The sequence below is a fragment of the Diplotaxodon limnothrissa genome, linkage group LG13 (assembly GCF_057381915.1).
Source record: "Diplotaxodon limnothrissa isolate DT_005_m linkage group LG13, D_limnothrissa_male_GT1.1, whole genome shotgun sequence".
In the NCBI taxonomy this organism is placed as follows: Eukaryota; Metazoa; Chordata; class Actinopteri; order Cichliformes; family Cichlidae; genus Diplotaxodon; species Diplotaxodon limnothrissa.
In genome coordinates, this window is record NC_140608.1 from 6,811,232 (window position 1) to 7,026,782 (window position 215,551).

A 215,551-nucleotide genomic window follows, 5' to 3' on the forward strand; every position below is an offset into this window, starting at 1 on the left:
ACGCGGCTAAAAAAATGAGCGTTTTGTTGACACTGATGACAAAATCCTGGTCAGATACAGACAGACACATGCATACAACACACACTACTGCTCAAAAGTTTGTGGTCAGACTGAAACAGTCGTCTTTTAATTAATAACTTACATTTACTTTAACATAATATTACACAAAGCTTACCAGTAATGTTTTCACACATGTGTGTTTAATGAATCATTTAAGTTAAATCACCCATGATGCATTAGGAAATGTCTACACACTTATACATGGGCCCATTTTTAGTAACCATCACTGCTGTGTGGACCGATCACATGGTTATAAACCAGGTGAAAATTGACTTCAAACTTTTGAGCTGTAGTGTAGATTGCAATGATAGTGTATAGTTATCTATTACAGAAGAATATATAGAAGTATGAGGACAGGGACACACTGTAAAAAAGTTATGAGCTGTCTTGCTGCAGAGAAAGTGGAGTCTGTCATCCTTGAAAAGCTCCCAAGATTGGCAGCTGGCAGGTTGAATGATGCTCTGCCTCTGTGGTCAAGTACAGACATAGGCCTTAAGCAACCATGAGCCACTGATAAGCGTGACAGATTAGGAAACATGCATACAGTTCATTAGTTAGACTCCTATGAGCCACTAATAGGAGAAAATGAGCACGCAATAAAGTGGACTTGTTAGGGAGAGATTGCCATCAGAGTTAAACACTCCAACTCAATTTTTGATCACAAACGCGGCTAAAAAATTGAGCGTTTTGTTGACACTGATGACAAAATCCTGGTCAGATACAGACAGACACATGCATACAACACACACTACTGCTCAAAAGTTTGTGGTCAGACTGAAACAGTCGTCTTTTAATTAATAACTTACATTTACTTTAACATAATATTACACAAAGCTTACCAGTAATGTTTTCACAGATGTGTGTTTAATGAATCATTTAAGTTAAATCACCCATGATGCATTAGGAAATGTCTACACACTTATACATGGGCCCATTTTTAGTAACCATCACTGCTGTGTGGACCGATCACATGGTTATAAACCAGGTGAAAATTGCCTTCAAACTTTTGAGCTGTAGTGTAGATTGCAATGATAGTGTATAGTTATCTATTACAGAAGAATATATAGAAGTATGAGGACAGGGAGACACTGCAAAAAAGTTATGAGCTGTCTTGCTGCAGAGAAAGTGGAGTCTGTCATCCTTGAAAAGCTCCCAAGATAGGCAGCTGGCAGGTTGAATGATGCTCTGCCTCTGTGGTCAAGTACAGACATAGGCCTTAAGCAACCATGAGCCACTGATAAGCGTGACAGATTAGGAAACATGCATACAGTTCATTAGTTAGACTCCTATGAGCCACTAATAGGAGAAAATGAGCACGCAATAAAGTGGACTTGTTAGGGAGAGATTGCCATCAGAGCTAAACACTCCAACTCAATTTTTGATCACAAACGCGGCTAAAAAAATGAGCGTTTTGTTGACACTGATGACAAAATCCTGGTCAGATACAGACAGACACATGCATACAACACACACTACTGCTCAAAAGTTTGTGGTCAGACTGAAACAGTCGTCTTTTAATTAATAACTTACATTTACTTTAACATAATATTACAGGAAAATGATCAGAAATGTTTTCACAGATGTGTGTTTAGAGAATCATTTAAGTTAAATCACCCATGATGCATTAGGAAATGTCTACACACTTATACATGGGCCCATTTTTAGTAACCATCACTGCTGTGTGGACTGATCACATGGTTATAAACCAGGTGAAAATTGACTTCAAACTTTTGAGCTGTAGTGTAGATTGCAATGATAGTGTATAGTTATCTATTACAGAAGAATATATAGAAGTATGAGGACAGGGAGACACTGTAAAAAAGTTATGAGCTGTCTTGCTGCAGAGAAAGTGGAGTCTGTCATCCTTGAAAAGCTCCCAAGATAGGCAGCTGGCAGGTTGAATGATGCTCTGCCTCTGTGGTCAAGTACAGACATAGGCCTTAAGCAACCATGAGCCACTGATAAGCGTGACAGATTAGGAAACATGCATACAGTTCATTAGTTAGACTCCTATGAGCCACTAATAGGAGAAAATGAGCACGCAATAAAGTGGACTTGTTAGGGAGAGATTGCCATCAGAGCTAAACACTCCAACTCAATTTTTGATCACAAACGCGGCTAAAAAAATGAGCGTTTTGTTGACACTGATGACAAAATCCTGGTCAGATACAGACAGACACATGCATACAACACACACTACTGCTCAAAAGTTTGTGGTCAGACTGAAACAGTCGTCTTTTAATTAATAACTTACATTTACTTTAACATAATATTACACAAAGCTTACCAGTAATGTTTTCACAGATGTGTGTTCAATGAATCATTTAAGTTAAATCACCCATGATGCATTAGGAAATGTCTACACACTTATACATGGGCCCATTTTTAGTAACCATCACTGCTGTGTGGACTGATCACATGGTTATAAACCAGGTGAAAATTGACTTCAAACTTTTGAGCTGTAGTGTAGATTGCAATGATAGTGTATAGTTATCTATTACAGAAGAATATATAGAAGTATGAGGACAGGGAGACACTGTAAAAAAGTTATGAGCTGTCTTGCTGCAGAGAAAGTGGAGTCTGTCATCCTTGAAAAGCTCCCAAGATAGGCAGCTGGCAGGTTGAATGATGCTCTGCCTCTGTGGTCAAGTACAGACATAGGCCTTAAGCAACCATGAGCCACTGATAAGCGTGACAGATTAGGAAACATGCATACAGTTCATTAGTTAGACTCCTATGAGCCACTAATAGGAGAAAATGAGCACGCAATAAAGTGGACTTGTTAGGGAGAGATTGCCATCAGAGTTAAACACTCCAACTCAATTTTTGATCACAAACGCGGCTAAAAAAATGAGCGTTTTGTTGACACTGATGACAAAATCCTGGTCAGATACAGACAGACACATGCATACAACACACACTACTGCTCAAAAGTTTGTGGTCAGACTGAAACAGTCGTCTTTTAATTAATAACTTACATTTACTTTAACATAATATTACACAAAGCTTACCAGTAATGTTTTCACAGATGTGTGTTCAATGAATCATTTAAGTTAAATCACCCATGATGCATTAGGAAATGTCTACACACTTATACATGGGCCCATTTTTAGTAACCATCACTGCTGTGTGGACTGATCACATGGTTATAAACCAGGTGAAAATTGCCTTCAAACTTTTGAGCTGTAGTGTAGATTGCAATGATAAAGTATAGTTATCTATTACAGAAAAATTATTTAGAAGTATGAGGACAGGGAGACACTGTAAAAAAGTTATGAGCTGTCTTGCTGCAGAGAAAGTGGAGTCTGTCATCCTTGAAAAGCTCCCAAGATAGGCAGCTGGCAGGTTGAATGATGCTCTGCCTCTGTGGTCAAGTACAGACATAGGCCTTAAGCAACCATGAGCCACTGATAAGCGTGACAGATTAGGAAACATGCATACAGTTCATTAGTTAGACTCCTATGAGCAACTAATAGGAGAAAATGAGCACGCAATAAAGTGGACTTGTTAGGGAGAGATTGCCATCAGAGTTAAACACTCCAACTCAATTTTTGATCACAAACGCGGCTAAAAAATTGAGCGTTTTGTTGACACTGATGACAAAATCCTGGTCAGATACAGACAGACACATGCATACAACACACACTACTGCTCAAAAGTTTGTGGTCAGACTGAAACAGTCGTCTTTTAATTAATAACTTACATTTACTTTAACATAATATTACACAAAGCTTACCAGTAATGTTTTCACAGATGTGTGTTCAATGAATCATTTAAGTTAAATCACCCATGATGCATTAGGAAATGTCTACACACTTATACATGGGCCCATTTTTAGTAACCATCACTGCTGTGTGGACCGATCACATGGTTATAAACCAGGTGAAAATTGACTTCAAACTTTTGAGCTGTAGTGTAGATTGCAATGATAGTGTATAGTTATCTATTACAGAAGAATATATAGAAGTATGAGGACAGGGACACACTGTAAAAAAGTTATGAGCTGTCTTGCTGCAGAGAAAGTGGAGTCTGTCATCCTTGAAAAGCTCCCAAGATTGGCAGCTGGCAGGTTGAATGATGCTCTGCCTCTGTGGTCAAGTACAGACATAGGCCTTAAGCAACCATGAGCCACTGATAAGCGTGACAGATTAGGAAACATGCATACAGTTCATTAGTTAGACTCCTATGAGCCACTAATAGGAGAAAATGAGCACGCAATAAAGTGGACTTGTTAGGGAGAGATTGCCATCAGAGTTAAACACTCCAACTCAATTTTTGATCACAAACGCGGCTAAAAAAATGAGCGTTTTGTTGACACTGATGACAAAATCCTGGTCAGATACAGACAGACACATGCATATAACACACACTACTGCTCAAAAGTTTGTGGTCAGACTGAAACAGTCGTCTTTTAATTAATAACTTACATTTACTTTAACATAATATTACACAAAGCTTACCAGTAATGTTTTCACACATGTGTGTTTAATGAATCATTTAAGTTAAATCACCCATGATGCATTAGGAAATGTCTACACACTTATACATGGGCCCATTTTTAGTAACCATCACTGCTGTGTGGACCGATCACATGGTTATAAACCAGGTGAAAATTGCCTTCAAACTTTTGAGCTGTAGTGTAGATTGCAATGATAGTGTATAGTTATCTATTACAGAAGAATATATAGAAGTATGAGGACAGGGACACACTGTAAAAAAGTTATGAGCTGTCTTGCTGCAGAGAAAGTGGAGTCTGTCATCCTTGAAAAGCTCCCAAGATAGGCAGCTGGCAGGTTGAATGATGCTCTGCCTCTGTGGTCAAGTACAGACATAGGCCTTAAGCAACCATGAGCCACTGATAAGCGTGACAGATTAGGAAACATGCATACAGTTCATTAGTTAGACTCCTATGAGCCACTAATAGGAGAAAATGAGCACGCAATAAAGTGGACTTGTTAGGGAGAGATTGCCATCAGAGCTAAACACTCCAACTCAATTTTTGATCACAAACGCGGCTAAAAAATTGAGCGTTTTGTTGACACTGATGACAAAATCCTGGTCAGATACAGACAGACACATGCATACAACACACACTACTGCTCAAAAGTTTGTGGTCAGACTGAAACAGTCGTCTTTTAATTAATAACTTACATTTACTTTAACATAATATTACACAAAGCTTACCAGTAATGTTTTCACAGATGTGTGTTCAATGAATCATTTAAGTTAAATCACCCATGATGCATTAGGAAATGTCTACACACTTATACATGGGCCCATTTTTAGTAACCATCACTGCTGTGTGGACCGATCACATGGTTATAAACCAGGTGAAAATTGCCTTCAAACTTTTGAGCTGTAGTGTAGATTGCAATGATAGTGTATAGTTATCTATTACAGAAGAATATATAGAAGTATGAGGACAGGGACACACTGTAAAAAGTTATGAGCTGTCTTGCTGCAGAGAAAGTGGAGTCTGTCATCCTTGAAAAGCTCCCAAGATAGGCAGCTGGCAGGTTGAATGATGCTCTGCCTCTGTGGTCAAGTACAGACATAGGCCTTAAGCAACCATGAGCCACTGATAAGCGTGACAGATTAGGAAACATGCATACAGTTCATTAGTTAGACTCCTATGAGCCACTAATAGGAGAAAATGAGCACGCAATAAAGTGGACTTGTTAGGGAGAGATTGCCATCAGAGTTAAACACTCCAACTCAATTTTTGATCACAAACGCGGCTAAAAAAATGAGCGTTTTGTTGACACTGATGACAAAATCCTGGTCAGATACAGACAGACACATGCATACAACACACACTTCTGCTCAAAAGTTTGTGGTCAGACTGAAACAGTCGTCTTTTAATTAATAACTTACATTTACTTTAACATAATATTACACAAAGCTTACCAGTAATGTTTTCACACATGTGTGTTTAATGAATCATTTAAGTTAAATCACCCATGATGCATTAGGAAATGTCTACACACTTATACATGGGCCCATTTTTAGTAACCATCACTGCTGTGTGGACCGATCACATGGTTATAAACCAGGTGAAAATTGACTTCAAACTTTTGAGCTGTAGTGTAGATTGCAATGATAAAGTATAGTTATCTATTGCAGAAGAATATATAGAAGTATGAGGACAGGGAGACACTGCAAAAAAGTTATGAGCTGTCTTGCTGCAGAGAAAGTGGAGTCTGTCATCCTTGAAAAGCTCCCAAAATAGGCAGCTGGCAGGTTGAATGATGCTCTGCCTCTGTGGTCAAGTACAGACATAGGCCTTAAGCAACCATGAGCCACTGATAAGCGTGACAGATTAGGAAACATGCATACAGTTCATTAGTTAGACTCCTATGAGCCACTAATAGGAGAAAATGAGCACGCAATAAAGTGGACTTGTTAGGGAGAGATTGCCATCAGAGTTAAACACTCCAACTCAATTTTTGATCACAAACGCGGCTAAAAAATTGAGCGTTTTGTTGACACTGATGACAAAATCCTGGTCAGATACAGACAGACACATGCATACAACACACACTACTGCTCAAAAGTTTGTGGTCAGACTGAAACAGTCGTCTTTTAATTAATAACTTACATTTACTTTAACATAATATTACACAAAGCTTACCAGTAATGTTTTCACAGATGTGTGTTTAATGAATCATTTAAGTTAAATCACCCATGATGCATTAGGAAATGTCTACACACTTATACATGGGCCCATTTTTAGTAACCATCACTGCTGTGTGGACTGATCACATGGTTATAAACCAGGTGAAAATTGCCTTCAAACTTTTGAGCTGTAGTGTAGATTGCAATGATAAAGTATAGTTATCTATTGCAGAAGAATATATAGAAGTATGAGGACAGGGAGACACTGCAAAAAAGTTATGAGCTGTCTTGCTGCAGAGAAAGTGGAGTCTGTCATCCTTGAAAAGCTCCCAAAATAGGCAGCTGGCAGGTTGAATGATGCTCTGCCTCTGTGGTCAAGTACAGACATAGGCCTTAAGCAACCATGAGCCACTGATAAGCGTGACAGATTAGGAAACATGCATACAGTTCATTAGTTAGACTCCTATGAGCCACTAATAGGAGAAAATGAGCACGCAATAAAGTGGACTTGTTAGGAGAGATTGCCATCAGAGTTAAACACTCCAACTCAATTTTGACGACAAACGCAGCTAAAAAAATGAGCGTTTTGTTGACACTGATGACAAAATCCTGGTCAGATACAGACAGACACATGCATACAACACACACTACTGCTCAAAAGTTTGTGGTCAGACTGAAACAGTCGTCTTTTAATTAATAACTTACATTTACTTTAACATAACGTTACAGGAAAATGATCAGAAATGTTTTCACAGATGTGTGTTCAATGAATCATTTAAGTTAAATCACCCATGATGCATTAGGAAATGTCTACACACTTATACATGGGCCCATTTTTAGTAACCATCACTGCTGTGTGGACCGATCACATGGTTATAAACCAGGTGAAAATTGACTTCAAACTTTTGAGCTGTAGTGTAGATTGCAATGATAGTGTATAGTTATCTATTACAGAAGAATATATAGAAGTATGAGGACAGGGAGACACTGTAAAAAAGTTATGAGCTGTCTTGCTGCAGAGAAAGTGGAGTCTGTCATCCTTGAAAAGCTCCCAAAATTGGCAGCTGGCAGGTTGAATGATGCTCTGCCTCTGTGGTCAAGTACAGACATAGGCCTTAAGCAACCATGAGCCACTGATAAGCGTGACAGATTAGGAAACATGCATACAGTTCATTAGTTAGACTCCTATGAGCCACTAATAGGAGAAAATGAGCACGCAATAAAGTGGACTTGTTAGGAGAGATTGCCATCAGAGTTAAACACTCCAACTCAATTTTTGATCACAAACGCGGCTAAAAAAATGAGCGTTTTGTTGACACTGATGACAAAATCCTGGTCAGATACAGACAGACACATGCATACAACACACACTACTGCTCAAAAGTTTGTGGTCAGACTGAAACAGTCGTCTTTTAATTAATAACTTACATTTACTTTAACATAATATTACACAAAGCTTACCAGTAATATTTTCACACATGTGTGTTTAATGAATCATTTAAGTTAAATCACCCATGATGCATTAGGAAATGTCTACACACTTATACATGGGCCCATTTTTAGTAACCATCACTGCTGTGTGGACCGATCACATGGTTATAAACCAGGTGAAAATTGCCTTCAGACTTTTGAGCTGTAGTGTAGATTGCAATGATAGTGTATAGTTATCTATTACAGAAGAATATATAGAAGTATGAGGACAGGGAGACACTGCAAAAAAGTTATGGGCTGTCTTGCTGCAGAGAAAGTGGAGTCTGTCATCCTTGAAAAGCTCCCAAAATAGGCAGCTGGCAGGTTGAATGATGCTCTGCCTCTGTGGTCAAGTACAGACATAGGCCTTAAGCAACCATGAGCCACTGATAAGCGTGACAGATTAGGAAACATGCATACAGTTCATTAGTTAGACTCCTATGAGCCACTAATAGGAGAAAATGAGCACGCAATAAAGTGGACTTGTTAGGGAGAGATTGCCATCAGAGTTAAACACTCCAACTCAATTTTTGATCACAAACGCGGCTAAAAAATTGAGCGTTTTGTTGACACTGATGACAAAATCCTGGTCAGATACAGACAGACACATGCATACAACACACACTACTGCTCAAAAGTTTGTGGTCAGACTGAAACAGTCGTCTTTTAATTAATAACTTACATTTACTTTAACATAATATTACACAAAGCTTACCAGTAATGTTTTCACAGATGTGTGTTTAATGAATCATTTAAGTTAAATCACCCATGATGCATTAGGAAATGTCTACACACTTATACATGGGCCCATTTTTAGTAACCATCACTGCTGTGTGGACTGATCACATGGTTATAAACCAGGTGAAAATTGCCTTCAAACTTTTGAGCTGTAGTGTAGATTGCAATGACAGAGTTTAGTTATCTATTACAGAAGAATATATAGAAGTATGAGGACAGGGAGACACTGCAAAAAAGTTATGAGCTGTCTTGCTGCAGAGAAAGTGGAGTCTGTCATCCTTGAAAAGCTCCCAAGATAGGCAGCTGGCAGGTTGAATGATGCTCTGCCTCTGTGGTCAAGTACAGACATAGGCCTTAAGCAACCATGAGCCACTGATAAGCGTGACAGATTAGGAAACATGCATACAGTTCATTAGTTAGACTCCTATGAGCCACTAATAGGAGAAAATGAGCACGCAATAAAGTGGACTTGTTAGGGAGAGATTGCCATCAGAGTTAAACACTCCAACTCAATTTTTGATCACAAACGCGGCTAAAAAAATGAGCGTTTTGTTGACACTGATGACAAAATCCTGGTCAGATACAGACAGACACATGCATACAACACACACTACTGCTCAAAAGTTTGTGGTCAGACTGAAACAGTCGTCTTTTAATTAATAACTTACATTTACTTTAACATAATATTACAGGAAAATGATCAGAAATGTTTTCACAGATGTGTGTTTAGAGAATCATTTAAGTTAAATCACCCATGATGCATTAGGAAATGTCTACACACTTATACATGGGCCCATTTTTAGTAACCATCACTGCTGTGTGGACTGATCACATGGTTATAAACCAGGTGAAAATTGACTTCAAACTTTTGAGCTGTAGTGTAGATTGCAATGATAGTGTATAGTTATCTATTACAGAAGAATATATAGAAGTATGAGGACAGGGAGACACTGTAAAAAAGTTATGAGCTGTCTTGCTGCAGAGAAAGTGGAGTCTGTCATCCTTGAAAAGCTCCCAAGATAGGCAGCTGGCAGGTTGAATGATGCTCTGCCTCTGTGGTCAAGTACAGACATAGGCCTTAAGCAACCATGAGCCACTGATAAGCGTGACAGATTAGGAAACATGCATACAGTTCATTAGTTAGACTCCTATGAGCCACTAATAGGAGAAAATGAGCACGCAATAAAGTGGACTTGTTAGGGAGAGATTGCCATCAGAGTTAAACACTCCAACTCAATTTTTGATCACAAACGCGGCTAAAAAAATGAGCGTTTTGTTGACACTGATGACAAAATCCTGGTCAGATACAGACAGACACATGCATACAACACACACTACTGCTCAAAAGTTTGTGGTCAGACTGAAACAGTCGTCTTTTAATTAATAACTTACATTTACTTTAACATAATATTACACAAAGCTTACCAGTAATGTTTTCACAGATGTGTGTTCAATGAATCATTTAAGTTAAATCACCCATGATGCATTAGGAAATGTCTACACACTTATACATGGGCCCATTTTTAGTAACCATCACTGCTGTGTGGACTGATCACATGGTTATAAACCAGGTGAAAATTGCCTTCAAACTTTTGAGCTGTAGTGTAGATTGCAATGATAAAGTATAGTTATCTATTACAGAAAAATTATTTAGAAGTATGAGGACAGGGAGACACTGTAAAAAAGTTATGAGCTGTCTTGCTGCAGAGAAAGTGGAGTCTGTCATCCTTGAAAAGCTCCCAAGATAGGCAGCTGGCAGGTTGAATGATGCTCTGCCTCTGTGGTCAAGTACAGACATAGGCCTTAAGCAACCATGAGCCACTGATAAGCGTGACAGATTAGGAAACATGCATACAGTTCATTAGTTAGACTCCTATGAGCAACTAATAGGAGAAAATGAGCACGCAATAAAGTGGACTTGTTAGGGAGAGATTGCCATCAGAGTTAAACACTCCAACTCAATTTTTGATCACAAACGCGGCTAAAAAATTGAGCGTTTTGTTGACACTGATGACAAAATCCTGGTCAGATACAGACAGACACATGCATACAACACACACTACTGCTCAAAAGTTTGTGGTCAGACTGAAACAGTCGTCTTTTAATTAATAACTTACATTTACTTTAACATAATATTACACAAAGCTTACCAGTAATGTTTTCACAGATGTGTGTTCAATGAATCATTTAAGTTAAATCACCCATGATGCATTAGGAAATGTCTACACACTTATACATGGGCCCATTTTTAGTAACCATCACTGCTGTGTGGACCGATCACATGGTTATAAACCAGGTGAAAATTGACTTCAAACTTTTGAGCTGTAGTGTAGATTGCAATGATAGTGTATAGTTATCTATTACAGAAGAATATATAGAAGTATGAGGACAGGGACACACTGTAAAAAAGTTATGAGCTGTCTTGCTGCAGAGAAAGTGGAGTCTGTCATCCTTGAAAAGCTCCCAAGATTGGCAGCTGGCAGGTTGAATGATGCTCTGCCTCTGTGGTCAAGTACAGACATAGGCCTTAAGCAACCATGAGCCACTGATAAGCGTGACAGATTAGGAAACATGCATACAGTTCATTAGTTAGACTCCTATGAGCCACTAATAGGAGAAAATGAGCACGCAATAAAGTGGACTTGTTAGGGAGAGATTGCCATCAGAGTTAAACACTCCAACTCAATTTTTGATCACAAACGCGGCTAAAAAAATGAGCGTTTTGTTGACACTGATGACAAAATCCTGGTCAGATACAGACAGACACATGCATATAACACACACTACTGCTCAAAAGTTTGTGGTCAGACTGAAACAGTCGTCTTTTAATTAATAACTTACATTTACTTTAACATAATATTACACAAAGCTTACCAGTAATGTTTTCACACATGTGTGTTTAATGAATCATTTAAGTTAAATCACCCATGATGCATTAGGAAATGTCTACACACTTATACATGGGCCCATTTTTAGTAACCATCACTGCTGTGTGGACCGATCACATGGTTATAAACCAGGTGAAAATTGCCTTCAAACTTTTGAGCTGTAGTGTAGATTGCAATGATAGTGTATAGTTATCTATTACAGAAGAATATATAGAAGTATGAGGACAGGGACACACTGTAAAAAAGTTATGAGCTGTCTTGCTGCAGAGAAAGTGGAGTCTGTCATCCTTGAAAAGCTCCCAAGATAGGCAGCTGGCAGGTTGAATGATGCTCTGCCTCTGTGGTCAAGTACAGACATAGGCCTTAAGCAACCATGAGCCACTGATAAGCGTGACAGATTAGGAAACATGCATACAGTTCATTAGTTAGACTCCTATGAGCCACTAATAGGAGAAAATGAGCACGCAATAAAGTGGACTTGTTAGGGAGAGATTGCCATCAGAGCTAAACACTCCAACTCAATTTTTGATCACAAACGCGGCTAAAAAATTGAGCGTTTTGTTGACACTGATGACAAAATCCTGGTCAGATACAGACAGACACATGCATACAACACACACTACTGCTCAAAAGTTTGTGGTCAGACTGAAACAGTCGTCTTTTAATTAATAACTTACATTTACTTTAACATAATATTACACAAAGCTTACCAGTAATGTTTTCACAGATGTGTGTTCAATGAATCATTTAAGTTAAATCACCCATGATGCATTAGGAAATGTCTACACACTTATACATGGGCCCATTTTTAGTAACCATCACTGCTGTGTGGACCGATCACATGGTTATAAACCAGGTGAAAATTGCCTTCAAACTTTTGAGCTGTAGTGTAGATTGCAATGATAGTGTATAGTTATCTATTACAGAAGAATATATAGAAGTATGAGGACAGGGACACACTGTAAAAAGTTATGAGCTGTCTTGCTGCAGAGAAAGTGGAGTCTGTCATCCTTGAAAAGCTCCCAAGATAGGCAGCTGGCAGGTTGAATGATGCTCTGCCTCTGTGGTCAAGTACAGACATAGGCCTTAAGCAACCATGAGCCACTGATAAGCGTGACAGATTAGGAAACATGCATACAGTTCATTAGTTAGACTCCTATGAGCCACTAATAGGAGAAAATGAGCACGCAATAAAGTGGACTTGTTAGGGAGAGATTGCCATCAGAGCTAAACACTCCAACTCAATTTTTGATCACAAACGCGGCTAAAAAAATGAGCGTTTTGTTGACACTGATGACAAAATCCTGGTCAGATACAGACAGACACATGCATACAACACACACTACTGCTCAAAAGTTTGTGGTCAGACTGAAACAGTCGTCTTTTAATTAATAACTTACATTTACTTTAACATAATATTACACAAAGCTTACCAGTAATGTTTTCACACATGTGTGTTTAATGAATCATTTAAGTTAAATCACCCATGATGCATTAGGAAATGTCTACACACTTATACATGGGCCCATTTTTAGTAACCATCACTGCTGTGTGGACCGATCACATGGTTATAAACCAGGTGAAAATTGACTTCAAACTTTTGAGCTGTAGTGTAGATTGCAATGATAAAGTATAGTTATCTATTGCAGAAGAATATATAGAAGTATGAGGACAGGGAGACACTGCAAAAAAGTTATGAGCTGTCTTGCTGCAGAGAAAGTGGAGTCTGTCATCCTTGAAAAGCTCCCAAAATAGGCAGCTGGCAGGTTGAATGATGCTCTGCCTCTGTGGTCAAGTACAGACATAGGCCTTAAGCAACCATGAGCCACTGATAAGCGTGACAGATTAGGAAACATGCATACAGTTCATTAGTTAGACTCCTATGAGCCACTAATAGGAGAAAATGAGCACGCAATAAAGTGGACTTGTTAGGGAGAGATTGCCATCAGAGTTAAACACTCCAACTCAATTTTTGATCACAAACGCGGCTAAAAAATTGAGCGTTTTGTTGACACTGATGACAAAATCCTGGTCAGATACAGACAGACACATGCATACAACACACACTACTGCTCAAAAGTTTGTGGTCAGACTGAAACAGTCGTCTTTTAATTAATAACTTACATTTACTTTAACATAATATTACACAAAGCTTACCAGTAATGTTTTCACAGATGTGTGTTTAATGAATCATTTAAGTTAAATCACCCATGATGCATTAGGAAATGTCTACACACTTATACATGGGCCCATTTTTAGTAACCATCACTGCTGTGTGGACTGATCACATGGTTATAAACCAGGTGAAAATTGCCTTCAAACTTTTGAGCTGTAGTGTAGATTGCAATGATAAAGTATAGTTATCTATTGCAGAAGAATATATAGAAGTATGAGGACAGGGAGACACTGCAAAAAAGTTATGAGCTGTCTTGCTGCAGAGAAAGTGGAGTCTGTCATCCTTGAAAAGCTCCCAAAATAGGCAGCTGGCAGGTTGAATGATGCTCTGCCTCTGTGGTCAAGTACAGACATAGGCCTTAAGCAACCATGAGCCACTGATAAGCGTGACAGATTAGGAAACATGCATACAGTTCATTAGTTAGACTCCTATGAGCCACTAATAGGAGAAAATGAGCACGCAATAAAGTGGACTTGTTAGGAGAGATTGCCATCAGAGTTAAACACTCCAACTCAATTTTGACGACAAACGCAGCTAAAAAAATGAGCGTTTTGTTGACACTGATGACAAAATCCTGGTCAGATACAGACAGACACATGCATACAACACACACTACTGCTCAAAAGTTTGTGGTCAGACTGAAACAGTCGTCTTTTAATTAATAACTTACATTTACTTTAACATAACGTTACAGGAAAATGATCAGAAATGTTTTCACAGATGTGTGTTCAATGAATCATTTAAGTTAAATCACCCATGATGCATTAGGAAATGTCTACACACTTATACATGGGCCCATTTTTAGTAACCATCACTGCTGTGTGGACCGATCACATGGTTATAAACCAGGTGAAAATTGACTTCAAACTTTTGAGCTGTAGTGTAGATTGCAATGATAGTGTATAGTTATCTATTACAGAAGAATATATAGAAGTATGAGGACAGGGAGACACTGTAAAAAAGTTATGAGCTGTCTTGCTGCAGAGAAAGTGGAGTCTGTCATCCTTGAAAAGCTCCCAAGATAGGCAGCTGGCAGGTTGAATGATGCTCTGCCTCTGTGGTCAAGTACAGACATAGGCCTTAAGCAACCATGAGCCACTGATAAGCGTGACAGATTAGGAAACATGCATACAGTTCATTAGTTAGACTCCTATGAGCCACTAATAGGAGAAAATGAGCACGCAATAAAGTGGACTTGTTAGGGAGAGATTGCCATCAGAGTTAAACACTCCAACTCAATTTTTGATCACAAACGCGGCTAAAAAAATGAGCGTTTTGTTGACACTGATGACAAAATCCTGGTCAGATACAGACAGACACATGCATACAACACACACTACTGCTCAAAAGTTTGTGGTCAGACTGAAACAGTCGTCTTTTAATTAATAACTTACATTTACTTTAACATAATATTACACAAAGCTTACCAGTAATGTTTTCACAGATGTGTGTTCAATGAATCATTTAAGTTAAATCACCCATGATGCATTAGGAAATGTCTACACACTTATACATGGGCCCATTTTTAGTAACCATCACTGCTGTGTGGACTGATCACATGGTTATAAACCAGGTGAAAATTGCCTTCAAACTTTTGAGCTGTAGTGTAGATTGCAATGATAAAGTATAGTTATCTATTACAGAAGAATATATAGAAGTATGAGGACAGGGAGACACTGTAAAAAAGTTATGAGCTGTCTTGCTGCAGAGAAAGTGGAGTCTGTCATCCTTGAAAAGCTCCCAAGATAGGCAGCTGGCAGGTTGAATGATGCTCTGCCTCTGTGGTCAAGTACAGACATAGGCCTTAAGCAACCATGAGCCACTGATAAGCGTGACAGATTAGGAAACATGCATACAGTTCATTAGTTAGACTCCTATGAGCCACTAATAGGAGAAAATGAGCACGCAATAAAGTGGACTTGTTAGGGAGAGATTGCCATCAGAGCTAAACACTCCAACTCAATTTTTGATCACAAACGCGGCTAAAAAAATGAGCGTTTTGTTGACACTGATGACAAAATCCTGGTCAGATACAGACAGACACATGCATACAACACACACTACTGCTCAAAAGTTTGTGGTCAGACTGAAACAGTCGTCTTTTAATTAATAACTTACATTTACTTTAACATAATATTACAGGAAAATGATCAGAAATGTTTTCACACATGTGTGTTTAATGAATCATTTAAGTTAAATCACCCATGATGCATTAGGAAATGTCTACACACTTATACATGGGCCCATTTTTAGTAACCATCACTGCTGTGTGGACCGATCACATGGTTATAAACCAGGTGAAAATTGACTTCAAACTTTTGAGCTGTAGTGTAGATTGCAATGATAGTGTATAGTTATCTATTACAGAAGAATATATAGAAGTATGAGGACAGGGAGACACTGTAAAAAAGTTATGAGCTGTCTTGCTGCAGAGAAAGTGGAGTCTGTCATCCTTGAAAAGCTCCCAAGATAGGCAGCTGGCAGGTTGAATGATGCTCTGCCTCTGTGGTCAAGTACAGACATAGGCCTTAAGCAACCATGAGCCACTGATAAGCGTGACAGATTAGGAAACATGCATACAGTTCATTAGTTAGACTCCTATGAGCCACTAATAGGAGAAAATGAGCACGCAATAAAGTGGACTTGTTAGGGAGAGATTGCCATCAGAGTTAAACACTCCAACTCAATTTTGACGACAAACGCGGCTAAAAAAATGAGCGTTTTGTTGACACTGATGACAAAATCCTGGTCAGATACAGACAGACACATGCATACAACACACACTACTGCTCAAAAGTTTGTGGTCAGACTGAAACAGTCGTCTTTTAATTAATAACTTACATTTACTTTAACATAACGTTACAAGAAAATGATCAGAAATGTTTTCACACATGTGTGTTTAATGAATCATTTAAGTTAAATCACCCATGATGCATTAGGAAATGTCTACACACTTATACATGGGCCCATTTTTAGTAACCATCACTGCTGTGTGGACTGATCACATGGTTATAAACCAGGTGAAAATTGACTTCAAACTTTTGAGCTGTAGTGTAGATTGCAATGATAGTGTATAGTTATCTATTACAGAAGAATATATAGAAGTATGAGGACAGGGAGACACTGTAAAAAAGTTATGAGCTGCCTTGCTGCAGAGAAAGTGGAGTCTGTCATCCTTGAAAAGCTCCCAAGATAGGCAGCTGGCAGGTTGAATGATGCTCTGCCTCTGTGGTCAAGTACAGACATAGGCCTTAAGCAACCATGAGCCACTGATAAGCGTGACAGATTAGGAAACATGCATACAGTTCATTAGTTAGACTCCTATGAGCCACTAATAGGAGAAAATGAGCACGCAATAAAGTGGACTTGTTAGGGAGAGATTGCCATCAGAGTTAAACACTCCAACTCAATTTTTGATCACAAACGCGGCTAAAAAATTGAGCGTTTTGTTGACACTGATGACAAAATCCTGGTCAGATACAGACAGACACATGCATACAACACACACTACTGCTCAAAAGTTTGTGGTCAGACTGAAACAGTCGTCTTTTAATTAATAACTTACATTTACTTTAACATAATATTACACAAAGCTTACCAGTAATGTTTTCACACATGTGTGTTTAATGAATCATTTAAGTTAAATCACCCATGATGCATTAGGAAATGTCTACACACTTATACATGGGCCCATTTTTAGTAACCATCACTGCTGTGTGGACCGATCACATGGTTATAAACCAGGTGAAAATTGACTTCAAACTTTTGAGCTGTAGTGTAGATTGCAATGATAAAGTATAGTTATCTATTACAGAAGAATATATAGAAGTATGAGGACAGGGAGACACTGTAAAAAAGTTATGAGCTGTCTTGCTGCAGAGAAAGTGGAGTCTGTCATCCTTGAAAAGCTCCCAAGATAGGCAGCTGGCAGGTTGAATGATGCTCTGCCTCTGTGGTCAAGTACAGACATAGGCCTTAAGCAACCATGAGCCACTGATAAGCGTGACAGATTAGGAAACATGCATACAGTTCATTAGTTAGACTCCTATGAGCCACTAATAGGAGAAAATGAGCACGCAATAAAGTGGACTTGTTAGGAGAGATTGCCATCAGAGTTAAACACTCCAACTCAATTTTGACGACAAACGCGGCTAAAAAAATGAGCGTTTTGTTGACACTGATGACAAAATCCTGACAGCTCGTACATTTGCTTCTTCCACACATATATAAGCATTGAGCCAAATTTAGTAATGCCAACATATTAAAAGAACAATCTTTGTCTGTTATATATAATACATCTATATATACACTGTCACAGATACTTGTCTTTAAGTGAAGATTTAAGGTGATAGAAAATAGAAATAGATGCAACTTGAATCTTTACTGAAGCTCAGTGTTTGGCACAGAGTTCATTTTCACTGCTGTAATAACTAATAATGAATAATATAATATTGGCCATATTATATTTACATTACCAAAGTGAGATGACTTTAGTCTCATGAACAACATTAGCTAATTTTTATTTTATAGCTAATCTTAAATGACTGTTCAGTACAGAAATGAAGCCCAAAAATCATGTTTTACAGTTCTCAGCCTCAGATACTTATCAAATCACACAAAGCTCATGTAGAAACAAATGTACAAAATATGTTCTCCTTCATTTCTGTCAAACAAAGATGTATGAAACGTTTCCAGCTGTTAGTATCATGGTTGCTAGGCAACCTGGGCAGCGCGAGGCTAGACCGTCCCATCTCACAAGCCTACAAGCCTCACACTTCCGGCCTCAGCGGTCTTTGAGTGCGGCCCTTGAGGACCGTTAAGGCTGCGTACTTTAAGGCTGCAGACTCTGAATTGAGAAACAGGCTGTATCCCAATCCAGGGTCTAGCCTCCGCTGCCCAGGTTGCCTAGCAACCATGATACTAACAGCTGGAAACGTGTCATACAATTTTGTTTGACAGAAATGAAGGAGAACATATTTTGTTCATTTGTTTGTTTGTTTCTACATGAGCTTTGATCATTCTCTGTAAGATTAAGCTCAGCTATTGAACGGCGTATATTTTAAAGTAAAGGCTTTAAAACCAAGTTAGTACAAACGTCACTAATGTCACATAACTTTGCCGACATGTGGCCAACAGTAATGTTTTAATGGTCTTCGTTATTAAACATTTGCACATAAATAAGTGACATAATATTCAGTACTTACTTAAAGTTTACTCTTCGGGCGCCCCTCGCTATGGAACGCCAGGACTGCCATAATGAATTAATTAAATACACCATTAAATAATTAATTAAATGTGTCAATAATTAATTAAAATGTGAAATACATAAATAATTAATTAAATATGTCAATAATTAATTAATTAAATGTGTCAACAATTAATTAAAATGTGAAATACATAAATAATTAATTAAATGTGTCAATAATTAATTAATTACATGTGTCATAACTATTTATTTAATTAATTAATTCCAATTTTAATTAATTATTGCCACATTTAATTAATTATTTAATGGTGTATTTAATTAATTCATTATGGCAGTCCTGGCGCTCCATACTCATCCGCCGTTTTTTTCGGCAAAATTATCCACACCCACCGCCGCGCTATGCATTCTGGGATATGTTGGGCCACGAAGTCTACACTGCCACAGCCTTAAAATTCAGGGAAATTAAGGACGCATTTCAGGGCCGCATTTCGAGCAGCCTTTGAATTGGGACAGCCTTCGGCGCGCCGCTGTGACGTAATCGGCCTTGAAATGCGTACTTTAAGGCTGCAGACCCTGAATTGGGATACAGCCACAGTCCCTGAATTGGGATACAACCATACATACATGTTTTGGTTCGTGCAACTGGTCCGTCCGGTTATTGTCTCCCCAGAAACATTTCCGTTGTCTTTTTTCCTATTTCCGTTGTGCTTTATGTGCTTTTGTAGCGTTTTTCTTTTTGCAGCATTTTTCTTTTTGCAAGCGTTTTTCTTTTTGCAGCATTTTTCTTTTTGCAAGTGTTTTCTGAAGTTGCAGTCCGTTTGGCCTCTCAGGGCCACCGTAGGGGTAGTACTTAATGGATTGAAAAGAAAAAAGATGACACCCTTGTAGTTCACACAAGTGGTGATGAGTTATAATTTGTAAGGTTTGAGTAATCATAAATTTTAAAACAGGAAAGTATACTATTTAACATATATTAAGTCAAAGCTAATACAGCTGCTCATATATAGGTAATTTGAAGAACTACCTACACCAATGAGTAGACTTCCCAGAATGGAAACAGCACTCTTTGTGTGGTTGGAGAAAACAGTCAAGTTGTTAAGAACAATGACTGAGAAGAATCCGCCTGTGTACAGCAGCAGGCTGCCTTCCTAGAATTTGGATATCCCCCGTGCGCTAGTCTCTGTATTATGTGCATTACCTCTCTTGGAAAATTAAAACCACAGCAGCTTTTTATAGCTTTTTTCATTCACTATCATCTTACACCAAAAGTCTACTCTGAAGAAGATTATTCTAAACATGCAACACAGTCACCAATCCCAGCAAATTCACCCCTAAGTCAGACTGTACAATACAGAAAATAAAAGAGCTACATCTCAGACTCTACAGGCTTCAGTTGGCATGTTAAATGTGAAAGTTCAGTTAGAAAAAGACTGAACAAAAACGGCCTGAGTTGAGCGATTAACCAAAGTGACAAACATTGCTCTAAATAATACTCCCCTAATCCAAGTAGTCACCTAAACCTGGACGTGGATTTAGAGGCCTGAGGGCCATCTCACACATTTATTCAGAAAAAAAAAACAAAACAAGTTTCAATTAAAATTAAACAAATCAAAATCTTGTGGACGTATGCCTTTTACATGTTGGTAAAATGTTTAGAATGAGATGGAGATATAACACTCATGCACCCTGAAAATTATGAAGGTCTAAATATGTATCAAAGGGACTCACTGAACATCAGTGGATTTCTATGGGGCAAACGTACTTAAACTAGCCACTGTGACCATTGAGGCAGAGAATGAATGTTACTGATGGGAACTATGAGGGTTTGTAGTTAAATTCCTGCTCTTACAGGATCAGTGAGTGTCTGTTTAAAGATTATTAATTCCAGTAAGATAACACATCCTGTCATAAAACTCACACCAGTTTCTTGATCATGAAAATGGGTTCACAATGAGTTCAAATCTCTGAGAATTGTTTCCAGCACCTTGTTTTGAAGGCAAAAGTGCAGTACTAGCAAGGTGTACCTAATGTAGTGAGTGGTGAGTGTTTTTTTTCACTGCCTAGTCAAATGAAATTGGACAGACAAGTGTATGGCTCTTTTTTATTAACAGTAAGAACCAATGCAGATAACTGAACAAATATAAAATGCATGAAACATCCACAACATATTAAAACAAAAAATAAAATAAAATAAATAAAATGTTTTTTTTTCTTTACAAAAATAACAAGAAAAAAAAAATACAAAGACCACTGAGCAGATGACACATGTAGAGTTTTAAAAAATAAGCCTGTACCTAGCATTCACAGTCCCCCAATTTATATTTTTTCTGATAAAATGGGAGAAAATAAAAAATAAAAACACAATTAGAGGCTTCTTCTTCTTCTTCTTTTTTTTTTGTACAGGCAGAATAGTTCCAGAGAGGCAAGGCAGTCACGTCTGATATCAGGCTAAATGATATCGCTCATCTGATGCAGCCTTTGACTACTTCTGCATGAAAACACACCACAATCTGATGTGCAAAACCAGATAAATCTTCCTTAGACGACTACGTCTTTTTTTCTTCTTGTAATCAATGCCCCCCCAGCTTCAAAACGGGCACTTTGAGGCATTGAAAAACATTGTACAGTACGGTATAGAGAAGGAAATGAACATGTATTGTGGTACCTAATTCACTATTCCATGAGCATCTAAGTACTAATACACTTGCCTTTAAGTTGTCTTACTCTAGTACACAGACTATAAGCTGGAGAGAGATTCAGAAAATGGTTAGTCCCCATAAAATAACTACAAAAGCAGCAATGTCAATGAGTAAGAGGTTAATTATACTGAAATTCCACAGTATCAGTAAGATAACAATGCACCTTCTGTATATACACAAGCAAAATTCATTAAATCTTCACAGACGGGGAGCTTATTTTGTAATTATCTAATCAATTCAACGACTTGATATTTTAAACCATAAAAAGGCTTCTTGTGAGGTGCCTATATTCTTTTGACAGCACATTAATTGAAACTAACCCAGCAGCTTTTTTCAAGTTCAGATTTTGTATGCACAAAGAAAACGAACAAGTCAAATCATAAAAAGTGTCTAAATATAAAACAGTGGTTTAAACAGTGACCTTCTTTGTTGCTACTTGAAACAGAAGTCAATCTGTGACTTGGAAAGAAAAAAAAAAAAAGCAGAGAAAAAGCCAATTGGAAATCATAAAGACACTTAGGCATAGATTCTCACAGGGGCCAGAAATATCTGTTTGCAATTATTAAAATAATGATTCGTTATAATAAATAATCTTCTTGAATTCTTGATTTGCTAACAGAGACTGGGTTTTGACATTCAGAGAGGTGGGTGAACTGCAGACCAGATCACGTTAAGATGAACTGCAATATCAGTTGATGACTTTTTAGTGTTTGGAAACATACTCGCTTTGGTAAGTGATTATCATTGGTTTCCCTTAGGCTGTTACTACTGAGTAAAACCACTATTCAGTATTGTTGACAGCAACCCAGGCGCTAGCTTGCAGGGAGAAAACACTCTGCTCTCTCATGCATGTGCTACTGCTCTGACAAACATGTTTCCAGCTACAAGGAGGAAAAAATGGGGAGGACAGAGGGGAACATAACAGGCGAACAAGAAATAGGTGAACCGACAGATGGGGAGGCACTGCAAATCAGTTTGAGAGACGGCTCGATGGACGGTTACAATTCGGAAATATATAAAACATCTGCAATTTGGCAGTTCCTGGCATAAAGCATGTCTATTTATGACTGTGGTTTGTCGGGGTGGTTATTTAAGGCTGCTGAAATATTCTTTGCACTGGCGTGGAGCTAATAAATTATTGCAGTGTGTTGTATTTTGTTCTAGTGTAAATAGAACATGTTTTGCAAGTGTTATGTTACAATGCAGTCTGTCATGAAAGTGTTAAAAGTCTTTGAAGTAGAAGGGATACGGGGTCATGCTGCTACTATGGAGGATATGTTTTAAGGCATGTCCTTAGTGTAGAAGGGGTCCAGACACACGGAGAAGGCAAGAGGACTGGAGGAGACTGTACGCCCACAGAAATCTGTCCACTGAGAGAGCACCCGACCGGTACCGCCATGTCAGCCGGCCAGCTTGAACAGTTCAAAGTTGAAATGTCAGTCTTTCATTCATGGGTCAATTTCTGTTCATGGTTAACTCATGATGTATCAGCTGAGGGTCAGAGAGGGGAGTCTAAACGTCAGATGAAGCACTTCAATTCTGGTGAGGAGATCTTTTTTTTTTATATTATGCTATAATCTTAGACTGGTATAGTCTCAGAATGGCCATTGTTCTGTCATAAACAAATAAACAAACAAAACAGTTTGAATGTTTCTACATGGATCACCAGCCGCTAGCACTCCAATCCATTTGTTTATTCACATAAACCAAACTTTATTTCTGGGCGATGGCCTCCTCTCCGCTCGGCCGGATCCGGCTGAAGCCAAGACCTCCGACTGCCGATTTACCCAAACCAATGCTGGTGTCGCGTGCTTTCTCCTCCGTGCTGGCAGAAGAAGTCTGAACCCTGGCGGAGGCTGCTGCTGAACCTCCAGACCCTGGAAGTATCTCCGGCAGTGATTCTTTGGCTGGGGGTGCCGACCCAGGGCTGGTAGCAGAGGGGGGAGTTGTTTTGGCGGCTTGGGGCTTTGTAGGGGTTGTGGGGCTGGTCAGGCTGAGGCTGGCCAAGGCATCCAGAGTCCCATCTGGGTCTACCATCACATTGATCACTATCACAGAAATAGACAGAGGGTCAGTGTGTGAAAGGCTTCATGTAAAAGCCAGTGTATATTTTCTATTGTAAAATATAGTTTTTGATCTGGTCTTGCTTTAAAAGCCACATGCACAAGTGTAGAAGAAGAAAAACATTTCAGATTTGCAGAGAATCTTTCTGACACCTCCATTTCCTACATATGTGTCCGTCCCATTTTGCAGGGTGATGAATTTTCAGCATTTGAAAGAAATCCATCATTTTTATTTCTTTTCCCTTAGTATTAAGGTGCTTCTCAACTTTTAAATACAAATAAACAGAGTTGAGATGCAGGAAAATGTCTACGACTCTGAGCGAGTTCACATTTATAATTTACCTTGAAGCTGCTTTTCGACTCTCTTCAGTTCAAGCAGAATACCAGAAATTTCCTGTGAATGGAGGGTGGAAATAAAATGATTAGGAAGTAAAACGATTGGGTTCACTTAACACTGGGAATTGTTTGTCACTCGATATGATTCAGACAGATGAATTTACGCACCTTGTTGGAAGTTTTAAGGAGTGGTACTTCACTCTCTGATCTTAGTTTACTCTCAATTTCATCCCAGTTTCTGTCCTTATCCTTAAACAAAATCCTGGAAGCAAACATTGTACAACAGGTCACATTTGTATTCAGGATCAATGGGTTAGAGTTAGGCACTGTAGATATGTTGTTAAATGCTAATGGTACTTATATCAACAAGTATACTCACCTTATTTTTCCTGCTGTTTTGTCAATGGAGTGCCTGATCTTGGTGGACAGCTGGGAAACTGAATGGAGCAGCAGGCTGTCTAACACGGCCTGCATGCACACAGAAGAAGAAACTGACTGTTAAGCTGACTGCTGAATGCAATGCAGCTTCCAGAAATTTGGTGTCATATGTTCTTGTTTGCCTCTCACCTCCTCTCTATTCCAGGTGCGTCTTCTTAAAGCTCGAGGCTCCAAGTTGTCAGGAGCACGGGGCCGGAGCTCTGCTGGTTTACCGTTTATCTCTGGTGGCTTACTAGTTGAAATCACAGGTGGGATCTTCCTGAAGTTGAGGCTCTCATCAAACACCCGATCAACCAACTAGGCAAAGAGGGGGAGAGATGGAGCAGGGAGAGAAGAAGGATGTCAAAGTTTTGAACCGAAAGTAGAACTTCGGTGTTGTTCTACTTTAGTTTAACATAGTATGTGAGAATTCATGGGAAATGAAAGAAAAACTCTATCAGTAAAAGCTAAGCAGCTCTGAAGCTTTTTAACTGTTTAGCCAAAGAAAGTCGGTTTTTAGTCTTATAGTAGAAAAATAATAAAAAAAATACTCTCTTGGTCAAAATAAGGATAAACAAATGAAAGTGGAGTGCATGGGACTGTAATACGTGAATACCACACAGCAGGTGAGATCAAGAAGCAGCAGAGAGGCATTTTTTTTAAATGAAAGCAAAACATTAAGATGGAAGAGTGCAATGGAAACACACGCAATAAGGCAATAAGAAGAAGAAAAATGGGCACCTTTTTCATGCTGTCCTGTATATCCGGCTGCGTAGGACGTGCAGGGCCTACCTCTTCCCGAGTGTCAATGGCCGATCCTGGAGTGGTGGCAGCAGTGCTGACTGTGGTGCTGGGTGCTGTGCCGGATGAGCTGACTGAGTCAATCTCGCCGGCAACATCGTGGATTTCACGAGCCAAGATGGCCAAGTCCTTAGCCAGGTCCTGGCTGATCCTGCGCACACAGGGGAATAACCTGTTAACCATCAGACGGGGTTCTTTAGGACTCGGGATAAACAGCCACATGAACACATGAAACCTGCATACACAGAACAGCATATACAAAACCGTTAAACCATTAAAGCTCAGTTTCACTCAGTTCAGTGTGGATCAGTACCTGGCTATCTCCTCGCTGTGTGCTGTCCAGTCCCTGATGTACTCCTCTTGCTCTTTCATGCGGTGTTTGATCCCCACTCCACCTGGGCCCGTCACCCCAACTGGGCTCACAGTGGCGGCGAGTCTGGAGTTGCGGTGTGGGACGATGTGATGAGGCCGCACGTGGGGCCGTTTCGGAGAATTGCGATTGGAGCCGAACTCTTCCTCCGAGGTGGAACCGTACTCTGGTGGCAGACGTCTCCACCTGCTGCTGCTGGACACTATGATAGAAGTGCATGAGAAATGTCATCTTTCAGTCAAAAATATCAGTTATTCATAAAACAGATAAATGTGCTTGTAAAGTTGAGATGCTTTGTTTCTGAGGAAGCCAGCAGCCGATTCTGCTCTGATCTGACAAAATATGAATGTTAAGCAGAGGAGAATGGATGCTTCCTTGTTTGTTGACAAACACAGATATTTCTCAAAGGCAACGACGATAAGCTTGATTACTGAACTGCCTTGCTGGGCTTGAATAAAAAACGATGGGAGAATAAGAAGCGTTAGTGGTGCCAAGTATTTCAGGAATACTATCATTATTGCAACTTTGCTTAGTTGTTGTATGGACTGATGCAGCAATGTTTGGAGTTTAAAAAACATAATTAAAAACAACAACAAAAAAAGAAACACTAGTTGAGTTTATTGAAAAGCTCTTGGCCCATGCTGCCAACAAAAGCATCCAACAAGTTAACAAATCTTGTTAGAACCATGTTAGTGTATGTTAACCTGCTTCAAAATGCTCACACACCAGAGCCATTAATGTACTGTAACTGTGCCATGATGAGATGACACAGAGTGCTCTTCCAGTCTTCTCAGAGCGGAAGTGTCTAGATCAGGGGTGTCAAACATAAGGCCAGAGGGCTAGAATCAGCCCAGCAAAGACTCTAATTCAGGACCAAGTAAAGGAAGGCATAAACAACACCAAAGTAATTAGGTATTCGCTCAACAGTTAAATGAAAGAAAATTTCCATGTTTTTCACTATCAACTATAAAACCTTCAGGGTTTTTTACAATAGGACTAAAATAAATGGTCAAATAATGGTCAAAAAACCTTTTGCTTTAAAATTAAGAGACAGCCTGAGCAAAGACCTACCAGAACTTCTTCTGTAATTCTGCACGTCTTATAACTTAAACGCAAAGAGTCGTGCTGACAGATTTCTTTTTTTGCCACAAAGTGGACTGTACGTGGTCCGACACCCCTGCTCTACATGTAAATTCTCCACAAGGTGGAGCCAGGACCACATAATCACAGAGTTGGAGATCAAATATCAGATCTTTGGATAGAAGTGAAGCTTAATCTTTAATACATCGCTGTTAGCATTTATACCTGCTATAAAAAATTTTTGTATACTTTACAGAGCTGATACGACTGTATTGATTTGCTATCAGGAGTGACACTCGGCTGATCATATTGGAATTGAATATGATTGAATTCACTGAATCTATAAAAGCATTTAAAAAACATGGTAAACTTGTAAAAATCTAGCTACTGCATCAGCACAGTAACCAATCTAGATACAAACAAATCCTGTTACCATTTGCATCACGGCAGTTTTAACCTTGTGCTAATTAATAATTACATATAATACAACATACTACTACAAAAACAGAACTAGGAAACCTCTGAAAAGGTGCACTTCAGGCTGCATGTAGCATGGGATATAGGGCCAAACTACAGATTTGACGCAGTAAGAGTATGGGTAGAGCATTCGAGTCCTCATCACAGCAGATTTTAGGTAGGAGACGTTAACAATACAAATATGCTAGAGCTGGGTCATTGTAGTTTACGTTGACATTTACTGGTGATTTACTAAGCCTTTGCATTTTTGTATGTGGCAATTTTTGCCAAAGAAGCTACTCAACGTACATACATTGTTTTCATTTAACTTTTAAATGCAAGCAGCGCCATTTTTAAAACTGAGTTGCTGCAGTAACACAGTTCAGATCCTGTGGAGCTCAACCTTCTATTCCTGTGACCCAGGTCTGACACACACTTGTACACACTAGACACACACACATACACAGTCTAGTTAGGCTCTATAGTCCTGGTACAGTACCCATTAGCTCCTCCTCTGTATCACCACCTGGAGGTTCGGGTTGAAAGCTCTCTGGATAATGAAAACCAATGCACCAAATCATCACAACACGGTGGAAATGTTTGGACACAGATGTTTACACACTGACATGTGAGGTATGCAATGATGTAGATGTAATTAGACTTTGTCATACTTTTTTATAAAGAAACTGATAATTAGGTCAAAACAAAAATAAAATGAACAGCTAAAACTAGAATTCTACTTTTTCCTTTCTCTGTGCAACTAAAAAATCTGAATCAATCAGACAACAGTGCTGGAGTAGATGTATTCACCTGTTGGTGAGCAGTACCCCGCTGTAGTGGTCTTGCTTTTGGCTTCATTCAGTTTGGACACGCTGTTGGCTCTCATTCTGGGTGTCAGCTTGTTCTCCGTGGGTGTTGATGAGCGCAAGCCCAGACGCAGAGCAGTCTCTGATGATAGCCGGGGTGAAGAGGTGGAGCTTCGGGTCACTGTACACTCAGAGTCACTGCGGGCTGAGATGGAGCCCAGACGGTTTCTTCGTGGCTGCGCCAGCAGATCCAGCCGTGACATCCCTTTCCGGCCCGATGGCGGTTTTGAGGTGGAGCTGGTGGTGGACACCTCAGAAGCCACAGACACCCTGTCTGCATCAGCTAGATCCGTGTCAGATGTGTCTCCCAGTCGAGCACGACGGAGAAGAGAAGCTCTTGTGGGTCGTGGCTGAGGCAGTGAGGCTTGCTTGCTCAAGGAGGAGGCTGTGGCTGCATGAAGAGTCCGGCTGGTTTTGGAAGAACCACTGGCAGATGTCTTTGCAGACCTATCAAGTTTGGATTGCAAGACATCATCTGAGCCGCGTCCGTGTGTTGAGTGCCCCAGAGGTCCAGAGTAGGTCTCCTGGTCTGAGGAGAGGATGTCGGAGATGGGAAAGGATGAAGTCTGGTCGTCATCAGTGAGATCTGCCGAGGGCTGCCGTGCTCTGGAGGAGGCAGAAGATGGCTGAACAGAGCGACGTGCATCAGTCCGGGTCGTTGCTTCGACTGGCCTGCTTTTAGTCTTTCTCTCCAACCGTTCACGAGCACTGGGATTTGTGATGCTGGTTTTGGAAGCTGTGCTCATATTGCTTTTCTCCCGGTGCATACTGCTGAGGGAACGCCGTTTTTGTACACTGGCTGCTGCTTTCTTATCTGCCGATTCAGCCACATGACTAGCTGTGCTGGCTGTGTCCACATCTGATTCAGGAGAGATAGAGTCAGTCCGAGCGAGGAGGGCTGAACTTGAACCCTGAGCAGTGATGCCAGCTTTACTACTTTTCTGATCTAGTTTGTTTTCATCTCTTAGTTTGGCCTCTAGGAAAGCCATGACAGCTTCAGTGTCCTTCAGGAGAGTTGCAGTATCCATGCTGCCTACAGAATCACTGCGTTCACGTCCATTGCAGCCTCTGTTTATACGTGGGATGAGCTCGGCAGGGACGCTGGCACTGGGCTTCTCAATTGTGAAACTGCCCTGGCGGACTAGAGGCTTTCCAGACTTCTCGCTTCCTTCTCCTGCTCCTGCTCCTCCTCCTTTCCTCTCCTCTGACTTCTTCCTCCTCTCAGTGCTTCCAGAGGTCCGGAGAGAAGCCTTAGATGGAGAGGAGGTGGAACTTTGTTTCCGTTTACTAGTCATTTCGCTGTTCTCCATGGGAGTCGGGGACTCCCCGTCTCCCTTGTTCTCTTTCTCCTGAGGTTCAGTATCCTGCTTTTCCCCAATCTCTGACCTCAGAGTCTGGGTAGCGGATTTAGCCCGGGAGTCATCCACAGGGAGCTGAGGGAGGGTCCTACGCTTACGGTCAGTCAGACTGGAGGAGGATTCGCCTCTGCTGAGGGAGGCACCAGACTCAACAGTATTAGCACCTATAAGAAAAAACAACTTAATTGTGATTCTTTTTTTTTTCTTTTGTTTGCATGAAATTAAAAAAAAAGATTTTCAGTCCTAGTTCTACTTTGAAATAATTAGCATATCAAGGTTTTAAAAATGAAAACATATTGTGTTTAAAAACTGAGTTTCCAATAGTATCTACCTCTCTCTTTGTGCAGGAAGCTGCCTGTTTCTGCTCCTGAACCCTCTGGGTCTGTTCTTGTGTGATTGGCTGCTATGCTGGCCCACTGAGAGACCCAGCTAGAATCACCAGGGAGAGCCTGGGAGGACACAACAGGGAAGAAAACAGGATTGAGAAAATTACAATAGAGCTCACTTAACTTAATGGTGGCACAAAAAATACCCAGGAGATCACAACAATTGCTATATCTAAAAGCCATTAAAGTATATAAATGATGAGAGAACTGAGTTAGACTGTAAGGATGAAGATATTTCACTACATTTTTATTTGATATTAAAAAAAATAACAGTTTGCTATATGCTCTGTGTGTTATTTAAATACATATAAATCACCCAGACAGGGGGGCATAAAAGACAGAAGAACAGACAGAAAGGCTGTCATTGCACACACACGCTGTCCCCTCCCTCTTGTAAAACTGCCTAAAGGGCCGAGCATGTCTCTCCTCATCTTAGTATGATCTAGGTCACTCGTAGGGAGGACTTGCCTACTCCCACGAACAGGCTTAGGGAGTAAGTGCCATCAGAGTTATTCTGACACACAATATGAAGCTTAGTCATGAATCTTAAGTCTGTTATATGACACTGGACTAAGAGGCTATTGTCAGTACTTTAACATGCTAATCTATAGGTGAACATAAAAAAGCTAATCAAAGACAGAAAAAGGAAGAAAAATACTATAAGGGGCATAAAAAAGTAACAAAGCAAAAACAAATAACCAGTTCAAGTTCTGTTTTCTACCTCTTTTCCACTCTGTCCTGCCTCCTTTCCTTTTCCTTCTCCTTTCAGGTCTGACAGAATTGATGAGTCTTTGTTCTGCTGCACACCAAACACCTAAAAATGTGTAAAAAAAGAAGAATACAAAAACGTTTTGCTCAAGTACAGTTAATCTTTAGACAATATGCACATTTTGTATGCAACAGAATAATGGTAGTCTTTGGAATGAAAATGAAATACCGCCATAATATATTTTATAAACATATCATTCAACAGTTCTCCTACTGAACAAAAGTGAACTAAACAGAAGTAAGTGCTGTTGAAATAAAGCATTAATTGGGTCTGGTTATTTGAGTACCATGGCGACATAAAAAAATATCAGTCACACATCACACAGACACACACACACAGACACACATGCACTATTTACAAAAGAAAAGAGAGCGAAAGGCGGACAGACTGTGAGCAGTGTGCCAATTAGCGTGTCAGCTAATTACAGGAATTAGCATAACAACACTTCCAGTTTTGAATGTAATGTGCCCAGACTACCACTACCTCGAAATACACCCCACTAATTATATCACAGCTCCTCCTAAGATAACACCTGCATGCAACACTTGAAGGGACAAGTGCCACACTAAGATGTCATTTAGTAAAGTTAAAATCAGGCCTGTGTGATAACCTTGTAATTTAATAACCCACAGCAACAACCTGACTTCCTAAAAAAGGTTTATGTGCAGCCAATCCCAACTTCTGAATCGGTTAGGTGACAAATAAAAATACTGGCCATTGTTAGAGTTGCAAACTTTCCTTTCTACAACTTTCTAACCTTAGCAAGTAAAATTGTCTCTGTAAATTTAACTCACAGTCATCTCTCTAAGTGCATTTCTTGCCTATTTCCAGTATGTTTTCAGTGACCATGAAAAAGCTCTATGGCATAAGACCAGTGGCAGCAGTAGGAAATTGATGATGGTGGCGCAGCCTCCCTGGAGCATTGTTTAATAAAGCAGGACAGTCCTTGATGGAGTAAGTCTCTCCAGGCAACTACAGAAGCATTAGCTTTACCAATGGGACAGAGAAGATGGGTGGTGGTCAAAAAAGGCAACAGAAAGGGGATAGCTTTGTTTTAATGTCAACAACGCCAAGTACTCTCATAGGACTCACTACCCCTAAAACTGCCAATGAAGCAGGTAATAAACAGACTATTAACCTTGCTCTGGCCTGTTTATGTTGGCTCAGTTACTTTCTGCAGTTACTGCAGAGACCTTAAATGATGCTTGTCATTCTAACTGCTACTTTTATGGTCAACGTTTGGAAACGAAAAGCAACAACACACATAATTTTTGTTTTCTTGTGACTTTGGAGGGATCAGAACATAAAACATTAAGACTCAAACAACAAAATGCAACAAATGTCCTTTAAATAACCCACATTTAAATTTACTATTGTAATTTATCGTATACTATTTACACAGCACATCTCAGGTGAAAAAAAGATTTCAATCTAGGTATTTAAGGCTTTACAGACTTACAGATTGTTTCAGTTTGTTATGTAGAGTTTAGGATTTCGTTTCTGGAAAATATGTTTTTAATCACAAACTAGTGGTGATGTTTATGGCCCAAAAATGTGGGATCCTAAATACATCTCATTTCAAGTACTGTGAAAGCTGGGGCAGAATAACAGACATGTTTCCACGCTACCTTGTCTATCATTCGCCTGGCCTCCTCTTCCTCCGGGTTCTTGTTTTCCAGTTCGATGGTGTAGGTACCTTTATCACTGTGGTCGTCTTCTGCCTCCACACCAGCTGTACTTGCACCTCTGCCCACAATTGATGTGTCCTCACTGGGGGTGGTGGGGCTACCTGTCGCCAGCCCGGTACTGGCCGAGCTCCGACCAATACTTGGGTCCTCTGACCTCTGTTTAAGAAGCACTCGGGCAGCTGTAGGGGCACCTACAGTCACTGTAGCTGGTATTGGGGCTGGGACCTTACCTGAAAGGTACACACACAGAGCACAGAAATACAGCTGTTAAAAAAAATAATGGTCACACATACATAAAATGCTTTTCAGAGGATAAATAGTGCCTTTGTGTCATTCCTTTACTTAAATAGCTAAACTCCTAGTATGTCTTATTATATTTAATGGGTATAGTTTTAAACATTTACTTTGGAAAAGACAAACAAAATCTGGTCATAGAAAGAGTGTAAAAATACATTAAATCTGAGTTTTATTACCTGAGTCTGAGGCTGTTGTGGCCGAGGTGGAAATGCTAAACACCTTGGGGTGAGAAGGAGGCTGAGGACAGAGTCCCTCTCCACCAACTCCTGCTCCCAGCAGGGGTGCGGTCTGGGAAAATGAATATGACCGGCGCTTGCGAGGATTTTCCTCATCATAGAACTCGATCATAAAAGCAGTACGAGTCCCAGTTGTTCTGGTCCCACTGACTGTTATGTTGCCCCCTCCTGTTTCTCCAGATCCTCCTGCTCCCACGTGGCTGTGTGACGCTTTTAGGCGTTCCTCTAAAGCATGGCGTCTGTTGGCAAAACGCAGCCCCAGCCCATTCTCTGAGTCGCTCTGGGTGCCATCCTCATGTTTGCTGCCTAAAGGGACAAAAAAAAAAAAAGAATTATTTTAATTGACTATATTGACCGTCCACATATTCTCAAGCGAAAGATCTTACATTTACATCACAACATATATGCAGAATAATTCCACAGCAACAGGCCACAGCTTATGTAAAAAGATGCAATATAGCAATGCTGTGCATACAGCAGCATGTGCGGCATGTTCTGACAACAAGCAGTTAACACAAGAGCCAGGCACACAGAACCACATCCACCTAAAACCACATTCGTAGTCTAAATGAACTATGAACTTTCAGTTGTGACACACACATTTAACAGATAAAACAGACACTAAATTCACAACCTACCGCATTACTCGAGTTATTCTACATTTGTATCAGTCTGGGTCAAGTCATCACGTCCACGCTAATCCAGACATGCCACCCACACCCACCACTATCCCTGCCTACTTCACTGACAGCAAGAGAGGCGAGGGGGAGGGGAGGAGGAAAGCATGGAGAGGGAAGCGAAGTAGAAGAAGGCTGGACTAGAGTGTGTGCGTATGTGTGTATGTGTGTAGAGGGGGTTCAGGCTGAACAGAGAGGAAGATTGGGGGATGTGGAAAATGAGGAGGGTGGAGGGGCAAGGAATGAAAACAGATTAAGTGTGACAAAAAGGAAAAAACAGAGACTGAAGAATGCTCAGGATACGGAATGTATTGTCATTAGAGCTAAGAGAATGTCACACAATCAAAGACCTAACCAGTCACTGGCATTTAACTAGCTGGCAGTCAGTCCATCAGGATATGGGAGAAGCGAAGGGAAGGAAACACCACAGGACTGGTGCTGCACATGATCACACACATTGTATAAACCCAAAGCTCTGTGATATAGTTAATACTTTCTCCAAAATAATACAGGCCCCAAAAGCTTGTTTTTAGGCTGTTTTTCACTTCAGACACAATGTGCAAGTAGTGCTACTGAACTGCCCTCTGTGAGAAAAGAGGACAAAGAGCCTAAAAGATGCATACATGCTGAGTGGTCTTGAATGGCTTGGCAGGTTCACTGTGCACAGACTGCTCCTTTGAATCTGTTAACTTTCTAGATTAATTTCATTGTAATCAGGACTGAGAGTCAAGTTATGGACAGTACTGAATTAAAACTGGAAAGCCGGTAAACATTAGTGGCATATCAGGATGACACATTATTTATGTTAACAGTGACATGTGTACTTACAGAAGCTCCACATATGACACACTTTAGTTTTCTAATTACTTCTCCTACTTGAATCTATTACTTTTGTTTGTTTTGTCAAGTCTAAGAAAGTCTGTTTAAAAAATGTGAGAGCTGGAGATCTAAACAGCAATACACCTTTTGAGATAACCTCTATGCCATCCCAACACTAGGTGTCTCTGTTTTGCTTTGGTCTTGTTGTGCTTTGGTGGATAGCTGGATGAGCTACACCTGGGCCCAGTATGCCCAGCTTTAACAGCTCCCTCCTTCCTGCAGACTGACTGGCTATGCTACAGTGAACTCTTTTAATTTAATCATTTTACTTTTCATGCATGCTGCCAGCCACGCATGCATGCATTATAATGCTGACTGTCTGATATATGCAAGTTCTTTTAAGTTGATCATATTGTTTTCTACGTTTCTACATCTAGTTGTGTCTTATTCTTTGCTATACTTTTTTTTTTTTTTTTTTTTTTTTAAATCTGCCTTTTACAGGGCGCCAACCTTCATTCAAGTACAATATTAAATTGCAGAGCACCCCTGTAAGTACTTTTTCCACACTGGGATATCACAATGATTCTGCTGCCTAGGGCATAATTCAGAGTCTGTGGCTCATTTGTCACATTCCACCGGCCACCTCCTCAAAATGTTCCATCTTTCCAAACTGTAGTTTATTAAAGCATTTATTAAAGCATCTATTTCATTAACAAGAAGAAAAAAAAGAAAACAGTAGCTTGAAGAGATCAGCAGATAAGCAGACAACGAGAGGCAGGTCTTTCATGCTGTGTGTCCGAGACAAAGAAGCCCTTGGTAGGGCCAGAAGAGAACAGAGATGTCTGTGAGAGTCCAGTGCTCTGTCCCACTCGCCCCACTATGACTCACAGTGGAGCTGGCCTCTGCCCGCACACGCACACACGCACACACGCACACACACACACACAAGTAAACAGACACACAGACATACAAAGCTCAGCAAGAAAGTACTTACTTTACATGTAGACACACTCACACAAGCAGGCAAGCAAACACACAACCTCAAACATACACAGAATTGTACTGTATGTAAGGATACACTGCAAGTACAACACATACAATTGAATTTAAAGTCCTGAGTATGTGATAGGCTTTAACTATTAGGGCAAATTAATTACATTTCACATGAAACACTCATCATTAATAAGAAAATGAATTTTGTGTTCTTAATAACATCTCAAATCACACATATTTGGCAATATGCTGATAAGCGTGCAACAAAATACTTACATTTTCATGCATACACATGGCAGTTCATATTCTAAATAACCAACAGTATAAAGATATATCATGTAGACTATTTCCTACAGTGAGAAAAGAAAGACTTACCTTGATGGTTAGAAATCAAAACCTCAGTTGCTTCTTCTCAATTTTCTTGCTGAACCTCTGCTACCCTCTCTGCCTAGAACCTCTATGACACACCCTGAGCACATCTCACAAGCCTCCTCTCACACATGCCGCACTGCTTGTCTGCAGATCAGTGCAGAGCATGATTCCAGCACACACATGCAGCAGACGCAGACCTGGCGAATTTCAGCAACACAAATGAACATGTAAGCAGCGCATGCTTCGCACACGCACTCATCAGCACTGAAACGCATGTCTCACACATGCCACTGCAGCCTTCACACACAGACACACAGACAGATGTTCAGCACTAGTGCTTGCTATATATGTCTGAACGCTCGCCTTCCCTGCCATCATTTGCATCACTGTTACTATAACAACTAACTAAAAAAAAAAGCTCCCTTCCTTTGCTGCCTCCCTTTCCGCTTCTACTGCAGTGTACACAAGTCTCTCTGTCTCTCTCTCTCTGTCTTGCTTCTCTTTGTTTAGTCACCTTGGCTGCAGTTACTGCAAATACTGCTCTCTCTCATCCTGCTTCTTCCTACCTTCCCTCTGTACCTGTCTGCAGATAGCTTTTCATCCAGCTGTCCACTTACCCTCTATCTCCTTGCTCTTCAGCCACATTTTGAAAAGACTGCAGCATCCAGCAACCCAAAACTCGTATTAAAATAATAGTCCCATAGCTGAGCCATTCTGACAGCCCATTAACATGTGTGTTGTACTAACTCCATCTAATGAATTACCTTCTCTCCCTTTCACTTCTGCTAATAGATTTCCATTTTCATCAGCTCGCATCTGCTGGTCCCTTCCCTTACACATGCCAGCACTATCATAAATTGGCCTTCATTTAATTGACTCAAGACATGTGCATGGCCTAGCCTAGCATCAAACCTAAACTCTCTTTAGAGGGAGAGAGCACAAGGCTTAACCTTGCTTGGTTTAATCAATTCTCATAAAAACCCATAGCAGCAGGAGCCAACTCAGCAGCTGGCTGCTTGCAGGTAATGGGGACAAAGAAACACAGAGAACCAAGAAATCTACAGCAATAGTATTTTTAAACCTTATCCCACACATAATACAAAAGAAGAAAAACATTTTTCTGATCATGCAATCAGGCTTTAAATGGCAGGATGTATTCTATGCATGCATGTGAGTATGAGTACTCTTTTCTGCAAACAGGAAAAAGGGGCTGAGCTATACAGCAGCAGAGGAATAGGCATGGTATTCTCTGCTAGCTGCTAATCTCCCCTGCTTGGCTACCACTGCCAACAACCTCTGGCAAAGAATCAACTCCAACTTCACATAGTATGGCAAATGACAGTGTGTTAAATATTGTACTATTACACTAAGAAAGTGAAATTAGAATGACTTTGCTGGTGAACTAACTGATAACTCACAAATAAGGATTATTGTAGGGACTAAATGGGATTCTTTTGTTAGAGGAAGGAGAAATAATCAGGGAAACCAAAAAGAGGCACAACAAAACACACAAACTACAGACATACAAATAGTAAACGCAATCTACCTTTCAGTCTTTTCAGATGAACTGGCACATCGCTCTTGATGCTCTTGCTGCTCTTGCTGTCATCCTCTGTCGACTCGCTGCGCACAAGAGTGGGGTCATTCTGGGCTAGCCAATCAGCTACTTTGCTCTCAGATGCCATCATAGCAGCCTGTAGGGTACTCAAGTCCCTTCCTCCTGCGCCTCCACTTCCTGCTCCACTCTTCTTGGAGCGAGATCTGTGGTGATCGGGTGTGAACTTTGACACGTGGTCTTTAATGGTGACTTTCCCTGGAGACGTGTTGTCAAACTCTATGGTAAAGGAGGCGTGACCTTGAGCTGTGGAGCAGACATACTACTGTGTCAGTCAGTACTAAATATAAGTTTGCTAACTGAAGCACTTTTCTAAAAGAAAAAATGCATATAACCAGATTGTGTAATTATACAGTAGTGCATGGACATTTGCTAAAATGTACTCAAATAAGCCAGTGTCACTAGCAGAATAACTGCTACTTTGTCTGCACTAGATACACATTGATCTCTTATTTGTGCCATAAAAGATTTCTCAAAAGTTCAACATGAATAACATGAAGAATACAAAACATAAATACACCTGCTTTTATCAAGACATATCAAAAAGAATTAAACATATACTTCACTTTACCTGTAGTGATGTGACTGGCTGTGCCCTCAGTGTCCTTGGTAGGAATCTCATGGATGCCGTTACTGGCCATGTGACCCTCCTTGGTGGGGATCTCAAAGTAACTGGAATCATGGGCAGTGGGCGCATGAAGACCACCCTCTTTAGCTTTCTCCCCTCGATGTGCCTCTTTGCTTTCTAAGTTCAGAAAATACCAAAAGATGCATTCGAAAATAGATCAAATTTGGGTAGGCAATAAATATTTGACATCAGTGGATTAAAATAAAACCACCCAACCAACCTGTGAAAATCTTAGCCAAAATTAGATGGTGAGATTTTATTTTGGGGTTGTGTTGTGTTACCAGCTTGTGGACACAGCACAACACTGTTCCAGCTAATGTGCTTTTGCGCTGCACACATCCTTTTTAAAAGAAAAACACAAAGCTTCCGGTACCAAAAATTTTGTACGTTGCCTAAAGACTCCATATTCTCAGCTTCTATGTGGAGCACAGGAATACATTACTTAGTCGACACAGATGAATACTAGATTTAATTTTCAAAGGATATGAAAGCGAAAATATTGAAAATCAAGCCATTCAAGACACAGATCAATCCACTCAAGGTTTGTTCTTCACATCAACTTTCTGTTTCTCATTTTCACTTTCTGTCACTATAAAAAAAGAAGTAGTGCTGGCATAGCTCTTTAAAACCTGATTTCGGGGGACTTTTTTTCTCATTTGTCCGTATTAGCAAACAGACCCTCTGTGAGATCTGAATATGACAAATGATACTTGCAGAAATTAGAAGGGCCATCTGCTTCATGTTGGGGAGCAAACGTAGGAACATATGGCAATTGACAAAAAGAAACAAGAAACAGAAACTGTCTGCACAATACAAGAGTGAGCAACAGTGAACACATTTCTAATAAAATATTTATTTTAAATATATCACAGAGCTGCTTAAAGACTTAGGACAGAAAACAGGACATTCCAAAAGGTACAATCTCTTAGTTAAAAGCTGCACTTTCCACTTCACTTTACTTCCCTCAGCTCAGTTTAGTTGATTTTTTTTAAATCTTTTTGAAACTATCAGTGGCTGCCAGTGTAAGCGGCTCAGCAGTTTTGGAAAGATTTACAACACAGATTAAGACTGAGAGCAAATATGATGTACTTTAGATCAAATATGTGCAGTGATGCTTAAGATTCAATGACTATGAGAACACTGTAATACCATTGAACTAAGACAGAACACATGGTTCAACTTTCAAACAGCAGTACTACTACACTGTTCACATTTCTTCTCTGTGATCTCTTACCTTTCAGGGCCTTCTGGTGTTAAAACAAACAGTTTTAAAAAGAGACAAAACAATATAAACAGCAACAGTTATTCCTTTAAAATTCTGATGAACTCAGAAAACTTCCTCTATCCCACTCATGTAAGGAGTGAGTTAGTGTGAACATAAGTCATCTGAGAATCACTTACATTAGTCACTTCTGCAAAGTAAAGAACTCCAATAATAATTTTATTTAACCGCTAGGTTCAAACTAACTGCTGAATGTGTTCCAGGATTTCTGTTGGCCTAACAGTACAACACCAAACCCTTTCTCATTTCACAGACTTGAGAGTTGAAGAGATTTCACTGACTGGACAGCTCTTCAATGAGCTGCTGGCAATCAAGTGCAAGGTAAAATATTAGATAAATACAAAGCTGACTCAAACTGAAAGCATTTCACCAGCTCCATTGCTCAAAGTGTATGGATGAGAAAGTGATACTTACAAAAGAATTAGAGCGTGGTTGGCTAATGATTGCTGCAGTGTACACTTAGTGTGGTCTGTTTGGACACTCTGTGTGTGTGTGTGTGTGTGTGTGTGTGTGTGTGTGTGTGTGTGTGTGTGTGTGTGTGTGTGTGTGTGTGTGTGTGTGCTGGGAGGAAAGGGGGGAGCTGGTGCAATGGTGTAACCCAATCAGCTTGAGCAACAATACATGAGGAGGGGAGGGTAGGGGACTCTGACAGCACAGCCTATTCAGAGGGAAACATAAAAAGACACACACTAAATTTAACTGAAGTACACATACATGCTACAAAGCACACAACCAAACAGAATCGCTTCCTATCCCCAAACCTCTCTTTCTCGCTTTCACTTCCTCCTAACTGTCATATCTGAATAAAATGACCTATTAGGGGAAATACACATGGAGGTAAAGCCACACCATTTAAAATTAAATGTCCACTGATAACATACTGATAAATATGCACGCCGCTTCACAATCCAACGTTTCAACATTCATCTTTTAAAAGCCGATGCTGGGGAGGGTAAATGCCTTTTACTCACCCGCTTCCATAACTGAAGTAGCCAATCCCATTTGGCTGATCTTCTGGAAACGTTTTTTTTCCGTTTGGTTTCAAATCAACCCTTCACACTTTTGCAGATTTACTCCAAACTGACAAGCTTTTCTAATCTCACTTCACCACAAAAATACGACACTAAAATCCACAGAGTGATGAGAATCGTAGAGAACGGAAAGCACCTATAACTGACTGTTAAAAGAGGTAAAACAAAAAAAACAAACAAACAAAAAAAAACCCCCAAAAACCCAGTCTTCTTTTACCGACTGGCAAAGATGCTGCCAGACTATCCATCCAGATGTAACGAGAGATTTGAGGATGCTTCAGTCTGCTCCAGTGTTTTTTTGTGTTTGGTTAACCTCCCCCCACTCCTTCTGGTCCACACTAAACCAGCCTGGCACAGACTGATTTTTTTGTATCACTGAGCTGTTCCACTATTCCTCTAATCCTGTTACTCTGACTATCGGCTTCTAGTTAACGTTATTCCCTCCTCAGTCCAATGGTCACTGTCTAATCGCATAGTGCAGGCAAACAGACATACATGCATACATGCTATGAAAAAGGCCTTTGTGTGCACTTGGACTGTCACAAATACAAAAACACAGGCTAGTTGGACATCACCCCTTCAACACAAAGAAAGCAAATAAATGGAGCTGGAGGACATTAGGATGACTTAAGCTACTGATTCAACTTAACATAGCATCTTTAATGTGTTAGCTATTTAACAGCAACATTTCACAGTACATTGTAACTATACACTGTAAACAGTAAAACACTTTGATTTTAAATTTTTTGCTTGAACTAAAGCAAATAGAAGCTTCATTTAAATTACTGAAAGTGCATCCTATTATAGAGTATGAAATTGAACTTCTACGTCATGTCTATTTGTAAAGCAGTTACCAAGTGCTAACAGTAAAAACACCTTTTACAAACCAATCACAACTACACAAACTTTATTATAATATGTGGAAATCATTTGGCATTCTTACAACTATGTTTTGAAAATGTAACACTGTCATTGTACATGTACATTGTACCTGCTTGCTGTGTATAAACCCAAGAAAGCACATGTTTGCATTTGATCTCTGAAAGTGTAAAATAATTCAAAATCTCACAGCCTCCTACCTGAGGTGGAGCTGTCATGCTTTTTTGTGGATGTCCTGTTTTCCTGTTTGAAAGAATTCTCATCATCTGCGTCCCCATCCCCCCACCAAGACGGCTGGCCATACAGGGGGGTCCCACGAGGCAGTGCTGTAATATCCCCTGGGGCAAATGTTCACACAAAAACATTTTAACAAAGCCTTGCAGTGAGTCTACGTGTTACTCTGTGAAGGCGAGTGTTTATTACTGACTTTACATACTCAGGTCATATCTAGATAAACAGTTCACTGAATCACGTTGCACCAAAATTAACCCAGCTGCTCCTTGCGTATGTCTGTGTTCGTGCTTTAATTCCCCCTAGTCGGGTCTTGCAACACTGACCTATTTTCAAAACTTTAGCCAGCTTGGTCGAACACGCATGTGAACATTCAATGTTTTGGGTTCTTTCTCTTTCAGAAATAAATGGTGGATATGAAAGACAAGCTTTCCATTTGCCTCCCTGTTCCTATCAGACTATAAGAAAAGGTACTATGCTCCAGTGGTAACTCTTAAACTGAGTAAGGAAGTGAGAGGAAACATCACTGAGTGCTGTATCAGAGGACATCTCGTCAAGTTCTTTGCATTCTTTCCTCATCTTATGCCTTTTCCCCTCATTTTAGTACCCTTCACCTTGCGATGTGTTAGTTTAAACACAGTATATCCAGATAATTATAGATCCTCAGTGCCAAATTGTTTACAGTGAGTAGGGCTGATCTATATAAAAACTACTGAACGTATGTTTACTGTAAATTATAATATGTGGGTGAGGTCTGGGACTGAAGCAATAACACTGAGATTGCATCCTCATGAAAAACAGCATGAGTGTTATTTAAAAACTGAGTGGAAGATCAGGCAACATGCAAAGCTGAGTGTATATCGTTGCCTGTTTAGGTCCAAATTTATTTCTGTGTCTGTGTATCTTACTGCATTTTATAGACAGCAGAGCTGGGATGTTGGTTTGCATTATTCATTCAATCTGACCCTATTACAGCTTAAGCTGTCTGTAAACCCAAGCCCTCTATGGCCTTGTTTTAACATCTGGAGATTAACCAGAAACACTGCTAGCACCCCAACATGCCCACTGATGTCACTTATTAGGGACACCCTCAAATGTAAGCCGTCTTCATGATAATGCTCAGCGCCGGGCAGCAATTTTTCCTGTGACCATGTCCACCCCCTACTGGCCTAACCCTACCACACTTAAATTACACAATATTCTTATTTTAAAAAAGGTTTCCTTATTTGGGAAAAAACATCAACAAAAAACAACAACAACAACAACAACAAAAAAAGACACAAACACTAAACCAGGGGTGGGGAACTCCAGGCCTCAAGGGCTGCTGTCCTGCAGGTTTTAGATATCACCCTGGGTCAACACACCTGAATCAAATGATTATTTCATTACAAGTCCTCTGGAGAACTTCAAGACATGTTGAGGAGGTAATTCAGCTGTTTAGATCAGCTGTTTTGGATCAAGGACACACCTAAAACCTGCAGGACACTGGCCCTTGAGGCCTGGAGCTCCCCCACCCCTGCACTAAATGATGACATGAATGTGAAGCCTGAATGCGAATATAAAGCCTGCTCTCTCAGGGTTGTAGAAAGTGAAAAATTCAGTGAACTGCTTTTGAAACTGTGGTATTACATCTAGAGGTTTTAGAGAGTATTTGCAGAACTATATATCAGAACATACATTTTCTACTTGTTAATATCAGCATAAAGCCATTACTAAACATTTGTATTGCTTTTGTTGTTATTTCAGTCCCAGGGCTACTTTTGGATCACCACAAAATTAAAATTCCACTGAAGATATCTTTATTCATAAGAGAAATTTGTAAATTTAAGGAAACAGCAGACTAATTTACTTTTCCACATTTACTTCTGTTTTGTCTCTTACCTCCTATCCTCTCTTCAGCTTTGTGAGTGTCCACAGGTTTGGCAGATGACTCTTTGGAGGAAGTGACCCCATCTGTGACTTTGCTCTCCCCTGATTTAGTGTGGCTGGGGGATCTATGTGCCTTTGTTGGGGTCTTACTGGGAGATTTGGTTGTGGCTGTGGTGCTAGCGGTTTCACCAGTCGATGGTTTCTTGCTGAGTTGGAGGCCAATGGTGAACTTTTCATGCTAAAGGGAGAAGAAGAAATGGACACATAAAATGAATAGCCATATATGTAGTACAATGCAACTGTGAAACATGATCATGTTAGGACAAAGGTCCTCACCTTTAGAGCTTCCTCAGGCACAGTGAGTTCTCCTCTCACCACCGTAAACAGATTGGTATGTGAAACAGAAAGGTTAAGGAAATACGGGTCACCATACAACTATGACATGATTACAGACACTAATGCAAGCCCACAGGTGGGGAAGCACAAATGAGGTAAGGACCTGCACAACCAGGTTTAAAAAAATACAAAGTAAAACTAATTTAAATGATTCTAATATTTTCCCTATTTTAATTAGAAAATAATAATAATCTAAAAATGCTAATCTATTGAAAGAAATTATTCATAATTCCCTATGTATTGTTATAGATTGATAAAAGTTATGGGGTGTCAGGCATGAGCTGTTTTGGCTTCTGTGATGGGGCATGACACAAACTGTTTAAGAACTGATACACTACTGCAAGTTGTGAACTCAACTATGTTTCTAGGTCACAACACAAGTTTGGCACCTTGGTGAGAATAAAAAAATTTTCCTCAGCATGTTCTCTAAATGGTGAACATATTGCTGGTTGTGTGAGGGGTGAACAGATTAGTGAAGGATATCATATCCAAACCTCAGCTTGTCCTCTAACTTTAGAGTGATGTACATCTGCTCCTGAATGCGGACATCGTTTACAAAGGTCTGCAGAGAGAGGGTACAGAAAGGCGGTTATTTAAAGAAATAGTCACAGTAAAATTCCAAAAATAACATGTGCTTTAGTACTTTAAGTACTATGGTTGACATCTTTCTTTCTTTATATTTATTTCCTTTTCATCAACAATTAACATCCTAATGTTTAATGTTTTTTTTTTAATATACAGCCATTATAAATCACAAAAGCTCACAGCAGGGACAGTAAGTAAAGTAAGTAAAGTTTATTTATTAAGCGCTTTTCATAGACAGGTAGTCACAAAGCGCTGCACACAGAGATTAAAATAAACAGTACGATAAATAGCAAAATGCACAATATACACAATATAGAGTTTACAGCTTGCTTGGTCTAACCAACAGTTCAACATGTAAAGATATTCAGGTTAATAACATTCAATACAGGACATGACAAAGCTTCAGATTCATAAAGTAAGCTAAAAACAGATGATGTTCAGCATTTTTGCAAAAACAAATACATCACTCAGCCATCTATGTCTCTAGCTTGTTAAGAGGTTAAACTAATGGATGGATAAAATGATTAACCGATTAGCAAAATAGCAACAGATTAATTTTCTAGTGATAAAATAATCAACTTAAGATTACAGCTCTAGTCTAAACAGCCTAAACAGTTTACAGTTTTAGGATTATGAAGCTAGGATAAACCAATCCGACAGATTTAAACACCAATAATAAACTTTCATATAGTCAACGGGGCTTCTTATATAGGAACCACGACTGGTCTGGATAGCGTGGATCAAATGCCAAAGCAAATGAAATCCTGTATTTCTTTGTTTTGTTTGGAGTTTTGCTTTCCATTTCTCTCCTTCTCATATCCCCACACAACCCTTTCACCCTTTTTTCTACTGTACAGCTCTGGGAAAGATCAGGTTTCACTGGATAGCCAATGAAAATCTATCACACTTGCACTGCTGTTGTAATAAAACATTCCTGTCTTCTCTCCAGTGAGATGAAATCCAAATATTTCAACAACACAGCTATGAAATGACTTCAGAAAGACAGTAAATGGTGACACTGTCCAAACATAGCTTTTCAGACCGTGGCAAACCTCAGTATATCCACTGACTCAGCAGGAGAAAACTTCCTCTAAATCCCGTCAAAGAAGCTGGACGGTTAATGACACAGCAGGAAGCGGCTCTGACTCTGGCTTCCTGTCTGAGAGCTAGAGAGGATGTGAGGGGCATTGTGCATATGTGTCTAATCTGGTGGGCTGTGACTGAGTACGAATCATTACACATGACTAACGCCATGTGGTAGCTGCGTGTAACCAAGTTTTACTGAGTCAAAGAGACAGAGAAACCAAGAATTACAAAAACGAATATAAATGTGTTCCCCATAATTCTCACATGCATCATGCTAACATCAATTATGGTGTTTGTTATGTGGTATTTTGGGATGAATGTACTGCTCGAATTTTGGTATGAACCAATTTAATCTATTCCAACTTGGGTATCACTATCCATTACCCTAAATATGCAAATAATTATGCTTTTCTCCACACATCTTTTATCTTATACCCAAAAACATTACGCATCTACAACAAACTTATTAAAAATTCACAAAACTTCGTGCAATAACAAAAATTTATAATGCTTATTCTTTATTTCATCTTCCACAATAGCATTCTTTCTGCCAGCTCACATGTTTACAATGTGTATTTCAAGTAGCATCAGAAAACACTGACAGCTTTTTTCTTCCATTGTCTTCTCATAAACCCTTTAGGGAGAGTTATTTAAATCAATCAAGGTACGAAAACAGGTCCTAAAGATGTGTTTAATTGGCAAATTGACTCCTTAATTCATGTTCACATCACAGAGTTTGCCCTTAAGCAGCAATTTGCATAATTGGGTTTAGATTCAAATTGATCCAAGCCTTGATATGAATCTTGATTGACAAGGTGATTGATTAGCAGCAGAAAAGAAGTTCCCAATGACTTCCAGAAATAAACAAATCTCTGACCTCATCTCCATCTCTCCTACTTTTAACTTGACTATATTGAATGTTTTGTTTCTTTGTATCTATTGGTCTCTCTCTATTTCTCTCTATCCTTTTATTATCTTACTCCTCCCCATCTGTCATCCATCCTCTCCCCCTTTTCCCTTTGCTTTTTGACTCTGTATCCTCTTCTAGTCTTTTTATCTTGATGCTTACTTCTGTCCTTAGCATATTTTGGTGTTTGTACTCACCCCATTCAGACTGCCCAGATCCTTAACCTTGTGTTCATCAGTCCCAGGCTCGTAGTTGATGACAGCATGCTGCTTATCCACACTGCGCGACTTCAAACAAAAGGAAACAAACACGAAACATTAGCAAGTGGTAACAGCTGTTAATGTGATTATTGACATCTGGACCTCAAAATAATGTGTGATTGTTGGCTTTACTCTTCATGTTTGCTGTTGCACTCCAGCACAGATTCACAGGTTATTCACACTAAACATCAGGACAGTAACTGTTTCTTACATAAACGATTAGAATACTGTATGTCACTGAACCGGAGCCTTTGTGGAATTATCAGAATCCATGACAATGTCAAGAATGTAACTCTGAAGGTAAATATCAGGGTTACTGCATATGATATCTACTATCATATCAACTCTAAGCATATCAGCAGGTATTTCAATGTCTGTGTCAGGGCTCTTTGTAATCACTTGCATTTGTACACAGCTGTACACACACTTTGCGCACACACACACACACACACACACACACACACACACACACACACACAAAGTAGACAAAGAGGAGCAGTGGAATAGTAACTGGAGATTGGAGGTAAAATATTGATTTTAAGCAGGCTGTTTGGAGGATAAACAATTTCCAGTAGAAACACTGCAACCTTCTGCATAGCTAAAAAAAAAAAAAAAAAAAAAAAGATGGCAAGAGCCTCGGAGAGAAATATGCTGTGGAATTTGGTAAATATGTCTCATGTACCAGTGCCACACAAATGTTTCATGTATCTGAAGAATTGCAATGACACTGACTGGTTAGCAAATTTGCTGCAGTCAGATATCTACTGCAAAACCCTAAATCTATAAAAATGCAAATAAAGCAGGACAACCTGGAATTATTTTGTGTGGAAATGTCAATGTTTCCATTTTAATTTTACTGTTTGAGATTGAAAAGTCTGCTGGATCTGGGGTTGATAGTAGGCAAGTCATTTCTCAATGATTAGCTCATCTGGGAGTGACCACATTTCTGTTGCCAGCCTTAAACCTCTCCAACGCTGACAAATACAGATGTTATATCCGGTAAATATGTGCACAAGCATAAACTCAGGCTCGTCTAAGGGCTTTAGGGTTGTGGAACCACAGAACCTCTTTCACTAACCTGTTGAATGCAAAATTTTAACAATGCAGATGTCACTGAAAAGAGGGCCCAAGGGCAGTGTTCAAAGAATCCATAACAATACACAAAGACACAGATGTCAACAGGACTGTATATACTCACAGAGGCGATTGGTGACGAAACACAGGTAACAACGAGATGCAAGTGGAAACAATCAAGCATAGGTGAAACAAATGATGGCAGGGCAGACAAATACAAAGGATGGAAACTATAAAAGTAACAGATACATTGGGCAACATTACAAATAGAACTAATAATGACTAAAAATAATCAAAGACTAAGTCATTTCTGCAATGAAGCAAGGCAGACAATAGTGAATTTATTCCACTGAAATCAGCCAGTGCTGATTATGGGAGCTGAATCTGATATTCAGTTCTCATATGACTTTCCTATAAGCCATTCACTCCTTGTTTAAACAAAGAAACATGCTCGTGGTGAAGAAAAAATGTTAAGATAAAGCTGCAAGGCTTAGTAAAACCAAGGGAAGCAACTCCAGAGGGCCAACTGTGAAAGCGATTACTTTAGTGAGATTAGGCTAGATCAAACAGGATAGAGACCAGCTGAGCTGCTCATTGTACAGGAGAGAGGACTCATGCTGCTATACTCAGACGCACTGACAACCAACAGAACATATGCAGAGCCAAGCCACGTCCTCAAAATGTTTAATTCAGGAAAAATCATTTGTAGAGGTTAAATTAATATCATAGTTTGGTGTTCCTCTATTCACTAAACACCTTCTCTGTTCAATAAGAAAATAAGAGCTAGGCGCTTCGGATCATTATCCTTAGTTTGCAAATACCATGACTGTCAAAAGCAATGTAGCACAAACAGTATGACTGATGGGAAAAACAAGCCAATTCTTCAAGCTGACAACACAACATCTACAAAACACTTACGCAGACCACTCAAGCAACTGTGTGATAAATTCTGTCATATATTCACTTGTATTTTGATATTCTATCTGTGAGTGTGCATTCCAGTTTTATTTGGTGCATGACACAAGCAGCCTTAAACCATGTGATGATGCCTTGGCTTGTTAAAACAGTCACATGGAGGGTAACTGTAAGCCGCTTCTCATGTGCTGTCCAAGTACACAAAACCAATGTCTGTAACTTGGAATAGTTCCCTTATCTTTCTCTGGTTCCAAACACATCAGAGGGATAGAATTACAAGAAGACACACAGAAAGAAAAATCCACATCCAATCCACATACAGAACCCGAAGACATGCAGGTCATCAAAAACACATTAAGAAACCACTTGAAGAAAAGAAAGAGATCTTTTACAACTCAAAGCAAAGCAAACAACCTGTATTACTTAAGCACTGAAGGCTGTGAGAAACCAGATTGTAAAGGCGTAATACGATACCATCTGAACAGCAAGTAGTTTCCAAGTTTTATGGATGCAAAGACATTAGTAAGATATCACCGAGTTTGTTTTATAACATATCATTTTTAAATATTTTTCCATAAAAGTTGTACACACATACATATGTATCTCAACTTTAGTCTCTGCTTCATATGCATTTCACTCAACGCATGACATCTAAATTATTTTAGCCACATAACGCTTAGAGTCCTTTGTGTTTTAGCATTAGCTAATCTACACTATTAAACTATGAAAATTAGATTTGATTATCTGAACATTTATCATTTAACTAATACAAATTACACACAGAAAATCTAATTTTCAGTGTTGTATAGAGGTTTTGTACTGAAAACAGAAACTAAAAGCAGACAGAAGCGTATGTGTGATGCATAATGTAAACAGTGAACAGAAAATGTCTGCTGACTCAGGATCAGTGAGTCCTAAACAAATGTGTTTTTGACAATCATACTTTCTGACAGGCACTGGTGGCAGTGAAAAGTTCTCTAAAAATGTAATGTCATAACTGGAGTCCTGTAGCCATGGATGAATACTCTATCCACAACAACACACATCAGAAAAGATCTAACTCAAGAGGTATCTGCCCCACTTTCTATTATTAGTGCAGTGACCAGAGGTACACATGAGCATGCACGTGGTCTCTCTGGATGCATGCACAGCTGCAGCGACATCAGCATACAGACATATAAATCAACCTCTGCTACTTTAAGAGCAGCAGCATGAGCATTGTGTGCTATTGTTGTTCAATCCTTGGTACAGTTATTGCACTGTCCAATGAAACAGGTCAATGTGAACTCCGCAGCTTACTTCTAAGGCTGAGAAAAATCTATGTGTACAGCAGTTTTAATGATCTCTAAACAGTAAAATCAAACACGATTGTTTTATTGGGGCTTTTTTCAGTGAAAAAAAAGAGGCATATCAAATGTCTTTACCTGTAGCATGAGCTCACAGTCATCCCGGCCGACAAAGATCATTTCCCGTGGGAGTCGGTGGCGAGTCCCACCGCTGCTAACCAGAAACCAGGAGGTCACGCTCATCTTTGTACCCTGCAGCAGCCTCTCATGCAAACCTCCTGGAAAGAAACATGCAGAAGTGTAAGTAAACTGTTATTCGGTGACCACATTTTAGATGTGGTTGAATCCACACCAAATTACCCACTCAGCAAAAAATATTTGTATAGAATTCAAATTCATAGGTTACAGCTGTAATCCTGGCATTTTTCCTCATAATCCAGAGCCAGTCCCCCCCCCAAGAAAACACCTCTTCTTAGAATCAACCTAAGTCTTACCGTCTAAATAAATGTTGATACATCATATTTCAGAAATGAAATCTACGAATATGTGTGGATAATTTTTATAAAAACAGTATATAAACAACAGTGGGAGGAATTGTTTTGTACCAACAGTATTATTTAAAATAACAGATTGTAATAAAAAAGAATGAAAAATGTGTTTGTTACCATACCCTGTGGAGATCACTGATCAAGGTTTAACTTATCAGTGCACCACAGTATTCAAAAACAGAACTCTTTATTAACGTACATGTAATCTGAATGTATGCAAAAGTAAGTCATAATTTGAATGAAATATGCTGGTGAACTCTACTACACACCTCTGCTCCAGGTAGCTCACTGCAGATTGACCACTGACAGCAAAACACAGCTACGCCATCCTGAAAAAGATGAAGAACCAACATTTTTGTTTTCTTCTTTTTCATTTATTCTCACAGATTCAGGCAATCATAGATTTTCTATCATCATGGAAAATTGGTAACCTCATATGACAGAAAAGATCATGACGACATCAGAGAAGATGAGAAAAAGTCTTTCACAACTCTTTCCATCTTCATTTTGTTTTGCTCCAAGGGGGAATGAGATCGAGTGGGCGGTCTTGCAATGTGATGCCTCTGTCTACGCCTGGAAATGAACACTGGGCCAGCCAGTAAGATACATCCTCTCTCTCTCTTTCTCTCTCTCTGTGCCTGCCTTGATCACTGCCAGATGTTAGAGGAGGAAGTGATGTAGATTTGTTGGCTGGCCGGCCCATCAGGACATTCATTTTCCCTCCTGCCTCCCTCCTCCCCTTGCTCTCCTTCAGATGAGCTGAAAACGAGGTCAAAGCCAGCCACTCTTACTTTCTAACTGCCTAGACCTGAAACTACAGCATTAAGGAGATCTAACTGATGGGCTGTTGACCTCTATACCTATTTTTAAACTGATTGAGCATGCTAGAAGTTTGTTTTGAGCAACAGACTGAGTGACTGTTCCTGTCTGAATAAGCAACAGGGTGTAAAATATGAGACTAAAGGGACATTTTAAACTCAATTTTAGCTGTAACTAATGTTGTACCAGCTATGAAATTCATTTTAACATACTGTTGTTCATGTGGGGTTTGGACGGTTCTAAAACATTTCCTAAGTAATTATTTCAAATTAAAAATAAGTTTCCAAGCTTTTGACATTAATTTGAAGTGGCACTCAAATAACCAGAGCTCTCTGTCGTGTGTAGAAAGTGCCAAGAAAAGCCCATCAGAGTGGGAATTAAAGATTATTGAGCTAAGCTCTTGCTCACTTGACCTTTTAAGTACTTAGTATACCAACTCAATAATCTCTTGGGTAAAGTTTTAATCAACTGCACACCTCAGTTCTTGCATGACACTGTAGGAAATATGGGTTGGGAATAGGACTGTATCAGCAGCTGTCTCTGATGTAAAACAGATCAGCTTTCATTCCAGTGACCACTCTGAATATCTGACAGCTTTACATGCTGAGTGAAAGATTTAATAGGAAAATTTAGAAACTTGGTAGGTACTCAAATACAAGTAATGTGCTGCAACAAGCTGCTATAGAGAGAAGCACTTTTGAAGATGTCACATTTTGACAACAGTGATTACATTCTCAAATCACTAAATCTGACTTATGATTTCTCTGCATTTTCACATGCAATTATCAGGAGCAAACATAAGTATTAAGCACCAACCAAATATAAAGTGATTTGCACAGCTTGTATTGGTCACTTCTGCGGAGAGGTGTTTTAGTCCTTTTGCAACTTTTAGCTCACCTCAAAGTTGAAAAGGTTTCACTTGAGACCCATCCAAGTCATGTTGCTAAGTGTTATTTTTTAACATAACTTCTCTTCCTTTTATTTTAGTATAGTAAACTCATGTTAACTGTGAAGTTAAAATAAAAGTAAACTAATTTAAAATGTTTTCATCTGCAAAATAAATAAGATTATTATCATATATTAAATCCAGCACCAGGGCTAATGATCAGATTCCAACTAATGATGTTCTGCTTACATTGCATGCTCCACCTGTTTGGCTAACAGGTGGCACAATTTGTATTGACAAACCTGCAGGTACATGTGAACATTATGTGGCAGATATTACAGATAATGGTGTTTGGATACACCACTAGTGCAACCAAACCTAGCAACAGAACTATAATTGTTTTTGGTTTCCTACTCGACTGTAACTAAAGCATCACAGAGCTGCCTGTCTCAGTAACCACTGCAAACTGTTATCAGAATGCAAGCCTAATGAGAATGTGGTTAAATAGTCTGGATGCAATCCATACCAGTCTCCTTTATGGTGCCATTAAAAAGAAAAAAATCTTCTCACTATTACACATGAAAGACGTAGCACAGATGGAGGAATGCAGTGGTAGGTCTGAAGAAGGACACACAGCTGAGAGGGAAATATTATCAGTTCTGCATGTAGTCTTTTCCTTCTCTATAACAAAAACGGTGAGTGCGAGTGCATCCAAATAACAATATTAGAAATATTAGAAAAGTCCTTGTGTTTTGGACAGCTAGTCTGACATATCATGCAATATAAGGCACTGCATGGGCAATTCACAAAGCACTAATGTGTAACGCGTAGCCAAAAGAAGGACAAAAATATTTCATTGTTTACATATTTAAACAAACTTGTGGGGATAGGTTAATTGGATAATCCAAATTGCCACTAGGTGTGAATGTGAGTGTGAATGTGGGTGTGAATGGTTGTCTGTCCCTATGTGTTAGCCCTGCGACAGACTGGCGACCTGTCCAGGGTGTACCCTGCCTCTCGCCCTATGACAGCTGGGATAGGCTCCAGCACCCCCCGCGACCCTGAAAAGGATAAGCGGAAGTGAATGGATGGATACATATTTAAACACATTGTTTATATATGTAAACACTGGAGTGGCGATGTAGCACGTTTTCAGCAGCATTTTCTACTAGGGCTAATAAGGAGGAATAGTGACTCATGGGTTTTGAAAGGAATTTCCCAACCCCCGACCTGCACTTATACTATCTCCAACGCACTCAATCTCACACACACACACATCCGCAAGGACTGAAACAGGAGGATTATTCTAAGATGACTGTGAATTCTTTGTATAGAGGAGATGGCAGAGGAGATACAGGAAGCATGTGCAGCGCCCCTCGCTGCAGACACTCATCTTTGCATCCACAGAGCACAATTAGGTGATTTTTGATAGGCTGAAATGAATTAAAAAACATTTGTTATCTATAGCGAGGCTGCTCGCTGACTTTTGGAAAATCCAATTTAACTGCACTTGTATTTCGTATGTATTTCGGACCAGAAAAAGTTATACAAATAGCCTTTTATCCTTTCAACAATTCAAACCTCCTCCTTTGACATGAATTACCCAATCATAAACGCTGGCTGAAGGGCGGCAGGAAGTGATGTCAGTGAGCACTAGTTTATTTACTGGCATCACCTAATATGATTTTTTTTTTTTGGTACTGGCCTGCTACTCTCCACGTAGCATCTGGCTGGAGTGTGCGTTCCAGGATGATGCAACAGCTGGGTAACCATTAGAAAACACTCATCTGCTTTTCCTCTCTAACTTTCCAGATGTCACATCAACTGGCACAACCATGACAGCTGACTCGCACCACATCACACACAGAGACATCACACACACATATGTCCTACGCAAACGAAGCGACAGACAGTAAGAGGGAGAGGACGAAGGGGAAAGAGATGGGATGAGCACAGAGAGACAACTCATTCTTTCGTCACACTCATTTCCACATGGTCTTATGATAAGAGCCAAACTTAGTACTTCTAAGGGCGTGGTTGCATGCCTGCATTTATAGCCTGTATCTGACAACAGTTAAATAAAATACGAAAATAATAATAATAATAATAATAATAGTCACATTTGCTGCTTATTCACTGGGATCAATCAAAGTAATTACATTTAAAAAAACCTTTCAGGCACTCGTTGCTTTGATTTTTTATGTCTGGTTGGTATTTGTCTGGCAGACATGAGACAATGCATCTAATGTTTACAACAGCCGAGGCTGATTGTCCAAATATAAACAGCACTCAGTAGTTACAGTAGCTTCAGCACTTACAGGCCCTTAGGCTAAACAGACAAAGAACAGAGCAATAGCTGTACTAAATTAAACTCTGGTCACTCTGACTGATAGTATAACCAATATTGTAGCTTCACAAAGAAAGCAAAGATGGTATGTGATGTTCTGGAGTACCTTGAAGGTATAAAACCAATAAAAGAAAGTATACTGGCAGACAAAACAAACAGCAAAGAAGCCTATTCTTTCAATAACACCAATGGAAGATCTGTGAGGGCTTTCAGATCAATGTCAATAAATAATAGGTCAGAGACGCTGAATCAGTCTCGCAAGCTTAGTTATGTTTTTGTGCAAAGAGTGCAAAGGACCCTGAGGGGTGCAAATCAGGTGAACGAACTCAAGACAAGATGGTAACCTTTGGACAAACAGACAAAGGCTTTTCTATCCCCCAATGGCTTAGTCGACTACATACATACAGACATGAAAGCATGTAGTGGAGAACTACAATCTATTGTTCTTCTAAAAACGAGACAAAAGGAGTATCCCAGCTCTTGTTGTGATATAATAATATACCAGACAATTTCCACAAGAAAAAAGATTCTGTCCATAATATGAGATAGGTTTTGTTGCTTATGGGAAAAAAAAATTTTATGTTTTTATTTCCTTTTAAAGTTTTCCAATGGTGACCACTTGTTTTTAATAGAATTTACATTCAATAATTTTTAAAACATGATAATTGAAATAAAATAACTGTGGAGCATTTTGTTTCACGATAATGCTCTTATTTTGTTTTTCAGCAAAATCTCCTCCTTTCAAATTCCTTCCCCGCCAGGCAATGACAGATTTAGTGCACATTTATTTATGTTTTCAATTTAGATTTATTTAATTCTAATAAAAGTACCAAGAAATCCTATTTTAGAAAGACTATTTTTTCCCAAACTCTAGGCAAAATTGGATGAATTAGTTGTGATCTCAACACTGACAAAAATAATAAACATTACAGCTCTAGAAACTAAGTTTTATTGTGTTGCACAGAATATAATGCACCATTCTAATACATGAGTATGACACCGTTGTCAAACATGTTTACAGTCTAATGTCTAATGTAAGAGAAATAAGTCTATCGGTATCGGTCCAAAGCACTAAGTTACAACACTTTGAATAACAAAGGCAACCAGTCAATAAATTAGATTTTATTTAAGAATAATTCAATGATATGGTACATCAAAAATGTTCTTAAGAGAACACAAAAGAAGAAGCTATGGCTGATTCAGACATACCATTCTGTGATATTTTATTGTTTGTGACATGACATTGGCCTGCTTTAACTTCTTCTAATATAGGAAGAATAGCCAGTAAAATCAAAACACTGCCTTTCCAAATTATGTTAAAAGGTACCTCATCACAGTCTGATATAAAGCCGGATTCTACAGAGTATATTTTGACATCCATAATAAACACTTTGGGTTTATCATCATAAAAAGGCTGAATGCAGTCTGACAGTGTGTATTTCAGCCAAGGATGCTCTTCCAACATCCAAACCCTGCTTAAACACCAGGAGCAAAAAAAAAAAAAAAAAACAAGAACTAAGCCAAATGAGAATCTTTTAGACACACATGCACACGCGCACGCGCACACACACACATGTACATCTAAAGTAAACAAGTGTTTAATATTCCATTTAATCTCAAACTGAATTATATATATCGAACAAAATCATAAGTATGTATTGGCATGTAAGACCTTTCTAAACATTTTTTAAGGCTATACTCATGCTTTCTTAAATATAAATGTAAATATTAGTATAAATACTTTGTGACAATAAATAACTCAAGAATAATCAACTGCCTCTCCAGTGACTTTATCGTCCTATGGATCACCCTGCCCTGCTGTTTGTGTTCTTTATCTGCAGTTTTAGTGAGCTCAGTAACGATGCACATAAACCAGCATTCTACTAGCTGGTTGTGGTTAAAAGTGGTCAGCTTACAGCATATCTCCAAAGTAGAAGGAGGACTACCATCATGGTGAAGTTAACACTGAATCTAACTGAGAGATAAAAGACTGACTGGAGAGACAGTAACTAATCAGTCTGCTAGCAGGAAAGCACAAGGTACTGCTGACTGTCAAAATCAGATCAAGGTGATTGCTCACTAGCTCTGTTACATGGATATATAATTTTTAAAAACACATTGAACTGCCATATATAACTGGCTGGCCTTTAATATCAAGCAGCAACATGCCAGTGTGGTAAAGTTCACCCAAAAAGTTTGGTGAGAGAAATCCTAATATTCTGCTCTAATTGGTAGCATTAGCTGATAACCTTGAACTGCCAGAATAACTGCCATATTTTACCACTGTGGTTAATAAAGTAATGTAAATGTGTATGTAAAAACCGGACTTCATTCTTACATATCTTACCTGGTTCAAAAATAGACTATATACCCACATTAATCTAATGTGACAGAGTCATAGCACCATGGAAGGACATAATAAATCATTATGGGCAGTGTAAGTCAGCAGAAACTTGGGTGCGCGTGTGCAGCTATGGCTATGTGTAGTTGATGTGGCTTTTACATGCAGCATGTGGGTGAAAAAGAAACAGTCCAATGCAGCAGAAAAGACCATATGGTGTAGAAAAGCAGCCACACACACACACACCACATGAGCCATCGGCAAGAGGAACAAACAAGCAAACACCATCATTTAGCCAGCATCCATCCTGACTGTTTCAGTGTTGTTACCAAACACAACCCAGCACACCCTGGCCATAAGACATAAACCCACCACATGCTTAGTGACCCTTGTGTTCAAAATGAACTATAGCCCTACTGATGGAAATTTAACCTTTATAGAACATGAAGAACAGGATTAATGGGAAAAACAACAGTATTATTCATGTTGAGTGGAAGGAGGAACATCAGCACCCTGGGCAATCCTTACAGTAATATAGATATGCTGAAAAAGAGATTATTAATAATCCAAGAGAGTTAATGATGCACATGCCCTGAAGCATAGTCATTTTCATGTGACTCATTCTCTGGAGCATGGGTACACTACATTTTTCAGAAACAAGGTCTGGAGGCAGCTTTCTAATAGGGAATAAGAAAAATAAATTGTAAATGAAAAAAAACAACACAAATTACCTATTAAACTTCCAGAAATAAATATTTAATTACAAAAACCTGAAACTTTTAACTAACTAATTATTCATGTAGATAGTTTTACCTATTTTAGCATCAAGAGGGCACAACATATAAACTCCATTTACATAAAAAACATATTGCAGTCATTTCAAATATACCTTCGGTCTGATGACTGCTCTAATGGCCCCGCATAGCCCCTGCTAAGCAGATAATGACTAACCCATGGCCCTTTAACAGGAACATTAGTATTTGGCCAACCCTGCCACTTTGATTATGGTGCCAACATTTATCCTGGCTGTAGCAATAGCTTCAGTAGCAGATAAAAATAGTGAACTCTCTCACTCTTGCACTTAGAAGGGAAAAAAACATAAACATTAGCATAACAGGACAATCAGGAGTTGGCAGAGGGAAAGATGAGAATAGAACATGTTCAAATATAAGATTGATATCTAGTGGAAAGAAGTATCAAATGAAGGAAACTCAGAGGGGAGTATGTTACACCCCAAAACAGATGTGTAATTTCTCTTTCTGTGAGAGGTTAAATGGCTTTTTTTTTTTTTTTTTTTTTTTTTTTAAATCAGACACACCCTTGATGTTCCATAACAAGGGAGAGGCTGATGATTGTATATATAAAATGCTCCAAGCTTGTTTTGGGGTATTTTGTCTGGTATACTGTGCTGTCTCTCCCAATTTGTAACCACAGACTTCGCTATTCACCTCTCTTGTTTTTCCCTCTGACACCACACGCCAGCATGAGCGTTACCAGGCAAGGCTATGTGAATGTCATAACCCTTTTAACGTTTCTACTCTGGCAGATTACAAAACTGAGATTCACTTCTATTTTTAGCTACAGGCTCCCAAATACAAAACTTTTAACAACATCTTAAATACAACTGAATACAATCAGATACTAAGTTCAAGACTGGCTTTTTTTCTGTCACACATAACACTCCTGGGCCACTGAAGTAAAATGAACTCACTTCCTAAACTTCCTACTATACACAATGGCCGTGGGCAGGCTGAGTAAGAGTCTCCAAAAATGTCCCCAACTTGAAACTAGAATTGAAAATATTACTGAAGGATATACTATATGCATACAAATTACTCTTTGAACAGCAGATTGAGTTAAGATGCTGAGAAAGAATATCAGGGCGAAAAAGCGGGATTTCAATGAGTATGGTAATTTACAGCAGTGCACATTAAATGTGAGTTGATCAAACAGCACTGATAGTCGAATTACTGCAAGAAGCTTCTAGATTTTCTTTCTAAAGAAAAATAAAACTCAAAAAAGCTATGTTTTAAGTGTAATAGATAAGTCTGTAGTCAGGCTCGGCTGTAGTTTAGCTTCAGTCAGTTTGCTGCTTCCTCTCCGAAAGTGCAGCAACCGTCCTGTGACACTGACACAGTTTTTAAAAATGCAACCGCCAGTGGAGCCAACAACCCTGCTGGCAGCCACATTTGTGGGGAGAACACAGGAAGAAGGCGGAAAAAGGGGAGAAAAGGGAAAAGGAGCAAAACTGGATTGGATGGTATTATCTGCACATTCTTTTGGCTCGAACCCAAGAAATTTGAATTCTTACAGCTGAGGGAGGAGACTAGCAAGATACACTGATGTGAAACACGTAGCTGTCAAAGAACATCTAATCGGGTTATAAACTCAGACCAGAGCTGCAAGTGACTTTCACCAGCACCTTTGAGTCTACTGGATGAAATTAAAGGGCATAATATAGCTGATTACATAAAATAAAACAGCTTCTAATGCTGTGAATATAAATATTAATTTTAAATGTTTTGAACAGTTGTGAGGCTTTGATTGATATGCATCTGCCTCTGGCATTTGTGCTAAATTGGTAACAGTAATTAAACAATAATTACAATATTTTTGCATTGATTTCTAGCGTCAAGTACCGTTTGCTTATGAACAGCCTGTCAAGAGTTATCAAATTACCATATGGCATTTAAACTAAAGCATTTGCTTCTATTTTCAAAAGTTTTACAGCTAATGTGATGATGACAGCAAAAAAAAATCAAACTCAACACAAAGAGAGCGGATGCATGCAGGCCAGCTACATCTGCCCCACGAAAACAAAGCCTCCACACAGAAGAAGAGGAGGGGGGTCCGTTATCGGAAAACACTCGGCAGTTGTCTTACTTAGAGCAAAACCTGCCCATAAAATCTACCTCTTAGACAATACAGACTAAAAGAAGACCCGAGGGGTAGCATGTTTCCACTAAGATAAACAAAGCGTTCAGTGTGACCGATCTTCATTGATGTGCATCTTGTCTCGATTAGCCTCTGTCTGGCTACAAAAGGATGCAACTACTGGATAAAATCAGGTCAGTAGTAAACAATAGTATTGATCTGGAGTGAAGCAGTATGTGGCCGGTGTTTTTACAAGGGCAGCAAAGTGGCTATAGTCTGTGCGGCTTACAAAGGTGGAGCAGGGTGGGCTTGTCATGCCGCTGCTGACAATAGTAGCCATCCCGTTAGCCAAGAGGGAGTCAGACCAGTCTGCTTAGTCGTTACAAGAGCCGGAGTGTTTTTTGTTTCCTAAATTTTACTCAGATTTAATGCAGGTTTAATGGTTTGAAAATTTGGGAGAATTTTCTATGAGCTCACTGAAAGAGGAAACTGACATCAGTGGACTGCAGAAGGAAAGAAAAAGCGACTCTTTATATTTTTTGTCTGCCGCAAACTTCACGTGAGTAACGGTCAACCACCTAGCTAAAACCATACTACGGACTGTCCACTGTATACTGTTCGCTAAGAAAAAAAATCAAGTACACTCCACACTTACCCTTTCCTTAAAGATGTTTTTTGCTCTGTGACTGCGTGTGGAGCCCAGCCCTGTCGTTGCTGCAGTTCAGTCTGGCTCTATGCGGTGGCCTTCTCTTCCTCCGTTGCTCAGCAATAAGCTACTGACTCCCTGCAAAACAGCGGCGAGCGGACCAGCATCCTGAAAGAGGCGTCGAAGTGGCAAATAGGCCAATCGCTGCCTCCGGTCAGACGTTTCAAAATAAATGTCAAAGAGACAACAGGATACTCAGATTTGCGAGTTGAGGCGTCGATCATTATTTAAGTGGTGTTTTAAGTTGTATTCATACGCTGTCACGGTATAGAAATCTGCTTCCGCTAAAAGGAAGTTGAGGTAGTTTTTAAAATTTTTTATTGCTATTCTTAGTCATCATTTCAGGGTGTTTTCCCCCCTCAAAATTAACTGGAAATTTTACGTTATTTTCTCGATTTATGTCATTTTGGAGTTATTTTCTCTGACTTTTTTCAGATAAAAACCTGCCATTTTGATATATGGATGGCAAATAATGTTGGGTTTTTTAGTGGTGGAAACGGGCTTCCATAGTAGATAGCAATTTTTCAGTTTTGTTTTTTGTGATGTGATGTGATTGTGATGTTTTTAGTTTGCAAAAAGAATAGGTTGAAAAGAATGTACAGAATGTATGGTAATAAAAAATGGTAAATGATAAAGTTCATGAAACATCCTTCTTATTAGAGAAATTAGGATTAAAAGACAGCATTCATTCAACATTCAGACAGCAGTTCACCCCGAGTGATTGTGTCACTGCCAAACAAGCCTGTCAAGTATGGCCTAAAGATCTTCTAGGTTTGTGATACGCATCCCCTATGCAATCTGAAATGGTTAACATAGGGAAACGAAAATGGAAATAAAGGATAGAAGTTGATAAGAATCTGGGTGAAACCATTGTCCAGCAGTTGTGTAGTAGATTCAGAAAGACAAGAAGCAACACTGGCACAGATAATTTTTTTTCCTCCAGTGTACTCTTTCACCATGCCTCCTGGAGACACTTTTGTGGGGACTCTACATACATCCTTTATCTGATGAAGGCTTCTGAGTCCAGGGAGGCTTACAGCACACAGTTTGCATTCAGTGGCAGCTTTACCATAGTCAGCTATGTCAGCAGAAAGAAATGGCTGTTGTACTCCTGAGCACGATGTATCACAACAAAATGGGGGATGAAAATACCAGAAAAGGGAAAAAACACTAATTAATCACATTTTATAACTAGACCAAAGGAGGTATAGATACTATGGACAAGATGGTTGGCACCTTAACCTGCAAGTGTAAAACATAGAGATGGCCCATGGTGCTGTGTTACAACTTCACATTGAATTCAACAATGGTATTATCTGTGCTTGACAGGTCTTTCTCATTGAGCTCTCAAAGCAGCTTGCGACAACACATATGAAAAAATGAGTAGAAAGTTGCCCTCCGACTGCAAGGTGTGCAGTTTAAGTTCCCCAGAAAGCTTTTAAATTACTTATTTATTTATTTGTGTATTTGATACTGAAATAAACTTAATATTCAGAACCACGCGCACAACTATAATCTCACGATCACCTGAGTTACACCAGAGGTTCAACCAAAGTCCTTCTCTCATGAGTTTCAACTAAAAAGTTCAATATGTTGTTCTAACTTATAAAGCCATATTGTGTGCATTGTGTACCTATCGATCCTTTTATATTTTGGGATATGTGAAACCATTCTTCGGCAAAATATGCATGTAATAACCTGTGTGTATTTTGAATAATTTATTATGTGGGGAAAGTAAAAAAAAGAAAAAGAAAAAAAAAGAAACTTGTATTTACAGTAATACCATATTTATGGAATTACTGTACTCTAGATTCAATGCTACTAAAAGCATTATAGAGATAAAGACTGATATCATAGATTAAATTATTAAAAATATAAGTAAGAAAGACATGACGAGTCATTTTAAAGCCATAAACCACTATAGCACTTTCCCAATAAAATTCCAAGCTCTTGCATCCTGTTAGGAATGAATGCATTTCAGGCACATGCCTGTATGTTAACACGTTTTCCACTTATAGATAGGTCAGCTGCTGGTGCAGTTGCAGACTAGTTCGTGATTCAAGTACTACAGTGTGAAATAAAACGTTACAGCCTATGAATACACACACATATGGATTATTGTAGGACAGTCGCTCAGACTAACAATGCTCTCCAGATGGTAAAGTAGCTGACTGTGTACTGAGTGACTCAGAGGATTACACTGCATGTGAACCTCGTCTGAAATTCAAAATCCTGTGTTTTATTTTTAAAAGCGGATGTAATTTCCTGTTTTAGTGGAATTTCTCTGCCCAGCTTGACGGAGTTCATCTCCAGGAGCGCCTGCGTCCACAACTGCAACCGTGGATGCTTCCAACTCAACCAGAAGCGATGTCAGCCAGAACCGGGTGGGCGGGTTTCCTGGACTCGCACTGGTTGCGTTCCGGGGTCTTTTGTTACAGTACCACTACATGGACTGTGCAGAGGTCATGCTGATAATGAAGGCTGTACCTGCTGCATGATAACCGGGAACCAAACTACTAGAGATTATCAAACTAATTAGGGATGTAGCACTACAAGAAAAACATCCACCGCTTTTAAAAAATATAAATTAAGGAGATCGATTAAATGGCAGTAACATATAAAAGATTCATATTTGTTCTGCTTCAAAAATGTGAGCTCAAAATGGAAATGCTCATTGCATAAACGTGAAAATTATACTTTTAAATTAGCATCACAGCCTCTTAGTTAATTGCACGTTTGTATGTATTATATTATAATATTTAAAATAAATTTTCTGATGAATTTAAAATAAAATAAAATAATAATATATGTAATAAAATGTATGTTATCTGATACCGTCTATGATTTTATACCGTCTAAAAATTCAAACTCGAAAACGGTTCAGCCCTGTTTTGTCTGACACACTGACGCAATGACGCCCCCTCCCTGTTGGCGTAAAGGCACTCGTTTTTATGTATGGCAGTGCCGCCGGGAAAAGCGGAACGTTTTTCATGTTTATTTTTGAACTGTACCCTTTTATGTATTATTGTTAAAATATTCTTTTTTCTTTATTTAATGGTTGTTATTTAATGATTTCGATTGCATAGGACATTTGTAAGTTAGAGTTTAATTTTGTTTTAATTTTAAGGTTTGATGGTGACTACAACATTTTATTAAGTCGTAGCTTTATGTATTGGTTACATTTTATACTCTAATTCTTATTTATTTGATATGATATTAAATGTGCTGAGAGAACAACACACTTTTAAGCTTTTTAATGGGTGTACTTTATGTTAACACGACGGGAGATTTCGTTTACGGGGGGTACGATAACATAAATCGAGCCGCCCCCGGCCGTTTGAAGCAGGAGCAGTAATACGCAGCTGTTGTTAGCGAATGGACATGCAACATGGACGATCCGCGGGACGTTCAAACTTCCAAGAAAAATGGGGGCTCCAGGTCATTGTTTTTGGCCGGCTCCGCGGTGGATATGGAGATTAAACGAAAGAAAATACGACAGAGTACTTTATTCCTACAAACAGAGGTATGGGCGGTACGACAGTGATTGTTTCGTATGATTTACCCAATGGAGTGGTCCGAGTGGGTGTAAAGTGCACGTCAAACACGGGAATGCTGATCTTTTTAATTCACATGGCTTTAATAACATAGTTTCATGTGCTGCGACTTGACTTGCTAACGCCCTTCTCAAGCTGGATTTCAACCCTCCAGGGCAAAGCTAGTTCGGGGCAGTGCCCCTTTTGTCAATATTCACTTCCCTGAAACCATATCCGTGTACGCTGCATCATCATTGTATGTTTGCTTCCTTCTAATACTGCTCCAACTAATCTCCCTGCAGGCAAAGAGCATGCAGCCGTGCCCTAGTCTTCTGAAAGACACTCTCCAGATAGTAGAGGATATGAATTTGTTGTACATACGACAGATTTCTAAGAAGCTACAGGTGCATATTGTTGATTGTGATATGGAGAATGATGATGTTTGTGTTATATTAGATGTGATTATAACAGACATCATCAAACTTCATTTAGTTAGAATATGTCTGCTGCATGCCTGCCAGTTTTCACTTGTTTTGTGCTTTTCGAAATGCCAATCGTACATTTCCAAACTCCATCTTTGCCATTACAACTGCTACCCGAGACAACTTATTAATCTCATTCAGCTGGCATTACCATCTAACCCCTTCATGCATGCATCATTACGTCACCGAAAGGTTGGTCTTGAGTTTGTGATTTCAAGCTTATCAAGTAATTTGAAACATCACCAGTGTATCATCTTAACTAGTGGGGCTAATGTGTCAAATGATTGCAAGTCCACCAAAGGGTCCAAAACTTGTAGGGAAATCAGTTTTTCACAAAAAATGCTTAATATTGAGATTCCAGCATTCCTACAAAGGAATGTAAATGTATGAAAAGTTTATTATTTGAGGTCCGAATCAGTTTTTATTGCAATACATGAGCAGATTTTTCCTAAATCTTTCATCTGACATATGCTCTCATTCAAACAATAAATAAAAAGACTAAAACTAAATAAACAATAAACACTAAACTGAAAAAATAAAACTGAAAGTAAACTAAAAGAATAACACCCAAAAGGTTGAGTCTGTTCATCTGGACGTAGCATTAAAGAATAACAAAAAATTCAGTAATTTAAAAATAAAAAATAACTAGAAAATACCATGAAATATTGACTGGTATGGCCCACTTGTGATCAGATGTGTTTGGACACCCTTGGGCAAGAAGATTTCCCAACCGCCATGCTGTTTAAGATCTGTCTTTTGTATTAAACCCAGAAAATGTTAGTTCTGTTGGTGCCAGAGTGACCTTGGATTTTGTTTAACAACTGCTTTTCTTTAAAAATACCATATAAGGTAAAAACATGGAAAAAAATGTAGGTCTGCTGTGTCTGAAGGCGATAAAAACAATAAAATAAAACTTTTCAACGAAACAAAATACAAGTTATCATATACACAAACAGTTGTGCGCGCACAAAGAGCTGTTAAGTTTAAGCCTATGAGAATAAAGGTTTTAAGTTTGTTTTTGAATGTAGACCAAGTTCCAATTGTCCTCAGGTCAGCAGGCTGCTTGTTCCAAAAACATTACCACAGTAACTGAAAGCACCCTCAGCACGCTTCTGTCCAATTCTGGGAACAGTTAAAAGATCTGCACCTGATGACCTGAAAGGTCTAATTGGGCTATAAACTCTGAGGAAGTCAGAGGGGGTAAACCAATGAGTGCTTTATAAGCTACACAATGTGAAGTGGACTAAAAGACTGAAAGAAAATTCTGGTAATCTAAAAAGCAATTTCCTATGAAAAAAGTTTGCATAACTAATGAAAACCTTTGCTGTGATGCCGCTCATGTCCAAGCTTTTGTTGTCTGATGCACTAACACAATAGAAAACGTCATAGAAAAGTTGGCAGTCTGTTCTTTTTTTGACACTTGTTCATTCTTGTCTGTTTGTCCACAAAGACAACTAACATACAGGAGAAACTTGACTTTGAGATGCGAATGCGAGAGGGAGCCTACAAGCTGCTGCTCGCTTGCAGTAAGAGAGAACAGGTACTAAATGCTTCCAAGAACATGTTTACCTGCAATGCCCGGATAAAGGCATATCTCTCTCAGCTGCAGAAGAAAAAAGAGGAAGAGGACATGATGGGGGGAATCGGCAGGTGGGGAGATTGATGCTTATGGCTCAGTTTGAGTCCACATCACTGTTGTGTGTGTGTGTGTGTGTGTGTATCCAATTGATATATGTTAACTTTGATGGGGAGGGTGAAACAATTGTCCTGTCACTAATGAAAGAACTGAGCGGGTTTTGGACAGAGGTTTTTAAAATGTATTTTTAAAATAACAAAATCCAGGAAGTCTTGTTAGATGTGTCTAAAATCTTAATCATGCAGCGATTCCATCCTTTTTTGTAAATGTACATACAGTTTATTTGTTTTGTTAAATTAAATACATTACACACATTTTGATCTATTGTAATGGTAAATTCCAAATTTTATTCCAGACCTTCAGATCTAATTTCAGGTGACCGTTTGCCCTGTAATGGAACAATTGCTTTGTCAGGTAAGATTGCTCATCTTTTATTCAGAATAAATCAGCACCGCACATCTAAAACTATGCAACGATTACATTTAGTTGCAACATTTTGCTCCCTGAGTTAATTTTTAAGAGCCTTTCTTTTTAATTAACTTTCTGCAAACGTAGGGCTGCGCATACCTTTGATGTGGAGGGACTCAGACCACTTTAACAACAGAGGGAGTAAGTTTGCTCTTTGTTATCTTTCATGCCTCATGTTCAGCTTTGCCTCCTGTAATTTTTGTACATACTGGCTGTACTAATGCATACTGTACATCCATGACATTTGTTAGGTTCTCGCAGGGTGGCTGTGTTCTGTCTGATGCAGATTGGCTCAGAAGTGTTTGACACTGAAATGGTGGTGGTGGATAGATCAGTCACTGACATCTGCTTTGAGGGAATTACCATCTTGTAAGTGTTTTTGTGCTTACGTAATATGCAAAGTAGTACTCTCTGAACTGCTGCACTCCACCCTTTAGGTGGATGTATGTCTATTTTATAGATTTATATATAAGGGAAATTTTAAAAGTATTTAATGAAATTTTGATCTAGTATATGTATAATGTATATTGTGTCACTTCAGCCCTGGTTTGTTAATATGTTTTAATGGTTATGTTCTTATTAAAATCCCCACCCTTAGTAAAGAAGCAGTTCCTCAGTTTGAGCTGAAGGTGGAGTTGTGGAGCTGCGCCCTAGAGGAGGAGCTCACACTGGTAAACACGCCAAAGAAACTGGCTAAGAAGCTCCGCAACTCCTTTGGAAAAAGCTCTGGGAGGAAGCTCTGCTCTCTGCTGGACACTCCAGACCCTGACACCTTCCTACAGCACAACCCAATACCGTCGTATGTATTGTGCTGTCATTAAATACTTTATAGGCTCTTGGCTCAAGATTTTTTACAATAACTCTACAATGACTGGTTAGTGGAAGCAGGACTGTTGGGCCAGAGCTTGTTAGGGTTTTGAAAACAAACCCTGTTCCCGTGTTTAGCTTTTAGGTAATCATGATTTATTTTTTTGTCATAATAAAAATAAGAATTTTATTAAAATGAGCAGAAAAGCATAGTTTAAACCATTTAGAATATTAATTTGGTTTTTTTTGTTTTTTTTGTTTTTTCAACAAAAAAACAAACAAACAAAAAAAAAAAAATAGAATATTAATTTGGACTTCTCAGCTCAAAGTATCTCAAGTATCACCTGTTCACTGGGATATAATTTACAAAATATAGGTTATGTGTACATTTTAGAAGTTGAATTGTCTTCATTATCTTTACTGTTATTGCTAAATTTAAACTTGGCAATATTTCTCCTGAAAAGTCAGCGTGCTCTACTTGAAGACTGCTAAAATGTTCATATGTGTCTTGTACTTGTAACAGTGGAGCCAAATACAGCCTGTTGGCCTACACAGCGCTGTGTCTGCCCGAGGCTGAAGGCAGCTTTCAGTCTCACTCCCTTATTGTCCTCCAAGATGGTAAGAAGCAAAACACACCATTTTATATCTGGGGATATGAAATGCTTATGCTTTTTAACTCCTGATTTCATTTTGGAATAGTAATGATAGATATTTTTTAACATCACTTAAATCTAAACCTCCATTTAAACAAAATGAAGAGTGATGAAATGGAAAGTTAGGGCTTGGGCAGGTTTCTGCCCCTCCTGCATTGCTGCCCCACCTTGATCCTGGTTGTCTTCCTGTTAAAAAGAAGTTCTTCCTCCTCACTATGTGACATGTGCTTGCTCATAGGGGATCATCTAATCACTGGGATTCTCTGTATATATTTTAGGAATTTTACCTCAAGCTTTTGGTACAAGTTTGCACAGTTTACATTATGGGGTTTTTACCCTTCATTTATAAAAGGCTGATAGGGCATGGACGCCCAAGTTTGTGAGTGCAATAATATGAGAACGAGGCGATGTAAGAGTTTGACCTCAAGGTTGAGGTCAGAGGCTAAGTTTTCTGAAGCGCTTATGAGCACAATAAATCGAGAATGTTGTCACCGAGGAGTTTCAAAATAATACCGTAGTTGCATCTGCTAGGAGGCTGAGGGGAAACACTGGGGCTTTTGTTACAGGAGAATGTATGAGTTGTAATAACATATATGTCCTTTTTAGAACTGAATTATTTTTAAATTAACTTTATTTTTTCCATATAGTACAAGGTAACTTATTACAGTTTTCTGGTTGCTTTTCATCGTCCTTACAGCTGAGTGGTCCTCTTGGCTTCCACTTTATGGTAACCTCTGCTGCCGGTTAGTGGCTCAGCCTGCCTGTATGACACAGACCATGATGGCCGGTTACCTGAGCCAGAAGGTGTGTTCACTGTTATTTTGTAATGATAGCAATAAGCTCCATCATTGATTCTCTAGTGTCTTAGTATTTATTTGTATTTTGCTGATTTACAGCAAAGTGTGGAAGGCATGAGCCGCTGCTGCAGTCTTTACTGCGTGCTGAGTGCCGGCTTTTTGTCTTGTTTCTTCACTCCAGAAGAAATTGATGCTAAAATACAACCCATTCTCAAAGTACCCATTAATAAGGTAAGAGACACTAAGAAAAATGTTGAATTACTTGATAAACATTAATGTTAGCAATTTCTTGTTCTGTTGCATCATTTTATAACACAAAACTGGAAGAACAAACTTTTCTAAAACTCTGCATAAGATGAGGCTTTGTGGTTACCCCTGTTAAACTTCATTATCTGTTTCAATTGTGCTGTCTGGAAAGAGAAGTTAAACATCAGATTCATTGTTATTGATTTAAATCTCAGTTCACCTTTTCCCTAACATTTGCAGAGTAACCAAAATACAAGATACCAAATTACTCACTGCGATACGGCTTGGAGCTTTGGCATTTTGCTGTGGAATTAATTTTCTTCTGCAATATCAGCGATGTAATTTTTAATGCACTAACTCGCACAGAGGTGTGATTTGTATTCCGTTAGTGATTTTCAGCTTGTAATAGGTTACTTTTGCTTTTTTTGTGCAGGACACCCGGATCCGAGTGTTGGAGAAGGAATCAGCAGGCCACAAATCTAGGAGTCTGTCCATCATTAACCCTTCACCAGAGGGATCACAGTCCATCGTCTTCACCACAGACACCAGGGAAGCGCTGGAGGACTGGGTGGAAGCCCTCCACCAGCACCATTATGATCAGAGTGAGTGTTATGTGACCATGCACCACAAGCATTTGTATATGAAAACACGTGTTTATGTAAAGGGTTTCGTGTGTGTTTGCCATTATAAAAGAGAAACTGGGGTGTGTGGGCTAGTCTGCGCAGGAAAAGTGGTTGCACATACACTTAGCTAAATTTTAAGAACAGATGGTATAGGTCTTATCATCTCATGCCTATCCTTGTTTATGACCAGGCCAGTGGATGCACTGCTGTGACCAGCTAATGAAGATCGAAGTCGCGTCTCCACGGAAACCATCACTTTTTCTCTCTAAGCAAGCAGACTCTGTTTACAACGACCTGAGTGAGTAGATTAATTGGAAAGAGTCACTGAAGCGAGTTAGACGGAGGTTAATATTTTGCCGACTGTTTGATGATGTGGATTTAACAGGATTTATATTTACACATATTCATTTTAAGAAGGTGTAATGCGAGTGCTCACAGCAAATAAGACACTCACTGAAAAAGAATACACATAATACATTAATTTTCAGTGGTGATGCATGTTAATAAGATGCTTTTTCAAGCAAAATATAATGCTGCAATCTGAGCCTTTGTGATGCTTTATTATATTTTAATAGTACATCAGGGAAAACACTTGATTTTGGTGTTTATTTATTTCCCTTATAGGTATAAATTCACCAGGCAAGTTTGAGAGCATCACTGATATTATCCACAATAAAATTGAGGAGACAGATGGGCACTTCCTTATTGGCCATGAAGAGGAGAAAGAGGCACCTAACTGGTCCAGTCTGTTTGATGGTTCCCATTCAGTGGTAGTGCAGAAGGGTATTCTGTCCCAGAGCAAAACCTCCACCCCTTGTTCGAGCCCCAATCCCAGCAACAGCAGCTGTACTACCAACAGCAGCAAGAAGCGACGCGCTCCACCTCCTCCCCCTGACAGAGAGCCTTATGTTGCTCCCACCTGCCCAGCCAGACCTCCTCTCCCTGCCTCTCTTCATCAGCACCCTCCTCCCTCATACCAGGAGAAAGAGAATTCTAGCACTAGCACTTCACGTCCAATCACAAGGTCCAAAACAGGCAGACCATCTTTGGATGCCAAGTTTTCTGCCATCATCCAGCAGCTCCAGCGGAATAATGCTGGAGGAGCCACCGCCTCAAGTCGAAAAAATGCTCCTCTGGGCGTGCTCAATGTACACCCACAAGGTCAGCACCAGCCCCCCCTCCAACAGCTGGACTACCAAAACCACCACACCCAAACCCCTGAGGCCACAGCTGATCATGGCTTTGTGAGAGCCACTGATGGTCCTGGTCCTGTTCCCGCACCACGGAGCAAACTGAGGAAGTCTTTCAGAGAGAGGATGAACCTTAAAGCGTTGTAACCCCAACCTTAGATCAGATCTAGAGTGAGGTAACCTTACTACTAATACAGATACCTGTCACACTTTATCAACTGAGCTGGGTAACGCTGCTAAAATCAAATATAGCACTATAGAACTAACTGAGGAGTGATGATAATTCGTCATGATCGGTGATGATATTTGGGCTTGACTGTTGGTGTGGTCCTTAATAGAATACTTCATCATTTGGGAAATGTGATTTGCTGACAGTTTGGTGGGAAAAATTCAATACTACTCTCATATATACAGGAAGGAGCTTGAGCCAGGACATTTATTTTAGATTAAGAAGGTTATAAAGTTGAAAATGCAAAGACGAATTTTCTCGATAGGTAATAAATGTGTTTACCTGCACATTTCTCTCAATCAAATATTTTAAATAAAACAATAAGGTTAAAAGGAGAGTAATGTCAGAAGCAGTGACTCACTGGAATGGGCATGACACAGCTCAGAGAAGTCACGCCAGCGCAAAACGAGTGTTAGTTAATATTTTAGCTTTAGATGTGAGTGTAGGTAGTTTTTACCTTTGGACAGTCTTCAGCCCGAGCTCCAGCTTCATACTGACTGCACAAATCTTACTCAACAATGAAACACATAAGCATAGTTCCAAAAATGTGTAACGGTTGTTTGCCATAAAGGGTGGGTAGGTGATGACGCCACGTTTGAGTTTACACCTTAGTTTGCAATATCAGGACTATGTGTATAAATTTCCTGCTCCTCTTTCCCTTTCTAAACCTTCCATGTGCAGCTAACCCACAGATGAAATTAAAAGCTGAATGCTGGCTTATACACCACTACCACCATCATCAATCGCACTAAAATGGAAAGGCTTATTTCTTTGCTCTGCCACTGGAACATGGATTGAAGAAAGAGCTTTTGAAAAGGCGCCCAAATTGGAATTGATCCATTGGCCGACTGAGGACGAGTCATTCCTTTTGGAACTATTGACTTATTCTACTTACTGTGATGACTTTATGACCACTATAGCTGAATTTAAGGAACATAATTTTAAGAGCAATTGCAGGCACTAATGTGACATTCCCTGAGGTCTTAATAATAGTGTGACCTTGGTTTTCAGTGGCTACACAGTATGTCCAACATAATTTAACACTACAGCCAATATATGCTATGAACATTATTGAATGAATGAGTCTTTTGAGTAGCTGAAATAATGAATGCCCTTGTGTGTGTGTTTTGAACATATCCAGTACTGCCAGCCACTAAATATCTCAGCCACTTAGTGATATTGTGTTGAAGAATGGTCGTCATAATTACACACAGTGTGCAAAACATTAGACTTTGCTCCCTTCACAATCTAGATGAAGCATTATAGTGAAAGCTGCAGTCCCTGTTTTCTTAAATCTCACCCTCCATACTGTTTAATTTAGAGGGGAGGATGTAGATTTAGGAGGAGGTGGATTACAGACGGGTTTAGTTTAAGCCTTGAAAGGGAAAAAGGGAGAGAAGAGTACAGAAAGCGCTGCAGCTTGATTTTTAGCAGTGTGTCAAATGCTTTTTGTTTGATGTGTATTACTGATGCATTAGTCACTTTGATCTTGTACTGTATACACTTGGAAACATAAGAGAGGGTTTGAGGCTAGAACAGCACACCATCACTTTTCGCTGATGAGAACAGTGGTTACGTCTCAGACCCCATGATTATCAAAATAATTACATTGCACATCCTACATCCCCCCCCAACATCTTGGCCATTTTCAGGTACACTAGGTATGCTTGAGAAATGCATAGAAGTACCACTAGCAGGTACTCTGAAAGCTGTGTTATTTTGGACAACTGACTGTGTAGCCCTGATGAAACTAATTGCATGAAAAGATATCATCTTATAACGGAGCCAAATTTCCTTTCATTTTATGAATTTATAATCAGTTTATATAAATAAAAACAGCATCTTGAATTTGTAGTTGTTGTTTGTTTGTTTTACTGTTTTTGATCAAAATATTTTGTAGTTTTTTACATTAGTATTGTCCTCTGATCTCAATGGTTGTTGTTTAGCATGTTCATTATTTAGACTTTTACTGGCACTTAATTTTATGTATTGCAACATAGCTATTCATTAATCATGTCCCACTGCAGTGTAATTTGCGTATAGTGCAATGTTAAAAAATATAGTAGTTAATGTTTCTCAAAAGGTGCAATTTTCTTCTCACTCTGTCTTGGAAGCTCACCGTGTTTTTTATGATTGCTGATCTGCAATAAAACGGCCTACATTCCACCCTGGTGAGGCTGCTTTATTTTTGCTGAGCTTGGAAGTATTACTGAATATTTTTCATGTTAAAGGTTTACCAGGGGGTGGCAATAAAAGTCAAAGCATAGCTTTTATTGCCACCTAGTACACATCCCATAGAGATACATGCACTGGCACATTTCTCTACTGCAGCAAATACTGAAGAGGCTTCTCTGGCATTGAGCCCAGAGGTAGCCTGTTGTGAAGATTAAGGCGGTTGGAATCTCATAGCCAGATAATGGTATTACAATAATAAAACCCCATTCACACTGCATTTACTGAGGGAGGGAAAAAAAAGCATTGCTTTGATGTTAGCACACTGACATTAAATACCAGTTTATCCAACCCTTGCTATTTATCTGCAGTTCAGTTAAAGAACACCACTGAAGAAACATATAGATAGTAAAATACTTTAATTAAATATACAGGAGGTCATATAATACAAAATGTGTATTTTTTTTGTCTTGCCTGCCAGCTGGGTGATTGGTAAACAGATGGCTGCTGTATCAAAAACACTTTCAGGATGCACATTAATGGAAACGACATGGAAAAAAAAAGTGAAACGACAACAAATAAACAATATCCTAATTCTTAAATTGTAGTGTTTGAATTTAACGTGATCACGGTGACCTTGAAACAGAGCAAACAAGGACACGGCTAGATTGTGTAACCAACTTTTATACTGTTTTTATACTATATACAGATTATAACAGTTTATATGATAACAACCACGCAGTCCTATCTACAGTGCTATTTACACAAAATAAGACGAGAAGGAGGGGTTGCCATGAATTGATCCCGTATGAATGTTCTGTACAGGAGCCAGCACTAATGCCAGTTTTACCTACACACAGCAATGTACAGTACTTAATCAGAAATGAATGTCTTTATCTAAGTATTCGGTAAAACTTTACAGACGTTTTACAGATTTTTTTTTCTTCTTTTGAAACACCAGACATGTTCACTGTGTATTTTGACTATCCTGGATTGCAATTATATAGTGGTTGTAAAAGCCGGCGCAGGTGTTGTCTTTCCACCTCAGGCTATGGAGCATGGTAGGCATATTTTATGGAGTCTGGTACCTTTTCATCACTGCTTGAAAACACATAGAGCACACACGCCCTGCGGGTGACAGACACCAGACCTGTGTCAGGATCAGTAAATCTCGCAGGTTCTTGTATAATCGACTGGCTGACAGAGTTAAGCTAGGTCAACAGATTTACTTAAGTTAAAGCGTAAGTGTTTAAAATTTAAACTTCTTAAAGTGCCCCTATGTGTTTCACCTTATTTATTTATCTGTTATATAGCTTTTCTTTTGTATATTTAAAATTATTCTCTCACACAGAAAACACTGCTGCTGAACTGCCTTGCTAGTCCAGGCTTTACTTACTTGCCTACATAATAATGTAACACTGTGACATATTGCCTTCTTAGCAGCTAGTTTGGTGCACACTCAGACAAAGAATAATGAGCAGTGGCATGAATTAAATCCAGAGTCAACCAGCTGCAACTTCTTTAAAATGCTGCATATCTCAGTTACACCTAAAGAACTGAATACCAGTAGATTCATCTTTTATTCGTTAGTTTTTTTAAGTATTTTGGGGGGATGGACTTTTTTGCCTTCGGAGTTGAACCCAGGGCCACTGTGGAATATGGCCGCTTGTGAGCTAAACCAGAACCCAAATTACTTTTATTTTTGACAGCTATATCATAGAATAATTGGGAAATTCTTGTGTTTACTGTTGGTACAGAGCACGGGTAGTGTGGCTAACATTATCATCCTTTGCTTCTGTCTGCACTCTGCAATTACACATACTGTATTTTTACAGCAAAATTCCCGATAAAGCTGCTCACATTTACATATTTTTCTATTTCTGCTGTCAGACAACAGAAAGAGCACAAACCCACTGAGACTAATTTAAAATAGCTGTAACTTTCAAGCTATTAAACCATTGCTTAGAACTGCTAGAATTATAACAGCGACTTTGTCTAACAATATCACTGTTTATATAAGTAGGGGGACCATTTCAGAGGTTGGGAAGAGTATAGAAAAAAGGTTTTCATCAATAAAGTGTGTAAACTTACTCAAATAGGTCCCCAAAATATGTTATGAACCTGTAAATGAGCACAATAGGGGCACTTTATAATTTAAGCACAGATACTAACCATTAGGTTTACAGCATAACTGTTTACATTTTAAAAACATCCCATTCTGTGCCTCACACATTAAGTCTGGTGTCTGATAGCCAAGTGTGCCATACTGTTTTTGCATGGGTGTCTGTGCGCTTCGTTTCAGACAAGAGTGACAGTAATATTGACATTCCTACCCTGCTACAGAAGATAAACCTTAACAACTGTAGTGCTAACTCTAATCCAACACTGCGAAAGGCACAGATATTTGCAAAGCAGTAATATCCTAAGTGACAACATTCCTATCAAATCATACAGGGAGTCTTTTCAGCGTACTGAAGAAAAGAATATGTTCACCAACAAAAAAGCTTTTCAAGTCAAGAACAAAAAGATGAAATGCTGATTTTTTTTTGTGGTGAGCATTCCACAGCAGACAGCTGCTTCATTATGCTGGTCCTGCAGACAAAAACAAGCCGCTACAGTCTACCCATCACAAAAGGTTTAGGGGGTCATATCACTTTTAGTTTAGAAAGTAAAAAAAATTTAATGACTTTTTAATCAATGCTTAACAAAAAAAAGTAATTTGTCAACAGACTGAACATGAAAACTGCTTATTTTGTATTTGAACTGAAATACATGATTATTAATAAAAGAAAAAACCTGAACTGAGGAACAAGTGAGTCTACAGTACATCTGTCATACACAGCACCTCTAAATGTTTTGTTATGATTAAACTATTCGTGTTATGCAGCACCACAGTGAGTGTTAATGTCTATTCTAAAGAGTCCATGTGGATTTACTGTGGCACAAACAGGCAACAGAGCTCAGCGTGGAGACATGTAAACAGATACAACACCACTGGCTGCCTAAAGAGTAATTATGCGCTAAACAGCTGCTGAACATGGTTTGCAATTGTGAACGCACCTCTAGTTATATAAAGAATTTGATTTACGTTGTCATGTTACTTGTAGTGTTCTTAAGCAACAAAGTTTAGCCCTCAGATGTAGTAAACAAATGGCTTTTCTCTGTTGCCCTCAACATTTCACACATCCAGAGCAACAACCTGACTCATGGTTACTGAGAGCGGCAAACTGATTTGTGAGCACATACACATGAGCATTGTGCAAATAAGAATACGACGACAACAACAAAAAAGATACAGTAAGTGGTGATACAAATAAAGAACAGTGCAAAGTATATAAACAAAGGCATAAACAATTTAAAAAAAAATAAAGAAAATGGAATTTTCAGTCCACCTGACTGATGCATTTATCAGTCAGTTATCAGCCAAAGTTACATAATCAGTGTTTTGTTTTGACTGAGCCACAATCCCCGAGATAGAGAAACAAAGACAAAGAAAAGCTGAGACAGTTTCTGAGGATGAAGAAAGAGAGTGGGAAATAAATGTCTCCTCTTTCTCACAGTCTGGTGCTGGGGTGTACCGAGGACAGCTGAGGTGGTGGGAGGGTTGAGAGAGGGTATAGATGGTGCAACAGGTCCCCATACAGTGCTGCCCCACCAGGGTGCCTGTAGAAGTGGTGTGGGCTAGGACTAGAGGCCAGAAGCTGCCTGTGGAGCATCATGGAGTGGAATAAAGGGGGAACAAGAGGAGATACTGCTGACTGGCTTTTTAGGTACTGGAGACCCGGATGCTGTTGGAGCCCGTCCTGGGCCCCTGGTGAAACCAGGCTGCCAGGCGGGTATATGCCAGCATAGAGGGGTGCGGCATGAGGTGGGGGAAAAGTGGTTGTAGGGTGTCCCTCAGGAAGATGGTTGTTGAGGTGAACAGCATGGGCCGGCTCAGCTGGTTTCAGCTCTTCTGGATCGCTACGTCGGATTGTGCCAGCAGGGTGGATTGGTGTAACCACACGAACTTTCCTTTCAGGGACATCTTCGCTCTCGGGCTCTGCTAGACTTCTTTTACTGGGTCGATTGGGGCTGGTGAGGGAGGATTCACCTGAAGCTTTGGGGCTGGGAAATGACTGTGATGCCTCTGCTGGGTTCTGCTTGGGGGGGGAGATTGTCATAGGAGGAACTCTGCATGCTTTAGGGTGAGAATCCAAACCCTGGTGCATGATGGAATATGAGAGACTACAGAAGGGAGGCTTAGAGAAAGAGGAAACCCTCTGAGAGCGTTGTTTAGAAACTGTGAAGTCTCTTGGCTCATCTTCGGCCTCTCTGCTCTCGCCGTGTGTTTGAGTCCTGTCACTGAAGTGAGATCTGTAGGCCAAGCCCTCTTGCTCCAGGGTGCCACAAACAAAACCCTGGCTGCCTTCACGGTCCCTTGTGTAGTGCTCTCGCCGCTCTGCACTAACAAAGCCAGGAATCCTCTCTTGACTCAGACAGTTCTCAGTTTGCCTATACAGATTGTGGAGGTGAGGGGAAGAGTAGCAGTCACTTGCGTAATTCCGGGGCTGAGAAGCCGGGCCCTGGAGTAGCTTCTCCCCACAGTTTTCCAAGGCATCCTGAGCTCGGGGGAGATAGGGCTGCCATGGTGCGCTTACTTGAGGCTGGGGATGATGGCTTGTCCGGCAATTGTAACTCTCTGAAAGCTCCCCAGCAGTGCTCCTCTCTGATGGGCCACCTGTGGCTTGTTGGTGAGGCTTGCTGCTCTGGGCATGCTGGATGACTGATGGCCTGAATATAGGAGCTACCTCTGGGATACTGTGCCTTTGTCCTAGTCCCTCCTCTTCACTCTTTCTCTTCTCCTTTTCCCCTTCAGACACTGATATGACAGGAACTGAGGATGTAGCTGTGGGAGGTGGAGGCTGAAGAGAAAGAGGTGTAAAGGAGAAAGGGTTGGACTCACACACTTGAGAGAGGAGCTTCTTTTTGGCCAAAGGAGACATGACCCCCTGGCTTGCTTTGCAGTAGGCAGCCGTCTGTCCGGAGCCCTGGGTAGACTCCTTCTTAATAACCCCATAGTCTTCTTTCTCTGGGAAGGAATCTGTGCTTAAGTCTATACACTGTTTGTCTGCCTGTTTACACATCGGCAACACCTTCCCCACTCTCCCACCATGACCTTCAATGGGGTCTTTGACCCTGGAGAAGGGCTCAGGCAAGGCTACATGTCCAGCAGGTTTGTCTATATCCCATCGATGAGACAGGTAAGGGTTTTTAGGAATGAAATGACCTTCATTTTGCTGTTCACAGGTGAGTTTTGACTGCAGGGCCTCACTGATTTGCCTCCATTCGGGCTGGGAACCAGAACCAGTACAAAGGGGTAGACCAGCATGTGGGCCTCTGCAGTCTGGCTCTTTGGGGCAGAATGAAAATGGCTGCTCCACCGCCAGGGACTCCTCTTTCTTCAGGGTAAGGTGTAACTCTTCCTCCTCTATTACAATTGGTTCATCTTGCAGAGGTACCTCCTGTTTTATGGCTGAGGGAGGGTCATGATCCTCTTCTTTCACCGTATCATCCTGCAATTTGGAAAAATGATAGTTATTTCAGTTTTTCAAAGAAGAAAAGAAACTCATACTTTCTTATTTGGCAAATTCAACACAGGGGATGAGGGACTGATGAGAAAGCATAGCAACATAAAAATTAAATTGAATTGAGAGTGAGATGGAATCCTGATGAGCCAGCAGCTGGATAGGTTTGCTACTAACCTGTGACTGTTCTTGGCCTTTCAGTGTATCCCCTCTATCCTTTTTACTCCCCAGCTTGGGATTGCTCAGGCTTTTTAATTTCTTGGCCCCTAGTCCTTTGGCTTTGGCTCCTGACGCCTTCTCCTGGCTGGTCTCCTGCTTCCTGGGTTTGGCCAAGGGGAGGGGTTTGTCGGGCTCTCCTTTAATATGCCTCTCGTAAGGGAGGAGGAGCCTGAGGAAGAATGTGGGCAAAGCAGATATGATCAAGTTATGTCCTGTCAACTTTGCAAGGCTTGGTTACTGATATATTGTGGATCATTGCACATAAACAAAAAGCTTTTTTTCCTGCTAAACAGGAAAAAGGTGGAAGCTTTTTTTTTTCTTTTAAAAAGCAAAACACCTTGGTTGTTTAGCGTAAAATACAATACACCACATTGTTTGGCAACTGAGCTGCAGCTTCGCCCCTGGCATGCAGTGTATCAAATAGCTTGCTTTAAAACCTCCTTGTTTTAATACCTGGCAAGCATTAACGATCCTATTGTAATTAAACTAGGTTAGGGGAAATCCAGGCTCAAATGGGTGCCAGAACATGTGTGTGTGTGTGTGTGTGTGTGAGAGAGAGAGACAGAGAGAATTTGAATAACCAGTTATCTCCTGCTGAGACAGATCACATTTGGTATTACTTTAACCTTAACAGAAAATAATATGTGTGTGTCTGTGTATGTGTGTGTGTGAGGGGATTCTAAAGTTAATGTAATTTGGAATGAAAAAAAAGGAAAATATCTTGGAGAAATGACATCAAATTCTTTAACTTCACCGCACATAATCTCTAATTTAATATACTAATGTTATTAATGATAGAAGCCCTTAAATTGGTTATAATAATGAAATATTTCAGCTGGTATAAGCATGCTTTAGCTGTTACATGTTATGAAATCCTGAATAGCTGCGTATGCTTCAACTTCATTAAGTCCATACTAAGTAACAAGGAAAAATCTGTAGAATAAACATTAGACTATTTTTGACTTCTGGTAATCCTCCTCTGAATACGTCGCAAGTCACTTTTCCATATCTGATGTCATAACTAATGGGAACATTAGGATCTGGATAACATAACAACACCCATGTGTAAAATAATAGCATGAAGAAACCAGTGAGGGAAACTTTTAGGCTTTTATTGCTAGGAAAAGAAAATGGAAATTGGCACTAGACCAGAAATAAGAAACGCTGTGGAACAGGAAACCAAGACAACTGAAAAACTACGACACTAAGAACTTCAATAAGTTCTTCTGAAAATCTTTCCAGCTCCTCTGTCAGTTTCTTTAAAACAATAAAAATCCATGAAAGCCAGACAGAAACATGACTTTCTAAGTCATGAGAAGAAAAAAGGTCTTCTCGTGTAACGACAAGAGACGGTTGCACTATTCCTTTTAAGGAACATGGCGGTAAAACAAACAATGAATCAAGAGCTGTTTCGCCTCCTCTTCAAAAGGAAGAAAAAAAAGCCTCAGAGAGTTCAAGAGGCTCTGTGGGATTTTTTGTTATTTTTCCTCTGAACAAAAGTGCTGCCAGGGAAAGCGGTGAAACTACATTTCATACAGCTGGTCTGGCACCAGGCCCCAGGCCAAGAAAGGAAATGTACTATTAAATGTGACTTATTGGAGAGATGGAGAGCAAAGAGGTTGTGAAAGAGAAGAGAGGAGGGAAAGGGCCAAAAGGAAAAAGAAACAGAAGGATAGAAAGAGCGGCATAATGACATGTTAATGAACAGGAAAAATGATTTTGAATAAAGGAATGAAAAATCCTAGAAAACATAACTTTAAAGTAGAAGCTGTGGATTTTCCCCTGTTAAACAGGGAAGTGCTTCTCAGTCTTTCTATAATTAGGCCTTATTGCACAAAAAAGGAGGGTGAGGTAAATCTTCCACTGTTATAAACAAAAGGTCTTGAAAATTGTTATCGACATACCGACATGTAAAAATATCTAGAGGCTATTAGAGATCAAGGGCTAGAAAAGTGACATGTTTGCTGCATATACAAGGGTCTACTGTTGACTATCAGCAGGATCTGTGGGAAAGAGATGGCTGCCTGGGCCTGGGTCAACTTTATGGAATGTCAATAAGGGCTAGGGGGATGGTGGTGTTGCTGGTTAATGTAAGAGCTGAACCAGGGAAATTACTGGAGCTGAAAATAGTTACACATGGAAAGCTTAAGATGTTATGTTGGTCCGGGAAACCAAAAAAAAAAAAAAAAAAATCAGCCTCAGGAAGTTCTATTCATTGTTAGAAAGACTTGTTTTGTAACACTTAACTACTGACCAAAAATTTCAGTCTATCAAAATATGATTGTACATTTTATACACCCATTACAGTATCTTTGACTGCCAGGAAACAAGTATTAAAACTGCAGGAGTCCATTTTTAATTCTGTAAAAAACAAACAAACAAACAAGGCAAAGCAAGTAAAAATTAAAAATAAAATCCTAATAGACCCCTGTGTGTGAAAGCAATTTCAAACACTGCACCTATAACTTAATCATGATTGTGTAGTATGATATAATAAGCACTTATAATACAATACTGCTATAAGTAGCAATTTCCTTCAAAGCAGGGGAGGGGCTAAGCTTGGCAGCCACTGAAATAGTTGAGAGAAAGCCAGATGTAGTTATTAATTTGAGCCACTTGGGGGCGTATTCTGCACTGGAAGACTCCAACAAGGAATTTCATCAAGGCAGGAGAGGCAACATTTTTATGAGGTCAATAAATACTTAACTTCCTCTCATGCCAATTTATCACCTGGCTTTTGTTTAAGCGGCCGTTTTCCATGTTCCTTAACAAGGAATCCAAATACGCAGTGAAGATGAAATATTTATATTGATAGACAGAAACTATCTCATGTAATTAATCAGAAAAAAATATTTCTTCATATACACGATGGATTATATGTGACTGATTTTGGAATCTGGGATCAACAACACTGTGATTCAACAGAACAAAACTGTCAACTAAGCAGGTCTGTGCCTTTGAAATAATGGCTTACACACAAAGCACTTCTACTGAAAACAACAAAAAAAAAAGACAACTTGGCAAAAACAAGGTGACTTTACCAGCAATGTGCTGCTGTTGTCCGAGTCTTGTGTTACAGGAACAAGCACTGTGCTCAAATCCAAGAAATGTCTAAGTCACCAAATAAGTGGAAAAAGCCCACAGGCTGTTCCATTTCAACAATTTCCCTCTCATCCGTCTTGAAATTAATTTTTGCTGGTGTTGTGTTAAGATCACAAGAGCTGCTTCATGCGTTAAAAGGAAAGAAAAAAAAGGCTGGTGGACAAGCCCCTGGGGCTGTAGAAAGATTTGGAGGAAAGAAAAATAACGTACTTTTACAAGGCTGTGAGGAAAAGAGAATAAAATAGAAAAGGATAAAATCAAATCTTTATCATATGTAAGTGGAATGATTAAGCACCATCACAGCGATGAGAAAACAATAACTGCTGTAGAGAAAGAGCCAAGATGCCGGCAGAGGGATAAACAGACATTGTAGCTGGTCCCTTTGCTTTGGATTTATGCCTCAAAGCCTCTCTTTTGTCTCGAAGCCAAACCACTTGAGGTGACCCTCATTCATGCAGTTAAAACAGGAGGGCAGCGCAGGAATGTATGAAAAACTTAAGTCCTTTGTCAAGTCTGAAAATACCAGATTTAAAATGACCTCTACTGTTCCCCCGGGGTTTGCTCTCATTAGCTGCTGCTGCTGCAGCTTGCAGTAAATATTCACCATACAAGGTGTGAGCCAAGAGTGCTACATGTAAGTGTTTAAAATAAATGTGTACTATTCTGCATAAAGGACCACTCAAGTCTTTCAGTCACTAAAGTATTAATACGCCGTAATATCCACAATATGTTCCCTCTTGCTGCCCTGAAGTGGACTGAAATCTCAGCAAGAATATCATTAATTTAATTTGCAACACTGAAGCACTTATTAATTTCAGTAGACTTGAATAGATTCTCATACAGTCGATTGCCTGTCACACATCAGTGCCATAATTTGTGATTTCTCACTGCCACTGGGGGGAAAAACCCCTCAGACCTTTTGATTAAATTTGACACATAAAGAAATGATCCGATATTGTGATTTGTTAGATGGCTGCAAAAAAGAAAGAAGAAGAGATTTTTATCACTGAATGCTCAATAAAGCATTTGTCTTGGGGAAACCATCTCGCTCTCAGATGTTAAAATAGCTGCCTGCTATTTTAGTGTAAAGAACATGCAGCTCTTTGGCTGCCTTCCCACTCTAGCTCAAGTCCACATTCTGTGGAAGTGTTCATGGATATACAAAGACTTTGGCCATCCTTCTGATACAGACAACATGTTGAGACATTATTATAGTCTTAAGGAATGCTGAGAGTAAATACTATGTTATCATATTGCAACTGTCCTATCTCTCTCCTGTTTTTTTACTTTCTTTCTTTTTTTTAAAAACTAAAATAGTCAACCATTTTTACTTCTTTATTAAATTCTATCAACGTCTCATCCTGCTTCTTTCAGGTTTACAAGGTGATACTCTTTCCACACCACTTCTTACTGCAATCTAATGATACCCTCTGCTGCAGGACAACAGACCAACTTAAATCTGTGTTTCAGTGTAAAAATATAATGCGCTACATCTGATGTATTGCAACACAGCAAGGACAATGCGGAGCGAGACGCTGACGAGTTCAGAATAAAATTTACAAAACAATCCTGTCTCTTTCTCTCTTGCCCAAATTTGAAACCCGTGGTATTATACGGTAATTCTCAGAGCAAGGACTGACTCAAGGTTTCCTAATAATGTATTTTTATATCTGGAAAGCAGCTTTAGTGAATGCAAAAGAACATCGATACCAGGAGGAATGAATAAAGGCTGAATCAATAAAACATCTAGTCGACTAAAATTGGAACAGTCGTGCATCTGTCTTAAAAGAAACACATATCTGCATGATCTGAGCCAGAGAATATTTCACAGGCTCCGCGTACAGTACATCTGGCAAACATCCATTACTTTATAGACAAAATGATTTAATCCAAAAACCCCTCATCTGCGTTTTCTGCTATTACCCAAAACCTCAGAGTTTTTAAATAGCAAATTATTCTAAATTGCTTCGCTGTTGCCATGGATACCCCCCACCTCCCCCTCCAAACACCCCCCCCCCCCCCCACCCCCCACCCCACACCAATACCAACCCCGTGGTGCAATTACATTAGAGTGCCAAGGCATGGTGAGGTATTAAAAATCCGTAACAGGCAGAAATGAACAGAGATGGTGGAATGTGATGTTTCTGTTACAAGAGATCACGTAGGAAACCTGGAAGATTAAATATGTAGGAGCTGTTAAAAGGCGCTGACCTGTATAATGAAAGAAACAGCATGAAGTGCAAGGCAGGGAGTGGAAGAGAGAGAGACGGGGAGAGGGAGAGTGAAAGAGAGAGAGAGGAGGGAGAAAATGGCACAGCACAGAAGCAAAAGGCAGTCTATTTCAAGGTTATTGATGCCATCTTTTTCATGACCTCATTTTTAATTCAGAGCGCTGGGCCCTGACAGCTAATCTCGGGAAACGGTTTAAATAAATATCATTAAAGCTTCCCCGTAGCTGCAGCGGCAGACCTTGGCTTGGACATTTCTACATTGATTTTTCCCTGCGCACTAATGAAGGGCGCTCTGTGCCTAAACAACAGTAACTTTGAAAATGACAATTAGCTGAGGTTATCTCCTGTTCAATTCCAGCTATGTAACTCTATTTCTACCAGTGATTACCGCCCGCTCCTGGACAGCATAAATATAGTGATTATGCCCCTGGCTCCATCTTTCACAATAACATCTCCTAGGAAACCATTTCATATGATTTTACCATTAGGGCTGTAAAGGGATAATGTGTATAATTTAAAACGAGCACTGAATGCTTGTGGATATTCACAGTCTTTAACCCAAATAACACCAAGACAGCCAAGAATATCCACTTAATTGAAAGCAATTATGTCCTGAAATATTGTTTCCTTTTTTCCTACTAGCTGGAGACTTATTTCCTGCTCTACTCTACTTTGGCCCACTGAGACAAATCAAAGTGATCCTTCTGAGAGATGAGGAAAACATAGGTGTTGTTCCAGTTTGTTCACTGTACATTCTTCCCTGTGAAATATATTTCTGTAGCACGTTGACTAATGATTAAAGGTGGAAACAAAGACGCCTCTGGGGAACAAACACATACTTCAGCGAGCCCACAAACAGCCTCATTCATCATGCAGAGAGAATGGCCGTGTTTGCTGAGTTAATACAATGAAGCTAATTGCCCTCCAAGCAGTCCAAACACCAAGGCTCAGCTAAAATTATTCCCCTGAATGGAAACTTGCTCAGCTTCAGCTGATATCTCTCTCTCTCTCTCACACACACACACACACACACACACACACACACACACACACACACACACACACACACACACACACAGTCACCCCCATCCCCTCCTTCTTACACCTTCTCTCTGTCAGACTGATATTCACTGCAGTGTGTGGATATTATTGCTTTGTATTGATTCAGCATTATTTTCTCTCAGCTGCTTCTCGGTGGCTGGAGAGGGAAAGGCCAGCGCAGCAGCAGTCACACCTCAGCGCTTCCCACAAATTCGTCCTACACCCCTATTTTATGCCTTACAGACAAATGAACAATATAGCGTTTTACTTCAAAGTAATTGCTGCACTCCACAAAATAAGGATGAAACACGTCTTGGATTCTGAGTTTTGCAACAACAACAAAAAAAAGCAAAGACTTCTTTTTTCCCCAGTATCATATTTGAAGCCATGAATTGATAGTCACGTCTATTATTAGTAGAAATAAGAGCATCCAGTTTGCAGCAGGTTCTTATTTGAAGTTCGGAGAAACAACTGGGAATGCAGCATAAACACTGGAGGCACTTGCAGCTGAACATTTAGAGGCGCATTGTCAGCTTGTCAACAAATTCAACACCTAAAATAATATACTCTCACAAATATGGTGTTGCAAATTTCCTGGAAAAACTGCCCTGGCCGCCAATGCTTGTGCTCGTGAATTCGCTTACAGCATGCAATCTTGACACAATATGAAGGTGCCTGGCTCCCTCATATGGCACTGCTGGCATATTGCTGTATTACGGATAGGTGTGTGTGTGTGTGCCTGAACTGTGCTGATGCATAAACCTGCAGCAGCCGGAGGGATGTGGAGAGGGTCACAGGCCCGGAGGAATGACCTGCTTCATGAGCGACTGGTTATCTCTTGCTGGGAAGATCGTATTTGGCATTTGTTTAACCTTGGGAAAGTGGCTGTGTGTGTATGTTTGCATGTGTGTGTGTGTTTGTGTGTGTTTGTGAGTGTGTGCTAGCAGCCCTGCATTAATAACCACACAGCTCCCTTAGGATCATATCCATATGCTTGCTTAGGTTTTGTAATACCATCTGAGTGATTATAATGTGGAGGTTGAAAATGCTGCAGTATCAGGCTGAACGATTAAATGAATATATTAAACTGGTGTTTTCATTTTATCCCGCAGCTTTCTGTGCTTGTAATGCATATATAGTGGAAAATGGAGAGACTGCATGCGTATTCATATAGGTCAGCTAATAATTAAAAACTTTGCTGTTATTTTGAACTCCTTAATCCTCTTTGGTTTGTTTGTAGAGCGGAATTGGAACAGATTACAGCACAATTGGTTTCACTGTGCCACACAACTGATCAATTGAGGCAAGGAAAATAACCAAATCTCATGTCATTATGAATTGATTTAGGTCCATAGGATAAGGAAGACATTTCTAAATACAATTACAGCTACATGCTAAAACAGTCGGCATCCCACTGTTGCTCTTCATGTGTACATTGACTTTCCGTAAATAAGATCAATATGTGTCCTGCTGTGTCCTGATGTTACAAATAAAGCATTGTGAAAGTACATTTGATGTAGCTGTGAAGGAGTTTACCCACTTCAGGCGATGCAGACTGTTCACATGTGCATGCATAACAGTGTGTCATATATAACTACCCGACATAATAACTCACCTCTCGTAGTGTCTCCGTGTACATGTGGCGGCACTTGTGCTGCTGGGGTTGCCGCCCAATTCATCATATACATGTTTCCACTGTCTGCGGACTGTGATCTGGAGCGATGGGTGAGAATACAGAGTGATCAGACAAAAAGACAAAAGAAATAGAGACAAAAAAAGAGATAAAAATAAGACCAAGAGAAAGAAAAACACCAAAAAATAATAAAAGACATAAGTAGTTGACATCATTTCAAGGTCTTGGGGAGCTGATGAGTCATCATGTTCCAGTTATTGAATCCTCAACACTCAATTCTCTAACATAATAAGCTCTGTTAACATCATGCAGTCAGTTGTTCCTGCTACGACTCCTTATTCCACAACAGATGGGAATAAAGGACGAGCTACAACACAAAACACAAAAGAATGACGGCTGCCACAGAGCCAACAAAGCCACAACATGAAACGTGAGATAATCAGCTGCAGATATGAGCGTTTTAAAAGGATATGAGCCCCAATTATATGAGCTGTATCCTGTTTACGGCCTAGTTTAGTTGTCTGTTTGGACGACACAGCTAGCATATTTAGAAACAGGCATAAGCAATCGACTTGAAGACTTAATATCAAACATTGACTTCACTTTGAAAATACGTCGCACATGAATAGTGAGTGAATAAAAGGCAGGTAAGGCTGCCAAGTTAAATGCCTCATACACCCTCATTTCTGACTCACTCTGGCTGTGTGTGAACTCGCATATAGTACTTGCTCACACGTGGGTATGTATGTGCATTTCACTTCATCTCCAAATGGGAAAAAATGAGTGATTTAACCAATTTCCTTTTGACCAGTTTAGAACAGAGGAACATGTGTTTTCCACTCCAAGGGGGTTTTGAAACAACAGCATCATTTCTGCTAAAAGTGGCTCTGAGCGAAACTTTCTTCTTGGGAAAACAGTGACTGAGCTCAAGGGGTAAAAGGAGGGCAGAGAAATAAAAGGCAGGGAGGAAAGAAGGAAGACAGGTTGGAGGACAGCATTAGTGGAAGAGACAATTTAGAAGAAAAAAAAAAGAGCAAGTGTGGATTTTTGGAGGAGAAACAGAAAGAGGGTGGGGAGGGAACTTCATGGAAAAGCAGGACTATATTGCCACATGTGTGAATACTTACCAACTCATATCCTCCGAGTTTCTGAGCAGCTTGAAACATAGTCCAAAGGTTGACTGTGGGAGAGACAGAAGACAAACAAGGGAGTTAGGAACTCTGGGAAAGGACCTGAGCTGAAACACATAACGTCATGTGCAGTCATTACACAAGAGAGAAGGCGATGAATATCAAACTTTTATTTAAAAGCTGCCATAACAAAACAAGTGTTATGACTAAAAGGTATGTTTACACGCTGAAGTCATTTGTTTAGATTAAAAGTAGTTCTGGGCGCTATAATTGTATTTATTACATAAATGGATTGTTAGCACTGACAAATCAACATGTTTAAAAGCTGATGACATTTTATTTTAGGTAAAGTCTAAAAGCCTACAGAAAGCATCAGTACGGGCAAATACATGTTTAGCTTTAAACCATATAATGCACATATAAATGAGCGAATGCACGGATTAAACTATAAACTAATGAGACACACTGAAGAGAGTAGTAATTACATATTCTTTGCCTGTAAAAGTGAAAACAGCTTTTCATCATAATTTCACACAAAACAATTCTGCACTTCAGCTAAAAGGATGCAAATGAATACTGAGCACTTATACAATCATGACTATGTGATAGAATACAGCATATGCTTTATCCTGACAAAGAGATGTGTTAACCCTCAGCTGCCGCCTGCAGGTATGAATGAAACACCATTAAAAGCATCAAACACTTGGCAATATGCTCAAACTTCTGTTTGAACTAATGCAAATTCCTTTGCATTGATTTTCCCGTGCAAATACCCCATGACAGCCCATATCAAAATAAAAGTCTTGTGTAACATTTTCCTAAAAATAGCCGTGTAAGCTTTCAGAAAGGCTTCAAATGGCTGTCTGTCTTTGAAAGAAAATATTTCCCACAAACAAAGAACCACGAGTTCATTGGGAGACTTTTGTGCCAATGACATTTGTATTTGCTTTCTGTAACATCATTGTTTAACATTTTTATATGAAGGCCTATAAATAAGAAAAGGAGGCCTCGCCTGGGGAGAAATCCATCAAAATTCAATCTGTGCGTACACAAAGCCTTGCATTTGTCAAAATGACATTTTCCTATCTCCGCATTTGACAGCATTGATTTTTTCCTTCCCTCCTCTCTGTGACCGTTGTCAATGCACGGGTGGAATAACAAAGGGAGCTGGGTAGGTTTTTCTGTTTGAACTGAGCACGCTGGCGTATTGTGCTTTCTGACTGTAGAAACAGAAAGACGGTCTATTTAACTAGCTTGTTATGCATCGACTGTAATTATTACAATAGCACACGGGACTGGGAGGGAACAGGACACATAAAGGAAATGAGAGAACATGCCTTTTCTTAGATGTCTTGTCATTAGCAATTTCTTTTCTTAATTCCCCTCTATTTGGCAGGGGCAATTATCACTGAGATAAGGATGACAAAACAGGAACACAATGCAGCCTCAATGACACACCGATGGCATGGCAATTAGACAACAAGGCTGGAAGAAGGAGACAAATTGGAACTGATGTTCACAATCACATGCTGATGCCCGAGCACTGAAGCACACACAAAAAAATTTCACACAGAGGCACACACTCACACTTAACAGTTAATCTTGGAGATCAAGGGCATTCACAACATACAGTGTAACTACTTCTACGCTTGTTTTATTCCTCCTACATCCACTATCACAATCTCAAAATTATCTTTCTACAATCTCTACTGCAGCCATGCAACTTAAATGGCAGCAACTGTACAGCAAAGTCAACAAAAAAAAAAATCCCAAAACAAAAATAGAAGGACGACAACTCACTGGAATAAACTGCAGCCACACTTGGTAGCTGTTTTCTGCAATTCAAATGCTAGTGCTCTCGTAGCTTTTAAAATGACTGAGCAATGCAAATTAGGAATAAAAAGAGCGCATACTACAGCTGGAACATTAAGTTTAGGGACAGCAATAATCAGTGGGTAGTTTCACAAACAATCATTTTAAAAATTCAAAAATTGTATTATTTGGGTACTCTGGCTTCCTCCCACAGGCCAAAAATATGCATATTAGGTTAACTGGTGATTCTAAATTGGCTGCATCAGCCCTGTGATAGACTGGTTCTCTGTCCAGGGTGTACACTGATGTTCACCCTATGACAGCTGGGATAGGTGTTTAAGAAAATGGACCGATGGATGAAATTATCTGGCTCCAACTCTTGAAATGTTGATCTCTAGATTAAACAGAGAAATTGTTCATTTCCACCTTCCAGCAAAGATAAGAATATCTTGAGCCTCTAAAATGTAAAGACATCTTGTGCTTATCTTGACAGAAAACTGAATATGAGGCCGGCTGGTCTCAGATGAGCACTTGAGCTCTAAGATGTTTAATTCATACAAACCTTGAAGTGAAACATGAATTCCGCATGAGAGTGAGGCAGGAAAACAAGTGGGTGCTGAGCTAAACCAGCAATATTAGCATTTCTCTGTTTAAAATAGATTATGAGTCATTCGAGGTAAAGGCAGACCGACTGAATTTCAGTGGTTAGCGGTCTTATCTCTCAGCCAGACTGTAAAGCTTCACTATTATGGTGTTAAAGGTAAGACTCCAAGGCTAGAAGATGAGGTGGAATACGCAGAAATAGTCTTCGTTCAGGCTCAGATAGGGTTTTTTTGGAGGTGAGTCAAATGGATATTTTAGTGATCCAGCCAACAAAGCATGGGTAAGTCTGGTAAATCAATCAACCATCTGTTGCTTTGTTAAACTCTGGAGAACTTCATAAAAGATTATTACTCAAATGAAACTGAAATAACATAATTTGGATTTCCATTTCAGGAAAGTGAGCTCTGATCTTTTAATGCATTTGTAGCAAGTTTAAAGAGAAGACTATGAAAACGGCGTCTGATTACATCTAAGGGTTTGTTGTATTAATTATGATGTGTTTTCCTTTTTTCCTCCTCTTTACATGTGCTGATGTGCGCTCGCTGCCAAGGACGAAGTTTAAACAGCATGATTTCACCATTTAATGAGGGCCTTGCTTATGATGTGTCTGGTTTTGAGATTCAAAGCATGTACTGTATGTAAAACAGTTGGCGCGTGGACCTCGACTTTATTCTGAGCTCAAACTGAGAAATGCCAGCTAAAAGTAAAGCGAGTTGGGTATGCAATTCTCCCTCCGACTCTCTACGTATTCCTCGCTCCCTCTTTATATCTCCCGCAACCACAATGACCTATTTAAGCAACAACATGTCGGCAGTCAAGATGACAGGACTGTCAAAATACCGCAGTGAGGTTAGCGCAGTCGAGTCGACCACAGCTTACCTTCGTGTAATAGTTTAGAGTAATGAGTTTTACTACGCTATAAACTGTCACTGTTACATTCAATAGGCATGTCTCCCCTCTCCCTGTCTCTCGTTAATTTGCTGGAGTTGTCGTGCTACATTCTGATCTGAATGGCTAAATTCTCCTTGGTTCCTCTGACATGAATGCAAATGTTATGTCCCTCCTTGAATAAAGACTGAGCATGAACTAAATCTGAAAACCACAGTTTGTGAAGAGAGCCCGCATTCTCATGCGTCTTGCCTCGACATCAAACACATAAAGCAAACACACTTTTTCACTTTCCAGAGACCACAGTGTGCCCTTTTTGATGCTTAGGTGCGCGTTTTTTCTTCTTCTTCTCTGTCCTGTTCACACCAAATGCAAGCTAAGCATCCGACCTATATTAGAAATCTTTCATCTTGGGCCGACGTGTTTCCCATACATGTGATGTTCTTTTAACACTGGTAGAGGACGTTCTTGGCCTTCACAGGAAACCCCTTTGACAAGTGAGAGAAGATATTCTCTCTTTATATAAAAGCCAGGCAAAATGTGCTCTGACAGGAAGTCTCCTGAGTCTTTTACTAACTGCTAGATGGGATTTTTCTCAACATAGAATATTAATCCTTTAGTTTATTATTACTACACACTGAGTTAGTTTTTTAACATTGTGGCTGCAGTTTAAATTCTGGGGCCTTAAACATAACGCCCATCACATATGGGAGCACATGAAACTCTCACACTCTAGATGAATAGGAGAAAGTCCACCATTGACTAAAAACCAGCTACTTGTTTCTCCTTTGATCACAACAGGGGCTCTGCATATATAACATGTGGTTAGAGATGCCGATTAGAGTCCACGCAAGGTTTTCCCCTGCCCGTTACACCGACATGTGTGACTTACAGAGTGCACTTTCACTCTGATACATATACTTGTGTTTCTTTTCTCCAAGCACACGATATTTTAGGGTTCAAATAATAATGTGCTTTCTTTTTTCTGTGCAGGGAAATTCTGAGGAGGTTTGGGGGCTTTTTTTTTTTATTGCTTGTTCCTACAGGTGTCTTTTACTCCAAATTTGTTTTAATCTCCTCTCAGCCTCAGTCGATGTTACGACCTAAATTTTCAAAATAACTCCTGTAAAAATGTATCCACACAAATTTTTTACTATCGATTCGAGCGCTCCATTGCTTCAACAACGGCAGTGAGGGAATAAGAGAAAAAGTTGCCCTACTCACTCTGTTTGAAGCCGAGGAAGGGGATCCTCTCTATGGGCGTGTCTCTTTCTTTCATGTACTTGTAGAGGTCTACTAAGAAAGCCTGCTCCTCCGCTCGGCTCTCCTCTGATGTATCCTCCTCTTTATTGTCCTCTTTCTCGCTTCTCTCCTCCCTCTCCTTTTCCTTTCCTCTGTCCTTCTCCTCGGATAAAGATTTCTTACTGAGGCCAATGGCCTTTTGTTTGGCCGGTGCGGTTATTTTTCCGTTGGGTACCGTTTTACAGTTGGGTTTGACCTGCAAAGAGAGAGCATACAGACTCAGCGGATGTATTTAGCGGAAAATTAAACCCTTAACAGAGTGTTATTCAAATGATGTCAGACAGTTTGTATGACTTTTGTTAGAGTTTAAGCACAAGTAAATATTCCTAATGGCCACAGAGGAAAACTCCCATTGATTATCAATGAAGCAGCTCTTCTGGTCATAACAGATTAGGCACAGATAGGTTTGACTCCAGCTTTGAGAAAGAATTGCTTATATTGATTTAACTGTCCAAGGTCATAGGAATGACTGTGGAAGAGCTTTTACCAAAGATATTTCCCTCACAGGAATATTACGACTAATGTCAGACAATAAACGAGGACAGAGGTACAAAATCAAAATATCAATAGAAAGTGATACCACTAAACCGATGTTTTAAATAAAGAAAACATGACAAGACCTAGTAATGGGGCTTGATGATTATTTCTTGTTTCCAGTTTCCTCCATCGACTAACATGATTTCAGAATGAGTTGAGTGCTTCTCATTGGTGGAAACTGTTCTTAGATTAAAATATGAAATAACCCATTAATAACCCAATTTAAGATTACACTGTACCTGGTAAGAGGCTATTATGAGGAAAGTGACACAGACAAAAAAGTACCTCTCAACAAAAGATCCTATCATAATATCATAATCTATCAGTGATAAGTTAATCAGGTGAAATCACATTAGATTTAGGAAGAAGTCAATTATAGAAGTATAATCAGCAAATGCTGTCATAATAAAAATAATAATTTTTAAACAGTCTTCATTCCCCAGTCGTCCTTGCTTCATTTGTGTTGATTTGTGACATCCCTTTTTGTAGCACGTGGCCTTCGCAATCGTGTTGCTTTTTACACGTCCCGAATAGACTACACTGTTGCTGTGTTGGTCATTGTGTAGGAAAGTAAAGGTTATTCTGTAACTTAAGATTCAAGGACAACGTGGAAAGCAGCTGGTTGGCAACAAAAGCTGTGATCTTAACATAAAGCTAGTGGACTTTAAAGTTACTATTTGTTGTATAATATCCTTATAATATGTCTTTTACAAATATTTATGTAAGTGTAACCTTGTAGACTAGCTTACATGGCTATATGTTCTAAGGAAATGTAATATATGGTGTATGTATACCGTACAGGCAATGCGTGTAATAGACCTGCTGACTGGAGGATACCATGTCAGTGTCAATTTTTTGCTTTGCGTTGGCATGAAAAAGGTGTTTTTTCTCCAATAAAGTGCAGGAATGTGAAGTGGCAGAGCAGTTCCTCTCAGAGCACCGAGTCCGCTCAGAGTCATGTGAAGGACGCTCTGCAGGCAACAGCAAACAGCTTCCCCACAATTTTAACTAAAACTGATAAATTACTGTCTTACTAAGCCTAACCATAACAGTGTGCAAGACTGCTTCCTCCAGGCCAATTTGAAGAATCCAGGGATCAAACCCTGAACCCCGTAATTATAGGACAACATAACTCAGAATCTGAGCCAAAGCTGCCAAAACAGTTCTAGTCTGTGTTTTTTTTTGTTTTTTTTTTAATCTATAGGGTTATCTCTGGAGCATTCACGCATGCATGTACAGTGACACTGATGAGGCATCCTCTAGTGGACGCTTGTTACCGTGATATCGCAGCTGTTTTTATGGCAACACTTCTCCATTTTATTTTAAGAAATATTTGCTTTTAGCCCATGTCCCAGTTTTAACATGTAAATACTCCCTGAGGGAATGTAACTCATCTTACCTTGGTTGTAATTTTGCCCTCTGGACTAGAGGGTTCCTGTGCTGTCACTGCTGTCGAACCCTGGTTTGACCCTGATGACCCCTGACCCTGAGCCTGACTCTGGGAGTCTCTCCTCTGAGAGAAGGACAGCTTCTTCTTCCGAGGTCGCCCCTTCAGGTTGGGAGCTGACGGAAAGGGAACAATGACAATTAGATTTATCCATTTAGATGGAAATTTGCTTTTTAAAATCACTGAATACTTTCAGCTCTTTGTTGCCAACATCTAATTCTTTCATAATAATATACTTTGTTTTACAGGAAGAATAAAAAAAAAAGACTTAAAAAGAAAACGCCTTTTAAACCCAAATATGTATTTCTTGCCTGGGAACTTAGAGGGAGGGTATGACAGGAACATTTACAATCAGGGGAAAGGAATTTCACAGGCCTGCTAGCCTGTAGCTAATTATTTTTAAACTGGATTAGTGCAACATTGTGCTGAATGGGGTTGCAGCCTGCCAAATTGCTCCAATGTGCTAGTAAACACGATCCTCAAGTTCACTCCCAGCCTAAAAGAGAAACTCCATTTTAAATTCAGACAGATGTATTTTTAAGATTACAGATGAGGGCATCATAACAGTCAGGCAGTTAGAATAATAATGAAAATGACAGATGCTGGTTAACCGAGAAACCCACAAAAGGGAAGAAATTTGAAACAGTCAGTTTGTGCTAAAAGAAATATTTCACACAGATGCTAGACAAACATAGCTTGTATTTTTTTCTAACCGCAACATATATAACATAAAAATGCTTTGTCTTGCCCCCCCGATTCTAAGCAACATAAATAATTACACTGTACTACAGCACATCAGATGAACTCATAATCATGACTCTATTTTTGGTTTCCCTCTGGTTAGTCTTCTCATGTCTTAAAGCTCAACGCTGTTAATTAAAAACACATGAACCTGCATGATAGGAGCTCTTTGTTTGAAAGGCTGGCAGATATAATTGCTCAGTTCACATTACACACACAATAAAGTATCTAAGCCCTCCAAGTCCTTTGTACACCCACGTTTATGTCAACCCGCAATTGTAATGTAACTTTTTGGCAGAGTGACTTGCCTCCTCGCAGCAACACAAACAGAGATAAGCTCAAAGGAGAGGGAAAGAAAAACTTCAAATAATCTAAGTTCAGTCATGTATTTCTCAGCGTCGACATTCTTTCTTTCCATCTGCAATGACAATTAAATCACATCCAAGGTTGTTCTCTGCCAAAAGGACTCTGTGATTATTTTTGTCGGATCAAATTCCCATCAAGAGAATGTTACAATAACACCAGAGCTGAGTAAAACTAAGAGGCAGTCATTAAAAGGGTAAAATGATCACGACTCAGCAACCCATCACTTCATGTTGTTATTTTCACAACCGCTACGCTGCGGAGAAACAGCACAGGGAAAATTCCAAGGACATTTGTTGTGCATTTGTCATCTCTTTGGCACTAAAAAAACAAGTTTTCAATGCTGTAATCTTTACTTAGAAAGCGCTGGGTGTGTTCCTCCCTCCACTGTTTATCCACTTTGGTGCTTATCCGGCTCCTTTTATTCAGCCAATTACTCATTAATACTGAAAAATAACACATCTTATTGTATTTACTTATGTTTAATTTTGAAGGGTCATAGACATAAGCCATAAAATATCACAGTATGTTTCGTCTCAGCCAAATTGTGATGCTTAGGCTTTATGTAAGTAACACAAGCCATAAATATAAAGTAAAAAAGAAAATGAAAGCTTGAGATGACTAAGAAAACATATCTCATAGAGAACAAATATAAGAGGAGTTATTATGACTGCTTGCAGGTTTGAATCCAGATTTATCCTCCAACATGTGACATTAGATTTAAACAAACATCGCAGGTCCGAGTAAGGTCACACACTCAGTGTGGTTCTGTTTTTAGTCCAATCACTAACCTCGCTGACACCATACACTGAGTTACATAACCTGCCTGTCTGTTTACATTTTTCATCAAGTCAAATACTGCTGCGTAAGAAAAAGCTGCAATTACTGCAAAACGCTGCTGCATAACACTCTGCAACAGGGCAGGGAGTGAATCTGAATTCAGTGACTTATTGACAGAGGCCAAACAGAACACATTTAAACCAGCCAGGCAGATGCTGCAGATAGGGGTTAAATGGTGCATTCATGTACTTTTGTAAATATACAGAAACAAGCACACAAGGTCAAGTAAAGGCAATTTTTCTGTGCTGCAGAAGAAGCGCTGATCTGCTCTCCTCGTGGCAGAGTTGCGTAAGGGAGGAGTCATCAGCTTTAGAATAACACAAAGAAAATAAGACGTGGACTGACTCTGTGCAGATCGATTTTGTCGAATGGAAACACAGACATTTATAGTCTGTAGAAAAACAAAGCCAACATCACAAGACGATGATTTTACAGCACCCTGGGAGACGTGGTATTTTTAACACTCTGTGGGCATTAAGTGTTTTTGTCAATGTACTAGAAAAGAACGAGATCATTTAAGCACACTTGATACTTCCCCTCTGCAAGCCAAATATGGACCTTATAATCATACACCAAAAATGGATGCTGACCAAGCTTCCCCTTAAGTTAATAATTTCTTACTTTGTGGCTTTCTGCTTATTTGGGAGACATGCACTGAAGTGACCAGAGGACTCTTTCCTAGTCCCCCATAAAGCCCTAAGGCATACTGCTAACACATGCAGACACACACATACACCATCACCAGACACTGGTGTTATAGTAAAACAAAAAATAGTGACTAAATTCATATATATGGATAAGGGTTATTCCCATCATGAGCCACGAAAGTCACAATGACTTCAGCACAGAGAAGCACAGGATGAACACTTGATCTCAGGATGCAGCTGAATGCTTTTAACAGCTTTAAAACATTGCTTTGTCTAATAATTTCTACCCCCTCAGATTCAATTAGACACAGCCCTGGCACCTCTGTTTCATTGCTATTCAGCTGATGTCAATGATAATGAAAAACTCATTAGAGACAGCTCAGGAAGGGTTCTGACGGTTCTATGCATCAACAGAGGCGAGCCACAGGGAACCACAACAAAATGGACTGATTGATTGAGAGGCTGCTGTGAGTAGAGAGACATATCAAGCCAACTGGAGAATTCAAGTGATGGATGTCTCAGTTGATAAAGCTCACAAAGCTGACTGAAAAAGTGCAATATCTGCATGCTCACTTAATGAACAGGAGGGTGGCTTCACAGATCCTCTTTAAAGTAGTTGGACAAATGATCACGCTGATGGGCTGCATGGGCCAAATAATTGTGCTGTGCCTGTTTTTGTATTTGTTTGGCAAACTGAAATTAAAGGCTTAGAGGATAGAAAAACACTTTGATGTGCTTTACAGGATTAGTGGCCAACTCATCCTTTCATTTGGCACTTTGGAGTAACACTTATGACAGAAATAATCACTCACAACTACAGATGTGTGCAGTGGTTTCCTAATTTTAGCCACACCAGCAATATCGGTTAAAAGAATGGCAATTTTGGTCAGCTGAAAGATCAGTTCACCACTTTGGCACAGATGAAACAAGACAAAACAGCTAAACAGAGGAAATTTTTAAAGATGTTGTTAAAGGTTCACATGGATAACAATAATTTTGACTGAAAGTCCTCGACAACTGCAAAAAGTTTGGTACAGACTAGATTTTTAACTTGCTATTATCATGGTAAAAAATACAATAAAGTTTGATTAGGCTAGAAAAGTACACAAAGGTGGCAGAAAGCATCTAATCCCATAAATTAAGGTTATTCTTTAATGGGAATCTTGATTGTATTACCATAAATGTGCAGTCATACAGAAAGAGTGGGAGTTACTCACGCCTTTGTTTTCTAACACTAGTACATTTCCATGTTATTGTATTGTTTAGCCTGTTACATTATTCCATTGTTAGGTGGTTGCTAGGCAAGATGACGACATAATAGATCCTGCATTATGAAAGTTTTTGTGGGAATAATTGAGATGTTACCGTCATGAAAAAAGAATGACAGACTGCTTTTCTGAGGTGTTACAGTTGCATAAAGCTTCAAATGGGTCATTTTAGCCCATTTGTAGGTAGTTGCTAGGCAACATGATGACATGATATAGATCTGATATAGATAAGAACCTCCAGGGGCCGAAGATGTTCCTGTGTGCCAATTTTGGTTGCTCAACTCCTCATTGTACGCGAGGCAAACAAACAAACAGATTTCATGTATTATAGTAAGAAGATTATAACATGCATACTGACACAATGTCACCACTTCATTTTTTCAATATTAAAGCTACATTTCTCATGACACCCCTTGCATTTTTTCTCTGAAGCTATTTTCAAGTCAAAAGTTGAATCTACTGTTTTTCTTAATGACCAAAAACTCCTTATACAACATGTTGTTAGCACCACTGTAACTGCCTCGGGGAACTACACAGTGTGGTAGACTTACGTTAATTTACAATCATCCTTGTAATCTTATTATGCAAATATACAACGAGGATGCTATAAATGTTGATCATTCATTTTATTGACATTTACAAAGGTCAAGCTGAAATAAATCATTAGTAAAAACTGTTCAGAAATGCTACAAAGTTTCAAATGACAAACTAAACACTTATCTGTGGATTTTCTTGTTCAGTTCACTTTTAAGTGCTATAAATGCTTGATTTTTTGCTTTAGTGTTAATCCTTTTAATTATTACAATGCAGGGATTTGTTAGAGGAGCATTCATGACCAACAGTCACCTATTGTTTCTTTTTATTTCAGTGTATTTTACACCCAGTTTCAGGTTAACTATGATAACCTTATTCAGCTCGATAAATAACATTTTTTTTCAACTGTAGACAAGTTAAATGATAATTTCCCTCCTGAAGTGATGACTGTTCTGACTCATCACATTTGAAAGAGGAACATATGAGAGTTTTTATCCCCCAGACAAACTGCAATTGGGGAAGAATGCCCCATCTACGCTTTCATGAAACCAGACTCCCACTCATGCCTCTGCGCACATCCTTAATTCTACAGTTGAACTTCAACTACATCTAACTTCAGCTAATGGGGTTCAAGTTCAAACAAAGAGGAGAGCGAGGATGAGTGTGGTATTTCAAGAACAAGCACCAGAAGAACATGTTTTGACATATTTTGTTGTCTTACTTGGTTGCAAATTCACTAAAGGCCTGACACCCACTCAGCAATTATCAGAATAGCCCGCAGCCAAAGGTAACATTCATGTTGCAATACAAGGCCTTGCCTGTACAGTACAGTATGTCCCCCTGGATAGAATATGGCAAAATGTAATTTTGAAATTATAATTAACGACATTTATGGACAGAATTCTTGATAAAAAAAACCCAAAGAAAACAAACAAACAAAACCACAGAAGCACAGCAAACCAAAATAAAATTATGTAACATCCTGTTGATGAACCTCTAAGCACATGCGGATCTTTAGAGCAAATATAGCATAACCACTCAAGTCAGTTCAGCAGCGCAGAGATATTGACGAGTGGAGTTATGTTCCAGAGCTTACAATCAATGGGAATTCTCCAAAGAGAGATCCTCTAGGTCAATTAGTTCAATAAGTAACTCCCTGATGAGTTACATGCTGAAGTTTCAGTAAATGTAAGGGCTTTTTTTTTAACTAAACACACTGTAAAGTTGTGAGAGAGAAGAGCTCTATCTGTGCAGGTGAGAAGCAGTCCTCAGGGAAGGATTTGTAAATGAAACTAAACTTGTGAATACGCCCACACTCAGACAAAGGAGGTCACTCAGGTCTGCTATACAAGCTTACAGTGGCGCATCGGAAATTTACCGCAAGTTATACAACATAAAGCACCGGGACAGACTCTTTGAGGACCGAGCAGCTGTATTTCCATGTATGCATAAAAAGATGCCACTGGAAAAAGGGGAAGTTTTTCAAACGGAAAACAGAAGCAGACTTAGAGAATTAAACAAAAAAAAAAAAATAGAATAAAACTAAATATGACTCATAAGGAACAATAATAGCGGCTGTCACAATGCAAACAAAACAACCAAAGGTTAAAAAAAACCTGACAAGTAATGAATAACACATGACAAATCATGATACAAAGTGCCCTCTGATACAACGCTTAAGACACAGACTTTAATCTGTAGAGCAGTGGAGCATTAAATGTGCGATCAGCGAAGTGATATTGCACTTTGGTGAAACATTTCAACTCCACCGGAGGCACAATGAAGTGACAAGGGAGGCTCTTAAGCAACAAACCAACAGTACCAGACTGATTCCTCAGCCAGCGATGACGGGCAACCATGTGTCTTCACTATATGTACGTCAAAGAGCTCAGAGTTTGGAGGAATTTCAAGTACTTGTTCTCAAGGACTGGATGTTTCTGACCACACTTTCATGGAAAAAGCACGTCTGGGCTAATGTTTCTTCCTCAGGCTCATCTCTGAGTCAATACCTTGTCTATTGCTCTTTTGGTATTTATGACACATATTGCCAGCAATTTTAATCAAAAGGTTCTCAAGGGGAATGCAATACACAACACCTAAGCACATTTGTACTACAACCTACTGCACAGGTCGCCGCTGCTTACCACAAATTAAAACAACAGTTATTTGCCTTTCAAGCTGGCAGTAAATCAGGATGTGATAGATTTGTTTTTTACCGAATACCACTGGATATTTAAAAAACACACATTCTCCACCCACACTCACTGTTTTGGTTTAAAAGACTCGCTTAAATCTCTCTCAACAGTGCCCTTCATCAGAGCTGGCTTTAATTATACCCACACACTCCTATTAGAAAAAAAAGGAAATTCTGATTCCTATCTTTAATTCCTAATTGTGACCGCTTTGCCCGTGTGTATGGACTGTAAGTGACTTTGCACTTGCAGTCTGCAGAGATTCCGAAAACACAAGCAGTCCTACCAGTTATCTTACACTATGACCATAATTTAAAAGTGATGGTATAATAGAGCGAAGCATCAACAAAGGGAAGAAAGGATCGGAATACTTTTACAAACATTCTTTGTTTTATGAGGCAACCAAGCAAACTAACCCAACACAGATTTCACAATATCATGACCGAAACCAAAACAGCTCTCTTGATTTTCCTCATGTAAAGCAGCATTAGATGCCTCCTCCTCGCCGCGATTATGCCGCGACTGAAGCTGCCGTCACCTTTCGCATACTAACATCAGGCACTTTTGACATACTTGTAATTCTCACTTTGTCACATCTGACAGCAGAGCTATTCCTCTGTTCCTACGCTTGAGGCACGTTTCTGCTCAGAGTCATTTGAGACACATAAACACACAGACAGACACACAAAAACTTTAATGAACAGCAATACTTCAAGCATCTCCATCGCTGCAATCATTAAAAATTACACAATGCGCCCACAGAGCGAGCGAGTGTGTGTGGGTGGACACAGTACACTGTTTTTATTAATCATCAAAACCTCCGTAGGTTGATAGATGATACAAGTGTTAATTAATTTCTCATAAATATACAGGGGAAGATTATCATTGATAAAGTGCAAAACATTTCACACAAAACAATCCAAGAGTGCGGCATTTCATACTAGGTCAACCTCAGGGGGATTTCACATCAGTAACACTGAAATATTTTCATCACCGCTATTGCCTGTTTTTGACTATGAATGCATCTGCAGCATAAGAAGATATTTTAATACTGCTGTGCCTGAGAGCTATTCTGAATTTAATGAGGAGGAATTATTTGGCTTCTTCCTAGGTATGATAATAGTTACACGTTACTGTTATTACAAAAACACATCTGAGCTGTGCCAAGCCTTTAAAAACAACAACAACAAACTCACCTTCCAATTTAACAGAGGGAGAGGAGAGCGAAAGAGATAAAAATCAGTAAACACAGCAAAGCCCAGCAGCAAGAGCAACAATTTCAAATTTTCACTGGTGCTGTGTTTGGTGAGAGTACCTGTATCAGGAACTTGCTCTGACTACTAACACACAGAAAATCACTGTAATACAAGGCTATTAGAGCATGGCCCGAGTAAAAAGCAGGGATTAAGCCGACCTATTTCTAAAAGAGGTCTAACAACAGTCCCCCTGAGGTACAACCGACTCATCCCCAGGTCCTCGACAGCTTCTTGTAAACAGCTCTTTCTTTCCAACAGCACCTTGATTGACTCTGCTCGAAGCGTTTTTTAAAGAGCAAGCTTGCCCAAATTACACACACAAAGAAGCTTAGCCCATTATTGGTTTTTTTTTGATGTCTCTATTTTTGTCTGTGTAAATTTTTTTAAAACCTAATTCAGAGGAGGTGAAAAGAGGTTCACTTATCCTCTCCTTTTTATTAGGATAATAGAAAAATGATTTAAATTAACAACATTAAATTGGAGACAATGTCAATATTATTATCTATGTAAAATATTCACTCTTCGAGGGAAATATCCAACTCCTTAGCTTCTAAGTGCTCAGCTATGTTTGCCATTTAGTGGGAAATTAGTAGAATAAAGTGAGTGCACAGACACAACTCATAGGGCTGGGTGGGTCATTCCTGGTAATCCCCTTCATATTTCACACAGCCAGTTGAATAAATGTTAACATGGAAATCTTTTTTTTTTTTATTGGCGAAGCAAGTCAAACACATGTGTACTGACCAAACACTGACAGTTGTTATTATATATGAAATGTAAAAAGCTAGAAGGAACAAACAAAAACAGCCATTTCGTTCATTTCATTATCTTGTTCATATCTTTAGAATCTATACTTAAAGAAAAACTAAAAGAGAAGTCAGGGACGAGTTTTAAACAGGTCCGGGCGGAAACGACGTAGGGAGGAGATGAATGGAGGCTTCTAAGAACTGAAGTTTTTATTTTCTTTGCACGTTATTGATAATGACAACTATTTACAGACCATAAAGTAATTAAGACAATTTACAAATAAAAAAGGGCGTGTGGGTTGTTGAACCTGTCGGAATTGGGTGTACTGTATACTGTGACTTATTTTGCTGTTGTGAGTCAACATTAACGCAACAACCTAAGCCCCAAAACAAGTTTTCACTGGAACTTATCCTACAGTTGGTCTGCCAATTATCCCAAGGATACACAGCCATGGCTGGAAGACTCCCAGTTCAGAGTATTTTTCATACTTTTAATTTTTCTGTGTTGTTATGGGCTGGGGAGCAACACCCAGCTACCTGCATGGTTTGGTACCACTAGTGGTCAGAGAAAAATCTAACTTGCTCTCTCTAATGTGCGCTTAATGTTAGTGCGATTATATTAATATATTCACAATGCAAAGATGGGAATCCGTGTGAGATTTTTACCAGACCTCCTCTTCGTTTCCAACAACTCTGACATCCCGTTCCAGTCTATTCCCCCAATCCTATCATTTCCTATACAAACACCGCATTATATTGGCTACAGTCTGTTTTTATTTCCCTCAAAGACGATTCCCCTTAGCTAGCTGACTGACAGCTGTGTGTGTATGCATCATTATCTCCTTCACAGAGCCTGTCTGTTGCCATAGCCTGTGGCAGACCTCAATCACACAGTATTAGAAATGACTTCGGTTTCTGCAGAGTGCCCTGCTTTTGCCTGCTGCAGGTGAGCCACACATTATATGAGCCAGCCAGATATAAGTGAACTAGAATATCTGTAACTACAAACGTGTTAAATCAGATACTTGTGTTTATCTGATTTAGCCAGCAGAACATGACAAGACATAATCAGATGCTGATAATATTCCTGTTCCTGGAAGTAGAGGTTATGGAGGCCAATTAAATGGAAGAGAAAATTAGAAATAAAATGTTCTATGAAGCATCCTACACCTACCGAGAAGCAGATCGGGTCTGCGTGTTTTATCAAAAAGAAACAGTTGTCATCTTTTTGTCACATAAACTCATTTTTTAAAATTGTCTATGTAGGTGCAATTTACTAAAAGCTTAAAAGGAAGAGTGCAGTGTTTAATCTGAATTTAGCTGATGTTTTAAATGCTGGTCAGGTCTGCAGTGTTAGTCTGTGGTTTCAGCATACAGTCAGGTAATAAGATCCACAACAGAGGGCCTATGCTAATGCCTTTTTAGACAGTGCACAGTAGATAAATCATGTTTATAGATTGATATCCTCCTCTATGGCCTCTGTGAATATAACAAGATTGCCTCCAATTGCATCTAAATATGAGCTTTACGCATGCAAACACACTGCATAATAAAATACCGCGCACACAGATATGGAATAAAGAGTCTCGCTTGCCATTTCAAACTACAGCCCACCACACTGGCTATTATCTGGTGTTTATTTTCTAATATGTGACTATACTGTAAAATGCTCTTTCTTTCTGTTAATCCTGACAATTTGTCAAATTTAAATCCAGCAGCAGTGCGCAGAACACATCAATTGAAAGTTAAATTAATTTTGTCCCCCCCTCCTTCTGCTGCCTGTTTTTTGACTTTCTCCCACTCTCCTGCTTCTCCTATCTATTTCTCTTTCCTTTCTCTAATAAGTATGTGAGCGGTGGCAAATGTAATTACAAAGGGGTGGGGTTGGGAGGGGGTGCGTGTGTGTGTGTGTGGTGGTGGTGGTGGTGGTGGTGGTGGTGGGGGGGGGCTGCTATGCATACACAACAAAACGCAACATTAAAAAGCTATTATCAGAAAAAAGAACATTTTGGCAGATATATGGCGGGGGGCAGATCTCGCCATATGTTTGCGGAGATGGGGACAACAAGTCAGGTAGTAATTATCAATCATCATCAGGAGAAACTGTCAAAAACGCTAGGCCGGGCACGCTCTGACTAGTGTTGCCATGGAGACAAGCCCACATCCCTCTAAGTGTGTGTTTCACTCTTATAAAATCATGTAAATCGTTCTCTTGGCCTGCAGAGTCATGAGGGCTCAGTGTGTATGTGTGTGTGTGTGTGTGTGTGTGTGTGTGTGTGTGTGTGTGTGTGTGTGTTAAAGATTTCCTGACAAGTCTCAGGAGATTTTTAAGGGATAAAACTGAGGAAAAATAATTCAGTTAAGGTTAGGGGTTTTGGTGGTACACCAATTTCCCTGTCTTGGGTTTTGGCATTTTAGGGGTTACAATTAGCAGATGTAAATGGAATATTCTCACCATAGTAATGAAAAAAGAAAGTGTGTGTATGTGTGTGTGTATTTGCCAGTAATGAGCTCATTTTTGCAACCATACTGTTGCTGTACACAGACTCTCTATTCAGACTGTCACTATTCATATTCCTCAGCCTAGCAGAGAGGACATTCTCCCAAACCATCATGACTTTGTCAGTTTAAATTTTACATATTTCATTCTCTCTTTTGCATAGCCTACTTCAGTCCCCCCCCCCCCCCTTTACATGCACTGCATGCCTTTAAATCAAATGTCACTACTTGCTACACAGGCTATTCATTCCCAGAACAGTGCAAGTGTGACTTTTCGCAGAATCACACATGAGGAATGTTTCTGGAGCGTTTCCAAGCATTTCTATCGACAGTGGTTCCTTCAGATGACACTTTTCATGTGAACTCAATCCATTACCCTTTAGAAATCGGGATTTATTTTCACTTAAAGCCAGCTCTGAAAATTAAATACATAAGCAAGTAAACATAAAAGCAATTTAGGGGAAACTGGTGTAAGTGCATCGTGAATTTTCCTGCTTTATTATGGCAGTCATTTTGAAAAAAAAGGAGTAGTGTTCTTAATTCATTATTTGTGCGCCGTTGTGCATGCTCCCCCTGGGGAGAAGCAACATTACTCTTTCATCAGATCAAATGAAGCGAAGCCGTGCCGTTCCAGGAAGAGCCAATTAAACAGTTCAAAGAAGTTTATTATTGCGATGGATTATGAAATCATTCTCATCGGATTCATTGGGGTGTGTGTTTCAACAGGGGTGTGAATGTGTGTACTTTAGCACTGCGCAAACTCATAAAGGCTGTCGACTCAAGCTTTCCATTTACAAAGTAAATAGGGAATTATGTTACAGTGTTACATGTTTTACAAGGGAAATCTCACAAACTTAATTTATAGTCAAAATAAGCCGTAATTACAGGAAGAAACTCTTTCCTTCTCGTTTCTTCCTTCACTCTTTCCTTTTTCTCTTTCATTTTATCCACCTCATGTGATTGCCTCATGATGGCAGCGTCACCTGTTAAGTACTTATTAACAGTGGGTTTAATCTTAACCCAGCGCCCCTGACTGACACATATGCTGAGGAATGCAATGACCTCTGACCCCGGTGAACCAAATAATTTGATTTATCTCAAGACCCATATGCACAGTATAAATTTTATGCATGGTATATATTAAAAAAAAAGAACTGATACTGGCTCAAATCCAGCAAGGCACAATGTCTTTCTGGTCTCTCTGTGTTGATTTAAACTGTAATAAGTCATAACGCAGTTTTTCTGTCAGGACAAAAACACTACAGCACAATAAAAGCTGTAAATATCTGACAAGTGAACATGTCACCTCAGCTTTTTACTGTGCCAAAGTGTTGGCAAGAGCTCTTAATGGCCATTGTTCCAGGAGAGGAAATTAAAAAATAAATCCCTTTTTGCAAAGAAATGTTAAGAGGACGCAGAGGGACTGCCCCAAATACACACACCCCTGTTGTTCCAAGAGTGGCAAATGTAAAACAGAGTCAAAGTTACATAATGTGGAGGATTTGCTAAAAACGGGATAACGTTCAAACGCTTCCACATCATTGATACTGACAGACTGCAGCAACAACTCAGTAGGAGTGGGGCTCTAAAAAAAAAAAATACAGTATTTCAATTTGGCTTTTGGAGGGAGGGAGAGGGAGATAGACAGAGGGAGGGAAGGGGGGGAGGGAGAGAGAAAGAGAGGGAGAGATGAAAGGGAGCAGTGGATAAGCTTCAAGGCTTATCCTATTCATTACTGGAGGAAAAAAAAATCGTAGCATCGACCTATAAATAAATGAATGCCAGGATAAACACGAAGCCCATACATCAATAAAACATATGTATTCTAATAGATCACGCTCTAGTTACACTTGATGGGATCGAGTCAGCCAATGAGCCCAATCATAGGGACTTTATCATTCTGCAAAGCTACGCAGCATTAGGCCGTGGTGATTATAAATAATCATCATTCTCATAACAAAATAGACCAATAGATACTTTCATCTTTGTTCTCTTTTTCTTTTCCTTGTTTATATGCTACTGTGTTTAAGGCATTCAAATTAATTCTCAAATCTACAAACAAACAAACAAACAAAGAAAAGGAAAACAGGACAAGTTATCACCTCTCTTTGTATTTTCTTTTTAGTAAATAGTTGCATATTCATAAGAAAAAAAATTAACACATTTGTAAACAAATGTCTAAAACTGCAGCCAGCACCGCCTCTGTTTAAGCACTCTCCTTTCCAAGAAACATCTGGGTCACTTTGAACAAAAAAAAGAAAAGAAAAAAAATCTGGAAACATCAATCACATTCACCGCATAGTGTATAATCCTCACTTTGCTGCTGTCGTGTATCAGCGGTGCAACAATGATTTTTGACGTCACTAAAAGTTACACAAGCCTTTTTTAGGGAAACAGCCGGCAACAAGTCTCCACCTACACAGAGATATTGAACACTTAAACCTGACTAAAAGGCTGCATTCAGGACGTGTTTCCACACCGGAGCCTGACTCTGTAAACAGCGTTTTCAGTTACACGTATGAGTCAGACTTGCTCACCCCAGGTTGCAACATGCTATTCTGTACATTTATATTAGGGAATTTCAGAAGTTGTATCACATCTCACATCTGGCGTTTATGAAAATCTGACTCTCAGTGTGTTGTTTTTATCACATTTAACTCACAATAAACCGATTTATCAATTGAGCCATTACGAATGAGGTCAAGCTAACCTCCTCAGCTCAAGTGTAACGTAATACATAAAAAGCATTGCATTTTATTTAAGAAAAAAAAGTTAAAAGTAAATCGTTTATAAACTTAGAAGAGCTCGAGGAGGTGCTTTTTCATGTGTGCATTAAATATAATTTATTTACCAGATTTTTCCCTTTAATTCCTGGAAGCTGTCAACATGAAGACAATTGCACATACATGTTGCAACATACTTGTTATTGGCAATCATTTGCACTGAGCATTTCATCACTTTATTATTATTTTTTCCACTGTTAACATCTTGTGGTTCTGCTATTACAAGTAGGAGCCAGTCTGAAGTCATTCTTTTGTGATGCGTTCAAAGACGCTACGACATCCAATGTGTAAGACTCTGCCCCCTCTTAAAACACTCCATTCAAAAATTACAATGTGCTGACAGGAAAAGTTCACCTGGAAAAAACCGCAGAGGGAAAAGCATAATAAGAACTTAGACTGATTTAAAATAGTTTAAGGCGGGTTAACTTTGAAATCTTGGATGTCAGAGTTTCCATAAATGCAGCAAAAAGGGGAGATTTCCAGACAATCACTCCTTGCAGCTGCAATAACATGTGATGACAGCATGAAAATGAGATGGTGACTAAATATTTCACTATAGGATCAACTGCATAAAAGAAATTTTATGCTTCTACAAACCAATTTTCATTGTCACTGCATTGAAATCAAATTTATGTTTTGTCAGTATATGTCTGTTGATACAGACCTCATATTTCATGACAGATTAACAGCTTACGAGGATTTCCGCTGAAATGATAGCAGCCCTTTGCTGTTTATCAACCATTCAGCATTTGATTGATGTGCATTTCTATCATCTTTGTGGAAAATTACTGACTACATTAAAATATAAGCATTCAACTATGAGGAGCAGGTGACAGTTTCCCACTCATTATGCGTAAATCTTCACCACATATAAGAGCCAGAAGTAGCATGAGTGTAGGGGCAAACCCAGGGCACAAAACAAGAACCGCCCCCATGCTCAGTGGTTATGATGTGCTTTGAACTATATGTCATTGATGCACTCAAAAATGAAGCAAATGAATTGGTATAATGCTGAAGTAAGACATGAATGTCCTTTTTTCTCCAAATATCCTCCATCAGCTCCTTCGCTGACAAACCTTTTGCACTGGAAATAAAAGCTAAGCTTGTTCCCCAAAGCTACTTATTTATCTATGTTACATTTTGCTATTAATAGATAAGTAGTAATGCAAAGCCATATGTGTAGAGCTGCTGTGTTGCTGATGACATAAGAGGGATAATACAAAACAATTGTGCCTTACACGATAGAGAAGTGCTAATGCTACCGATGCCAGCGGAGGAAAGTGGTTTTAGTTAAAATAGCACAGTGGCATTTATTCTGCCGTGCATACCATACACATTAGATACGATGAAACACAAGCCTAGTATATATTAAAGCTATATGTGAGTAATTTAGGTGCTAATAAAGTAAAAATATACAACTTTCACATCTTACACAAGGACATTGCAATGTGCGTTGTCATGTGTAAGTGATCTTTCACCAGATGTTCACTTTGTTTTTATATACAGTTCATGTCCTGATTATGAAATGTGACTATACAGCCACAGCATGTCCTCTGTCCTCCTCTAAAATCCTCCTCTACGGCCTCTGTATACCATGACATATGGACAATGAAAAATTCATGGGCCGTGGTTAACACAAATCTGCAGAGGAGATAGGAAAACATGAGCTTAGCAAGCAATTTGCCTATTACATTGACAGACGGAGCTGTCGTGGGACGATATTGGCATATGCATATTTCATCTAATCAGATTTCATGTTTAAAGAGCAGCGAGAAAGTGGTTCAAGTTGTGGAAACAATGACATCATGCTGTATGTTCATCTAGTGACCCAGCCCAATCAAGCTAGAAGGACTCAATGTTTTCAAAGATTGTATCTCAAAAAGCACAGGTTCAGGATTTTAGGCTGTTTACTTACTATAGATTCACTCATTTTTTTCCCTCCGTGTATGTCAGCATCAGTTCAGTTCAAATGTTTCTTTTGTTCCTGTCAAACACAGACACCACTGACTCTGACATGCAGAAAAACCTCTTAAAAGCACACAAAGCTCAACTAAATTCAGCCACAGATGCATTAAACCAGCGCTCATGCACCGCAGTACAAAAATAGATTGTAAAATATTGTGTGTGATTGGTGCATCTGGACAGCATTAATATATTGAAGCAATAAATTGTTTTTTTATACTCCTCCCACCCTGGAGGATTACAAAAAAAGAAAAAGGGATTCCAAAGGATTGCAATGAAAATGTTTCTTTTTGATAAAAATCAAATCAGCAATGACTGAGATGTATTTCAAAGAAAAACAAAGCTGATAATAAAATATATAGATTCTGTGCCAAGACCTGGAGCATATAGGATAAATGTGAGCAAGCCAGAGAAGGAGGAGGAAGAGGGTAACTCCTCTCAACTGCTTTGCCTCAAAAAAGTGATTGCCTCACTAACTCTCAGAATACTGTTGATTTAAGCAATGTGCACACCAGGAGTGTTAGGTTTCTGGAGGTGGGTGGGGGGGTGGGGGGGTGGAGAAGGGAGCGGAGAGGAAGGTCAGCAGTTTGGAAGCATAACTTGAGAATCCGAGAAACCGGGAAAAAATGGTGCTTGTAATATTTTCCAAAACAGACGGCCATCTTGTTTAAATATATCATATACAGCACCTCTAGGTTGAGTTTACAAATGTTTATGTTATTGCCTGCCAAATTAATGTGAGTAATACTCAACATAACCAGGACAGCTAATAACAAATACCTGACCCTTGTCATCTGTCATTCAGCGCTATTTATGGCTTTTTCTCAAGGCATTTTATTCCAGCACAGTCTGTCATTACTCTTAGCTTTATATAAGAGATCGTTTTTCTTTGAGTGTGTCAGTAAGCACACAATAAGTAAAAATATCTGCACTGGCAACGTTTAATGCATAACTTAAATTTCCTGTCGTACGACTGTGCAGTGTTAATATTACATTCCTCCTGGCAAGAAATTAAATTGGGGACACAAAGTAGCATGGGTATAATCAATCCACGTTGGCAGAGAATGCATGATAATTATAAACAAAATCTGTGTCATTCCCCGTGAGGAAAGCAGCTGCAGGGGTGACAGGCGATGCTGAACATGAATATGGATCACAGGACTAAAGATCTGGTAACTGACGCAACCCCGGTTTTGCTCGAGCTGGCTCAAAAGCAGGGACGCTGGTAGTGACGTGGATGAAAAAAAAAAACACGAGCTTGGATTGAGTCAGATGAAGAACGTTTCTGATTAATGTCGTTAATACACCAGGAATAACTCTGCACCATCTCCGCACCTTAGTGAACTCCAAGCAAACGCAGAAGAAATGAAAGCCATTATATAGACAACAGCAGCCCAAGTACGCTAATGTTTCATTATCATCTCTTTAAATGCAGATAAATGAGAATGAGAGTGCACTGAACATGCTCAAATAAAACGACATATGCTGCTTATTAAATAATCATCCCCTACATGATTATGTTGTACATGCACATATTGTAGTGCTCTGTTGAATCCGTAACCAGGATGCCAAGAATAGACTGGATTTCACCACCATCTGACGGCTGCATTTCACACACTTCTATACCAAAAGGCTCAGTTAAACTCTTTTTTTTTGCCCTCTCGTCTTCTTTACCTCCTGAGGTAGCTTGACACACTTTCATGAATTAGCCTAGACAAGATGGACAGCTATTACAGCTGCCACAGCAGATTTAGCTGAATCCAAAAGGTCAGAATTAGCATTGAGAGAAGCACAGGAAGAAAAAGTCCTAAAATTGTTCCCCGGATCAATTTCTAACATTTTAATATTTCACAGCAGCACAGTATTCCTTCTTACGTGTCCACTGTGCTAGTATTTATCGTAATAAAGGTGGATTTAATATGGCGTTTATAGCTGCTTTTTCATATGGAGCCTATAAATGGGAGAAGAACTTTACTCAGCAGCTGTGTATATGTGCAAAAACCCATGCGTGTGTGTTTAGGCCTACAAGTAAGACACCCTTGAGGCTTTAACTCACCTGCCAGAGTGAAGAAAATTACTTAGCTCTGCTGTTTTGAAACAAATCACAATCAAGTCTCCTAGCAGCAATTCCAGCAGAAATAAAGCTCTGCTTCAAAACTAGTAAACCCTTAAGTGAAGAACATTAGAAATCTGGTTGCCTTAGTCAAAAAAATAGTGGAATTCCTTTAGGCTATGAAAATAAACCTTTAGCTTAAATGTGGCTCACAGAGGAATGGTATTATTGAGCCAAGTGAATGAGCAACAGCCGCCACAGGATGTTAGCGTTACTATTCATAACTTATTTTTCCTATGCCTAAAACCGTTTTCCCTTCTGGTCTCACCTCTGCTGCTCTCTTAAAATGCAATTACCTACTGGCAAATTTACAGGAAAAGAAAAACAATGACTTTTGACCAGAGGAGTCGTTAATGTGAATGTCAAACCGATGCTGCACAAGAACCCGCTGAGCAACCGAGCAGAGGAAATATATAGAGAGAGATGAATCACTTTAATCCTTTGTTTTAGACCAACTCTGGGTTTAATACATGGATTCAAGAGAGGCAAGGAAAGCGGATTGAATGGCAGACAGACATGTTCCAGCACTTCAAGACTCTTCTCCGGAAACGCTGAATGCTTTCCATAGGTGTGACTGATGAGGATGTTTGAACAGTAGACACTAAATAAACGCAAATATACTGAAAATATGTCAGAAAGCAAAAGGTGATTCCTGATTCCTCTCTTGGTTCTAATTATGTAACGTAAACTAAAAAAGCATTGATCAAAAGTACATTTGGTTTCAAAGTAAAGGGCAAACACAGGAAACAAACAAGGGAGTGACGTGTTATGAAGACAAATCACAGCTTTGAAAAACATAAAACGTTATTATTTTTATATTTATTTAATTATAAACCAAGTCAGGTAACAGGTATAATAAAAGGTGTTGAAAAACTTTTTTTGGTATCAATATCAATCCAATCCTCTCTTAAACAACTAAGCTTTTAGTGATATATTAGTGGATACAGCATACTATGTGACGAATACGCCCTAACAGCAGGGATCTCGGTTATGCAACACAATTTCTGTCATTTAACTTTTTTAGCTTTTTTAGGGAACTTTTAGTATAATTTCTGATTTGTCAGCACCATTCAAACATTCATACTCTTATATATTCATTGCATAATAAACTGCACAGTTGCACTCGTCTGTTTTGCTTTTTCCTCCTCAAGCATAACTCCACAAACCTGACAAGATGACAGCATCGGTGACAGGTCTCACTCATGTTCTTGCTAACATTTACTCGACTTACACGGCTCTGGTGATTGCTCTCTTTATGGCACGTCACTCAAAGCGTTGTTAAGCATTTGCTCGACAGTTTAGGCAAATGGGCTGCGTTTAACTGTTTGTTTGTCTTTTTATTTGATATTCACTCCAGTGATTTTGGCGGGTGTTGTGCCAATACAAACACCAACTATTGGTCCAGCTCGGCCCTAATTTTACATTTTCAAGAAAAAAACTAAATAAAATCTAGTTATTTAAAAGTTAAATAGCATTCCAGTGTCCTAACACGTCGTACTATGTGAGAGAAAGAGATCTGAATCAATGCAGCAGAGCCGAAGGTGCGGTCTTATTCTCCTTTGTGCCAAAATCTGGCACCGACATTACCCGCATTCAAATTAGCCACTGACAGTTTGGAAATGTGGGTCTGTTATGTTAATGGCAGTTAGCGTCATGAAGCAAATTCACAGAAAGATAAGCTCAGTTTGTTTTAACTCCACGCCCCCAGATGTGCTTTTGTCACTTTCAAAATTCACATTCAACAAGTCAACTGAAGTGATTTCACTTTAATGTTCAAACTCAGCCTATTGAAAAATTCCTTGTCAGAAAGCCAAGCAGGGCTGTTTTTCTCAGCTCATTAAATCCTATATTTTTTTCACAGCACAACAGTATTTGGCATGGGAACCAGAATAATTCACTGGCTCTGTTTTTCTTTGTCCTCTGATGGACTTCGTTTTGATAGGCAGCCCTTAACAAGTGAAAATATTAAATGAACTAAAGTACTTTTTCACCATTTCACAATTTTCACACAATGGAACTAAATTACTTGGCCCAAAATGCCAATTTCCCACTAAAAGCAGACTTGAACAAATGGTCTAGGTAACCAAAATGACATAATTGGGAGTTTGAGATGAACCGTACTGTGAGAATGAGTTTTAAGAGCATGCGTATGTTCAAAGATCAGGACATGATGAGTTTGATGTTTCATGGGCCAACACTCAAAGTTCCATAAACTGGCACTATAATAGCTGCTGGCATTCAAGATGAGCTAATATGATAATGTATCTAAAGGCTACAATCAAATCTCCAGCTGCCACACTCACCAAACTCGTCGCAGATGCTCTCATTCTGCAGCAGGGTGGGGTGTTCGAAGGTGTCCCGGCAGTACAGGATCCTCGTGCTTCCATCCAACGCAGCAATGCCGCCCAGCGCCAGCACCGTGTGGTCTATGAGCAGAGAGGACGGCTGCTCTCTGAGCCGTGCCAAAACGGAACGGTAACGACAATACTGAGGGTAACTGAGGACTAAAACCTTGCGCCCATCTTCTTCCTGGCCTGGAAAACACAACAAAAAGGCACGGAGTTAGAAGGGCCACAGAGGTTACACATACTTTAATTTGACATTGAACTGTAACTGTTTTGCTTTTTTCAAGTGCCCCTCTAAGAGTTGTAGAGAAGGGCAGCACTTAATTTTTACAGAACACATCCACTCTTCCATTTCTCTTCGGCTTTTATGATTTCATTCTAGCTCATCGATCATTATTCGGCTACTTTTATATTCAAGCACATCTACTGCCAGTGTGCTGTGAATATGAAATTATCTGTAATCTCAGACTTTGTCCTAATGAAATTTTATTTGATTCACAATAAAACCAAGGAGGATCAATATGTAAACCAGCAGAACAAACTTAATACTTTATTTTGTTTCAAGAATTTGTGAAAGGTGCCACATCTGCACTGTTTTCAGACGGACAGGTGTCCCTTGCGAGCTGGTATCTCATCACAGGGATTTCGCTGTGTGTATCAGGAAATGCATCGAATTAAGGAAGCAAGATTCTCTAACGCTGCTGTTTCATTGTGACTTTAAATAGTCTTCATGAAAGTTTCACATCCTTTCCTTGTAGTAATAATACACTTCAGCAAACTGACAGGATGACTTTCATGAGTGCAAACATATGACGTTGCCGGGCGGCATGTTCGAAATGCATGACATGCATAGCTGCTTGGGTGACAAGAGGAATGTCAAAACAACTCCAGATGCCTTCTTTTAACAAGCAAGTTCAAGGATGGGAATTCTCAAACAGCAATTTAAACAAGGCTGGTGTGAATCAGTGTTTGCAGGTATCTGTGTACAGCCACTTGCTGATAAATGTGAATTTGTTATTTATATAACAATCTCAAAAAAAAAAAAAAATCACGGTTTGTCGCCTTGCTTCAAAAGCTACACTCACTGTTTCACACAGGTAATAGCAAACCCTCCCACTGGAGCCAGACTTTACTTTTGTGTGATTAACATTCCATTTACAGTGTGTAAGTTTGACTAATGCATTATCACCTGTGACAACTGACTGGCAGAGAAACCTCTACTGTTATTTGGAGAACCTCAGGACAGGGAGTGCACACTGAGCTGATACAATAAACTGCCATAAATCCCAGGAAGATATGCTGATAGACAGTCGGACAGTTAATATTATACTGGCACCGTGTAAGAACCTAACCAAGAGACTAGCCTGCTTTTAACTTTCGACTTCTGACAATGGTGCTAGATGATTGTTAAAGGCTCAACAGAGGTTTCACAATTCACCCTGAGGGTGCATGACTGTGCGTATGCAATTTCAGTGCAGCCCATCAAAACGTTGTTTAAATATTCAAGTCTCGACCTGAGCGCCGGGGCAACAGACAGAATGCCATTCCCAGCTAATAAAATACCATAAAGACACCGTTGAACAAAAACAACTGAAAGTGTACAATGACACAGAAAGATAAAAATGTAACATAAAGTCATACGAATACAGAGCTCCGTGTCAGAAAGATGACAACTTATTACAGGAAAAGGAAACCACTAGAACCACATATATATGTAGGGTTTGATATGATGTGCTCTGAAACGTGCACTGAGTTTTATTTATATTTGTTATGTGTTTATGGCCTTTCTCCTTCATAATGATGCCTGAGTAATCGCTTATATGTTGATGTTATGCAACTAGGGTGTTGAGGTTACAGGTTACTGACAGTGATTAAAATGACAGTTTTAATGTTTAATTAGAACAGAATGTATCTCCTGCCACCCACATATCAGATATATGATAATCCTTAACTAATTACATGCCCGGTTAATGTTTATTCAGCAGGAGAGGGTTAAGGAAGGCACTTCAGTAAAGAAATATTGCTGTAAATATCGGCCAAGCTGAAGCCATGAGAGAAGCATTTCCTGCTTTTTAAAAACGTATATATATCTTGTGTTTCCTGTTGGACTACTTCGCAGAAACTGCATGCTCTAGTAAATCTGTCATGAGAACCTACTCCTTTACAAACAACAAATGGAAATGATCTGAATATACACAGAAGCTCTGGCACTGAATCAACTACTTTGTGTAATATAACATCATCAGGGCTGACCACGGACATGCAAATGTTTTCGGTGAACTGCATGCACAGTACTAGTAATTGCAACAAAACATTTGGGCACGAGTGTTGCTCTCTTTCACCAGAATAAACAGGTGCTATGAAGTGTGCTCAGTGCACATGACACACTGGAAACAACTCCTTGGCACTCCAAGCGCCGGCAGTGGTTTTAGATGCAACTATCAACAGTACTATCAGAGCAAGTCCATACAAAATATTTTTTATTTTTATGAATAAACTGGAGAATTCTTTTTACACAAAGGCTGCCTGCCAGATCTGAAAAAGAAAGTCAGCCACATCAGCAATAAATCTGTAAAGTTATATTGCGTGTACCTTTAGGGGGGGGGGGGGGGCTACTTAAAAAAGCAACAAAAAAGAATAGCTAAGAGTAGGTTAAAATGAATGTCAACTGAGTTTCCAGCCATGAGCCCTGAATGTGAAATGACTCACTTTAATCTCTGTAAACCGAACTTTAAGCTAGCTCTTGTGAAGTCTGAGCTTGCACAACACTGAACTTCATACGCGGTTTTCTGTTCCAAACAATGAACTAGGTATGCCAATTATAGCCACTTTCATTTCAACTTTTCAAATGCCAAAGTATACATTTTCTAATGTCCTCATTTTTTCTGAACAGCAGAGCTAAATAAAGCTAAATGAATTACCCTGCTACCACAAAACGAGCAAATTCAAGAAACTGCAACTGCTGAATTTTCACTCACTTGGTGTAACAGTAGCGTTTAGAAAAACAGTAAAACTGATTCTAACTAACAATTTCAACTCTAAGATAATATGACAAATGAATATGAGGTAATGTTAAATTGATAATTTCAATAAGTCCAGGGTGTACCCGCCTCTTGACCCATCAGAGTTGGGATAGCTGGCAGACCGTGAGTAATTGCATAAGCGTGAAAAAATGGAGGCATAGTAAAAGCTCACGTGTTGTAACCCTGTAATTATAGAGTACAATCATAAAAAAATGACCTAGAACAAAGAACAATACTAGATAATGATCTGACATAAGCCAATCATAAAGCACACAGATAATATGCAAGTGCTTTGTTTCTTAAAAGCAAACACAATTCTGTAAACGTCAGATTTTTCCGACTCACTCATTTTAATAGGCTGTTGTTTGCAGTAAGGTCTTAATACTATTCTAGCTTACTAACCAGACTACAAGGTTCCACAGCTGATGAAGTAGAGTCAAGCAGTTTGAAACACGATTTTTATATGAATTATTAACCACCCTGTCTACTTTTACAAAGCCCTTGGACATGACATTCATGGGAATTTCTGCTGGTGAGTTAATATTTCAGGGGGAGGCTAACTAGCAAGCTTTTCACCTTGCCTTGCTACAGACAGTTTTAAACAGATTTTAAAAATGCATTTTCCCTTTTGTGGTGGTATTTTCTGAAGCTGCAGGCTGATAAAAATCACTGAAATGTGCAGCAGAAGCAGGACAGGAAGGACTCTATTCATAACATATTTACAACAGCTGCATTCCCAACAATTAGCGTAATTAGTTCCACTGTACTCCAACATGCGGACCACCTCAAAAGAAATTATTAAAACCATTCAGCCACTCCACTCACACATATATTCACATGCTACAAAGTCGCTACAAAGCCCACAAATGTATGAACACACATTTTACTGCATACATATCCCACAGCAGTCACACACATTTATCCAAGATTGCGGCATTTGTCATTCGCAATTACAGCTCAGAGGTAGAGCAGGCTTTGTTTCCAAATGTCAGGGATTTTATTGTAAGCGGTCACCGTCAGAGCTGCTCTTTCTCCCGAGGACCCTCACAGCATTTCACTTGATTAGATTCAATTTGGAGTGAGAGCCGCAGGGCATTAATAACTGTACAAAGGTGTTGTAAAGTATGCATGTCAGTGTGCGTGCGTATAATGCACATTGAGTGCAAACACACTTTAAAAATTCCTTTTGTTCTTGCAGCCCGACCTTTCAAAATAAAGGACGTCCTTATCTTAATGTAAGCGTCCTAATTGGTTGGGGCTGTGGCTGTATCACTGGAGAGCTGAAGACATTGTGAGAACATTATGCAATTTGTTTCTCTCTCTGAGGACCTCTTTTCTATTTTCTCTTTCTGTCTCTCTGTCCTTTCCTAGTGGTAGTATGGCGTGTTGATCAAACAGCTGCGGTGCGGCAGATTATTTTCAGAACATGCTGTAAAGCTTCTGACCTCATAAACTACAATAGTGTCAGGGTCATAACTGCTCTGTAGGACAGCTGATAATATAACCACTCAGTCAGAGCAGCACAAAATAAATTCCAATACTTTACAGTACACAGTAAAGTGAAAAGGAATACTAATCATTAAATATTACATCCCCTGTGGTGCTTTTAAAACACGTATTACACTTAAAGGGGCACTCAGCTTATTTTCACCTCCCTGTAGCCTGCTGTATCATCTGCTGTGACTCTGGAGGAGCTTTCTAAAGTTTCAAAATATAATGCTGATGATGTCATCGTGCTAGCATTAACGTTATCTAAGCTTGGACCAGCACTTTTCAAATATATAACTGAAAAAGTGCGGCATATAAAAGATGTGGGGGTAAACAAGCCAAGAAGGCCCTAATCAGAGAGGCTATTGAGTTGCATTACTGGAGCTCAACTCATAGCGAGGAATAAAAGGCAGAATATTTTGGCATCTCATGCTTGAATTATGACTTATCTGGTTGGCTATTGTTTCCAATGTGGAGTCAGTGTTAGTCGGTACAGTCACCACTACTTAAGAAATATGTCTGGTCTCCCTTTTCCATCCACCGGAATGCTGCACAATCAGATAAAATCTACCATCTCCACTCCCCGCATCCCTGCTGTTATCGCTGGATTTGAGCTGATTCTCAGTCTTGTGATCACTTTGCATGCGAGGCCCATTTCTATTACTTATGAATGTATATATTCTAAGTAGCACATCTCTTCATGGTACTATTTGATGGATAGGAATCCTTTAGTGTACATAATACCTTTGCATAGTGCTATATACCAAATATAATCAAAGGAATTCACTATATATATATATATATATATATATATATATATATATATATATATATATATATATATATTTTTTTTTTTTTTTTTTTTTTTTTTTTTTAGGGGTGCAATGATACACAAAATTCACGGTTCGGTTCGGTTCGATACTTTGGTGTCACGGTTCGATATTTTTTCGATAAAAAAAAAAATGTTCATGCCTTTTTAATTTGTCATTTATTAAAATTATAAATATATATTTTAACACAAAAGTACAGTTTTTAAATTTAACCCTAACCCTTGTGCGTGTTGTTTTTTAGCTCGTCATATTGCAGCCACAGAAATTCTTTTGTCCATGAAACCATAAAGCTGCACTTTCTTTTTGCCTTATAGTCTGATTTGTCATAACTTCTCCGTTTTGTGGTAAGCTTTTCTTTGGCTGTCACTTCTTCACCCTGACCTGTCTTATTTGGCTCAGCAGAACTAAAATATATATCTGTCTGTGAAGGTTCTCAGTCATCCAGGTCATCGTAGTGAAATATATATCCTGCCGCACTCACATAAGCTCAGCGATTCTCTGCGCGATCAACCTCTCACATGTTTAAGCTGCGGGAGATTTCACTTGTCATGTTTGCATAGTAAGCTAACAATTAATAAGACGATGTCAGAGGAATTGGTGCACAAATTATCATCACTCACAGATCAGTGCTGTCGCTCTCTATACACAGTTCGCGCGATTGCAAAGTGAAAGCAAAAAAACAAGCGCAAATTCAAACACGATTTCAATATGTCACATATTGACAGTGGCTCACCCAATGACATAATTACCCAGCTACATTTCTGAAAGAATGCAAAAGCATTGACATATATTTTTCCTTCCTACAATAGCCCGACAGGCAGGGCAGAGATAGCCCCGGGACATCGGGCTAGCGATATTGCGAGCCCTGTATCTGATTGAGGAATCACTCATCTTTGGAAAAGAGAGTTTATTACAGAGAAATGTCTCTTTCCAAAATAAAAGCTATACTATCCGCTTCTTCTGGGCTATATTCTCAGCAGCATATTAAACATATCAGGTCTCCATAAGGAGAATCCTGTGCTAACAGCTGTCTAAATGACTCGGCTAAAGTTTGTAGCATGCATGCTTGTTGTTTTTGTCTTTGCACTAGGATGATGTCGGTGTAAATGTGCAGTCATATTCGTTGTGTTCCCACTAGTGCTTTCAGGTTAATCTCGTTGAAATAACCTTAACGCCACAACACAGCAAATCTCCGTTAACGAGCTACCCTATACAGAGGGGCTAGACGGCCAACACGTTAACGAGCTAACTGCGCTAACACACTAGCTCCCACCCATGTAATTGAGCATTGCATGGCACATCCAACATACTGTTTTACTTTAGTCCATGACTCGCTTACCTTCAGGGTCATACGTCACATGAAAACCAAAATAATTCCAAACGCCAGATCTGAATGAGGGTGGGGAGGTCCACTTCTGTCTCGCTAGCTTGCCCTGCGCTCTTCCTTCTGACCATGCTGTCTGTGTTGAGTGCTCAGTGAATCTGCGTTCGACTACTCCGCCTAGGCTGCACTCTCGAGCCTAGGCGGAGTAGTCAAATGCAGATTCACTGAGCGCTCAACACAGACAGCATCGTCAGAAGGAAAGTTGATAAAATAAATTACAAATTTTGTATTGTTCTTTTTTTTTTCTCCCCTTTGGTTTTCTTTCTTTCTCTCCCCCTCTTTCTTTCATTCTTTCCCCCTGTCCTATCCCACAGTCATGTCTGTCCCGTTTGCAACTGAAAATAAAATAAATTCATAATTATAATAAAGGTCAATCAAATGGACCAATATGATGATCCACTTAAAATAAATCCTCTTGGCATCTTTCTTGGCCTCAAGACAACAATTCTGATGGCTATAGATCCAAACGGGACACAAAAAAAAAAAAAAAAAAAAAAAAAAAAAAATTGAAAAAAATTGTATTGTTCGATACATATGCGTACGGAACCGAAAGCACTGTATCGAACGGTTCAATATCGATACGAATATCGTTGCACCCCTAATATATATATATATATATATATATATATATATATATATATATATATATATATATATATATATATATATATACATATATATATAAATTGTTATGGAAGTTTATGTGGAAGATTCAGCAATTCAACTTAGTTAAGGAGTCATAAAGAGAATACTTCTTCTCCTTTTGATTTGAGCTGTCCAAGAGACTGCTAAAAAACCTTGATCCATTTTCTCATGGCTTTCTGTTACGGTACTACCGAGAATAGCATTAATACAAGCTAATTCAACAACTCCATAGACTTGTCTCTGGTATGCAAGGCCTCCAGAAGAAAATCAATTCAAAAATGTACTAATGCAAAAGAAGAGCTTTTATTAACATATGTCTATAGTTTGATATTCAGTCTTGCAGAAAAAGTTTGCTCAAGCTGTAGACACTTCAAGGATGACTGAGTTACTAAAGCAAAAAGTGCATTACAGTAATTTAATCAGGATGTGACAAAAGCATGGATGGGTTTCACTCTGTGTTGAGATGACAAGATTGGGCTGATCTTTAAAATATTCCCGAGATTAAAGAAGCATGACTGAAACATTTCTGTAATATGCAAATAAAAATGCGAGCTGGAGTCAGTCTTTTTTTTTTTTCAGACACAGGCATTACACAACTACAGCAAGAGTTCGGGAATTGTGCAACAGGGTGAGGGCTGGTGATTAAAATGTATGTTTTAGCTTTGAGCCATCGAACCTCTAATGTCAGGAAGACAATTATACAAGAAAGTCTGCAATACTCATTTGTGGGCTGGAATACTTTAAAAATGACATCAGTCAGGAAGCATAACATTAACAAATGTTTCTCCCTTTATTTTTCTATCATGGGAACATTTTAGAGTTTCAGGTATACAAGCAGGACTGCATGCAGTGAGTCCATACATTATGTTAATGGTGTCATGACCCACGTAAATAATAAGACAGATGATGCACAAATGAAAGGGAACCGAAATGGGGAGCAAAGCACAAAAAGTGAACAAACTGAGAAGTTGCAGTGCACAGTTTTCTTTTTATACTTTTGGTTTGAACATGTGAAATAAAACAACTGTACACCAGATGTAGTATTTCCTTTTTAAAGGGCCGGAACACAAGATTTGATAGTCCTGATTTCCTGGCTTATCGGCAGCCGCTGTTCTTTATTCAACAAATAAAATGGAAAAACAAATGAGACTCAACTTATGGGGTAAAGTTGCTGATAATTCATTTGGAAATCCATCACAGAGAACAAATGAAATATCTGCTTTGATGGTGCATTCAAGGAAATGCGTAAATCTGAGAGCCTGCCAAACAGCAACTTTTTAATGTGAAGCATGATAGAAAGAATGAATGTCATCTTTTTTGCAACATCTGTGTCTGCCTCCTGTCAGAGGTAGACACAAAAGTTGATTTCCTCTCAGAATCACTCATCTATGACATGCTTTTGGAAACCCACTCATCTTTCATAGACATCCAGCTCACCGAATTTCCCTTGAATACATCATTGCGATTTAAAACATAAAATTACTCAACTTCTTTTTGCACTAATGACAGCAAGGTCTTATGAGTTGTGCTATATGGTATGTCAGCTGTACCGGTATGCCAGTTATGGTGTCTTGCATGACGTGAATTGTTCAAATACAGCTATAGTCATACATCTACTCCACCCACAGTGACATCGAGCCAGGTGAGTCAAGGAAGGACTTAAAGGTGTTTCATCTGACTTAAGAATAATTTGTACCACAAGGTTTGCAAGAATAGATTGTTTTCAAAGCTGCACTTCACAGCTCAGCTGTGGAAACATTAAAATAAGACAGCGGCAACAAAAAGTTGCATTACATCTAACCGAAAAGTGGAACAGAGAGCCTGTTAAGTGCTAATTCTCTAGCCCTGTGCCAAATTCTCTGTTAACAGAGTCTGTGTGCAGAATACATATTATTGTGGGTGTGTGGTTTTATTTGTGCTTTATTTCTCATTTTATGATGACATTTAAAGGTTTTAAATTCTACAAACAGAACAATGAACTGTTGGGAACCTATATAAAGACCCACTTATAAAGAGATATTGTACAAACTTTTGGTCACACCAAATAGTATGACTTTCTATTTCTTTTATATGCATTATAAAATGGCATTTACATATTAGTTAATATGTGCGATGATGTGCTGCACGACATGTTTAATGAACATATTTAATAAAACAACTATCTAGAGCATACAGTAGCTCTAATGAGGTAGTGTGTAAAGTAAAAATAAGGGTTTTTACTTCTACCACAGCATAATAAAAGCAACATGCAGTAATCCATGTGCATAAAAAGGGATGAAAGGAGATTATACTGTGGTCCCACTGTACAGGAATAAGTATGATGAGAAGAAGCTCAGCCACTATAACATATTTTGTGTAATTACACCAAATGAAGAATTTCTCTTTAATAACAAGCATGATAAACGAGTCATCATAATCAAAATCTCAGAAATGCTGCATTCAACAAGAAACTCATTAGTTGAGGTTGAAGCAGCTGCTCTGGCAGATGAAACATCATTGATATCATTGAATTTCAAAACCAGCAAAATAAATTTCAAAACCAGCAAAATAAAAGGGTGATCTATTTGCCGCATCTTTAAGCTCCTCTGCTTTTCATTGGATAATTTCTGTAGCGGCTTTGAAAGTTGGGAATAAAACTAGTTGTAATACGAGGGTTGTTGACAGTTAAAAGCAGATCTGTGCTAGCTAATTAAAAACCAAATGCTACTCATGTAAACTGTGTCATTTACATTCAACCAAGCTTAAAAATATTCAAACTGCCCACAAGCTCTGACAAGATCTTTCAAGCAAGTGTGCTCATTTCTCTTGTCACAGACAAGCAGGAAGAAGCTGAAAACCATTACTCTCATGCTCTCTGTCACCCGCTGTAGTCCTTAAATCACTCACTCTGCTCAAATTTGCTGTTGTCAACATTTCCACATTATCTGCTCGGCCAAGGAATTTACTGGATCCCCCTGCTGCTTTTGTGGGGTTGGCGAGAAATGGCAAGGCATGTAACCCAGAGCCAATAATGTCACTTTCATATTTGATTTTTTTTTTCCTTCCTTTTTTAATCCCACGGTAACACCAAAACAAGCCCAAAAACTTAAAATATAGGGACAAGTGAGGCTGCGGTGAAGAAAGGGGGCAGAAAATAAGTAGGGAAAGTAAAGAAAAGTAGGTTCTTGTTTGGTATTCTCCCTCCATGCTGTGGGCTCTCTTCTCTGTGCTCTGTATTGATCTTCGAAACTGCCCTGTTTCCATTTAGCCTCTTCTCATAATATATAACACAGCTCTGATTTATTCACCTCCTTTCTCTCTCCTACTTTTCAATGAGGGGACATGACACTGAGAGACAGCAGGCGCCCGATCTGGCTGTTGGTTTCAGGTTATTGAAACCTGACCAAATAAAGAGAGAACGGCATCTGTCAATGACACCAAATGGAAATGATGTGTGGGGGGCATCACATTTACACTACAGGCAACCTCATGTTTTCAATGAAGACAGAATTACATAAAACAATGAAATAAATTCGTTGAATTTGCATGATTCATCGCCTATCCAATCTGTGAATGACTACACTATCTGGGATAAAACAAAATGTGCTAGAACATTTTGCTAATTGCAACCTAGTCTGTGCAGTAAACAAAATCACATTAATCACACCGGGGATGCAGCAGCATCAATAAATCACTATAGTAGAGTAAAACAAAGCAAAGCCATCACACAGACACTAACGCACAGTTTATTTTCTTTAAAGGGAGTAAAATTGAAACAATATTTCAAATTTGTTTAATGGATTTGCACAAAATAACAAACTGTGTTTGCAAATGACTCAGTGGCCGTCCATCATCAACATTGCATCAGTCACACACACTGACTCGCCTCTCCCCTGCTCATTATATCAGCTGCAAGCTGTGCTCTCACAGACAAATGCACACAATGTACACAGCATACGTTCTGCCTTTTAGATCAAAAGACAAGCTGAAATCTAACTATCACAGTGAGTTGGCTCAGATGATTTAAATCAGGACATTTTTTGACAATTTATTTCCTTTCTCAGAACAGATATGACAAATTCATGCAGAGTCGCCCATAAATCAACTATAACGAAAATGATCATGTAGCTGAACTGTACTGAACTGAAGACTATTCCTACACGAGCAGCCACCGTTTTTATGCCGTATTAGCAAACAATTACATCCCAACGTCTAATACGAAACAGTTCATTTTTAGTGACTAATCAATAAAAAAAACCTCTCACCTGAGCCATTTTAGCTTCTTTAAGCTTCTTTCATGTTTTGGTTTTAACGTCAACACGCTTGCATCTTTGTGCACAGCTGGATGCCCTAAAAACCTACTAAGCAATTCATTACCTCAAGCATACCAACACAGTATACAGCTGGTGAACACAGCTTAGCATTTAGCAGCTGAAGATCCAGATATTTTCCCTCAAGAATTGGTGGAGATCAAAACAGAGTGGAAACAAGCAGAGTATGGAAATTATTTTTACAAAATTAATCCAAGTGCTGTTGTTGCCCCGTGTCTGTTTGTTAACATGCCCACTGTTATAAGTTTATCATTGTTAGCTGTTGTATTCACACATCACTCAGTGGCCAGAAATTGGGCAAAAGGACAAATACACAGTAAACTATTTGCTTGAAACTGGGGCATTTGGAGGAGCACAAAGCAGTTCAACCTCAGCTGGTGTGTATTATTATTACTACATTTTTTAAAGTCAGCTTCTTAAATTAGCACTCTGATCTGATTTGCTTTCTGTATAATGCTTTGAACAAACTGTATTTTCTCACCTGCATTATTTATATAAAATATCATTATTTACTGCCAGTATAATGTATCACTGCATATGCTGCTATATAGATATTTTGCCCCACCCCTCACATGAGCACTATTGTAATCTGTGATTGTTACAAATAAATGTTCGCAAAAGCCTCTCAGAAGCATTTCCTGCCTTTTAGCTGCGTTTGCAAACATAGTTTGTTCCCGACATTTATGTTTTCACCAGAATGTTTTATATTTTAATACACCCTGTTGAGCACGAAGTCTGGTCTTTTGTTTATTGCGAAAGTGTTTCAGTGACAAGCTGCGAAGCAAGTAAACCACAGCAGAATTTCAAAGCTGACAAACAATGTGGAAGCAGGTTTGTCACAAGGTGGAGACTGACACAGGCGCAGTTTACTTAGGGATATTTTGTTATAAATATGACTGTTTGGAACACATTGAGCTTACCGGCGGATAGCTAAAAAGCGTTATGTGCTCCAACACAAGAAGGTGAATGAACTGTACCCATCAGGAATTCAAGCTGATCACATCTGCTGCTCTGCGTGAAGGCTGTGATATTAAAAAAGTATCAGATGGGTGGAGTGAGTATGACTTAGTATGTGAGAGTCTGGCTTTTACGTGCACATGCCTAATTCTTGCAAGAGAATAATATTCTCACAAAAGGGCACCAACACCCAGAGGAAATGTTCCACTGAAACTGTACAGAGGGCAAATAGAAAGAGAGAGTAACAAAGAGAGAGAGTAATACATAAAATAGAGAGAAAGAGAGCCCTCCATGCATGCTGGCTCCTGTTCTTAATTATAGTAAAGCACTAAAGTGCCTCATTCATTTCAGCAGGGTGGGGCGGCGGACTGTGACAAAGGAAAAAAAAAGAAAAAGGATAAAAAAAAGAAACATTTATATAATTTTCACCTCAATTTATTCAAGTGTGATACAACACTAGTATGCACACACACACACACACACACACACACATACAGAGAAAATTCAACTTCCCTCAGCTTAATTCCTTCCCAGATGTTTTTGCGGTTGATGTTGGTGGGAGGGGGGGTTCAAAAACACACACCCATATTAAATGTTTTCAGTTAAACAGGCAAGAGAAGAGAAGAGAAGAGAAGAGAAGAGAAGAGAAGAGAAGAGAAGAGAAGAGAAGAGAAGAGACAAAAACAACACAAGCACTTTCCTCCGGTTGATTTATGTGATTCTATTACATTAAACATTCTTTCCCCTGAGCAGGCTCAGCTCCCTAGCAACCATCGCTCGCAGCCCTAATGTGTCTGGCACAGGGCCAGGGAAAGCTGCCTGCCTTATTGATTGCCAGATTGAAAAGTTTGCATTTAATAGGTCCTGTAATACATGAAGGAATTATTCAGAGAGGCTCCTTGTCAAAAACCCAAATTGGTTCTTTTGACTATAAAAAAAACAACGGGGGCCGTGTAACAAATGAGCTTTCAGAAAGCTCCTCTTTTGTGCCTGAAATGAAATTCGATGTAGCTTTGACCCTTCAGAATTATCACTGTCACCAGGAAGTAAACTCGAAACTGATAGCTATGAGGTTCGAGGCCACGTTGTCGCTTAAGATGAGGAAGACAAGTTTGTGCCATGTTGATCCCCTTTTGTGCGGTGATGGATTGGCCCTAAACACTGTTCGCTGTCTGGTCCCCGGCTGCATCCTGACTAATGAAAGACTACTGCTGGGTTTTGGGGGTCAATCCACTTATAGCGCAGTCAATTCAGAGAGTAAAAAAAGCTGCTCTGCGAGAACCCAAAATGTGCAAATACCACAGGGAGTAAATTTAATCAACTGTGGTTGGAGAAATACAGCTTCCTTTCAACTACACAAACAAGTGAAACCCTTCCCCGTATCTCTTTCCCTCTCCTCAAACAAGCCTAAAAGCTGTTACACCCAGGTGATGATACTCTATCTGCTATGACGGCCACTCTCATTTGTCACGCGGCTCTGTCCGACACAAACTCAATTGAGCAGCTGTGATCAGAAATCTCAGAGGTTGTCAGCAACAGAGAGAATGAGGAATACATAGAGAGTTTCTTTGGCTCAGCCTGTAGAAGACAGCATTTTCAACCGCACATATCATTCTCCCGCAGAATGAAATGGATGACATGTTTGCCTTTAATAAATGTATCTTTAATGGGACAGCGAGTTCCCATTTAAGTGAGTTCTGCTGGAAGGTTAGAGCAAAGGAGGGAGAGGGAGAGAGAAAAAAAACACATCTTATCAGGAGATTGGGAATTGGGTCAGGCAAGGAATTACATGCCATTCTAGATCAAAGTTGCCGTGTGTATTTCCTCAAAGAAGGGTCCCTCATTATCAGCTCAGACTTATTTCTCAGGGCGTATACTCAGCATAGTGTGCAAAAGGAAACATAATTTAATGTGTTTTAGTAAAAGAATGAATAAAAAAAGAAAAGAAAAGAAGAAGAAGAGGGACAAAAGAATAATACTGGAGGCTATTTGGGACAGGCATGTTTCCCAATGGTAAAACTGTAATGAGAGAGAGAGAAGAGAGGGGGTGTTTGCTGGAGATGCTGAGGGTGGGGGGGTGGGGGTGTTGTTGTCATTCAGCATGGCTCCATTGCGAATTCCTGTCATTAAATATGAACTTCTCTTTCTCCCTCGCCCTATCTCTCTATCATCAGATCTGTATAGAGGAGGAAGGCTTTATATAAACAGCCTGTGCAGTTAAGCCAACTGGAACCCTTTTCAATAATTACATCCAGCACAATACTCAATTTACATTGCATTTATTTAGCTGGAGGATTTGACAATGTGGCAAAGAAAAGAGTGACATTAGCAGTAGATGATAACAACTAGAGCGGTGCGCTCCCCAAGGGGAGATGTTTTAGTCTGTGGCTTAGAGGGAGACTTTCCAGATAGCAATATGTCATTAAAAACCAGTGCCATCTGTTCACATTTCTTGTTTATGTGCTGTCATGGATATAAACCGTACTGAAGATACAAAAGCAAATCCGAGAAATGCAATCTGTAGGATTTTCTCTTGCATTCTTTGCTGTGCAATTAGTTGTGATTACACATTCCAGCAGCACCACAATAAAGAAAACAAGACCCACTAACAATTGTTTTCTCTCCACAAGCACTAATGATCTCTGTTTGAAGTTCCCAAGCTCAGTCCTACACAAACAGTTTTCACATAGCTGCTGTCTCATTCGCCTAACATACACAGTATCTGGCGAAACGAGCAGGTAATTTCTGATAAACTGCAGCCGTCTTGGCTCTAAACTCATTCATTCCAGATTACAGAACATGACCTCTGATGTGGCAAACCTCCATCCTGCGCTTTACTAACAGAGCTGTAATTACTGTAATGCAGCACATACAGTGTTTGTAGCTGCTTGTCTCACATTGCACAGGACTGATAAGAACTTCAGTGAAGAATATCTACCAGCTGTGATAACAAGTTTATGTGCACTGGTCATTCATGCCAAAAGGCTTCTTACTTCTCTCTGCTGTTTTTTTTAAATATTATTATTATGAAACAAGTCCAAAAGGAATCTAAAATGACAGTGCAAGATATTTTATTTGTTCTGTATAGTGTTGTACTTTGACTACAGTATAATGACAAAGTGTTTGACATGAAACGAAAACAACATGAATCAGAGATTCTTTGGCAAAGGCCTTTGTTGTCTAAGAAATAACTTGCTAAGTTAGTCTTCGTGATGCCTGACAACATGGGTGTGTCATACTTTGCTCTTCATGAGAGTCCAACACAGCTGTTTTTTCCCTTCCCATTCAGTAATTATCCTCAGCAATATAAATAAAATTTTGCACCTACTCTACAAGGCAGCAATTCTGTGACTAGGCTTTTGTTAACTTTAAATATTACCCTCTGACACTGTGAATGAAACAACAGCTTTCCCTGAGTTATGGCTGACGGGAAAATCGGGGCGGGGGGGAGGAGGGGCTGGCTGAATGCCTCTCATTTTGCCAAGTGCTCCTCGGGCCACCACATAACAAGGAAATGGACTGAAAGGTTGAGAAAGAAGACAGAGAAGCATCAATGATCTATTGTTTGCAGGGAGGGCACTGCATACAACTCCTCTGGCAGTTAATATATCAAAGAAAGCCAAACATACTACACCATCTGCAACGAGATATTTTGCAAATACACATTACGTCATCTGTAGTTCTTTGGCTTAATAAAAGCATTAAGAACAGCTATGTACCCAGGCAAGTATGTGTGACTATGCGCACACACTCCCACAGCTTCCAACAAAGGTCTGGAATCTATCAAAGCTTCCAAATTACAATTACCTTTCAAAGGAGGAAAAATGCATTACAGTACCTCTGTGCTGTGAAATGAACGCAAGGCTATAATCTATACTGTGTACTACAGTTTACACCCTTCAGCTTGGCTGTGCACCTGTGTTTAGTTCAGCCTTACACATTATGAAATATATTATGTGGATGTTGAGAAGCTGATCCGCAATCAGCAATGAAAGCTATTTTTACCTTGGCAAGGGTCTGACTCAAAGTGTTTTTCCAACACTCTAATGCTATGATACAAATAAATGGTTATTTAATGTTCACACACTCTCACATACTGTAGAAGTCAAGAAGCTATTATTATCATCGTTCTGCAGAGTTCAGTCTTATTAATTCACGCACCTTCAAATCTTGAAAATAATGAGCCAAGTCTCTGGTATTATTAAGAGAGACAAGTGGAATTATTAAACTCGCACAACTTGGAAGCTCACAATAAACTGATAAAATCTGTGTTTAGTTTTGTAAGAACAACAGAAATGTCACTTAGGAAATATTTTATTACAGCATCAGATTTAATGTATCTCTGTTTTAATGATGATGCAAAAATCTGTTCATTTATCTTCAGATCAGACACAGATGTGCCTGTGCTGATAATTCTATGTTATTATAAAGTAATTAACAAGAACTAATGAGGCAAAGGTAAAGTCCTTGAAAAAAGTTAGCAATTCCAGTTTGGAAACTTAGTAATGTCTGTTTGTCCATCCATCCATTCAGCTGCTCACAGGGTTATAGTCTTACATTTCTATATCATTACCACTGATATATTTCACTACTGTAACTGGTAATATGTATATAATATGCCAAAAAAAAAGTCAAATTCTGGGCCAATACTGACACCCATATTTAAAAACAACAATTTGGCCAATAGGTGATCTTTTTTTCTGTTATATCATCGATTAATTTGCTTTTTGTTGCTCTTCATCAGACCATATTTGCCAATTATCCAGTGCAAAACGGATTGAATACAACAGATAAATATCAGCAGCCATCAGTAAATGGCATCTTATTTGCTGATAGCTTATACTGACGTTTGGCTAATATATCAGTGCATTAGCAGTCATTTACTGAATGATAAATAGTATTTTTGTGAGTAAATCTTACGATGTGCTTTGCCAAAACTATCATATACATAATCAAAAGGGAAAAAAGAAAATTTTCCCTGACTTGCAGCGAAGTAGAATCATCAAACAGTATAAAATTTAAACAGTTGAAACTAAAAGCAACTAAAATGCCTCAGATCTGCACTTCAGTCGAGAACTTAACACTGCTCATGTTGTAGGTTTGACTTTCAAGCCTTTTTAATAAGCACAACAGGGCGTCCAGAAGAGGACATGCATTCATAAAGCAGATGGACTGGCATGCTCATAAAAAATGCAGGGTTATTAATTGTACAATCTGTGATGTCTAGAAAGCCTACTGAGCAGCACCAAAAAAAAACATCCATATCTATCTATCTGAAGGCAGAATGTGAGGCTGTCATGCAGAAAGAAACATATCGGGGGAGATGTACAAAAAACCTCAGCACTGAAATATTAATGCTGCCGTAATCCTTTAAATAGGCATCATATTACACATCATGTTTTGACATAGACTAATACAGAAATCTCTCTAAAAAGTCTGCTGGTTGGGTAACGCTTAAGTATGAGTCAGAGTAACTGGAACAGGCAGGCGATTTGCTTAAGAAAAGAAAGCAAATGTTTCTCAGTCAACACACAGCCTCAGATAAAGCCTCATTATCCATGTGATTTTAGAGCTTTCATAACAGCGAATCATTAAAAAGAATAATTTAATAATGAATCTATCAGGGAATTTGTCTTGGAGGCAGAGCTGCTAGCGCATTATGAAAGCACCTCACTCTGTTTCTGTCTATTTAAGATGCCTGGCAGAGGTCACATCAATAGCATCTCTGTTGTTCCAGACCTGACTAATGGAGAGAAGAGAGACACAACTGTTGTTTCAGACCTCCCTAATGGAGAGACGGAGCTCTTCATTTCCTCTGAGGCCATTCTCATTGTTTAACCATGCACCAGCCTTCAGCCCCCTTCATTGCATAAGCCAAAAAAACACATTGTGTGACAATCCAGAAATAAAATAACACAAATTATTGATGAATATAGCTATCCAAAGAAGCTGAATTTGATTACGGCGTGAGCCATAACAGGATATGGCTCGACTGTTGGGTGGTCTCTTTCTCTTTCTCTCTCTTTCTCCCATTCAAATTCGAGGCATGCTCAAACATCTAATAGATTTTTCCACCCCAGCACACAATTTACTGCTTACAGATTTAGAATTCTCTGGCTTCCGGCCAGGCCACAGTCAGAAGGGAATTAATGATATGAGCACATCAGTGAGGAAAAACAGCTTGTGATTCTCTCTCCTACAGGTCTGGGCATAATGAAGAAGATACTGCCATAAACCCCCCAAAAGAAAAAAAAACATAGCAAAGGAGGAGAGAAGAGAACAGGAGGGGGTGAGAAAGGCACATAATCAATACAAACACTCCATTAAATTACTTCAAAAGAGATTTTGGACAGTTTCTAGAATTAGTTCTGCAGAGAAAAAAAAGCAGAAGGGGAAGCAAATATGTCTGAGGGGCGGAAAGCAAACAAGTGCAAACGATACAATCTGCCACATGCTCTGAACGGAGGAGTACAGTGGCAGTGTGTCTTACGAAAGCATGGCATTCTTTCTTTGCCTGAGTCACAACATACCATTACTCTTGTAACACCACAACCCAGTTGTCTTTATCTTTTTCAAGAAACTGCTTACTCCTTCCCACGTTGCAGTCGAAACATAAAACGCTTTCACGTGTGATAGTGACTCAGTGTCCCAAATATTGTTCTGTATTGTCACCAAGACAAATCAACCATGAGAAGACCGCATCTGTCTGTTTCCTTATCACAAGTCCCTACCCGCATAAACATTCCGTGACTCTGTGAACAGTCTCTTCTCTGAAAGAGGACAGAATCTACCCTCTACATCAAATTGAAATGTTCCGACTGAAATATTGTCAGGATATCAACTCGGGTATATGTGCCAAGCCTGGCATACAGATCAGATGTTGTATTGGAGGGAAATACAGCGGCTATATCCCCCGAGTGAGCGAGGCTGTAAAGATTCTTGGAAAAAAAAAGCCAGGTACGCGTGTCACGGGCCTATTACGCCTTCGAGATCAATCAGTGTAAGTGACAAAAGCGACATCGCTAAATACGCTCAACCACATGTCAGCATTTAGACTTAAAAGTGTGCCCGTGTCCTCCTTAGTGTGAAATTTCCTCTTTGTGTTACTGTCGATCTGCTGCAGCTCAATACAACTCAACGACATCAATGCAAAGAGGGCACCTTAAGTCATTCTGTGGGTCAAGACGACACAGAAAGGGAAAAATGTTTGGACATGACATGGGAAATTTGTCCAAATTTTCATGCTGTTAACATTTACTTAAAATAGCTTCATACACACTTAAAAATCACATCAGCAGTAACTGTCAGTTACTGAAGTTGAAGTGTCAGTTCTGAAGTTGCATTCTGACTGACATGTGAAGGTACAAGTGTCATTTCCTGTTTGCATAAACTGGTGTGTTGACTTTTTGTATAACAAGTTCCAAAACCAGTATTCATGCAAAGTAGCTTATCCTGTATGGAAATGATAGAACCATACATCATTTTTTAATTCAATTTTGTAGTGAAGGTTAGGTGTTTATCCGAGAGTTACGTGTTTGATTCTTAGCTTCTCTAATTCCCAAGCTGCCCTTGGGCAAGAAACTCCACTAGTGCATAGATGTGGAAAATATGTAGGTTCCTTTTAGACAAAAGCACCCTCCAAATGTATTTAACTTGAAACTGCATACATTATAAAGAAGGTCAGTTATGATTTAAGCATAGAGCTCACAATAACGTGCATTTTCATTCGAATCTGTTATGTGAAATTTGGACATTGACACACTTACTGGATAGAAACATTATTCAAAGAACTCTATTTGTGGCTTTTCATACAACAAAAAGTTGCATAATGAACATGAATTTCCTTGAATTCCAATAAGTGGCTTTCATTTCCATTACTAACTGAATATTGCATGAAAATGTTCTGCCAGATCCAATCCATCATTTGTTGGTTAAACATCAAAATTACAGCTTTGAGCAGCACTGCACATAGTATGTAGTATTTTTTTTTATTAAAAAATATATGGAGTCATATAATTTTCATTTTTGTATGGTTGAATCTTCAAAGGTGTTAGAGCATAGAAACAGTATTTAAAAAAAGTCAAGGAGATGGGCGAATTCACCATCCCTGCAATTCACTCTATTTTTTTCTGCCAGCATGGTTCCTTTAGTCTCAGTGTTTTCTTGGAGAGCCCTGATCCCTCCAATTGCTGAGGGATAAACTGCCTACAGATCATACTATGGGTGAGGGCAGGAGTCATGAACACCATCTATGTTCTTTGAACGCAGGAGTCGCAAGCTATGACCTTGTATAATCCTCCACATCATCTCAGCTCACAATCTGTTCAGTGGCATCCACACCGAAGGCTTGAATTAAAGAAAGACAAGACAGAAAACCTATTGAGCTATTTTGTGAGCATGAGCCATTCTGTCTTTTTTTCTCCAATCCTTTATTATTTTTCTTCTACAGCACTCTGTGTCTCCCAGCACAAGCCTACAAACTGTATCAGCAGATACAGCTCTCAAACACTCGGCCTCGTAGTATACGACCAGAAACCAATTTCGGCAGGCAGCAATGAAAAAAAAAAAATGAGGCCAGTCCTCTAGGGAGAGATAGAGGGGCAGAATGTAAACTTCCCTGGCAAGCCATCCCTGGTGGATTGAACTGTAAAAAGAAGCTCTAATACCCACTCCAATACAAGATAAACTGAGTGGACAGTTTACATTACCTGATTAAGTGAATTACACCACAGATTACATAAGTACTGCGAAATACATTACATCACCCATGCAGACTTGCTATCTCTTTATCGTTAGTTAGGAATTTGAGTGAGACAAACACAGTTCAACACAACAATTTTTCAGGGCTGGAGATTCTTCAGAAAAAAACCACACAGTTCTTAAAACAGAACTGCAGATTGCCTCAAATCAAGTACTTCTGTATTTCCCTTTGCTATTTTGAGTTCAAGCGGGTTCACACTGATAACTCGGTGTGAGTGCACTAGTACACTGATGGTGGACTTACAATGGTCATAAAGTTGACTGACATTACATGCTTCTTACCCTCGGTGGGTAACCACTTTGGCTACGTACAAAGGCTTTCAATGGTGAGGCTAATGCAGTGCAGCAGGTCCAAGAAGGTAGGAGGAGCACTGCTGATAGGACTATCAAATAGACATCCAGATATATATGGTGCTTAGCCAAAACTGGACAGATTGTAAAGGTTCCACTGTACAGTATGTTTAAGCATGGGTCCATCTTGTGAAGCAATGCCCAGCTTTGTTTATAAAATACACGTTTTTCCCATGTATTTAATTTTAGCTGCAAAGATCTACACAACATTTTAGACTCCTAAAATAGGTGCCTTTTCTTAAAGTGGCGGTGGCAAGCTGGGAAATATATTATTTGTATTTCCTGACCTTGCTCTCTGTCATTTGTGGAAAATTCCCGTGAACATGTTGACTTTGACTACGCAACAATTTGTTTTTCAGCAAGTGTCTTATTGAGTAGTTTGTCCATGAGAGAGGGAACATAAGATTGAATGTGTTTGTTCAAGTATGTAAAAGATATCTGCACCAGGGGGTATCATAGAGTTGTTATATCTGCAAGAATGCTGCAGAAGATGATTTAAAACACACTGTGAACTCTATTATTTTTGGGGGGTTTTCTGTGTTACCCCAATGTCCACACTATAGATTAATGTATGAGTGTTCATTGGCTTGCTAAGCTGTAAACATTTAGAACATTTGGAGCTAACATTCAAATGCTGCAACTACCAACAGCTTACCAATACGTTCACTCTGACACAGTCAAAAATCACCTATTATGCAATGAGGTACAAAGTGTACATTGTGTGCTACATGGAAGTGTAGTAATGGAAGTATTTGAGGAGAGACACAGTGTCAGAGCCAGAATAGATGTTTCTCGTTTTTCCAGTTTTGGTGCTGAGCTAAGAAGCTGCAGCAGCTTTAAATATAGCATAAAGATATTACCTAATTTTGACCTTCTTGGCTAAGAAAGTGACAAGGCATACATGTCAAAACTTAACTTTCAACAGATGACATTGTTAAAAGACCAAAGAAAGACACCCTGTTATTTCAGGTATGGCACTTTGTGAAACACTTGCTGGAATTTGAATTATGATACCAATAATTTCTCTGCCTTGAAGGTTTTGCAGAGCTGCCAACGGTGCAGGACTGCAGTAAAGGTCACTTGCTTCTAATTAATTACTTTACTTAATGTGGGCATCTTTTGTTACACTTTTTACGCATTTCTGAGGAGAGAATACAGTAGAGCTTTGTTCGCTTACCAAACCACAAAACCCAATGTAATACAGATGAAAACAAAAAAATGTCTTCCTGCTGCTTGAAACACATTTGTCTTTTATTTTTCACATGTTGCCTGTGAGACTCAAATGCACAGCAGTGCACTTTATTCACGCTGGCAGCATGCCAGGAAAAGTTAGGATGCACACTTGGAAAAAAAAAAAAAAAAAAGAAGTTTTCCTCGATAACAATGGCACACTTTATTGCTCTTTAGCTCACAATGCTTTTCTGTGCAGCTTGTGGTATTGCTGCAGTATCCTGTTATGAGGAACAATCCAATTCTTCTGACATAGTTACACATCAGCCTGAGAATAACAATCAGCAAATGCATCACTCAAGTTATAAAGAAGGCTGCCACTTCAGGCTAAAAGAATCTAAAAAAAAAAGAGAAGAAGAAGCGTGTAGAGTTGTATCATAAAAGCATTAGTTTAGTCAATGAGCGAACGTATTGTACAGAATTACAAGCATTCAGCTACAGGATGCTTTAAGGCTACTTTTATATCTGATCTGCTGCTGCTGTGGTATGAATATTTCATTTTGGTAGTCAGCAGCATTGCAGTGGCATATTTCATATTTCTCTCCCAAACTCTCTGCCTCTCTCATATTGTTAGACTGTCAACAACTGACACACGCCAAAGATATAGTGAACAAACAAACAAATGGATAAGTGAGTGCACACCACTGATTGTCTGTGTATCATGCGTGTGCATCTATGTGTGTATGTGTGTCTCTGGTGCCCTGCCAGAGCCTGAGCCCGTTCTGCTGACTGGGCAGATTCTCTGGCGGAGTGTCCCATCGGAGTGACAAGTGCATTTAGAAACAGCCTGATGGAGTCATTAACGGCAGCGCTGCTCATTAGCAACACATGCACACACACATGCATTCACGCACACACAGAGGCAGGCTCTCAGTAGCAACAGCGTTATCATCAGGTTATTACACCAACAACAGTTAAATCTATAAATTCTAGACTATACCACACGTTTAAAGAAAATCCAAATAAGGAGCATAATACCATTTCAGAAGCAAGCTGACACATCTATTTATGAAAGCGAGCAATCATAGACACACACACGCGCCTGCAGGCACATTCACGCTATATTGATTACTGGAATAACAACAAAGCATTCATTATTGATCGCCTTGTCCTTTTTGCGTATGAGATTCAAGCAATGTCGAGTAATCAAGGGCATTACAGCATCACACAGAAACACAACAGCCTCTCTTCCCGGAAGATCCTGAGCAGAAAACACTACAAGAGTCATCAATAAATCACTATTTTCTACAGAAGAAAAAAAAGTATTTTTAAAGCCTGTAGCAGTTTTACTTCCATGTTGGCTTTAGGAATAAGATGGTTATTAAAAATTAATTATTAGAGGATCAGGAAGCTAAAAAATTCTGGCTTGCTTAAATCGCAAGGAAAGGCACTGGTGATCTGACAAGAAATACTGTAATTGATGGCATTTCAAGCATGTTTGCTATGCTATGTAAAACCATTATAAGCAGTATTTGGCATTGCATCACAGCCAAGTGAGGGAAAGGCAAATAAGTAGGAAAAGGCTTCAAAGGGAACATAATGTTCTTTCTGATTATTAGGCTCAAATGCCAGAGTTTCCTATCTGAATCAGATGAGTCATCTCCAGAGACATCCAGCTTTACGTTGGGGTTGATTCATGGGTAAGGCTGTAGTGAGAACCCAAGAGCCTGCTTCAAGAAACAAGCATTCACTGACACTTAATGGCACGGTGTACATGATGAATACACCAGACAGCCATTCAGATACACACAGCAATGATCCTTAAGGCTGCTGAGCTACACAGCCAATTATGATCTGAACTGATGGATAAGACAGTATCAGAGGTGCCTTATACTGCAGTTTGATGTAACTCAATTATTTATGACATTGCCAGCAGAATGATGTGATTTTTGCAGTGCAGTCTTTGTTGTTGTCACACTCAGAAAACAGAGCTGTAACACTGTAAGATGATAATATGTTGGCAAACACACTGCCATTACCTCTAGCCTGCTTGTATTAGTGTGATTCTTAGCTCATTATAGCGGGAGTAATTCCAACTATGCACTGATGAATTACTCCAGTCAAGACAACACTTGTTAAACCAACCAAAGGACAATAAACATATGATGATAAATGGTGAACATGGGACACAAATACATAAACATTCAACACAGCAGCCCAGAGAAAATGGAAAGATGACAGTAACCTTTTGGAATGAAGGAAAATAATAAAAATAACCTCATAAAAGGCTAAAAAGAAATTGAGGTCTCTGCCGGAGCTCACCTAGCTGTGCCCTCTCCCTCTGGACATCCTTGAAGTTGAGTCCACTGGTAAGGGTGCTCTCCCTGTAGCGGTGGAGGGCCTCCCTCCTCCCATTGGTCCCCAGCTCCCGGAGCACCGAGGGTTTCAACGGCTCGGCCTTGAGACTGTTGTCCCATCCTGAGAAGTCTGGTACCGTCCACTTCACCAGGTCCTCCAGTCGCACGATCACCTTCTCAGACAGCGCAATTACTTCGTGCTGAAAAGAGGCAGGAGCAGAATCACGTAGCGAGTTACATAAACGCAGCTGTGCCACGGAAATGGATCATCTAGTTCCACCACAATTTTATGGCTCTGAAATGGTTTTGTTGCACAGACACATAAACATTTCAAAACAGCACATCTCCAAGTATGCAGATGTGCTATTTTTAATAACCGAGACCAACAATAACCAACTGTGGTGTGTAAATAATTACACAACTTGGGTTTATGAGATTAGAAAACCTAAAACAAACACAAATAATTATAGAATACAGTACAGAAAACACATACAGGTTCAAAATTATACTTTTCTAAAAAAGAAAAACTCTCATAAAAGTGAAAGTGTTGCTCTGAAATATACTAACGTAAAAGTAGCGTCTTAAGTAAAGTATTGCACCACATCAGGTCCACTACTCAAACTAAGCTGAGCATAATCAGGGTCAAAGTTTGGGTAAAAAAAGAGAGGATTAAAATTAGACCAAAGATCAGAGTCGAAATGAGAGTTTATAGAATAAATAGGACACAACAGCTAAACGGCCTGTGTATAATCTCAATTTGTATGTGCATAAAGTAACGTTATGGCTTTGGATGCACCTTAATGTAAGTAAATTACCGCACCATGAATATGGATGATGTGGATGATTGCTGAATTGAATTTATGCCAGCAACTAAATCAATGTCATTGAGGACATAGGTGTTTTTGACTCTTTGATTAGCGTTTAGGAAGTCGGGCTCCTGATAATCACCGTGAATGTTAAGATTTTATGCTCTAAAATGACAAGACGCACTCAGTGGCTATGATTACACCTTCAAAGTGAAGAAGAGCAGTTGAAATGTAATTTGTTATACCGGGAATGTAATGAATGAAGAGGAAAACGCTGTAGCCACAGGTTTCTTCAGTGCACAGTAAAACTAATGTGGCACTGTCAGGAAACTATAAAATGTAAATTTATAGCAGTGACGCGCATGGTTGACACAGAGGCAACGTTTTGTGTACATACTTCAGTCTGCTCAGTTGGCTTGCTTAATAAGATTTGTTCTCCCGTCTGTGTGTGCTTCAACCTATTTTTTTCCTACGGTGGATTCAGCTCCTTTTAATAACTCTCATGCTCAAAAGAACTACAAGTCCAGAGGAGGGAAGGAAGCAGACATGCTTAAATGTGTTTCCATTTGAAGGGCTAATGGCTGAAGTGCTTGTTACCAACAGAATGGAGTGCTGTGCTGTAAGATGGCTATTACAGAAACAGGGAAATCTGGAGGACAGATGTGTACGGGCAGAAACGCAGACACACTGAGTAGGTCTCTGATGTTTACCTTGGTTATCTCCAATTTACCAGGCATCTGTCTGCCTGTACTTATTTCCCCTCAAAGAGCTGTCGACATTAAAATAACAGCCATTTATGTCATATCAATGTGTGTTGGCAGAGGGTGTGGACAAAATAAAGCTACACTTTAGAACAAATCCTTTCTTTGTGAATCTTTAAATGTTAAGATAAGCTGTTTTTTTTTTAGCCATTTAATGTCGTATTTGTTTCGAGTTTGTCACCAAATTCCAGAAACATGCATATGGCTTTTGTGTGTTTCAGATTCTCCCTGAGTGCTCTGTCTATACAATTACCCATATTCAGTTCTCACATCATTGCAACTAAAGGCATATCAAATCCCAACCAGTTGGAGACAGTATTTCCTTATAAAGGAAAAGCCTGCGAGGGATAGCTTGATATAGCTGTGCCTCCCTCACTAAGTAGAAACATCAAACATGGGTTTTCGGTCTTCTTATAATGAGCTGTCTTCAGCTGTCAAGTGGTGGCGGGTGGTTGTAACCGGCTTTCCATGCAATGAAAAACTGACTGCTGTTTCTGCCTTCAGAAAAGCCGGCCATTTGAATAATGTAGAGCAACAGTAAATAGCATTCAGCCTGCAGCCAAAAACCACATTGTAGTGTATTTCTACAGAATTACCTACTATACTTTGATGCAATCTCTTGACAGCATATTGAGAAACAACATCATGAAATATTGCACTTGAACCCATTTACAGCTAAAATAATGCACTGAATGCTCAAACAGTCAAACGGCAGTAATTCAAGTCTCCCAATAGCACACCGGAGCATACACGCAGCTATATCAAACCTTAAAAACACACAGCCATTCCCTCTATATTAATCAGGTGAATGACATGGTGCCTTGTGTGACTGTCAACAGATGCTGTTTGGGGACTTGTTCAGCTTGAGAGCAAAACACAACAGGTGAGCGCAATTCAGGAGCTGTCAACACAGTCCAGAATATAATCCGTCTATGAACAGAGCTGCAGCCCTGAAAACAGGCTACATCCATTACTTTGCCATATAATGCCTTTCCTTTCCCTTCTGTACTTTGGCTGCACAACTTTACAGCAGCGAGTCTGTGAGCTGCAGCAGGAAGATGAATTTTGGCTTGTGGTTTGCATAAGTCATGATATTTGGTTGAGAAATGTTTAGGTAAAGAGTTTGGTAATGTGCTGTGTTTCCGTAAAAGGCTTCTGAAAACCAGCCAAGTCCGTAAGTTGTTGAGAAATGATCAAAACAGCAGCATTGCACCAACCTCTTTTGCCCTTACACTGAGAAAAACACTGAACTGCAGCTACAACAAATGACTATTTCCTTCATGACTTTTAGCCTGGAGTCAAAGTGGCATTGCAAGAGAAAATATTTAAAGCTGGGCCCACTCAATATTTGATATCAAATTAAACTGAACATTGTTGATATTTTCGAATAAATATTAAACTCCTAGAAGTTGTGATGTCTCAGTTCTGAGTATATTCTGAGCTTCTTACACCACAGCAACAGAAACCTGAATAGTTTTCACACTACTGGGTCAAACGAGAAATTTAAAGGCACTGATCTAGCAACAGAAGAACCCCTCAGCTAGTCTGATTGAATATCATCAGACATGAGGGCAATGGTCAGTTTGTTGGGGGGCTATAACTGGTAGATATCCAGGCCAGGATCTGTACCATCCACTTGTTATTGTTTATGTATAATGATAGATCATAAAAAGCAAAATTGGGATCATCTGAAGAACCCCTGCATGCTATACCAAAGGCTTCTCAATAATGTGATTGTTCAAAGAAACCACAAATTTCCAGTATCAGTCAGTAAAATTGATTAAGAAAATAATGCGTAATAATAGGGGAAATGATGACTACAATAACTGCTAACCTACTTGCTAAACTGCTGTTGACTAACATTCTGTCAGCCCCATTAATTGACTAATTTTACTAAGATTAATCACTGTAGCAGCGTTGCAGGGGTCTTCTTCTCACTCCTCTGATTTGGGGCGTCTTGGGGCCCTGCTCCTCTGTAAATGCCGCCCATCCACACTGTGCTGTCATTTCGAGTTAGGCAGTTGATAGTTTAGCAAAGCGGCAGACACAGCCAGCAGGCCACTTGATAATATAGGTCAGAGGACTACAAGCCTGCAGCCACGAGGTGACACTCCACATCAGCAACACACCAAATAGCCTGGTGTCATTTCATTGACACTTCCGACACAGATGCATTAGAAGCATTTATACACAACACTAAATATCTTCATGTGTTGGCATAATTTTACTGTGGGTACATCAATAAGCCCATATAAACACAAACTGCTCCTTTTACGGTTGAGTTAAAATGCAAGATAACACATTAACAGCTCAGTGTTATAGCGTGGCTCCATACTTCTATCAATAATTTATGTTATTACTGCAGCAGCATGATATCTCCAAAAACATTACTGAGTGAATTTATTGCTATGACTGCACATAATGGACTGAAAGTAGAAAAAACAGCCTGCTGCTGCGAAACTGTAGATAACTCTGTTCCAGAAACCCATGACTCCAGCAATCTCATTGAAATTAAACTCGCTAAAATCCATATCATTCAATTTATATGGATGCAATAGTGTACTGGTGGCAAAACAGCACATAAGGGACATTCCCAATCCTATATTTGGTGATCCAATTACAAACAATGTACCCTGAAATATTCCATATCACTCCAAACAATTCCCTGTGAGAAATCCACGCCACTGTGCGCGAGCATTAAGGCAGACATTCCTGACTGTCAGCGTTCTGCGGCGGAGCATCTCATCGCTCAGACGGGACTTTCAGCTTGAGAGTCAAGGGGTGCATGCTCCCAGTTGGTGGGTATCTTTCTATACTACGGGCACACACGTACACATACACACAGTGCTCCTGTCATGCTGGGAAGGTTTCAGCCTGCTGCCTCGGAGAGGTCAGCACTGGAATTCCTAAGGCCAAAGGAGATTAGTAATTGAGTAATGGACATGGTGACATGGACAATGAAGAGACAGAGAGCGAGAAAGAGAGAGGTGGAAAAATTGAGAGAAAGAAGGAGAAAGAAAGAGAGAGAGAGGCTAGGAAACACAATATGAGTTCATTATCTATCTCCCCTCCCCATGACTGACCTTGGCTTCAGTGTCCCAAAACAAACTTATCTGGGAATTAAAGAGGAACTCAGGGGAGTAAGCCTGGAACAATTGAATTAGAATATTTTCTTTTTGAGACTGCCTAAAGACTACAAAGAGTTCAAAGCATTGCATTTAAAAGGTGACTGTACATTATGTACTACCACTTAATTGAAGCAGTTTATTCACATGTATAAATGTTGCTGTAATATCGGCAGGGTGCTGAACTCATCTTTTATTCACTGATTCCATTAAGCAACTTCACTTACATCGGCCAGGGTGATTTATGAACTTTGCATTCTTTTGCAGTTATAACGAAAGAGAGAAATAGCAAGATAAGAGGAGTTTTCAAAGCCTTACTGAAAGTGGGTGAGGCATCCGTCATGTAAGGTGACACCACAAAAAAGCTGTGTCAGCTCCCTTGAATCGCTGCAGCTTTGTATCCTTGTATTTTAGCAAATGCGCACGCAAAAATAAATAAATAAATAAATAAATAGAAATACAGAGAGACTGAATGCATGTTGATTCCACATGCTCCATCTAAGAGAGCGCAGTTAAGAATTAAAAATATTGGCTGGAGGATTTAAGCAAGAGCTTCCCATCTGTGGCTGCATTCTCCTCAAAGGTTATAATAACGATCCACTATAGCTGGGGGCGCTGGAGTCATGCATCAAGGCAAATGTTTGCCTGTTCAAGTGGTTAGTCAATGACAAAGTGGAAAAAACTGAACTAAAGAGCACCAAAAGTCTTCTGTGTGTTGACAAACAGGCTCCGCTGTAACATATCATTACTTTAGCCTGCAAAGACATTTGGTGAAAAGAATCAGAATCAGAATGTTTGCAGGGGTTTTTTATAGCCTTTGAAGTCCAGTGTATTACATTTTAAAGGTTTTAAATTACACTATCCTAAAAAGCTGGTAATAATTTACATGCTATTTCAGCAATGGTGAGGAATTCACTGGAGGGCAGTGTTCAGAGTTAATGACTTGTTCTGCGGCAGGAGGAGGCATATATGCGTGCACGCCACACATGCACACTAAACACATCCCCACTCCAACCCCCCCACCCCACCTCTAAATTCCTGCCATTGTTGTGTGAATGGGGAGATTTGCTATAATGCACACACTGGTCAAGGCAACAGAGCAGTATGGACGCACTCAAAGGATCACTGTAAAAATGTGCCATATCACATTTACACTCGAGTCATTCAGCAGAACGACCTTATCCATCAAAATGCTGGTCGCATATCTAAGCCACTTACACTTAACTCAACTAGCATCCCAGATGCTTGAATTACCCATTCAGGGTTTTTCCCTTAGGAAAAATCAAAGAAGCAGCAAATGAATACAATCTAATTTCCCTACAAGCTGGCTTTCCAAGCACTGAAACACATGCATGGACTACTGCCATGTACTGAAGAAATGGCTCTGGATGCATGCCAAAGTGTTTTCCACAGCAATCAATACTGGCCTACTGCTGCAGTCCCCAGCCTGTCAGTGTGTCTGTGTATGTGTTTGTGTGTCTCTGTGTCTATGTGTGTGTATGTATGTGTGTGTGAGCCAAAGCCTTGTCAGCTAGAGGGACAGAATAGAGGAGAAGAGAGGTCAGATGAAATCAGAGGTGATGATAATAGCACATTAATATAACATGATCTAGAAATATTCTCTGCGGTTGTGACTTCCTATTAAGAGAACCTTGCTGTATTTGCACTAATGTGGGATATATAGTATAAGATAAGAATAAGCAATTAACCGCCTGAAGCAGCGTATACAATAAGTGGGTGTTGTGTGTGTGTGTGTGTGTGTGTGTGTGTGTGTGTGTGTGTGTGTGTGTGTGTGTGTGTGTGTGTGTGTGTGTGTGTGTGTGGTGAGCTGTTATCTACAACAGCTCTCTCCTGAAATAGGGAGTCCAAAAACAGAAAGTATTACAGCCGGTGAGCAGTACCAGCAAGAGAGGCAGGCCATTTGGAGTGAGAAGAAATAATGTGTCACTCAGTGAGTTTTAAAACACATGTGACTGCTTCGTTGGTGGCAGTTTGCAGGCAGACAAATAGAGCAGAGGCCCCAATAGAGGGTTTGTCATAATGGGTGAGCAACTCTACACAAAGCCTGTTTAAAGAGCAAGCTGAGCTCAACTGGTGGGGGTAAACACTGTTTGTCATGCTGTGATCCAATAAAAAATAAAGCTTCCTCTACATATGGACTTAATAATTAACTCAGCATAAATAGGTTAATAAATTTTTCCCTGGATCTGTTTATCAACCGTTCAGCAAATACGGGCGCCGAGAGTTACGCTTATTCGATGAATCATTATTTTTGTTTCCAGCCAAAGTTGAGTGGATTCAAAGCTGGCTGTGTTTAAAAGGAATTGACCTCCAACCCTTTGACAGAAGAAAAACAAGCACAGTAGGTCACGGGTTGGTTCCTCTTGTCACTGCACAGCACAGCAAAACATGACAAATACAGCGCAGGAGAGGCTGAGAGCAAACAAATACCTGAGAAATAACCAGGAAATTACATCATACCACAGCACTGAGAACACAAGTGAATCAGTAATCCAATTCTGGGGAATTGTTCAATATATGGCTGTTTTGATATCTTAAAACAAAGTCATGCCTTTTTGGTATTTGGAGGATATTGGCTTCAGGCTTAAGATAATAGTTATCTACAAGATACAAGGCATGATCTGTTGGAGAAAGAGAGCAAAGCAGCACCGACTGTCATAAGTCATACACTGATTCTGCTTTATGTTGTGTGAAAATATTCAAGAGTAAATCTCACATGATCTGAGAGTGAATGTTATAAATTGTGGCTTTACCTCATGATGTTGCCCGTGCTCATTTAACACCAAAACCTTGTGAAAACAACACACTTCCTGAGAACTGCAAGTTATCAAGTTCATATCTGCATGAGTCACTGGGCTAATTTGAACCCCTGATTTTCAGCCAGTCAATTACAGATTTAGAGTCAGCGTGGCTCCACAGTCATTAATCTGTCTTTATACACCACTTTTCAGCGCAGCTAAAAATGAACTTCTCTCTAATGTTTACCTTTTCACACATACATCACTCAGACGCAGAGTTTAGCAGCCGATGAGTTTTAATGTCATAGCTTTATTGTCAGACTGGCTTGCCCTTCCTGTTTGTTTTTTGGATTACGGCTTGCCTCTGTAAGCACTCCTAGCTGACTCATGCGGTGCAGATTAGTGTTATGGGGCAAAGTCAGCGAGAATCTGAATGGGCTCTGTGAAGGTCATAAACTGACTTGAAGTTGTCAGGGCAATTTCCACTCTGTAATATACAGTAAGTAGTCCGATTTGCTGAGAGTGGAGTGTTTGACAAGTCCTTTAATTGAGGTCAGCCTGGAGGCACCTACATTGCACTTAAACATATCAGCCCTCTTCTATAATCATTACAATGCCTTGTTTATGCATAGAGACTGCTTTTTATTTCTGCTGTGACTTCTCTTATCCTGCACTTTTTCATATATATGACAAATATGAGGTTTCATTTGCACTGCCAGGACACACCTTCTGGTAGTTAAGTATCATATTTTCCAGATATGATGTCCAGTGGAGTGGAATGTAAGCACTTTGCAATGCAAATAAGTCTTTGGGAAAGGGGCGGGGAAGACACGTCGTTGCGCAAGCGTTGCCTTAGAATCAGCAATGCATGCACTCGAAGTAATTACTAAATAATTGCAGCGTGCTAAAGACTAACGCGAGGGGATTTCGGGAGATGATACCAGTTCATACAAGAATGATAGTTTGTCTAAAGCGCTGCCCATAAATAGCCACCTTTTTCATGAAAGGGAAATGTGATAGGCACTCTATTACTCAAGAGGAAAGAATGTAAGTAAACCTTCAGCGGAAGAGTCAAGTACAAACACGGCTTTGTCCTTCCCTATAAACAATATATGAGCACCAGAGGGTGATTTCAATGCAGCCGCAAGTGATCAAAAGCACATAGCAGTAATTAAAGTGCTGCGGTCGTATCAGGGAAAAAAACAACACATCATTTGTTTTACAGCCGGTTAGAAAAACTCAATAATCAGACTAATGCCATTCAGTGCAGCGATGTAACCGGATCACAAGCGCCACATATGGCCACAGCCAATTATAACTATTGCTTTTCTGTGCCAACAACAGCGTAATTCAACACACAGAGGTTTTAAGTGCAATATCACATTATTAAGGATGGAAATGCTCACATGGAAAATTATGCAAAACGCGGAGAGTAGCTAAAACGTGTCAGCGCTGGCTTTTTGCTCTGCCACGCTTTATGACTCGCTCTACTTCTTTCAACATCAGGCTGCATTACAAAATATCTAATAACTATCGTAGCGACCGATCTGAGCCAGTTTGATCCCATGCATTCATTACCGTTTCGCAATTTCCGCCCATATGTCTGCGCTTGACACGCTTTACCCAGAAATGAAATGACAGAGCCCAGGCGCAGGATTGTTGCGGATTTTCCCCTTTATAACACAATTAACCCCACAGAGCGCAGCGGCAGCCTTATTGAGCGCAGCTGGACAAGTGCACATTCAGCAGTTGACACCACAATAGACAAACAGACTAAAAGTAAAACTAGTGGAAAAAGAAAATACCGCTGTAGGTCAGTCCTTTTACTGCTCGCATCAATCATTGTCAGTAACAGTGCCTGTGTTTATAAATGCCCGTGTCACCGGAGACATCCAATGCCAACTCTTAATGCGGTAAAGATGTTAAATTAAATCCTCCCGAACGAGGTGGACTAAAAACACCAAAAAAATTCACAATTATTCATCAGACGATTAATATTCCTACCTCTCCATGAGTGACTGTGCGTCCCTGGGGAGTATCCTCGGGTAGAAAATAAAGTTTGGAGCTTGATAAAAGTTGTTTGCTTGTTCTTTCTTCCCAGAGCAGCTGAAGCTCCGCTATGCAAATAGGATCCTCCGGTTTGCATCTGACGAAGAAAAAGTCTCCGAGAGACAGGATTCTCGGTTTGGCGTCCCGGTTAAATTTAAAGGCTTTATAGAATATATATGGTCCATGTAAACCGCAAGACGAGCCCACCCACTGTAGAGGGGAAAAAAAGGCAAACAGGGAAATATTTACATTGCTTATCAACTCGTTTTCGTAAACAATTTGTAACAAGGCGAAAAAAAACATTTCTAATGTCCCTGCGTTATTACGCATAGTTGGCTAATATCAAATTAGGATCTCTCCGTCTTAAGCAAACAATTAGTATCATGTAACTATTTTTAGATGGTCAACATATTCACAGATGTAGTCATACAAATGCTGTATGTTTAAAGTTTTGTGGATAGGAACATGAGGATACTTTAGAGCAGGTGGCGTTTAGCGCAATGCGAAAATAAAACAAATCGACGGTTGATATCAAACGTTACCTTCAGTGAGTTCGGCTCCATCTCGACGTTATGAATTGATTAAACTCAACACGCTCTCCAAACTTGCTGGCTTGAATGGATTGGCAAGGTCCTGAAAGGGACGTATTTTTCTAGAGTTTAAAACATGGCGTTTCCGTCGTTGAAGCGACACCGAAAAAATATGTTTTCAATTAAATACGCCGCGAGAAACATCGCCCATATTTGTATTCTAATCCGATTAAGAAAATATTTTATAGTGGCCTTTTCGGCACATTTCTATTATTCGCGACCGCTTATTTAGGTAAAATATTAAAGTCCAACTCAAATATTTAAAACAAAATCACTCAGCTATGAAACATAACTGTAAATAGAAAAATAAAAAACAGGATCTGAGCAAAATATTCTGCCCACAGAAGCTGACTTTGTGCCATTATTCTGCGTTTAAGGGCTTTTACGAGACTATGTATCTTCCAGGACTTCTGTAAACGACGTTCAGTATGAAAGCACATTTCTCAGAGTAATGACACTGAAGCGCTCGCTGTGGATGCCTTCAAGAAACAATGTTACATGAAAGTTAATAGGGCTATCAAATGATTCCTCAAAAGGCAGTGTAGGACCCGTGAGGTGCTTTTGCTTTGAGCGGAACTTGGTATGCGCTATGGCTCAGGCTCGAGCAGTGGGTTTAATGCTGGAAATAATGCCCTTTATATATTTTGAAACGAGCATTTGAAAAGACAAAAAAAAAAAAAAAAATTGGCCGAGTTAGAAAGCGGGGCGTCACGAGACAGAATCCACGAGGCGGTCCTTTCTCCGTACATAAATCATATTCAAACGCTAACCTGACCTTGTGCAGACAGCTGGATATGTGTTTGACACAGGTTAACATATCTGAACGATTAAAGTCTCTTATAATTACGTTGATGAATATTTATCATTTTAAACAGTCGGGGATTGCAACCGATGTAAGGAAACCAGTATTAGCTTGTGAATTATTAATAACAGCTATGTTATTCATACCAAGTTACACAAACTTCTCGGTTTCTATTTACATCTGCGGACTCATTGTCCTTTGAGTCCCCGCTGTCTGAATGTGTCAGCTCTATTTTATCGGCTGTCTGGAATTATTCGTATATTCAAAAGTACCGACTGAGTCCACAGCGCTGTGCTGTTCCTCCACCGTCATCCACCCTTTGCCCTGCATTTATCCACCACTCAGATCTCAGACCATGCAACAGCAACACAGGCCTACTTCTGACACCAGCTATTTCAAGCACTATTACGCAATGCGCCTTTTTTTCCAGAAATGATGGGCAGAGAATACAGGCGCATTGATTTCCACCCAGCAAAGTGTATTTATGTCTTCTTAACTGACATGTTGTGTTGTTCTAGTTAAATGAATGCCTGCCTGGTGTTTATCTTAAAGACATACAGAAAGTGATGAAGAATTAGTGGCATCAGGGCTGAAAGATGGTAATTTCCTCCTATTATCCCCCCCACTACCCTGCATTCAAAGAAAAGACAGGACGTTATGCATTAATACAAAAATAGCTGAGGCAATGTTCTGTGACACTCAGATATTTTAAGTACCAGTTTAGAGCAAAAGGTGGATTACACAGAGGCCCATTGTCTTACATGTGGCTGCAGCAGTGTTGGGATTCCTGCAGTGAATCCAATATAAACCGCAGCTCTTAGTGTTATCTTTCCTGATTTCTCCCACAGCCATTTCAGTTGCTGAATCAATGGGGTTGCATTGTTAATGGCAGCCAGCATAATGAAGTCCTTGGTTAATCAATGGCACCACTCGAGCTCTTATCTGGCAATTGCAAGTGTTTTCTTGTCAACAGCTAGAGCCCAGCGCGAGTGCAACATTATTATGCAGATATTGGTGTGAATGAAGCTTCACGTTGAGAGTCTTTTTTGAAAGTAAATGAAAACAGTATGCAGAAAGAGAGAGAGGTACTGGTTAAATATGATAATATATATCAATATATGGGACATCTTAAAATTTTGCAGTAGCAGATGCGGCACAATTCGCTGGAAATCAAAGTTTACAATGTCATCTGCTTCGCTTTATATCAACTTTGTGACGAGATGAGATTTAATAATGGGAATCTGTAAGAGATATTTTTATGCAGTAGTTTAGTGAGTGAACTTGAAACACGGAGAATGGATGGATGGTTAAGATTGGAAAGAATAAGCATCCTCAAAAACTTTCCACAAATAAGTAGTATGAGGAACATGCAATGCATCATTCTGAACACCGAATATTCTCTGGAAAAAACAAAACTATGAGCTCACAAAGAAGCCTGAAACCCTATTGAAAAATGTTCACAAATGAACTCACTAAAAGGCCTTATTGTGGGAAATAAAATGAGAAGCTGGATGAATATGTAGCTCTGGACAGCTACCTTGCTATTTGTTGCCTGTAACAAGAACATACTGTACTAGATACCTGTTAAAGGGGTGAAAGCTTCCTTTTTCCTCAGCACAGGTGTTCCGCATTCACTATAATGAGCCAGCCTCAGTGGGGAGCCACAAATGTGGTTGGAGAGCCACCTCAAAGTAAAGTGAGGTTACAATTTTAACCATGGCAAAGCAATACCACACCAATAGAAAAAAATAGGACATATAATTTCAACCACATGTTGACCTGTCTCACTAATGAATGTGACATTTTTTTTAGAATAGCTCAAGCAACATTAAAGAGAGATTAAATCAGTATTGTGGTGAACCCATCCAGAAGAGAAGTGAATAAAAGTGTATTTTCCAGCAGTATACTAACAAAAAACACCCTGTTTTAAAAGTGGGCAGTGCTTTTTTTAATCCTTTCATAAATCCAATCACGCAAATCCAATCCAATAAAGCATTTACTATTAATGCATGGGAGAAAAAACAAAACAGAGCTAGCTTTTTAGCGCCTTTAAGTTAATTTTCTTAGTCTTCCTTTCCTGCTTTTGTTTTATTTTCAACAACACCAAGTAGGCAACTTGTCTTCAGAGTTAAAAACAAAAACAAAAACAAAAAAACCAAAACAAAACAAAACAAAACAAAACCCTAGAATAAATCCATTGTGCTCCACTTGCTCAGAATCAGGAGGCAGGCATATAAAGTTAAAGAAATAATAATAAAGAAGGTAGTGGATGAACATGGGAACTAAAAATGTAATTGTTTCCACCAGGAGTTGGTAGAGACCAAAGACAGAGCTAAAATGAAAAGAAATACATGACTTACATTCACCAGATATTCAAACGCTACCCTGAATGTATGCAAAATGAATGCTAATGTTGGACATCACCTGGAAACTATAATGTTGCAAAAGGATCCCAATACATTTAGATGCAATTAGTATACATCATAGACTTGTTTCTTTTGCCCCCAAGTGGCCAGAAAAGGTTCTGCATATTCAAATTTGGTTTTTGATCATTATTACAGTTATTAGCAACAATTACCACTGTACATTCATCAATGCACCTAAAATGTCATAAAAATGCTTTTAATTTTACTGACAAATGTAGGTGAAGTAATACTGGATTTATCCCAACTGTGTACGTTTAGACCCAGAATAATCTAATAATATAATACTATTTAATAGAGCACTTTTATTTCTGGACATTTGCTGTGATTGGGTAGATTTTATTTCTAGAAATTATATAAAATTAAGTAAAAGGTACTCCAGGTGAGCAGGAGGTTTTCGGCTATCATCCTATGATAACTTTCTAAATGTTTCTAAAATGTTTGAAAGCTATTTTTGGAGATTGTTCACTCTGGGTTTTTTATGTCTGTAGTACTTCATGCTATAGTGGCCGGGGCTCTTTCTAAACACGGTTTTTGTAAAATGAGGTCACCACGTGTGTAAGTGTTCCCTATGGGCCAAAAGCTGAGGCTACTGAGTGCTTTCTTACTTTACTTGTATCTACATGTCAGTAAAGAAAACACCCTTCCTCCTACCCACTGTTCAAACCTTGTGTTTATTAGAGCCAGCCATTCAGAAGGACAACTAAAAGTATGTCATAGCTAACTGCTGTAAAAATATGGAGCTAGAAATAGGCAGAATAGGCCACTTTAAGTAAATGCACTTAGTGACTTTTTCCATTATTTTTGTAACAAAATATCACAACTCAAAATACCAAAGAAAAAAGGATCATTAAATTGCAAAAAAAACACCAAAAGCCTCCTCATTTACTTAATTAGTCATCTAATAGAGTGTTGGAAATATCCTGAAAGGAGAACTAGGCAGATTTATAAGTAATACACACGTAAATGCACGGGCAAACATCACTTTTACTGACAGTAAAAGCTTTCAATGCAACATTAGGATTCAGATTTCTAATTGTGCTGCCAGGCATTATGAAAATCTACTGATGACTAAAGTAAGAAAGCATCTGAGAAATTAGGCCAACACACTCTATCTCCTACTCATTCCAAATGCACAAATGCATTACCAAGTGGATATCCATCTATCATCAGTGGAAAGCCCTGGAACATTAAAAATCCATCAAGTAAATTTGTCCAGGGGAACGTGTTTCAGTAGTAACTTTACACCTGCGTCTTTGTGCTGCTGTAATCACACGACAATGGCTGCTGTCTGCAGCATGACTTTAGGCAAGGTAAGAGGAGATCTGAGAGATGTTGCGGGGCTAATTTTAGCCTTAGAGTCATTATAAGATGGTGTTACATTTCTCCCCATTCAATCACATGTCGGTCCACCTACAGTGGACAGCACGTAAACAAGAAAGCCGTCTTGTTTATTAACAGGATCACTTTTAATCAGGACTTCATCTGGAGGCTATTTGAGAAGATTTCTGTGTATATAAGCAGGTGTCAGCAGTGTACTCTAGGCTGAATATTAACTGACTTCGCTCATAAATATCTGTGATGCAGTGATATCTTCAGAACATCAAAGGAGCGAGCGCGTGCAGTGAACTGTGTGGATTATTACAGTTCACAGCAGAACAGATATCGTCTTGAAAATATACTTCTCTTCTCTCTTTTAGTTCTTATCGAATATCACACTTGTTTATCTGAGGCACAATACATCATGATTTATGCATAATTTATAGCTTCTGCATTCCACCTTTTCAGTTTCAGTATGCAGCACTGGGGTGCCTTATTTCCCGCAAACCAATTTTTGTATCCATTCATAGCTGCGACACTGATGATACCCAATACTACATATTTATATGCGTGTTATAGTAATTCATAAGGCAAACATTGGAAGACCCAGTCTGAATGACTGTCGTGACAATGAACTAATTGCCTGCAAAACACAATTTCACATTCACGGGCCACTATTACAGCTGAATTGTTTGATAATGTCAAGTGAGTCATTTTATTAAGCGCCACACAAATGTAATCATGCGGCAGGGCAACGTGAATTCGAGTGTATACAAGTGTTAACATCAGTATGGGTTTTAGGTTATTACCACCACAGCAAATGTAAATTTGCCTCATTGATGGAGAGTGCTCAGCTGAATCAGAAATGTGCAAACCACAAACAAAATAGGCTGCTTCATTCCCCTGCCATCTGCACACACATCAGGACACACACACTCCCTCGCACACACTAGCACATACAGACAAACACATGCACACAGACGCACACTGTCGCATTTTATATCTCCCCATCTGAAACCAGGATTAGAACCATGAATAATGTATTTATGTAAATGTCTGATGGGTATAACTATAAAAGATGAGAGTGATTGAAAAGGCATTTTGTTAGATTGAGTTACAGCTGCCAGTGAGTTATGGATGTTTTCAGTGCAGGCAAACATCACTGAATTTAAAAAAAAAAAAAAAAAAAAAAGCTCTAATTTTTGAAGCATAGGGGTCACAGTGTCACCCTCACATCTGAGGAATCCATTAAAACTGATACCTGATCTCAGCATTTAAGATTTGCTTTGCATGTTTCAGAGATCAGTATGGTTATTACACCCAGTGGTCAAACCATCATTGACTATGAAATCACTGAGGACACTGACCTCAGCATTTACCATCTGTGTAATGCATCACTACTGCCTTTTCTGTGAGACACCAATTGTTATAAAACAGGCATAAATGTCAGCAGACATCTATGATCAGATTATTCACTGGTGCGTGTCAGCCTCCCATCTGCTCTTAGAGTTCTGCGTTATGTATATGTCAAATAGCTGTGTGCATATAGCCAATAACAATGCAGGTATTTTACACTGGCTGTTTTCAAGCTTTCTCCTCAGGTATTCTATTTGAATAATAGCTTCAGTTGTCATGTGCGCAACACTGCTGTAATCGGTGTAATCCCCATGATATATCTGGAAACCAGGACGCAGCAATCAGCCTATTCAAGAATGGAGACAAAGGATAAGTTTGGAATTAATGAATGACAACTGCTAAATTGTTCCATTACAGCAGTACAAGAAAGGTAATACAGTATTGTATTCTGAGCTCAGAGCCTGAGCACACATATTAAAGAGAAAAAAACCTCTCAACATTAATAATTTATCTCATTTTATAAGGCAATTTAGCAGTCACTTGAAGTTGCTATGGTGACAGGGGGGTATTTTGAGACAACTAATGACCTATGCAAAACCCACTCACTGTAAACTTCACTCAAGCTAAATGAGATTGCTGTCTGTGCTGTGTGTGATACATGGCTGAGAACTTAATCCCCACGCTATGCTTGGCCTTTTTCTGCACAGGACAAATTAAGGTTGTTAATATCAATGTAAAACATCTGTGGGCTGTTTACTGTACAGGGAATATGAGCCAAGTAGCAACTGGGGGCCAACACTGTGCTGCATAATAGTCTTTTGTTTTGATTGCTAATGCAGAATTCATAACAGTTGTCAGGTTAAGGTCAGAAAAAAAAAAAACCTAGCGAGTGAAAGGAAAATGAATACACATGATATGGTTTGAGTGTAATTCAATATGTTTCACACTAAATCCACTTCAATATCTCTTTATTTTTCGGCTTACGTCAAAGATTCCACATTGGAAAAGCTTTGAAGACTTGCTCTGTTCTAGGGCGAATCATATTTGTCCAATAACTGCTTGGCCTGTTGCAGCTGTCGGGGCTGAGAGAGAATGAGTCATGTGTTACCCATTTAAGTCCAATTTCTCCCATGCAAATGCCTGACATGTGTGACTCTGCAGGGCCCTGGGTTAAAGCAGTATTTCTGAAACGAAGGGAGAGAATTCAGGCCAGAGCTATATGACCATTTAACCACCTGCTTCACCTGTGACCTGTGCTGTTTAAAGAAAGTTTATATTTGGGAAACAATCAGCTTATGTTGTTTCTGACATGCCTCTAAATCAGGCACAGCTGGCATGAAATTAAATGAATAAACAAAAGAGGAATGGACTCAGCGTTTTTGCCTTAAAAGGAGCTCTCTTTCTGGAAAATATGAGTTACATCCAGTGAGCTGTGGTGACTCTATGATTTTGAAACATAACATTTTTCGTCCCCAAAATAGATGAACACACACAGGGTAATGTCTGCTTGTTGTAATCACACCTCTCCAACCTCCTTCCTTCCTTTTTATAAAGTTGTGGTTCTTTTGTCCATTCGCTTAAATATCACAGACTAATAATAAAGGCGGCGCCTTCAGATATGTTTTTTTTTCCTGCTCTTCCTGGAAGCAGTGGTGTTGAGTGCCACCTGTTGGGATACAATCTTAATGACACCGAGCAATAAATCAACAAATGTAAAACAGCCTCTTCAACAGCTGGCAAGGCATGTAGTACACAAACTGTAAGCTAGAGAACCTAAACAAATGAAAATTAGTCTATTTATAAGGCCAGATGACTCAACACTGAACCACAGGAGAATTTCAATGTGGGCCTTTCATGCACAGAGGTTATTCATAAAGAGATATTCTATATATGAGATAAAGATGAAAACCTCATAGGAAATGAATACATATTTACAATGTAAAAAGAAAATCATATTTATCACGCAAACACACACACATATATAGAATTTCGTACACAAGTTTGAATTCATTTAGGATATTCTCTAATCTACACAGGGCCAGAATTATACATCCAGGCTAAAATTATATGTGCACTCACATAATCTTTTAATAAGTGGTGGTGAAAGTTCTGCCATGTCTTTTTAACCTGACAAGGCCAATACCTAATAAGTTCTTGTTAGTGTTCATAATTGACTGCAGCTTGTAGGGTTTTTTTTTGCCAAAATAAAAAGGATTTGTTTGACTCTTATATCAATACTCAGAACAATGGAAAAATGCAAGGAAGGGGAATTGCAGATTTAAACAAGCTGGGAAGGCCTCTTCGAGCTATTTCTAAACAACTGAATATTCTCCAGATCATCAGTTCAAACATTTTACGTTAAATTTAAAGATACTGAAGATGAGGCTTTCAAACTGCAAAAGCTGTCAAGCTCGGTGGTGCTCTGTGGCCATAACCAAAAGCAAAAGAAAACATACAAAAATCCCCTGGCATGCAGTAAGCCTGAGTATTAGGGAGGTGTTGAGGAGCTCCAGCTGATGATCCAGTCTTTGTACTATGTAGCAAATGTGGCTCATTAAATGTAATAACAAAATCTTTTAGAAGAATATGAATAAAACATGTTTGTATATGAAACTTAATAAACTAAAAAAAAACCCAATGTAAAAACTGCACCAGGGTTCATCCAACAAAAGAACGATCTTGACTTCATTATAGCTTTGCTTGGGGTTGTTTTCCTCAGACGTCAGCCACAATAACCTCAAACACCATGCCAGAGATGAAGCAGAAATGTTCAAATAAAGCACTGAAACACAGCTAATGCTTATTTTTTCTATATTTTTGCTGGCCCTGCACTGATGTTAATGCTCCAAAACCCAAAGTTTGCGCAAAACACCTAAAATCATGCATTCCGTATATAGGAGTATGCTTTTACATCACTAATGCAGTGTTAAGTGCCCAATTTCAAATTGCACGTTTAGTTAATAGTCATCACGCTTTCTAGTCTGTAGGCTGTTGTGATCAACAATATTTCAAACACTGATCCACTGTTTTATCCATTTTATTTTATTCCACATGACAGACAAGTTTGTTCTTTGTGCTGAGACAGCAAACAATGCCACTCTGCATGAGCCTTGTAGCTGCACTGATTGAAGCAGCGGCATAGAGGGAATCACTGTTCTGTGATCGGAGACCAGAGCCCCTCGGCCATCTCTGTCAATATCATCTCCACACAGCAAACAGCTGAATCATGAACACCACCCTCACACAGAAATGCAGGGTCACACCAGGCCTGGGGTGTAATGTTGGATGACCTTTCTGTCTCAGTCCACAGAAGGGAGCTTGTTTCCATTTATGAGTGACCGTCTCTGACTCGGTGCTGTAGTGTAGCTGCTGTAGTGAAGCGCAAACGCTGCTGACTGAAATTAGTTTCATTTTGTATCAGTGCCACTTTTGTTTTCTTTTTGAATAATTCTAGGTTTTAATTCTTTGGAAACCAACAACCTGGATAAGAACCACGGTAGTGATTCACAAATACACCAACGGTTTCTTAAGAAACTCAAACCACAGTTTCTTTTCTCTTCCTCTCCCTTTATTTCCCATGCATGCAGCTGGATACTCTCTCCCATGCTTTTTTTTAATGTGGTTGAAATTCTCATTTTGATTTTACATGACGTAAACAGAAGTATGATGACAGACAATTTGGAACAAAGACAGGAAAAGTCTGACTCTTTTCCAGGGTTGCAAACCTTTCTACTGTTTCCTGTCTAATGCACTGACTGGCTAGATTAATGTGAATAGAAATCAACTGAGTATGCAGCCAAATAGAACACAATGACGTGTGCATGTTTTAAACTTAGAAAGCCTGTGCACAGTTAGTCTGACATGTCAATTCCTGCACAGTGAGATAAGATATGTAATTAGAGTACTAAATCACAGTCTTATGTTAGATAAAGTCTAATGACAGATGAGAAGCAAGAAGAAATTAGCTCTTTATACTGATGTATTTCTTAAGATCAAGGATACTGTTGGTTTTTTATTCATTTATTTTTACTTTTTACATATTGGGATGAATCATTGTGCTGACTGAAAAAGATAAAGTAAAGATAAAGATCCCTTTATTGTCGCTGTACTTGGGCATTGTACAACTTGAGCAGAGCTTACGTTTCAGCAGACTAGCATACATACATTCTTACTTGCTTACAGTCATCATTCATTCCACATAAATAATAAAACAGCAAATATGTACTATGATGTAATCTTACATTAGGCAGCATTGGTGGACATTGTACGGGCACAGGTGTAATGTTCAAAATCTGGGTATTATACCCAAAAAACACAAGGCTACTTCAAAAATGGGGCGATCGTGGCTCAAGAGTTAGGAGTTCGCCTTGTCAATCGGAAGGTTGCCGGTTCGAGCCCCGGCTTGGACAGTCTCGGTCGTTGTGTCCTTGGGCAAGACACTTCACCTGTTGCCTACTGGTGGTGGTCAGAGGGCCCGGTGGCGCCAGTGTCCGGCAGCCTCGCCTCTGTCAGTGCGCCCCAGGGTGGCTGTGGTTACAATGTAGCTTGCCATCACCAGTGTGCGAATGGGTGGATGACTGGATATGTAAAGCGCTTTGGGGTCCTTAGGGACTAGTAAAGCGCTATGTAAATACAGACCATTTACCATTTACCAAAAATACGGAATCACAGAAATAAGCTATTTTAAGAACAAAGTAAAAGAGTTCAACTAAACTGAATTATTCTCAAGAAAATAACATTTAATAAAATATCATAACTCAACAAACTGAGCTACCCAAATGAGAGACAGCTCAACCTATATAGTTACTGAATAAACTATTTTAAACATCAGAGGGGAAAACCACAGAGACAATAGCTAAACATAATACAAGGAGAAACCCCCTATATGATCACAACACTCATTTTGGTGGCCTCTACACTTAAACCAGCTCCACCCCCTCCTCTTTTACTCAGACCTGGAAGGACTGGAGCAGCAGCCTGGTAACAGAGCATTTCAGTTGTGGGTTGTGGGCAACCATCACACACCAGTGAGCTTTTGCGCTCTCTTAATGAACCTCTGCAGGTTTTTCTTGTCTGCCAGCAAGCAATTAGCATACCAAACTGTGATGTCAGTCAGGACACTCTCTATGGTGCTGCAGTGAACCAACAGTCTCTTCTCCAGATGGTTCCTCCTCAGCATGCTAAAGAAGTGGAGTCTTTGCTGGGCTTCTTAACCACCGTGTTGGTGTTAGTGGTCCATGAGAAGTCCTGAGCCATTTAAAGGAGGACTTTCACTGAACAGTCCGGGCTGATGTGGAGAGGGACATGTTCCCTTCTGTGTCTGCTGAAGTCAATCACCATTACCTTAGCTTTGATGGTATTGAGCTGAAGGTTCAGCGTACCATCCCAACAGTTTTTAACCCCCTCCCTGTACGCAGTTTTATCCCCTTCACTGATGAGACCAATGACTGTAGTGTCATCAGCAAATTTAATGATGGTGTTAGAGGGGTAGGTAGGTGTACAATCATTAGTGTGTGGGTGGGTGTACAGGAGAGGGCTCAGCACACTGCCTTGGTGGGAGCCTGTGCTGAGGGTCATGGTGGAGAAGCCTGCAGTACCTCAACTAAGGGCGATTTGGACAGAGAATCCCTGATCCAGGCACAGGTGGAGGGGGGGCAAACTGATATTAATCAGCTTGTCAACCAGAATTTCAGGAATGATGGTCTTGAATGCTGAACTGTAATCTATCAACAGCATTCTGATACAATTTGAGTCTTGTGTAGGAGTGTGGCAATGGCGTCCTCTGCTGATCTGTTTGCGCTGTAGGCAAAGCAATAAAAGTCTAGGTTCTGTGGTAAGCAGGCCTCCATGTGCTGCAGGATAAGCCTCTCAAAGCATTTAATGACTGCAGATATTAAGGCGATAGGTCGGTTGTCTATGAGACAGCTTGGGGCAGATGACTTTGACACAGGAATAAAGTTGTTTGCCTTCAGATGGTGGTCTGTGACAGTGAGAGGTTGAACATCCTGGTCAGGACTCCCCTTAGCTGGTCAGCGCAGGCACAAACTATTTTACGTACTCCATCAAGGCCAGCAACTTTCCTGATGTTCACAGCTTTCAACACCTGCTTCACCTGGTGTTCCTGGAGGGTGAAAGAGAAATTCCTGTGTATGTGTGTTTGTTCTTCAACATGAAAACAACTTAAAACTTCTTCAGTCTCAAGAAAATGAAAAGTCTTGAAAAACTTTGGCAGATTCTTCAAGATAAGAAAACAATCTTTTTCTCATTTAACCTTTTCATCTTTACTTGATCATGATTCATACATGATTCCAAACATTTTTGTTTGGAATCATGTATGATTTTCATTTCACTTCTCACGTGTACACGACTTTGTATTGGTCTTTCACATGGAATTCCAATAAAATTTATTCATGTTTGTGGCTGTAATGTGACAAAATGTGGAAAAGTTCAAGGGGGCCAAATACTTTTGCAAGCCACTGTATGAATCTAGAGATCTGAACCAATCTTGTGGTGGTTTAGTTGGGATCATTGAGAATAAACAAGTTATTTTTGGTAAGACCATCATTTTTATAGCAGCAACCCTTCCCGTGAGTGATATGGGTAGACATTTCCATCCAGCCAGATCGTCTTTTACTTTTCTTTAAAAGTGGGATATGGTTTAATTTAGTTAGATCTGCAAGCTTGGGAGAAACATTATTACCTAAATATTTTATATTTCCTGATTGCAGTGGTGTAGAAGAAAAATTATGGAAGGAGCAATTAATCGGAAGGACTGAAGATTTTGACCAGTTAATTGAGTAATCTGATATTCTTGCAAAAGAGTTTATACATGCAATCACCCCAGAGAGATTAGTTTGTGAGTTTTGGAGAAAAAGTAACACATCATCTGCATAAAGGCTGATTTTATGTTCCACGTTCTTGCATTTTATGCCCTTAATTAGTGTATTCTGTCTAATTGCTGCTGCTAGTGGTTCAATAAAAATTGCAAACAGTGAAGGGGAGAGTGGGCATCCCTGCCTGGTGCCTCTCAGGAGACAGAAGCTGGAGGATGTTTGGTCAGTTGTTTTGACACAAGCTGTTGGGGAATTGTATAATATTTTTAACCAGTTTATGAAAGAGGATCCAAAACCAAATTTGTGTAAAGTTGCAAATAGAAATTTCCAGTTAACTCTGTCAAATGCTTTTTCTGCGTCTAAAGAGAATATTGTAGTTTCTAGGTTTTTACTGTATGAGTAGTCTATCAAATTAAGTAATCTACGTGTATTTGTTGATGAGTGCCTACCTTTTATGAAACCAGTTTGGTCAGGATGAATTAAGAGGGGGGTTATTTTCTCTAATCTCTTTGAGAGAGCTTTGCAGATTATTTTAAGGTCTACATTTAGGGATATTGGACGATAGCTTGAGGGATATACAGGGTCTTTGCCTGGTTTTAGCAGGAGATTAATGTTTGCACAATTCATATTTGATGGAAGTCTGCCCTTTTCTTTGATTTCCAACAACGTTCTGTTAAAAACTGGTGCTAGAATCGTCCAGAATTCTTTGTAGAATTCTACAGGGAAGACGTCTGGACCTGGAGCCTTACTTATCAGGGATTCCTGGAGTTCACCTGGCGTCAGTGGCAAATCCAGTGGCGAATTCATTTTACTGTTTAGGTGTGGACGTAAAGTCACCCTCTATCATGTAGGCAACAGAACATAGTAATTTTCTTAAATTCTCATTCACAGCAGGTGTCCTACATAACAGATTCAAACTAAGCACATCCATTAGAATTGAAATTTAGATAGGAACAATATTTGTATTCTTATGTTATGTATGATTAAAGAATTGCTTCAGTACTTCAACTTTTACTGGAATATATGTATATTTTATATTAGTATCTGTACTTCTACATAAGTAAAGACAGTCTGTACTTTTGCCACCTGTGGTGCTCATGCTCAGGACAGGGTGCTAATGACTCTGCTTCTGAATACCTTGCTTGTAACAACTGGCTATTTGAGCTACTGTTGTCTGGTCACTCTCCTCTGACATCAACAAGGTATATTCACACAGGGAACTGCTGCTCACGGAATACTTCCTCTTTTTCAAACCATTTTCAGTAAACCCTAGTGACGAGTGTGTGGGGAAAATCCCATTAGATCAGCAATTTCTGAAGCACTCAGACCAGCCCACCTGGCACCAACAACCATTCCACATTCAAAGTCACTGAAATCACCTTTCTTCAGCCTTTTGGATACTTAATTGCTTCTGAAGATTGTGTTGACTTTTCTGGATACCATGTCTAAAAGCATAGAGTTGCCTAGTATGTGATTCGTTATTTAGATATTTATGTTATCTAATAAAGTGGCCAGTGAGTGCAGGTGTAAAACTAAGAACTAGAGCCCGTGAAATACAGACAGCAAGTAAAACTAAACAGGACGTGAAAGAAAGCTACTCTTCAAAATAAAACAGGAAACAACCAAAGGAAACAAAAGAAAAACAAACGACCCACCTAAACACCTAATGTAAACCAAATAAAGCCTTGTGTTTTTTAAAACAAGAATAGAAAAAAGAGAAAAAAGAAAGCCCTATGACCTTTTACATTTTGTGGCCTATTTGTTCTACTTCAGTTTGAGCCTGATTGGGCCTAATTTATAGTTCCAGCAGAGGAGCTGCTTGTCATTCCTGCTAAAGAAACATGATATGATGCTGCCCTCTCCTGTACACTTAAAGAATTTATGATTAAGCCAATCATGCCGCTCATAAATCATAAAAAAACCAACTTTCTGTTTACCTGGTGTTCAGCTTATCTGATCTCTGATCTCCTGTGAGGATCAAGGCAGAACTTGACCGGTGGGAACTTTATTTGATTTCCGCATGTTTGTTTTTTTTTTCATTTACAGTGAAAGCCACAGTGAACACTGAAAATTCAGGTGATCAGTTCTGACCTGCATAAAGAGAGAGAGAAACCTGATTAGCGCTGTTTAGCTTACACTGTAAAAAATGTTTGTGAAAATTACAGTGAAAAATTTCCAAAGGCAACAGTACTGGACCATAAAGTAAAAAATAATACCTTACTTTACCAGAAACATTCAGTTATTGTAAATCAAGAACAGTACGTGACATTAATGTTTACTGTTAATGTGTTTAAAAAAAAAAACCCCTACAGTTCTAGGTGAAAATATATTTTTCATTTGTAAAAGTACAGTGAGTATACCATAATTTCAAAAGTAATTGCAATAAAATACATTTGAGGCATTTTGCTCTACATTTAACTTTACTTAACAACCAGCCATCATTTTGAAAAATCATGAAGTCTCAATTTCTGCAAAAAAACATGTTATAAGTTATATAAATCTCTAAATGGCAACTATTATGTTGAAGCATTACCTGCAGGGAATAATCCTTTTGGCTTTTTTAGTTGCAGAAACAACTTTTCATAGGTTTTTATTCATTTGAAATATTCTGTGATACTTTGCAGAGTTTACTGGTTAATGTTTTCAAATTCATAAAATTGTTTCTGAAGAATATTTGTGCCTTTGTTTCAGTGCCTTTGTGATACTCCAGAGTGTGTTGAATGCTGATGATATTTCTAAGATCTACAACAGGGGTGGGCAACTCCAGGCCTGAAGTGCTGGTATCCTGCAGGTTTAAGATGTGTCCTTGATCCAACACAGCTGATTTAAATTGCTAAATTACCTCCTCAACATGTCTTGAAGTTCTCCAGAGGCCTGGTAATGAACTAATCATTTGATTCAGGTGTGTTGACCCAGGGTGATATCTCAAACCTGCAGGACACTGGCACTTAAGGCCTGGAGTTGCCTACTCCTGATCTACAAGAATTCCTGTAAGATAAATAAACTGAATCCATATCTCACAAACCTTTTCAGTGATTAAGAGTAAATTCCGTTATGTATCTATACATTGCTTTTGTATAAATTGTCTTGATTTTATAACACTTTAAAAAAATAGCCTTTTGGTCCTACCATTTTTTAAATACTTTTTTTCTGTGTATCTTTTAGTTACAACAGTCTTTTGTCCAACCCCGGCTGTTGCTGAACAAAGAAGACTTCCACTACCTTTTCCCAGGCCAGCACCTGGCGCTAGCCCTGAACTTTATCCTTCTGAGCAAAACAGTTAGCAGATAACATCGATAACATAGTGCTTAGGCCTAGCTAAGCAGTTTTCACAAGGTCTTGCTGATACATACTTCATCTTGAGCATGCAAAGGTTATACAAAAATCATACAGTGAAATTCTTACCACCTAAATCTAAATGTGAGGATTCACTAGAATTTTCCCATTACAGATGACATCGATTTTTCACGTTTCAAGTTGTAAATGGAGAGCTGGTTCAAACCTAAGGATTGTCCCCTGCTGTTGCTTTGTAGTCCTACAGTTGTGGTGAGTTTGGTTTTCATGCACTTTGCTGCCTCAGTTACTATATAGAAACATGTAAAAAAAAAATCTATGATACAGTGAAGACAGTAAATATGAAAATTTGTGGATACGTTATATATAGTTTTGATTAAAAGGCTTCATATAATGGTGGATTAACCATTACAGAAACAAAACATGATTTAGGTCATTACCAGAACTGTTCATTTATAAACCTCATATATCATATTTATAGCAGGCCTTTAGTGACCTTTGTACTAAAGAAACTTAATACACACGAAAGCACAAACTTGTATCAGGTAAATTTATTATGGAGTCGGGGCAAGGTCTAAAGAAATTATTATAGCAAAGTTTTACTTATCCGTTTTTTAAAAGTGAGTCTGAAATACCACAACTTACAACAATAACAACAAATGATAAGCATAATGCATCATAATGCTCAGTGTTTTAATAGGTAAAAGAGGAAAATGGATGGGCCTCTTTGCTGGTCTGCTAATCAGAAGGATGTGGAAAAATGTTACACAGTGAAGTGGAAACTACTTTCTCCCTCAATCTCATTCAGTCTGTTAGATCTGCTAAAACTGTGGCAAAGAGCCAGACTCGAACCTGGACCGGCTGCTCTGAGCCGTCGCTCACTCGAAACACTGAGCTAAACCAACACCATGCTGAATTTGCATATCCATCCTAGTCTCGTCTCTGTGTTTTGATATTTCTTCAGCTTTCCCGGTCATGTCTCCATGTCTGTTTTTCCCCAGTCCTGGTGTCAATTCCACCTGTCTGAGTCTCTGTGTTAGTTCCTCTTTTACTGCAACTTGTACATGCTATGTTGTTATTATTAATAGTAGTTGTTGTTGTAGTAGTATTAGTAATATTGGGGTTTCTTCTTCTTCTTCTTCGGATCATGACAGCCGATAGTGTTCACTGTGGACTAACTAAACAGAAGAAAGAAGAAGAGAAATAACAATTTAACATAAACCAGTGACACAATCCAGGGCCTGATCAACCCTGGCAGGGCCTCCTTGGATGAGGGTGTATAGTGATAATGGCCAAAACACCTGATGAATCCAAGGTCCACTGCTGATGATATCTCCCAAATTGAAAATGATAATCTAGATCGATCTCTAATCCCTAAACCTAACCAAGGAAGGTAAATGGCAGATTAGCCTGGGTAAAAGACCGAAAGTTGAGGCACACAACGATGTGTGCTGCACATAGAGAGAGGTATCATTTCAGAAACACCAGGAAGACTGAAGCTCATTGCAGGGACAAAGCAGGACTCATGATCTTCACCAGCAGCTCTTTTTTTGAACATAAAGATATTATATTCAGTCCTGTAGAAAGTTAAATATTTAAATATATATTATGCTCTCGTTACTCTGTATGAATGATTCTGTATTACTTTATGATAAATAACACACTATTGGCAAGAAACGGTGAAAGAATTCCGGATCAGACGTTTTTAGGTCAACATACAAGTGACGATTTTTGACCTTCATCAGGTTTTATTCAATTGTGTCAGAGAAAACATCACATCCTCTTCATGCAGCTGACTACATTCAGTGTTTAAAACAGGAGTTGAGCAGGTCTGAGATTAGCACCTTTCTGAAACACCAAACTCAGGTCCTGTTAATGCTGGTATATAGTGACACAGTTACATGGGTGATCAATCCTTTTGACTTTGTCTTTAACTTTATCTATAAGCAGCTGCAGCTTTTACTGAAAGCACATGTGGTACTTTAACCTTTGTACTGTTTTCATCAGTTAATTATGGAGTTACTACAAAGAGTGAAGATATAGGATGATCTGTCTGCTGTCACTGGCTGGTGCTGAGGTCTGAATCTGAGGGCAGCTCCTGTAATCACAAGGAGAACAGAATCATCACAAACTGAAATATAAAGTTTCTCTCTCAAATCTGAAATAAAAAAATTTCCAATATAATGTTTACCTTTTGAGTTGTTGATGCTTTGTAAATGGAGGTATGCAAAGATGAGATGATGGAGCAGGTTTCAGTCCTGGTTCAGTCTGCTGCTGCATCCTGGTCACCAAGCTACCGAGGTATTATCAGCAGTGTGTGAGCTGCTGCTTGGGTATTGAACAAGAAATATTAAGGCTTCAAATTATTTCTCTTAAAGGATGTAAGCTGTACAGAGTACTGCACATGTGACTTTGTGAACATATCTCATTAGCAATAATTCAGACAGTTTTTTAACATGAATGTTTGCAACAAACTCAGTACAAAAATATATACAGAGTCAGTGCTAAAAAATTCATCAGTGGAAAAATTAAACATATATTTGAACTTAAGCTGCCAAGCGGAAGTAGTTGGTTTCAGTACATAAATATCGGGCTTTGCTATTTAATTCGTAGTTACTGATTAATGAGGGGTTACTGAAGTGCCAGGTTTGTTACTATCCTTACAGATGTGGCAAGAGACAGACAACATGCTGTTTGTTAATAATCAGCTCTGCACAGGAGCTGAAGCAGAGTCCAGCCTGTTGCTCTTACAGTAATATACTCATAATAAAAGTACAGTAACAGTAGTTAGTTAGTGACTGAGCAGCCCGGTGCTTTTCTCTTGATTTCTGTGCACATAACTGATTTGTATCACTGCCAGTACATAAACACAAATTCAAACTTTATCCTCGGAGCACAGATGTTTTAAACTGATCTACTTCTATATTTCCGATGCATGAATTCCATCTTAAAACCATATTTATTTTGTCTGTATTGGTTCATTTTGTACAGCAGCCATTTTCATTATTCGTTAAGATTTGTTTTTTTTTTTTTTTAATTATTAAAAAAAAGATCAGCGTTGTTTCATTATATAACGCGTCTGAGATATATATTTTACAGGGATTACAGGCAGAGAAAGGGGAGTAGGGGTGTGCTGCAGGATGAACATGAATAACAGTGCACAAAATAGATGTGATATACATGACAGTTCTTCCCTCGTTGCACTGCAAGGGTGATGAGAATCTATGAACAAATAAAAATTAAATGCAAACTAAATTTTTGTTGTTGTTTTTTTAAACATTTTAAGTTTTTAGCTTTAACTTTTTTTCTTTTTTTTTGATTTTCAGTACCAGTAGTTACATCAGACCTTCCCAAAGTGATTGGGGCCCAGAGCCATGGCAGGGGGGGCGCGGTATGAAAAGGAAAAAAACAAAAGGCTTGGGCACTGCTAGCACGGGCGCCCACAGAAACGCAAAGCAGGAGATGAAGCATCGCTGAATATGTTTCCAAACCAACTTCATTCTAAGCCAAAGACTAGAAAATCTGGTTGTAACAAGTGTCACCTGGCAGTTTGTTGCTCTCTGCCAGGTGATTGGCTGAAGAGCTGTGAAAAGGTAGTGGGTGTGTGGGGTGAAGTCAGCGCTCTTCTGTGGAAAAAACCCGAGGCAATTAATTCACTCAGGTGCGAGTGGGTATACTGTCGGTAAGAGACTTTTGCCATTTTTGTTTGGATCTTTTGCTATTGCATGTGCCTATTTTTAATGTGTCATTGGACTTTTTTAGTGTGACCACGAATTTTAATAGAAGAATTGATCAAGCCCTAGATCGACTGCGCGCAGGGAAACTGATCAATATTGTAGGTATATTGAGTGTTTGTTTTAGTTTCATGATTTTGAATGGTTTTATAAAATTGCTATTTTATTGGGTAATATTTTAATTGATAATGTTGTTTGTTTTTCAGCTGTGCTGTCTCTGCTGTCCTTTTTTTTTTTGTTCTTTTGATTGATTTGTAATTTTGTTTTGGTTAGTCCGTCCAGCCGTAGAGGCGGTTATTGATTGAGAGTACGTTTTGTAAGGGCGGACTAACCTCTCTTGTTTTTTTTTTTTTTTTATTTTAATTGTTTGTGCCACTTCCCTTTATCTCTCAGATCACAGGCCATACATAGCACTGATTCCCAGCTGCGCTGAGACCCGAATTGTTTGCAGTGTGTGCCACGATTGCAGTGTCACTAAGCGGGGTGTGACGGGTTGTAGTGTTATTTCGCACAGTTTGTGTGGTAAGTCTCATGTGCAGCTGGGATATCAGCAGGATGTGTTGTAAGTCCTGTCTGGAAACGACTGGGAATTTGTATGTTTAACTCATGTAATAAATAAATGATCAATTATTTCTTTGCCCCGTTTACTCATCCCTTGTCCTCGGTTACATTTTGGCGTTGTTACGAACAGGTTTCAAGGGAGTGGCCATTTTGTTTTGTTATTTTGTAAGGACAGCAGGGACAGGTTTGTAAGATTGGAGAGAAGGAGCAGCCAGGTCTCGATCGCCATCATGGAGGGAAGCGAGCAACAAACAATGGCCCAACGTATACAGGAGTTGGAGAATGAACTTAGAGACTTGAAAACAGCATCTGTGGGTACAGAGAGGCCCTCTACATCAACAGGAGCTACAGGAAGTGAATCAGAGACTGTGAGACCCAATCCTGTGGTATACGTACAACAGGATAGAAAGTTGCCAACATTTTCAGGGAAGTTGGACAATATGGGCTCACTGACTCTAGATGAGTGGATTGAGCAAATGAGAGACTTTGTGCGCACGAGAGGCAGAACAGAAAAAGAGCAAGCATATCTTCCCTTTGGTTTCACCTGCACAAGTGCCGAGGTAGGTCTCCCCTGCAAAATTAGTTTTCCCTTTGTCGGGAGCAGCGCTGGGCTCTCCAAATCACGGACAAACAGTATCCCACATTCTTGATTTTTAGTTCACAAACACTTGTTGTAATGACTAACTACTCCTGACATTTTGGAGATGTTAGCTCTGTATACAGTAAAGTTACAGCGGGATACAAATAATATCAGACTGATCCTGCCACGATTTGTTCCCCCGGTTCAAATCACAGACAAACAGTATCCTACAGTTGTTTATGTTTTTGAACCCATTTTGCACAGACACATTTTTTTAAAAATGTATTGATGGCAATGTTAAATATTATTACTCAGGGAAAAAAAAACAACTACAGTAAAAATAATTACACCCTGATGCGTCAGCCTTTCTAAATAGAGGGACAGTAACTGCTTGTGTATATATAAGCGTGTAAAACCTGAGGATAGTCAGATTAACAGTATTTTGTCTCTGTCTGCCATTCTGCAATGCAGCTCATGTAAACAATGTGGCGCACAGCCTGACGTGAAAAAAGGCACATACCTTTGACGTTGTGTCAAACTCTGTATTCCTCATCCACAACTAAACGCAAAAAAGGGTTTTAAAAAATATCTGTTTTCGGTGATTCGAAACGCCGTTTACGACGAAACAGCTGCGTTTTCAAAAATACCCGTGTAGGTGTGGACGTAGCGTAAAAGAGTTAGTAGTTTATTTTATTACTACCCGTAATTTATTGCAGATTACTTGTATTTGCTTAATTGTTTACTAAATGTTTGAGGTGTGAAATAAAGCGCAATGGAGCAAAATATGGGTGTGTGTGGTTGGAGGATGTGTTAGTGCGTGTGCGTGCGTGCACGCGCGCGGTGGGGGGGCGCGAACATTTTTCATGTAAAACATAGGGGGGCCCAGCAAAAAAGAAAAAGTGAGTTACATCATGAGCTTCACATTAAACATTAGGCTACTCAGCAGCATTTACAGTCATTTAAAAAAATTGCTTTATTCCTTGGAAGCCAGAAACACCAGAATTATGACTCACAAATACACCAGCGGTTTATTAAGAAACTCAAACCAGTTCCTTTTCTGGTCTTCTACTGTTATTTCCCCTACATGGACCCATGCTTTTTCATGTTGTGCCTGAGGAACAAGGCGGGGCTTTATCCATGGGAACTTTATTTGAAAATGCATTCCCAAAGGTTTTGTTTCACTTACAGTAAAAGCCACAGTGAACACTGGAAATTGAGGTGATCACTTGTGAACTGCGTTAAGCCACCGACATGGCGCTGACTAAATTAATGAGTGCGATCCTCACCAGAGCGCTGTTTATTTTAGTTGCTGTCATCGGAGTGTTGAGGGTGGCATCGGTTAAGAAGGATAACAATTACTTGTTTCTGGCTTTTCTTTTGTTGCCGCTTGTTGTTGAAATGATAGTAACACTGAAGATGCGAAAAGGACAGGATTATAAATGGTAAGATAAAGGAGCATGCATGCAAGTGATGGTAAAAACAAAAGTGGTGTAATATTGTAATTATATTATCCTTAAGTATTCATTAGGCTACTTAATGCCTGAAGCTACTCATATTACTTTCAAACTCATCTCCGCTCTATCGTTTGCACTTTCCCCCTCTAATAGACAGTATAACAGTATAATGCATGATTAAATTATGCATTTTCATCTTTTCCTAGTCTTTATCTCGACCCCGGTGTACCTTACATGCATATTTAAGTAGTTTGTACCTTTGCTGCTACTATATTGATAAGCTGGGAAGCTAATAGTTAAACTGTCCCGAATGGTGGTACGATACCCCTTGACTTTTATTACTTCAAGTTAATCTCTTCAGTCTTCCTGCATGCTTGAAGTAAACATGCTTATCACTTTTCTTTTTTTTTAAACATTTTTGAATGCCTTTGGTTGTCTTGTAGGTTTTCCCCTCCTATCTTTCTCTTCCTCATTACTATTATTCCCTCGATCTGGATTCTGGAGATACAACACCAGCAAGACAAAGCCAGCGATCTAGAGGTACCCCATGTACATTTATTGACCGATTCTATCAAATGCCACATCTGCTATTAATGTTAAGGTTTATAAGATTTAATTACAATAAAACAATAAATACCCCGTGAAATTCACTCACAAAAGCTTCTTTAAATTGTTTTCAGTGCAATAAACTAGATTCTATAGAAACTTTGCAAAGACTGTGGAATCGAAGCACCGAGCAGGGAAACACCACAAACCAGAATTTACTTAAGGTAAGAGTGACTGAATTGTTAAGTTATGGTTCTGTGACAGAAATAAAGAGAGAAAAAAGAAAGAAACTGTGAATGAATGAAATGAGAAAGATCACTGTGCCATGTGAATGAGCTCAAATGGGACAAGCAATGAGCAAATACAGACTTGCCAGGAATTTATTTCGTTATCCATGTCTAATCAGAGAGAACCAGTTTTTCCACTTTTTCTACCAATGTTTTGAGTGAAACTCTCTGTATTCAGCCAGGAAGGGACATATAATAATAATAATAATAATAATAATCATAATAATAATAATAATAATAATAATAATGGTAATGGATTGCATTTATATAGCGCTTTTCGGGCCCTCAAAGCGCTGTACAATTCCACTATTCATTCACTCTCACATTCACACACTGGTGGAGGCAGCTACAGTTGTAACCACAGCTGCCCTGGGGCAGACTGACATAACCTTCTACAGAAATAACATCCGGTGGCGTTGTTCCTCTTCTGGTCTTTCGCTAAGAAGGCTGAACTACCACTGTAAAGGTTGTTATTTCTTTATGCTAAGACACTTAACAGCTTATTGACTGTTTCATAATGACTTCTCTTTAAGAAAGCCAGAAAGAGCAGCAGAAAAGGTTGAAGCAACTCAAGTAAAATAAAATGATTAATGATGATTTCATCATTTAGTTCTTGGAAACTGTTTAAGCAGCAGTGTGGACTGAACGCATAGTGAAACTATTTATGCTCTGATTTTTTCATTTTTCATTCATGCATTAAGATTGACTGGAAATTAATAAAATAATCCAACTGATCCACTCCACCTGTAGGAACAATGCATTTTTGTCACACTTAAAAAAAACAAAAACGAATTTATTTCAGCTACCTATCCAAAATGCGGCATCCAAATTCCAGTGCCTTTTCACTTAGTACTCTTAATAAGAAAAGTAGAAAACAGTAAAGCATAAAGTGGACAGTCTCTCTTACTTTCATCATTTCAAATATCATCAGATTGATGACAAAGATCAGAATCAGAATCAGAATCGTGTTTATTGGCCAAGTATATGTGCAGACACATACAGGGAATTTGGTTCCAATAGATGGTGGCTCTCAAGCACAGCAATGTAAATCACACACACACACACACACACACACACACACACACACACACACACACACACGTGTCTATATATACATATTACACATACATACACAAAGCTGTGTAAACCAACTATAAATAACGAATCTAAACTTATATACATAAAATACAGAAATGAATGAGGTGGAATGAATACTACAAAATGTACATAAGGTGCAGTTGCAGTCTGGCAGTGTGACAGGTCAACTGTTAAGAAGGGAGATGGCGAGGGGAAAGAAACTGTTCCTGTGTCGGGTGGTCCTGGTCTGCAGGCTTCTATACCATCTGCCAGAGGACAGCAGAAAAGTCTGTGTGCAGGGTGTGAGGGGTCTGTGATGATTTTCTCTGCCCGTTTCCTGGTTCTTGAGAGGTACAGATCCTGGATTGAGGGCAGGGGCGTGCTGATGACCCTTTCTGCTGCCCGTACAGTCCGCTGCAGTCTGCTCCTGTCCTGTTTAGTGGCTGCTCCATACCAGACTGTGATGGAGGAGCACAGGACAGACTCAATGACCGCAGTGTAGAACTGGATCAGCAGCTCCTGTGGAAGACTGTACTTCCCCAGTTGTCTCAGGAAGTACATCCTCTGCTGGGTCTTTTTGAGGATGGAGTTGATGTTGGTCTCCCACTTCAGGTCCTGGGAGATGGTTGTACCCAGGAACTTGAAGGTCTTCACAGTTGACACAGGGCTGTCTGATATGGTGAGGGGGGGCAGAGTTGAGGGATGTCTCCTGAAGTCCACTGTCATCTCTACAGTCTTAAGAGTGTTCAGCTCCAGATTGTGCTGACTGCACCAGAGTACCAGCCGCTCAACTTCCTGCCGGTATGCAGACTCATCACCATCTTGAATGAGGCCAATGACAGTGGTGTCATCTGCAAACTTTAGGAGTTTGACAGCCGAGTTCAAGATGCAGCATTAAGAGCTAGATAATTCACAAAGTGCCCACTAATTGGAGAAATAGGAATAATTTTTAGAAAATAAGAGCCTGGGTCTCAATATTGACGAAGAGTTTTAAAAATGTTTAGCGCAGGTTCCAAGAAAATAGACATTTTTACTTATTTAATAAGTTTCTCCACTATTCTGTTATTTATTTTGAAAATAATAATTTAAAAAATTGTACAAAGGAACTCAGGTTCTCTTATTTACAGCAGGGTCTTATGACATATTACCTGTACTGTGTCTCAGGTTACTTATACTCAAATGCTTCTGTAGAACTGCTTTTAATTGTATGTGTGGGAAACTATCATAAACTATCATGTGGCTCACTGTTGTTTACTGAAAGGACAGAGATGAGATTAAATCCCAAATGGCTTTTTGAGTGAAGTGATTCAACCTTCTCAGAAAACCAAGTTTTCAGCATTAAACATCTTGCCATCTTTTTTCCTTTTCTTAAATACTGAGCAGAGGTTGTCCACTGTCTGCGCGAATGACTGGATCCTGGCTCTTCACCAGATCGTGCTCATCCTCCTCATTGTGGGGAAGTGGCTTCTGCCTTTGGGAGGCGGGGTCACAAAAGATGAGTTGTCTCAGCTTCTTCTAACTTTTGTTGGCACTGCAGCGGACATCCTGGAATTTACTAGTGAGACGCTGTCAGATGTAAAGTAAGGGGCTAATCGTGTTGCTTGTACGTTAAGAATGTGCTTCTCCTATCGAGACATAAGTCTGCATTTAATGTATGCAAATGCATATATAGTTCCTGATATTGGTGTCACTTTTCTTACAGAGAAAAAAATCCTGCCATGGTTTACGTCATCTTAGCTGTATGGACCTGGAGCATGTTGCAGTTTCCACTACATCTAGCAGGTCAGGTACCTTAAAATACTTGGTGTTTATTAAGGAGCTACAGCAGTGTAAGGAAGTTCCTTTCCTGTTCCCCGGTCATGAAAAAGACAAACAGTCTTAACAGTGTGTTTAGAAATTGGCTAAAAATCCAAGCCAGTCCAGTAAGTAAACAGTTAAGTACATAAGTGCAGCAAGTAAGTTGAAATTACAGCCCCCGGTGCTTTTAAATGACTAACTCAAACATTTTTACTTCCCGAGACTTAAATTAAAGGAATTAGGTAGCAGGTTATAAGTTTTCAGCTGCTTTGGTGTGGTTCCTCCTAGTGCACAACACAGCTCATGCCCCATGTGGCGAGAGTATGTAGGCAGCTGCTGTAGGATCAAGGATTGATATCGCTGACTTGTCCCCACTCTCACATAAACTAAATCCAATACAACATCTCTGGGACTTTATTTTTTTGCCCATCTGATGCTACCAAGTTGCACCTCCGACTGTCTAGGAGCGCAGTAACGCCGTGGTCTCTTTAGGAGCATGTCCCAATGTTGTCAGGCATCCACAGAAGCACGTGGGGGGCCATACAAACTACTCCCTCACATTTTTAGTTGCTGCAATATAATTTCAGCAAAATAGACAAGCCTCCTCACAACATTTTTTCACTTTGATTTCTGGGGTGTCTTTGAATTCAGCCCTCTGTAGGTTTCCATTTCCATCAAACAATGTGGCATCTTTTCATTCCCATCACATTACTCAGTATATATCAGTGTAGATATCAGCATGATTTTTTTCTCATTTTGATCTGATGTGTTTTCAAAGTGTTACAGGAAATATTCAACCTTAGTTTTTGTGGTCTCGAGTCTTTATTTACTATTTGTTAATAGGTAAATGGTTATTCTAATGATAAGTATCTAACTTTAAGGATATCTTATGCTCTGGTTTGTTATTAATAATTATTATTAGCTCCCCAGGTTTCTGCTCACTGGGAACCTTCTTCCTGGTCGTAGCTAAAATACTTTTGACCTGGGTGGCTAAAAAACTTGTTAAGACTATTTCTGAATTAATGTCACCTTTATCTAAGGTTTCCTCCTGTATCATCCTCACTAAAACTTCTAACCTTTGGTTAATCCATCCACTTGTGTCCTGCATTCAGGTTCTAAATTAAAAGGAGACCTGTTATATTCAGACCATATTTGTATTCTTGGACTCTACTAGAATAGCTTGGTAAATTTCACACTTAAACAAAAAGCGAGATAAGCTGTTTTAAAAACAAACAAATAAATGTGACATCTGTCAAACTACATGCAGCTACCTGAAGGAAAGCTTCATTTTTACTGTCAATCATTTGTTTTTCCTCTTCTTATTCAACATAGTGGTGAACACCAAATCTGATGAAGAGAATGGCGGAGAAGATCAAGTTGTCCGGGAAACCTTCTTTATTAAACACAGCACTGATATTTGGAGTATCATAGAGACCCTCTTTATCCAGGATGGGCCTTTTCTGTTGGTCAGGCTGACTGTCATTATTCACTTCAGAGTCCTCCACCAGATGCTTGGTTTCTTTGCCATCAAGAACGGCCTAGTGATCACACTGAGCTTGTACAGGTTGGCCATTATATTGCTGGACTACAGACATTCCATGGGCAACAATGCAGAGGCAGTACCGATGCATGAGTCAGATGACAGACGTTGCAGCCACAGCAGCACTGAGGCAATAGCGATCCATGAGTTAGATGAGCTATGCGACAGACCTTCCAGCCACAACAGTGCAGAAGCAGTGTTGACCCATGAGTTGGATGACAGACGTTCCAGCCACAACAGTGAAGAGGCAGTGCTGACCGATGAGTTAGCTCTGGTAGATAAAGAGGAATCTTAGAGTGAGATGTATTACGCTAAACATTTAAAACCTTTTTTTTTTTTTTTTTTTTATCTAAATGACATCAGAAACAGCAGTATGCGACATTACGTGATGGCAGAGCTTCAGTTCATCCTTTGTCATTTTTTTTTTTTTTTTTTTTTTTTTTTTTTTAATAAATAGGACAGGGGGAATGAATGAGAGAAAGAGGGGGAGAGAAAGAAAGAAAACCAAAGGGGAGAAGAGACGGTGAGAAGGGGGGGGGGAAGAGAGAGAAAGAAAAAAAAAAAAAAAAGAACTCCTGGGTCACCTGTATGGAGAAAAAAAACAAAAAAAACAAACAAAAAAAAAAACCAGAGGAGACAGCAAACAACAAAGAGCAACATAATAATAGAGAAAACAAAGCACCATCACAATAAACTAGCTAGTCATAGATATCAATATTTACTAAATAATAAACGATATTGTGCAGCACGCAAGATAGACAGCGCACAGTGTGCTTTGAGGCAGCAGCCAAGAAAGCTTTAGTCCGCGTCTGTGAATACCCATGTGTGCATACCTGTGTGAACATTTAAAACCTTTTAAATTCAAATGGCAAAAACTATCACTGAAGCAGGAAAAGAAGGAAACACAACACAATGGTTTGACACAGCTACAAAGTCAGAGTGACTAAAGTCAGACTGTCAGATAAGAAGTTAGTCGACTTCTAACAGTGTGATAACTGATGTCTGGCTGACAGGAATTGAGGGCAACAAACGAAGGTGAAAGCGAGATGATGAGATATTTTTGCATGTTGTGTGAGATCGAGAGGAAGATAATAACAGACAGAAATTTTCCTGTTTTAACCCAAACAGGAAATTGAAAGTCATGCAAAAGCCCCTCTAGTGGTAGTCGGTAGGTGCTTTGTTCATTTAAAATGATTGCTCTTTACAAAATAAGGAATATGCTGTTTACAAATCAAAAAGTATTGTTACCTCAGTAGTTACATTAAATCAATGTGATATCTGTGGCTAAAACAGGTGGATCATTGTCCATTTGTACATTTTTTTTAAACTAAAGATAAAATTGCACTCAGGTGATGAGCTGTGTATGAGTTGCTTTTAAAGCCTTTAAAACCGTTTTTACGGCTTTAAAATCACACAAAGTTTTTATACCTGATTTATGTGAGGATCTTCATTTAGCTGGTAAAGGAACAAAAATATATGTCATGTTTGTTGTAAATGACTATAACTCATGATATCCTGTCAAAGCTGCTCTGACCTGAATACATTTCAGTAAATGTGGCTCATTTTACTTTTTTGCTATTTCATTTATCACAAAACCAGAAACAGTGGGTTCAAAATGATTATTTTTTAGTTTTTCTGGGTGATTTGTCGCATTGCCAATATATACAAACACAAATTCAAACTTTATGAGCACAAATGCGCTACATCTACTTCTGTTGAAAATATTCATCTGAAAACTGTGTTTATTTTGTCTACATTTCTTCATTTTGTACAGTAAATCTAACCTGCAAACTGTCTACCGTCTCCCCTCTGTGGACATCAGTGTATTACCACTTTGATGATGCCATCTGTGACAGTTTTTTGTTTGAGATGTTGCATCAGAATCAGTCTTATCTGAGTTTAGAACATTTCAGCTCCCTATGAAATCACTGTGGCTGCTGTCAAACTGTCACAAGAGTTGATTTTTGTATTCACCATCTATATGCCAGCCAGTTTTCAGAGATGTCAGGAAATTTAAAATTGACATTTGCACCTGCGTCATGGCCCCACAGTGTGGTTTCCTGTTTTATTGTGAAGGTCTGTGTCTTATGTTAGTGTGTCCAGCTTCTGACAAAACAAGAGTAAAACAGTTTCTCGACTAACTCCAGCTCCAGCAAATAGTCTTTTCCTTTTCCTCTCTATGATGATTAAACTGGATAAAACTGAACAATGTTTGGAACCATAAATCTGTCATGACAATAAATACTCAGGTGTTCAAAAGGCTCAAGGAATGTGTGAAATCCTTCAAAACAGTTTATCACACCAGATTGAGTCATTTTCACCCTTCCTTAATATTTGGAAATGCTCTAAGGCAAATGAGGAAGAACGGCTGTCCAAAATCCGGTCAAATTGTAAACAAGCATTGTTTCATTATATAAATCATCTCAGATATTTATTTTACAGGGACTTTTTTTTACAGGAGGAAGGGGAGAAGAGGTGTGCTGCAATATGAAGATGCATAAAAGTGCAGCAACATATATGCCAGTTCTTCTTTAGTTACACTGCAAGGAAGTACATTTAATTGTTAGTGTGATAAAAATCTGTGACCAAATGAAATCACATATAGTGTATTACCAAAAAAATAAAAATGTAGGACAACAATGATACACACTTCTAGTGTTCACCGTCATTCTTTTAAACAGTGTTATATTAACCTTTATTTTGGTGGCAATTATTTAGACCTGTTCATTGACAAAGACTTCATATTGGCACATGCTGCATGTATGATCTGTTGCGGAAAACATATGTTAGAGCTGAGAACTTCAAACAAGGTTATGAGAAATGTGCCAAAGCCAATGAGACTAAAACAACTTTGTGAACTTCAAACACTCCCCAGTTCTCTGAAACTCTGATGGAGAGATGGAGCCTAGCAGTCCCGGTCAAATATTGACATGATTGATTGACAGGATTTTCACAGAAATCTAACCATTGAGTGTTTCCTGACTCACTACTGTAAGAAGAAATGAATTATTTGTATATAGAAACAAACTCCAAAAAGTTGATGTTGTTTATCTGGACATCTGTGTTTTCAGTGGGAGTGACGAAATGTTTATTTAAATTATTATTTAATAATAACGAAATATAATATAATCATTAAATAATAATTCTGAATAATTCCACTTGAAGTTAAAACACAAACAAAGTGGAAAAACCCTCAAGTTTTCTTGGCAGTTAAGGTGAGCTTGGCTTCCCTCTTGTGGCATTTTAGATGTATTACATCATCTTGCTCCTCTTCTGCTTCACAGCATTTTTCTCTTTACTGCCTCTTTAATTGTAACAGAAAAAGTTAACTAAACGAAATCATGGAGATCAGGACTCCCGTTAAACTGAACTAGTAAAGATTTGCAAGCTTCTTATTTTGTAAAATTAAGTTAAACCTGGTTGGCTGCTGCATTTTACGCCCACTTTCACTCCACTAATCCATTTCATTCACTGCCACTCTCTTTGTTGAAAGGTGAAAAAGACATTTATCAGGCAAATGTCATTCTCTTTGGCTGCTTGTCTCTGCCTACACTGCTTAACACTCGCTGAATGTCGGGCACGTTTCATTACCCTTGATCCAATCCAAAATCTCAAAAGGTAGGCGATTTGTGCAAATTATTTTCAAAAGGCTAGCATATATATATATATATATATATATATATATATATATAAATTTAAAAATTCAGTTATTTCAAGCAGCTTCCCGTGAATTTCAAATGTATATATATATATATATATATATATATATATATACACATTTGAAATTCACGGGAAGCTGCTTGAAATAACTGAATTTTTAAATTATGTGACTTGTGAAGTTAAACTTAATGCATTCATAGATTTTGTTAGATTATAATATTATTTTATGCCATGTTATACCCCTAATTAAAGGTTGTGAATTATTATGTAGTTTTAGTTTGCAGTATTCTCCTGAAGTAGAAGAAGCTGATAACTATTGCATTTGTTAAACTGATTTGCATTACATTAGACTGATGATTTATTGTGGATGAATGATATTGTTTTATGATGTTATAAGAAATACTGTTTGCAGAAAATCATCGCCTTATTTGTCTGATTAGAAGAGAACGGAACATACTGGAGTTTTCTGCCCCATCTCAGCAGGAGCAGATAAACGGGGAGCCAAGGTCGTAGCTTAGGCACTGTGTGAGAGAAAGCATGTGAATGTTTAGGCTTTTATGATAAGGTGGGGGCACCAGAGGCTATAAGAGTTTTATCAATGCTCCACCATTTTGAGATCTGAGGCTGTCTGCATACAGTGTCCATCTCCCACGCGTGTGACTATTAAAATCATCGTTTGACTCAACCCGGCCGGACCAGTGTTGTTATTGTGGTTTTTCCTCTTGTATCCATCCCCAATATTTGAATCCGTAACAATTTCTATTTATGCATTTGCAAAATAATTTTACCTGTGTTCAGGTTGCTGTGTATTTGTGTGTGGGTTGGCAAATGCATTTGTGAGAAGTCAAAACACGCAAATCATTGTGCAGATTTGTAAATCTTAGTTTATGTTCATGGATCATACCATATGCTTTTGTAAACATTTCTAGACTAATTTTACACCACTGAAATATGAAAAAGCACTCGCTTAGGAGGAATGACAACTGGTAGTGCAACAGCGCTTATAGAGCTATCAGTTGACACCTCACAGAACACATAAAAGGCTGTTCAAAGATAGCAACACTGGAGTGGACGACAATACTCTGGTGGAATGAGCTTTAGTGTTCACAAGGATTAACTCTTCTTTTATTATCTTTAGCCTAAGGAAACATTGTTCAAAGAAAGGTGGTTTAATGTAGGTAGAGTATAATAATCCCTAGCAGCCTGTCTCCAAGGTTTACTTTACTTTTTTAGACTTTACTGTCTAGAACATGAGCACACCTGCAGAGAATCACATTATCACAGAGTCCTAGAAGTCACAACCTAAACATAAGTAAATAAATATATAAAATATATAAGCGTGACCTCACACATCTTCTGGGTTTCTAATTTTCTTCTATTTGAGGTTTTAAAAAATTTAAAAACACAGCTCTGCCTGTGAACACAGTAGCCCCACCCACCTGACGATCAAATGTTTGTTTGTCAGGGGTAACCAATGAGAAGAAAGCTGGTGTAAAGATAGGTGGAAGCTGATATGTATAACTTAAAGTTACTAAAGACCCAGTTGATCACCAGAAAAATGTGAGGAAGTTAATGCAAAGAAATATCAGGTTCTTTTCTGGGCTACCTCCTTGCGAGTGGGCAGATGAAGACAGAGCTCGAAACAAATAAAAGCTGTGGTGCACTGGGTTGTTCCCACCTCACCTATCCCCCTCTGTTAACAGCTCAGGAAAGCATGGGACGAGGCCAAGGGTGTGTTTCTTGAGACAGCTGAACGACATAAGAAACTGGCAGATTGATGGGGGACACCTGTTTTCATTTAGATCAACATGTTTGGTTGTCATCAATGACATCTCTTTACAGCCCCTATGTAATTGAAGAAATCATAACTCCATCCGCTGTCTGTCTAAAACTACCTAAATCTATGATAATTCATTCAGCATGTCATGTCTCCCAGCTGAATCCTGTCTCAGTCCTCAGTTCTCTTACCTCCATGTTTTGCTTGGCTTCTAAGTGCTTACTCTTGCTCTTGCCACTGCTTCCAGTAACCCCCTGGTGTGTCATCTTCCTCGTGGCTTTGTTGAAATTCTCCTTTGTGATTTTGAAACTCAAACTTCGGTTTAGATTTGGAATCATTTTATTTCCTCATCTGTCTGCTCACCCACTAACAGCGCTGTTCCCTGGCTTGTAATTCTCTAATAGTCATCATTCTTTCTAGATTGTAGGATGTCATGACCAGTAATATGTCAAACACTGATCATTTTATTCTACATGACAGACAAGATTGTTCTTTGTGCCAAGATAGCAAACAATGTTAGTCTGCATGAGCCTTGTACTGATTGAAGCAACTGCATAGAGGGAATCACTGTTCTGTGATCAGTGACCAGAGCCCCTCGGCCATTTAATAAAAATAATGGATTGCATTTATATAGCGCTTTTTGGGGCCCTCAAAGAACATACTGGTGGAGGCAAGCCACAGTTGTAGCCACAGCTGCCCTGGGCAGACTGACAGAAGCGAGTCTGCCATATCGCGCTATCGGCCCCTCTGGCCAACACCAGTAGGCGGCAGGTGAAGTGTCTTGCCCAAGGACACAACAACCCAGACTGTCTGAGCAGGGGCTCGAACCGGCAACCTTCCGGTTACAAGACAAACTGACAACTCTTTGAGGCACGATCGCCCCATTTCTGTCATTATCATTTCAACAAAGCTGAAAACAGCTGAATTTTGAATACTATGCTCACATAAAAATGCAGGGTCACACCAGGCCTAGGGTGCGATGTTGGATGGCCTTTCTGTCTCAGTCCACAGAAGACAGTTTGTTTCCATTTACTCGCTCACAGAAAAAAAAGCCTGCTGTTGTGAAGAGGAAAGCCTGCTGATACAAATTCATTTAATTTAGTTTCAGTGATTTGTAAGTGCTCAGAGTTGACTTAAGACTTAAGATGCGTGGAAAAAAGGAAGCTGCCTCGTGATTAACAGAGACTAATGGGTTTTGAAGAAATAGAACTAAGTTTATTTTTTTCCTTCCTCTTTCGTCTTCTGTAAAATTCTCACTGTGATTTCACATGATGATGACTGAAGTATGATGACAGACAATTTGGAACAAAGACAGGAAAAGTCTGGCTGTTCTCCAGGGTCACAGACCTTTTTACCGTTTCCTCTGTGCAAAGCTGATAGGCCAGATAAATATGAATAGAAATCAACCTAGCACACAGCCAAACAGGGCAAAGTGACGTGTGTGTGCGTACCATGTTTAGATATCTTTGTGAGGACCAAAAATTGGAATGTTGCTATGCTTGTGGGGACCAACATTTCCTCGTGGGGACTAAATGTCCATCATTTTTGATGGTTAGGGTAAGTGGGTAGGGAAAGCATTATGTCAATTTGATGTCCTCACTAAGATATAAAAACAAGTGTGTGTGTGTGTGTGTGTGTGTGTGTGTGTGTGTGTGTGTGTGTTAGATGACATAATCACTGACTTCTGTTAGATAAGTGTGTGTGTCTCTGTGTCTCTCTCTCTCTCTGTGTGTGTGTGTGTGTGTGTGTGTGTGTGTGTGTGTGTGTGTGTGTGTGTGTTAAACTGTACAGAAGTTTTAGAATTTTCCTTAGTAGGTTTTAAAACTTAGCATTCTAGCAACAATATCAAGAGGAATCAAATTTATGCCTGAAACAGACAGATGCATAAAGAACAGTGCTTAGACACAAGAAGAATGGAAAGTCCTGAAACTTGTATCATGGACCCACAAACTCTGAGAAGTCAAATTATGATCACCTGATACGTCCACTGAAAAATTGTGGCAAGTTCTCCAAGATAAAAAAACAAAACAAAAAAACATTGCTGTTTTGATCAATTTTTTTCTCCTTAATGTATTTTTTTAATGTATTAAAAATACATTCTTAACATTATTATTGCAAGGATCTCCCACTTTACCTTTATTGCTTCTTCCCGCAGGCGATACGGTCTCTCAATCACACCACCACACAGTACTGACCCACACATATGGTTCTTACACACACACTGGACTTTCTGGACTTTGGTTTTGCACAACACTGGTCACTATATTCTTCATTTCCAGTTAATACTTGTACAGCTGCTGTTATTGTGTATATATTTATTTATATTTAGATTTCTTCATACATTCTTATATAGTTCTATATTGTGTATTTTGTTGTACAGTTATTTTATTTTCAACTTTAATTTATATATTTATCTTTATCTTATTCTTCCCAGTTAAATTTACCCTTCATTCTAATTTGTGTTGTACAGTTATTTCATTTTTAACCTTAATTTATATTTTATTCCTTCCTAGTTAAATTTACCCTTTTTAATTTTTCATATTTATTTCCTATCTTATTCATAGCCTTTTCCTTTTTTGTTTTCTTTAGGTCACGAGCAGTTGTCCAAGCATTTCACTACATATCGTACTGTGTATGACTGTGTACGTGACAAATAAAATTTGAATTTGAATTTGAATTATTGCCTCAAAACTTTCCACAAATTAAGAGTCTAATTATATTTGTAGCTCTGAAAATTTATATTGACAGTCATGTGAAAAAGAAAGTTTGCAAAGGACTCTATGCAGTATTTTGCAACACTGCAAACACCTGTCGGCTTCCACAGGAATTAAAACCCAAGAGTTACATCTTAGACTCTACAGGCCTCAGTGAGCATATTGAATGCTAAAGATCAGGACAGGACAATTAGAAAAAGAGCAAATGTGTATGGCTTGTTGGAAGGATAGCCAGGAGAAAACCTCTTCTCTCTATAAAGGCAGCACAGCTTAAGTCTGCACAATTGCATCTGAACAATGTACTTTGGATACAAAGGACAAAGTCAAGAAATCTGCCTTAATGCAAACACCCAAACACAGAATATCCAATACTTCATGGAAAATGCAAACCATGGTGATGAAGGGGTGATGATCCAAGCTTGCAGGCTTGCTTTTGCAGCTGCAGTATCCGGGCAGTCGACAATGAACTTCTCTGTATTTCAAACTATTATTGAGTCAAATGTGAGACCATCTGTTCGACAGCTTAAGCTTGGACGTCCCACACACAACAGGAAATCTACAGCAGAATGGCTCAAAAAGAAAAGAATTAAGGTGTTCTGATGACCCAGGCCAGACCTCAGCTTAACTGAAATGCTGTGGAAGGACCTTAAGAGAGCTATGCATAAATGAATAACCACAGACTTGTAAAAAAGAGTGAGTCAAAACTCCTCCACAATGATGTGAGAGACTGATAAAGTTGTAAAGAAGATTGTTTCCAGTTATTGCTACAATAACATGGTTCTACAAGCTACCAAATCAGAGGGTGTACTTTGCTTCTCATGGGACTCCTGTGATCTTTTTTACATAACTGTATGTGAACATGGAAATACTTCAGTCCACCTTTACCTGCATTTTACACCCCAAGTTGAGTACTACTAGAAATGCAAGTTTTATAAAATTACAAACTAAGATTCATCCAAATATAATCCTATTAAAATGCAGTTACTGAAGTTAACTCTGTAACTTCTGTCGGTGCTGTGCTTTTTTGGAAATCGAATTTCCCAGAGGAACCCACCCGAGGGATTAATAAAGTTCTATCTAATCTAATCGAATCTACATTTACTCAAGTGCTCAACCTAAATACAAGCATAGGGTATTTGCCACTTAACAATCACCTCTTTATAAAAAAAAGATGGTATCCCAGTAATTACAGGCAGATTTCATGGTGCTGAATATTGCAGTATGTGCACTCTGTAGCTCGGGACAACTTGGAGATGAATGAATGAAGACAAAAATATCTTCCTGTATATTTAAGATTGAGAGCAAATGTTTATGCAATGCAGAAGTTGTGTAATTGTAAAGATACTATTACTGTGTGTAGAACAAACTTGCACAATTCTGTAAATAAACTGTATCTGCATTTGGACATGGGTAATTTTTTCCTGTATATATACAGTGGACCTTTCATACATTAACTGAAGGGTATAAAACAGTTAATAAATATAAAATAGTTGCTAAAACTCTCGATCGTGGCTCAAGAGTTGGCAGTTCGTCTTGTAATCGGAAGGTTGCCGGTTCGAGCCCCAGCTCGGACAGTCTCGGTCGTTGTGTCCTTGGGGAAGACACTTCACCTACTGGTGTTGGCCATAGGGGCCGATGGCGCGATATGGCAGCCTCGCTTCTGTCAGTCTGCCCAAGGGCAGCTGTGGCTACAACTGTAGCTTGCCTTCACCAGTGTGTGAATGTGAGAGTGAATAAATAGTGGAATTGTAAAGTGCTTTGAGGGTCTCGAAAAGCGCTATATAAATGCAATCCATTATTATTATTAAAATAGTTTTCAACCAGTAAAGGTCATATTTGCCTGTTTGTTGTTCTGCTTCAGCTTTGGGACTTAATTTATAGTTTCCAGGAATTAAAACAGCTCAGGATGTTAGGTAGGGCTGTGTGCAGGCAGGAATAGGACCCAAGGTGCAGACTCCGGAGACAGATGTGAACTCAAAACAACTTTAATGTTAAACTCAAATATAACATAACTGGAAAAATCAAAATAAACTTACACCAGGAGGAATGACAGAACACACAGCTAGGAAAACGGTAGATCGCGACACGGACACAGAGAAACACAGGGCTTAAATACACAGATGGAGCAATCAGGGACTGAGTAACAGGAGGGAAACACAGCTGGGACAAATCAGAACTGACGAGACCAAAGAAGCGTAAACTGAACACACTGAGAAAAGACAGAGACCTTCAAAGTAAAACAGGAAACACATAACACAGACTGAACAAAGACACGGCCTCACCTGTAGGCACTACAGAGGGAACAGAGACGTGGGACCAGGGCAGACACAAACACTGAGTGGACACGGGGATATAGGAACTAAGGATACACATAGACGCGAACTAGATAAGGGGATGCAGGTGATAGGGGAGACAGAGCAACTAAAGAAGACAGAGACATAAACCATAAGACAGAACTCAAAGAAACCAAAAAACTAGAAAATATAAATAATATCATAAACTCAAAAACCCTGGGTCAACGACCCAGGCATCCTAACACAGGATGTCCTTGTCGTGGTATTCCTGTTAAAGAAAGGCATGCTGTGATGCTGCCTCCCCCATACCCTTAAAGAATTTCTAATCAGTCCAAGATGTCATGAATTAATCACGAAAAAACAGAAAGACCTTCTTGCGTCAGCTTGCATTGTATTTAACTGGAGCCACATTTATTCCGACTTTCCCTTCTATTGGTGTATCTGATCCCGTCTAAGGGTCCGGGGGGGGGGGGGGGGGGGGGAATGGACCTTGACTCTATAAGGCGGAGCTTAAACTTTTGTGACTTTGGCGAAAAACGATTTTCCCCCCACTTCACTGCTGGAGTCACAGTTTCGTTTGTATCCGTGCAGTTAGGAATAACGGCGTCCAGTGCCAAATTGCAGGCAACCGGCGACATGGGTCTGATTAAATTTATAAGTGCGATCATTACTAGAGCGCTTTTTATCCTGATTGCTCTCATCGGTGTGTGGAGAGTGACTCGGGTGAAGGAACATGACTTTTACTGGTTGCTAACTTTCCTCTTTTTGCCGCTTGTTCTGGAAATGATAATAACCCTGAGGAGGAGGAAAGGAAAGGATTACAAATGGTGAGATGTGAAGCATGAATGTAAGAGTGTGGAAATGTGCTGTAAGGCTGTAATTATATTATCCTTCAGTATGCATTATGTTACTTAACGACTGGAGTTTGCACAGCTACTTGGCATAGATGTACAGTATATGACTAAAACTAAGCGCTTACCATTTCCCCCAAAAACTTTATCCCTTCCCCCATCTCCCCCGAGCATCCTATATCCTGCCTGTCCCTCTGCTGCTATTGTTAAGCTGTCCTAAGACATTAAGTTGGGGTGGTACCCCTTAACTCATATCGCAGATCGCAGTCTCCCCTGTCTTCCTGCATGCTTGAAATACATTGTGTTGTTCTATTTTTCTGGCGTGATATTGCATTTCATTCAACAACTTATTGAAGTGCTATATTGTGTAAGACTGTGCATTTAATGAAGCATCCACCAATCACTGAGGAGGTTAATGGATGCCTCAGAATATCTGTTGTTTTAAAAATCATGTTGCGTGGTAGTATTTTGAGGAAGTAAACTAGAAGCAAAGTGATAATAAAATACTTAATATTGTGGCAGTAACTAATAATTATTTCAAACTGCCAAATCTCCAAAAGAACACAATGAAAAGCATCTGTTGTAATCTTATTTATCTTTAAGGGGTATCAGTTCTGTATATGGTTTTTTTTTTCTTTTTTACTAATTATAAATAAATAAATAAAAAGTCTGAATGATTCTGGTCATCTTGCAGGTTTTCCCCACCCATCTTTCTGTTTCTCATTAGTATCATTCCCTCCATGTGGCTCCTGGAGCTCCATCACCAGCAGAATAAGAACAGCGAACCTCAGGTACTCCATGCCAGAAAGATAAATTATATAACTTGCTTAAAATAATCTCCTGTTTCTCAAACATGTAATTTAACAACAGATGTTGGTGAGTGGGAAGTTTGCAGGCTTCCAGCTCTGTAAAATAACCGTTCATTATACATTCATTTACGGATTCCATCAGATATCCCATTTGCTTTTAGGTTTATACAGGCTTACCTACAAGAGAATAATAAGTAGCCTGTGAAATTAAGTCTGTAAAATCTTCTTTCATCTGTTTCAGTGTCAAAAGCTTGATTCTTTGGATCTGTACAACCTCATTCAAAACAAGACCTCCAGAAACCTCACGATCACGGATTCCCTGAAGGTAAGAGTGATGGAAAGAAGAAGAAAAAAAGAAGAAAACTGATTTTATACCATTTGGCACTCATAGTCAAATATATCATGTTGAATAGTGTTGTGAAACTAACAGAGCGTTTCCGAATGAACTAACTAAAGGCAGACAAAATTCTCAGGAAAGTTGCTTAGACAAGTCTCTTGGTGTTTACTTCCACTGGTTCTATCTGTTTTGTATTGTTTCCTTTTACTGCTCACAGCTGTATGCCTGCCATGTCAGCACTTTAAAGCTGCCACATAATCATTCATGAGAAAGTCACTGCTCCCAGCCAGGAAACAGTCAAATGCTCACCATAAAAAACCACAGCTTGGGCTTCAGGTGTTTGCTCGTGAGGCTGAAGTTTTACCTCATACAGAGCTTGCTTCTTGATGATAAGCTAACTGCCTGCTGGCTGTTTCTCTTTGATAAAGCCAAAAAGAAAAACACAAAAATGTTTAGCAAACCATATAATATAAAAAAAATCTGTCAAGTCTCTTTTAAAATTCGAGATTCAGGGTGATTTAATGAAATAGTTCTTGGAAACTCTTTACACAGAAGTGTGGATTTAATGTAATACTGAAACTTTAAGTTCACAATGTATATCCCAGAATAACCTCGTCATCAGACACACTGTCTGCAATGCATAAACTTTAACCTTTCCCCCAGTAATTATTGTTTAAATAATTATTATTATATGCGTATGTGCATATAAATTATTATTAATTATTTATATGCACACACAGGGTTAGGAAAATATATATAAATATATATGTAAAGCATATTCTCTTTCTATTAACTTCTATTAACTTCTATTAAATTGTATATTGAAATACCAGCGTCCATGTCTTTTCTCAATTTAGTTGTGGACAGTGCTGCCAGGCTCTTCAAGGGCAAAGAATACGAGACGTGGTTATCAGGAACTGAAATCTGACTGTGTAATACGGGATCCCTGAAGAGACTTAACTGGAAAGCTTCGTACAGACTGATTCCGATATGTTTAGAAAGATTTCAACATCAGAAGACTGGCAGTCTAGTTTTGGCATTAGAGACTGAACAATATAGAAAGTAACCACTAATAGGAAAAACAGAAGTTCTGAAGGCTTGCAGTCAGTGATGATCATTTTATTTGTTGTTTTGACAGTTTCAACTGTTTTTTCTTAGTGTTAAATTTTCCGATATTATGACATTTTGGTTCAAAGGAACTCAGGTTTTCACGTTGACAGCAGAATTTCAGTCACATAGTTTGCTTTACTTATGCTTCTGCAGCACTGCATTTAATTTTATCTGAGGATGGAGAGTATTTGATAACTAGAGAAGTTATGAATAGCTGAGAGACGTGATCAAAGAAAAAGAACAATCTTCAATTGTGTTTTATTATAAGAACGCTTTGAGTAATTCAACAAGAAAGGAATAGATGAGATTTGAGATGAATATCACCAGCATACAGTACAAATCCTTCAGGTAAACAATAAGTTGAAGGATAAAGGATCCAACAATCAACCTCTCAGGAACCTCACTGTTCACAGGTCACAGTCAAATAAGTATAAGCAATAAGAGCATTTATAAGTCTTTCTTTCAAAAGTCTTTTTATTAGACAAAGGTTCCAATACAATGTATACAATAACACAAAATGCTTCAGAATATTCAAAAGTTTCAATCCCTTAACCCTTAAAACAACAAATAATTGGAAGCCTGCTGCCCAACTAAACAAAAAAACAAACCAAAAAACAAACAAACAAACAAAATTTTTTTCCAAATCCATACAAGACTTTATATCTTTTAGCCATTGTGTGTGTGAGGGGGGAGAAGAGTCTTTCCACTTCAGCAGTATAGCTCGCCTGGCCAACAATAATGAAAAGTTTAATGTACTGAGTCTGGAGTTGGACAGATTCAGATTCTGGACCGCACCAAACATAGCACAGAGTGGCTCTGGTTCAATTTGATGCTGCAGGACTTCAGACATGGTATGGAAAACAGATTTCCAAAAGGTGGACAAAGAAGGGCAGGACCAGTACATATGAAACAATGTACCAGGAGCACCCCCACACCTTATACAGGCTGGGTCCACCCCTGGACCAATGCCCCCGATGAACTATCTTAAATTGGATAAGTGTATGTCGAGCACACATTGATATATTGTGAACCTGGCCAAGGATAGAGTCCCACAGTTCATCTGTAATATGAAGAGCATTTATAAGTCAATACCAAACACTCAGTCTATCAGTTGGCTGGGTCCATCACTATCAAAATGACTGTCAAGAGTAGCATTTCAGTCATTTCTAAATGGGTGTGCTTTGCATCAGATGATGTAAGAATAAACCTTTGATAATGGAAGCAATATTTAATTCAGGAGGTCATTAAAATAAGAGGATTGAAACTTCCTGTGCAGTCAAACTGTTTTGAAAGCTTTTCCCGTTGATGGTTTTCTTACAAATGGAAATAAGTAATGAGGAGAGTGTGTTGAGAAGATGGGAGAAGTACTTTGAGGAACTCACAGATTAATTAAAAGAGAATGAGGGGAGGACAAATGGAGAACAGGCAGAGGGGAACTGTGTAGACGATGAAGCGGGGCTGCTGGCCGAGATTACCTGTGGGGGTATGAAGATGTCCAGGAGAGACAGCAAAGATCAGATTGTTTAACACAATTTTGGAGCGTGAGAGGATGCCTGAGTTTAAATACCTGTGGTTACCCATCCAAAGTAACAGACAGTGCACAAGAGTGGTGAAGAAGAGAGTGCAGGCAGTCTCAGAGTGATTTGTGATAGAAGAACAGCAGCAGGAGTGAAAGGCAAGGTTTGCAAGATGATGGTGAGACATGCTATTATGTCTGGTTTGGAGAGAGAGGCGGGACGTTGAATATTTGCAGATTTTCATTGGGTACGTTGGGTTTGAAGACAAAGTTGAGAAGCTGAGGCGGTTTGTTCATGTGCAGAGGATGCTAAGGCAGGAGGAAAGCGGAAGATCATAGAGAAGATTCATGTGTGTAGTGAAGGAGGACATGGAGAGGGTTGGTGTGACAGGGTGAGATGGAGTAAACGTCATACAGCTGAAATGAAGACTTAGTGGAAAAAATAACTCTGTTTTACGTAGTTAGCATACAAACACTACATTTCAGGACACCTGTCAAACAGTGAGGCCACAATGTAGCTGCAAAGACTATTTTAAATTGTATGACTTTTAAAACTTGCAAAAGTAGCCTGCATCTACATAACTATCAGAATAATCTCCAGTGGTCACATTGCTTTTACAGCCACAGCAATTAAGAACACTGAATAAAACTGCAGTTGTAAAACATTACAAATGAAACAGACTAAATTTTCTACACTGATTGGAAACACATGAGCCCCAATACTACAGTGACCAATAACAGTAAGAGGAGTGATTTAAACCAGACTATATAAACAATTACTAGACCACAACCACCACACCCATTTCTCCCAGGAGATGAAAGAAAAAACACGTTTTTTAAAAATGGCTGCAGTTAGTTGCAGCGTGTCACTTATAAAAACAATGTACAATGTTGTGTGGGATGATAAAATCACTGAAGGATAATTCTGGCAATGTTCTTCATTTTTCTTACTGTCAACAAATCCCATTGAAATATGATAACATACAATGATATCATGTGAATGCCAAGTTTGGCTGTGTTGACAAAGTATAATGTAGTGTGTTCCCCTGACACTAAACTACCACTGTCATCCAAATCTAATATTAACACGTAAAAGATAATTTAGTCACGTCTTGTGGTAAGTGATGTATTAAATTCTGTTTTAGTGTGGTTTGCAACTGTGTCAGTTACTCTTACAGTCACTGAGCACTTTATTAGGAACACCAATTTAATTGAACCGAGGTCAGTTTTTACTGACAGTTGCAGAAAAGACAGTTCTGATGCTAGTTATTATCGAGGTAAGAGTGGGTGTTGGGTGAAACCCGATACTTATAACTCGGTCAGTCCATCAGAATTGTCTTTTGACCAATTTTCTTTGGTCATAAAGGATAGGATTCCCACCCCACCTCTATCCTCCTCTGTCATGAACTCTCTCTTCGAAGGTTCATGTTGACATCTGTTCTAATAGGGCTAATTTCTGCATTCTTACGGGTATACAAGTGAGTTTAAACCAACTTTAAATATCTGTTAATGTCTTTTCTTTTTCCAGGATATTGGCAATTTTTTCTCTGCTGTTTGTGCGAATGACTGGATCCTGGCTCTCCATCAGATCCTGCTCATCCTGCTCATTGTGGGGAAGTGGCTCCTGCCCTTGGGAGGCGGGGTCACAAGAGATGAGTTGTCTCAACTTCTTCTAATCTTTGTTGGCACTGCAGCGGACATCCTGGAATTTACTAGTGAGACACTATCAGATATCAAGTGGGTGACTAATCATGTTCCATCTCCATGTGCATTTATTTTAATTTCACACAGAGCCATGTACATGTGTTGATAATATATCAATGCAATAACTGAAATAAGCAGTGAAACTCTTTCTTCACTCTTCACCGTGTTTTTTTGTTTTGTTTTTTACAGAGATAACAATGATATGCTGGTCTATGTCATCTTAGGTGTATGGACCTGGAGTATGTTGCAATTTCCACTTCATCTAGCAGGTCAGTGCGTGTTAGTGTATCAAAATGTAACTTTAGTGCTTATTAAGGGCCTACACCATAAAGACACTAATTCCCTAGTAATTCAACATGTTTATAATTTTGCCAAACATCCCATCAACTGCTGGGAGTAAACGGTGATGTAGATAAGTTCTCCCTAGTGCCATCACTTCCCGAGTATCAAAACCAAAGGGCATTGCCACCGACATGGAAATGCTGCTTCCTTCAGACCTATACTTAAAAAAAACTGCTACATGAAGTAGTCAGAACTGGGAATTTGTGCAAATAATTAGAGATAAATTGACAAAGCTTCAAGTTCTCATTTTACCTGAGAAGAGGAATCTCTTATTAGGCCGCTGTGTTCTTGAAATTGCCAAACCCTAATAATGATCTCAATTCTCCATAACCCCATCTCATAATTTATAAGTAACCCTAATGATGCAGTTATATGCATCTTTACCATCGCAGTGCATTTAGAGCACTTAGTACTCTGTGTTTGCACACAGAGAGCCATGTTCACTTTGTCTGGATCTCTTTTAAACACACAAAGAATTGATAGACAAATGCAACATATTCATATAATGCAGAGTTGACTTTGGAAACAGCCACTGAGAAAAAAAAGATCAATTTAGAAGCTATTCTGGAGTTTCTGACACATCTTACAATCTTTAAGATAGGGTATATGGTCAAGCATTATAATACATTTTTGAAAGGTTAAGGTTCTTGAAAAATGTTTGATGATTAAAGGCGTGAACCTCATCAACCCTCTTCAAAGAAATTAGACAACAACCACTGAATATATTAAAGATTAAAGGGTTTAAAAGCTTGACTTTCCAGTTACACTAGCATGGTTTCCCCATCCCCCTATAACACAGGAAAACCACCAAAGACTGTTTATAGTTTGACTTGACTTATTCAAATATTTGGCTAGCTCTACATATTTGATCTGATAGATTTTTATACCAGCTACCCCTCCTGACAGAACTCCCAGGGAATTTGTGTGTCCTACTGTCCTCAAATCAGGAACCCTCAGCTTTCTATGTGACTATGTAAACCATTACACTCCAACAAACACATTAACTGGGTAACATAGGAGTCCTGTGCATATGTGAAGAGTTTTCACTTCTATGATAGGTTAGACTTTTTTGAGGTTTAAACAGCTAAACAATAAATGGATAGCCTTTGTTTTAGTTTTTAGCCATTTAAAGGCTAAAAATGATGCTTTAACTGTAGGTCTTAGTGATGCCCCTCCTCTTATCTACTGATCTACTTAAAGAAGTAAGCTGTTCTAACTGTTTCTCCCTCCCCTTTATCCATCTTTCTTCTAATTGGCTAACTTTCTTATGGGTGGGAAGATGTAAGTTCAAGGGAAAAGCATAATAGGTATCCTTTATGTGTGACTATTCCAGCATTTCTTTAGAGAAGAAAGATTTACCTCTTGAAAAACAATAGCAGGGAAGGTTGCTCTAAATAGCAAGTGTGGCGTCTGTCAGACTACATCAAGCTACCTGAATGAAACCTTCATTTCACTCCCAATCTGTTGCTTTTTCTCTCCTTATCTGACATAGTGGTGAACTCCACACCTGGCAGAGAGGCTGATCAGGGTGCACAGGAGTCTCTCTTGACTAAGCACAGCACTGACATATGGAACATCATTCAGGCGCTGTTTATCCAGGACGGCCCTTTTCTGTGTGTCAGGCTCACTGTGATGGCCTGCTTCAAAGTCTTCCACCAGATGCTTGTCTTTTTTGCCATCAAGAACTTCCTAGTGGTTGCACTGAACTTGTACAGGTTTGTTGTTATATGTCAGGACTTCAGAACCTCCAGTGACAATGATGCCGGGGGCACCGCCATCCCATGACTTTGATGCATAAACAACAAGTGTAAACGGAGGTCTGGGAGGATTTTACACCAAACTTTTTAAAGATTTTTCAGTTAAAAAGAAAACTACACCTGGAGCAGGAAAATAAAAAGAATTTAATGCTCTCTGCTTTCTTCACACACTTCTACTGTGTGAAATACAGAATTCAGAAAACTCGGATATGCTGAGCAGCTAAGTTCAGAGACTCAACTGCTTAGCATCCAGTTCAGCCTATGAAAATCTCTGTCAACTCATTCATGTAGTACTTATATCCGGTTATGAATACATGATCTAAATGTTAGTTTCAACTATGCACGGTATAAACTGGTTTGTTTGTTTGTTTGTTTGTTTGTTTGTTTGTTTGTTTGTTTGTTTGTTTGTTTGTTTGTTTGTTTGTTTGTTTGTTTGTTTGTTTGTTTGTTTGAATGAATGACTTACGTGACCAACAGCACCAGGGACACAGCAAAACAAGGAAACAGAGCAGAACAGGAAAAAGGTGTGGCGGTCACAATAATAAATATCTCCATATAAGAAAATAGTGCAAATCTACAACACTAAGCCTGTCAACACTCCACAATGCCTTAAAGTAGCTCCAGTGCCTCTGCTTATCAGTGCAGCATAAAATAACTGAAGTCCCAGACTTTCAGGTAAGACTTTTGTGCTTAATGGCTGAGAGGACATGAGGTCACCAAGAACAGGAAGAGAAAAATAGATGAGAGCAATGGCTCAGAGGCTAGGAGGTGTTGACAAAAAGCTCGACAGCATTTTTCCTGTCTTAACGCAGACAGGATGTTCCGGCTGACTAAAACAAACCCTGATCCAGCAGCTGGCTGTTAAAGAAAAGAACTTTAGCAGCGTGGATAATTATTCCACACCTTGATTGATGGTTAGTTGTACCTCTTGGATGGTGATGCTTAAAAAGTAATTCATGCCCCCCCCCTTCTTTTTTAACAAGTATCAGAAATGTAAAATAATCCCTGAAGTGGGTGAATTATCTTATCGTTCGTGCAATATTGTTAAAGTAAGTAAAAGTAAGTAAGTAAAATTTATTTATATAGCGCTTTTCACAGATAAAAATCACAAAGTGCTTTACAACACAGAAAATGGGAATATAAAACAATATAACAGTAAATAAAACAATGTAAAACAATAAAACTATAAAAACAGCATAAGAAGAAATTAATCAAATGCTTTTCTAAATAAAAATGTCTTCAGCTGTTTCTTAAAACAATCAATGGAGTCCGTGCAGCGAAGAGACAGTGGGAGAGAATTCCACAACCGTGGTGCCGATCACCACGAGTTTTAAAACGAGTGCGTGGTACCACCAACAGTCTCTGATCTAATGACCTTAAAGCCCGAGAAGATGTATGTGATTTCAGCAGGTCAGATAAATATTGAGGAGCCTGACCATGCAGGGCCCTAAAGGTTAGAACTAAAATTTTAAACTGAAACCTAAAATTTACAGGCAACCAGTGAAGGGAGGCCAAGACTGGAGTGATATGCGATCTTCTCTTGGTGCCTGTTAAGAGACGTGCTGCAGCATTCTGCACAGTCTGAAGACGATTTAAGGCTGATTTGTTAAAACAAGTAAAAAGGCCATTACAATAGTCTAAACGAGAAGAAATAAAAGCATGAATAATCATCTCAAGTTCAAGCTTTGATACCATTAGTCTGAGTTTAGAAATATTCCGTAAATGATAAAAACAGTTTCGGACTAGCTGCTTAGAATGCTGCTCGAGCGACATCGAGCTGTCAAATAAGACACCGAGATTTCTAAGGCTTGATTTTACGTAAGGGTCTAAGAAGCTGATAAAGAGACCAAACACACCGTTAAACTTTACTCAGGTAAGGAGCTCTGTTTGCGTTGTATTTAAGACCTTTAAACTTCTCCTCAGGCTTTAAGATGCCAGCAATTTTTGTTTTCAAATTATTCGTATTGGTTTGGTGATGCTATTTTGACTGCATTATTTTCCTAGATTACTGCAAGAAATAGCATCTTATCCTGTCAAGGTCTTATTTTTTTCTGTAATTCTGTTTTTTTAAATAAACATCATTAAATGATGTAGCTCTGCCTCCCGTTACTTTACTGAACAAGCATTTGTTTCAGAATTAAACTGATCATTTACAGCAGAATTCGTGGACTGACCTGTTTCACTTCACAGATATAAATTCAAACCTCTGAGCATGCATTTCATCTTAATTCTGATACAAAGTATAAATTATAAGGTTCAGCCGTCACTTGACTTCTGCACAGCCTCACCTTAAAGTAAAAGCTGAATCACTTTAAGGAAAAAGTGATTCCTATTTATTTTGAGTAAAGCTGATCATTTTTTACAGTAACTCGATTCTGCAACCTGTCTGCTGTCTCCCCTTTGTGGACAATTAGTGTATTAACACTTTGATGCCATCTGTGGGCAGATTTTGACATGTTGTATAATCATAGTAAGTTTTATTTGAGCTTAGAGCTCTCTGTGAAATCACTGTGGCTGCTGTCAAACTGTTACTGGAGTTCGTTTGTTTTTAATAGAGCAGCCACAGACTGCCACAATAATCCAAAAAATCCAAAATAAAAGTTTTGCATCTCAAAGCTGTGTGTTGAGGTGTAGTGTTTGCATACCCTGAGTAAAATAGAGTTAGTTTAACAGCAAGTGAACTCGCTTTGGAAGAAACATCTGTTCAGAAGACAAAAAGCATTATTTGTCAACCAAAGCATGTTCTCTTAAGAGAAGTTATGTTGTTGCCCTCAGGTTGGTGCTGTCCTGCACCTGTGGGAAAAACAAACTGCTACTCAAAATCTTTCATATCGTCTTCTAATAAGCTGCTGAATGTTGAGTAGTTTTTCTTATTCCATCTTCAATCTATGTTTAGGTTCTACCCAGAGACTTTAAAACTGTACCTACGTGTAGTTTGTTTATTTATTCCAAATTTTATATGGTTATTATGATGGTGGACTGTCAAACTGAATTGCCCATTGTGGCATAAAAGTTTTCTGAATATGCGTGTCGCCTTCTGAGCTAAGTCTTCATTTCATGAGCATGAAGATTACAGTGAAAGAAACTGAACATGGCTGTGTAATATCAGTCACCAGTTTGACTTTGCCTGTTATTTGGATAAACATGCAGGTATTCAAAGGGCTGACAGAGAGACAAAGATAACTGTGGAAAACCTCCATAAGAGTTGCTATCTGTGCACATTAGCTAGAGCATTTCTTGTTCTTTGTTATCATTTGATAATGTTTTCATCATAATCAAAGTGACACCGGACTCAAGAGAAAGCACAGCAGCTTTAAAGTTTACAGAATTCTGAAGAGTTTTGAAACAGGTGAGTACACAGGGAAGTGAACTCTTTACAGGGAAATGGGGATTTCTCTCAAAGAGAAGAGGACACGTAAGAGCTGACTAAGGTGAGGATCGCAGATACAGTTTCAAATTGTTTACTTCTGTGTTTCTTCTTAGCAGGTTGCACTGGCCAAACAAGTAGGCTGAAAAAATCAAGAGAGGGAACAGAAGAGAGTGGTGGAAAGCGGGCAGGAAATTAACTTGTAAGCATATTTCTCTTGACAGGTAACGTCCCACTTGAAAGTGCAGGTAAGCTGAGTTTGGAGGAATGCACCAAAATCTTTCCAGCAATCTTAACACCATGCAATACCAAGGAGCCAATGATCTTGCAGAGTGTGGACACTCAAACTGGAGTCACCTCAGGGTGGGCAATTCCACCTGAGAAGGGGGAGGCAGAAGTGAGAGAGAGAAAAAGAGAGAAGAAGAAAAACAGCCTTGGCCTGCCAGGACCATGACTAAAAACAAATATTGGTTGCATATAACTTTTTGTGAAAACGTGTATTTTTTCTATCAGCTGACAAGTTTTATTTCAAATAATAATAATAATATTAATAAATAAATAAATGAAGATTTTGGCTTCTTCTACCAGCCACTTCTTTTAGGGGACTGTCTCCATCTCACCCTAACCCTAGCATCCTCCTCTGTCACACCAACCTCCATCATGTCCTCCTTCACAATATCAATGAACCTCCTCTGTGGTCTTCCTCTTTTCCTCCTGCCCGGAGGACCATATGCATACCACTGTCCCTCCTCTACACATGTCCAAACCATCTCAGCCTTGCCTCTCTGACTTTGTCTCCATCCTGAGCTTTCCCACTGATGTACTCATATCTAACCTCTCTAACCTCTCTCTCTAAATATTAATTTATCTATTTCTGGTAGTCATTACTCTTTGATCAATACAAAAAACAAAAAACATTTTGACACATGAATTAAGTATTTCCAGTGAGCTACAGCTTTTGCAGAAGTGGGGGTTTTTTCTGAATGCATAAGCATGCTCTAATTTGCAAAAGAAATCTTCAGAACTGAGAACTTGTGAGAAATGTGCTAAAGCAAACAAGCAAACTGTAATTAGGTGTTGGACCAAAAAAGTCCAATGTGCTCTCCAAAGGTGACAACTGAGTGTTGTCTAACAGTTTATTATAGTAATCTACAATCACAGTATGTTTTTAATTTACTTCTTTATTAGGAGATACCTACATTCATCTGAAGAATAAAGGTTTCACAGGACTCTGTGCAATCCTTTGGAAAAACTACATACACCCTTACTGCTTCCATAAGAATTAAGGATGTAAGTAGCAGCTATACTATTTTGTTTGGAAGGGTTGCCAGGAGAAAAGCCTATTCTATCTAAAATGAGCTTGGCAGCACAGCTTAGGTTTTCCTAAAACCCCATAAACACAGCAAAGCCCCATAAAAAACCCCTCATTTGTAGCACGATGATGAAAGGGTGATGATTTGGACTTGTTTTACAGCCAAAGGATCTGGGCACTTTGCAGTCAAGTTGACCATGAACTTCACTTTATACCAAAGTATTCTAGAGTCAAATATGAGACCATCTGTCTCACAATTAAAGCATGGCTCAAACAGGGACCTGAGTGGACCAAAATCCCTCCATATACAGTTATTGCCGTTAAAGATGATTCAATAAGTTACGGAATCATACATTTAATTTTTGATTAGATAGACAGTTCCATGTAAAAATCATAAAGGCATACAGAATAAATACAGCCAAACGCTGTGTGTTGTTGTTGTTTTTTTACCTCCTTACCTTTAAAGAAAATATTAAGGTTAGCTGGGCTGCCATCTTGTGGCATTTTACATTTATTACATTTATTTTGTACTCTCTCTTTATATTTTCTGCCTCACAGCACATCACCCATTACTACCTGTTGGAATTCCGAAAAAGAAAAGTACATCTCTGCAGCATTCAGCTCAACTATCTTCTGTTAAACGCAATCCTTTCTGTGATCAGGACTCGAGCTTAGACAGTAACGGTCACAGGCCGGTTGTTGGGTGTGTAATATGACACACTGAGTGGGGCTGGGCTATACTTTGCTATTGTATCCAAATAAGCCCAGCCCTTCACGATCCTAACCTGGCTGACGGGTACGTTTCACTCTTGGGTGGGGCTGGAGCTTTTATATTATATCCTCACATCACCCACTGTCACTGCGCAAAGACGCATAAGACATTGAGCGGACAGATTTCGGCTCCTTTGCTCGCCTTTCCTCTCCGTGTACACCGCTCGCTGATCGTCGGTCATGTTTCGCTGTGGGATCGCCTACCCTCGATGCAGGTGGATCATTCCCCTGCTTCTGCTCTTCGCCATTATTTTTGACCTTATCGCCATCTGCGCACAATCGGGATGGGTAGAGGACGAGGACGCCAAGTCTCACTACGCCAGTATGTGGAAGCAGTGCCGCGGCTTAAAAGACAACTGGCAGTGCCAGTCGCTCATGGAGTTCTGTAAGTATCAGTCTACCTCACACATAAACCATACACAATATGCTGTTCAAAGATAATCCGACAAGAGCGAATGGGATGCCTTAATGCAGCCAATAATAAACCTCGAGTCAGTGCGAAATTCCACATTCCCATATTGTAACTTCAGGGTGTTGACCTCTGCTAAAGAAGTCCAGGCTGAGGGGAGGAGGGAGGCCTGCAACAGTCAGGCAAGCAGGCGGAATGAACTTTGGTCTCCACGAGCATTAACTCTTTTCTCGTTTATCACCTCCAGCTTAAATAAACGCAGTTGAAAGAAAGGCGGTTGAATGCTGTTGGATAATAAGTCCTGAGTGCCTTCCTTCTAGGCTGACGTCTTCACGCCAGGAGAAACATTCCTTGAAATAGCTTTCTGTTCTTTAGTTTGTGTGAAGGGTCACAACATTAGTTCGAAGAAGGCAAAACGATTCAAACGTAGATAAACGGCAGCAAAAAGAATCATGAATAAAGAAACGATTCCTCACATAATATCCTGTTCAGTATGAAACCTGGGCATTGGCGGAGGAAGAATTTTCTTTTCTGGGGGCAGTCGCACTTAGGTTATGGTTGTGAAAACATATTTATAAGTAAATTGTAAATTTTTATATGGAGTGTAACCATAACACCCCCCCCCCTTTTTTTTTCACCTTTATGGTTAATAATGTTAATTATTAATATTAATGGCAGGATTAGCATGAATCTTGAAAACATACTTCTGAAGTATCAGAAATGGGTGCAACCAACAGGCACCAAAGATGACTAAAAGCCTGTTAGTAAGTGAAGTCTGAGCTTTTTTACTGTTAAGATATTGATGTTCTTATCATCAAGATAATTACTAAATGTGGCCTTCATAGAAGACAGCGCAGAGCTGCTGTTTGATGGTGTTTGTGTAAATTGTGGCATCCTTGTTATAGAATCCTTGGTTGATGTCATTTTAAAGGTTATCTTCATATTAGAACACACGAATAACTAATGTGCATTTTACAGTACATATAATGTATAAACCTCTTTTTATCAAAGCAGTGAAACTCATAGTGCTATCCCCATAGCAACCCATATGTGAAATATGTTCCCACAACTGTGGTGGTTGCATAACAACCACAGAGATAAGTTCTTCTTGAAAAGTAGTAGTTGTTTAATTGCACAGCCCCCCTCAGGGTTTACTATTAGTGACCAGAAGGTCCACTTTTGATTACAGCCCCTGAAAAAAATGGATTTACAAAGAAATTAAACCTATAAAGACAAACTGTTGACAGATGAGGTCATTGTTGCTATGACTTAATGGATTAAAATACTTTTACTCATCAGAATGATTCAAGGGCACCCTGAATAAACCCTTACGAACAAGAACTTTGTGAACTCTGTGAATCTGCACAGGTAGCGAAAACCATATCAGGAAAAACAAAAACAACTCGGGTACATTTAGAATACTTTAATAGCTTCTCCCAGCCCAAACCAAAGAGAAGCAGAATTTCACACAGACTATTTTGGGAGAACCAGTTGATGAGTTTATTCTTCAGCAAAGACTGTCAGCCACAGAAACGTAACTCACCGACACACAAGGAGACCCAGTATGTGGAACAATAACTGAGAACAGAACAGACTTGTATTCTCGGTCTCTCCTACTCAGGCTTTATTTGTGTTGCTCCACGCCTGCTGTGGCCAACAGAGACACTATTGTTGTTCTTATCAGACTCTTTGAAAGTCACCTAGGTCAGCCTAATGTCACACAGCTCCAAATTAGGGTCTGCAAAGCATACATGTAGCATCACTTATTAGACTCGCCATTCACAGTGGTAATTATTTTAGGAGCTGCTTGCACTCTTTAATGCCATTTCTAGAAAACATAACCAGAGATCTAAGCATGGAGCACAGCCCCAAAGCAAGATCTGGTATTTTTTGTGTAATATGTACATTTAAAAAAAAAAGTACTTTTAGCACTCAGTGGCATAAAACCTTACTCACAGGAAAATGCCCCTTATTTTTTAGATGTCTGTTGATATTACTTTTTTGTGTTTCATACTTTGCATGCACACCTGTGTTTTAGTTTAAAACATGGTTAAAATGATCACTTTATTAATCAGCAGTTCAACAGATCACCTCAGTTTTACTGTATGTCACTAAATAAGTTAGTTTTGTATTATTTACACAAAACACATACAGTCTACTAAACTGTGGTGTCATGTTTTATTATATTTAATGACCTCACTGTAACAGTCAGTTGAGAAAATAATTGTTAATGGGAATAACCACTTGCTGCAGCCCTAATTAAGATGACTGTTTAATGTAAATATCCATGGCTGTGTGACAGCAGCTCCAAAAAGTCAACAACAACAACAATTGCCAGTGTGGTTGTTAAGAGAGTATTATAGCTCTAGCATGTTGTCAGTGTTTTTCTGGCATTTTTCTGATCTCTTTTGATATTTCAGGCTAAATAGTTTTGTTAGGCTACGTTCACACTGCAGGCGAAAGCGCATCAAATCCTATTTTTTTGTCCCTATGCGACCCATACCCGATCACGGTATGACAGTGTGAACGGCACAAATCCAATATTTTCAAATCCGATCTGGGTCACTTATGTGGTACTGAATCCGATACATATCCGATGTTTTAGAAAGCGACTGCTGTTTGAACGGTCATGTCGCATTAAATCCGTCTTTTACGTCATTGACACAAGACAGACGCCAATTATCAGCGCTGGAGAAGCGCCCGAGAAGACATCGCGAACGCTTCCTGGCCAGATGTCAGTGAAACTGTTGGGAAGACAACGTTGGAGAAACGTGAACATTTTATTTGTACTGTATAATCTCCAGATTCTGACAGAAATCTGCAACTATCCTTTGAAGCACCGCTCCTCTCTAAAACAGCAATAGGGATAATTATTAGGTTATTTACATTATTATGTTAACAACAAAATAACTTAAAGCAAAAATTGGGAAACATAAAGTCCGAAGTCTTTATATTAAGGGCCATCAGTCAAACAATATTGTTGCATTTTATTTGTAGTGTGAACAAGCAGACAAAAAAAACGGATTTGATCAAAAAATCGGAATTGAGCATTAAGACCTGCAGTGTGAACCTAGCCTTATTTGCCTCAACCGCTCTCTGCTACTGTTTTGGTGTCCTTTAGTCTCAGCGGGGCTGAAGCTGTTACACAAAGAAGAAGAAGCAGAACAAAGCTGCCTGAAGGCTGCTGGCTAGATGAAGGGTACATTTTGGCCCCGCGGTTTCTCTGGCTTAAATACTTGTACGGATATTCTGAAAACTAAGGAAACAAACACAACCAGAGCACAGTTTGTGTGTGTAAGTTGTAGGATGTTGTGAATATTGGAAGCAGACCAAACTAACTCCCCCTCAGGGCGTTTAGGCCAACTGCCTGTAAAGCTGAAGAGACTGAATTCTCAGGAACTGCAGTTTTAAATAGGAAGAAGCAGTTTCAGTGTTCTGGTATGAGTGCTTGAACAAACCACATAATTACAGGCTTGACTATGGATGATGGCAAAGGGTTGGGTGATATGATAGTATGCTGAGACAAAAGAAGTTTGTCACGCCCTTATGAGTGTGTTAGGGCAGTTAGGGGAGCACAGCATTAAGGCAAAATTAGAATTTTGCATCACTTTGAGGAAGAGTGATATTTCAAATTACAGCAGCCCATTTTGAGTCAGAACTGACTAACTATACATTGTTTTAAAACACACACACACACACACACACACACACACACACACACACACACACACACACACACACACTCTTAGAGCCACAGTGATACAGTGATTCCAAGGATTAAGTATGATACATGCCAGTCTGTATATCTTATTTATTAGTAACAGATTAAGATAGCTGCAAAAGATATACTTAACCACTGCTTTCTTTATCTATTAATCTGCTGCTTGTCTTCCCAGTTTGTTGTGCAGAGAGAGTAATGACAAAAAAGCCACTTTAATATCCGTCAGAGCGTAATTTTCAGATTTATTTTCAATCAAAAGTATCAGGCATGATGATTCATACTTCAAAGCACCTCAAGACACTTTATATTTTAAGGTAAAGATCCTACAATAATAGACAGAAAGTGTTCTTAACGATATTAAGTGTCTTGAGATGACGATTGTTGCCAGTTGGTGAAATCTAAATAAAATTGAGTAGCTGTAATCATTTTAGCCCTCAATTAAATACCAGCATTTGGAGATTTAATGCTTATCGCCCACTCACTGTCACCGCTCTCTAGCTGAGCCCAAACTGTGAAAAATGTAAATGCGCAAACAGCAAGTAAAAAAAACAAAACCAAGGAGCTATTTTAGTACGATTTACTGCATTTCTAACACTGGAGTTTCTGGTTAAGAGAGTGTGCCATTAAAATTCTTTCAGGGAGAGCGCAGGGTGTTGTCGATCCCAGCTGCCTCTGTGAAAGCCTTATTCTAATAGCTTTTAGAATAAAAGCTATTAAATTATCCTTATTATCTGAAGGTTTAGATTTGTCAAATATGGGAAAGTCAGTGTATGTTTTCATAATCATACTAATAGGGCATTTTAGTAAATTTGCAATTAGAGGCAGTTTCAGGCACGCGGGTAGCGATAGTGTAAAAATGTAGGAGGGCAGCCAAATGTCTTTGTGTTTTGATTAAATGGGGAAAGCAGATGCTGAGCAGCTGGATAGTAGTAAGTGTGAGTGATTGGGACACGCATTTCGAGTGCTCACCCAGTAAACAAGGACACACCCATGAATATTTTTAAATTAAACAGTCATCGTTAAGTGTAGGAGCTTTTATATCAGTTTTTAATTCTCGTATGGCAAAAAGTATCAGTTCAGAAACTCAAAAGCTTTTTCTTCTACCAATAATGAATCAAGACACCATGTAAAACAGCTGAAATAGTAGCATGTCTCTCTGTGACTGTCTCCTTTGTTTCACTTGTTTTATTTTGAGAGCTTTGCTTCTTGAAGAAATACTTGTAGTAAGTTTATTGGACTGAATCTCACAATAAGCCTGAAGTCATCAAACTGTTGATAACCAGTCTAGTTTGGTGAAAAGCAGAACACTGTGTTACTGGTGAGCTTGAAGCTTGGTTGATGTTGACATGGGTATGGAAGGCTGAACCAGTTGGACTAGTCTGATGTGTATGTGATGCTGCCTGGGGCTGAGGCAGGTAGGCCATGACCTGAACACATTCACAGGCAAAACACTGAATAATTTAGGGTGTAACTTATCCAGTATCAGTAAATTGGGTGTAATGCTGTGCTGATCCACATGGCGAGCTTACATAAAGCGTAAAACTCTCAGGAAGTTTTGTTTTTAATCCTTGATGCAAGTAAAACCTATTCACAATACAATGAACACCTCTTGGTGCTTCTTTGCAAACAGCAGCAGTGTCACATGATAATTTGTTCAAAGGCTGGTGGTGCGCTGAGTATTTGGCCAACAACTCATATCAGTTTTTGTCCAAAAGATTGAAAAATTTGCATTTTGGGAGGTTTGCATCTCTGCTAAAGTTCAGAGGCATGTCTGCCGACGTTACAGAGTTTTAGAGAATTCCAGTGCTTTTAAGGGTGTGGTGTGTGTGTGTGAGCAAAACAAAATTTGTCACAGCTTGAACCTTAGTAACTTTGCAATCTGTGTGAGCACAGCCTTGGGGAGGGGAGCTGCAATAATAACTAAACACCATGTAGACATATTGAACAATAGATGATTCATTTAGTTCCACAAACAAAAGTGAGAGGGATTTGGATTTACCACCAAGCTGCATCCTGAGCTGTCATAAACTGTTGTTTTTGGACAATTTTAACGCATAAAAATTTGACCCAGTAAGCAGTTAATGCTTCAAATCCTGAGCTTCTACAAAAAGGTGGTGGTTTGATTTCAGAGGTGCACAATAAAGTTAGAATGAATAGTGCAGAAAGAGTGCTGCTTCCTTCATTTTCATGAATCTTTTTACTGAACATTAACCATAAATAGAAAAACCAAAGCTGTGTTGAGGCATAAAGCAGCCGAAACCTTCCCACTAAGACTGGAAAGTCTGTGCGCAGCTTTACAGTTGTAACTTTCTGCAGCTGTTTTCTCTGAGGGCTTAATGGTAACATGTGCCAACATTTTTTAACAGAACATATTCAGAGATTTTCTTTTGTTTTGTTTTGTTTTTAAGAAAATTAACTTAAAAATGGAAATGGGAGTTGTACCTTGTGTGGCGTATAAGACATACACTGTTGTAACACTTGTTGATATACCAGGTTTGAAAATCTTAAAAAAAGACTCCTTTTAAAAAAACTGAACTTTTCAGACTTTTGTTTCTTCTTGAGTGTCACAATTGTTTTTGCTTATGTTTCGTTCCAGCTTGGGCCCAGGCAGTCGCTGCTCTAATGATCATTGGTCTAATCATCCTCATCATCGCCTTCATTTTGGCCATTGTGGCGATGTGTAACATCAACATTGGTCTTATGGTTGCTGTTGCAGCATTCTTGATCGTTGTTGGTAAGATACACACACACACATGCACAAAAACTTGCATCCACACAAACACCTAATTTCTGCAGGTATAATTACTTCCACATCTACACAGTAAAAATATTGTAAACAAAGTCAGGTGGGGCTGGCGATATGTATTGAGAAGAAGAAATAATCCTCCGTTTCAGATATTCTTTGTTGGTAAATGAAATTAACTTTAACTACACGAAGAGCAACACTCAACCACAGATTAGAATCTCTGAAACTGATACCAAACATGCCTCCGGTCTTATCGGTCCATTACATGATGCTTTAATCTTCAAATAACATGTTTAAGCTTGCAAATGTTCAGACAGCAGCTTCCCAAATAGAAGCAATATGCAAAATAGGTTAAAAAAAAGTAATAATCTGAAAATATTATTTTATACCAACACCAAAACTGTAAAATAGGGAAGGGAAATATGTGGGAGTTGCATACAATCACACAATAAAACTAGTGACGCTGATAATGACTGCGTGTTTTGGCGTTAAGAGGGTGAGCGTAGGAAAAGGCCTTTTTCCCCTGAGGCGTGACGCTGCTGTGGCAACAGCTGGTGTGTTTATCAGACAGACAGACTGACTGACTCACCTCACAGACGAAAGACCCTGACACAGTTACAGGTGGTGGGGTGTTTTTTTTTTTATTTTAAGTTGCTTTACACTGTAATAGTCACCAAAAAGATAGCAGAAATGACTGCCACCTCAAAAATCTATTTTCCTATTTTTATTCGACGGCATCCCAGCTGCTGTTTCAGCCCACACAGCTCCTTGTTGAAGATATGATCCTACATTGAATCAAATCCAAGATTCGGGGTTTATTTTATAGCTGCATTTTACAGAAATATGTTGAATTGGATTGGATACATCACTTTGTCGGTTGCAGTTGCCTGCAACTGAGATTTTGATTATACAGGAGTTTTAAAATAAAGTCGGGTGTTTGAACAAAATGTGCAAAATAGTGGGATGAGGAAGTTCAGTTTCAGTCTGGTGGAGGGTTTTACAAAAAGAGGTGGTGGTTAAAAATCAAACAAAACAAACTAAACTTGAACGTTTGATTTAAACTGTGTATTTATGAAATATAGAAAAAGAAGAGTATATTGATGATTTTTGGCAAGCATTCCTTCAAAACTATATTTTCTTCACTTGTTAAGTCTTTACTCTTGTGTCCGTATGATGTCAAAGAGAGCGGATATCCCTAATTTGGTCATTCCTACTGTGGTTGGCTCTGGCTGTGAGCACAGGAGCCCAACCCATCTGCCATTCAAAGCATTTTTTTTTTTATGAGGCGAGCGACTCTGAAGAAATTTGGCCTATTAGGAACAGAAAGTGAGATAAAAGAGCTTGCTTTAGTCAAGTAGATGAACTGTGGGGCCCGTCCCCTTTAATATGTTAATGCAGTGTTCAAAAATTCAGGCCTGCCTTTGCAATTAATGTGAAAGTGCGTGTTGAAACAGAGTAGTTTATGTTCACTCCCTGCCTTTCCTAAGCAAAATAATGCTGTTTTAATAGTCATCTGTCATGGGAAAGTGGATCTAACTGAGTCAGAGTCACACCTTTCTCATGAATAATCCCTGGTAATAATGACAGGTCTGCCAAAACTCACCTCGAACTCCCAGATGTTGATATGCTGATGAAACTCTTACACAAGCTTGTGAAGGTATTTTTCACACCCTGCTGTTACCATCAGTGTAGTGTTGACTGCATGACTGACTAAGTATGTTCAACTTCCTTGTTTTCTGTAATGGTTTTAAAACTCTGCTCATCTAGTTTATGGTTTAAATATATTTTTTATTAGTAGGTTTTTATTTATACAGTAAAAATGAACTCTACTTTCCACTGACTGGTCTGTGAGAGTAAGTTATTCGGCCAATCTGCTATATAAAATCTCCCTCTATTTCTTGCTTAATAAAAAATGCAATAGATCATTTATCAGCTTCTAAACAATTTATCCCCAAAATGAGATCTTGCATAAATTATCAAATGTAATAATAGGTTATCATTATTGCATTGTTTAATTTTCCATCTAATTTAGTGGAGTGAACCCGGAGGCATTTTGCAGTTGTTAACACATAGCTTTATATCAGTTTTTAAATAAAACTTAAATATGTACTTTGCTTAATTATCCCAGGAAAAGAAGTAGTTCTCATCATGTTGTAATTTAAAGCCCTGAAACCCTAATTTCTGAATTAGCTTTTGACCATTAACAATGACTTTAGACAACATTTCTAGTAAAGTAAAAAAAAAAAAACCAATTAGTTTGAGCCATTGCTGGTTTAGGCAGTTTGGCATTAGTTGATTTATTAGTGTAGATTATCACCTCACACTGTGCACCAAGCCTTGTTTGTCTGTCTCTCTCTGCAGCGATTATCCAAATCATCGCTCTGATCATCTACCCAGTCAAATTCAATGAGCTGATCTTTGAGGGTAACTATTACTACACCTGGGCCTACGGATTTGGCTGGGGCGCCACCATCATCTCTATCGGCTGCGCCATCCTCTTCTGCTGCCTGCCGAGATATGAGGATGAACTCAGCGGCCAGGCAAAGGTCAAATACCTCTATACTTCTGAGTAAGGAAAAAACCTGGGGACCCACCCAGTCATAGCCATTTCCACTTTTCGCTCTGAGCTGCATCTGGACTGGCCACTGAACATTTTTACACTGTGCCGTTTCACCAAAGATTTCCAATGGCTTATTCAGTTTAATATGGTCCAGCAATGGGAAAACCACTCTTCTACAATCTGTGAGTGAAGTTATAGGCAAGAAGTAATTCCTACTGGGAGTGGACTGCAATTGGGAACTGCATCTACTTTAGTACACAGATCTCTATTTTAGATTTATTAAGAAAGAAATAATAATCATGATGTTATTTTTTGTTTTTGTCATATAAAACACACTTATCAATTTACCTGTACTTTTATAACTGTAACTCTCTAACACAGTCTCACATCACTTTGTGAAATAGTTGCAAATGTCAATCAAAGGACCAAGAAACAGACAAACATTAATTTTACACTTCATTTTGATTTTTGATTTGATATTTTTTATAATTCTATATGTTTGGTTACACAAGTTCCTGGTTATATTTAGGAAAACTGTATCGCTTGGGTTAACCTACTATATTTACTACATGTTTTTATGTGTCCCTAAAAGGATGGTATAGAAAAGTTAAATAAATAAAAAAATAAAATAATGACCATATAGTCAACTAAATAGCTCACATTTTGTGAATATTTCACAAATGGACCACGAGACTGTGCTTTATTGTCAATGCAAGATCACCTAAGTGCACTCAACTTAAAGGAGGTTAGGTATAAAGCTTTTTTTTTTTGCCTGATTTGTCTGTATCTCCTTGATAAGCAATCCAGAGTCAAATATTTTGCACAGGATATCAAATCATTCAGTATCATTTCTTGGATTTGTCCTGTGTGCCATCATTAGTTTTTCTGTGTCTTTTGTTCTGTATGTTGCTGTGTATAGATGATAAGAAGGAGACTTTGCTTCTGGAATGTAATCAAGTTATACAGAAAATGTCTGTGTGGTTCAACTTTCCTGTTTGTAACTTTTTATACATTTTCTTATTCATTTGCTGTTTGTCTTCATAGTTCTGTTCTAAATTTCCATATTACCAAGGGGATATAACTGGGGGAGTTCACTGTGCTGTTTTGTCTGGATGTGTAATTAAGTAGAGCGATTGAAGGTAAGAGTAAAAATGTTTTAAAAAATATGCAGGAAGGGAGTAATATTCTGAGAAATGGCTCATAATTTCCCCTTAAGTCACAAAAAACCTATTTATAACACAAACCTTCTATTATGCCTCTAATAACTTAATTAAATCACGGCCTAAATTGCGATCAGATTTGGCGAACAACAGTGTAGGAAACACTGACACAGTTGTGAAGTGAAGCAATTTCTGCTTCACTTTGGAAAAATGTGTTTTGTTTCTTGTAATTTTTATTACAAACAATGTCAGAGACAATCTTCACCTGATTTTAGGAACTTAATCTTTAAATTCTTTGAGATTTTTCTTAGCGTCACTTCTCACCTCTCCACCTCTGTCGGCCAAAAACACCTTCAATACCCCATCATGAATAAGGCTAATGATACACTTCTCGAGTAGGGCGGCAGTTTGATGATTGCTGTGATCCCGGAAAAAGTTGTTTTCTTGTTTTCTGGTTTCCAGTGCATGTTGCTTCTCTGCGTGCCGCTCTAAACTGGAAGACAATATAAAGAAATTTCCACTGAACACAATGATTAATTTAACATAAACAACAAAAAAGAACAACTCGTATCCAGATTTTTTTTTTACCTTTATCGAACTTGATAACAACTGATATCCCCGTCCACATCATAGTTATTTTAGAACATCTAAATGTGGTAACATTTTTGTTTTAGGTGGTCAAAATCTTTGTTTAAAGGGACTCGCGATGAACTCAGTAGGTTTACTGTGTTTTTAATACTGGCAGATTGCTGACAGATGACCAAATGTGTATTTTCTAAAGGCCGCCAAAAGTTCTCATGATGCCACTTTGGCTGACATTTTCTTGTTTGATAAGACACAGAAACAATGTTGTACAATCATCTGACTTACTGTGTGGACAACTTGTGCCTTAGCTTCTTCAGTGTTATGTTTCTGAATCCTTGAATGTTCGATCCAACTGGTAAGTCAGGTTTTACTGACTTATGACAAGTCTGTTCGTGTTGAGACAAATTTCATGCCCAAGCAAGATGAAGTTTTTCTAATCAATTAAAGAAAGAGTTCCAAAGAAGTAGTTATTAGTAATTGATTCTCGATTATTGGCCACAACCCAGTTGAAGCGTTTCGCATTAAATGTAGATTGTATAAAGTTGTTGCTAAATAACAACCGTTATTTTATACCTTTTAATGAGAGCAGGTTTACTCTTCCTAACTCTATTGCAACAAAAACATGTTTTTGCTCAAGGCATGGATCTGTTTTTTTCTTGTTTTTTTTTTTCTTTTTAGTTCCAGCTTTATATATCATTAGTAACTGTATGGATCTATAGGGACTGTCTCACTGGAAATCTAGCTGGTTTTCTGCTGTAGTTTGAATAATTTTGGTAGCGTGTGTATTTTTATGCAATAAAGAGTTTTTTTGGAAAGATTTTCTGAGTGTTTGTTGAAATGCAGTGACTATTTTTGTATTGCTCATATGGACAAAATGATAAAGTGAAGTTTGTGTGCATAAACAAGTCAAATTGAAATATTTGTAGTTTTGAGATAAATATCACAACACAATAATAGATCAGTCAACAGAGCTGGGCTAAGAAAGTGAACGCTCCAGGGTGCGGGAGCTCCTTTAGTACTCTTTGAGTATTGAGTCCTGATCACTTGATGGAGAAGTTAAATCCATAAATTTAAAGTGGACTGTGATGGTAATACGGAGCCAGCACAGCTGAATTAGCAGAGGTGTGACCTGTGAGTCATTGGATTTAGTCATAAGCCTCACATTAGTTGGTCTAAACAACCTGCAGATGTTCCAAGGAAGCTTTAAGACAAGCGAACAATGAATTGTAATTACTAAGATGTAATGGAATAAAGGCATCAGTAACATTTCTAATTCAGGGGATGACAGAATGAAGCGCAACTTGGCAGAATTCTGTTAGGGGCACAAACAAGGATTTCTCTTTATTCCCTTTATTAAGTTAAGATGAAATTGTCAACCTAACTTTTAATATAGTGAAAGCACTTGTGCAAGGTCTGTACTTATAAACCTCTTTGGACTTAAAAGAAATAAACAATTGAAAGTCATCTGCGTGACACTGATTAAAATAAAACATCCTTAAAACATATTTACTACATTTCTTAGTTGAACCTTGAAGCAGATGGGCTAGAGCAGCAGAAGACCACACAGGGTGCCACTTCTCCTAAAAACATGAAACTGAGCTTATAATTTGCATATGCTCAGCAAAATTGGACAAAAGAAGACTGAAAAAACAAATGAGTCTTAATTTCTGCTGTAGCATTTGGTTAGTAGGGTGAGACTCAAACAACATGACAGCATGAATCTATCTTGCTTTATATCAACGGCTCAGGCTGTTAGTGGCACGCTTTGGACAGCCTTATGCTACAGCCTACCCGAGTATTGCTGCTGACCATGTCTATCCTTTTCTAACTACAGTGTACCCATCTTATGATGGCTGCTCGCAGGAGGATTATGTAATCTCAAACTGGTTTCTTCAGCATGACAGTGAGTTCACAGTACTCACAGTCACTAATCACAGTCAACACAATCAAACACTTTGCCACCAGCAAATCTGCAGCTTGTTGAATCTGTGCCACAAAGAATGAAGGCAGTTCTGTAACTCCAAAAGAGTGTTCAACCAAGT

General features: G+C 39.1%; 6 protein-coding genes across 8 annotated transcripts; 4 read left to right on the forward strand and 2 right to left on the reverse strand.

Annotated features, from left to right (window-relative positions):
* Nucleotides 1–22,395: 22,395 nt before the first annotated feature.
* On the reverse strand, nucleotides 22,396–60,457 carry cep170aa (centrosomal protein 170Aa). The gene is made up of 23 exons (XM_085369707.1): nucleotides 60,351–60,457; nucleotides 50,698–50,757; nucleotides 50,019–50,158; nucleotides 46,543–46,632; nucleotides 44,251–44,329; nucleotides 43,708–43,766; nucleotides 43,384–43,609; nucleotides 41,472–41,609; nucleotides 38,023–38,196; nucleotides 37,383–37,697; nucleotides 32,916–33,281; nucleotides 32,383–32,672; nucleotides 30,707–30,799; nucleotides 29,931–30,048; nucleotides 28,186–29,763; nucleotides 27,875–27,925; nucleotides 25,783–26,041; nucleotides 25,410–25,641; nucleotides 24,819–24,986; nucleotides 24,631–24,719; nucleotides 24,420–24,513; nucleotides 24,258–24,309; nucleotides 22,396–23,900 (listed from the first exon to the last, which is right to left on the reverse strand). Exons 3-23 carry the CDS (start codon nucleotides 50,121–50,123, stop codon nucleotides 23,566–23,568), a joined length of 4,911 nt encoding a protein of 1,636 aa, XP_085225833.1. The 5' UTR covers nucleotides 50,124–50,158; nucleotides 50,698–50,757; nucleotides 60,351–60,457; the 3' UTR covers nucleotides 22,396–23,565.
* A 3,332-nt stretch (nucleotides 60,458–63,789) lies between these two features.
* rtkn2 (rhotekin 2) lies at nucleotides 63,790–70,983 on the forward strand. Of its 2 annotated transcripts, XM_085369198.1 has the most exons (13): nucleotides 63,790–63,924; nucleotides 64,237–64,338; nucleotides 65,867–66,066; nucleotides 66,408–66,466; nucleotides 66,608–66,661; nucleotides 66,772–66,889; nucleotides 67,119–67,319; nucleotides 67,851–67,945; nucleotides 68,678–68,784; nucleotides 68,877–69,008; nucleotides 69,457–69,625; nucleotides 69,837–69,944; nucleotides 70,271–70,983. In XM_085369198.1, exons 1-13 carry the CDS (start codon nucleotides 63,790–63,792, stop codon nucleotides 70,981–70,983), a joined length of 2,193 nt encoding a protein of 730 aa, XP_085225324.1. The 2 variants fall into 2 exon arrangements, with proteins under 2 accessions (XP_085225324.1, XP_085225325.1); XM_085369199.1 differs by lacking the exon at nucleotides 64,237–64,338 and having other exon boundaries at nucleotides 65,867–66,062; nucleotides 66,416–66,466.
* Nucleotides 70,984–73,679: 2,696 nt separating this feature from the next.
* On the reverse strand, nucleotides 73,680–154,895 carry arid5b (AT-rich interaction domain 5B). Of its 2 annotated transcripts, XM_085369710.1 has the most exons (10): nucleotides 150,356–150,542; nucleotides 149,769–150,023; nucleotides 140,279–140,513; nucleotides 114,997–115,227; nucleotides 94,702–94,865; nucleotides 92,688–92,961; nucleotides 88,158–88,210; nucleotides 87,013–87,110; nucleotides 78,982–79,192; nucleotides 73,680–78,792 (listed from the first exon to the last, which is right to left on the reverse strand). In XM_085369710.1, the coding sequence occupies exons 1-10, from the start codon at nucleotides 150,374–150,376 to the stop codon at nucleotides 76,792–76,794; spliced, it is 3,543 nt and encodes a 1,180-aa protein (XP_085225836.1). In that variant the 5' UTR covers nucleotides 150,377–150,542; the 3' UTR covers nucleotides 73,680–76,791. The 2 variants fall into 2 exon arrangements, with proteins under 2 accessions (XP_085225836.1, XP_085225837.1); XM_085369711.1 differs by lacking the exons at nucleotides 149,769–150,023; nucleotides 150,356–150,542 and adding an exon at nucleotides 154,777–154,895.
* Nucleotides 154,896–172,557: 17,662 nt separating this feature from the next.
* On the forward strand, nucleotides 172,558–178,302 carry LOC146619769 (transmembrane protein 26-like). The gene is made up of 6 exons (XM_085369257.1): nucleotides 172,558–172,748; nucleotides 173,204–173,300; nucleotides 173,441–173,530; nucleotides 176,054–176,250; nucleotides 176,373–176,452; nucleotides 177,800–178,302. The coding sequence occupies exons 1-6, from the start codon at nucleotides 172,558–172,560 to the stop codon at nucleotides 178,300–178,302; spliced, it is 1,158 nt and encodes a 385-aa protein (XP_085225383.1).
* Nucleotides 178,303–189,083: 10,781 nt separating this feature from the next.
* On the forward strand, nucleotides 189,084–197,009 carry LOC146619770 (transmembrane protein 26-like). Its single transcript, XM_085369258.1, has 6 exons — nucleotides 189,084–189,279; nucleotides 189,998–190,094; nucleotides 190,354–190,437; nucleotides 194,604–194,812; nucleotides 194,969–195,048; nucleotides 196,614–197,009. The coding sequence occupies exons 1-6, from the start codon at nucleotides 189,089–189,091 to the stop codon at nucleotides 196,904–196,906; spliced, it is 954 nt and encodes a 317-aa protein (XP_085225384.1). The 5' UTR covers nucleotides 189,084–189,088; the 3' UTR covers nucleotides 196,907–197,009.
* Nucleotides 197,010–202,338: 5,329 nt separating this feature from the next.
* Nucleotides 202,339–214,283, forward strand: perp (p53 apoptosis effector related to pmp22). Its single transcript, XM_085369084.1, has 3 exons — nucleotides 202,339–202,713; nucleotides 209,055–209,192; nucleotides 211,566–214,283. Exons 1-3 carry the CDS (start codon nucleotides 202,509–202,511, stop codon nucleotides 211,775–211,777), a joined length of 555 nt encoding a protein of 184 aa, XP_085225210.1. The 5' UTR covers nucleotides 202,339–202,508; the 3' UTR covers nucleotides 211,778–214,283.
* The last annotated feature ends 1,268 nt before the right edge of the window (nucleotides 214,284–215,551 follow it).

Coding starts and splice junctions, on each gene's coding strand:
- cep170aa (XM_085369707.1), bottom strand. CDS start 50,123: ATGAGCGTGACCTCCTGGTTTCTGGTTAGCAGCGGTGGGACTCGCCAC. Junction 24,987..25,409: donor TACAGGACAGCATGAAAAAG/GTGCCCATTTTT, acceptor CTCTTTGCCTAG/TTGGTTGATCGGGTGTTTGA. Junction 24,720..24,818: donor GCACCTGGAATAGAGAGGAG/GTGAGAGGCAAA, acceptor GTGTGCATGCAG/GCCGTGTTAGACAGCCTGCT.
- rtkn2 (XM_085369198.1), top strand. CDS start 63,790: ATGGACGATCCGCGGGACGTTCAAACTTCCAAGAAAAATGGGGGCTCC. Junction 66,890..67,118: donor TTTGAGGGAATTACCATCTT/GTAAGTGTTTTT, acceptor CCCCACCCTTAG/TAAAGAAGCAGTTCCTCAGT. Junction 68,785..68,876: donor CCGGTTACCTGAGCCAGAAG/GTGTGTTCACTG, acceptor GCTGATTTACAG/CAAAGTGTGGAAGGCATGAG.
- arid5b (XM_085369710.1), bottom strand. CDS start 150,376: ATGGAGCCGAACTCACTGAAG. Junction 140,514..149,768: donor GCACAGTCACTCATGGAGAG/GTAGGAATATTA, acceptor GCCTCTTTTCAG/CACGAAGTAATTGCGCTGTC. Junction 87,111..88,157: donor AACTCGGAGGATATGAGTTG/GTAAGTATTCAC, acceptor CCATCGCTCCAG/ATCACAGTCCGCAGACAGTG.
- LOC146619769 (XM_085369257.1), top strand. CDS start 172,558: ATGGCGCTGACTAAATTAATGAGTGCGATCCTCACCAGAGCGCTGTTT. Junction 172,749..173,203: donor AAAGGACAGGATTATAAATG/GTAAGATAAAGG, acceptor GTTGTCTTGTAG/GTTTTCCCCTCCTATCTTTC. Junction 176,251..176,372: donor GAGACGCTGTCAGATGTAAA/GTAAGGGGCTAA, acceptor CTTTTCTTACAG/AGAAAAAAATCCTGCCATGG.
- LOC146619770 (XM_085369258.1), top strand. CDS start 189,089: ATGGGTCTGATTAAATTTATAAGTGCGATCATTACTAGAGCGCTTTTT. Junction 190,095..190,353: donor ATAAGAACAGCGAACCTCAG/GTACTCCATGCC, acceptor CATCTGTTTCAG/TGTCAAAAGCTTGATTCTTT. Junction 195,049..196,613: donor ATTTCCACTTCATCTAGCAG/GTCAGTGCGTGT, acceptor TATCTGACATAG/TGGTGAACTCCACACCTGGC.
- perp (XM_085369084.1), top strand. CDS start 202,509: ATGTTTCGCTGTGGGATCGCCTACCCTCGATGCAGGTGGATCATTCCC. Junction 202,714..209,054: donor CCAGTCGCTCATGGAGTTCT/GTAAGTATCAGT, acceptor GTTTCGTTCCAG/CTTGGGCCCAGGCAGTCGCT. Junction 209,193..211,565: donor AGCATTCTTGATCGTTGTTG/GTAAGATACACA, acceptor CTCTCTCTGCAG/CGATTATCCAAATCATCGCT.